At 37.5% G+C, this 251,182-nt stretch overlaps 2 protein-coding genes and 1 non-coding gene across 5 annotated transcripts; all 3 read right to left on the bottom strand.

Annotated features, from left to right (window-relative positions):
• Positions 1 to 33,394: 33,394 nt before the first annotated feature.
• On the bottom strand, positions 33,395 to 118,203 carry Tbc1d8b (TBC1 domain family member 8B). Of its 2 annotated transcripts, none has more exons than XM_004659159.3 (21): positions 117,918 to 118,203; positions 100,508 to 100,618; positions 95,128 to 95,246; positions 94,332 to 94,557; positions 92,780 to 93,020; positions 88,722 to 88,929; positions 85,308 to 85,472; positions 72,386 to 72,535; positions 71,678 to 71,828; positions 70,401 to 70,615; positions 66,129 to 66,246; positions 63,866 to 64,151; positions 62,824 to 62,953; positions 62,207 to 62,305; positions 56,340 to 56,408; positions 55,955 to 56,195; positions 55,166 to 55,231; positions 50,612 to 50,695; positions 41,158 to 41,214; positions 38,682 to 38,779; positions 33,395 to 35,816 (listed from the first exon to the last, which is right to left on the bottom strand). In XM_004659159.3, exons 1-21 carry the CDS (start codon positions 118,045 to 118,047, stop codon positions 35,421 to 35,423), a joined length of 3,360 nt encoding a protein of 1,119 aa, XP_004659216.2. In that variant the 5' UTR covers positions 118,048 to 118,203; the 3' UTR covers positions 33,395 to 35,420. The 2 variants fall into 2 exon arrangements, with proteins under 2 accessions (XP_004659216.2, XP_044996461.1); XM_045140526.1 differs by lacking the exon at positions 117,918 to 118,203 and adding an exon at positions 116,718 to 116,832.
• A 6,323-nt stretch (positions 118,204 to 124,526) lies between these two features.
• Rnf128 (ring finger protein 128) lies at positions 124,527 to 250,958 on the bottom strand. Of its 2 annotated transcripts, none has more exons than XM_045140567.1 (7): positions 250,295 to 250,958; positions 154,777 to 155,024; positions 137,185 to 137,256; positions 133,509 to 133,591; positions 131,726 to 131,822; positions 130,783 to 130,951; positions 124,527 to 125,955 (listed from the first exon to the last, which is right to left on the bottom strand). In XM_045140567.1, the coding sequence occupies exons 1-7, from the start codon at positions 250,698 to 250,700 to the stop codon at positions 125,822 to 125,824; spliced, it is 1,209 nt and encodes a 402-aa protein (XP_044996502.1). In that variant the 5' UTR covers positions 250,701 to 250,958; the 3' UTR covers positions 124,527 to 125,821. The 2 variants fall into 2 exon arrangements, with proteins under 2 accessions (XP_044996502.1, XP_044996501.1); XM_045140566.1 differs by lacking the exon at positions 250,295 to 250,958 and adding an exon at positions 186,263 to 186,830.
• On the bottom strand, positions 225,904 to 226,007 carry LOC123456805. Its single transcript, XR_006634683.1, has one exon. It is a non-coding gene; the product is annotated as a U6 spliceosomal RNA (small nuclear RNA).
• Positions 250,959 to 251,182: the final 224 nt, after the last annotated feature.

Genomic DNA, 251,182 nt, shown 5'->3' with positions numbered 1-251,182 from the left:
AAAATCATTAAATGAGTTTTGGCATGAGATTAGGACAGAATTTCCAACAATTTCTGAAATGAAATAGCCCTAAACATACTTCTGACATTTTTATTTAGCTAAAGTGACACTATCAGAATTGACAATTATAGATTTAAAATATCATTCAACTATGAAAAACAATGAAGATGATTGACATCCTACAGTATCAAATATTTAGCCAAGCTTTAATTTTCTGTAAAATAAACAAATGCATCTATTTAATTTAGTATGCCAACTTTTCATCTTTAATAAATGGTAAAATTATATATACAACAAATAATCATTTCAAAATAAATTTCTTTAGGAGGTTTTATCAATAAATATTTGATGTGTATACATATTTTATATAACTATATACCCAGCGTCATGTAAAATTTTATTGGGTAAAAAGGAATCATGAGTGGAAATATTTTAAGGAGCTTGTCCAAGTCTTCTGGGCCAGACATAGTCTAAGATACTTATTTTTCTCTATGTATATTTCTGAAAACCTAAAACTACACACTGCTGTCCTTCAGTCTCCTGTAAAGGTTAGTAAGTTGCCTTCCATAGGTATTAGGCCCTTTTTGCATTTCAAGGCAACTTTGCGTCCATGATCTTGTTTGGTTCTCTTCATACTCAATGAAGAAATAGAATATGAAGGGAAAGGAAATTATTTGCTTGGAGTTGCACCTCAAGACAGTGCGGGAGTCAGAACCAGCACCCAGCATCTTGAGGATGAGTTCAGTCTCAATGACAATCCAGGACATAACTGACTTTCGAAGCCCACACCACTACACCCTGACAATCTATTTCTTGTTCCTACTGATGCCAAGATTGTACCTGCTGTTAGTTTTCAGACTATGAGTCTTCAACTAAAACAAAAGGCCAGCATATTGCTAGTACTGATGATCCAAAATTGTCGCATCTCTAAACCACACCAAGAATAGTCAAAGGTTACATGACAGGTTTGAGGAGATGTGAACATTATCTCTTCAGCAGAGCATTGTGCACTGCTGAGACATTGTCTGTGCTCTGGGCCAGCTTCATTTAGCCTCTCATCTCAGGTTGGAACTAACTGCCTGGTCTCAGAAGAGTATCCTTGATTCTAGTCAGTCCAAAGATTGGGAAGTATTGATGTGTGTCAACATCCTGGGTCCTGATGGCAGCATCTCTTTGCAGGCACTGAAGAAGGCAAAGTGATAATAAATAACTCAAAGCTCTCAGTGTCACCTGACATGACTCTGAGCAGAAAATGCAGACTTGACAGAACCAGAGGCTATCGTTATCTCCTATTGTAACATACTGGCAGGAATGTGAGCAGGACTGAGATAAATTATTGAGCTCAAAGACACCCTCCCTAGCTCCCATGTGACACGGAAGCCCTGGCAAGTATGGTGCTGCTCAGAGGGGAATCTTGTTGCTTCCTCCTACAGCGCCAGATCTCTGGGTGGCACTGAATTTCTCTTTCTGATGTCACTTGTTCTTGACTCTCTCATCACCATGGCAACATAAGAGAGGGAGCAAGCATTGAAAGCCACCCCTCCCAATAGGCATATATGGAACAGCCAGTGCATGCTATTTCTAATATTAGGGAAGTGGAACATTTTTAACCCTCTCTCCATGCCTCAGCTGTGATCTATGGTGGAGTGCAAATATGTTCACCTGCAATTCCAGGCATTTCATATTTCCCTTGCTTCAGTCTCCCTATGTGGGAGTTACTGATTTTGTTGGCCAGAGATTAATTATTGGGATACAGATCAGTAGCAAGTAATCATCACAGTGAAAAATGATACCCATCTGGGACTATAATTCCACTTGCTGCTGGATTTTTAGGTCAGGCCAAATTTGTTCTGAAGACAGTGTCTTCTTAAATTCAGACAGTAATAACCTTAAGCTGCATTTTCCAATCTATTTCTTAAAGAACTTCCTGGAACAGAATGATGGAGGGCAGGCTACCCTATCAGTTACTTTCTCTCATTGTTGGGAAAAAACAGCTGACCAGAAGCAACTTCACTCAGAAAGAGTTTATTTTAGCTTACAGTTCCAGAGGGTAGAGTCCGTCACGGTGGGAAAAGCATGACAAGAGAAGGAAACCTTTGTCACGACATAGCAGCAATGGGGCTGAAGTAGAGCAAGAGCAGTAAGTGGACCCGGACTAAGAAAAACTGGAAGTCCTATTCCCTAGTGACATGCTTTCTCCAGCAAGGCTCCATTACCTAAAGGTTTCACAACTTTTTCCCCACAAATCACCACCAGATGGGAATTAAGTATTCAAATGCAGGAGCCTACGAGTGGAGCGTTTTACATTCAAACCACCATAGTTGTTAAGTTTATACCTATTTCTCAAATCAAGCTTTAATCACTAGTTTACTTGTGCACAGAGCTTCCTTGGTGGGAAGCCTTGAGAAGAGCAAGTGGTAAAATTCAGGCATGAAATCTCCACTTTGAACCCATAACACCTAGGAATATTTGTCTAGGGTTACATTCCAACCTATGTACTGTTTGACTGGGCAAAAAGGAGGTACATGTTCAATTTTCTCATCTTCCACTGATTTCTAAGGACCTAGAGCATACATTCAATTTAAATTCAAGTTAATTTTTCAGCTCATAAGTATTTAAACTGAGGCAGAAATTATACATATTAATAGGGTATAGTGTGACATCTTAATACATGTATACAATGAATCATGACAGAATCTAGGTAATAGGCATACTTGTCAATTTAAACATATATTTCTTTGTGTTAAGAACGTTCAGAATCCTATTAGCCATGTTGTTGTCAACCAGTTATCCTAATGTGCTACATAGAACATGAGAAGGTCTTTTTCCTATCCACTGTATCCACGTACCACTTCTCTCTGTACCCTTACAGACTTCTCAACCTGTAGTTCCTGCAGCTCCTTCTAATACTTCTATGAGATCAACATTTTGGTTTTCACTTCCAAGTAAGGACATGTGACATTTGTCTTTTCATGCTTGACTTTTTAAGTTCAAGTTCTGTATTGAGCTACCAGTTGTGGCCAACATGTTCATGTCATAATGTAGAGAAGTTGTTGGCCTGGGAGTAGGGGCTTTGTCTAGTGCAAATGCTCTGTGCTAAACACAACCATGAAATCTTTAACTACCAAACATTCTTATAAAACTGTTGATAGTTTTCACATGTAAAAAAGAGTGTCAATAAAGTTGTATTTATGTATATTGACATGGGTGATCACAGAGGTCAGAGGAATTTTCCGAGATTTACCTTCTCTGAGACAAGGTCTCTCACCACTGCAAATGAATCTGGCTTATGAGTACCTTTACAAGGGTGTTGGGGAATTGAACCCAGACCAACAGGCTTTTCAAGCAACCACCTTTAACCACTGAGCAATCTTCACAGCCCAAGCTTTTTTTGTTGTTGTTGTTTTTATCTTTTTCTAGGTAGGATCTCACTCTAGCCCAGGCTGACCTGGCACTCACTCTGTAGTCCTACGCTGGCCTCAAACTCATAGTGATCCTCCTACCTCTGCCTCCCAAGTGCTGGGATTAAAGGCATGTACCACCACGCCTGGTCCAAGTTATTTTTTGTTTGTTTGTTTTTATGATATAGGGACTTATGAAGTGCAGACTAGGCTCAATCTTGATATGTACCTAAGGAGGATGACTTCTTAATTCTCATGTTTCCAACTCCCTAATGCAGGGATTACAGGTATGAGCTACCACATCTGGCTAAAGTTAGTTTTTATAAACTTTTTTAGATTCTACAAATGACATTTAATATTTATGAGATGAGGGCAGTGTGGTTAGGAGAAAGGAAGTCATCAAGAGATCTAACTTGGGTACCAATTCAGGCTCTGTCACATGATCTGTAATATCATGACAAGTGATTTAATTGCTTCATCTCTAAAATGGAGACAACTTTAGTTTATTTACCTCATAAGTATTTGGGGAATGAGGTTTGGCCTCTTAGCTATATGATGAAAACTGTAAAAGGTTAAAGTTGATAAGAGCAGTAGAGGTACTTCAGCATAATAATCTTTCAAATGTATTTACTGTGTGAAAAATACTTAAAATCCTCTCCCTTAACACATTTTCTGTTGAGATAGAGTCTTGCTAGCCCAGGGTGGCCTGGAACTCACTATGTAAATCAGGATAGCCTTGAACTTGCTGTGATCCTCCCATGTTATTTCCCTAAAAGTAGGCTACCTACACATTGGAGTAAATTGAACATATCATGTTACTCTGAATGCACTTAACATGTTAGGAAAATATATCTCTTGTTAGAATCTATGTTTAGAATTTATACTGTTTTTTTTTAAATTTTTTTGGTTTATTTTTATTTATTTATTTGAGAGCGACAGAGAAAGAGAGAGAGAGAGAGAGAGAGAGAGAGAGAGAGAATGAGCGCGCCAGGGCTTCCAGCCACTGTAGACGAACTCCAGATGCATGTGCCCCCTTGTGCATCTGGCTAATGTGGGTCCTGGGGAATCGAGCCTCGAACCGGGGTCCTTAGGCTTCATAGGCAAGCACTTAACTGCTAAGCCATCTCTCCAGCCCAAGAATTTACACTGTTTTTACTGGAAAAGGTGCTGGCAAATTTTCAATAGTTATTAAAAATGGTGAGAAAAATTACAAATAATCCATGAAAGAATTTCCATAGGCATAAGAAAAAAAAAAAAGGTAGGAGAAAGCCTAACTGACCAAGCTGCTTACTGAAACATTAAAAGTAAAATGAGAGTCAGAGAGATGGCTCAGTAGTCAGAGGCACTGGCTTACAAAACTTTACAGCTGGGGTTTGATTCCACAGTGCCCATGTAAAGCCAGATGCACAATGTTATGTGTGTGTCTGGAGTTCGTTTGTAGTGACAGGAGACCCTAGCTCACCCATACTCTCTCTGTGTCCTCTTTGTCAAGTGCGCTCTTTCTCTCTCTCTGAAATAAATAAATAAATAAATAAAATATTTTAAAAACAAAAATGTAGAACTGTTGATCAGAGAGACCCACAAGGTTGCCCAAAAGAAGACAGACTTCTGTCAGAGCACTTGATAGCCGCCAGAGGTTAACGGTATGACCCTACTGACAAAGGCAACATATGCTGTTGGTACGGAACATGGAGAGACCTGGCTGGAAACTGGAAGAGAGACAGTCCCCAGACAGTTAGCCCATCTAGTGCCAGAAGGTGTTACATGAACTGCTGTAGGAAAGTGGCCAACATCTGTCCAAGCAACTTGAGGTCTAAGCTACTCAGAAACAAAAAACCTGACGCGATGCTCACACTAGTGCAATAGTGGTACACAGTCATGGTGGGTAATCAACTGCTCTTGGATTGGCTAACACATTTGCTCAGTGGAAAGGAACCCATATATGCAACTGGAAAACAAGTCAGAATCATGTCCAGATAATGAGTGCACTATACAATATCAAGCTCCCACCAATCGTGGGGTACAAAAGGGCCTACACCTATTAAATTCTCTTGAAACTAACAATGATTATCTCATTTAACTGGTGCTAACTTCACTTTCCATTGGAGAATATTCTTCTCTTTTTCAGCTTGATGCAGGACATGAGGAAAGAATCAGCCCACCTCTCTTTACCAGGGGCCCAGCTGAAACCATAGAGAAATTGTGGAAATGAGCAAAAGTGCTGCTTTCTTTGTGAACCTGTTATCAGCACAAGGGTGAGGGAGATAGACACAGAGGACACTCAACTCCTACCAAGCTAGAGATACAGAGATACAAAGGATCTTAAGAGCCTATCACTGAAGTAGACCTAAAACAAACCCAAAATGGCTCAGGGAAACTCACGGAAGAGGGGGTGGAAAGATTGCTAGAGCCATAAATTGGAACATTATACATGGAGACATAGTCTCTTCCACATAATTGATGTCTATACCTACAATGCACAACCCACCATCCCCATGGGGATAACCAGCATCCCCAACAAGAAGGGTCCCTTTAGGGTGGTAGGGATGAGGGTAAAGATGGTACCAACATGTGCTGTTTACATACTGAGTATGTCTATAACTAATGAAAAAGAACAAAATAATAAAGTAAAAATAAAAATAGAATAAAAAAGTAAAATAAGGGCAGAGTCACTGAAATAAGAAAATTCCCAAAGGTTAGAAAGTTTCTTTTCACTTTTAAGAAAGAGTACAACTAGAGCACTGTATTTTTTGAAAATGCCAGAATGAATAACACTGAACTCTCTGTTTACCAGCTAATAAAATAAAGTGGAAAAAAGAAAATGAAGAGTGTTACTTTGTGGCTGTGAACAAATATCCAACTAAAAGTAACTTCTAGAAGGAAAGTTTATTTTGGCTTCTAGCTTCTGAGGGTAGAGACCATCATGGCAGGGAAGGCATGACAGGAGTGGGGAACCAGTCGTCACTTTGGCTTGGTAATCATGAAGCAGACAGAGAACAGCAAGTGGGACTGGAGTATAAAGCCTCAAGGCCTGTCCCCAGTTATCCAGTTCCTCCAGAAAGGCTCTGCCTCCTCAAGGTTCCACAACCTTCAACAGTGCCACCTGCTAGGGACTAAATGTTCAAACACTTGAACCTATGGAAGATATATACTTTCAACCCACAACACTTATTTCTGTGGTATTGAATGTTAAACCCAGAGACTCAAGAATGCCAGGCAAGTTCTTTACCACTGAGCCCTACCTTAGCATGAAGAAAATTGTCTTTATGTTAATGTATTATACACATTGGTGGACCCTGTCCTTCTTACTAGATACAAAACCATATGGAGGCCCATCAGAAATTAGTAGGAAGGACAATTATGTTTTTCCTTTTTGAATAAAAGGTAAGAATCAGGAATGCTTTGTTACATCAATCTTTATGAAACCAAGAAACAGAAGTAGCTAGAGACACCACAACTGAAACAGAAAGATCCCAGCATGGTGATCATAAGACTGTCATCCCAGCACTGTGAAGGTGGAGGCATGAGGATTGTAAATTTGAGGCCAGCATGAACTACATGGTGAGACCTTGTCATAAATACTAAATAAATGAATACACACATAATAAATGTACGTAGAGGACTAAAGAAACCCTTTATATACACAAAATAATACCAAAAATGTATATCTGGGGTTATATTAGGGTGATGCTATTACATGTGATTTTACTTTCTGTTTTTTATTTTTAATTATAAGAGGAGAGCGAGAGAGAATGTGTGGGCATGCTAGAGCCTCTAGCCACTGCAAATAAACTCTAGATGCATGCACCACCATTTGCATCTGGCTTACTGGGGAAATCAAACCTGGGTCCTTAAGTTTAGCAAACAAGTGCCTTAACCACTAAGTCATCTCTGTAGCCCCCTACTTTTTATCTTTTCCAAATGATTACACTGTTTTTAGGCTTTTAAATGTAGTGGTTAAGGAAATCAGGGGAAAAAACAGTCATTTTAATCTCAAAGAACAACAATAAAACTGACAGCATAACAGGATCAATAAAAGCCAAGGACAATGGGATAATCTTATCAAAATACTAGAAACAATCAACTAAAAGAAAGAAGTAATTTAGAACTTAATGTCTAGCCAAATATCATTTAAAAATGAAAGTGAATATATCCACACAGATACATTACATTGATTTTTTTTAAAGGTACAAAAGCAATTTTAGGGAAAAAATCTTTTTTCAAAAAATGGTACTGGGACAACTGGAGGCAAAAAAGAGCTTTGAATAAAGACTCCTACTTTAGTCTAAAAATTACTGATGTCAACTCTTTTAGGGTGCACATGTAAGTGAGATCACCTGCTATTCTACTGGTATATTCATACAGAACCATGCCCTCTAGGTTCATACATGCTACAAATGGCAGGAATTCCTTCTTTTTACAAGCTAAGTAATATTCTATCATGCATGTGTTTTCTTCATTCATTCATGCTGATGGACACTTTTTTATTCCATTTCTAGGTTGAAAATGATGCTGTAGTGAACACAGGAGTGTAAATGTCTATTCAACATATAGATTTCATGTTTTATAAAGTTTATCTTATAGAAGTAGAGTAGTTAATTACTAAGGGCTGGAGGGGTAGGTTGGAGATGTTGGTCAAAGGTCACTTACATAGGGGAAATAACTCCAAAGGTCTATTGTAAAACATGGTGGCTATGGTTATAAACAATATGTGTATTCTTGAAAATGCACACAGGGCCAAATATATCTAATATTTCATGTCTAATATTTCAGTCCTTAGGAAACTGAGGCAAGAAGGCTGAAGCACATTTAAGGTCAGCCTGAGCCAAATAGTGACCTGCAGCCCAGTCAGGGCTGCACAGTCAGATCCTCTCTGAAAGCAAACAAGCATGCTAAGGGACAGGATGTGAAGCATTTTTAACTATGTGAGTTAACATGTATGTTAATTGGCTAGATTAAGTCTTTCTATAATACATAACTGCTTCAAAACATGCTGTCCAGGGCTGGAGAGATGGCTTAGCAGTTAAGTGCTTGCCTGTGAAGCCTAAGGACCCTGGTTCGAGGCTCGGTTCCCCAGGTCCCACGTTAGCCAGATGCACAAGGGGGTGCATGCGTCTGGAGTTCGTTTGCAGGGGCTGGAGGCCCTGGCGCGCCCATTCTCTCTCTCTCGCTCTATCTGTCTTTCTCTCTGTCTGTCACTCTCAAATAACTAAATAAATAAATATGTTTATTAAAAAAATAAAATAAAATAAAATAAAACATGCTGACCATATAATTTTATTTGTGAATATTTAGAAAATGATATTAAAGAAAAAATAAGAAAGATAAAATTCTAAAAATAAAGAGCCAGAAAAAAATAACTCAAAAAATACAGAGACAAATGTAAAAGCAGAACAGTTTTGGGATCTGCAAGTGAGCATAATGCTAAAACTTAAAATCAAAATCATGATACTACAAAGGAAAGTTGATGACTTGGACTGAATTAAAATTAAAAACTTATGTTTAGTACAGACTATCAGGATATATTTCCAAACCACCATAGTTAACAAATGACTCAAATCTAGATTATGCAACTTTCAAAACTCAGCAGCAAAAACAAAATAACAACATGACATGCATTTCAATTAGAGAATGGGCAGAAGGCATGAACACTGCACTCAAGAGGATTTGCAGATGGTAAAGATGCCCATGAAAAGATGTTAAGCATTATTATTTGCATTCTATTGTCAGATATGCTGTAACACAATAACCTAGATTGCATAGGTTAAACAACAGAGATTTATTTTATCATGGTTTTGGAGGGTGGATGGCAAAGATCAACCTGTCAACAATGTCGGTTTCTTTTTGAGGTTTCACTCCAAGGAAGCTACCTTCTTGTCTTTTAGCATGGTTGACCCTCTTCGTACATGTGTCCCTAACATCTCTTTCTTTTCTTTGAATGAAATCTTTCATATAGGATTAAGATTTCAACCTAAAGCCTCATTTTGAACTTAATTATTTTCTGAAAGGCCTCAACTCCACACAGTCACATTCTGAGATAATAAGGATTGAATTTCAATATCTAAATTTGAGGAGAACACAATTCACCTGATAGCAATTAATAGGAATAAAAAATGATTTTTCAATGTCATTAAGAACCAGATAAATAGGCCGGGCGTGGTGGCGCATGCCTTTAATCCCAGCACTTGGGAGGCAGAGGTAGGAGGATCGCTGTGAGTTCAAGGCCACCCTGAGACTCCATAGTGAATTCCAGGTCAGCCTGGGCTAGAGTGAGACCCTACCTTGAAAAACCAAAAAAAAAAAAAAAAAAAAGAACCAGATAAATATAAATTATCAAAGCTACAATGAGATACTGACTGAGATGGCTATAGTAATAACACAGAAATAACAAGTGTTTGTATGGACACAGAAGAAATGCAAACCACATATACTGCTACTGAGAATGTAAAATGGTCTAGCCAAAATTTATGAATGCTTCAAATATTCAACATAGAGTTACCAAATTGTAACAGACAGCTTCAGGTTCGCTGAGATGAACTTTCAGACCAAGCACAGTCATGGACAAAGGGATATTTGTTGAAGCTTACAAATCCAGAGGAAGTTCCATAATAGCAGAAGAAGCTGGCCTGCCTTCACATATCAAGGCAGAGAGACAGAAGCACAAGTCAAAAAGCAAAAAGCCACACCATACAGCACACTTCAGGAACTCCAGTTAGGCAAACTTTGCATATTTTTAGGTTGAAATCTCAAATCCACACTTTAAGATCAGCCCAGTGACACCACCTCTAGCCAGATGGCTGCAGATGCAAACTACAAACTAATAAAACACTGAATATATTGGGGGCCATCTGTTCAAACCACCACAATTACACAAGTAATTCCAATTGAAAGAGAGGGATTCTGATCAGGTTGCCAATGAATGGCATTGTCTGAGAGTTTATAAGGCTTTCTGGCTAGAGAAATAAGTTGATCTTTACAATGACTGAACTTAGATATGGAGAAGTGTACTTCTGGCTTAATCACCAAACCTCATAAGAAACAGATGGTCTCTTTCCAATAATGAACTGATCACATTCCTTTTTGTCTTAGTAGCTGGGCCAGAGGAGGGTTTCACAAACACCTGAAGGCTATCCTGGTGACAAGGCTGAGAACAATAAGGAGGGGTGGACTGTGTAGTCCAGGCGGTCCAGAAATTCCTGTGAGGTGCGTGTGCATGCCTCCCTCCTGGTGATAAGGCTAGAACCCTGTTGTATACTTCCCAGGACCAATGAAGTGTCTAGTCATATAATTCTCCAGGCCACTGTGTAATTAGTTTGTTACTGTTTAAAGATTTAAAAGAAAAGAGGAAGAAAAATGAAGACATTAAAGAATTTTTCAGTGTCTGGCCAGGCCAAGACTGCTAATAGTGCCAGGAACAGCTTACTCTCAAAATCTCTTCTCCCTAATATTAGGGCAGGACAGGCTCCCAAAAATGGAGTCATCAAGGACAGCAGGATGGGGACAGAGACTTATTCACATTCCTCAAGAAACTGCCCAGCCATTGTCTCTTCCTTGCCTAACAATGCCCCCTTATGACATGATTTCCTGCCCCCTTATCTCCTAAGTCACCTGCTCACTGTTCTGGTTTCACACCCTAGGTATTTGAAATGGCTAATATAAAGAACAAAGGAGTTCTTTTCCAGTCCTCACCTTCCCCCTACTGAAGAGCCCTATAAAGCCCACTATCTGGAATCTCAGGTTGGCTATATTCCACTCTTGAGAGTCCATCCTGGCAGTTTGTGTTTTTCCTGCATAAAAGCTTTCATCTTTGCCTCAGAGTGGCTTGCATGGTCTTGGTCACTCCCAAACCTTACATCTTGTGTTTGTGATTCACGGGAGGCTTCTGGTTGCCCTCTTAGGTGGCCAGACCTCCTTTCCCCTGACTAGACCACTGAGCTGCAATTTGACCCTTTGACGACTTCAGACCATCTCTGCCTGATACCGACTTTCACATTCACCACAATTTGGACTTTCTCCTCTTCCCTTCTCTGTCTCCTCCCTCCTTCTCAGTAAGTGTCCCTCTCAGGTTGGCCTGCTCCAAGGTTTAATCCCTCCTTGTAGAAGCTGTGCAGGACACCAGGCTACATCTCTTGACTGTTTTTTTTTTTTATTTTTTTGTTTATTTTTATTTATTTATTTGAGAGCAACAGACAGAGAAAGAGGCAGAGAAAGAGAGAGAGAGAGAATGGGCGCACCAGGGCTTCCAGCCACTGCAGACGAATTCCAGATGTGTGTGTCCCCTTGTGCATCTGGCTAATGTGGGTCCTGGGGAATCGAGCCTAGAACTGGGGTCCTTAGGCTTCACAGGAAAGTGCTTAATCGCTAAGCCATCTCTCCAGCCCACCTTGACTGCTTTTGGGTCCCAAACCCAGGTCTCTAGAAAGATGCACTCTCTACACCTCAGGCCTCTCACTCTCTGGTCTATCGTACCCTAAGGGGTGCCTTTTGGTTGGGTTACCATCTTGGGACTTTCCCTCTCCCTCATAAGGTCTCATCTTTTGCTCCCAGCCACTTTCATTGGTAGGAGCACAGTCACCAGCCTTGCCTACTAACCAGACAAAAAAAGCTGACAGTTGCGACCTGTATGGCCTCTGCCCACGTGGGAGGTGCAGGCCCTGTTCAGCCTGATTGGCCAGGTGGTGTTCTGTGTAAACCAATCTTAAGCCCTGGTTCCGTCTCTCTCACCCTTGTTTTGCTCTTTCCCTGTCTCCTTAAGAACTTAAAGCCTCTAGGACTCTTGGACTACATCTTATCTTTCTCTCCAACTCTGTATGGCCACAATATTAGCTGGACAATGGGCCCAAATGGCCTGAGAATGGCACTTTTGATTTCCAAATTCTCACTGATTTAAAAAGCAAGACACTTGTTAATAAAAATTTGAAAAAAAAAAAAAAACCAACAAACACAAAAACAATGACAACAAAAACCTTCTGCCAATGTTCAGGCAAAGGGTCTGAATTACCCTATTTTTCACTCTGCGTGCATGGCCTTTGCTCTGCTCTACCTGCTCTTCTCACCAGGTCCTTCTAGCCACCTCGCCCCAATAGCTCCTCCAGCTCCCTCAGCCTCTGCGGACCCCTTGCCTGGTAACAAGGCTTGAGTTTGGTCTCCAGAGTTGTGACTAGAATAGAAATTTAAAATGGGAATGCATAGCTTCTAAACGAATGAATGAATAAGTGAAGGGGAAATGGTTGTCTAGAATCTATATGAAAAGTTTACTTGAAATGAATGTGTGTGTAGGAGTATGTATGGGGCTCACAGCCCTAAGGCTGCAGAATGATTTCTGTTCTGAGCACTGCCATTTCATTGTGGGGATGTTCTCCACCAAGCCCACTGTACTAGATGGCGTAGCCAATTTTTTTGTTGAGTGTCCCCCAGAATGAACACTAAAAGTAATTAAGATCATAGGGAATAAATACAAGTTGTAAAATGGCATAATCAAAAAGCTGCCTTATAAGCTGGGTATGGTGGCACACACTTTTAATCCCAGCACTAGGGAGGCAGAGGTAGGAGGATCGCTGTGAGTTCAAGGCCACCCTGAGACTAGAGAGTGAATTCCAGGTCAGCCTGGGCTACAATGAGACCCTACCTCGGTGGTGGTGGTGGGGGGCAGCTGAACAGCTGTCTTATAGCCCTGAGGGAAAACCAAAGCACTCCCTGGAATTTGGGGGGGGGACTCTAAGCTTCCCTGCCTTGCGTTCACTTTATCTTTCTATGCTTTTATGAAACTACTAACAAACAACAGCCTCAAAATTTATGCTTAAATTTAGAAGTACCCAATGGGCTTGTAAAAAAATTTCTAATAATATTCAAATCTGCTTTCGTGTGTGTGTGTGTGTGTATTCCCTATGATCCTTTTTGCACCACACCTGGCTAAAAAAATAAAATATTTTAAAAAGGCTTAGGGTAAGGACAATAAAAGTGTTTGTTGGTAGTTATGAGATGAACTGACTAAAAAAGATAATCTGGAGAGGAAACTTTAAACGTTGGTTGTTAACTGTTTGATGAAAAAGACTGTTACAGAGTGGTTATATAGATTGTAAAGTAAAAGTATGTAGATGGAGAGATGAGTAAACTTAAACAGAAGATTAACGACAAAGTACTTAATCAGATTACAGACTTATTGACATATAAAATGACTATTAGCCTAGGGCTTATATTAGACTAACAAAGTATGGCCCTGGCTGGTAGCAGGTTGCTATGGTATTCAGGTGGTAGACTTAACTCATTGATGTTAATCTGGTCATAATAATTGTCATAAAAGACTGAATTTATAGTACCAAACCAGTTAACTAGGATCCTCTATTTGTCAACCTTTAAATCTTAAGGTTAAAATTGACTTACTAATATTTAATTTTCCCCTAAGGTTATTATATCTAAAACTCTGCTTCAATAAAAAAAAAACTCACAGAGGAATTATTTACTCATATCCCTAGTTTATAAGGTAAATAGACCACATTTAAAATATTAAACTATATTTATTTGTCACACACTTAAAAGCTATTTACTTCATGGTGAAAAAGTATTTATTTTTTTGGCTCAGCAGTTAGATGTGCTTATTTACAAAGCCAGATACACATAGTGGAACATACATTTGGAAACTGTTTGCATTGACAAGTGGCCCTGACATGCCCATCCCCTCTCTTTTCCATGAGACTTGTCTCCTTTTTGCATTAGACCATGGCAGTTTAATCTAGTTCCTCTATTCTTTGGGTATGTTAAATATAGCTAAGTTAATTTCAGAAACTGACTTATATATTGGATGGACATCTTATTTAGCTTTTAAAGTTGCCATATATATAATAGATGTAATATATAATATATATAATAGATATAAAGGCATCCTAATTCTGATGAACTTTAAAAATTATAAAATTTTTCATGTCTTCATATTTAAGCCAAAAATGTTATTACATAATATAGATTTCTTGTTTATTTTAAATTGTCTCAGCAGATTTTTTTGTTCATAGTTTACTCTATGTAACCTCATGTGCCTTAAATATGTAAACTCTACTTTTGGTTAATATCATACTTTTCCAGATATCAGAATATTGTAATTTAGTTTATATAAAGTCCATGATGTTTGGCTATCAATAAGTATGTATCACCATGCCTGGCTAAAACTCTAATTTTAAGATGGTTCTTGTATTGTTCATGCTGGTTTTGCTGGGTGATTATCACTGATATTATAATCTAACTCTTATAAAAAAAACTCATATTGTGATTTTTGTTCTTAGAAAAACTGAAAAAGGGGTTGGAGAGATGGTTTGGTAGTTAAGGCACTTGTCTGTGAACCTAAGGACTCAGGTTCAATTACCCAGTACCCATATAAGCCAGATGCACTGGGGGAGCATGCGCCTGGAGTTCCATTTGTAATGGGTAGAGGCCCTGACAAGCCCATTCTCATTCTCTCTCTTGCTCTCTCTGTCAAATAAATAAATAAATTTAAAAAAAAAGAAAAACCTGAAAAAGCTCCCCATGTCTTAGGAAAATCCACTGTATACAAACAATGTTAATATAGTTTCTCTAAGCTTCATGTAACAGTCATAAATATCTCTTTAGATAAGCCTTAAAATTGTTCACTGGTAAAAGGCACTTATTTAAAAAAATACTTTGTGTCTGTCATATTGTCTCTAACGTATGTTGGGCTTGCTTAACTCAACAATGACCAATGACCAGGTTTATTTTATTTTTAAGCTATGTATAATCAGTCTCAGTCAAGGTTTCACTTCATTAATTGTCCCATTTCTGGTATCTTAAGTTCATTGCATATAGAGATATTGATACTTAAGACATGTTTTCTGCCCTAGACAAATAATCTTAAGTTGCTGTTCTCCTTCCAGTTTGGGGGGTGTGGTGGTTTGATTCAGGTGTCCCCATAAACTTAGGTGTTTTGAAAGCTAGATTCCCAGCTGATGGAGAGTTGGAAATTAATGCCTCCTGGAGGGAGTGTATTGTTGGGGGTGGGCTTATGGGTGTTATAGCCAATTTCCCCACACTAGTGTTTGGCATACTCTCCTGTTGCTATTGTCTGCCTTAAGTTGGCCAGGGGGTGATGTCCACCTTCTGCTCATGCCATTGTTTTCTCCTGCCATCATGGAGCATCCCCTTGAGCCTGTAAGCCAAAATAAACCTCTTTTTTCCAGAAGCTTCTCTTGGCTGGGTGATTTCTACCAGCAATGAGAAATGGACTGCAATGGAGGTAATTGGTACTTGCATTGGTATACAGACTGGCTAAAGTTGTTTTCAAACACAGATGGTAAGTTTTTATACTGCCTTGTCTTTTCCTGGCATACAATTTCTAGATTAAATCAATTGATTTAAAGTTATTGATAAAACATTGTCTTCAGGGCTGCTAAAATGTTCTGCCTCTACTTATAACTGACAGATACTTAAAAGGTAGAATGTGTATACTTTCTATGTTCCAGATATAGCTTACATTTTCACCTGACAACTAAACTTAAATAATAATCAGAATGATTTTAAACTGTTGTGTCATTCTCTAACCAGATCTGCTTTGCTATCCAGATATGTTCTTCACCCCTTTAAGTAATATCTTTTGCTAATCAGATATGTACAGTCTCTCTGCATGATTAATAACTATATGTAGAAGCCAAAATCAGTTGGAAATATTAGAGTTAAAAGGGAACCAAACTGGGCATGGTGGCACATGCCTTTAATCCCAGCACTCAGGAGCGAAAGGTAGGAGGATCGCATGAGTTCAAGGCCACCCTGAGACTACATAGTGAATTCCAAGTCAGCTTGGGCTAGAGTGAGATTCTATCTTGGGGAAAAAAAAAAAGGGTAACCAGTATTTTGGTTCCTGCTCCAGGGTCAGAAGGCCACAGGAGATGATGAGACAGTACTAACTTCTAGCTTCTGGTAAGTTACCTGTCTTCTTGATCAGAGAGGATATAGAGACCCAGAGATGTGTACCTACAACAGGAGAGTCACATCGGAGGAAAATCAGTCTTCCAAGCTTCCCAAAAGAGGGAGTTCCAATTGATCAGCACGGCCGTGATTTATCCTAGTAAACTCTCTTGTGTTCTTACTCTTCCCCTGATCCTAAAATGCCCCTCTGCCTCCTCTCTCTTGACCCAAGCCCTCTATCCCTTGCCTTTGAATGCTCATCCTCCCTTTATTCCTGGCATTTTGATGTCATAGCTCGTGACCAGAGTAACAAGCTCCTTTATTCTCCATTCTCTCTTCTCACGGGGTGAACAAAGCCCATCTCCCTCACCTTCTCTATAACAGCTGTCACCAGCGACTGCTCTGAAGCCAGCTCAATATAGGGATGGTACAGGAGATGTCTCTGTTTCATTCAGGACCAAGTGGTAACAACATGCTACACTGGCACTATCGATCTCATCACTCTGCCTCCTCTAGCCACCATGAAACTGCCTCCTCATCACCTGCCCTGAAGGGAGACCCATCGACTTCATTATGCAGCTTCTCCCATAAGAGCTCATCACCCTTATGATTACCATGAAAAAATTAACCTTCACCTCTTATCATTAACAGAAGGTTGGAATGTTAGGTCAGGACAGGCTCCCAAAAATGGAGTCACCAAGGACAGCAGGATGGTGACAGAGACTTACCCACATTCCTCAAGAAACTGCCCAGCCATTATCTCTTCCTTGCCTAACAAGGCCCCCACCCCCAGCTCATGATTTCCTGCCCCCTTATCTCCTAAGTCACCTACTCACTGTTCTGGTCTCACACCTTAGGTACTTGAAATGGCTAATGTATAGAACAAAGGAGTTCTTTTTCCTTCCTCAACTTCCCCCAACTGAAGACCCTATAAAGCCCACTATCTGGAATCTCAGGTTGGCTATGCTCTGCTCTTGAGAGTCAGTCCTGGCAGTTTGTGTTTTTCCTGCATAAAAGCTTTCGTCTTTGCCTCAGATTATTTGCGTGGTCTTGGTCACTTCTGAACCTTACACCTAAGTGCCAAATAAATCTCTTTCTCCAGCTCTCATCAATACCTACCCCTTCCCAAGACTCCCTGACAGTTTCTGGTCTCTTCCTTGTTAATGTATCTTTGGCCTTTGGATAATATATCTTGTTATTCTTAAAAAGAATAATAAAATCTGGGGCTGGATAGATAGCTCAGTGTTTAAAAGAGGTGCTTCTATACAAAGCCTGCTGACCCAGGTTCAATTCCCCAAAACCCACGTAAAGACAGATGCAGAAAGTGGAACATATGTCTAGAGTTTGTTTGCAACCACAAGAAGCTCTGGGGTGCCTATTCTCTCTCTCTCTCTTAAATAAGTAAATGAACATATTAATAGAAAAAAATTTAAAGATAAATGAAAAGTTGATCAAAACTGAGAATCAGAAGAATATACTATGAGAAGAGGATGAAAATACATAACTACTATTTCTTACTAAATTATATACTAAAAAAAGTTATGGAAGCTCTTAAAGAATTATTAATTTCTTCAACAACTGGTATTAGGAAAACTGAGTATCTATTTGCACAAGAATGAAATTAAGTCACTATCTCACACCATTAAAAATATCACCTCAATTAAAGACTTACATACAAAACCTTAAATTATAAAACTGCTGGATGAAAATATATGGAAAATTCTATGGCATTTTGGGGCAATAATCTCTTAAATATACAGAAGTAGACAAACGGAATTGCATCAAACTAAATGTTTTGATATAATAAAGGAGATAAAAACAAAATAAAAGAAGCTTATCACCAGAATGAAGAAACAATCTGTGATTATGAGCAAATATTTGAAATTTATTCATCTGACAAAGGGTCAATTTTCAAAGTAGGTACAGAACCAAAATCTGGTTAGAAAACAAAGAACCTGTTTAAAGTGGGTGTCTTCAGTTATGTGGGGTGCTGTAACAAAATACCTTGGACTAGGTAATTTATAAGCAACACAGATTCATTGCTCATAGTTCTGGAGATAGGGTAGTCTAAGACTAAGGTGCAAGCCAATTCAGTGTCAGTAAAGGTTCACTTTCTGCTTCTTAGATGGTGCTTTCTTGCTGTGTTCACAGATAAGAAAGGGCAGAGGAGCTCTGTCAGGCATCTTTTATAAAGGTATTAAGGACTCATGACTTAATTCTTTTAAAATATAATTTTACTTATTTATTTGAGAAAGCTAAAGAGACAGAGTATGGGTGCACCAAGGCCTCCTGCCACTGCAAACAAACTCTAGATACATGCACCATTTGTGCATGTGGCTTTATGTGGGTACTGGGAATCAAAACAGGGCAGGATTTCAGGTTTACAAGCAAGTGCCTTTAACTGCTGAGCCATCTCTCCAGTGCTCATGACTTAATTCTTAATCCAGCTCTTAACACTATTGCTTTGTGGACTACATTTCAACATGCACATTTATTGGGGGAGAGTCATAAACATTCTAACAATAGTGATGGGAAAAAACCCTGAAGAGACATTTATTAAAATAAGATAGAGGGATGGAGAGATGGCTTAGCAATTAAGGTGCTTGCCTGCAAAGCCAAAGGACCCAGGTTTGATTCCTCAGGACACACATAAACCAGGTGCACAAGCTGGTGCATGTGTCTGGAGTTTGTTTGCAGTGGTTGGAGGCCCTGGTGTACCCATTCTCTCCCTCTCTTTCTTACTCTATCTACCTCTTTCTCTTTCTCAAAAAAATAAAAAAAATAAATAAATAAATTTTAAACATATGTAAGGGCCAACATATGCATGAAACAAAGGATCAATCTCAGTAATCACCCAGGAAATACTGTAGATACCAGTCAAAATGGCTACTATCAAAGGGGCTGGAGAGTTTGCTTAATGGTTAAGGCACTTCCCTGCAAAGGCTAACGGCCCATGTTAGATCTCTCTCCAGATCCCATGTAAGCCAGACGCACAAAGATGAGGCATGCACAATGCCCAGTAGGTGGGGCAAGTGTCTGGAGTTCAATTGCAGTGGCTGAGGCCCTGGCACACTAATTTTCTCTCTCTCCCCTCTCTCTAAAATATATAAAAATAACCCCTTTAGGGCTACAGAGATGGCTTAGTGGTTAAGGTGATTTCCTGCCAAGCCAAAGAACCCAAGTTCAATTATACAGGACCCACATAATAAGCCAGATGATGTGCAAGGGGGATCATGTGTCTGGACTTCATCTGCAGTGGCTGAAGGCCCTGGCATGCCCAATTCTCTTTCATTTGATCTGCATCTTTCTCTCTCTAACAAATTAAATAATAAAAAGTTTTTTAAAAAATTTAAAAAACCCTAAAGACAAGTGTTGGCAGTAACATGGAGAGAAGGGAACCCATGTTCATTGTTGGTGGGAATATTAATTAGTCAAATCACTATGGCAAACATAACAGAGGGTCTATAAGAATTTAGGAGGATCACTGTGAGTTTGAGGCCACACTGAGACTACATGGTGAATTACTGGTCAACCTGGGCTAGAATGAGACCCTCTCTTGAAAAACCAAAAAAATAAAAAAGAAAAAAGAAAGAAAGAAAGAAAAGAAATTAAAAGAGAATTAGTCATTTCACCACTGGCTATATACCTAAGAGAACTGAAATCAGTATAGTAAAGAAACACTGTATCTCCATGTATGTTGCAGCCCTAGTTACAATAGCCAAGAAATGTAGACAATCTGTGCCCATCAATAGAAGAATGGATAAAGAAAACAAAACAGAAAACTACTTAGTATTAAAAAGAAGAAAATTCTGACATTTGTGACAACATGGATGAACCTAGAAGACATTATACTAAGTGAAATAACCCACACACATAAAGAATTATGTTGCATGATTGAATATATAGATTCTAAAAAGTCAAACTCAAAAAGGTTAGGAACAAATTGGTTTTTATTTTCCCTCCAGATTTGTGAGGGTATAAGGAAGAAGGTCATATCCAGTAGCTCATGAGTTACCAGGTGCTATAGGTGAAAAGGCAAGAGATGTGTGTCAAAGGGCACAAAGTTTCAGTTAGGCAAATGTTTTACGAATTTATTATTGTACAGGATGGTAAAAATACTTAATAATGTATTTCATACTTTGAAATTACTACAAGATTGCATTTTATGAGTAAATTTATAAAAAAATATTTTATTTATTTATTTGCAAGCAGAGAGAGAGATACACAGAGAAAGAGAGAGAGAGACAGAGTCAGAGAGTATGGACATGCCAGGTCCTCTAGCTACTGCAAACAAACTCCATATGCATGCACCATTTTGTACACCCGGCTTACTTGGTATTGGGAAATCAAACCCAGGTTGTTAGAATTTGTAGGCAAGCTCCTTAACCACTGAGCAATCTCCCCAGCCTATGAGTAATTTTTTTAAAAAATTATTTTATATAACAGGTTATAATCTTTTATTCCTTTGCCCCTGCTCCCATTTCCCTGAGGGCCTTCTTCAGTAGGGTTGTGGTATTCACTGTGGGGTATGAAGGCCTCAGTCCTTGTAGAATTGTGGGGGAATCATGCCTCAAAGTATTCCTACACACCCTGTGGCTCTTACAATCTTTCTTCCCCCTCTTTTGCAATGTTTCCTGAGCCATAACATGTCTGTTGGCAGTTTGATTTAGTGTTGAGTTCTCTTTAGACTCTGGTTTTCTTCTTTAATGGGTTTTGATTGATCACTGTCTGTCACCATAGCCTTGGAGCTGATTGTTAGGCTAGCAGTAACAGTAGTATTCATATCACTGCTTCCTCAGTCCCAACAATTGTTTCAAAGTCTAAAGTCTCATATGAGACTCAAAGTATCCTCTTAAGAGTGCGTCCTTAACTCTGGGAAACCTCATTCCATGGGCTGGGTCCTGAACCATATGGAAAGGAGAAAGCTAGCTGAGCACTAGCTTTCATTGATCTCTGCATCCTCAGTGTATGTTGAAGGTGGCCAGCTTTGTTTCTAGCTCCTGCCACAATACCCTCTCCATCAGAATGGACATGTAAACTGAATAAATCTTTCCTCCCTTAAACTGATTTTTGTCAGGCATTTTTGTCTCAGTAATGAAAAGGTAACTAATATACTAGGCCACAGATTCAATTCTATTCTGCCTTGAAATTTTCTGTGCCAAACTTTTTAGTTCATTACGTTTAAGCTCAGCTTATATTCAAATTCTCAAGATACAGACAGAATGCAGCCAGATTATTTTCCATAATATCACATGAACTACCTGCAGCCCTGTTCCCAATAGAGATACCTGTCCCCTCTGACTACTCCTAAACTGAGCCTCCATTGTCCACATTTCCCTTTGATATCTGGTCTTTCAAACTCCCACCAGAATGTCCTATTAAGCTCTCTCTGTAGCATTCTAAAGCTTGTCTAGCCCAAAGTTTCAATTTTTTCTCCACTTTTGAAAACTGTTTCTAAAAGCTTGCAAACCACATGATCAAGTTTATTTCAGCAACAGCCCACACCTAGTATCAATTTTCTTTAGTGGTTATACTTTCTCATTGCTAGAACAAAATGCCTGGCCAGAAACCAGCTTATGGATGGAAAGGGGTTTAATTCATCTTACAATTTCAGGGAAAGTTTGGCAGGTGAATACATAGCAGGCTTGAGTAAGAAGGTGGAGTCAGGGCTGGAGAGATGGCTTAGTGGTTGTTAGCCTTCAAAGCAATTCCCCAGGACCTATAACAAGCCAGATGCACAAGGTAGCACATGCGTCTGGAGCTCGTTTGCAGTGGCTGGAGGCTCTGGCATGTCCATTCTCTCTCTCTCCCTCTTGCTCTCTCTCAAATAAATAACTTAAATATTTTAAAAAGGTGTAGTCACATAGCCTCAGCAGTCAGAAAGTGTGGTAGTGTGACTCAGATGTCCCACATAGACCCAAATATTTTGCAAAAATAAAAAAACACCTTTAACCATTGAGCCATCTCCCCAGAAATTACTCGTGGGTTTTCAATGCTTAATCCCTAGGTGGCATAAATTTGAGAGGTGGAGCCTTGCTGGAGGTGTATTGGTGGGGGTGGGCTTAAGGCTATTATATCCAGCTCTTCCTTGCTAGAGTTTGGATCTCTCTTCTGCTGCTATCTTCTATCTGTGGTAGCAGAGGTGAAATCAGGTCTCTGCTCATGCTATGCTTTCATCTGCCATCATGAATCTTCCCCTGGAAACTGTAAGCTAAAATAAAATCTTTCCTCCCATCTGCTTCTTTTGGTCAGGTGCTTTGTCCCACCAAGGAGAAGGGAAATGAGGGAGATGGCTCATCAGTTAAAGGTGCTTGCTTGCAAGGCTGTCAATATGAGTTTAACTTCTCAGCAACCACCTAAATCCAGGTGCAAAGAGGCACATGTGCCTGTGATACTAACATGACTATGGCAATGGAGACAAAGTCAGAAGAATACACAAGCTCACAGGTCAGACTGCCCCCCTCACTTTTATTGGGGGTTATACCTTGTAGAATACTAGCCAGAAGGAGGGTGTGGTAGCTTGAATAGAAGGCCCCCAATATATTCAGTGTTTTATTAGTTTGTAGTTTACATCTGCAACCACCTGGCTGGAGGGGTGTCACTGGGCCGATCTTAATGTGTGCTGATGGGTTTCAGATTTCAATCTAAAGATATGCAAAGTGCCTGGTTTCTGCCTGGAGTTCCTGAAGTGTGTTGTATGGCTTTTGGCTTGGGGCTTCTATCTCTCTCTCTCTACTTGGTCCCTTAAGAGGGGGTCAACTTCTTCTGCCATTATGGAACTTCCCCTGGATCTGTAAGCTCCAATAAATCCCTTCATCCATAACTGTGCCTGGTCTGGAAGTTCATTTCAGAGAAACTGAAGCTGTCTGCTACAGAGGGTTTCTATGGAACTGATTACTGTTGTCGTATCTTTTGTGTAATTCCATTCCTATCATCCATACTCCCTGCCCCTCCAAGAACCTGGCATCCTGGTAGTCTTTCCTTCCCCTGACATGTCAGGTATCTCCTCCTCCCTCCTGGTGTCATTCTAGTTTTATGCCCATAGTCTTGGTGCTTAGTACCATGTGCACTCATCTCCAATTGATCCCAGTTAGAAAATGTTTATGAGAAAATACATGTGTCCTTTCTCTTTCTGTGCCTGTGTGACCTCACTTAAAATTTTTTCCAACTCTGTCCATTTTCCTGCAAATTTCATTACTTCATCTTTCCCTGCCACTGAGCAGAATTCCATTGTGTATTTGTACCACATCATCATTATCCATTCCTCAGTTAATGGGCTTCTGGGCTGATTCCAGTCCCTAGCTATTGTGAATAGAGCAGCAATAAACATGGCTGAGCAAGTATCTCTGTAGTAAAGAGTGAGTTCTTTAGGATATATGTCCAGAAATAGTATAGCTGGAGCAAATGGGAACTGTTTTAGGAGTCTCCATACTGATTTCCGTAGCGTTTGTACAAGTTTGCACTCCACTAGCAGTAGGTAAGGATTCCTTTTTCCCCTCAGCCTTGCCAGCTATTTGTTATCAATCGATTTTTTTAATGGATGCCATTTTGACTGGAATGAGGTCTTTGTATATTCTAGATATTAGATCTTTGTCAGAGGTAGAACTGATGAAGATTTTCTTCCATTCTGTGGGATGTGTATTGACTCTGTGGATTGTTTGCTTGTTTGTACAGTAGCTTTTTAGTTTCCTGAAGTCTCAATGGTTGAGTGTTAATCTAATTTCCTGTGCTAGTTGGGTCTTATTCAGAAAGTCTTTCCCTATGCCTGTATCATAGAATGTTCTCCGTTTTCTCTTTTAGTTATTTTAGAGTTTCAGGTTTTATATTGAAGTCCTTAGTCCATTTAGAGTTGACTTTTGTTCAGGATGAGAGAAGTGGGTCTAATTTCTCCTACATGTGATTATTCAATTTATCTAGCACCATTTGTTGAAGATGCTGTTTTTTTTTTTCATTCTCTAGCGTGTATTTTTGAGCCCCTTTGTCACAAATGAGGTAGCTATAGCTGCTTGGATTTAGAGATGGGCATTTTATTATACTCCATTGATCTGTGTAAGTTTTTGTGTCAGTACCAGGCTGTTTTAGTTACTATGGCTTTTTAGTCTATCTTGAAATCAGGTACGGTGATGCCTCCAGATGTATTTCTTTTTTTGAGGATATTTTTGGTTGTCTGAGGTCTTCTGTCAAGAGTCCATTTTAAGTATTCTCACCACAAAAGTATTTGAGGTGACATATGTTAATTACCTTGATTTACTCATTCCACTATATCCACATGAAAACTTTTCACTGAATCCAATAAATGCAATTATTAACTTGAAAATGGTTACTTCGATTGAAAATTGTTAACTGAATAATGAAGACATGGAAATGGATGGGAGAAAGACTCAAAAATTTATGGATGCCCAATCCAGTCTTGCTATTTTTTTCTACTTTCTTTACAAATTACTGAGCAAATTAAAGCCAGTCTTTAATCACCCTCAATATTTTCTTTCAGGACTTGGCTTAGAAGAGGAACAATTAATCAGGGCCTCTGAGAACCACTGGTTTAAATAGGAAGAAGAAAGACATAGATAATTCCAATTTTTAATTGTAATCATGTAAGGAGATTCCTCTAGGAGTGATATGAAAGGAAATGAACAAGTCTCACTAGCTAGAGTGAAATACTTATGATACCATTAATCGGTAACTAGGGAATAGGTAGGGACTTTAATGCATTCTGAAAATCACAGGGAATGAAAAATGCCAATCCCCTGAGGCATTAAAAAAAACAATTTTTTAATTCTCTATGTAGATTGGTCTTTGTTTACTTTTTATTTCCTTACTTTAGAAAACAAGTTATCTTTCAGAAAATATGACATTATAAAATTAAATGAATAACATAAAAAATTGAAATAGATATATGCAATGGAAATGAAAACAACAACAAAACTTTGCTCACTGGAATTCAAGGGAGCCTGGAAAAAGATGTTCACAAGGCCAGTGGGCTTCTGCATTTGAGAGGAATTGAGGGAGAAATATACTGTGTATCTCAAGGGGCTTCTCATGGAAGGGTGAGTCACATATGCAAATTTTGGAATGCACAGGATCTTCAGGGGACTGGCTTTGAGATTAAAGAAGGGTAAGGACCAGCATAATGGCAGATGACCATGTTCTCCTTGATGTGACCTTCTTCTATATTCACAAATCTCGAAAAATACAAAAATCATCATATGCTTAATCTGTTGTCATTTCTTTTAGAAGGTGGTGAAGTAGTGGAGTTTTTAGTCATATTCTTCTCAGATGCCTCATAAAGCCTGTACACATTTAGGAACAAAATGATAGAGACATAAGAAAATAGAGAAAGAATCATGAAAAGAATTCTGAGCTATATTAAGTCTTTGATGAAAGGTAAATGTAATGTCTTATTGTAAAATTTCATTCTGACCTAGTGTTATCCTATCCCTATCCTGTCGATGACAGGAAGTATGTATGCACACATATGTCCTCTCCCCAGATTCCTTTGCAGTTGAGATTTTTAATGATTCATATCAAGCCAATCACTAATATGGTTTTTACTTCATTTGGAAGTTTCTGCCTATAAGCACAATTGTTAAGTTGTTTGGCTATTCTCCAGAAGGATTAGCAGAGGTCACAGGGTCAAGTCAGAGGAGTTAAGGAGCAGGGTAGACAGCATCCATTTTGCTGGTGCAGAATGTATGAGAAGTGGCATGATGCTGGGAGCTTGTAGCAATGGTAATGTCTTCCTGAAGGTGGCAATAGTAACATGATTCTGAAACAGAAATTTCCCAATTGTGTGTAAAGACAGCAGCTCTCTTTTTTAAAACATATTTCCCAGGTGCTTTCTGTTTTTAATTTTTTTTCATTATTATTATGGATACATCATATGTTAGTACCCTCATTTCCTTCGTCCCTGCCCCCATCCTGCTGGGGACCCTCCTCAGTGGGGTTGCAGGTATTCCCTATGGGGTTGTAGGTTATGCATTGTGGGAGCAGCAACTCTTTTTGATTGCCAGGTATTGTGATGTGGTTTTGAGAATCAATTCTTGAAAGTCAACTTTACATCTGTTCCTCAGCTGTCCTAAATGATTGTGTGAGGAATTTGACACCGTGAAATAAATTGCTTCCTTCTTAAACTAGCTACAGTGGCCTCTGTCCTCAGAAACTGAATGTAGCTCTGTAGTAATTGCAAGCAATAACATTGCAAGGAAATTGGAAAATGGCATTTATTAGATAACCTATTTGAGCTTGAAGGTAGTGATCACTGTGTTACTATTAGAAAGTGGGATGCTGGTAATATATGGTGCACAGTGACAAAACAATGTTATTTCCATTAATGGACATTTGCAATGAAGTGCCTAGGAAGGCAGTACTACATGTGTCAGGAAGCTTCCTGATTATTTTAGCATTAAGTTAAAAATTATAAAACGTGCTAAATGCTTCAGTTTATTTAAAGGAGGAAATCACAGCTGCAGAATTCCAAGTATCAGACCAAGGAACCGAGAACAGTTTCTATTCTCTTATTTCTGTTTTGTATTTATTTATTTATTTATGTATTTATTTATTTATTTGAGAGTGACAGAGAGAGAAAAAGAGTGAGAGAGAGAGAGAGAGAGAGAGAGAGAGAGGGATTGTGCATCTGGCTAATGTGGGTCCTGGGGCATCGAGCCTCAAACCAGGGTCCTTAGGCTTCACAGGCAAGTGCTTAACCGCTAAGCCATGTCTCCAGCCCTGTTTTGTTGTTTTTAATAGATGATATCTTGCTCTATTGCACAGGCTGGCCCCAAACTCCTGCCTCACCCTCCCAAATATTTGGGACTATTAGGCATGTACCACTATACCAAGGTATTCTTTTACTTCTTGTTGAAATAGCTGGAAATTAGTCATTGGGACTCTGAGTTGTTAAATTATAATATATTTAGTTTGCAGCCTTTACTGGCAACTTTTGTGAAATGAAAAGCCATTGTGAAAAAAAAATTCAAAAACAAAAATGGGTACATTTGGGTGTTCTTGGATGCAGAAGCAGATCCTATTTGATCAGGCTGGTCAAGACCTTTTTAATTTTTAGGGCAAAGTCAACTCTCTTTGCATCCCACCTGTATCACTTTTCACCACTTCCAGACATGTAAAGAGAGTTAGATCACAGTATGCCCAGAGAATAAAAATATAATCTTAACTGGAATGATATATGTGGGTATGTTGAGAATGAAATGTCTACGTATGTCTTAACATACACACACACATACCAGAGAAATTGGATTCACTTACTAGCTTGGAAGTGGTTCTGTTTGCTCTGCTGCTTGTCTGGAGCCAAGGCTCCAAATGATCACATATTAAATGAAGGTAACATGTTAGCTATTCCTTTGTATGAGGAACTATTCCAAAGATTTAACAGAATAGAAACTTCTATATGGTTCACTTACCTACATGTCTCTAGCGGAGCCCAGAGTATATATGCTGTCTTCCTCAAAGAATTGAAAACTACATGAATGACAGGAGTCTTATTATGAATGAAACATGCTACAGTGGCTGTCTTTTTCAGACTATATGCTTTAATTAACAGGAATTTAATGGTATCAGTGAGAATAATAGGAACCCAGAGGACAGAGACCAGGCAAGGACAAATAACGACTAAACACAGGGTAAGCATGGTTAACATGACAGGAATATGGCCTGCAAAGTAACCTTAATGTTTAGAACTACAAGAGGCATTTTGGTAGTGGCTAATTTTCTTCAGTACTTTCAAATCAAAAATAAGGGTAGGGGCAGTGAAGATACTCAACAGTGGATACTGCAAGCCTTATAATTGGCCAGCCAGGCCAAATGAGCCAAAGGGTGCAATAGTGGCACGTTTGTCATGGTGGAAACCAGCTGCCCTCCAATTGGACTGGAGGCCCGCTCCATGGGGGGGAATATATCCCTGATACTGAAAACCTAAAACAGGGGTAGTCATGAGCCCTAGGGGTGTAACATTTGCTTATGTCTGGAAAAAATATATATACTATGCTTATGAAACTGCCCAGTAAGCACTTCTCTTAATATTTATACCCTTATATTAACGCTACTCTCACTTTGGGTAGAGGATCTTCTCTTTTCAGATGGCAGTGACCTTGGGATGACTCAGAAGGTATCATAGTGCTGGAAAGAAGTGACTGGAGTGCTGAGTAACATCTCAATCACACCTTCCAAGGCTTAGGGTCTAATGTGGGAGAGGTGGCAGAAAGAATGTAAGAGCCAAAGGAAGGGTAGGACTCTTTACAATGTGCTCTCTCCAGACACAGAATGGCCTGGATATCCGTGACCTCATAGTGCCTGACACTACCTACATAAGACCATCATAAGAGGAGGAAAAGATCATGACATCAAAATAAAAGAAAGACTGATTGAGAAGGGGAGGGGATATAATAGAGAATGGAATTTCAAAGGGGAAAGTGGGGGAGGGAGGTTATTACCATGGGACATTTTTATAATCATGGAAAATGTTAATAAAAATTGAGAAAAAAAATAAGTGTGGGGGAAGGAAGGAAAATACCATGGTCTGTTGTCTATAAGTATAGGAGTTGTCAATAATATATATGTATAAAAATAAGTATGCAGCATACCAATTCCTACTTGATTTGTAGAACCAAAATATATCTATGTCTGGTGAAAGGACTGAATGTGAATTGCCATGAAAAACAATCATGGCTTTGCACTCACTTTGTGGACAACTAGAGTCAGCTGATGCAGCCCAGAAGCCTCAAAGGGCAAGCTTCATGCCTCTGAGGAATAATACTGCAATGCCCAGAGCACTTGTTGTAAAGCTTTCTACTAGCTTTCCTTCTTTCTAGCCTAGGGACTTATCATATACCAGGGTAACTATGTACTAGGTAAATGGATACTTTTTAGGTTATGGATTAGTTTACACTCTTTGCTGGGATGTGTTGGTGGTGGAGTAAGAACATAGTGGTTGTCTACTGGTCAGTTACGGCTTCTGGAATCAAGAAAGTCAGGTATATCTTGAATTTACCTTAATGGGTCCAACTGATCTGTAAATATACTGTCATTTCTTAGGTCATGAACTTTCACAAACAGTAGTTCAATCTTCGTACATCATTGAAATAGACACCATTAGCATCTGACAGATGTACTACCACTTTGCTCTCTGACCAGCAGAATAAGGGTTTTTAAAAAATATTTTTTTGGGGGCTGGAGAGATAGCTTACTGGTTAAGCATTTGCCTGTGAAGCCGAAGGACCCTGGTTCGAGGCTCGACTCACCAGGACCCACTCTAGCCAGATGCACAAGGGGGTGCACGCGTCTGGAGTTTGCAGTGGCTGGGAGCCCTGGCATGCCCCCTCTCTCTCTGCCTCTTTCTCTCTCTGTTGTTTTCAAATAAATATATAAACAAAAAAATATTAAGAATATACTTTTATTTGGGCTGGAGAGATGACTTAGCACTTAAGGTGCTTGTCTGAAAAATCTAAGGACCCAGGTTCAACTCTCCAGAAGCCACCTGTGCCAGGCACACAAGATCACACATGCACACCAGTTGGCACATGCATCTGGAGTCTAGAGTTTGATTGCAGTGGCTAGTGGACCCAGCACCCCAATTTTCGCTCTCTCTCTCTCTCATAAAAATTTATTTATTTACTTATTTGATAGGAAGAAAGAGGCAGACAGAGAAAGAGTATGGGCATACCAAGGCCTCCTACCAGTGTAAACAAATTTGATGCATGCACTACTTTGTGCATGTGGCTTTACATGGGTATTAGGAATTGAAACCAGGCTTTCAGACTTTGCAAGCAAGTACTTTTAACCACTGAGAAATCTTTCCAGCCCAAAGTAAGTTTTTTTTTTTTTTTTTTTTTTTTTTTTTTGTGTGTGTGTGGTAGGAAGAGCCAAGTAGAACCCACTAGAAATATCAAAGTGGAATGCCACACTGGACTGCACCAGAGCTGAAGATGTGTATGTGAGTGTGTGTGTGTGGGTTGGGGGGGGGTCAGAGGAGAGTATTTCCTGTCATGTACTCATATTTTTTTTGGCTTTTCAGGGTAGGGTCTTACTGTAGTCCAGGCTGACCTGGAATTCACTATGTGGTCTCAGGTTGGCCTCACAGTGATCCTCCTACCTCCACCTCCTAAGTGCTGGGATTAAAGGCATGCGCCACCACACCTGGCTCAAATGCTCCTTTAACTGCTTATTTACTCTAGAAGGTAGACTGGTCTTAGAGAATGCTAATAGACTATCAAAATTTAATCAGTAATCACGAACAAGATTGTTTAATGCTAGGTAAGTCATAGGAAACTGCAGATGAGTAGAAAGATCAAGATCCTAAAAACAGTTATATGAAGACATTACCTGCAGAAGGAGACAAGTGGAATTAGGAGCTAAGAAACCTACTGCTTAATGAGATGGTTGGGAAAAGATGTAGTTCTGGTGACAGAATTAGAAACTGCAGCTTAAGTGACCTGAAGTATATAATATGCTGGTGATTATATGTCTAGGAATGTAGTTACTGGGATAACTTGGTTTGCCTTGAGGTATGTGATGTGACAGAGCCCCCAGCATCACATGTATGTCTACCTCAAGCCAAAGAAATGTATTCCAGCTGATAAAAGTGAAGCAAAGAAGAATAAAGTTTACTGAAATACTACTTCTGGAAAAGTGTGTGAGAATTCAAACTTCTACCCCAAAACTGGAATGCTAGTTGTGCTGGACTCTCTGCTTTCCTCCTTGTTATACATTGAGAAATTCTAGGAAGAAGCATGTGCTTAGCCATTCCTTAGTCACATGGCCAAAGGGGCAGAGATGCCAGGAAAACAAAAGTCGGGTCTTTTATAAAGCACGAACAACTGATTAGTGGTTGTCAGTTAGGGGTGAGGAGACAGTATATAATTGGATGGCATAAGGAAGTTTGTAGGGTGACAGAACTATTATGTATTCTAACTGTGATATTCATAGGTATATGCAAATTAAAATTCACAGAAGTGCAGCTGTGATTCCTTCCCACCTTCCCCCAGCTACAAGTGATCTTGAGAGATTCTAGAATGTATACAGAGTGGAGGGTTAACTGAAGGGTCCTCCATGATACAGCTTCTATTAGAACATCAACCATGATGGGGTAGGACTTTGCACTGATAAAGCTGTTTTGGGTTGACCCACACTACTGTAACACCCCTTATCCTTGCTGTTAGTAAGCCAAATCTATTCATTGGTTCACGAAAAAATTTACAGAAACATACACCACAAAAAGTTAATTTATGGTATGATCATACCCCCACATACATCATAATCTCAAGAAATGAGTTATTTGCTACCTATAGTTTATGTCTCTTTTAGGTCAATATTTATACCTAAATATCAGTTTCTTTATACTGTTTTATATGAGTGGATGTTAATTAATTTCAAAACTTACTCTGTACACTATAAGCTGTCAAGATGGAATGAAGATTGAGTGAAGAAGAGTGGTTACCAGCCTTGGAGGGGTTCAAGTAACTGATAGAAATTTGGATTGTCACTTAGGAAAGTTATACTTCTGTTCATAGGAGGGAAGTTTATGTTATGATAGGCAGGAGCAAGTTGCTACTGCTATTACTTGTTATTTAGAAGTATGAAAAGAGTATGTTTCATAGTAAAAGAAGTGAATAACACAGATAATGCCATAGAATGGCGCTTGTGTTATATAGATTCTAAGACTCTACGGAGCTTCCCTCATTATCCCTGTATGATGATCTTTAGGCTTTTCTATAATCCTCTTCCCTTGAGTGTGGGCAGGACTGGTCAGTTGTTTTTATCCTACAGCACTTGGCAAAAGGAGGGATGCCACTACTGTGATTATGCTCTCTTACGTAAGAATACCTTTGTCCAGCAAAATCATTCTAGAGACTGTCCTTGATGGCTTGATGAAATGGCTAATTTGGAGAAGCCCACATGGCAAAACTTTCACAAGCTGAAATCAGCTCCTAGGAGTTGTGTGAAGCCTTTAGGACCTAAGAGTGATGAGTCAATGACAAACAATGAGCTGTATATGCAGACCTACAATCACCATGAGACAGTGAGATTAGAAGTGGAGTTTTCCTCAGATGAGCCTCTACATGAGAACAAGCCTGGGTGACATGTTGGTTGCAGACTTGTGAAATCCCAGCCAGATGATGCAGTTGAGCACACAGTCACAATCTACTGAAATGGTGAGGTAATAAACATGTGTTAAGCTAATTGTTCCAGCAGCAATCAAAACTCATACAACGCTGAAGGTTCATTTGTTTCTTTTTTTTTTTTTCTTTTGGTTTTTCGAGGTAGGGTCTCACTGTGGTCCAGGCTAACCTGGAATTAACTCTGTCATCTCAGGGTGGCCTTAAACTCATGGCAATCCTCCTCCCTCTGCCTCTCGAGTGCTGGGATTAAAGGTGTGCACCACCACGCCCGGCTCCTTTCAGTTTCGTAATGTACTTCCTGTAGCAGAAGCTAAAAGTGCATTTCCCAGATTCCCTTGCAGTTATGACTCTGAAGTTACTATTGGTCAATCAGATGCATACTCATGGGACCTGACTGGTAGAAGTGAGGTGGAAGCTATGCTTCAGACATCTCTGCTGGTAAGCACAAATGGTAAAGATGTTTGTCTGCCCTATTGAAATTTAGTCATGAACATGATGAGGGTACTGAGGGGTGGGGATCATGACATCCATTTTGCTGGTGTAAATCACAGGAGGTGGAACATGATTCTGGAGGTAGCAGCAGTGTGAAGGATTTTCATTCTGGCAGTAGTGTCCTTATCATAGAAGCTATCAAATTTCCTGGTAATCTGATAAGACTGTGGCTTTGAGACTTGTTCTTGAAAGCTCAATTTAATCAGTCCTTTTCATAATGAACAATAAATAGTTTCTTGCCTAAACTAATTAAGAGAGAATTGTGTTCTTTGTTACTACATTCTAAATTAATATAGAAAAGAAATCCTCAAGTGTTGTTTCAGTTAAGTGCAAATGAAATAAATCAAATAAATAATAATCTATGTAAGTAACCACTCTTGATATATAATATAATAGATTTATAATATTTATTTTTATAAAGACAAGTAACCTTATAACATTTAATGCATAAGGTATAATGCACTGGTTTAGTTTGACACAAGAACATGAGATTTTTAATATAAAGAACAACCTATTTGCTTAACAAGGCAACAGTTATAAAACTAGAATGTTTAGCTCATTTCTCCTGCAGTCTCAGAAAATAAATTTCTGTCTTGTTAACTTCCATTTATAATCTCTTTGCAACTGATAAACTCTGTAAGTATTCAATTTTAATTAATCTAGGCTAAGGTACAATATTCAGTAATCTTCATTTTCAGACATTAAAATAACATGTAATATTAATAGCATAAGCTCTTAAAGTTTTTTTGTAAATATAACAAAATATTCAGTCAAGTGTGTATAATAGTGCTTTTGTATATAAGTATAGACCATATGTCTTTCTAGAGCTATTTAACAAACACTGCATAATAGCAGATGTGTGATAGTCTTCATAAAACTCTTAACTAGGTTTTATAATTTGGAGATATTTCAATGTATTTCTGAGTAAAGGCATAAAGGTTTATTTATCAATAATCTCTTTAAGTGGAAATTTCTTTTAAAAGACAAAGTGACCAAATCATTTTAAAGACACTACTAGTGTTTTTCAGATGGTCAACCTGAATGTTTTTAACTTCCCTGAAAATAACATATTCTATGGTGATGAAGCCTTCCATCTACATCAGGTTTTATTCACAATACCTTCTTGCCAAAGGCTGACCTTACCAATTCCTTCTCACAAAGGAAGATTTCACAGGTTACAAAAGTGAAGGAGGTCTATTATCTTTGTACCGTTTCACGTCTACACAAGTCAAAGGGCTTACAACCAAAGTTTTCTATGAAGAAAGATGCTCCAATGGATAATCCCCTCCCCCTTGTCAATTGCTTAGTAACTTGTTCTTGTCAAAAACAGGGCAGAAGAGTGGACAGGTGTGGTTTGCTTGTTTTTAAAGTGCTAACAAAGCCCATTATATACCTAAATGGACTGTCATGTAATGTCTGGACTATAAGCAGCATACAGTATATAAAAATAACACATCTAAATCAGATAATCAAAACAGTTTTAAGTAGATGCTGGTAACTTTACATTGTACCTTGTCAGACATTACATGTAAGTATACTTTATATGTTTGCCTGACTAATACAATAATTCAGTCTTAACATAGATGTTCTGTACCATCTACAGTAAGTTACAACATGACTGGTAAAGATTCAAAATATACAAGTACAGCTCAAATAATCACAGGCTACTCTGGATAAATGCCTCAAGAAGCAGTATTCTGTAGAAAGTCTAGTAATTTCTCAGTCTAATGAGAGATCTATATAGTTAAGTGAATTGTTTATTAATCCTTTTAAAGATAGGCTTTATCCAGCTTAAGTCTAAACTCGATTTTTTCCTTCATATCAGCCCAGAGTTTAGAGTTCTTGATTTATTTTCATTACTCATGGAGTTAGCAGTATGAACCAACAGATTCTGAATCTCTCAGGTGGAGATAATTCAGAAGTTGCTAAAAATCATATATTAATATATAGAATAAAATTAACATTTAAAAGTTAATAAACTTTCAATTAGATAACTTGAAAATGAGGACCCCAAGTGGTAATCACCTATATAATTAAGGCTATAGCTCTAAGAGCCTAGTGTTCTAGCCCATTTTAATAGGACTAGAAATTTAGAAAACAGGGTTAATGGTATGACATATTAGCACTATTAATAATAATTAATATTAATAAGTATACCACCACCTTTTCAAAATCAGTACTCACAGGTAAATAGCAAGAGCTTGTAATTTCTGTACTAAAAGTGTTATAGCGGTGCCCTCTGGTGGCTGCAATGAGCTCAAACCCCTTAAAATGCATTTATTGTGACACATAAAGTACTTGTGCATGAAAATATCAACATTTGCAATCACCACCAAGAAATGAATAATTGTGCTTCTGAGTATCTTTTTCTTTTTTGCGTTCAAGCACGTTGGTAACAAAATATATCCCTGAGAACTATTCCCAAGGATCACTAATAGGTACAGGAATCTTGGTAACCTGGCAACGACAGGCAATTCTCATAAAAAATTTAAATCTTGGTTCTAGACCTTAACTGAGAGGTTTTTGCATTTTCTAGCTTGACCTTTAAATCTACAGGTTTCTCAAAAAATCTCACCAAGGCTGGTTCATTTAACAAGGATGCAAGAATCTGTTCAAATGAAAAAGACCACTGATGTTCCTCCCGAGGAGAGGAAGGAGTTTTCTCCCCTTGGCTCTCTGTTTTCCCCTCATGGGGTACTTCAGAAATACAGACTGTACCAGGAAATCCTTTGGCTGATGATGTAGGGCTACTGAGTTTCCTTCCAACTTCTTCCATCCTGAGCAAAAGGTTGGTTACAACAGCAATGGCTTGATATAGTGACTCTTCTTCAGGGTCCTCATGAAATAGATTATAGAGGGTCTTTGAAAACTGAATAAATTGTGACTAGAAGACATAAGTTGGAAATATAATATTTTAATATTAGACATAGTAAATACACATAGAACTTAGATGTAGATAGCTTCCTATATAGCACTTATATCATATAACATTCAACCTTGAACTGAAGATTAATCCCAGAGGAAATCTTAGTTCTAGAATAAGGATAAGCCATGGAAGAACATTTCATTTAAGCCCTCTGAGATATTTACTGCTAAATAGCAATACATTATATTCATACTAACTCCTGGATAGTCTGCTTGTCAGTATTATTTCAATGCTGGGTGGCATTTTTGTTTAGGCAAAGTTTTGTATTCCCCTACATGCAAACCATAATTCATTAACCAATCTTAACAAAGAATTAGGAGTTCAGTTGATCTCAAAGAGCTACAGTAGGCACTGACCTAATATGAGTTTAATTCCTTAGAACTCTAAGGAATCTATTTGGGTATACTTTTCTTTAATGGCAGTAATGGGCCTAAGTAAAGAAAATTTAGTTACTTTCCTAATTACCCCTAGACAATCCATAGACATTACTAGAAATAATTTATAAAAAGCTTCTAACTGAAAATTCTATAAGTTAAATAGCCAGAAAAGTTTATTTTTACAGAAAAAGCAACTGAAAATATTTCATAAAATACATTGTAACAGGGCTGGGAAGATGGCATTTGTTGGCAAAGCCAAAGGACCCAGGTTCAATTCCCCAGTACCCATGTAAAACCATATGTACAAGGTGGCGCAAGTGTCTGGAGTTTGATTTCAATGACTAGAGGCCCTGGCATGCCCATTTGCTGTCTCTTTATCTCTCATGCATGCAGGTATAAATAAATAAATATTAAATATATACTAACAAATGCTTATTTTATTCTTCCCTTTCCTATAGTACTAGTTATTTATAATAATTTTATACTATCCCAGGTTGACTCATTCTTGTAAAATAAAGCATACTATTTTGACTGCCTGTCTATATATCTATCTATCTGCCTGCCTGCCTATCTATCTATCTATCTATCTATCTATCTATCTATCTATCTATATATCTATCTATCCATCTATCATGTATCTATGTGTGTATGCACACTTGCACTATGTGACGGTCAGAGGACAACTTTAGGTGTTGGTCCTTGCCTTCCACTGTGTTTAAGGCAATGTTTTTTCTTTATTCATCACTGTTCACCTGGCTAGCTGCCCCATGAGCTTCAAGGGAATTTTCCATCTCCACCTCTCATCCCACCATAGACATACTAGGATTATAGATACCTGCTACATAGCTGTTTTACATGGGTTCTGGGGATCAGAATGCAGGTCACTCATACTTGCACAGCAAGCATTTTATCCACCAAGCAATCCTGCCAGCCCTTGACTCATTTTAAAAAGTATCATTTAACTGTCAAATTATAAAGTGCATTGAGAAATACTAAGCTACTGATAGCTCTTACTTTGGTAAAGTTTTGGGGAACCTCAATATCTCTATTCATTTGTCTCTTTTTTTTTAAAAAAGAACTAGACCATATGTAAGAGACATAAATGTATGCCATGTCTACAGTAGTCATTACTACTGTTTATGTGGGTTCAAACAGAAGATTATTGGGCACCAAGGTGAAATCCATTTTATTAATTTCTGGGTGTTTTAGATTTATTTTTATTAGATATGGACATACTTAGTATGTAAAAAACATATGTTGGTACCATGCTTTCCTTCATTCCTGCCCCTTTTCTAAAGAGGCCATCCTTGTTGGGGATGCAGGTCAATCCTGTGGGGATTGTGGGTCATGCATTGTGGGAGAAGAAGTCAGTTATGGGGGAGAGACAATGTCTCTGTGCAGAATGTCTCAACTTGTGGCTCTAACAATCTTTCCACCCCCTGTTCTATAAAATTCCCTGAGCCATATTGGGTGGCATTCTATTCATTTCTTATTCTTAATAACTAGCAATAGACCTGGCATCTAGTATGCTGGATAAATAGACATTTCTAATGCTAGAAATTTTTCTATAGATATCAGTACAATATTATTTTAAAAATTTGTTGCAAAAAGGCATGAAAGTTTAAAGAGGACTAGTTGGAGAGAAAAAGGGGGTTAGTGGGAGATAGGCAAAGGCAATGGAAATGAATATGATCGAAATACATTACATACATATATGAAATTGTGAAAACATAAAAAATCTGAGCTATGGGCTGGAGAAATGGCTTAGCAGTTAAGGCACTTGCCTGTGAAGCCTAAGGAACCAAGTTTGATTCTCCAGGTCCCATGTAAGCCAAATGTACAAGGTGTCGCATGCATCTGGAGTCCATTTGCAGTGGCTAGAGGCCCTAGCATGCCCATTATCTGTCTTTCTTTCTCCTTCTCTCTCCCTCTCTCTGACTGTAATAAATAAATAAAATCTGGACTGGAGGGATAGCTTAGCAGTTAAGGCGCTTGCCTGAAAAGCCACAGGATACAGGTTTGATTCCCTAGGACCCATATAAGCCAGATGCACAAGGTGGCACATGTGTCTCCATTTCATTTGTAGCAGCTAGAGGCCCTGGCATGTCCATTCTTTGTCTCTCAAATATTATATATATATATTGTGTGCACCATCACACCTAGCTAAAAAATAGTTTTAAAAAATCTGTTCATATCTTCTGTAGCAACCTATAGTTTACAAAGATAAGTATTTCCCTATTTTTGATATAGTATGTTAACTAGTTTATTTTATTAGTTTTTTACTTTTATAGTGTTGGGTATTGAACCATGAGCCTCATGCATACTAGGTAGGCACTCTACCACGGAGCTATATATTCCCAATTCTGTTAGCTATTTTATAGTTGGTTAGATTCATATTAACACAAAAAGTTATTTTATTTTAATTTTCACTTTGAAAATACTATACCTGATTCATTCTTGGTAAATCTTTAATGGTTTCTTGTTTTTTGAGAAGCTCATCTTGCCATTGACTTAAATATGCTTGAATATCAATTTTTCCTTTGCCTGAATAAAAGGAATAAACAATTTCATAATAAATAGACCACAATTTTCCCCAAAGCTTAAAAAGCTCAAGATTGAAAACTATTCCACTGAGATATAATTCCATTTCTTTTAATCCCAGAAGTGATCTGAATTTACTTTTGATCTCACCCATTTGCTTTCAGAATAATTTCTCCATTTCCATTTAGACTAAAACATTAACTTTGGGAAAGTTGGGGAATAGTGCGAACATGGGGAGACAGGGAAGAAGGATGCATTTAGATTTAAACAGTACACCTTGACCTGGCAATGCAAATTTCATGTAGTCACACTCATGCATATTACTAAGTTTAAACCAACTTCTGTGCTATATTTTTTTAAAAAAAATAGTTTTATTTATTTATTTGAGAGAGAAAGGGAAGGAGGAAGGAAGGGAAAGAGAGAGTATATGTGTGAGAGAGCGAGTATGGGTACAACAGTGTCTCTTGTTGCTCCAAACAAACTTCACACACATATGTAGTTTATGTATATGGTTTTATGTGGGTATTGGGCAATCAAACCTTGGTCACTAGGCTTTGCAAGAAAGTGCCTTTGGCCACTGAGCCATCTCCCCAGCCCTATAGTATATTCTTTTTTAAATTAATTAATTATTATTATTTTTTTTTTTTTTCAAGGTAGGGTCTCACTCTGGCTCAGGCTGACCTGAAATTCACTATGTAGTCTCAGGGTGGCCTCGAACTCTTGGCGATCCTCCTACCTCTGCCTCCCGAGTGCTGGGATTAAAGGCGTGCGCCACCACGCCCGGCTCCCTATTTTATATTCTTAATATGCAGATAACAATGCAATTAATGATAGTTCCTTTTTTTGTTTAGGTTTTAGAAGTAGATTCTTGCTCTAGCCTAAGCTGACCTAGAATTCACTATGTAATCTCAAGCTGGCCTGAAACTCACAATGATCCTCCTACCTCAGCCTCCTGAGTGCTGGGATTAAAGGTATGTGGTACCTTGCCCAGCTAATGGTCCTTTTTCAATGATCAATACTATTTACTCCTTCATTTCTTTAAGTTCTCCAGTCAAGATGATATTAATATGACCTTCAAATAATTAAGATTCTTGTAAAAATGGATAAAAATGCTGGAGAAGTTGTAATATAAATAGATCTTCTGCAAGTGACTATGTTTAATTATTTTCATTAACATAAATTGAAGAGCCTTTCATGAATGACTATGAGCCTTTATTACAACATTAAAAGTGGGCTGGAAACATGGCTTAGTGGTTAAGGTGCTTGTCTGTGAGGACTAAGGAACCAGGTTCAATTCCTCAGAACACACATAAGCCAGATGCACATGGTGGCATATGTGTCTAGAAATCACTATAGGCCCTGGTGTGCTAGTTCTTTCTCTCAAATAAATAAATAAATTAAATGAAATATTTAAAAATTAAATGTACATATTATTTAATCAATCATTCCTAAATCTCTTGGAAATTATCCTATTCTTAAGAAATATCTGTAAAATTATCCTAAAATTTAAGTATTGAAATTTTTGTTGTAACATATCATGCAATAAAAATAATTGGAAACAATATAAATTGCATTCATTATTGGGCTAGTTATTAAAATAAATTCAGTTAAAATCAAATCATGGGGCTAGAAAGATGGATTATCAGTTAAGGCACTTGACTGAAAAGGGTAAGGATCCAGGTTTGATTCCTCAGTACCCGTGTAAGCCAGATACACAAGGTAGCACATGTGTCTGAAGATTGTTTGCAGTGGTTAGAGTCCCTGGCATGAACATTATATCTTTCTCTGCCTTTCTTTCTCTCTATCTAAAATATATAATATTAAAAAATCAAATAATGGACTATTCTGCAATTATTATAATGTATAGAGTACCTTAAAATGAGCTGACTTGAAATTTGTCCATATATGGCACAAAATCAAAACCAATAAACTGTAGAAGAGTATTTATGGATTTTTTTTTCACAAGAGAGAAGTTTACATATATATATATATATATATATATATATATATATATATATATATATGCAGATCTAAAATAATAACCAAACATATTTTCAGCTTTTACCTCTGTGTGGGATACAAGGAGTAAGTACTGTGTGAATTTCTGTTATAAGGGCTGTTCCTTATTTATATTTAAAATTATCTCTAAAATAACAAAACTAAATGAATACGGGTCATGTAATAGTATATTTGTATAACCTCTGACATTTAAGTATCATGGGAAGAATAAATTATTAAACTAACACAAAGGAACTAAGAAGGTTCTCAGGATAAATCTGTATCCTTTAAAGGAAGTCTGCTCCCCTTTTACAGCTCTTCCTATTTACCAAAGCAATGATTTAAAAAAATTAAATGAAGTTCCTAGCTCATGGTCAAGGTACCTTTTTCAGGGCTGTTTTTTCCTGATTCTGCTTCCTTCTCATTTGCAGGCTCGGAAACTAAAGGGAAAGAAGACAATTGTATGTTGTAAAATATTTAACAAATAGCTCTTCAAATTAAAATAATAACTCCTTATAAGAACTTATAAGCACATACTGTTTTCTTTGACTACCTAAGACAATTTTAGCTGACATAATCTGTCACTACAAGGCAAAGAAATAGCTTTAAAAAAAAAGAATACTTACAAAATATGTTAAAAACTTCTAAAGGCAGCATATCAAATTTAAGTATTTATTTCTGGGTGATAGTTTCTCCTTTATGGCTCTCTCATATCAAATTGTATTTCTTTTGCAGCAGGAAGAAAATCACACATGTACTGGAAGTAAGAATAGTAAGCTATCTCTTTTTCAGATAGATGCAGATCCTAAGGAGAGAGCCACCCCATCATATCTCAAAAGGGCCCTGGCTGAAACTAAGGAAAATTGGCGAAACAAGCAAGGGTGCTGATTTCCTGATGAATCAGATACCAGCACAAGGGGGAAGTAGACCAACACAGAGAAAAATCAATGCCTATCAAATCAGAGAGCCAGAGAGTCAGAGGCCCCCAACAACTTATCACTGAAGCAGACCAAAAATGAATCCAACATGGCTCAGGGAAATTTTGTGGAAAAGGGGGCAGAAAGAATGTCAGAGGCACATGTTGGGTCAAGATATGCAGAGACATTTATCATACCAATAACTGTGGGCTAACTCCACAATGCACGACCCATATAACTCAACAAGGAGGGGCCAATGGGGAGGGGGTAGGTCATGGATGAGCCGAATAATGGTACCAAACTGCCTGTATTTGCTGAATAGAAAACTAATAAAAAACTAATTAATAAAAAAATATTAAAACAAAACAAAACAAAAAAAGAACAGTAAGCTACAAGTCCCCACTGTGGCAATAATACACTTTGCAACCTTGTGTGTCACTTCTTCCTGGGCCTCAGTGCCTTTAGGAAGAAAATGGACAAGTTAAATTAGATGACTTTTTGTGATTTTTAAAAGTATTGATTTATTTATTTATGAGAGAGAAAGAGACAGAAAGAGAGAGGGCGAGAGAGAGTAAGAGAGAATAAACATGTCAGGGCCCTCAGTTGCTGCAAATGAAATCCAAACATATATGCCACCTTGTGCATCTGGTTTATGTGGCTCCTGGAGAATTGAAACTGGGACCTTTGGCTTTGCAGGCAAATGTCTTAACTGCTAAGTCATCCCTCCAATCCAGATTTTTTTTTTTTTGTTTATTTGAGGTAGGGTCTCACTCAGGTCCAGGCTAACCAGTAATTCACTCTGTAGTCTCAGGGTGGCCTTGCACTCATAGTGATCCTCCTACCTCTGCCTCCTGAGTGCTGGGATTAAAGGTATGTGCCACCACGCCAAACTCACATTTTTTTTTAAATTTTTATTTTTATTAACATTTTCCATGATTATAAAATATATCCCATGGTAATTCCCTCCCTCCCCACCCCCACACTTTCCCATTTGAAATTCCATTCTCCATCATATTACCTCCCCATTACATTCATTGTAATTACATATGTACAATATCAACCTATTAAGTATCCTCCTCTCTTCCTATCTCTACCCTTTATGTCTCCTTTTTAACTTACTGGCCTCTGCTACTAAGTATTTTCATTCTCACACAGAAGCCCAATCATCTGTAGCTAGGATCCACATATGAGAGAGAACATGTGGTGCTTGGCTTTCTGGGCCTGGGTTACCTCACTTAGTATAATCCTTTCCAGATCCATTCATTTTTCTGCAAATTTCGTAACTTCATTTTTCTTTACCGCTGAGTAGAACTCCATTGTATAAGTGTGTCACATCTTCATTATCCATTCAACAGTTGAGGGACATCCAGGCTGGTTCCATTTCCCAGCTATTATAAATTGAGCAGCAAAAAACATGGTTGAGCACGTACTTCTAAGGAAATGAGATGAGTCCTTTGGATATATGCCTAGGAGTGCTATAGCTGGGTCATATGGTAGATCAATCTTTAGCTGTTTTAGGAACCTCCACACTGTTTTCCACAATGGCTGGACCAGATTGCATTCCCACCGGCAGTGCAGAAGGGTTCCTTTTTTTCCACATCCCCGCCAACATTTATGATCATTTGTTTTCATGATGGTGGCCAATCTGACAGGAGTGAGATGGAATCTCAATGTAGTTTTAATCTGCATTTCCCTGATGACTAGTGACGTAGAACATTTTTTTAGATGCTTATATGCCATTCGTATTTCTTCCTTTGAGAACTCTCTATTTAGCTCCATAGCCCATTTTTTGATTGGCTTGTTTGATTCCTTATTATTTAACTTTTTGAGTACTTTGTATATCCTAGATATTAATCCTCTATCAGATATATAGCTGGCGAAGATTTTTTCCCATTCTGGAGGTTGCCTCTTTGCTTTTTTCACTGTGTCCTTTGCACTGCAAAATATTTGTAATTTCATTAGGTCCCAGTGGTTAATCTGTGATTTTATTGCCTGAGCAATTGGGGTTGTATTCAGAAAGTCCTTGCCAAGACCAATATGTTGAAGGGTTTCCCCTACTTTTTCCTCTAGCAGTTTCAAAGTTTCCGGTCTGATGTTAAGGTCTTTAATCCATTTGGACTTAATTCTTATGCATGGCGAGAGAGAAGAATCTATTTTCATCCTTCTGCAGATATATATCCAGTTTTCAAAACACCATTTGCTGAAGAGGCTGTCTTCTCCAATGAGTATTTTTGGCATTTTTATCGAATATCAGGTGGCTATAGCTACTTGGGCTTACATCTGGGTCCTCTATTCTGTTCCACTGATCTACATGTCTGTTTTTGTGCCAGTACCATGCTGTTTTTGTTACTATGGCTCTATAGTATAGGTTAAAATCAGGTATGGTGATACCACCAGCCTCTTTTTTGTTGCTCAGTATTATTTTAGATAATCGAGGTTTTTTGTGATTCCAAATGAATTTTTGGATTGTTTTTTCTATTTCCATGAACAAAGCCTTTGGAATTTTGATAGGGATTGCATTAAATGTGCAGATTGCTTTAGGTAAGATTGCCATTTTCACAATATTGATTCTTCCAATCCAGGAACAAGGGATGTTTCTCCACTTTCTAGTGTCTTCTGCAATTTCTCGCTTGAGTGTTTTAAGGTTCTCATTGTATAGATTCTTTACTTCCTTGGTTAGGTTTATTCCAAGGTACTTTATTTTTTTTTTTTTTTGATGCAATTGTGAACAGGAGTGATTCTCTGATTTCATCCTCTGTGTGTTTGTTGTTAGCATATATGAAGGCTACTGATTTCTGTGTATTTATTTTGTATCCTGCTACATTGCTGTAGGTTTTCATCAGCTCTAACAGCTTGCTAGTAGAGTCTTTAGGGTCCTTTATGTATAGAATCATGTCATCTGCAAATAACGATAACTTGATTTCTTCCTTTCCAATTTGTATCCCTTTTATGTGTGTCTCTTGCCTTATTGCTATGGCTAAGACTTCCAAAACTATGTTAATTAAAAGTGGGGACAGTGGACACCCTTGTCTTGTTCCTGATTTTAGTGGAAAAGCTTCTAGTTTTTCCCCATTTAGTAATATGTTGGCTGTAGGCTTGTTATAAATAGCCTTTATTATATTGAGATATGTTCCTTCTATTCCCAGTCTCTGTAGGACTTTTATCATGAAGTCATGTTGGATTTTGTCAAATGCTTTCTCTGCGTCTAATGAGATGATCATGTGATTTTTGTCCTTCAACCCGTTTATGTAGTGTATTACATTTATAGATTTGCATATGTTGGACCATCCCTGCATCTCTGGGATACTTGGTCAGGGTGAATGATCTTTTTGATATACTCTTTTTTTTTTTTTTTTTTTTAAATTATGGCAAATGTGTTGCTTTTAATAGTACTTTCTCAGAGTAACAGAGATAATTCATATACCCAGGTAAAGATTTTTTTTTTTTTTAATTTTTATTAACATTTTCCATGATTATAAAATATATCCCATGGTAATTCCCTCCTTGATATACTCTTGTATTCTGTTTGCCAATATTTTGTTGAGAATTTTTGCATCTATGTTCATGAGGGCGATTGGTCTGTAATTTTCTTTTTTTGTTCTATCTTTCCCTGGTTTTGGTATCAGGGTGATGCTGGCCTCATAGAAGGAGTTTGGTAGAATTGCTTCTTTTTCTATTTCCTGGAAAAGCTTAAGAAGCAATGGTGTTAGCTCTTCCTTAAAAGTCTGGTAAAATTCAGCAGTGAATCCATCTGGGCCTGGGCTTTTTTTAGTTGGGAGATTATTGATAACTGTTTGGATCTCCATGTTTGTTATAGGTCTATTTAAGTGATTACTCTCATTTTGATTTAATTTAGGTAGGTCATATAGATCAAGGAAAATCATCCATTTCTTTAACATTTTCATACTTTTTGGAGTATATGCTTTTATAGTATGTCCCTGATTTTTTGAATTTCTCTGGAATCTGTTGTGATGTTACCTTGTTCATCCCTGATTTTATTAATTTGTGTCTCTTCTCTCTTTCTTTTGGTCAGATTTGCTAAGGGTTTATCAATCTTGTTTATCCTTTCAAAGAACCAACTCTTTGTTTCATTAATTTTCTGGATTGTTCTTTTTGTTTCTATTTCATTAATTTCTGCCCTAATCTTTATTATTTATTCCCGTCTACTGATTTTTGGTTTGCCTTGTTCTTCTTTTTCCAAGGCTTTAAGGCGAAGCATTAGGTCGTTTACTTGCGACCTTTCTAATTTCTTAATATAGGCACTTAAGGCTATAAATTTACCTCTTAGAACTGCCTTCATTGTGTCCCAGAGATTTTGGTATGTTGTGTTCTCATTATCATTTGACTCTATAAAGTTTTTGACTTCCTTTTTGATTTCTTCATTGACCCATTCATCATTTAGTAGTGTATTGTTTAGTTTCCATGATTTTGTGTATGCTCTATAGCCTTTCTTGCTACTGATTTATAGTTTAATTCCATTGTGGTCAGATAGAATGCAAGGAATTATTTCAATTTTCCTGAATTTGTTAAGATTTGCTTTGTGTCCTAATATATGGTCCATTTTAGAGAATGTTCCATGTGCTGCTGAAAAGAATGTATATTCTGCAGCCTTTGGATGAAATGTCCTGTATATATCAGTGAGGTCCATTCCTTCTATGACCTCATTTAGTCCAGATGCCTCTCTATTTAGTTTTTCCTGGGATGAACTGTCAATTGATGAGAGTGGGGTGTTGATGTCACCCACCACCACTGTGTTTGGTGTTATCTGTGAACTCAGTTCTAATAGTGTTTGTTTGACGAATTTGGGAGCCCCCATGTTAGGTGCATATATGTTTAGGATTGTAATGTCCTCCTGTTGGAGTGTGCCCTTAATCAATATCAAGTGACCGTCCTTATCTTTCTTGACTAACGTCGGACTAAAGTCTACCCTGTCTGATATTAGGATAGCAACCCCTGCTTGTTTTCTAGGCCTATTTGCTTGAAACACCGTCTTCCAACCTTTCACCCTAAGATAATGTCTATCCTTTGTAGAAAGGTGAGTTTCTTGGAAACAACAAATTGTAGGATCCTGCTTTTTAACCCAGTCTGCAAATCTATGTCTTTTCGTTGGGGCATTGAGGCTGTTGATATTATGAGATATTATTGAAAGGTGTGTATTATGTTTGCCATTTTTTTGTGTGTGTGTTTCTGGTTCTACCTGTACTCTCTTCTGTTAACTAGTATTTGAGTATTGCTTGTTTTTTCTAGGTTCCTTATATGTGTGCTTTTCCTTTTCTTCAGCATGGAGAATTCTATCAAGTATTTTCTGTAGAGGTGGTTTTGTCTTCAAATACTCCTTTAACCTGCTTTTGTCATGGAATGTCTTTATTTCTCCATCTATTTGAATGGATAACTTTGCAGGATAAAGTAACCTTGGTTGACAGTTGTTATCTTTCCAAACTTGGAATATATCACTCCAAGCCCTTCTGGCTTTAAAAGTTTGTGTTGAATAATCTGCTGTAATCCTGATGGGCTTGCTTTTGTAGGTAACTTGATTTTTCTCTCTAACTGCTTTCAATATTTTTTCTTTGGTGTGTGTGGTTGGAAGTTTGATTATAATATGGCGAGGAGAGGTTCTTTCTGGGTGTTGTCTGGCTGGGGTTCTAAAGGCTTCCTGTATCTGCATTGGCACCTCTTTCCCAATTTGGGGGAAATTTTCCTCTATGATTTTGTTGAAGACGCCTACTATGCCTTTGGATTGGAGTTCTTCTCCTTCTACTATGCCCTGAATTCTTATATTGGATCTTTTCATAGTGTCCCGAATATCTTGAAATTCCCACTCATACTTTTCTATAAGTTTGACTTTCTCTTTGTTGGACTGTATTAGGTCTGCCACCTGGTCTTCTAGCTTAGATATTCTGTCCTCTGCCTCATCCATCCTACTGGTGAGATTTTCTACAGAGTTTTTTATTTCATTAACTGTGTTCTTCATTGCTAGTAATTCTGACTGGTTTTTCTTTATTATTTCTATTTCCTTATTTATGTCTTGTATTGCCTTCTTTATTTCATTAAATTGGTGTCCTGCATCTTCTTTGATTCCTTTGATCTCCTCTTTGATTTCTTCTTTGATTGTTTTCATATGTTCTTTGACCTCTTTGAACATATTTATAATCATTCTTTTGAACTCTTTCTCAGGCATTTCCTCTAACTCTTTCTTACTGGAGGACATTTCTGATGCATTAATACTTTTAGGTGGGTTTATATCGTCTTGCTTTTTAGTGTTTCTTGTGTTATAATGTATATATTTTTGCATCTTGGATTAAGTTAATGCTTGGATTTTCTAGCTAGCTGTGTATTCTTAGCTGTATCAATTGATTTGATGTAATATATTTTCAGGGTAGGACCTTAAGGTGTAAGGTGTGGCTCTTACGACTCTCAGAGTATCTACAAAGATGTTCTTAGGGGTTGAGTTTCCCTGCTATAGGAGTATTCAAGCAGGCTAAGTGGAATAAAATACAGGTAGATTCTAAAATTTAACTAAACACTGTACACATTCAATGAAAAACAGCCCCGAGTATGTATGCAAGAGTAGTTATTATAACGACCAGATCCTCTATCAACAAAAAGGTTAAGATTTCTGGTCTGTTGAGGGATCCAAGTCAGCTTGCGACCAAGAGAGACCCTTCCCTGGTGCAATCCCAGTTACCTTGGATGATTTTGGTCTCAGTCAAGTTGCTGCCTGGGTCGTCAGGCTGCTGTTCTGATTTCTGGAGCTGGGCACTTGCTTTTCCTGTGGGGCCAACCGAACCTGGCAAGTGTGGCCCTGCAGATCAGCTTCCCTGCTGCTGGAACTGCTGCTGCTCAAGCTGCCCCTGCTGGGCTGTAGCCACTGCTGCTGAAGGTGTTGCTGCTGGACCCACCGCTGCTGCTGCCTCTGCTGCTGCTGTAGCTGCCACTGCTGGAGCCTCCACTGCTGATGAAGCTGCTGCTGCTGCTGTGTCCACTGCTGCTGCTCCCCCTGAAGCTGCTGCTGCCGAGTCTGCTGCTGCTGCCACTCCTAGGTCTGCTGCTGCTGGGGTCGCTGTTACCAGTGCTGGAGCCGCTGATGTTGCTGCTGAACTCTGCTCCTGCTTGGGTCCCGCTGTCAGCCCAAGTTGGCGTGGCCGGTCCCGGGCCGCTGCTCTGTTCACTGGAGCTGGGCTCAGGCGGTGGGTGAGGGGAGGGAGCCGCAGCTGCTCTGGTTCTCTCGCTGCTCCAAGCGTTCTTCTATCTCGTGGTCTGCTTCTCCGCTGCTCGCTGCCGCTCTCCCCTCACATTTCCCAAGTTGCGGAGAGCGCGGTGTGAGGGAAAGCTCCGGCACCTGGCTTTTTCCGCAGCTGGAGCCGAGCCTGGCGGCTTCTGGTGCACTGCGGCCGCGGCGGTTGGCTGAGCTGCCGGAGCCGCTTTCTCCGCCTATGGATGCTCTATAACTCTTCTACTTCTCCACTGTCGCTTCAATTTTGTATACATCTCACTTTTTAGTAAAAGTGTGTATTTTGCTGAGTTTTTTTTGGTCTTTTTTGCCCCATAGGCTGCTTTGGCGTGGTACCTACGCCGCCATCTTAACTGGAAGTCCCAGCTCACATTTTTTAAATTTAATGTTACTTTATATATAGTAACCACAAACACACTAGTCTGTCCCTCTGTAAGAGAAGATATATACATACATACATACACACATATATGAATGTATGAAAATGAAGCAAATACCACACACAACACACAATAAGCACATTCACTTCCAAGGTTTGTCTGGTGACAGACTCAACCTTGTACCCTATACCTTCAAAGATTCATAGTAAGTATTCACTGTTTGAATAAGAGCTGTGACTTTTTAATCACCAAAGTGTCCATTACCTTCATTGTACTTTACTAAGGCATGAAATGGTCTGATACATCTTAGAAATATTTTAACATAATTAAAAACAGAATACAACTTTTAATTCCCTACTAAGAAATTTCACAAATCAAAACTGCTAAATTCATTTTGGTTAATTAGCCAAATATTTACAGGCTATGCTAAGTGCTACATTAGTACAAAAGACAAAAGGTCCAATGACCTCAAGGGTTCCTAGTGATTGCTGGGTAAAGAATGTCTAAATTAGGAAGATCTCCATATGTAAAAATCATTGTTAAAATAGTTCAGCTAGGGCTGGAGAGATGGCTTAGTGGTTAAGGCACTTGCCTAAGGACCCATGTTCGACTTTCCAGATCCCACATTAGCCAGATGCACAAAGGCGAGGCAAACACAAGGTCACACATGTCCACTAGGTGGCACAAGCTTCTGGAGTTTGATTGCAGTGGCTGAGGCCTTGGCACGCCAATTCTCTATCTCCTCTCTCTCTCTAGCTGGGAATGATAGCACATTTTACCATTATTCCTCTGACTTCCAATGCATGTGTGATTTTCTTCCTGTTATAAAAGTAATACAATCTGGGGGTGGAGAGATGGCTCAGTGGTTACGGCAGTTGCCTGCAAAGATTATGACCTGGGTTCAATTTACCAGTACCCACATAAAGACAGATGCATAGTGTTGCATGCATTTGTAGTACATTTGCAGTGGTTAGAGGCCCTTGCACACCCATTTTCTTTCTCTCTCTCTGCTTGCAAACAAATGAAAATTAAAAAAAAAGTAATATGATTTAATTTAAAAGTCACAAAGAAGAAAATATCACCCAGAAATTCTTAAATTTGATATACTGCCTTCCAGAAGTTTTTAACATAGTAGTTCCTAAGTGTTCTTCTTCTTCTTTTTAAATGGTAGTCCCAGCTATTTGGGAGACTAGAGCAGGAGGACTGATACAGCCTGGAAGTTGAGACCAGTGTAGGAAACACAGCAAGACCCAATTTCAAAACATTAACAACAACAAAAAGCCAGTTAAATGTTTAAACAAATATTTACCATGGAGTTGACTGAAATAAAGCAATTCTTCGGTAGAAAGTTCATCTCCTTTCAATGAATCCTTACACATCACATCAGTATAAGCTGAAAACATATAACCCAAATCACATTTACTAACAATGAAGAACATAGATGGGATTGGTGATGATCAGGTAAGTTTGAGAGCAGGAATTTACAGTGTTGTCTAAGAAACATACCCACAAAGAAATGTGGAAACGACATTGCTCTTTTGTACACCAAATAAATATGTGATCACTTTGAGCTCTATTATTTCTCCTACTTGTTTTTTTAATTTTTTTTTTAAATTTATTTATTTATTTGAGAGCGACAGACACAGAGAGAAAGAGAAAGACAGATAGAGGGAGAGAGAGAGAATGGGCACGCCAGGGCTTCCAGCCTCTGCAAACAAACTCCAGACACGTGCGCCCCCTTGTGCATCTGGCTAACGTGGGACCTGGGGAACCGAGCCTCGAACCGGGGTCCTTAGGCTTCACAGGCAAGCGCTTAACCGCTAAGCCATCTCTCCAGCTCATAATTTTTTGTTTTTTTCTATAGCTGTGGTGGTTTGATTCAGATGCCCCCTTAAACTTAGGTGTTCTGAATGCTAGGTTCCCAGCTGATGGAGATTTGGGAATTAAAGCCTCCTGGAGGCAGTGTATTGTTGGGGGCTGGCTTATGGGTGTTATAGCCAGTTTCCCCTTGACAGTGTTTAGATAGAACACTCTCCTGCTCCTGTTGTCCACCTGATGTTGGCCAGGAGATGATGTCCACCCTCTGTTCACGCCTTCATTTTCCCCTACCATTATGGAGCTTCCCCTTGAGTCTGTAAGCCAAACTAAACCTTTTTTATTTCTTCCCTACAAGCTGCTCTTGGTCAGGTGATTTCTGCCACCAATGTGAACCTAACTGCAACAATAGCCCTAATTAGTTGAAACAAGAAAACCTAGCATTTGGGGGCTGAAACTGTAGCTTAGTTGGTACAGTGTTTGCCTAACATGCATAAAATACTGGGTTTCATCTCTATCACTCCATAAAGTGGTCATGGTGATGAACATCTATAATCTAAAAACTGAGGTGATAGAGGAAGGGGGATCAGAATTTCAAGTCATTCTCCACTAAATAGTGAGTTCATGGCTATCCTGGCTTACATGATATCCTGTTGAGAGAAAGAGAGAGAGAGGAGGGGGGGAGGGAGGGAGAGACAAAGAGAGAAAAAGAGAGAGAGAGAGAGAAAGGAAGAAAGAGTTTAGGGAAGGAAGGAAGAAATAGGAGGGAAGGGGAAAATGTAGCATTTGGAAATCTCTGAAAACGTGATCTCAGCTGGGCCTAGTGACACACACCTTTAATCCCAGCACTTGGGAGACAGAGGTAGGATGATCACTGCAAGTTTGAGGTCACCCTGAGACTACAAAGTGAAAATCAGATCAGCCTGGACTAGAGTGAAACCCTACCTAAAAAAAAAAAAAAAAAAAAAGCAGAAAAGTGACCTCAGTGATTTCCTTACTGGTAAGGAAAACATGAAGTTGAGTGCTGTGCTTTACTTTTTACTTGTGCTTTAATAGATAATGTTTCCCCCACTACTGGTCTTACTATTGTCATTGTATTACATGGAAATATTTATCATTCCAGGGCTGGAGAGATAGCTTAGTCGTTAAGCGCTTGCCTGTAAAACCTAAAGACCCCAGGACCCACGTTAGCCAGATGCACAAGGGGGCACATGCATCTGGAGTTCGTTTGCAGTGGCTGGAGGCCCTGGCGCGCCCATTCTTTCTCTCTCTCCCTATCTGCCTCTTTCTCTCTCTGTTGCTTTCAAATAAATAAATAAAAATGAACAAAAAAAAATTTAAAAAGAAATATTTAGCATTCTAATGGCAATCTAATTTACTAACAAAAACTTTATAATTCAATAATTATCAGGTTTATGACTTGTTTTTAATATTGAGATGGTGATTTGAGTGTCTGAAGGATTAAAGATAGTCATGGATTTTTAAAATTCTTTTTTCCATTTGTATATGTGTGCAGTGTGTAGGTACAGACAAGTATATGTGGAGGCCAGAGGCTGATATCAAGTGTCTTCTTCAATTGCTCCCCACCTTATTTTCTTTGAGACAAGATCTCTTACTGACCTAGAAATCACCAATTTGGCTAGACCAGCCAGACAGCCCCAGACATCCTCCTGTATCCAACCCTCAATGCTGGAATTACAGCTACACACCACCATGCCAGGTTTTCATGTGGATGTTGGTGAACTCAGGTCCTCATATATATGTGCTAAGCACTTTACAGACTAAACCATCCCCCCCCAACCCAAGATGGTTTTACATTTATTGGCCTGTTTGTTGGCTAGCATGAAAAGCCTTTAAAATGGATCGCAGGTATAGCTTTTGAGAATTATTGGGTGTTGTTTATTTTTGTGAATTACCCAGTCTAAACCACTTTTCAAATCTAAAGCCTAAGACAATGTTCAATGTAAGGATGTTTGCAGGAAGTCAGGCTCTTAAAGTAAGTAGGAAAAACTTGCATAAACTGAAATAGTATGGATACTTTTAGGAAGTATGGTAGAATAGAAAGATAACTGGATTTTGAAGTCAAGTAAGCCTTGTTTGAACTCCATTTGTACAATTTATCAGCTAAGTGATATTTGACCAAAATTGAATTTTTATAACCTTCAGTTTTCCTATTGCCAAAGTTGGAAGCCTAATATCATCTTTCAAAGATAGATTGAGGTTAAAATACAAGAATGCATATGTGGGGCTGGGAAGATGGCTCCATGGATAAAGTGCTTTTGCAGGCCAGCTAGCTGGCAAATGGAACAATGAACAATGAGAGGTCCTGTCTCAAATGAGGTGAAAATCAAAGAATCATATCTGAAAGTTGTACTCCGACATCCACATACATGCTGGGGCATGCATGTTATCTGTAATACCACACAAGAGCATGTGCACAGATAGACACCCCCCTCCAAAAGAATGCATAGAAGTATCCTGACTATCCTGAAAACCAGTTCTGTGGAGATGGCAACAGACATTGTGGTCACTCAAACCTCATCAAAACAGAGATCCAGAGGCTACAGAGAACTTGCCACTAAATCAGATCTCTAACTTGCCCACCAAGGCTCAGGGAACATTGTGGAAGAAGGGTCAGAAAGACTGTAAGAGCCTCAGGGTGGGTGGGATTAGCCTGAGGCACCCATCCCCCTATTACTCCCAGAGGCTGACTAAGGTCCTTAGGATATCACAATGAATACAAATAACAGCACTGAAGAGGGCCCTCAGTATAATAGGGGTAGGGAGAGGGATATGAGAGTACAACTGTTTTATAAAATAAATAAATAAATAAATAAATAAATTATCTCAACAAAGCAAAAACCTTTTTTTCCCTTCCCTTTTAAATATTGAATGTCCCTGTTACCTAGTCCCATTTTTTGAAGAATTTATACTGTTTTCAAGTTTGGCAGTCAGTCCAAAGTTAATCTCTATTCTAACGATAAAACAATACAAATTCAAAATTATGTCAATATTTCACTGGTATCTATTTATTTTAATTTCTTTAGAAAGAGCAAGAGCGAGAGAGAGAATTGGTGTGCCAGGGCTTCAGCCACTGCAATCAAACTCCAGATGCATGTGCCACCTAATGTGCATGTGTGACCTTGTACTTGCACCATCTTTGTGCATCTGGCTCATGTGGGATCTGGAGAGAGATTAAACATTGGTCCTTAGGCTTTGCAGGCAAGTGTCTTAACTGCTAAGCCATCTCTCCAGCCTTATTTTAATTTTAATTTTTTTGTGTTTGTGTCAGTACAGGTGTGTGCATGCCATGACACATGTGTGAAGGTCAGGTGACTACTTTTGGGTGTTCATCTTCACCTTACACCTTGTTTTGAGGCAGAGGGTCTCTTTCTCTCTTGTTCTTGCTTCTCCCTGCTATGCTCACCACTTCATTCTCACCAAGCTGGCTGATTGGTAAGGCTTCAGGAAATTTTTCTGTCTCCACCTCCCATTTTGCTGTTAATGTGCTGGGATTACAGAAGGCTGCCATGGCTTCTGGCATTTTATGTAGGATCTGGGGTTCTGAACTTGGGTCGCAAGCACTTTATACACTAAGCCATCTCTCCAGCTCAGCATGAAATTCTTGTACACAAACTATCACTAAAGTAAATTGGACAGCTGGGCATGGCGGTGTATGCTTATTATCCTAGTACTTGGAAGGCTGAGGTAGGAGAGTGAGTTTGAGGCAGCCTGGGCTACACAGCAAGGCCCTGCATCAAAATGCATATACAGATACATTCATATATACATAAATAATTGCCTACTCATAGGAAACTTATGGACCCATCTATTAAACAGTATTTCTTCCATAGCTTTCATTGTATCTATGTGCATTAACATAAATACTAGTAATGTGATTTGAGGACCACAATAAAACAATAAAATTATATCATGTTAAAATTATATTTTTGTTAAAATGGAATTATATCAGCAATCATTTATGTTAATAAGGAATAATTATATCTGCAATCTTTCTTTGTACCATTGAAGACTATGAAATTCTTACCTGGAGGAATATGCAGCTTAAAAAGCAGCTTTAGCTTCTCAGTAAAACTTCCATTGTACATTATATCTGTTCAATAAAGTTCAACATGAAATAATTATGTATATAAAGAGCAATAAACCAATTCTATCCACACAGATGAAAATACAGATAACAGCCAGGACTTAGGTTTTAGAAACCTTCTATTATATAAGCTAATAGTTCAACAGCCAGGTTCTGTTTCAAGCATATAACCCAAATAGTCTGTCAAGAAATGAGATGCTTTCTTAACTTAATTCCTTTCCCCCAACCTCAGATTTCTTTTTTCTTTTTGAATTAGGCTTATACCTCACTGGAGGAAACAAACTGTTTTTCACCACCCAATCTGTGAAAATACACCATTGTTGTAGGGTATGGAAAAGCAAAGGGACAAAATAAGCCCAACATATTGACAACTATAGGTGCAAAATACTTATTGGCTTTTTCTCTACCACTTAGGCTATGTGGTTGGATTTTTCTGAAGGAGAAAGCCCTTCTGTTACATCTATGCATTTGAGTGTAAAAAACTAGGACACCCTCTTCCTTCCTGGTAACCAGAAAAATATCTAACAGCTTGTCTATCTGAGAGGGTTGGGGAAATACAAGATCAACATGCTTAGGATAAGCAACAGAAGCAGAAAAATGGCCAGTGATTACTAAAGCTGAATACAGTGTAATCCTGATAATATCAGATGATTAAACAGGCAGTACTACTAAAAGTTTTTAAGGGCATATTTATGTTTTGCTTTAAAAAGTTATTGAACATCAGCCTACCAAATGCAGAGGAGAAATCTTTGAAGTTTATAAGGCAATCAGAGTTCTCATCCAACAATCGAAATGTCCACAAAGCTAGTGAATCTCTGTTTGCAGAATGAGCCCAGGGACTCAATAAGTGATATAACACTCTGAATTGTTGGCAGTCAATTTGATATTGTTCCAAATATGGAAGGCTGGGGTCATGGTGCTTCAATCCTGGACAACTCAGAGACCAATAACAAGATATAAACAGCTCTTTCTATGAAAAACAAATAAAAAGGGAAAGTCAAATCAGAAAAAAACTTTTCTTTTAAACATTTGCTTTTAAAAAGATTTAAAAAATAAGTTTTGATAAAAGTGTACTAAAGAAATTTATTTTTTTTCACCGAAAGAGTAACAGTACCTTAAAGATGACATAAAGTTCATCCAATTCATGTAAGTTCATTTTCACATCTTGTGATACGACACGCAACTTTAAAAAGATGAAAAGCAACTTAGAATTTAATTTTTAATTTTTAATAGAAAGTTTCTTTGAGGGCTAGAGAAATGGCTTAGTGGTTAAACGCTTGCTTGTGAAGCCTAAGGACCCCGGTTCGAGGCTTGATTCCCCAAGACCCAGGTAAGCCAGATGCACAAGGGGCGCATGTGTCTGGAGTTCGTTTGCAGTGGCTGGAGGCCCTGGTGCACCCATTCTCTCTCTCTCTGCCTCTTTCTATCGCTCTCAAACAAATAAATAAAAATAAACAAAAAATGAGATTTATAAAGTCTCTTTGCATTCATTTAGCAAGTACCTTCAACTGCTGATCAATCTCACCAGCCCTAGAGACTTATTTTTGTTTCTTTTGTGTGGTATTGGGGATGGAATTCACAGCCTCATGCATGCTTAGCAAGCACTCTACCACTGAGCTATATCCCCAGCCATTTAACCTAAGAAATGAATAAAACTTCTTTCTTTTTGATAAAGGATATATAATTCAAAATCAATAGCAATAAAAACATGAGAGGCACTCCTACTAAATTTAGAAATAATAGAAGCCTACTTCACACAAAAAGATGGGAGCCAGGCAAGGAGGTGCATGCTTTTAATCCCAGGCAGAGGTAGGAGGATCGCTGTGAGTTTGAGGACACCCTGAGACTCCATAGTGAATTCCAGGTCATCCTGGGCTAGAGTGAGACCCTACCTTGAAAAAACAAATAAAGAAAAAAAGCGCCTAAAGATGACATGAATCAGTGCCATAGAAACCTTCCTCTTGGTTAGCCAATAAAGTAGAGAGAGGTTGGGGAATAGTTTGGGCAGAAGCATCTTGTCTGGATGAAGTAAGCTTTAGCCTAAAACCATGGGCTTTTGCTGGTAAATCCTGGTGTCAAAACTGTGTTACTCCTACATGGAGCTGTTAGTCAGGGAAGCCCATGAGGACCTCACTCAAATGATGCAGGCCATTGACAAAGCACTTGGTTATCCACCAAATCTAAATGGTAAGACTATATTACTGAAGATACCATAGTCTGAGGTCAAAGGACATTGACACATAATGCTGGAACTGAAACAGAAATTAGCTCCCTAATGGATAGCTCTCATAGTGTTGGAAAGTGCTATGTGATCTGCTGGGGGATAATGGTCACCAACTGCATGAATAAACAGTGGAAATCAACCAGGCAAGTAAGATGTATCCAAAGGTACAACAGTGGTACACATTCTATGGAGGCAATCAACTGGTCTCTAATTAGATATGAGGACTATTCAGTGGGATGGAATGAATACCTGGTAGTAAGAACTAAGTCTATGACTTAGAAAGTCTTAAGACTCTGAAGGGAAAACTCTACTGTTCTTTGGCTAAAAGGAGAGGCTATGATTGCCAGAAGTCTTCTAAATGTTTATGCTCTTTGATCCATGCTATTCTCACTCTTAGAGAATTACTTTCTTATAGATGACACTAAATACCCAAGAGACCCTAGACCCATTAGTACAACAAGATAAGAAAGTTGAATACCTAGAATGAGATGAGTCAACAATATCACAGCTGCCAGAGGACAGGAAACATAACAGAGGAAGTGGTGGATAAAATATCAGTGTTTCTCTCACTGCTAGCCTGAGAAGCTCCTCCAGTTGGTAGACATTGAGAAGATTCAAAACTCAAGAAAGTAGAAAATCAGAGGCTGCTGAGAGCTCAACACTAAATGAGACTTATGTCATTTTCTCCAAGGCTCAGGGAACATAGTAGAAGAGGGGATGGAACTAATGTAGCCACAGTGTAGCAAGGAGTACTCTGAGGTACTCCCCCCCCATCCTGCACAAAGATGTACAGGTGCATTAGTGAATACCCCACTGAGGAGGGCTCTTAGTGAAATAGGGGCAGGGGAGAGGGAACCTAACCCCATGGGAATATAATTATTAGGCAACATGCTCATACAAGAAAGTTGTCAATTAAAAGAAAATGCTGCAATAATTCAAATAGTACTGCATAACTGCAGTAACCTAAAAATAAAGTTCAGACATACCTCCATGTATGTATGTATGCATGTATGTATGTATGTGTATATATGTGTGTATATATATATATATATATATATATATATATATATACATATATAATAAAATGACAATTTCATAAATAGTTTTAGACAAATGAGCATCTTCTTGAAAAAAGTATTATACACTATTACACTATAGCCAAAAATGAACAAATGCATCAGATCATTTTATTATCTATCTATCTATCTATCTATCTATCTATCTGTCACCTTCCTTCCTTCCTTCCTTCCTTCCTTCCTTCCTTCCTTCCTTCCTTCCTTCCTTCCTTCCTTCCTTCCTTCCTTCCTTCCTTCCTTCCTTCCTTCCTTCCTTCCCTTTCTTTTTGTGTATACGTATGTGTGTGGGAGAGGCACATACATATAGAGGCTAGAAGACAAGTTGTAGGTGTCTATGCTCCACTTTCTTTGAGACAGGGTTTCTTTCTGCTGCAAACAAACTGCCAGTCTACAAAAGATATTGTCGGATTAGATGGCCTGAGTGCTTTGTATTATCCTGGTTCTACCTTCCATTGTAACTGGGATCATAGATGCATGTGCCCCTTTGCATTTAGCCTTAAGTGGGTGCTGCAGAGTTAAACCGAGCTAGTAGACTTTGCAAGCAATCACCTTTAACTGCTGAGTCATCTTCCTAGCCCCGTGTCAAATCTTTTTTTTTTAAATTTTTTATTTATTTATTTGAGAGCGACAGACACAGAGAGAAAGACAGATAGAGGGGGAGAGAGAGAATGGGCGCGCCAGGGCTTCCAGCCTCTGCAAACAAACTACAGACGCGTGAGCCCCCTTGTGCATCTGGCTAACGTGGGACCTGGGGAACCGAGCCTTGAACCGGGGTCCTTAGGCTTCACAGGCAATCGCTTAACCGCTAAGCCATCTCTCCAGCCCAAACCTTTTTTTCATATAAAAGAATACTGTCATCTGTAAAATTTACCTTTGAGAACTACACAATCAAGAATTGCAGAAAAAAAATCACAATTTTGTATTTGGCCTTATCAGAGCTATTGTGTGATGGATGCAGCCCTCAGGTTACACATGCCTGCCAGGTGTATTAATGATATGAATATTAAATAAAATGATATTGGCACTATAACTTAAAATGAAAAGTCATTTTTATAATTAAAAAATGTCAAATAGGAATGGCTTTGCTAAGTTTGACATGAAACTCAACATTATGCAAAAAAGGATATATTCAACTACACAAAAATTTGTAACTTGTATATTCTGAAAGACATCATAAAGAAAATGAAAGTTAACAAGATTAGTGGGAAATGTTAGGCCACAATATAGCTGACAAAAATATACTACCACTAATATTCAAAATGCTCTTATAAACCACTAGCAAAAATACAAAGAATTTCATGGAGAAAATGGCAGAGATTATAATTAAGCAATGAGAAAATTAAAAAAAAAATATGATAAGTAAAATATTTTTTTTAGCTCTTCATGATTTTAATACTTGGTATTAGACTCTGGAAAATAGAACATTCTTATATACTGTTGGTAGAATATAATTTGAAACAAATCTTTCAATGATAATTTGGCAGTTCTTATCGAATTTTTAATAAGGAGACCTTTTCATCCAGCTTCCACATCCAAGAATATATCTTACAGACATACTCTTACAAAGAATGCATGAGCAAGGATCATTACATAAAATATTGTTTCTAAGAACAAAAAAATGGAGACAGAATAAATATACACCAACAGCAAATAGTTAAATAAATTATAGTATAAATATACCAAGGTTTACAACTTAGTAGATTAAGAAGAGTGAATTGGATCTTTACTGATATGCAATGATAATTATATAATTTTGAGTGACAAATCTATAGAGCAGAGTTACTGATATGTGTGACCTCATTTTAAAAACTATATTACCCAAGCGTGGTGGTGTACGACTTTAATCCCAGCACTCAGGAGGCAGAGGTAGGGGTATCTCCATGAGTTCAAGTCCACCTGGACACTACATAGTGAATTCCAGGACTAGATGGAGACCCTAGCTCAAAAAACAAACCGAAACAAAAAACAAATAAACAAAACTATATGCCCCCTTCTCAGCAACATACATCTCTCTTATGTTGATACATACTAAAAACAATTTTGTTGTTTTTTTCCTAGGGTAGGAAATCTTTCTATCTTATGTTTCTGTGACATTTGAGTTATTTACAATAAACATATATAAATTCAATATTTTTAAAAAAGTTAACACAAAAAAACAAGGAAGCTCTATGCTATGATATAGTAATATCACTGAATTATTTAACTGAAATCTAAACAATAAATCTTCATAAATGTTAATCTTCCTAGATTGTTATCTCTGATGACCTGGTTTCTAAGGAAGAATGTTTATAAAAGAAATCCTAATAAAAATTCCAACAGGGGCTAGAGAAATGGCTCAGCAGTTAAGAGCACTTCCTATACAAGCATCAAGGTCTGAGGAGGCCTGAGAAATGGTTCAATCCCCAAAACCCAGATAGACAACTGGGTGTGGCCAAGTATGCCTATAATCCTAGTCTCTAGGGATAGCAGAGACATGAAAATTACAGGAGTTACATACAAAACACATCACATACACACATGCAAAGAAATTCAAATAGTAAAGAAAAATATAAACAACAAGGTAAATTTTTTCCACTTTTGATCAGTAATCTTGCCACTGACAAGAGAAAACCAATAGTAACAGCTTCTCATAGAGCCATCTAATTTTTTAAGATTATTATTTTTTTTAATTACTTACTTTGGTTTTTCGAGGTAAGGTCTCACTCTAGCCCAGCCTGACCTGGAATTCACTATGTAGTTACAGGGTGACTTTGAACTCATGGCGAGAGAAACAAATCCCTGTGCCAGGGCCTCAATCACTAAAATCAAATTCCAGACACCTGCCTCACCTAGTGGGCATGTGTGGCCTTGTGCTTGCCTCACCTTTATGTGTCTAGCTAACATAGGATCTGGAAAACTGAACCTGGGGCCTTAGGCTTCGCAGGCAGAGCCTTAACCATTAGGCCATCTCTCCAGCCCCCTTTTTTTTTATTTTTGAGAGAGAAAGAGAAAATGAGAGGGAGAGAAAGAGAGAGAGAGAGAGAGAGAGAGAGAGAGAGAAGCCCCCTTGTGGCGCATGTGCTCTCCCTTTTGGCGCACGTGCGCCCCCTTGTGGTGAATGTGCCTTCCCCTTTGTGGTGCATGTGTGCCCCCTTGTGGCGCATATGCAACATTGCATATTGCATTCTTTTTTTTTTTTTTTTTGGTCTGGCTATGTGGGTCCTGGAGATTCAAACATGCATTCTTAGGCTTCCAGGGAAGCACCTTAACCACTAAGCAATCTCTCAAACCTGCCATCAAATTTTTTAAAAAATAAGTGATGTTTTATACCCTTTTCACTTTATCCTAAGTATTAAAGGGAATAACAATGGCAGCATTGGCTATTATACATAGCAGCTGGTCTTACTGAAGCAGTATGCCATAAATATGTTTCACTTAGATGCCTACATTACAGCATTTTGCACAGCCCTCCAGTGTGGTTGAATGTCAAGTATTAGAAAATATCCTGGAGTGCAAAATCACTCAGCCCAAAGACATAAGTATATTTCCTCTAAAAAATTTACAATTAGCTTTAAGCCATGGAACAAATATTGTTCAACAGTTTAGCATATTTTATTTTATTCATGTGGAATGACAATTTTAAAGGAAGTAAAAAAAAAAAAGTTGCTTCACTTGGTTTTCCTTCACTGGGTGGATACTTACTACATTCTGTTTTGTTGTTTCCTCCAGGGTCTGTATCACATACAACCTATTTCGACAACGCATGCTATGTATATCTTCATAGCGAACATGACCATATTTCTACAAGAAATGATTTCAGTGAATACTCATTCATAATAAATATCTACTTCTCTTACAATTGAATTTCATCAGATTCAACTTTCTGATGGGTGAGACCTTGGTTCTATTTCTAGCTATTTTCCTGATCTCCACCTACATTTCAGTTTATATATACATGTTCATTGAAGAAAATTTCATCAACTTCATGTTTAGACTAAGCATAAGAACACTGATAAAACTCAGCCTTTAATAGCATAATCATCTTTACCTTATAAAAACACTGGTCCATATTTAAAAATAGACTCTATTTGTTGAAAGCAAGTCAATTTAGTATCATTTAGTGAAAAGGAAATTCAGGCAGAGGAGGTTATGCAACTTAAGACCAATCCACAGAACTCATTCTTAAAGTAAAGTAGGATTTTTAAGTTGTTTCTTTATTTGCATGATTATCTTAGTCTTAAGGTACCACTAGAGATATAACTACAATATCAATAATTTTAAATATACTGTATAATTATATTTGTGCTTTAAAAACTTACCTCATTGGACTCTCTAATCAAATCTGTAATATCCACTCTAATATGATTGCTTTTTTCATCACTTAAATTTGAACCTTGCTGAACACTTGAAGGCAATGGGCTATCCTTATTAATGACATTGTCAAAGAACCTTTCCAAAAGTAACAGTAATACAAGAATTAGTGCATTAAAAATAGTTGGAGTATTAAAAACCACAGCCAAGTTTACCTAGTTAGACAGAGGTTTATTTCAACTAAGAATACAAGGGAACATCTGTGAAGAATAGGAATTTGAAGATGGTTGGAAATTAGAAGAACATAGTAGAGGAAATGAATAGATACAAAATCACTTCAGGTTGAGGAAGAAGAACATGAGATAAGCAAACAAGTTCAGTGTCTATAAGCAAATGCCACATAGCCCACTAAGAATGGAATATAGAGTAAATACAGACTTGTATGAGGAAATAAGTTAGAAAGCAACTTTGAGGTCTTATCACAGAGCTCTGAATGCCAATGGTAGGTGCCTATAGAATTATGTACAGAATGGGATCTGATGTCTTATTACAATAGTTGCCAATTTAAATTTTCATTCATGTGTTATATACAAATGCACAAACACAAACACACACTCACACACATACACTCACACACAGAAACAATAGCATCCATACAACAAAATCCACTAGGAAAACTAAGTTCTAGCTATCTGACTGAAACCCCCTGGAAACCAGAATAATTTTCCCCAATGGATATTTACCATTACTATCTAGCTCTCTGTCCCTCAAATTACTTTTCTATATAAATACATTATAGCTTAAACTGAGAATAAGAAAGATCCTGAATAAAACACATTAACATAAAATTGCATTAAAGTGACTTACTTTGGTCACATTTTATTGAAACACAAAGGACTGTAGGCCTGGATTTTTTAATTCTTCTGGCTCTTTGGCTTTGGGAAAACTGAACTTTCTAAGGGATCAGTTTCCTCATTGGTAAACTATGGGGAAAAGACAACATCATCTCTCAGATCCCTCCAGATTGAAATGCTATAGCTGTTATGATACCTGTTCAAAGCTGTCACAGCTTCAGCATCATCTTTACATGCCAGAAGTTTGTCTAAATTATAGTCGAGTATTGCCAAGCCCAGCTGTAAAATAGCCTTTATTCCATCATAGAAGAAACAGTCTACCACATTCACTGCACTTTCAATAGGCAGCACACTAATGAAAAGTGTAAGGAACCATGAGAGAGAAACTGAAGAAAAGAATGTCATATCAGTCATGTGTTCTGTCAGCTGAGGAAGGTGATCCCTGATAAGTTCTTCAAACACAGCCTGGTCCACCAAGGCACCTGGAGAGTATCAAAACAAGTTTAAAAATTAATACCTTTAAGAAGGCTTTCTTTCTAATACTTTTCTACTTGTGTTTATGTGCTGATATACCTCAGCTCTCTCTTCACTTATAAACCTTTTCAGTGCCTTTTCTGTTTTGTACATCTCTGCAGCTGCTAGCTGATTGTCATGAACCTAAGCACACTTGAGAAAAGCAATTTAGATTCATTTGAGGAGTTATTAAGTCCTTATTATAGCTGGGAACCCATGCTAGATACTACAATTAATGACTTGCCTCACCTTCAAGAAATTTAATATATTTTTGTAGTGCTAGGGATTAAACTCAGGGACTTATGTACTCTAGGCAAGTATTCTATCATGGAGCTACATCCTCAGCCCTAAAAGAGTTGAATATCATGTAGACATAAAGATAAATGTTTAAATAACTACAACAAAAGGAAATTCAATCAATGATTTAGTTACAATACTGGAAGCTTATGAAGGTACAAAGGCTAGATGAGCCATAGGTTTTAGGAGAGAACAAAGATGTATATATTTGATGACTTAAGAGAATACTAAAATTAACAAAGAAGAACTTGGTTCTTTTCAGCCTTTCAAATATCTAAGTAACTCATACAAATATAAAGATTTAAAACTTAAGCCGGGCGTGGTGGCGCACGCCTTTAATCCCAGCACTCGGGAGCCAGAGGTAGGAGGAGCACTGTGAGTTCAAGGTCACCCTGAGACTACAGAGTTAATTCCAGGTCAGCCTGGACCAGAGTGAGACCCTACCTCAAAAAACAAACAAACAAACAAAAAAAACCCAAAAAACAAAAAAACAAACAAAAAAAGATTTAAAACTTATTCAAATCTCCTTACCATCACTAAACTACAAAAATCCTCAGTAGCTCTGGATGTTTCACATCACCATTGTTTTGACAATACAGCATTATCAATTTAAAATTTCCATTTCATTACAAAACAGAGCAAGTACTTAATTTGAAAAAAAAATAACACACTTTACAAGTATACATTCCCCTAGGAGTGTCAGTGAATGTGGCATTTTGGTATTACTTGCATTTTATATATTTCTTAACATAATTCACCAATTCTTCAATCTGATTGGTAATTTAATACCTAAGCAAACGGGTATGGCAGTACATGCATGAGAGCCCAGCATTTGGAAGGCAGAAGTAGGAAAACTGCAAATTTGCCATTAGCCTGGACTATGCAGTCAGGTCCTGCCTCAAACAAATCACTGGTAAGAACTCTACAAATATAAACAAATCCTCCAGAACAGACAAGAGACACTGAAGTTGTTTAGAAAAGAGAAAGTCTGCTGGGTGTGGTGACACACACCTTTAATCCCAACACTCTAGAGGCAGAATTAGGAGGACTTCTGAGTTCAAAGCCATTCTGAGAAGACATAGTGAATTCCAGGTGAGCCTGGGCTAGAGCAAGACCCTACATTGCAAAACTGAAAAAAAAGCAAAGAAAAAAAAAGGAGGGAGGAAAGGAGGGAAGGAAAGAAAGAACAAAAGAAAGGAAAGAAAAGAATAAGTCTCTCATGATTCAGCCAGTTTCATGTGTTGGAAACTTAACACCCAAACTCGCATATAAGTAGTATTTAGAGAAGGCACCTTTGGGAGGTGTTATGGTCATGAGAGTTCAGCCCTAATGAATACATGAATACATTCATGGATTTGTAGATTATCAAGGGAATTGCTTTATTATAACAAGCTCACTCTGGTATGCTTGCTCTGTCTGGCCACAAGACGCTCTGCCCCTTGTGATTATGATGCAAAAAGAAGACCCTGACTACATGCTGAACAGATGCTGGCCCCAGGCTCTTGGGTTTTTCAGCATTTAGAAGTACTGAATAAACATCTGTTCTTTATGAATTACTATCCATGACATTTAAATATAGCAGCTGAAAACAGATGAATTCATTTCCCATGTGTGAATATAACTATGCATATCTGAGGTTTTTTCTTTACCAATGATTCGACGGTTAAAGTAATCAGGTAGCATTCGTTCACATACAGCAACCAGAAGCCAGAAAGCTTCTTCTTCTTTTGCATACAGAAGCAACACTGAAGTTAAAATGTTCATTGCCTACATTTAATAGAGAGGACATACAAAAGTAAATATTTCTCAGGTAATAATTTAATTTCTTCTTTAACACATAGTAGTTTTCAATAGTAACAAGAACAATTATGAATAACCTTAAAGGAACATGACAACTCTGAGCCAGTCCTAACCAAAACAAGGTGAAATCAGGTGAACATCTGTTAGGCAGTTGTCTAAAGGAAAATGAAGCAGTAACATCATGGATTTAGAATACAATACATAAAATTCAAATTTAAGGTGACTTTGATAAGTAAAAAAAAAAAACAACATATAATTATCACAAATCTAAAAAAACTCAAATAATTTTGAAGGACATATTAATATTGGAGAAAGAAAACATTAACCCTATTTCCAGTTATGAACTGGGGACTATCATTCCTCATTATGCACAAACTAAACACATTTCCCCAATTAAAGAGATCCTTAGTTATTCTAATTTTGATCATAGAAGAAACTATGATCTATTACTTGCAATTTTGATTCATATTCTAGAGTCTTGATTTACAAAAATGTTTTCTAGATCTATTCCTTTGTCTCCATTACCATTTCCACTTAACTTACTGCTTACACTGAAGGGAAGAGAATGAGGTGTAATATCCTTCAAAGTTCCATCTACAGACAATTGTAATTATCAGGAAGGGTCCACTCACAAGGATGTCTTGACACAGTGCCCATCTAGTAGAAAAAGTCTTTTCCCAGAGGTGTTTGTTGAAAACAATCAGAGATAGCTGTTGAACATGTGGGGGTCTGAGGCAGTGGATAGCAGTTGGGCCAAAAACAAAGGGCTAAAAAAATCTTTATTAAAGACAGGTTCTTACTATGTAGACCAGGCTGGCCTTTAATTCAATATCCTCCTCCACCAACCTCCTGAATGTTGGAATTTCCAGTGTGTACCACTGCACCCAGAATCTAAAATTTCTGTTCATAATAAAAACCTTAACAACTTAGAAATATAAGGGGATTTCCTCAACCTGATAATCTACAAAAACAACTCCACAGCTAACCTTATGAGGAAAGACCGACTTGTTCTCTCTAAGACAAATAACAAGGCAGGTATATTTTCAATAGTTCTATTAAGCCATTTGTAATAGGTACACTTGTAGTCTCAGCTAGTTGGGAAGCTGAGGTGAGAGGGTCACTTGAGCCCATGAGTAGGAGACATGCCTAAACAACAACAACAAAAAAATCTCAAAAACCTCCAAACAACATCAATACTTCTATTTAACATTGTATTGAAAGTTATAGCCAGGTTATTAGGCAAGCAAAAAACACATCTGTATGGCTCACATGGATTGTGGATCAGAAGCAACAAAACCCTTTTATCATATTAAACTATTCCCCTAGGCTTTAATGATTCTCGATGGAATTGATACACATTAACTTATTTCCTTCTTGATTCCAATTTGCTCTCCATGGGAAACTTATCTCCCATAACTAAATAGTATTGCTCATGTGATCATTTTTTTTTCCACAGGTGCCAACACTTTATCTTGCTTTATTTTTTAAAATATTTATTTAATTTATTTATTTAATAATGACAGAGAGAGAGAGAGGGAGAGAGAAGAGGTGCGTCAGGACCTCCATCCACTGCAAAGAACTCTAGATGCATGTGCCAACTTGTGCATCTGGCTTACATGGATACTGGGGAACTGAGCCTTGAACCAGGGTCCTTAGGCTTCACAGGCAAACACTTAACTGCTAAGCTATCTCTCCAGCCCTAGTTGTTTTCTTTACAAGAACCATTTCCATCCACCATGTCCCAGCAAGTCCCAGAAGACAATGAGACACTTCTAGAGGATTCTACAGCTTTGCTAAGTCTCATGTGATCATTTTAACCCAGAATTTCTTTCTTCTTGACCTACATGTCTCTAAATCTGCTCTCACAGTTTAGAAATCAAAATCCAGTACTACTGCCGGGCATGGTGGTGCACACCTTTAATCCCAGCACTTGGGAGGCAGAGGTAGGAAAATCACTGTGAATTCAAGGCTACCCTGAGACTCCATAGTGAGTTTCAGGTCAGCCTGGGCTACAGTGAAACCCTACCTTGAACCCCCTCCAAAAAAATCCAGTACTATTTACTTAAAAGTATGTCTAAAAGTATGGGCTGGAGAAATGACTTAGCAGTTAAGGCATTTGCCTGAAAAGCCAAAGGACCTAGGTTCGACTCCCCAGGACCCTTGTAAGCCAGATGCACAAGGTGGCTCATGCATCTGGAGTTTGTTTATAGTGGCTGAAGGCCCAGGGGTGCCCATTTTATCTCTCTCACTCCTTCTCTCTACCTCTTTTTTATCTCTCTCTCAAATAAATAAAATACAATTAAACAACTATATACAGACAATGTCACAGGCTCTATGAATGTTTTTTAAAATAAATATTTATTTTTTAAAAAAATATGTATTGCAAATAGGGAGAGATAGGGAGAGAGAGTCAGAAAGAATGGACACACCAGGGCTTCTAGCCACTGCAAATGAACTCCAGATGCATGCACCTCTTTGTATGTCTGGCTTTATGTGGGTACTGGGGAATCAAACCTGGGTCCTTAGGCTTCACAGGCGTTTAACTGCTAAGCCTTTCTCAAGTCCATTTTATTTTATTTATTTATTTATTTTTTATTTATTTATTTGAGAGCGACAGACACAGAGAGAAAGATAGATAGAGGGAGAGAGAGAGAACGGGTGCGCCAGGGCTTCCAGCCTCTGCAAACGAACTCCAGACGCATGCGCCCCCTTGTGCATCTGGCTAACGTGGGACCTGGGGAACCGAGCCTCGAACCGGGGTCCTTAGGCTTCACAGGCAAGCGCTTAACCACTAAGCCATCTCTCCAGCCCTCAAGTCCATTTTTTACGAAAAGATGTACTATGTATCTTTTACCTTTCAGAGATCTCAAAATGCTAAGCACACCTACCATATAATAGTTCATTCAATTAAATTGGCTGTCAAAAATCCATATGCTTCATTAAACTTACCAAACATGCAATCATTATGGGTACTCAACTTTTTATAAATCAAGGTATGCCAGATGCCAGAGTGTCCTAGCCATTCACAATAATCTAATCCCACCATCCATAGTAGCCATGAAAATATCTGCTCAGCTCACACTACATTTCATACTTCAGTGGGTCCATATGACAAAGAAACAGAAATGTAGATGAAGTGATATATTCTAGCCTTTGCATGTGAAATATTTCAACAATGTTTCTCCATCCACACTCCACTTTCTTGTGTATGGTAGTAGCAGAGGATGAACACCCTGGAAGCCTAGCTTTGAGTGACAGAATCCACATCCAGCTCAGCAGAGAAGGCCCTAATCAATCTCATGAAAGCGAACCATCTACTGACCTAAACACATTTTATTTATTCCTTTAAGAAATATTATATTATGTTTCAGTTATTAAGTTTGCAACTGTGTTAGTGATCTAGACTACCTGATACAGTACATTCCTAAAGGATTTTTTCCAAGGACTCTTCCAATGTCTATAAAAACAAAATTCAAAATTCTGGCCACCCTAAACTAACCGAAGTTTTCTTGAATTACTTTGCCTCCTTTATCCCACACTTTATTAAACAGAACATGGTACTATACACATTCTTCACTTACCTCTCTCTATCTGTGTTGGTTTGCACTGATCCTTTCACCTAGAAAGTCTTTCATTCCATTTCTATATGTCCAATATTTACCAATTTTTATGACCTGCAAGTGCTACCTCTTCCATGCAACCTTCTCTCATCCTCCCAGATGAAAATCAGTTATTATAAATCCTGGCACACTTTATATTCACAGAATAGTTTGTCTTTTTTGTTCTTCATTTTTCTAATAAGTATGCCTTTAACACATATTGACCTATATTTTGAATGATTAGATTCTTATCTGATATTATCTCTATATGGCCTCACATATATGACACTTTCTTTTACAGGTAAGAAATTTACTGCATAATTGTTAGATAATGAAAGAAAAAATAAATTAATGAAATATTGATTCTAAGTATTTCCATTACAACCCTACTTACATTAAAACTATCCAATATCAACCTCAATCCCACCTCTATTCTCCTGATCATAATTCCCAAGTTACTAGAGCTGGATTTGATATGATCATTTGAAACATGCACATAGTCAGGATCACAGGAATTCATACCTGGCAGTATCCTATTTTGGGATTCCTATATGCATAAGCAGTGAGTACCCGCCTCAGAGCAGATATGCCTGTATCACTCTGAAATGCTGGGTGCTCAGGCAGAGAGCGACGCAAATCACGTTCGATTTCTTCAGTAGCCAAGTTGCTGTTCCCCAAGGAATGTTCAACCACTTCAGCATAATAACCAGGATTAGTAGCCATGTCATTAACGGCACCTGTGAAGATTATTGCATTCACAAACAGAAGAATATAAGAAAGCCAAGATCTGCATATAGTAGCAAATTTGCATGCACACGAAGAATGAGATTTCATTGCCTTGAAATTTAGCTTTATTCTCAAGTTGTGTCTGAGCACCAAAAAAAGGAAAGGAAAAAACATTATTCTCAAATCTACAGCACATTAGTATTATTGACTATTGACCAGAATAACATTTTCATGAGATTATTTTCCTGTAATTATCCTTGATGCTAGAGATAGAAAGTCCCCACTACCAATTATACATATTTTTTAAATTAATTTTGGCATGTGTATGGATGTGAACTGTGTGTGAATTTGTGTATTTGTATTCATGTGTGTGGGTGCATGTGTGGAGGCCAGAGGTTGACATGAGGTGTCTTCCTTAATTGCTCTCCTCTTTATATACCGAGATAGAGTGTCTTACTTGAACCTACAGCTCACCAATTTGACTTGTCTAGTTACTCAGCTTGCATTTGGGTCCCATCTCTGCCTCAAGAGTGCTGTGTTTATGGGAGGGTGGGGGGAGCACCATGACCATCAGTATTCACATGAATGCTGGGGATCTGAACTGCAGTACTCATATTTGCACAGGTGCTTTATCCACTAAGCATCTCGCCAACCCCAACTACACCTATCTTACCTAGTAACTAATCTTGTCAGACACTGGATATGTGTGGATATATAGGAAAGTACACAAAGCCATATACCTTTTTTCTTTGACTAGTGTGAACTCATGCCCTAGCCATCCTTGGAATTCTTTTTTAAAAATATTTTATTTATTTATTAGAGAGAGAGAATGAGAATGGTTGTGCCAGGGCCTCCAGTCACGGTAATCAAACCCCAGACTTAATGTGCCACCTTGTGCATCTGGCTTACATTGGTACTAGAAAATCAAACCTGGGTCCTTAGGCTCCACGTGCCTTAACTGCTAAGCCATCTCTCCAGCCCATTATTGGAATTCTTTAACTTTAGCTTAGTACATAACTCCTAGAAGGGACTCAGTCAACATCTTTTACATTAATAAAGTGAATAAAAGTAACCTGAGAAAAGCATCCAGAGTTCTCCTCGTAAAGTCTCTGGAATCCCTCTTACAACCAGATCTCGAGTCTTTTTGGTCCGAAACATGCTAACACCACGCCCACATTCTGAAAATAAGATGTTCCACGACTGTTCTTTCATCTTTTCTTTCAACTGTAGCAGAAAATTCAAGGCAGAGTTAGAAGGTGAGAAATTAATGTTTTCAAAATAGCTTGCCACTTAATTCACCATAAAATAGTATCCATGAAGATAAGAAACTTAGGAAGTCCAAATAAGTATTTACAAAATAAAGCACTGGACCCTTGTCATTAAAAAATCTTAAAAAAATATTTTAAATCCATACAAGAATAATAGCTTGAATTTATTATTTTAATTATTAAACTCACAAATATGGCAAAAAGCATAACTGAGGTAAAATTTTAAATTATCATTTTTCCCAAATCAAGTCCACTTTAGCATGGATTATCACAAATCCATGCAAATAAAACACATCATCTAACCTTCTCCTTTCATCTTCATTCTTGATAACAGTAGTTGTGTGGGGTGGGAATAAACAAAGCACATAGGAATAGTTGCTGTATACCTTTTCAAACCTCAAAATATAAGGCTTTTTTTTGGTGCTTGTACTTTCTAGTCTACTCTTTTTTTCCCCCAAAACTGTTTTTCATCAACTGCTAAAGTGAATATATTTCATTATTTTCTTTCCCTACCATTTTTGAGTTAAGATTCTCCAAATTCTGAGGGTGAAACACTGTCATCAAGGCTTCAGTATTCATAGTTTTACTGCATTCTTTCTGACATGTCAGAGACTGTTCCTCAAAATTATTAGAGGGTTCAGTAGAGTCAGACCTAATAGCAATCTGCAAAAGAAAATCAGAATGTAATCATTCCAAATGTATGCTTATAAGTTTCTACAAGACAAAATGTGTTAATATTTTATCTGTTATTTATAATCTATGTACATGTTTAATATAAGGAAAATGTCTCAGAGACATTAAAGATGCCAACAGAGTGACTCTGCAGTAGCAAACTTGGAATCTCAGTGAGCCCATGCCCCAACAAAAGCAACAGAAGATTGTCAGACATGTGAACTATTTCAAGACAGTAGAAATTAACCTAAGGCAAAGAATGATTTGAAAAGCATTTATTCAACAACAACAAAAACTAATGAGAGCTCAGGATATATCTCAATGGAAGACAGCACACTTAGTATGTATTAGGCTCTGGGGTTTTATCCTCAGCACACACAAAAAAGGCAGGGAGAGTGGAGGGGTGGAAAGGAAAGGAAGAAAAAGAAAAAGAGGGGAAGGGAAAAAGAAAAAAAAAAGTAAAGAACCTTAGCAAGAAGAGCAATGTCTATGAGCTTTTAACTTGAGGTATTCCTATCAGCTCCCGCCATCCCAAACTCCAGCGTGTAGTAGCTATGAAAGCACAAAGTAAGAAACCCAGTAGATTTTTTTGAGCCTCATTATAAAACCCAGCCCCTGAGCACAATCAGTATGTTGACCAAACTGTCAGTCCTGGCAAATCTCCACTTCTAAGGTGTTATCATTTGATTTGATTTCCAGCTCAGCTCTGAAACAGCCCTGTTTCTAGGCATTACAGAAAACCACAGCAATGTGCTTGGAACAGCACTCTTGTCTAAGGCTGAATTTTTCATTTGGGGCCAAAAGGGCTGGCTAGAAACCTAAAAGGAAGATTATGGATAACCAGAGGACCATATAGAACTTTGAAAAGTTCAGACATAGTCTTAGGGATCTAGAAGAATATACACATGTGCACAGCTCTAAGCAGCCAGAGGAAAGAAATGGGACTGAAAAGAGCCTTTATAATTTAACTCTAATTGTCTTTGAAACCAGGAGATGATAGATAAGGCTGACTCATAACTGACCTGAAGTATGAGTTACATCACCACACAAAAGATTTCTGGGCAAAAAAGATGGAAGACTTAAAGGCTTAAGGCATTTAAGGAAATCTGATCCATAATTGAGTGATCACTAAATTCTATAGCCTCAGATGGTGATCCCAGGAAGGAAAGCTTAAAAATAAACACAAGACAAGGCTGAGGAGATGATTCAGTGGATAAGTGATTGCCATGTAAACATGAGGACCTGAGTTTGGATCCCTAAAACACATATCTGTGGGTGGAAGTGGAGGTGTAGAAAGAAGAATCTGCAAGAAGCTAGGGGACTAGCTAGCCTGGCAAAAAGCAGTGGTGAACAATGTGAGAACTGCCTCAAGGAGGTGAAAAGTGACTGACACCTGAAACATTTTCTCTACCTCCACACACATGCCATGGCACACTTGGACCCACATACACACAGAGCACACAGAGCGCACGCGCGTGCGCGCGCACACACACACACACACACACACACACACACACACACACACACACTCACAGTAAACATAAAACAAAATTTTTAAAATATTTTTTAAATTTTTATTTTAGAGAGAGAGAATTGGCATGCCAGGGCCTCAGCCACTGAAATCAAATTCCAGACACTTGTGCCACCTAGTGGGCATGTGAAACATTGCTCATGCCTCAACTTTGTGCTCTTCAGCCCAAACAAGAACATCTCTTCAGTTCAAAACAAGACTTTTTTAAAGCCACCAACAAAAAATGTTTCTGCAGAGCTCGATGACTTAGTGGTTAAGGCACTTGCCTGCGAAGTCTAAGGACCCAAGTTTGATTCCTCAGCACCCACATCACCCAGATGTACAAGGTAGTACATGCACCTGGAGTATGTTTACAGTGGATAGAGGCCCTAGTGTGCCCATTCCCTTACTTCTTTCTCTCTCAAATAAATATTTTAAAAATGCTCCTGCAGGTGACTAGTTGTTGGATTTTATATACAAAGTGAATACAGCAGCTATTATAAACATATCCAAAGACATGAAGAAAACCATTTAATGAATAAAGGACCCATGGTCTGAGGAGATAGCTCATTCAGTAATGTTCTTGCCTCAGAAGCACAAAGAAGTATGATGACCAGAGTTTGAATCCCAGAATCCATGTAACAAGGCCACTTATGGTGGTATGCATTTGTAATCTTGGCACTGGGGAGGTAGAGACAGGTGGGTCCCTGGGGTTCACTAACCAGCCAGTCTAGCCTAATTGGCGACCCTAATGAGAGACCCTGTCTCAAAAAAGGGTAGGCAATGTTCCTGAGGAAAGACACCAAATACATGCACAACCACACACATAAAAAATAAGGATCCAGATTCTCTCTTCGTAGGCCTACAGAGTCCCCTGAATAAGGTCAGTAAAACTTTTCTGTAAAGGCTAGAGTGCGAATATTTTAATTTTTGTAGACTATACAATCTGTAATCAATTCTGCCACTATACTGATAAGGCAGTCCTTGACAAAACAACTGAATAACATGGACATGTTTCAAAACCTTATTTACAAAAACATATCAGAGGTCACCAAACTCACTTCCAGAGGATGGAGGATGATGAGGCCATTGGATTTAAGGGACCAAGGAACCCATATAACTTTGTGGAGTTAAACCCAATGGCTTCACCATAACCAACTTTCATTCAATTGTGTCCTGGGGAAGAAATAAATTCATGTCATGTTAAGACTGGGTTTGGGGGCTGGCAGGATTGCTTAGTGGTTAAGGCATTTGGCTGTAAAGCCAAAGGACCCAGGTTGGATTCCCTAGGACCCACGTTAGCCAAATGCACAAGGGGGCACACACATCTGGAGTTCATTTGCAGGTGGCTGGAAGCCCTGGCTTGCCCATTCTCTCTTTCTCTCTCTCTCTTTCTCTGTCAAATAAATAAATAATAAAATATTTTAATAAAAAAAGACTGGGTCTAGGGGTTTAGTAGTTACACACCATAACTACTAAAGAAGGTATAAGAGGATAAAATGACCTTGAAAATTAGTTGATATTCATTTTTTACCTTGACAACTAAGTAACAGTGCTGACAGGCAATACAAAGATAAAAATTCTCAGGGAAGACAACCTATGTGAGCCAAATGACAGCAGAGTGGAAGATATGATTTGCACTGTGAATGAAAATGGTCACCAGCAAACAGAAACTGGAAACTAAAAGTTTGACTAACAATGTAAAGGGAGAAAGGATAGAAATGTACCATTCACCTGGTGGCCTGTCTCTTTCCTAATAACATACTTTATATTCCCCTCCATTTTTATACCTTGATTCCAATGGAACCCCTACCTGGATTTTCTTTCCCACTGTTTAAGTCCTACCATTCTTTTGAGACTTAATGAAATTTCTGCTTGCTTCACTATGCAAAGAAGTAACAGGCCCTCTTTGCAAGACTATAAATTTGTTTATTTAATTTATTGCTGTGTATAGAATGAGATCAGGGTCTTATGCTTCCTATACAGGCACTCTACCACATGCTACATCCTCACTGGACACATAATCCTGATATTAAATCTTGACTCAATCCAAAAAGAAGCTATAGAATAAACTATTAAATGTAAATGAGTCAAAATTTGCAAGGCATAGAAATGTTGTGTTTCATTCCTAATGTTTCTACAAGACAGAAAATTCTCAAAATAAGAAATGGCTCACACAGAGAAATAATAGCCAGGGCCACTATTAATAAAACAACTAAACCCAAAGGTACTATAAAGTGTTTTCATAAACCTCAGAAAAAATTAAGGTGGTGCTTCCGAGACCCTTTCATATATACCAAGAAGTTTCTAAGAAAGCATTTAGAAGTCCTTTCCTACTGAACAACAGAGTCTCTAAGAATCTTAAGAGACGTTTGTCCAAGGTCAAAAGCAAAGGGAAATATTGTTTTTATTTAATGGAAGGAATTTATAAATTGATTCAGTAGAAACTCACATATCTCTAAAGGAACACTTTTGGCTTTGAATAAAATTAACTGAGTGTATACCTGGGAAAGAAAATACAGGACCCAGGGCTGGAGAGATGTTTTAGCGGTTAATTGCTTGCCTGTGAAGCCTAAGGACCCCGGTTCGAGGCTCAGCTCCCCAGGTCCCACGTTAGCCAGATGCACAAGGGGGCACACGCGTCTGGAGTTCGTTTGCAGAGGCTGGAAGCCCTGGCGCGCCCATTCTCTCTCTCTCCCTCTATCTGTCGCTCTCAAATAAATAAATAAATAAATAAAATTTAAGAAAATACAGGACCCAAAAATGGTGGCCAAAAGATATAAACAGACTCATATTCAAAGATATAAACAGAAAAGAAACCTGGGGAATGTAACTCAATGTGTAGAGTACTTGCCTAACATGCACAAGGCCCAGAGTTCTATCTTTAGTACCACATAAACCAGGCATGGTAACACATCTCAACACTCAGAAGGTAGAAGGAAGGTCAGAAGTTCAAGGCCACCATATAAGACACTGCCTCAAAAAAAATGGCAAATAAACATACATAAGATGTTCAAAAGTATATGTTATTCACTAACTACAAATTATATAACATTGCACATCTATTAAAATATCAAAAATTAAAAAATGACAATACCAAATGACCTTGACTATGTGGAACAAGAATTGTTGCTAATTTTTGATGCAAAATGGTATGGCTGATTTAGAAGGTAGCTTAGCTATTTTTTACAAAGGTTATACATATTCTAACATACAATGTAGTTCAGTTACTAAGCTCTGAGTTATATATTCAAACAATTTGTATTAATTAAACTTAATTAAACCCACATAAAAGCACACACATCAATGCTTATAGAAACTTTAGTCATATATTGCCCCAAACAGGAAGCAATCAAACAAACTTGTATCTCTCAATAGGTAAATGTATAAATACGATAGTATATCTAGAAATGGAATAGATTCAACAATAAATGGACTAGACAATAAAGTGGATGGGAGGGCGGGGAGGGCATTGAAGGGTGGAAAACAGTAATCTGGACCCAAATGGCAATGGTACCATAAAATTCTACTTCCTAAAAGACAGACCAAATGGCTGAACCTTCACTAGACCCTTACAGGAAACACCTGAACCACAAGACACTGGAGAGGGTAGGATCAAGACTGACCTAAATCTCCTACATCTTCCCTCCCTCCCTCTCCCCCTCTCCCCTCTATCTCTCTCCTCTCTAACTCTTGTATATTAGTTATCTTTTTCCTCAATTTCTTAGTGGACACTGACCTGTAACCCCCACTTCCAGCTTGGGCCTACCATCCACAATGAGCTTTTGATCAGAGAAACCTACAAGGTTTCCCAAAACAATGACAGACTTCTGTCAGAGTACTTGATGACCCACCAAAGGCCAGTGGTAAGACCCTATTGCTGAAGACTCCATACGCAGCTGACGCGTAAAATGGAATGACATGGCTGGAAGCCAGGAGAGAGTCAGTCCCCAGACACTCAGCGTGTCTAGTGCCAGAAGGCACTACATAGGCAACTGGGGGAAATGACCAAGATCTGTCCAAGCAACGCATTGTTTAACCTAATTAGCAACAAATAACCGGATGTGATGCCCACACAAGTGCAATAGTGGTACACAGCCATGGTGAGGAACCAATTGCTCTTGATTTGGCTAACTGATCCACTAAGTGGTACTAGACCCATAGCTGGAGCTGGGAAACAAGTCAGAACCATACCCAAACACAAGCCCACTCTACAATATCAAGCTACCATCAATCACGGGGTATAAGAGGGCCTACACCTATCATACTGTCTATCAAAAAAGTAAGTGTTATCTCAATTTTCTGGGTGCTAACTTACTCTCCATTGGAGAATCTGCTTCTCTTTTCCAGATAGATGCAGATCCTAAGAAGAGAGCTGCCCCAACATACCTCAAAAGGGCCCAACTGAAACTAAGGACAACTGGCGAAATAAGCAAGGGTGATGTTTTCCTGTGTACCGGATACCAGCACAAAGGGGAAGGAGATCAACGCAGAGAAAAATCAACTCCTACCAAATCAGAGAGCCAAAGCCTCAGAGGCCCCCAACACCTCAGCACTGAAGCAGACCAAAAATGAACCCAACATGGCTCAGGGAAATCTTGCGGAAGAGGGGGCAGAAAGAATGTCAGAGTTACATGTTGGGTGATGATTTGCAGAGACATTTATCATACTAATAACTGGGGGCTAACTCCACAATGCACGACCCATTTTCATTAACAAGGAGGGTCTAATGGGAGGGGGTAGATCACAGATGAGCCTAAATAATGGTACCAAACTGCCTGTATTCACTGAAATGAAAACTAATAAATTAAATTAAAAAAAAAAGAATAAGTAAAACAAATGAAAAAAAAAACCCAAAAAACAGAGACTCAGAAACTTGTGGGAAACCATGAAACCAATGATATAAGACATATGCATATTAGAATTCTGAGAAGTGAAGAGGCCAAATAGACTAGAAAGAATATTTGAAAAAATGATGACAGACTTATAAATTTCATAAAATATTAAACATAATTGAGATTTCATGTTTAGAGAGGATCCTACCCTAAAATCTCAATCTCTCTTTCACACACAAAAACACACACACACACGCACACGTGTGCAAGCGCGCGCACACACACACACTTACACACACATAAATATTCCAAAATCGACATAAAATCTAAAATCCAAAATGCTTCTGATCCTAACCATTTCATGGCACAGTCAGAATGCAGTGGGGATGGAAGTATGGAAAGAAACCCAGAGAACTGACAGTCCAATGACGTATTTGAGGTAAGAAAGGACAGCAAGCTAACATGACAATTAAGTGCAGGTAAATAGGTAGTTATCATGTTGATGGTATCAGGTAAAGGAACACAGGGAGAAGGAACAGGAAAAGATTTCACTTAAATGTTGGGGGCTAAAGGTATGGCTCAGTGGTAAAAGGCACTTGCTAGCAAAGTCTGATGGCCTGGGTTCAATTCCCCAATACCCATGTAAAGCCAGATGCACAAACTGGTACATGGATATGGAGTTCATTTGTAGTGGCAGGAGGCCCTGGAGTATCCATACATATTCTCATTCTTTCCCCCTCTCCCTGTCCCTCTTCCTGGTCTGCTTAGTAATCTTTCCCCCACCCCCCCCCCCAAAAAAAAGAAATGTTGAATTTACGGCTGGAAAGATGGCTTAGGGTTTAAAACATTTTTGAATTTGAAGTACTTTTGGGACATCTAGGTATATCATATTAGATAGTTAAATAGACATGAGTTTTCAACCCAGGACACAAAGTCTGAGCTGGAGACCTAAATTTGGAAATTAGTATACAGGTAGTAAAATAATGATAAACTACTGACAAGGAAAACTTTGGAGATATAGAACATGTTTTTCAACCAGGATGGGAAGTCAGTTCAATAAGGAAAAGTTAAAATGCATGGTGCTAGGACATAAATAACCAACCACATACCAAAAACATACTTGGACTCCTTTTCAAACAACACATAAAAATTAACTCAAAATGAGTCAAATCACAAAATTCAAGTGATGAAATCTTTACTATGTTGATAGAAGTTCCTCAAAGTATGCACATAATGCCACATGCACAGAGTGGTACATGCTTCTGGAGTTTGTGCTGGTGGGAGGCCCTGATGTGCCCATACACACTCATTCTCTCTCTTTCTCCCTCCTTCCACCAATGTTTTTATTTCTAGACTCCTAAATTTATCACAATTTCTTCCTGTTTGGATCACACTGCCTTGTTTACAATAATTGTAAAGTAAGGTTTAAAGTTAATTGTCAGTCCTCCAATACTGTGTTGTTTCTTTTTTAGACAGTCTTATATCTCATGCTGGACTTGAACTCATAATCTTCTTGCCTCAGCCTGTCAAGTGCTGAATTTACAAGCTTGTACCACCATGCTCAGATTTTAGTATTATTTCATTTGGATATCTTGCATTTTCTTGTGAATTTTATTACTCCAAAATTTATATTTTAATATTGATCAGCCAATTTCAGTGAATTAACTATGCCAAAGGATTATCAGAAATTTAATAGCTTAAAAAAATGAAAAGCATATCCATGGCTGAGGTAGAAGAAAATTAGTAGCTTATAGTCAAACTAACATATTAGTTTGAAACCACCCAGAAGGGTCATCCAGTGAAAGATCATAGGGTAATAAGGTTAAAATAGGATTCAGGGAAAGCTCAGGAGTATTCAATTCAATATATGTACGAATACAAGGATTAGATAAAAGAAGCTAATAAAGGGAAACTGATTAATGAAAATAGAGATTAAATTTTAACAATTCCCAAATGTTTGGAAGATCTTATTTTGATAAATTATGGACTTTACTACTTAGTATTAAATTTAGCTATTTTACCAAAGAATTGATTATGTTTTGAGAAATACAGATAGAAAAATTGATGAGTGTAGTGTAGATTTCAAGTAAGATACATTTTTCTGGTTGAAACCATATGACTGAGACACCAATTTACCTATTGGTGTACATCTAAACTACAGATAAATATTCAAGAGGGAGAAGAAAAATAACATTTTTTTGAGGTAGGGTTTCATCTCATTCTAGTCCAGGCTGACTTGGAATTCATTATGTACTCTCAGGGTGGCTTTGCATTCACTGTGATCCTCTTACTTCTGCCTCCCAAATACTGGGATTAAAGGAATGCACCACCACACCCAGTTGTGAAAAGTAACATCTTAAAAAATAAAACACTAAATATAAATTTGTAAATATGCTAGTTATATACATGATTACCTCTTAAATATTCATAAAATCACATTAGCATAGTTCCTAGAAAGATGATGGCTTAAAACCATTTAATATTTGAATTGTTTAAAGAGTACAATAAAGTAGATTATTCAATAAATGAAATTTAATTTTTTTTTTACATTTTGCTTTGATTCTTAATGTGTGGCTAAACCACTTCTGTATAACCATTCATATGGGCGCTCATAATTATGACAGAAATAAATCTTATATTGAGATATTTTATGCCCCAGAAAATACAACTACAAAGCAACATAAATTATTGATTCTACACTAAGTATTCACAAATGTGTGTTTCTTTTTTTCTTTTCTATATCAGACACTCATTTTAGAAACAATATTAGTCTCGAGCAATGAAGGAAATACAGGGAAATCATTAGTATTTCTTTATTTGTAAAATTGTTATAAAGAACAGATTTAAAATAAAAATATTTCACATAGTATAATTAATAGTGACTTGGAGACAGAATTGATCTATAAAATAAAAAGTTGTAAAATACAGGAAATATTTATCTCAATTACCAGAAAGTTATTTTAAATGAAATATCATTTATAGTCCATAATTTAAAATGAAGTACTAATTTTGTTTCTATAGAAGTTTGGGGTTTCCTAAGTTGGAAATAAATTGATTCCTTGACATCTAAAATATCTATTTGTAATTTAACTTATACTCACAGAAAATACATTACCATATTTTTATTAAGACAAACAAAAGTCATGTGGGTTAAACTACTACTCCTGTCTGCATTATTATACAGAAGGAGAAAATAATTTCTTCTATAGCTTAAAAATATCCATTGGCTTTTTCTTGGTAATACTAGGTAAGTACTGTATTATATCACCAGCCTTGTTTTACTTTAAAAAAAATTCTGTGGTAAGTCTCCATAAATTGCTTGATTTGTCTCTAAACTCACAATCCTGAATCAGCCTCCCAAATAGCTGAGATTATAGGCCTGCTCCACCAGACTGTAGCTCCACTGGCTTTTATTTGAAATTCCAGAATTAGGCAACAAGTGAAAAGAATGCTCCTGGAATTCAGAACGAATTTAAAAGCTTAGAAGGTAAGAGAACTAATAAAATATATGTCTAAGTATAAGCTCAAAGTCTACCATTCTTGACATTCCATAGTCCTACCATAAACTCATAATAAAGTTTATAATTATCAAGTAAGGTATCTTTAATTGTGCTTTCTATTCTGAAACTACTTTGCCTGAAACTAAAGCTAAAACAGCCTGATTTTCCTACATTTAGTGTTTTCAAAAATTGTCTACTGAGGCAGTAGAGATTGTTCAGTGATTAAAGGTGCTTGCTTACAAAGCCTACCAACCCAAATATAATTCCCCAGTATATTCATAAAGCCAGATGCACATTGACACATGCATCTGTGATTGCAACATGTCTGTGACAACAGGAGGTGGAGTCAGGAGAATTCAAAGCTGGTGAGCTAACTACACTGGTGTTCATTTGCAGAGATCCTGTCTCAAAGAAAGTGGAAGAGGAACACAGACTCATCAAGGTTGTCCTCTGGTCTCCATATGCATTCATGGCATGCACATGTCCATACACATATGAATAAACAAAAATTTAAAAATTTTCTAGGACTATTTCTCAATTATATGTGTCAATAAAAGCAAAAGATTAATGTGTTTTTTAAGCAGTTGATTAGAATTTTGTAAAACTTCATGATGCACTGAGATTTTAGCATAGTTTTATTAAACTGTGGAATATTTTAATTGATGCTTATTTTAAATTTGGACAGAACTGGTACTTATTCATAATACCAATTAGTTCTGGAAGCATTTGTTCTTTGTATCACATTGTCTATGTACCCACAGGAAAAATTTCCTAAAGTCATTCCTTCCCATGTTCAGATTTTTAGACTTGTTGATTTAAGACTGCAATTTGGATTAGAAAGTCTTGTTAGCATAAAATTCACTGGGTTTGTGAAAATGTTAAAACAATAGGGTACTTTTTTTTTTAACTGTTTCAGTTAACTGTTTCAGTTAAGTTGGGTAGAGCTATAATAGATTGTACCATAATCTGTTATTTAGAAATCAAATTTAACTAGCTTTTATTCCAGGGATGAGGATTGAACCCTATACATGTCCCATGCTAGGCAAGTGGTCAACCACTGAAAAGTGTCCTTAGCCCATATCTCTCTTTTTTTGGAGGTAGGGTCTCACTCAAGCATAGGCTGACCTGGAATTCGCTATGTAGTCTCAGCCTGGCTTCCATCTCACAGGGGTCCCATCTCTCTGCTGCCCTAGTGCTGGAATTAAAGGCAGGAGCCACCATGCCTAGCTCAACTCATATCTCTCAATTTAAGAAGCTTTCTCTTCAATAATTTCTAAGATGTACTTTCAACAAAACTAGTCAATATTTTCACCAGTGATACGATAAAAATCTTCAGTGAAAATAAAACATGACACTTCAAAATTTCAAAGCAAATTACTTTCCATGCAAACTAGTATACTGACTTCTACGTTGTACATATCTCTATTAAAGTCTCTGAAATAGGTAAGAAAAACTAGAAATCCTTTGCATTCTGACATATCTGGAGAGACAATAAACTCATTTTGAAACAAAATTCTTTCTTGACAGCTGAGCATACCCAGTTTCCAGAGGCAAACAGAAATTTGGAGAAAATTCTAGTTGTGCATACTTTAGAGAGCAGAAAAATTAAAAGACAAAGAAAAAGACAATCAGAACACTGGATTTACCACACAGGCTAAATATAAAATAGAATAGAGAAGAAAAGTTGATATAAATAAGAATATGGGAATACTGGGAGACTATTATCAACTTAGGATATTTTACTCATGTTCTCACATCATACCAAGGAATAATCTGGGTACATACTGAAAAAGTAGGAGACATAGCAAAAAGTTATAACAAGAAAACTCTTGATAATAAAGATAAAACTTCTGCATCTGGAACTGAAGTGATGTATATATTTTGAAGTTTCATGTTTTCATCATCATTTATTAATAGGAAAGCTAGTCTACATATACTGAATAATAATTAAATTAGCTTACTGGTTTCAATCTACTTTAGAGTGATAAAAGGCTATGTACTTTAATCTAAATTAAGTAATATAGTAATCAAAGTCAATGGTTTTTTTTCTTTCAATCTATAATTAAAATATAAGTAGATAAATTTAGTATGTTTTATCAATCTGTGAAAACATGGAGCTCCTGGATAATGAAAATGAAAACTTATTTGAATTAAGTCTGTCTACATTTCCTTAAATGACATGTTAAAAAACCAAGCTCTGAAGCATTCATTGTTAAGAATATTTGCCTTCTCTAATATTTTGCTAGTAAATAAATATGCCACTGTTTTTCCTGGAGCCTGATTGTGTGAGTAAGTCTTACCTAGTAGATAGTAAATAAAAGTACTCATTCTGGTTTAAAGTTGCTATTTCCCTGTATCAGTAAAAACAAAGTTTCAAGGCCTTAAATTCCCAAATAAAGTGCAAAGTCAAATTGTATAAATGAAGAAAGTATCTATTGCAAAACATAAAATATAGTAGAAAGATGAAATTATAATATTTTCAAGTATGAATTCCTAAAACTGTTAAAATCTTTAATTTTGACATATATATATATAACATGATTTAGAAAATAGAATTTTTACAAATTTATACTTTTATAAAAAATAGAGGTATGGGCTAGAGATATGGCTTAATGGTTAGGGCATTTGCCGCAAAGCCAAAGGACCCTAGTTTGATTCTCCAGGACCCACATAAGCCAGATCCACAAAGGGGCGTATGCGTCTGGAGTTTGTTTGCAGTGGCAGACGGCCCTGGTATGTCCATTCTCTCTCTCTCTGTCTCTCTCTCTTTCACTCTCAGAAATAAATAAATAAATGTTAAAATAAAAGTTTAAAAAATTATAGGTATGAATAAGAAAAGGATTATGAATTCTTTTGGAAAGAACAAATCAGACAAATATAAAGTTGTCTTTAAAATTATTTGACTGCTGTAGACTTACCTCGGTGCTACTATCATATTGAGCAGAAGCTGCCCCACACTTGAGCCTAAGTTTTCCCACCAGTTGCTCAAAGTCTTTAACTTCATTGAAGCGAAAGGCTGTTTTTCCTTTGATGCTAATGATGACAGACTTGCTGGAATCATCAGTTTTATCCACAGCTAAGACCTGAGGGGGGTGGTGAGAAGATATGTCAGTGAAGTACATGCACTCTCATTGTGGAAACATTCAAGTAATATGGTTTGGCTTACTCTTTTATGGCTGAAAGTTCTGGTTTGACATATGGCTTATTAAGAAATAGACTTTGATACAAGGTATACTGTCATGCTCAAACAATGGTCCTTGCCTTAAGAAATGGTCCTCTGCCAGGCGTGGTGGCACATGCCTTTAATCCCAGCACTCCGGAGGCAGAGGTAGGAAGATTGCCGTGAGTTCAAGGCCACCCTGAGACTACTGAGTTAATTCCAGGTCAGCCTGGACCAGAGTGAGACCCTACCTCAAAAAACCAAAGAAAAAGAAAAAGAAAGAAAGAAAGAAAGAAAGAAAGAAAGAAAGAAAGAAAGAAAGAAAGAAAGAAAGAAAGAAAGAAAGAAAGAAAGAAATGGTCCTCTGAGCTCTACTATTCCTGAAGTCCAACGATTAACTTGTGTTTGTTTTCAGCTTTCCTTGAGTAATTGGTATGCTTCCCTCCAAAAGTACATACAGATTAACCAAACACGTTTTCACACAAAGATATCAATAGTTTATGCTTTCTTAATTGCTTTTAGTTTTGGACATAGACAATTTCCAGATGTTTGGTAGATCTTCATAAAATAATCTAAATTTGTTGATTAAATAAAAATTATTCCTAGGCTGTTAACATGTCATGGTTTGCTTGTTCTTTTAAGTGTTAGATATTTAACAATAAGCTATATAGGCTTTTGATGGTTTTGGTATGACCCATAATAGCACCAGGGAACTTAACTTACATGCTAGACAAAATGACTTTAAGCTTTTATATTATTATTATTATTATTATTATTTAATTTTTTGAGATAGGGTTTTGCTCTAGCCCAAGTAGACCTAGAATCTACTATATAGTCTCAGGGTGGCCTCAAACTCACAGTGATTCTCTTATCTATGCCTTCCCAGTGCTGAGCTTAAAGGCATGAGCCACCACACTTAGCTATATCATTCTTAAACTAGATCTGTTTCACTAAAGATAAAATATGATCAAGTGTGCCAGACATGGTGGTGTACACCTTTAATCCCAGCATGCAGCAGGCAGAGGTACAATTTCTGTGAGTTCAAGGCCAGCTTGGGCTAGACAGAGACTCTACTTGCAGAAAAACAAAAGAATAAAACAAACAGACATAACAAAACAAAAAGATGATCAACTGTGCATCCACACTTTTCTTCAAAACTAACATAACTGCCCTTATGGGTATTTGATAACTATATGAAGAAGCCAAAGCCAATACCTAGGCTCAAAGGCAATGCATGTTTTGGTCCCTGCTCCCAGATCAAACATGTCCCAGGAGAAAATGGACACCTCTAATGTGTCCTATAGCTTTGGTAAGTGACTTGTCTTCTTGATCAGAGAGCTCAAGGAGACCCTAAAAGCTTCTAAGGAAAGTCACATGCTCAGCAAGGCCCTGACTAATCCCAGCAGATGGCAGAAATGCTTATAAATAAATCACAAAATGCCTCCAAAATGTCTCTAAGTGTTACTCTTTTTTGAAATAGGGTGTCACTCTAGCCCAAGCTGACATGGAATTCACTCTACAGTCTCAGTCTGGCCTCGAACTCACAGTGATCCTCCTACTCTACCTACTGAGGTCTGGAATTAAAGGTGTACACGTAACACCATGCCTGGCAAGAGTTACTTGTAAAGAGCCACAATTGACCTTAAATATACATATATAGCTAAATGTTTACTACCTACTCAATCTTAAATGTCCAACAAGATTATAACCCAAGAACATCACAAGTAAACATTCAGGCCTAAATATAAATATCCACTCTTCTTGGTCATATGCTAAGGGCTCATAATACTAAGATCTTACATAAAGTTATGCTTGCTTCCAGCAGGATATTATTCTCTTCTACTTTCTTCATAACAATCATAATGTACTCACTGTTTACCTTTTATAAGTGTTACCTCAGGCTCAAAAGATAAGAGACCTACATGCAGATGGTAATGATATATAAGACTGGTTCACAAGAGACTTTTCATTATAGGTCTTGAGATAAGATTTCCTCCAGGGGAACTCTAACTGCCATGCCCTGCCACCATATTCAGCTTGAAGATCTTAGAGTGGTCTTTGCTGCATTTCCAGCAGTTAGGGTTTCCTTTCAAGATAAGTGAATGATACAGATTAGGAGCAAGGTAACTTTCTTTTGTTAAGTAATTAGTTTAGGGACACAGGCCAGAACATAGAAAATGGATGATGCCCTGCCCAGGCAAGACTAGAAGAGAACTCCATTTCCCCAAAACAGTGATAAGGAACAGCTTCCTGATTCTTCTTGTTGTTTGAGGTCTTTTTCCCTCGGTTGGTGAGCCCTTTCTGAGTCTGAACTCTCCACCTTGGCCTACCAAAACAGTTAAGGACCTTCATACACATTGGCAATGGGGTTCATCCCAACTGGATGCCTAGTTTATAAAACAAACAAACAAACAAAAACTTGATACAAATAGCCATGTGTATTTTCCTTCCTGAGGCCCCTCCCAGATGGGGGTGATATAGAATCCCTCTCAGCTTGGGGGTTTTTCTGCTTTTCTTCTGTTCTTAGATCTACTCTCTCTCTTAAAATAAATTTTTCATAATTTATAAAACAAGAAATTGACTTTGAGTAGTTATTGTACCAATGAAACCAGTCACCTCAGTTTAAGTTATTTCACTTTTCAAGGAAAAGCTTTAACTAACATGTACCCTTTAAAATTGATAATATAAATAACTATACACTATCCAGTATCAGCTACTATTTATTTTTCACTTATACAAAAGCTATCAATTATAAAATGTGATAATCTAAGTATTAATATTCATGTCTTAAATGTCTGGATAATCAAACTTCTTTTGTGTTATCTTAACCCTGTATATGGTTTTTAGATTTGCTATTTTCACTTTTTTTTTTTTTTTTTTTTTGGTTTTTCGAGGTGGGGTCTCACTCTGGCTCAGGCTGACCTGGAATTCACTATGTAGTCTCAGGGTGGCCTTGAACTCACAGCGATCCTCCTACCTCTGCCTCCCTAGTGCTGGGATTAAAGGCGTACACCACCACGCCTGGCCTATTTTCACTTTTGATAAGCACTGCAAGGCTTCAGTAAAAGAAACTGAAAATATCTCCTAAGATAATACTTTTATTCTGAAAAAAAAATCTGAATTCAAATTGATTTTAGATTACTAAAACTGATATGTGATCAATTTATATTACCTCTCGTAATGGAATGATTACGCTACATAGATTACCGTCCTGGCTAGCAAAGCAGACATAGTTTTCTGAAATGCACATTTTCCCGTGAGTACTAAAGTGGCTGAATGGCACCCACAAGAAACATTCATGTACTTCTTTCAGAGTCTCTTCTTTGGGTAGCCTAAAAAAGGCATTAAATTGTTCACTGTGGGCCCGATACTCCAAGCCCCTGTAGGAAAGAGAAAAGGGGAGGGTGGGGAGTAGGGTTTGAGTGATGAATTCTGAAGTGTATGAATATCCATCTCAATGAATCTACAAAATTTCTATCACATTAAATGATATGACCTTCAATGAACTCTGAAATGGAAAATAACAGATTCCTGGGCTGCAGGGATTGCTTAGTGGTTTACACACTTGCCTGTGAAGCCTAAGGACCCAGGTTTAATTCCCTAGTACCCACATAAAGCCAGATACACAAGGTGGCACATGTGTATATAGTTAATTTGCGGTGGCTAGAGGACCAGGCATGCCCATTCTCTCTCACTCTCTCTTTCTCTAATAAATAAATAAAGTAATTTTTCAATTTTTTTATTAACAACTTCAATAATTATAAAAACAAATCCTATAGTAATGTCCTCCCTCCCCCAAAGCATGGATTCTTAATCATTTCATTTTGTTTGCTATTTTCCCAAATTCATTTTATTGATTAAAATGAAACAGATTACAAATGAAAACACACAAAAGTTAGAAATAATGTAGGTCTCCAAACCATCTGTTAAGAGGTGATTTTCCAGAGGACTATTATTATACATTCAAAATACATGACTATAGCTAAAAACAATCTTTGATAACAATAGATTATATATTTGTTTTTTAGGAAACCAAGTATTATCAACTTCAAATAAAATTAAATAATGAAAATTTATGGCATCTTAGAGAGGAACAGTTTTAATAAAATACAATATTAATATCAAGGCAGGTAGGACTGGACAAATGGCTTAGATATTAAAGGCGCTTGCTTGCAAAGCCTGATGGCCCATGTTTGATTCCCCAGTACACAAGTATAATCAGATAAACAAAGTAGCATGTGCATCTGGAATTCATCTACAGTTGCAAAATACCCTGGTGTGTCTCCTCATTCTTTCATTTAATCACTCACTCACCCACTCTCTTCCTCTGATTGCAAATAAATAGGTATTTGAAAAATAAATAAAATTAAGCCAGGTAAATGCTAAATTAAGGTTTAAAAACAACCAAAGTAGAGGCATAGGATTAAAGTTGATACACAGAGATGAGGCTTGTTAACTGACATATAAATATATAAACACAAAGTTGTTGCTTTAAATAGCATGCTTTTTTGGGGCACCAAACACTTGTGCTAAGCAGCAATGCCATCTGGAGTAGTAAGCAAATTATGCAAGTTCTATCTCAAAGCAAACAAAGTGAAAATTAAATTCATCCTTCCTACATACACTATTTGAATATGTAATAATTATGTCTGTCATAATAATCCATATATATATATGACTAGAAAAATTATACTTTAGTATAATGGGGAAGGGATAAAAAAGTGAAATGGGGAAGTAAATATGATCAAAATACTATGTATAAATTATCAAAAATAATGTAAAATAAAATACACTAATTTTGACCACACTTAGGTTATAATTTGGTGGGCTATTTCTCTTCATTTAAAAGGACAATGATACTCCACTTATATGGACGGACAGATTTCTTTCACATATTATTATAAGGGAAAAAAAAGAACTTTCTGTTCAGTCCCATTCAATTTCTTCTACAATGTTTTTTTTAATATTTTTATTTTTATTTATTTACTAAGGAGAAGGAGAGAAGAGAAGAGAGAGAGAGAGGGAGGGAGGGAGGGAATGGGTGCACCAGGGCCTCCAGCCACTGCAAATCACCTCCAGATGCATGCACCACCATGTACATCTGGCTTACATGGATACTAGGGAATCAAACCTGGGTCCTTAGGCTTCACAGGCAAGTGCCTTAACTGCTAAGCCATCTTTCCATCCCCTACAATGTTTTTTGAGGTAGGATCTCACTCTATCTCAGGCAGACCTGTAACATACTATGTAGTCCAAGGTTGGCCTTAAATTCATAGTGATCCTCCTACCTCTTCCTCCTAGTCCTGGAATTGAAGGCTATGTGCCACCATGCCTGGCCTTCTAAAAATATTTTTAAATTTTGTATTAAAAACCCTGAATGAAGCCAGGAGTGGTGGCACATGCCTTTAATCCCAGCATTCGGGAGGCAGTAGTAGGTGGATCGCTGTGAGTTCGAGGCCCCCCTGAGACTACATAGCCAATTCTAGGTCAGCCTGGGCTAGAAAGAGAACCTACCTCAGAAAACAAAAACAAAACAAAACAAACCCCAAAATCCTGAATGATACAAACTAAATCATTACAAGTATGCTTCTAGATTATTTATACTATAAAATACATATTTGTAAAATAAGCAGAATCAATAGACACTCCATTTTACAAAGTAATGTTATTTGGGGACTGTCTCAACAAGTTATTTTTCCTTACTAGAAACAGGATTTAGATATATGTGACTTTCAATATGCTTTCTTTCTCTCTCTCTCTCTTTCTATGTCTGTCTGTCTGTCTGTCTGTCTGTCTGTATGTATGTATGTATGTATGTGTGTATATTTATATATGAATGAGAGAGAGAAATATTTTATCTCATTAATCTATGAACTGGCATAACATACATGAAGGGAAATAAAATGACTAAAAAGAGTGCTAATGGTGGCTAAGCAAGAAACAAACTACAAAATAGAAACCTCCAGGTCACTTGTTCTGATCTATCCAGAGGACTTAGGCTTAAGTTCCTCTTATACTTTCTATATTCATGTTTTCCTTGCCAAAACCTGATTTTTTTCATAGCTATTTTTGGATCCTCTCCTTTCCTCTATCTTTTGGCAAGTTCTTTTGTGTCCACTGAATGCTGACCACAATGAAAGGGCTCTGCTCAGTTTCAGTAATTGCATAGTGTTTAAAAGCTACCAGTAGTTCAGACTGTCCTGCAACTCATGATCCTTCTACATGAACTTTCCAAGTGCTGAGAGTACATGCTCATGTGCCACCATACCCAGCTAGCCAGATACTTCTGATGTAGGGTCTAATAATGATTAGTACTTACCTAGCTTTTTATATTTAACAAAGTGCTTTCTTGTTTCACTCATTTCTCCTAAGAGTCTGCTGAGGCAGAAATGACAGATAAGAAAAATGAGGTTCAGAGAAATTTGGACTTGTCAGAGCTGGAGAGGCAGCTTAGTAAAGTGCCTGCTTAAGAGCATGAAGCACAGAGTTCAATTCCCATAACCCACATTTTTTAAAAGCCAGGTGTAGTAGCACATGTTTATTAATCCAGCGCTGGGGATGCAGAGACAGGGAGAATCTGGGGCTGACTGGTCAGATAGTCTAGCCTTTTTGTTGAGACCCTATCTCAAGAAAGGTGGATGGCCTCTCCTCTGAAGGGACAACACCCAAAGTTGTCCTCTAGCCTCCACATACAACCATGTGCATGTGCACTCACATACATATGTGCACTGCAAACATAGGACAAAATTAAAGATAAAAAGAAATAATGAATATCAAAGGATTTTTTTTCTATGTTCAAATTAAAGTCCAGGTTCTATTGGCTCCATTAACTTATCTCTTCATAAAAAATGTTATTCTAAATTATTACTAAAAATAAACAATATGTTTAACCACTGTAGACTTGAAATTATCTAAACTACAAATAGAGAAATTTAGAATTAGACTAATCACACACACCAAAATCTCTACATTTCTAAAATCATACCTGGAAAAGTTCTTTTGAAATTAAAAATGATTTTAAAAGCTAACTTCTATCATTTCTTAAGATTAACTTTCATGGAGAAGGAGTAACTTGTAAAATTTATATAAATCATCTCACAAAACATACAATGACCAAAGCCAAAGAAAAATAATCATGTAATGTAGAAGAATTAACTTTTGATACTAATCAATGCCATTATTCTTATAGGCAAATAATACCTCAAGAAGAGAATATCAACCTTTAAATACCTTTTGGTAATTTGCAGAGGATCACCAAGGATTGGGTCATTATCAAATGTTTCCTTATCAAAAAGTCTCTTTATAGCATAGTTTGCAAGTTGTTCCATGAGAAGGTATGTTTCGTTTATATGCAAAAACATGGAAAAGTAGTGATTCTCCCCTTGGGAACACACATGAATACTCTCTGTCAGTATAACATTTGAAGTCTTTTCAAGTTTTGAGACTGCATCCCAGGAGATAATGAGTTTTACTGTAAATGAAAGTTGTAAGAAAGAGTGATTAAATTCTCTGTATTGATTTCTGTTCATAAGTAAGTTCTTTCAAAATGAAAACCACTTGAAAAATTCTACAATTAAAATACTTTAATAGGACTGAGGAAATGGCTTAGCAGTTAAGACAGTTGCCTGTGAAGCCTAAGGACTCTGGTTTGATTCCCCTGGATCCACGAAAGCCAGATGCACAAAGGGGCGCATGCATCTGGAGTTCATTTGCAGTGAGGCCTTGGTGTATCCATTCTCTCTTTCTCTCTATCTGCCTCTCTTTCTCAAATAAGTAAATAATAAAACATATAAAATATTTTAATAATCAAAATTAGTTAAAAATTTGGAGCATCATGATGAATATATACTAATTGGTAATTCTAGGAACATGCATGTTTTGATTTGTTGGTGCTGGGGATTGAACCAGGTGTTTTGCATATGCTAGGCTAACACTCTATCACTAAGTCATATCCTCAATTCTTGGGAAAGCTATCATTTCGAAGAATTAAGAAATGATTCTGAGCCAGGTGTGCCTTTAATCACATCACTCAGGAGGCTGAAGTAGGAGGACTGCTTTGAGTTTGAGGCCAGCCTGGAGCTACATATAGAGTGAGTTCTAGGTTAGCTTGGGCTAAAGTGAGACCTTGCCTCAAAACCTCTCCACCAAAATGATTCTGATTTGCTGTTTAAACCTGTGTCTTTGTATATAATAAAATAACTATACAATCACAGATATAAGAGCTATGCATATCATATCAAAAGTACATTTGATTCTTCCTTGTGGCTACAAAGTGAGATATAGGTCACCAGGTACAATGTCTACTACTGTATGCTGCAAGCTTAAAACAGGAGTTAAAGTGGGCATGGTGACACACATCTTTAATCCCAGCACTAGTGAGGCAGAGGTAAGAGGATCGCCATGAGTTCGAGGTCACCCTGACTCTACATAGTGAATTCTAGGTCAGCCTGAGCTAGAGTGAGACCCTACCTCAAAAACAAAAACAAAAACAAGAAAACAGGGATTAAAACAAAGACTTAAGGAAATACGTAGCAACAAGGTCATCATCAGTCAGTATTCATTCACTGTCCACACTGTGCAAGGTTTTCTATAGACATTTCTAATGATTTCCTGTGTTAAAAGGATTCTTTCTGTAGATGAAATCTTTGTGATGTAGATATACACAGTTCAATTACATTTTATATTAATCCTATTACTTTATACTCAATCTAACACCACCAAGACTGAGTTGATGGGCCAGTTAAAATATTCAAAGTCATGATAAGCAAGAGAAACCACTTACTTTCTGACCCCAGCAAGAAAGAATAGAAGCTCAGAAAGTTGGTACTAAGATAGAGCCAACCCTGACAAGGAACCCGTCCTTTCCAATAACTGCATGAATAATAGGTCACTAATTTTTCCTGCTCTGGTAAACCAAAAGATTTTTCAAACTTCAAAAGGGCTTCTCGAAATTTCTCAGGATCATCTTCTTTAGCAAAAGATTGGTTGCCCTCTTCAGCAATTAGTCCCTAGAGAAGACAAGGTATTTTTCTGAAAATTTATCATCACTTATCATTAGAATATTTTTCTTATATTTAATCTTACATAGTTGATCAAATAGAACGACACAGACCTATATGTTATATACATATATGTATGCACATACTTCTCTTAGGAAAAAGGTGAGTGTGTTTTTATTAGATTTATATGAGGTTTTTTCCTAATACCTTACAAAGAGCTACCACAAATGTGTCATTTATTTCCCTTTGCATCTGCATATATAAAAATATGTATATTTAAATCTATATGTAACAGAAAACATATAATACTTGTTTGTTTGTTACTCCATTTTCCTTTCTTGTTCTTATTGGTTCCCTTCCTATCCTTAAGTAGTTTCTGTGTAACTTCATGCACACATATAAATTAGGTTCTACATTTGAAAATAACCATGAGATATTTGGCTTTTTTCTTCTGACTTATTTTGCTTAAAACAGCTCTTTCTATTTTCCACAAATGACATAATTTCATTTTTGTTTTTGTCAAAACAAAACTCCACTATGAACATATATTTTTGTTATGCATTTATTTACAGCACTTACTCTTATCTTGCCTTGTACAAAATTAGTAATATCTTCATTCGAATCAAACACAGACAAAGTCTTCATGATATTTTGTTCCAACCAATCCCAATGTTTGGTTATTTCTTCCCTGTTCGCTCCTTAATAGAGAACAAAAGAGTAAAAGAAAACTCCACAACAAAAGGTCTCTTGATATTTCCAAGCTTAGTTTAAAAAGAAATAAAATTTGCTCACTTTTATAAAATTATTGTCATAAATGAATATAGATATCTCATTTAACCTCTATTTCATCTATGTAGGTATGAACAGTATTTCTCTTCATAACAGAAAGAATAAAATATTTAATGAAAGAGGAGAAAAGTAATTACAGCTCCATAAAAAAATACAAATTTCTGAAAATAAGGTAACAGTAGCTGGTACTCAGAGAATAATCATTATCTTTTAAGAGAACATGTAGAGTACTAATATAAATATATACACATGCCAATCCTTGGTCTTCAAATACAACTAGCACTGTGTCTAAAAATATCAGTGTCTGAAGACAGCATGCATGTGACAATCCTTTGTATGCAAGCACGAAACTTTCCTGTGGCTACTAGATGTAAAACAGCAACAACAAAACAAACAAACAAACCTTTGTTCAGAGATGGGCATGGTGGCTCATGACTTTAATCCCAGCACTCCGGAGGCAGAGGTAGGAGGATCACCATGGGTTTGAGGCAACCCTGAGACTACATAGTGAATTCCAAGTCAGCCTGGACTAGAGTGAAACTCTACCTCAAAACAAACAAACAAACAAAACCAAAACACCTTTGTTCATAATTATACCATTTGTTAAAAAATAGCATAGTAAAATTTCACAGATTTTATCATGGGGGTTCAAAACTGTAAAAAAGATGAACCCTTATGATATAGTTTATCAGTGTTTGCTGGCTTATTAAAGGTAAGAATTAATATTATCAGCTCTAGGTTACTTTGGTTTGAAGAAAATTTCCAAATTTATCCCTCCACTTACATATATCTTTAAGATGATACCAGAATTTTGGATTAATAGTTTTATGATATATTAATATTAATACAATAAGAATTTTATTAACATTGCAAAATACTTACATTCTACAATTCAGTTCGAATTTTATTCATGCTACTAAACTAAAGTCTTTTATTGTTTTGTTGAAGTAGGGTCTCACTCTAGCCTACGTTGACCTGGAATTCACTCTGTAGTCCCAGGCTGGTCTAGAATTCATGGCAATCCTCCTACCTCTGCCTCCCAAGTGCTGGGATTAAAGAAGTGCACCACACCTAGCTAAAATATTTCTTTCATGAAATACAAAATCCAAGAGAAATCTTAAGACCTTTATTTTGATCCTTTAAGGTTAAAAGAGGTCATTTGCAAGTGCCAACTATACTTCTTTTACTTAAAATTTTTATTATTTACACACACACATACATTTAGATCATAATCCCTTCCTGTTACCTTCCTTGTTTCCCCCTCCCACCCTTCTACTGAATCTCTTCCTTTTTTCCAAAAGGTTTCTCTTCTACATTGATTTTTTTTTTTTTTTTGCTCACCACTATCCATGAAAGAATGTTGATGACCTCTGTATTGTGCAGGTCTTGTCATATGCAGTTAAGTACAGATACCATGAGGTATAAAAACAATAGTTACTTCATATCTAGAAGACAGCATTTCAAAGCACTCCTCCCATCCTCTGGCTCGTACATTTTTCCACCTCATCTTCCACAATGTTTGTTGAGCCTTGGAGTTCATAATAAATATGTCTCATTTATCCCCTAGCACTTAATAGTTATTTATTCACTGCATTCTGATAAGATTTGAGTCTCCCCAGAAGTCACTGCCAACTGCAAAAAGGTTTTTTTTTTGTTTTTTTTTTTTCTGACCATAGGTAAGAGCAGTGCTAATGTATTGGCATAAATATTTAGAGGACAATTTAAAGAGCATAACATATCCATTTAATCAAACAACAATAGTACATTCCCTCCTAGGGCTTATGACTTTCCAACCATAGGTATTTAACCACATTTTCAGTACCAGGCATGTTTTCCCTCCCATAGAGTAAGCCTCAAATCCAATCAAAGAACAGTTGGTCAGTATAGCCAGCTGCATGAAAGTGTCACTTCTGTACATCTTTGTTGGATCAGAAGATAATCAGGTTTCTATCTTTGTGAAATCAATTGGCAAAAGAAAAATCCTTTGTACTGTTTAAATTTATGCTTCTGATGTCAAGTTAAATAAATTCTTGTCAATAGGAAAGTGAAAAGAGTACTTAATTAACCTCATCATGCCACTCTTGCACCAATGGGCATATCTAACCTGGCTGGTTGGTTGTATAGTTTTCAAGGTGAGTAAAACTTAAACGATATTTCAGTATCATTTGGGAAAATATTCATATTTTATTTTTGTAAAGTAGAAAGAACCTTTTTTGCAAAATCATTTTGACCAAATAGCTTTAGAGTTATTAAACTTCTCCTAATAACATCTTTATTTAGTTCAAATTGTATTCAATTTAAAGGAGCCAGGGTAAAAGACTGCTGAGTAAGACTACAGGAAGTTAAGAGCACACATATATGCACATGCAATCACACATATGTGCACCCATGCATACAAGTATGAAAATATACTCCCACCCACAATCAATAAACATTAAACAGACTAAAGATCTTGGATTATACTTTGAACCAACATTAAAACAGCATCACATAAAATGTAATGAGCTGTCATTGCAGGTTTTAAAAAATCTAAACATTCCCTTATTAGAAAGACTCATCTTAATCTTTTCCCTATAGCACCCACAACAAATAAGGGGAAGAATATGAACAACTCTGGCAAGAATGAATATGTACCATTGCCTGCAAATCTTTCAATCTTGCATTTTTGTGAAAAAGTAGACATGTGAATAAAAAATGATTCACTTTATATATCTTCAGGGGATAACCTTTAAATTCTGGGCTCACCATAAACTCTTGATTCTCATCTGATTTATTAGAAATGGAAAATACACATGCACGTGTGCGCGCGCGCACACACACACACATATAAAATGGTGAAGGTCCTATCTTTCCAGCAGTTGGGTGAAACACAAGTAAGAAAGGAAACCCAAAATCTGCTCAGAGTCTGTACTCATCAACTAGGAACTCACCTAGAAGCCTCCTGGTTAGCTGTCACAGTGCTAGAAATTGTTATTCAGGCTGTTAGGGGAGAAAATTCATCAACAATCTTACAGAGCAGTGGACCCTGAGAGCTACACAATGGACCAGCCAAGCAAGTATACCCATAGGTGCAATAGGGCCATGACTGTTATAGGGACAACCAACTGATAGTTGATTGAATTTCAGTCCTGCTCCACAAGAAAGATACCACACCTGATTCATGCAAACCTAGTCAAAAGCCTATGGCTGGGAAGGTCATAGGCCCCAGGATATAAGCTACTAACATTGTTTTGCTATATATTAATGTTTATGTGCACTGATTAGTGATGCTGCTCTTACATTTGATCAGAGAAGCTTCTTTGCCATTGGCAGTGTCCACTGGAGACTCAAATCTCACCAAAGTGCTAAAAATAAGTGACTGTTGAGTGTTCAGGGATAAATGTGACATCTATACCAAACCCTCCAAGGCTCAGGGAACCCTGTAGAAGAGGAGCAGAAAGCATGTAAAAGCCAGAGGATGGAGAAGAGTGCTTTGGAATGCTGGCTTCTAGACATGAAACGGTTGTTTGATTTTTTACCTCATAGGGACTGTTGATACCTGCACAATACTGCATCTATCAGCATTCTGTCATGGATGATGGAGGAGAGGGAAAAGACTTCAAAGTAGAAAAAGAACCAGATGGAAATAAAAAGGGATTCAGTCAAAGAAGGGGAAGGGGACCAAGAGAAGATAACAGAAGGGGATTACAATCAAAACACATTATATAGATGTACGAATATTATCAACAAAAAAGAAAAAGGTAATAATGTCTCTCATGCCAATAGATTTCTAAATTCCCAAGAACTGTTTTCAAACAGACATGATGCTATTAGCCCAGGCTGACCTGGAATTCACTCTGGAGTCTCAGGGTGGCCTTGAACTCATGGCAATCCTCCTATCTCTGCCTCTCGAGGGCTGGGATTAAAGGCGTGAGCCACCACACCTGGCACTGAACTATATTTTTAATCATACATTGTCTTTCCTTTCTAACACACACACACACATGCACAAATATAAAACATTATAAGCTGGGTGTGGTGGCACACACCTTTAATCAAAGTGCTTGGGAGGCAGAAGTAGGAGGGTCACTGTGTGTTTGAAGCCAGTCTGAAACTACAGAATGAGATCTAAGTCAGCCGGGGCTAGAGTGAGACTCTAGCTCCAAAAACAAACAAACAGGACTGGAGGGATGGCTTAGTGGTTAAGGTGTTTGCCTGTGCAAAGCCAAAGGTTCCTGGTTCGATTCCCTAAGACCCACGTAAGCCAGATACACAAGGTAGCACATGTATATGGAGTTCATTTGCAGTGGCTGGAGGACCTGGCCCGTCCATCCTCTCTCAAATAAGTAAAAAATATTTTAAAAAATAAACAAATAATCCAGGAATGGTAGCACACATCTTTAATCCCAGCACTCAGGAGGCAGAGGTAGGAGGATCGCCAAGAGTTCTAGGCCACTCCTTAGACTTCATAGTGAATTCCAGGTCAGCCTGAGCTAGAAGACCCTCCCTTAAAAAGCCAAAAGAAAGCCGGGCGTGGTGGCGCACGCCTTTAATCCCAGCACTCAGGAGGCAGAGGTAGGAGGATTGCCATGAGTTCGAGGCCACCCTGAGACTCCATAGTGAATTCCAGGTCACCCTGGTGTAGAGTGAGACCCTACCTCAAAAAAAAACAAACAAACAAACAAAAAAAAAAGCCAAAAGAAAAAAAATAAGTTTTTTAAAAAAAATTTTGAGGTAGAGTCTCACTCTAGTTTAGACTGATCTGGAATTCACTATGTAGTCTCAGGGTAGCCTGTGAATTCATGGTGATCCTCCTACCTCTGCCTCCCATGCACTGGAATTAAAGGTGTGTGCCACCACACCTGGCTACCTTAGTATTTTGATCATAAAGACCACACATTACTCCGTCTCATCCTTTCACTCCTCCTAAACCTTTGCCCACCCCTCATATACTAGTGGATACAGCACTGAAAAGAATGAGTCCTCTCCCAAAGTAAGCAGTAGCTGCCAATGACCCTTCAGGAAGGAGTGAGGCTTCATGATCCCCTTTCCATCTATACAAAAATGTTGATATACACTATTTTCTGCAAGTACTGTGCAAGTAAGCACAGCTGCTGTGAGTTCATGAGCATAATAGCCTTCTCATGTCTTGGTGAGAAAGTGAAGTATATTTTAAAATTATCATACTCACCACATGCAATTGACAAGTAAACTTGAGAATCTGGTGTTTGGTGCAAGATGCGAAATGGAGCTACTTTAGCAGTAGAGTCTAAGACAGAATCAAGAGTCCCAACCAGAAGTCCTGATAAAATAGGAAGATTGTTATAAATAAGGATTTTAGGAAAGATTAACAAAGTCAGAATCATTTCATATGACAAACAAATGAACATTTAAAAATTTTCCTAGCCCAATTATTATTATTATTATTATTATTATTATTATTATTATTATTATTTTGGTTTTTCGAGGTAGGGTTTCACTCTAGTCCAGGCTGACCTGGAATTCACTATGTAGTCTCAGGGTGGCCTCAAACTCATGGTGACCCTCCTACCTCTGCCTCCTGAGTGCTGGAATTAAAGGCATGTGCTACCATGCCCGGTTTTTATAGCCCAATTATTAAAAAACCCAACTTTACTGTTTTTTCATGTGTGTGTGTGTGTGTGTGTGTGTGTGTGTGCGTATGGAGATATTATTGTCAACATAAATAGTATTTGAGAAAATATTCAGTAAAAGTACATCAGGTTCACAACATATCTTCCATACTTATAAACTTTTATAATAAGACTATGTACATATTAGATAAGAAAATAGGGCTGGAGAGATTGCTTAGTGGTTAAGGCTCTTGCCTGCAAAGCCAAATAACTCAGGATCGATTACCTAGTACCCACATATGCACAATGTGGCACATGTGTTTGGAGTTTGTTTGTAGTGTCTGGAGGCCTTGGTGTGCTCATTCTATCTAGCTCTCTCTCTCTTTCTCTCAAATAAATAAATAAAATATTCTTATAAATTAAAAAAAAATAGAATCTAGTACTAGAAACTATATGAGTCTGAATCCTAGCTCTGTCACTTGTGTTAATTTGAGCACATTACTTACCATTTACATATTTGTAAAATAAGGTGATTAACATATAACCTACTGCAAGGGGTTATTGTACAGATGAAGTTAATTATTACATATAAAGCTCTTAGAACAATGCTAATATACTGTGAAATACCCCATATTTGTTAATTCTGTTATTACATAAGAAAATCTTAGGTACTTCTATAAAATAAAATTCTTTATTAATAAGATTGCTTTAGTAAAGTATTTTCTTTTCAACAATTCTTAATTCTTCAATTTGGAATTCAAATCTTTTGCTCAATTAGTTCCAGTATACTTACCTTATTAATATTTCCTACTAGTTCCTGAAGCAAAATTTTCTGTTTTCTTAAACAGCCAGCTTATTTTCCCCCTAGGGTCTTTGCTAAACAATCACCTTTTATTGAGAAATGCTAACAAATGTCTTTTAGCACAGTCGCCCATGAATTCTTCACTAGCAATTCCTTGAAATAATGCTTTGCTTTTTTATTCCTGAGCCTTTGTAACCCTAAAATTATATACTACACAACCTAATATTTACTTATTAGTTTGTTTATTACAACTACTTTCTATGTTTCATATGAATATGTGTGACTCTTTATCTAGATTATATGGTCTCTGAGAAAAATAAGTATGTTTTCTACTTCTAGGTTTTGTTCCTTAACTCCCAACATATGCTGAAAGCAATTAAGGGCATAATTTGTTGACTTAACCATATCATGGAATGTCTGGTCTATATGAATCTACTTTTCTTTCTTACTTTTTTCCTAGGAGACAGAACAGCAGAGAGAGAGAGAGAGAGAGATTATGAGAATATGAATGGGAGCACTAGTGTCTCTTTCAACTAAAAACAAATTCCACGTGTGAATTTACCACATCTGCTTGTATGTAGGATCTGAGTAATGAACTCAGGCTGGCAGGCTTTGCATGCAAGTGCCTTTAACTTCTGAGCCATGTCCCTAAGACTATGTTGGTTATGCTTTATGAGCATTACTTTTCAATTTAGTATAAATAAGACTTGAGAAAATTTAAAATCAATTATAAACTAGGCCTTTGGGTCTTTTCTTATTTTTTACCTACCTGAAAAGAGTTCAGATTGGACAATGATTGAAAATAAAGGTACCTGGCGGGTGTGAGGTAGGAAATAATTAAAAGCATATAGGTGCACAAATCAGAAGAATTAAAGATAGGACGGGAAATGTGGCTCAGCTGCAAAAAAGCAGAAGGCTGGTGATATGGCTTAGTAGTTAAGATGCTTGCTTGCAAAGCCTGAAGACCTATGTTCGACTTTCCAGATCCCATATAAGCCAGATGCACACAGGTTAGGCAAGCGCAAAGTTGCACAAGCCCACTAAGTGGTGCAAGTGTCTGGAGTTAGATTGCAGTGACTGACCTGGTGCACCAATTCTCTCTCTCTCTCTCCTGTTTCTCACTCTATAAAATAATAAAAATATTATAAAATAAAAAATAAAAAAAGCAGGAGAATGGATATGGGAATACATATAAAATGAAAAATAAGGTCTACAGCCATACCACTCTGAATGCACCCAATCTCATCTAAAATAAAAATAGGGATCACAGATACAGCATTATGTCAATTAGTAATATGACAGAGGATTTTAATGCTGGGGAAAAGTATCAATAAAGGTGACTTTGGTAATGGCAAAATGGTAGGGAATAGGTTGGGTTATGTATTTTAAAGGCAAAGTACTTGCCTAGCATGCACAAGACCCCAGGTATGAACTGACAGTTTTGCCTGACAAGACGTACACGCCTGTGTAATGATGGCACCCAGCCTACGTGGGTAACCAATGTCAGATTGGCTAAGATATCTGCTCCGTGGAAAGGAACCCATAGCTGGAGCTGGGAACTGAGTCAGAATCCTATGGAGACCAAAAAGAAGCTTCCACTAGTTTTTGGCCAAAAGAGAAGCAACACTCATCAAAACCTCTCTAAATTAACAATTCTTATCCACTTTAGCCTATCCTAATCTCATTCTCCAATGTAGAATCTGTTTTTCTTTTTCAGAAGGCATCAAGAACCAAGGACAAACAAAATCTATCAACAAGATCAGAAAAGATAGCTAGGCAGGCATGGTGGTACACACCTTTAATCCCAGCATTTGGGAGGCAGAGGTAGGAGGATCGCCATGAGTTCAAGGTCACCTGAGATGACATAGGGAATTCCAGGTCAGCATGGGCTAGAGTGAGACCCTACCTTGGAAAACCAAAAAATAAAAAGAAAAGACAGCTGACTCCCTGGCAAGAGATGAACTATTCCTCGCACTTCCACCAGGGCCCAGGTGAAGCCACAGAGAAATTAGCAAGATGAACAAGAGTACTGCTTCCATGGAAAGCCAGAAAACCTGTGCCAGGGTAATGGAGACAGATTGAGGATACTTAAAATATACCAAAGCAGAAATCCAGAACCTGCTGAGAGCTCAATTATAAAGTAGATTTAAAACACATCCACAAAAGCTCAGGAAATTTTGGGGAATAGAGCAGGGAGATTGTGAGAGCCATAGGGTGAGAGTGAACATCCAGAGGCATTTCCCACCTACCACCACCAATGGCTGACTCCTGCTCTCACAACTGATAACCCACAGCTCCATGGTAAATAGCAGCAATACCACTGAAGAGGGCCCAGTGGAATGGTTTTAGGGAGGAGGGGAATGATGGAACCATTATATGGTATGTCCATACAAAGATTCTATTTAATAACAGAGAGACTATTCACTCCAAAATAAATAAATAAATAAATAAATAAATAAATGACACAGGAACCAGAAAACCTAGACAAATAATATCAATGATGAAGTACTAGAGAATAGAAAATGAGAAGAGGGACAGAGGAAATGATTATATGTCAACATTAATGAGGAGGAAATTATTAGAAGATTTAGGATAAAAAGAAAAGTCAGCACTGAAGTAGCAACTATAAGAAATTAGAGATTTGGCTAGCAATAAAGAAAAGTAGGAGCTAAAGATGCAGATAATGTCCTATGAGTAATGTGACTGAAATTACTCAGGATATGAAGAGATTTCTCAAGTTGAAAACAGGAGACTGAAAATATTCAAAAGCAAAAGATAATCAAAAGAGGCAATTACCTCTTGATTGAAAAATGGAGTTAGGTGTGTATGTGTGTGTGTGTGTGTGCTTGTGTGTATAATAAACTGACAAATTAGTCAAAATAAAATGATTAAAACTTCAGAAAGAAAGTATTTACTAAAAGCCAGGCATGGGGTGCATAAATGTATTCTCAGAAATAGGTGGAACAGGAGTTCATGATCAGCTTTGGCTATCTAGCTAGTATAGGGCCAGCCAGGGCTACATGAGACTCAAAATCAGTTATTTATTAAAAACAGGATAATTCAGCTCCTACTTTAGCATTTTTCTTATAAGAATTAAATTATAAACTTGTTTTTAACAAGAAATTTTAAAATTTTCAAGGAAAACAATGTATTGGTAACTGGATTTTAATAAAAATTGCTCACATTCTATTTCTTTATTTATATATACTTTTATATACATGTAGTATTAGAAGAACAGGAGAAACAGGAAAGGATTAGTGTTTGGCTCAGCTAAAAGATAACAGTGACAGTGAGGATGTGTGGTGAAGGAGAGAGAAAAACAGACACCACACAATTATTTCTGAGTGACATAATTGAGTCTGAGGACAGAGTGGTCAAAATGTCTAACAAGAAAGGTAATTTTATAGCAAAAATGTTGACAAGATATAAGCCTTATACTACATAAAAAGGAAATTGTTCAGCTTCTACAAGTGCATGAAATTAGGCAGCTAATATAAACCTATGCAACAATAATTTGGAAGCTAGCACTAGAATACATTTCCAGTCACTCAGGGAACTCTTCCAGCTCATTAAGCTGTAATCATCATCAAGTCCCTGCAAGTCATTCAGGAATTAATGTGTGCCAATGTCTGGGTTCCAAAAGTACAAGAAAACAAGCAGACAACTTTGGGTTGCTTTTCCATATTCACACAAGTTTACCATCTGATCATTCAAGCCTATAGGCCTATCAATTGGGAAAGCCTGTAGCTATACTAAATTGGAAAGAGAACATAGTCAGCTGAAAGAGTAAAAAAGTTAAAAATATACAAAGTTTAAAATCCTTTGAAAGACTAAAGTATCAACCAATGTTCTAGAACTGGTCAAGTTCTAGAGGGTTTAGTAGCATCCTCCAATATAAACCACATCCATCATCTTAAGGAAATTCACCACTGTAACTGAGCAAAATGTGTTTTTGTAAAATGTCATAGCAACATAAAAATGCAATGCTGTATGATATTTCTGCAAAAGTGACTTTTGTGAACAATAATTACCATTCATATGTTAATTCTTTTTTCTTATTTTATTTATTCGAGAGAGAGAAAAAGAATGGATGTGCCAGGGCCTCTAGCCACTTCAAACAAATTCCAGACACATCCACTACCTTGTGTAGCTGGATTGCATGGGTTCTGGGGAATCGAACCTGAGTCCTTGGGCTTCACAGGCAAGCACCTAAACAGCTAAGCCATTTCTCCAGTCCAGTATTTTAAAATACTATTTTTCTTTATTTTTTTTTGACTGGATAAAGAACTACAAACTTTGTTCATCAAACAGTGGGCTGGAAATATTTTTTAGTGGTTAAGTGCTTGCCTGTGAAACCTAAGGACCCCAGTTTGAGGCTCAATTGCCCAGGACCCACATAAGCCAGATGCACAAGATAGCGTGTACATCTGGAATTGTTTTTTTTTTTTTTTTTTTTTTTTTTTTTGCATTGGCTGGAGGCCCTGGCGTGCCTTTCTCTTTCTTTCTGCCTCTTTCTCTGTCTGTCTAACACTCTCAAATAAATAAATAAAAATAAAAAAAATTTAAAAGGTATTGTAAATGGTCATTCAGTCCAACTTCTAACACATTCACTTACTCTATAGCAAACCAAGGCAGCATACTGCATCAGTAGGAATTTCTGTTGATTAGAAAGTCATCTCTAAAATATAGAATTATGTATATATTCAAATGTCATGGCTCATTTCCAGAGCTTGTGGCCTATGTACAGTGTCCTATGCTGAGACTCTATGTTTTATTTAATTATATTTTTATTTGAGACAGAGACAGAGAGAATGGGCATGCCAGGGACTCCAGCCACTACAAATAAACTCCAGACGCATGTGCCACTTTGTGCATCTGGCTAACATGGGTCCTGGGGAATTGAACCTGGGTCCTTTGGCTTTGCAGGCAAGTGCCTTAACCATTAAGCAATCCCTGCAGCCCTCTATGCTTTGTTTAATGGTCTACTGTCAATGTCTTATTTTTCTTTTACGCTTTGAAAGGAATTTCTTGTTCATTTTTTCAGTGGGTACCACCAAATTAGGCAGCCTGTCCTTATCTCTGGTCAATGAAATCATGGATAAACATAATTTTCTGCTTTCTGAAATTTTTACAATGTACATTTTTTAATGTTCATGATAGAAAAATAAAGCATGTTTTGCTCATTCCAAAAAATAAAAGACAAGTTGTTACTTGGAATAAATAAAGTGCTACTTCCTTGCAACTTCAGAATAACAGCAAACTATGCAATAATATGGGTCCTTAATAATATGGTATCACTATCTTGTTCGCTCTCCCTATCCTCTTCTAATTTATAATATACTTAATTCTTCTATGTTGTATGAGATTGTCTGAGTCATTTTTTTTTCTATAATCCTGTTAACATACTTTTTCAGAGGTTCTTTCAAAGTAACAGTCAACAGAGGGTTGTGGCAGATTACTCCTAAAATCCCAGCAGTTTGAAGGTAGAGGCAGGAGAATCATGAGTTTAAGGCTACAGAGCTAGTTCCAGACCAACCCAGACTATTGAGACCCTGTCTAAAATAATTTGAATGCTAGATATGGTCTGAATATTAATTAATAATTAATTTCTTTTTTTTTTTTTTTGGTTTTTCAAGGTAGGGTTTCACTCTAGCCCAGGCTGACCTGGAATTCACTATGGAGTCTCAGGGTAGCCTTGAACTCACAGCAATCCTCCTACATCTGTCTCCCAAGTGCTGGGAATAAAGGCATGCGCCACCACGCCTGGCTTCTTTTTATTTTTTAAAATAATTTTTAGGGTACTGGAGATCAAAACCTGGGCCTTTATGCATACAAAGTAAACATTCTACCACTAAGCTCTACCCCCAGCCACTCCTCTCATGTTTATTTTCATGCAACCCAAGATAACCATCTTTTGTGGCTACCATTTCACGCTAACAAAGCTTGTGATTAAAGATATTTTAATCTTTATCATAAACATAAGCACCAATCTTGCTGTTATTTTTCCTGTGCAGATTTAAAAAAATTAATTTAAATAAGTTTACATTTACCAATTTGTATTTTATCTCACTGACTTCAGTTGACAATTTATTCAGATCTTTCTGAATATTTATTATTTTATATTCCATGACAGCAACTCTCAACCCAAACTACAAGTCTCAGTCATTTGGAAGAGTTTTGAAACTGAAGTTTTGAAACTAATGAAGCCTAGAGATTCTTATTTAATTCATCTGGTATAGAACCTGGTTAAGCTTCAGCTATTTTTTTTTCTTTACTTTGTACTACAAAATTTTCAAATATCAAGGAAAAAAAAAACAATGCAAATGGGTGCTGGGTAGGTGACTCAGTGGGTAAAGCATGAGAACCCAAGTTTATCCCCCAAACCCACATATAGCCAGACATGCTACTATGCATCAATAGTACCCAGTACACCTATGGCAAGATGAGAGGCAAAGATGGGACAATCACAGGAAGCTTGCTGGACAGCTATTGTAACATATACAAGGAACGAACAAGAGACCCTCAAACAAGACTCAAACAAGGTGGAAGATGAGGACAGATACTGGAGATTGCCCCCTAATTTCCATACATGTGCTATGGCATGTGTGTGTCCACCCTCCACACAAAACACATGTGCACATCCATACACACAAAGAAAAATAAATAAAAATAAATAAAAAATAAATAAAATATAGTGGAATTTTAGAGTATCTATAATTGAGCCTCAATAACTACAAAAACTTTTGTTTATTCCTCCAGGCATATTTTAAATTACATCCCAGATACCACATTACTTTATCCACAAATACTTCAATGGTGTTAGTTTCTTTTAAAAGTTCATCAGTCAAATCTAGCACACAGTCCGTGTTAAGTAAACTGATCTGTAGCACTAATTGTTCCTTTCAATTTTTAGACACCTGCAAATTTAAGAAACATTTCTGCACTAGATCAATGATACTTACAAGCTAGGAATGACCAAGGACTGAATGTTGTAAAACTGGCTATTGAAACAGCCACTGTTTGAACGCTCTACTCATTACCAATATATTAGTTCAGGATGCAAAGTAATGTGTGCTTTAGTTACACACGCAACTTTCTGTTTGTAAACAAGATTAAGGGCACTATGTAAAACAACACTTTGCTAGATGCAGAAAAGTCAGGGAAATGGACTTTATAATTACGAACAATATTAATTTCCATTCTGTGGAAAGTGTTAGAATATAAGTCCATACTAATGACTGCTAGAACCTTACAGATGATTCTTTGTCTTGTCATAAAATGTCATGCTTAGCATGTCAAGCCAGTACACCTTTACTGAATTATTTATGATGTCAATCTCATTAAATGTTAAACTAATTAGTAAGCTGACAATACACTTAGTAAGAAATATACTGAAATAAAAAATAGTGTGTTCAACAGAGGTTGTTGATTTTCTGTATTATTATTTTGCTACCAGATCTAAATCCTTCAAACAGGAGTGTGAATGCTTGTTTTAGACTAATGCAATAGACACAGTTGGCATTTTGAAAGCTGCCAAATTTATACTAAGAGCTTTGGAAAACAGTAAATATGGTAATTTACGGTCTTTATTCCCATCCTTGCACATTTTTTCTAAAAAATACATGATACATCCTTGATTTTATTTATTTATTATTATTATGTTTTGTTTTTTAGTTAGCATACAAAGTGGTAGATATTATTATGGCCCTTTCAAATACAATTTGTTTTACTTGATTCTCCTTCCCCATTTCTCCCTAATCCTCCCCCGTTGTAGTCTCAATCTTTCTGCTTACATGTCATGTAACACACTTCCTTTTCTAAGTGAAATGTCTGATCATTAAAGGAAGGATTTAGAAAAAAACATTTTTTAAAATATAGTTTTGCCACAGAGCCTTAGCTGGTCTCAAAATTGGGATATTCTTGTGTTGGTCACCCATGCACTAGAATGGCAGGTGTGCACCACCACACCAAGGTAGGACTTATAAATTTTGATGGAACAACTTAGACAACACACAGCACATTGCAATGTTTTGTGGGGGAAAAAAAAAGAGATGCTTGTGCAATCAACTCTATTTATATTTCTAAACATTAAATATAGGAAAATAAAGAACTCAACATCTTGGTTTATAGTCATTCCCTACACTTCAAGACCTGTCTACCAATGTACAGGAAGATTAACCCTCAGAAAAATAAAGTACAACACTCAAATTTCTAAGTACAAAGCAAAAAGTATAGTAACAAATAAACAAACACATACATATACTCTGTTATGATATTACTTAGACAAATTAAACCAGACCATCATTTTAGTTAATTTAAAATACAAGTACAACAAAGATAATTTAAAAAAAAATGAGAAGCCAGATGTGATGGCACACACCTTTAATCCCAGCATTTGGGAGGCAGAGGTAAAGGATCACCATGAGTTTGAGGCCACCCTGAGACTATATAGTGAATTTCAGGTTAGCCTGGGCTAAATCAAGATCCTACCTCAAAACAGCACACAATTAAAAACAAAAAAGAGAGAAAATATGACTATCCCTTGCTTTAAAACTTTACTTCTTTGCCCTGAAATAAGGGAGAAAAGGGATGGCCTTATATCAAAGTAGTAAGAGCATCAGACACAAAATATATAATACAATAAAGGTTTAACTCTTAGGTCCCTTCAATTCTCTTGAGTTTTCCACAGGAAATAGACGAGGATATTCCTCTTCAAACTTTATGTAATTGCTAAAGGCATTATATCTTGTTCTCATGTTATTTATAAATACTTATTTATAAATAAATGCATCTGGAGTAATTATATATCCTCAACAATCATACTCATTTGCTTTATGACATTATCCCTCATACTTAGAATGTCTTCCCCACTTCTCCCCAGCAAATCATCTCCTAGATACTGACAGTGCTCAAAGATGGATGATTTAATTCAAAAACAATCCAAACTGGGTTTGGGCAACATGTTCCACAGATGCCACACTGGAATTGTGCCACCAGTGTTTCAGCTATTGTTATTAATTTTAAATTTGCTTTTAGCAAATTTTTGTATCATTTAACAGGACTTCTGATAAGCAAATATCATACCAGAGCTGGCCACGGAAAATTGGCTAGAAGATTCTAATACCTTCTTATTTATGCAGATGTAAAAGACAACAAAATCAGGCTATTGACAATCTCAGTAATAATTTATTTGCTTTCTTGTATATCAACTATCTGTTCAAAAGGTTGTAAATTCTGCAAGGATTGGAACCACTTCTGCTCTATTCACCTGTATACCAACACTCATAATGGTGGCCAGTTACTAGCCCATTCCTCTGCAAAATTCCTAGAATGATCTATGTTTAACATGTTACTTTGTCTCTGATTATAGGTCTTCCCAGACTGATTTATCTAAAATACCAACTCTTCTCCTCTGTATTATGATAACTTACTTTCTTCTTTTTCCTATTGTTAGTCATCACCAGTTAACATAGGATTTCTCCTTTTAGATGAAATGGCATCCCATTTAAATAGGGATTTTGTTTTAGTCATTATTGTATTTTCAGCACTTAAAATAGTACATAGTGTCTAGAAGGCATTCAGTAAATACCTGTTAGTTGTATGTATCAAATGCCATCACGTTTAGGATTTTGTATTATCTTTTGTACTTATAAAACAGTGGCAGAAGGAAGAAAAATGGACAAACTTTTTAACATATAAATCCTATGCCTTATCCACATAGCAATATGAAAAAAAAAACATTAAAATGCTTTTTTTACTGGGCTGGAAAGATGACTTAGCAGTTAAGGCATTTGCCTGTGAAGCCTAAGGACTCATGTTCGACTCTCCAGCTAGACACACAGTGATGCAATTGTGCAAGGTTGCACATGTCACAAGCGGGCGCACAAGTCTGGAGTTCAATTGTAGTAGCTGGAAGCCCTGGCACACCAGTTCTCTCTCTTCCTCACACATTACATAAGGCAGTCTGTTGGGCTTGTCTCAATTAAAAAAGATGCTTTTTACTATTTCAATATTACTTTATATCCATAGTCTTTCCCCAATGATCCACAAGCAACAAGGACTTTCACCAACTGAAGAGCTATTTCTTCTTCAGATATTATGTTTTTTTAAACATAGTAGGGTAACCCAAATTATGTTTTCTTCACTACCATCAAGCAATACATAGGGATGCTTATATATGTAGAAATACTATTTGAGAACATCTATGTTTGGGTCAATCAGTCAGAACAAACAGAAATTATAGGGTGGGGAAATGGCTCAGTGGTTAAGAGTACTTGCTGGTTAACCATCAGGGCATCTCAGGCTGGAGAAAGCCAGGTTTGTTCCCCAGAACCACAGAAAAATCTGGGCGTGGCCATACCCATCTTTAACCCCAGTGGATGGAAGGCTGAGACAGGAAAATTGCTGGAGCTCACTGACATATAGCAGCTCTATCAGCTCTGGTTTGAGAGAGAGAGAGAGTGAGATCCCCATTTCAAGGAAAAACATGAATGAATGATAAGAAGACACCAATGTTCTCCTCTGGCCTGTGTACACCCCTGCATAGGGCATGTGCATTTGCACATACATATATGCAAACAATACACATCACACACCTCAAAAACACCTACTTTAAACATAAGCAATGGGGGGAGGAAGGGTATTACCATGGGGTATTTTTTTTTATAATCGTAGAAGTTGATAATAAAAAATAAAAATAAAAAAGGTTAAAAAAAAACATAAGCAAACATGCACACAAAAATGTTCTGTCATGATAAATTATCCTAGTTAAGGGCTGCAGAGATGGCTCGTTAGATGAAGTACTCACCACTCAAGCTGTAGTACCTGAATTCAACCCTCAGAGCACACATGAAAAATGAGAAGCTACGGTAGGCTTCTGTAATCCTAGCATGCACACCCTGATGGCAAGATGGGAAGTGGAGATAGGAGAAATTTCTGGAAGCTTATGGCTAGTGCGTCAAAGAACATCAGACCAAGAATCCAAAGTGAGAAAATCTGCCCCAAATTAGGTGAACAGGCAAAGGCTGACAAACAAGTTGCCCTCTGACCTCTACATATGCACTGTGGCATGTGTGCACTCACACTCATACATAAAAAGAATAAGTATTCTAATTACTATGCATTATTTTGATTACAAAGTACAAGAGCATAATCAGTAATGTACAAAATTCTTCAATTATTATCAGTTTTTAGCTTTTGTGGTGTTATCATTATCTTGAACATATTTATTAAATGTTCTCACTTTAAATAAATTTCCATATACAACCTGGAAAAGTAATTACTAGGAAAAATGACAGAGAGAAGAGTGAGAAGGGGAGAGAGACAAAGAGAAACACATACATAGATAATGAGAGATTTCATTGTTTTGGTCTTGCAGCTGGCACTTAACATCTTACTCCTTCATAAATATATAAATGGATTTCAAAATGTTGACAGTTGCTTACAGGTTTCAAAACTCAATCAACACATATAACCATGTTCTGAGGTACATAACACAAGTGCAATTCTTGTTTTGCTGATGAGGAAACTAAGTCTTTAAAAAAATACAGGTAAAAAATATAAAAAACACTAATAGATTAAGGAAGATAAAAGAAGCAAGGTTAATGGGGTAAATAAAGTCCCTGAATTTGTTGATGCATGTGTATACTTGTGAATGTGGGTTTGTAGTTGGCTTATTACAGCAAAAATCCCATGTTGTTAACATTCAGGGAGGGCAAATCATAACTGTACTTCCCTCCCTGCTTAGAACTTTTTCATCCTTGTGAAATAAAGTAAAAAGAAATCCTAAAGATCTTGGTAAATGTGTCAAGCTCTGGGCTGTAGAGATGGCTTAGCAATTAAGACATTTGCCTGTGAAGCCAAAGGATCCACGTTAAGTCGGATGCACAAAGTAATGATTGCATTTGGAGTTCATTTACCTTGGCACGGGCATGCGCACACATGTGTGCGCGCTCTCTCTCTCTCTCTCTCTCTCTCTCTCTCGCTCTCTCTCTCTCTCTCTCTCTCTCTAATAAATAAAATAAAATTTAAATTTAAAAAAATGTGTCAATCCAGCCTTATAGGAGGTTTTGAGAAATGAAAGATGGTAAGTAGTCATTTTTTTCTTGGTAGTAATAGAAGGATTATTGACTGCCTATCTATAAAGCCTCATTCCATTTTAGATAGTTGTTGATAAAGACTTTCACCATTTCTCTTCCTCCTGCTTGTTCCTGGGGCCCTTCCTTCTTGGCACAGAGACTGGAACTTCACTCTCCCAATTTAGGACCATGAAACCTCAATTCTTAAGAGTAATGTTAAAGACATAATAAACACAGATTGGACGCAAAGGCTTTTTTTCTTTTCTTTGAGGGATAGGTATTTATAATGTTAAGTAGAAGAGTAAGAAGATTTCACTCTAATTGAAAAAAGACTAGATAATTTATGACACTGACTACTCTTCACTTCTCAAAACCTGCAAGGTTGCCTATTTTCTTTCAAAGAAATCTTTAAAGGTAATTACTTACTTGGTTTCACAGTGATCAAGCTGCTCCAGGGATAGGGAGGAGCACAAAATATGATTTGGCCTTCATAGAGTTGCCCTATGAGATTGACTTTTCAATAAGTCAAACTGATAAGATCACTTATTAATTTACTCTGTGTATGTGTGGGTTTTATATGTATGAGAGTAAATCTTTCCTTACCTAACATTAAATGTCATGTGTACCATTTGGGTAACAAATACTTTATCAGATAATTCCTTCGTTGGCATAGAATACAGGGATATTTTGCTACTAAATATGTACTGTAAACATTTTCAGAATTAGGTTCCTTGAAGGGATGGCAAAATAGAGAGGAAAATCTTTGAACTTTCAAAGGATGCACATTAAAAGGCTTTAAATTTATTATTTTTATGTTTAGGACAAATGATTTACACAAATATTTGTGAAGTATATATAAATATGAAATGAAAAATTATTTTAGACATTCTTGAAGTATAAGGTTTATTTAAAATACAATCATGGGCCTAGGGAGATTCTTCAGTGGTTAAAGGTACTTGCTTACAAAACCTGACAGTCCGGGTTTGATTCCCGAGTACCCACAAAGTGGCTCATGTGTCTGGAGTTTGCTTGCAGTGGCAAGAGACCTTGGCACTCCCATATTTCTCTCTTTCTCTCTCTCAAATAAATAAACAAATAGAGTATGTTTATAAAACTAAAATGCAATCATACTCTAGTTTATACAGAGGATTTACTTTCAAAGTAATAGTACAAAGATGAAAGAGTGGATAAGGAAGCAAAATATCTCAAATTCTTCCATTTTAACAAATATATTTCATATTTTTTTCAACAAGGATTAAAAAAACAAGTCATACTGACTGCAATTATAAATCTGACATCCAAGATCCTGCTTAGCACCATTCAGATCCAAAATAAAATTCTTTGAATAAACTACCTAAGACTTCCTGATTGGCAGATCTAAGTCCCATGCAGTACAGTATTTAATAGGATGCAGCCCATGTATTGGTTCTCATCTGCAAAGCACAGCAAATTGCTCATTTGTGTTTAATAAGCCAAATATGCATAAATTATTTCAAAATATATAAAACCAGGTGCTAAATTTAATTGCTATGGCAAAGTCTTTACCCTCATCAGACAAGAGAAGCAAGAGATAAAGTCTGCATTAATTTAGAGATACTTCATGTTACCTCTTGTTTCTCTTGGTTGATAACATGAAGAGATGACATGAAAATAAAGCATCAATTAGTCTCTAAATGAAGAAAAATCAATTGGCAAATGACCTTATGTATAACAAAAATTTCCTCAAAAATTCCATTCTCCTCTTTTGCAGGACAATTAAGTAAGATAAGGTTAGGCAAATTACCAGTAATCTACCAGATACCCACTAGAAGTATCTCGAAAATTTGCAAAGGGATCTTATAATTCTAATTTAAAAATCTTCTTCCTGACTAACACTCAGGAAGCTCAGGCAGAAGAATGGTAAGTTTGATGCCAGCCTGTGCTGCATAAAGAGACCAACCTAAATTGAATCAGGTAATTTCACCAAGTCCATACTTAAAGTTTGCTGCTGGTCATTGCCACTTATCACATAGCAAAGAAATTAAATCTTAAATAAATCACAATCATTAATAATCATAACAGTTTCTTCATTGTACCAAAGCGATAAACTAATCTTATAAAGGGGTAGCACATAAAGCTGGATCTTAACAAATGAAATCACCAAAGGCAAGTTTATGCTGGCACACAGTCAAGATCTGAGAAGAGCTAATTCAATGTGGACAGAGTACAGCATTGCACAACTCTTGGCTTCCCAATCTTAGGAATACAGTAATTAAATAGCCATGAAAATCAGCATACAATTTTGTTTTGCACCAGAAAGAACCAAAAGAACTTTTAAAATATCTCTTTGTTCCTTTTTGATTCATTTTGTTTAATTTACATTTTGTTATACTGGTGAATGTCATGTAGTAATTTCAGGCATTTTGGCAATATCACAGGTAAAACAATAATGCAAATACAAATTGACAATAAGTTAATGGCTATCACCAGTGTGTGTGTGTGTGTGTGTGTGTGTGTGTGTGTGTGTGTAGATGGGATGGAGAAAAAACTGGTGGAATTGATTGAAATGCTATAAGAAATTTACATTTACATGAAATTATAATTTTTTTTACTCAGTACATGCAAACATTGAATCTCAAATTTTAATCTAGAAAACATCTGCATATATCAAATTTAAATATTTCTCCAAAATAATACTTGTAATTTTTTTTAAATCAGAAGGTGACAAAATAAATATCTAGATTATAGGGACAACTGTTGTTTGCATATTGTTAACAGAGTCTTTAGTAGGTGGATAAGTTAAGCAGGTCTATGAAAATTGGGAAAAAAAAGTACCCTATAGAACCTCAGAATTCTTTCCACATTGAGGCAGTCTGCCTTAACATAAATCTGTTTTAGTGACAATTATCTTTTATTTTATCCTCTCAACTCTTTAGGGTAGGCACCACCCACCTTTTTATCCAAATGACAATCTATGATTCTTCACTCAACTCTTCAGTCGTTTGGTTCCAATCATAAGTTGCCTGTTTTACTAGTTGATAGTCCTCCTCTATTCCACCCTTATGACCTTATCTGCCAATGTAAAGGTAGGGTCCAGAATCTTAATTATCTCAATCTGTGGCACAGAGTAGCCATTTAAGGTTGAAATTAAATGCAAAAAAAAACAACAAAATTTTTAAAAGATGGATAAATGTTATCCAACAGGTACGAGATGAACATGGGACAAAAAAAAGAATTTGGAACTTTTTCTTTCCTCTACATCATGCTGCCTAAATTAACCTTGATCACCATTTCAAGGCCATCATTCCAAACTGAAATTACCACCAAAAAGAGCTCATCCAACAGTTGGAAAGCTCTGCCCAAGAGTAAAGATCTCCAATTAGCATTTTTTGGAGACTTCTTGAACGTAGCCAAGGACTAGTATTTAATTTTTAAATCTAAGAATTGGGTGTATTTGAATTTTCTTCCATCTCCTTGGTTTGGTTTACAGTAACATCCTGTATAGAAAGGTAGCATCAAATACACAGGAGAGAAATGTGTTATGAGGTTTAATCGTCTAAGAGGAGATGCTCAAGGCTGGAAAACTTGGGAGGCAAAGCAAAAGATGCTGCAATGGGAAAGGTCAGCAATTATGAGTGCAACTCCTCCAGTTCCCATGCACCAATCCTCCGCACACTCCAGCTCAATCTCTCATTCGAAGCCTCTCTCTCAGGGTGTGACTGAAACACCCTTCTCTCTTTACCATTTCCACGTCCCCATTCCTGCACCTACATTTCCCAGGATGATGACTGCAGGTAAAGACCCTAGCAAAAGTTAAGTCCAAAAGTACGAACAGGCCCCCATCACCAATCTAAAAAAAGCGACCTGTTTGGTTGGCACACTGGCCATCAGCCCCCTCCCCTACGGGAAGCGACCTCGCCAAGAATTTGATTCTTCCTTTTCCTAGGAAAGAACTCCTTCCTTCCTTCCTTCCTTCCCCAGGTCCTACCCCCCAAAGCAACTGCCAGTACAGTGCAGCACTGTCAGGACGTGGTGGTGTCAGAATGGTAGTGGCGGGAGCAGAACCCCGGCTGGTCCGGCGGAGGGCAGTGACAAGTAGTAACTATTCGCCTCGCCACCTTTTAAGTTATCAGTGAGCCGGCCACAGCTTACCTGTGAGCCCCCCTCCGCCTTCCTCCCCATAGCCTCGACGCCGCTGCAGGACAAAGTAGTCGTTGGACCTTTCCATCAGCCACAGCTTCAGTGCATTTTTCAGGAGCACTTCCTCAGGTTTCAGCCACATCGCGGAGAACTTTGTGCCGCTGAAGTGCAGCGACCTAGTTGCCCTCTCCGCGCCCTGCTAATCCGTTTTTTTCCCCTCTACTTCTCCCACCAAAGCTTCCTTAGGCAGCCAGAGCCTCAGGTTCAGGTTTTCCACACTTCCCCCAACCCTGCCTTCTCTCCCACGTAGGCAGCGCGATTGCCAATTCCCTCCCACAGAGCTACCGCCCAACAGGGAACTGGTCCTGTTTCTTTGCGTCCTGGGAATTGTAGTTTTCCACCCGCTTTTCTGAACGCAAGCGTTTCAGAGCGGGACTACACTTCCCACAATACATCGGAGTGAGACTGGGGTCGGGGGTGCTTTCAAAGTGGGTCCCGCCAGTTTAGTGTGTTTTTCCTGTCTAAAGTTTGGGAAGGTTTTTTTTTTTTTTTTTTTCCTTTTTCTTTTCTGGCTGAAACAAGTGAGCCTCAAGTATAAAGGCATTGCTTCTCCTCAACCTTTTCTAGTGAGGGCATTTATCTGTTGAAAACTAAGTTTCCAGAATGTTTTGAGTAACGGCCAGTTCCAGGAAGCAGCTGTAGTAGAGATTTACGTTTAATTAGTGTGAACCACGTATTCAGGCCGTCTCAGGTAATCGTGCCAGAAGTCCTGCAAAGTAGATCTCTGCCGTTTTACTCGTTAATAAACGAAAAGTGCTGACGAGTGAAGTGACTTATCCAAGATATCACAGTGTTTGATACGATTCACTGTGCACAATTCTTGCCTAGATTATACTCTTTCTGTTAATAACAGAACATAAGACGCACATTTTATTCATGTTCTGAACCTCTCCATTCTGCCGCTCTGCTTATTTAACTGCCACAGAAAATCTGTAGTCTCACTTCACTTTTTGGGATCTCAACAATTCGTGTTTTGTTTGTTTGTTTGTTTGTTTGTTTGCTTTTGTTTTCGTTTATTTAAATTGCTTTAAGAGAGGAGGAAGAAAGAATCCCTATAGGGAAGCCTTCACTTGACAGTGATAACTGCATAAAACTCTAAGGTGAAGAAGTACAGTAATTGGTAGGCCATTGCTGTGAGGAAGGCCATTGCTGTGAGGAAATATTTGAAGATTGTTTTGTTAAAATAACTTAATCTTTAAAGGGATTCGTGACAAGGCCTTTTAAGAATAAGGACTTAAGACCATATGGCCAAAAATACGGGGTGGGGCACATTCAGATGCCAAGTCCTGGAGCCAATGAACTAGGTCCAGAAGGATCATCTCTGGCTCTTAAGATGTGGGCCATTTCTAGTAGGGTAGCTATGTACTACATACAAGCAAGGATGTTTCTTGTGGGTGAGTAAAAATAAAATATGGGCTTTCCTTCTACTAAAATGCAGTGGCTAATTCACGGCAGTGTCTTTGTGAAGTCATTCTGATTTGTATGAATAGGTACATCTTTTATTTTTTTCCCTCTCTTCTGGCGAAAGGTTAATAACCACAGCCAATGTAGAGACCTGCTGTTTTCCACTCTGCTTTTATTGCCTTTGCCATCGACACACATTTTTTAAAGTTATTTATTCGGGGACGGGGGAACAGCAAAGAATACGCATGTCAGGGCCTTCAACCAGTGAAAACAAACTTCAGACACATGTGCCATCTGTGCATCTCGCTTACATGGGACTAGGGAACAGAACCTGGGTCCTTAGATTTCGCAGGTAAGCACCTTCACTGCTAAGCCATCTCTCCAGCCCAATCCAAACGCTTAAAGATTAGAGTTATGACTAGGTGTGTCCAGACTGGATGGGTATTTGGGGTTTTTACTCACAACCCATCCAGGTCTACCCAAATGCTTCCTCTTATGAAACCAGGCCCACTTTTGGCTCAGAGTAGGAAATTTAGAGGACTCTTGCTTTTGTACATAAACATTTCACAGGTTAAGAAAAGTTTTTTTTTTTTCAAATCAAATTACATCTATTATGTAAAAATTTGGCCTGCTCATAAACTACTTTGTCATTTTAAATAATGTTTCCCTAAAAGCACATTAAAATCAAATATTTCATTATATTCACTTTTCCAGTTGTGTGTGTGTATTACTGTAAATTGCTTAGGAAAGGAGGACTGGGATTGCAAAGTGTCTTTAATATCACTACTGGTATTGTTTTGGCACTTAATATTTAATTTCATTTAATGTTCATTAGTAAGCTTTTACATTTTATCATGTTTAATTTACAGTTGAAGGCTTAGAGAAGTTGCTACATTCCTAAGATCTCACAATTAAACAAATGTCAGAGCTGGTACTATGCACATGGTTTATGGACACAAATACAACAGATCCAAAGCCAAAATTCACTTTCCAAGTTCCACCCTGCCTAATGTCTGTTTAGAGCAGTGCTATCTAACAACGTGTTAAGCTAAGAATAACCCTAGGCTTCTCTCTCTCATTGTCTGCTTCCCCACCTCCACCAAATTCTCTTTGCGCCCCCCCCTCTCTCTCTCTCTCTCTCACACACACACACACACACACACACACACACACTTCTTTTTCAAATATCAACCCATGTTCCTATTATATCTTAGGTTTCCTTCACATTTATTTCTTTTTGTAGTATATTAATAAGTTTTCAACTCATTTATCTGCTTTCATTGTTTTCTGATTTAGCCGGGCGTGGTGGCTTATCTAAGCTACATGTTTACAGACCTAGCAATCGACCATGTGGATATAAAAAATATTTTACTTAAGGTCAGTCTTTCAAGTGACCCCATTTCCTAAATCATGGCCTCCAAAACTTATGAGAAGAGGTATTAGCAAATGCCAAATAACAATGATCAAAATTGGGGCAGTCATTCAGTTTATTTGCTTCTTACTTGAAATTAGGTTCTCTAGCTTAGTTTATGCTTCTCTACAGACTGCAGCAGGTTAACATGTAGTAAGATTGGAAACTGTTATTGGCAGAGGAGAGCCATTCAAAGTTGTTACTCCAACTATGGTTCACAGACCAGCAACATCTACTCTCATAGGAACTTGCTAGAAATTTAAAATCTCATATCCCACACTAAACTTCCTGAATTATTAGGATGCACAAATGGAAGGTATTAATAGGCACATTAAATTTTGCATGCACTGCTATAGAGCAAATTAGATGTTTCAATATCAAACCACAACAAATTGGGGGTTATTTATCGTTTCTATAAAGAACCACATAAGTGTCTTAAAAATCTGTTGATAAATTTAAGGTGGTTATAGTCTTTTTTAAAAAATGAGGGGATACTGGGCATGGTGGTTTACACCTTTAATCCCAGCCCTCTGTGGAGGGAGAGGTAGGAGGATCGCCAAGAGTTTGAGGCCCATCTGAGACTACATACTGAATTCCAGGTTCGCCTGGGCAAGAGTGAGACCCTACCATGAAAAAACAAAAAAAGGGGGGTTGGTGGGATGGTGTGGTGGTTTGATTCAGGTGTCCCCCATAAACTTAGGTGTTCTGAATGCTAGGTTCCCAGCTGATGGATATTTGGGAATTAATGCCTCCTGGAGGGAGTGTATTGTTGGGGGCGGGCTTATGGGCTTTATAGCCAGTTTCCCCATGCCAGTGTTTGGCACACCCTCCTGTTGCTGTGGTCCATCTTCTGTTGGCCAGGGGGTGATGTCCACCCTCTGCTCATGCCATCGTTTTCCCCTGCCATCGTGGAGCTTCCCCTCGAGCCTGTAAGCCAAATAAACCTCTTTTTCCCAGAAGCTACTCTTGGTTGGGTGATTTCTACCAGCAATGCGAACCGGACTGCAACAGATGGTGAGACTGCTTAGTGGTTAAGGTGCTTCCTTGCGAAGCCTAAGTACTTGTATTTGACACTCCAGGTCCCACGTAAGCAAGTGACACAAGTGCTCAAGGCCATACATGCACACAAGGGGGCACATGCATCTGGGGTTCAATCTCAGTGGCTGGAGGCCCTTGTGTGCCAATTACCTCTCTCTTTAACACACATACATACACACACACATAAAAAAGGCAGTTGGTTGGGGCTGGAGAGATGGATTAGCAGTTACCATGTTTGCCCACAAAGCCTAAAGACTCATGTTCGACTCTTCAGGTCCCATGTAAGCCAGGTGCACAAGGTGATGAAACCACACAAGGTTACACATGTGCACAAGGTGGTACATGCATCTGGAGTTCAATTGCAGTGGCTGGAGGCTCTGGCACACCAATTGTCTCTTTCTCTCTCATTAAAAACAAACAAACAAACAAAAAAAAAACTTGTACATGAAAGTTTTCAAATGCAGTGATTGAAAACTGGGATACCATTTGGAATTATACCTAGAAAAGGAAATTGTCGGTAACCATTCTTTAAAAAAAAGGTATGCATATGAAGGGGGCAAACATGGGTAAAAACTAAAAAGCTAGAAATATGGCCAAGAGAGGGTAAAAAGAGATGTCAAGGAAAGGGGGTGGGCAAAGGGCAAAAGGATATGCCAACAGAGAGGGAAGAGGATAAAAGGGGGAGAGGGGATGGGGAAGACGATGGGGGAGGAGAATAAACTAAAACAAACTGTGTAAATATGTCATAATACCTAAAATGCTATATACTAATTTACAAAGAACTCAATAAAAAATATACGAGATAGTCAGGCATAGTGACTCATTCCTTTATTTCCAGCATTCAGCAAGTTGAGGTAGGAAGATCTGAGCTCAAGGCTGGCCTGGGCTAGAATGAGATGAGTACCTGTGTTAAAACAACAACAATAATATATATAAAGTGTAAAGTTCACTCCAACGTAAATCAAAATTTTATAATCTGGATGATAATCTCTTTAATAAAAACATTTCAAGGATGAACCAAAACTATATATAGGGAGAAGGAATGCTCCTAGCCAGTTATATTTTTCTTGCTTGACCTGGGAAAATGTGTATATATATATATATATATGTATATATATATACAAAATCTTTAAAATTTTTTATTTTTATTTATGAGAGAGAGAGAGACAGAAGGAAGGAGAGAGGGAGGGAGAGATAATGGGTATATCAGGGCCTCTAGCCACTGCATACAAACTCTATAGACACTATGTGCCACCTTATGCAACTGGCTCATATGGGTCCTAGAGAATTGAACCTGGGTCTTTTGGCTTTGCAGGCAAGTCCCTGAACAGCTAAGTCATCTCTCCAGCCAAAAAAATGTATATTTTTAAAGATTATATGCCCTAAGTTCCACTAAGGTTATACTCAGAAACTCCTTCCGTTTTTCTTAGGTTAGCAACTGGTTGTAAGGCACACATCATCTACCAGCACTAGCAAGAGAATCAGCTCAAACTGTGATGATGCAAGAGTACAATCTAAAGTCTGATTTTCAAGCTGAAAAACAGGAAAAGATAATACCAGGAAGTATTAAATTCACAAGTGCCATATTACTCCTGCCCTCAATATAAACCCAAGAAAATCTAAAACATACATCTACAGAAAAATATATGGTGTGAATGTGCATACTGAATATCCACAATGGCTAAAAATTGGAATCCCCAAAGGGTTCAATAACCAATTAAATGGATAACAAAGTATGCAGTGGAAGATTATTCTGTGATTATATATAAATAAATATGCACACACATCACACACACGCACACACACACACACACACACACACACTATTATACGGATAATCCTTGCAAGTATTTTCTAGTCACAAAGCCATATATTATATGATTCTATTTATATGAAATATCCAGAATGGGCAAACATACAGACAGAAAGTATAATGGTTATTATATGTGGCTGAGAGTGGTAAAAGAAATTGAATGTCAATGCATATGTGAGTATATTTTAGAATAACAGATTGCTCTAAACTGTGATAATAGTTGTACAACTGTATATATTGGCTAAACATCATTCAACTTTACTTTGACAGTGAGTAAATTCTTAGGTAGACATAATAATTCTATATAGATGTTAAAATTAAAAAATTACCTCCCTTGAAAACCACTACAATACTTTAAGTAAATTGCTTTTTAAAGAATATAGGTATTACACTCATATTCCTGTAATAAGTCACATTGATTTTAATATTCATAGCTTTGAGGTGTTTGAGGCATCTTTGTACTCTTCACAAAAATATGTTCTTAATTCATTAACAGCATCTCAGCAATCATACTGTCAAAGAGAAAACTGTAGGAAAAGTTTCAAATCATTAACATCTTCATGCTTTGGATAGTATAAATATGGACTGGCATCTTTTTTAACCTGAGATTTTATTACTTATTAATTTCATTATTTACTATTTACTTTGCTGACATCTAAAATAATTCATGGTCAGTTTGGTATAATAGCAGTTGTTTGCTATGTAGTGAAATTAATACATATACATCACACTAAAGCTTTAGTTTACATTGCTCATGAACACCAATGGCTACTTATATCCAACTATTCTTTCCTCTCAAACTCAAGACTGTTATGTACAAAAAGACAATATATAGGTTATATACATGAATATATAGAGGTAGTATATGATATCTAAATTAAGTACTAGACAAAAATCTGTATTGGAATATTTTATTTACATTTTATATTTAAAGAGAATCAATACAAATCAGGACATATTTACAGCATTTTCAAATCAGTGTACAAGAATGCAATGGTTTCATCCATTCTACATTCAGCAAACAAAAATACATGTCTGTTCTATTTTTATCTAAATTCTGCTGGAATCTGTATTGGAAACAAAGCTAAAATAAAAGTCAAGCCACACAGAATACAAATAAAGTGCAGTTTTTTTTTTTTTAAATAGCTGTATTTAACTTTGGTGGATGAAGCTTCAAACTTTATATTAAGGCACCTGGAATTTCCCCCTTCCCTTGATTCTTTTTCAAATTCCAACAAAATGTATTCACAAAATTATAGGTACATGAACAGAATTTTAGTTTAATATATTCTGAGCCTACTTAGGCCAAATGTAAACTTAATTTTCCAAGTCAACATTATTTGGAAAACATTTTTTAGACTATTTTAATCAAAAATTTCTATAGACTAATTCATGCACAAAGATCAAGTACCAATTTTTGTGTGTTTTATTCTGTCATTACTATACCCAAATAATATGGTTGTTTTGATTCTGTGCTTTGAAAATCCCACAAGTTTGAGATATTTTGTAAGAAACCTTTTTGTCTATAATCTTATGTCAAATCGGCATAACTAATACATTTAAGTCAACCAATTCAGTCCATATTCTCTGAAAAACTATGCTTGACACTCAGATGAAATACATTTAGCCTAATTTGAAAATGAAGAAAAAGTTAAAATGAGCATTTTGCTTTAATCTTGTTCTATCAACTTAATGTAGTTTACATAGACATTTCATAAAGAACTAGCCTAAGTTTGCATTGCTTTGTACATTACAATTCCAGATCAATATAAGCACCTGGAGAAAAACCCTGACACATATAGCCCAAGCTAAAGTAGTAGTATTTTTAATTAAGACACCATCACAAAATAAAGTGATTACAGCTATTCCACATTTTAAAAGCAACATATTTTATAAGAATGTTATTATAAATGAAAAACATAACTACTTGAAGACAGTTTTGAATATTTAAAAATGTTGCTATCACTATAGAGAGAAAACTTGCCTATGAAAAACATTATAATGAGTCTGTGGGAAAAAGTTAATAGGTTAAATATTTTAAGCCATTTAACTATAGTGTAATATTAGTCATCTCAGCACTTTCAGTATCATTCTTATTTATTAAGTTTACCCAGTTCATTAATAGTCAACTGGGCCCTGATTGGCAGTCCTGTTATTACTAAAGGTTCAAGTTTTCTAATGACACAGATTTTATGATTTAATTTCTCGAGCATTAGTCTCGTGATTGGGAGTTTCATCCTCTTCAAATGTTGGGTTGTCAACATGAGGAACGACATCCACTGCCACCGAGCTTGCTTCATGGTTGACTAACTGTAGATTTTCATCTTGAAAAAGAAAAGACAATTTTAGGATAGTTTAAGTCTTCTCTTTGAAGACAGAATTCAGCAGTCATTTCTAAGAAACTTTCTTATTAAATTACATTATACTTTGATAATACACTGACTCCGTGTTCCTTTAATATATGTTTTTGTAAAGATGTGGGTGTCCCATCCTATAATCCCAGCATTTAGGAAGCTGAGCTAAAGGACTGGCAAAGATTGAGGCCAGCCTGAGATCCTGTTTAAATGATGAAAAATCAAACAGAATACTGTGAAATAGCTCCATTATTTACATTACGTATTACATAAAACATATTTGGCATTGTTAATTTATAATTTCTCCTCTGACTCATTTATGTATGCTGACTTCTACCTGAAGTGATATAGCCTCCGTAAGAGTAAAAGAGTCATCTACTTTTTCTCTTTCCTAAATCTAACCATTCTTAGCATGGCTATCACCTGGGTACTTTAAGTATTAACCATACTTCCTTAGACACATAAACTAATATAGATTTTTATGAATGAGCCTGCAAGTAGGGGGTACACCAAAGGGAATACAAACAGTGACAAATGAACCTAACAGTATTATAATTGCAATGTATAACATCCAAAGAAAAGGGATAGGAGAAGAAACAAAACTTAAATAACTTTGGAAAACAGTACTTTAACTTAATCCCATAAGGCCCATTTAAAAAAATCTGCACAGGGGGATGGAAAGGTGGCTTAGAGGTTAAGGCACTTGCCTGCAAAGCCAAAGGACCTCAGTAATTCCTCAGGACCCATGTAAGCCAGATGCACACAAGGTGGCACATGCATCTGGAGTTTGTTTGCAATGGTTGGAGGCCCTGGTGCACCCATATTCCCTCTCTCTCTCCCTCCCTCTTTCTCTCTCTCAAATAAATAAATAAAAATGAACAATTAAAAAAAATTTATAGAGCTGAAGAGATGGCTTAGTGGTTAAGGCACTTTCCTGTGAAACATAAGAACCCATGTAAAACTCTTCATATCCCATGAAAGCCAGACACACAAGGTGACTCAAGCACACAATGTCACACATGTGCACAAGGTGGCACACACAACTGGAGTTTGATTTCAGTGGCTTGAGGCAATGGTGAGCCAATTCTCTTACTCTCTCTCTATCTCTTTCTTTTCCTCACACTCTCTTGCATTAAAAAGGCCATTCTGTTGGGCTTGCCTAAAATATATATATAAATATGTTAATGATATTGGAATATGGGTATGGATTAGAAATGCTGAAACTATTTTACTTTGGAGAAGGAGGGCCTTTCTCCTTTCATTGTTACAGAAACAGGAAAGTTGGAGTCTAAAAATGAACCCTTCGCTGTGGGACTATAATCACATGTATTAAGTTCACTGTTTTTCATATAGCTGAGTAGGAGAGGGAAGAAGAAAAAAAGGAGGACAGAGGATGAGAATGTTATATGAGTAAATACATGTATTTATTAGATTGCCTTTGAAAATGTTAATAGTAATGGCAGTTCTATATCCATGAGCATGCCCACTGCCCAGATCTTGCTTTTGATATATCATTCTTTAATAAAAGAACCTCCTGGAGAAATGCTGGATTCAAGTCATGGAATGTACAAGATTAGAACAGATTCTAGCCTAAGGTTCAGCAAACTAAAGCCCACAGAGCCAAATTCATAGCAAAGAGGGGCTTTCATGCTTTAATAAGTTTTCAAGTCAAACCATTTTCCCTCCAAAACAAATCAACAAAAAGAATATGCAATAGAGACATGTGGCCTTCAAAATCTTAAATATTTACTATCTGGCCCTTGCAAAAAAAAAAAAAAAATCTCATGCCCAAAGCTCACTGAGGTACCAGAAAGTAAGAACATTGGCAGAATGAAAAACCCAACTTAAACAAGTTTCCAGTGACCATATCTAAGAAAATAAGAGCAATAGACAAATCACAAGAATAATATAGAACAAAAGAAGTATCTATGATATAATACTACTATAAATAAATTGAAACAAATATAAAAGGAGTAGTTCTTCCTTATATCTAGAGATTAAAAGTGTGGGAAGAAAGGTGGAAATGCAAATTGCTATTTGGTAACCATTTTGATAGCAATTAACAATGCATTTATATTGTTTCCAATTTTGTCCCCTTAAGATATTTAATAACTGCAAAATGAAAATACTAACTTTAAAGAGAGGAATTTGGCAGATAGTACCCTTACCCAAATGAGCAAAATTATAATCATCTCTAATAAGAGAAGAACAAATGTCAGGTATGGTGGCTCAGACTTACAATCCCAGCACTTGGAAGGTTGAGGTAGGAGGATTGCCATGAGTTACAAGCCAGTAGGTTTAAAGAATAAGTTTCAGGTTAGCCTGGACTACAGTGAGACCCTGCCCCTAAACAACAACAACAACAAATAGCAGTGCATTTTTCATAGTATGGGCTACTGACTAGGTCATAGAATCACTTCCCTGGTATCCTTACAAAAAAATAGACAATTATTTAATCATCCCCAAATAATAGACAAATTAAAATATAGAGACATTCTATAGAATAACTGATAGTCTTCAAAAATGTCAAACATCATGGAAGACAAATACTGTCATATGCTGGAGATTAAGGAGACATACTATTACACGAAGTGAAGGATCTTGAGACAGAAAATGGCAACCTGGGCAAAATGGTAAAATTTGAATAAGGTCTGTAGTTTTGATAATGTTTCATCAGTTAATTTTGTGGGTTTGATAAATGGATATAGCTATTAAGATGTTAACATTTGTAGAAGCCATGTGAACAGAATATTGGCATTCCCTATACTAGTTTTGAAAGTTTTTTTTTTTAATTTTTTATTTATTTGAGAGTGACAGACACAGAGAGAAAGACAGATAGCGGGAGAGAGAGAGAATGGGCGCGCCAGGGCTTCCAGCCTCTGCAAACGAACTCCAGACGCGTGCGCCCCCTTGTGCATCTGGCTAATGTGGGACCTGGGGAACCGAGCCTCGAACCGGGGTCCTTAGGCTTCACAGGTGAGCACTTATCCGCTAAGCCATCTCTCCAGCCCTTGAAAGTTTTTTCTATCTGAAATTATTTCAAAATTGAAATCAGAATTATTTGTAATTGGGCTCCACCCCTCATTTATTCTGATTTAATTTTTCTAGGGTACAGCCCACTGAGTAGATAACTGAGTCACATAACGCCCCCCATCCAAAGGGGCTTTAAAACTTTGTAATGCATTTCAGTTCAAACATAGTATGAGAGATGTTATGTTGGACCAGAAATGCAAATGAACAGTCTCTCATAGAGCAGAAAGTATTTAAGGGAGAGTAGGAATTTGTGTGTGCACGTGTGTGTGCCCACGCACACACACATGTGGCAAAGAGTGGAAGTATGGACATGGAAAAGTGAATGTTTCAAACTATATCTATGTAAGGTTAGAAATTAGAGACCAAATTGATGGAAAAAAAGGGATACTGTATCAATAGGAAGGTAGGGAGTGAAGAATCAAGGGGGACTACGAATCTACAAAAGAACTTTTTGGTGTTACTATTATGTGTGCAAGTAAAGAGAGGAAATACATAGATCATTATTTTATGTGCTTTCCAAATTATCTGCAAAATCTGTTTTGATTCCTCATCCTTACACCCCATACTCAAAAGAACAGAACACAATAAAGCAAGATGGAATGACTTGTATAAATATAACAAAGCACAAATTGAATTATCATTTGTCTTCACTGCATTATATTACCACACAACTATGGGAACACAAAATTCTCTGTAGTAGAGAGAAATGATTCACTATTATAGGTAGAATTATCCACAGATAATTAATGTTCTTATAATTGTACTCAAAATATCTGAAGATTACATTACAAGATATAAAACGTTTGTCTCTACATTGTTGTGTGCATCATGAAATCTTCACAAATGGTATCCATGGCACTGATGAGCTTATAGAGGCCAAGGTTTACAAGCCTTCCTGATTGTTTTCTAGTTTTATATTAAAATAAGGTTATTGCATAATAAGAATTAAGAAAAGTTTGAAACCAATAAAAACATGAAAAAGTATGAGAATAGAGAGAAGGAAAATATTTTTTATAAAAACATGATATTTTATAGGAAGCAAAAGTAACAACTTCTAGAAATTTTCAATTTTCACAAAATTACTAAACAGCAACCATAATTCACATGAATTCCAAGGTAATATGTTCAATTTTAATTTCTAACAACTTATTCATCTCAGAAAAGTCAACAGAGAACAGTACATACCATTCTTAAAGCTAGTTTCCTATCTGCAAAAGATATGTTTCTTAGAAGTTTGACATGAAATCAAGCTTTTGTAAATGAAATTATGATATCATCTGAAATGATATTATTTATTTGAAATAAGGGGGCAAATACAGAGAGAATAGGTGTGCCAGGGCCTATAGCCACTGCAAAGGAACTCCAGATGCATACACTACCTTGTGTATCTGGCTTACATGGGTCTTGAGGAATTGAACTTGGGTCCTTTGGCTTTGCAGGCAAATGCCTTAACACTAAGCAATCTCTCCAGCCACATTTAATGGGCCAGAAAGAAGCTTTCCCATAAACCTTTCCTTTGTGAAGAATCCTCACACATTCATTTTCTAGATTTTAGGTACATTTGTATATGTATTTGCTTTTAGGTACATTTGTATATGTATTTGCTTTAAGGCAGGGGTGCATCCTTCATTTCAAAACTGTAAGTAGAAAAAAGCTTTAAGTGTTGAATGGAACAACTACTGAAAAGCAGAAATCCATGGCCAGATGAATGGTTCCTAGTGCATCATTTGTGAAGTACTCATTGCCATCTGGTACTGTGCTTACTTGCAGACTGCACATGTTCCTCCAGAGGTGGTTCATCTGCTCCCTGTACTGAAGCATATCCAGATGATGCAGTCTCACTGTGATTATCTTCTTCATGGGGTGAGGCACTGTTTGATGTGTCATTAGATACAGGGACTTGTAAAGACACAGATCCATCTTCAACATCCACCTTTAGAAAACATTTGAACAAATTTAAACTCTAGGATTATATGATTTTCCTTTCCATATAATTACAATGTTTTCATAAGGTACCATGATAGTAGAATTTCTTAACTTCCTATAACTATAACCAATTTTTATCATCACAAAAATCTCTCACTACACTCAGTCACAGCAGTGAGAATGTTAACTGGGTCAACCAATGGACTGCACATCTGGTATGGTCTTTTAAGTGATCACCTTTCTTCATAATATAATGCCTGATACAAGATAGGCTGGCTGGCTATAATCCATCTATCTATCTATCTATCTATCTATCTATCTATCTATCTATCTATCTACCTATCTACCTACCTACCTACCTATCTGTCATCTATCTATCAATCATTTATCTATCATGCTGTCTTATAGTAAAATTGAAAATATAAAGTTATAAATTAATTTCCATATTTTCTCAAATTATACATGCTTATTTAGCTACAAGCTTAGTAACCATATGGTAATGACAGAGTGAGAGCAAATGGGGATATGACAATCTCGTAGTTTACATGGTCAGCACTTCTAGTTCTGAGCAAATAAGTATATTTGAATAGATGGAGGAAGAAGGAAAACTAACATATCCAAGACAGTGCCTCATAGTGTCTATGATAGAAATATGTCAAGGTATGAACTGTATGATTCATACATGACATAGTTAAAAAGTGATAATATTTTCATGACTGTTCATTCATATAAAGAACACACTGCTTAAGTTTTTTCATATGAATAGTATAGTAATGATTACCTCAATTCCCAAAGCTTTGAGAATGTCACACTTGCACATGGGGCAAGTCCTGTGTTCCAAAAGCCATGGATCCACACAAGTCTTATGGAAAATATGACTAATAAAGGAGAAAAGAGATAATTTAGTTATCAGACATGAAACAGCAATGACACTTCACCTAACATGTATAATCACATTATGTTATGACTTCCTTGGTTTTTGAATGATGCTTTTTCCCATTTTAAATGTAATATTTTTTTTAAAAAGGTTTTATTCATGTTTCCTTATAGCATGGTTTGTTGAGGGTAAGGATATCTTTAATTTCAAGTATTTTTATTCAAATATAAGCACAAACTGTGACTTAGAAACCCTTGGGTTTGTGTAATCATTAAGATAAGCACAAAATAATACCATAGAAAACACATGCCATTTATTATTACATGGACTTAAAAATCAACACAAATCAATTTCAGGCACTTCTTTTTTTTTAAATTTTTTATTTATTTATTTGAGAGTGACAGACACAGAGAGAAAGACAGGTAGAGGGAGAGAGAGAGAGAATGGGCGCGCCAGGGCTTCCAGCCTCTGCAAACGAACTCCAGACGCGTGCGCCCCCTTGTGCATCTGGCTAACGTGGGACCTGGGGAACTGAGCCTCGAACCGGGGTCCTTAGGCTTCACAGGCAAGCGCTTAACTGCTAAGCCATCTCTCCAGCCCTCAGGCACTTCTTGAATACACACTATGAGAAACTTCTACCAAAGAACAGCTTATCTAGCAGGCAATGCCATAAGGACTTACACTTTTACATTTTCATTTTTAGAATACACGAGGGGTGACTGAAAAGAAACATTGCATAATTGACCCAACTGTACCCTTGTAATATTAATACAAAGAAGCCATAAGAGCAAATCTTAGAAATTTCACAATACAGAACTTTTAAATATAAAATCTGAATTACTCTATCCTCAAAAAAACCCTAGTTTTAGTATTCATCACTTGAAAATGCCTAAGATGCTACCTGACTTGGGTCTGTTCAGTATCTCAAATGTTACATCATTGAAATTATTAATTTTTGTTCTAAGTTGGAATAGTCATTTTCAATACCACAGAATAATATAGTATTGACCACAACACTACACAATTGCTTTAGGTAATATGTTTTAAGAATACTATCTTTAATAGCTGAGAGGAAGTATACTAATATCCTCAGGAGAGGCATAATTGAAAAATAACCTTTAAGAGTGAAAACTTCCAGGGCTGGAGAGGTGGCTTAGCGGTTATGTGCTTGCCTGTGAAGCCTAAGGACCCCGGTTTGAGGCCTAATTCCCCAGGACCCACGTTAGCCAGATGTACAAGGGGGCACACACATCTGGAGTTCATTTGCAGTGGCTGGAGGCCCTGGCACACCCATTCTCTCTCTCTCTCTGACTCTTTCTAGATCTGTCTGTCATTCTCAAATAAATAAATAAGCAAACAAAATTAAAATAAAAAAGAGTAAAAACTTCCAAATATGTGATCATTTAGTTTATTTTACCTTTTTTCAGTGTTGTTGCTAGAAATAATTTAAAATTAAATATTTCAATATCTTCACCACCCCCAAACACAAACACGTCTACCTGCTGGCTAGATTTCTGTTTGTTATGCGGTTAGTTGAGAGAAAATTGGACTGGATGATGGAAACTACATAATTCAACTTATACCAATTTTAGTGTTAATTTGGAAACATTCAAAACAGCTTTTCAACAATCACAGTAATTTATGTGGAGCTAAATTTATGGATGATATAAAATAAGATTAAACTTACTTGCAGGTTAAAATGCGCACCAAATCATTTGGTTTATATAGTTCAATACACACAGCGCAGCTGTCTCCATCAGGACCAATTTCCTATGAACAAATAGTTATTGCTATACTGATAGATAAGAAAAAGTAAAAATTGAACTTCAGAACAAGACCAGAATATGCATGGTATTTAACAACCATAAATTCCTATAGGAAGAGAAGCATCATATTACTTTAAGTATGTACCTATATATTTCAACAGGTTATTTAGGTTTATTTAGTTAAAAGAGTAAAACACATTAACAAAACAAGGAGAGAAAAGAGCAACCTACATCACACTGCACTGACAAACGCTTTCAGTGTCATTTACTTAAGTTATAAAGTGATGCTTTCCCATTTCTTTAAAAATTAAGGCACAATTTACATGTGGTAAGATTCAGTCTTTTAGTATACAGTCCTACAATTTTTTAAAAATACTTCTTTATTTATTTGAGGGAGGGGAGGAAGGAGAGAGAGAGAATGCACACATGGGCATATCAGGGCATCTTGCCACTGCAATCAAATTCCAGATAAATGAACCACTTTGTGCATTTGGCTTTATGTGGGTACTGGAAAATTGAACCTGGGACATCAAGATTTGCAAAAGTCAGTGCTTTTAACTGCTGAGCCAAGTCTCCAGCCCTAGTTCTACAAGTTTTGATAAACATATGTAGTAACTTAACCCCCACCACAATCAAGGTATATAATGGTGTTATTACCCTAACAAATTTCTCCATATCTACTTGATAGCTTAACCCTTCCTCTTACAACTTTTGGCCATCATTGATGTATTTTAAATTCCTATTTAAAAAAATAATTTCCTCATTTATTTCACTTTAAGTAAAGGAATATGATATTCATCTACGGTGTTGTATGTACCAATAAAAAGTTCATTCTCAGATGGCTTAGAGGTTAAGGTGCTTGCCTTCAAAGCCAAAGGACCCATGTGATCCAGATGCTCAAGGTGATATGTGTATCTGGAGTTTGTTTGCAGGGTGGAGGCGCTGGCATTTCTCTCTCTCTCAAATAAAAATAAAATAAAATGGTCTCTACAGCTCTTATTGCTAAAATAGTTTTCCATAACACGGATGTACCACAATTTATCCATGCAAAAAGTAAACAACATTCAAGTTCTTTGCAGTTTCTAGGAATTACTAATAAAGCAGTTCTGAACAATTATGTATAGACATTTTTGGATGCAAGGGTTCAATCTAGCCAAGGCTGACCTGGAACTTACTCTGCAGACCAAGCTGGTCTTGATTATAAGTAAAATTATAGTCCAGGCCTGGCTGGGATTATATGCATGATCCACCAAGCCAATCACTGTGTAGAGATCTTTATATGCATACAGCAGTTTCTTCCATTTACAATAGTGTGGTAAGAGACTGGGGAGATAGCTCCACAGGTAAAGGCACTGCTTAAGAGAAGCCTGCAAGCCTGCATTGGCCCAGATTTGATTCCCCAGTACCCATGTAAACCAGATGCACAAAGTGGCATATGTGTCTGGATTTCATCTGCAGTGGCAAATGGCCCTAGTGTACCCATATTCCCTCTCTCAAATCAATAAATATTTTAAAAATAGGATGGTAATTATTTTCTTAAATATATAATGAATAACAACCATTTTTATAAAGTAACCATACCATTTTGTATTATTACCAAAAAATGCACAAGAATTTCAATTGCTCTACATATTGGCCAGGACCTCGTATTCTCAGCTGTATTACTTTTAGCCAGTCTAATGAATTGCAGTGGTATCTCAATGACTTTAAGCATCCTTTTCCATGCTTCTCATCCATGTATTCCTTTGGTGAAGTATTTGTTTTACATGCCTGTCTCTATTTGGTTGCTTGTTGTTTTAACAGTTGAGAATTTTTAATTTTTTTCAGGGCTTAATACTTTAAGGCATATATAAGTTGCAAATATTTTATCTGAGCTTTTACCTGTCCTTTCCTTCTTTGAACAGTTGTCTGTCAAAGAAAAGAAATTATTAACTATGACAGTCAAATGCCACATTTTTCTCTATGAATTTCTGTTAGTGTAATATGTAAGAATTATCTATCTAATGTCATAAAGATTAGTTTCTAAAAACTTCATGGTTATAGGTTTTATAGTTGGGCTTAAAATTCATTTCAATTTTAACTTTTATATGGAATATGGAGAATGGATTGAGGGGTTCTTTTAATGGATATCCAATTGCTGCATAAGATTTCCCTGCATTGAACTGCTTTTGCAACTTCATCGAAGATAAAACAACCACATAATTTTTTATCTGTTTCTGAATTCTGTATCATTTTGCCAGTACCATACTACCTTGATTGATATAACTTTACTCGAAGTTGCTCTTTTTTTTCACATTTTTTTTTTCAAAGTAGTGTCTCACTCTAGCTGATCCGGAACTTACTCTGTGGTCCCAGGCTGGCCTCAAACTTAGGGAAATTCTCCTACCTATGCCTCTTAAGTGCTAGAATTAAAGGTCACTACACCCACCTCTTTTTCCCTCCCTCCCTCCTTCTCTCCCTCCTTCCCTCCCTCCCTCTCTCTCTCCCTCCCTCCCTCCCTTCCTTCCTTCCTTCCTTTCTTTCTTTTCTTTTTCCTATTTTGAGAAAGGATCTTGCTATGTAGCCCAGACCGGGCATGAACTTGTAACATGCCACTACATGTACCTCCCAAAGAGGTTTTTATTTATCAAAATTAGTTTGTAAATACTAGTTCTTTAGGTTTCCCATATAAATTTAGAATCAGCCCTTCCACAAATGGTCTTTCTAGAATTTTGGTTGTAACAATAATCTATAGATAAGACTGTCACTTTGAAAAATTAATTTTCTTTCCTGCAAACATGGTGTAACTCTCCATTTATTTTTCCTCACCCTGTACTGGGGATTGAACCCAAATCTTTGCACATGGGAGAAAAGAGCTCTACCACTGAGCTCTAATGCCTGACTCTTTGATTTCTTTCTCTAGTTTTTTGCAGTTGTTTGCACATGATTCTTGCACATATATTTTGAAAATTTAGATGTAAGTGTGGCATGCTTCTCATGATGTTATAACTGGTATATCTTTATTTATGTAAGTACTACAGCTACTTTTATGTTACATTTTACCTATCAATGGATTGTCTTTAACTTTCCCAAATCTAAAATGGATGTTCAGGCTGGGCGTGGTGGTGCATGCCTTTAACCCCAGCACTTGGGAGGCAAAGATAGAAGGATTGCCATGAGTTCAAGGCCACCCTGAGACTACATAGTGAATTCCAGGTCAGCCTGGGCTACAGTGAAACCCTACCTTGAAAATCCAAAAAAAAAAAAAAAGGATGTTCAAAATTGGAATGAAGCTTCAGACGTGGTGGCTTACTGGTTAACATGCTTGCCCGCAAAGCCTAAGAACTTATGTTTGAATTTCTAGGTCCCACATAGCCAGATGCACAGTGACACAAGTGCACAATGTCACACATGTGCACAAGGGGCTGCCTGTGTCTGGAGTTCATTCACAATGGCTGAAGGTTCTGGCATGTCCATTCTCTCTCTCTTGCTCAAAAATAAATTTAAAAAAATTAAAAAATGAAAAAAAAAGCCCATTACAAGAAGGACATTAATTTGCTCAGTGGCTTGGTAGCTCTGCTTTAAAATAAATAGCTTTTAAAAGTATTTGAAAAGCACCTTGTCTCCTTGTTTCAGTGTGCGTTGTTGAAGCCTTCCAATAGCTTTTTTAGCATCTGCCTTTAATTGCCTCTGTAATAAAAAAATAGCAAGTATTAGAAAACACTTTTAAAAGAAGTATGAAGAAAATGTTAGAGTGGCTAACATCAAGGTTTCACAAAAATTAGACATAATGCTAGTAAAATTTCTATTACCTTGCCTGGAATATCACAATCAATAAAATGTTTAGTAAATAAAAAATAAACTACCACTCATATGTAAGCACTAATGAGTACTTGTTGTTACATACATATATTCCTAGCAAATATATTTTGGAAGGGAATATCTTAATAATTCAGAGTATAGGTATGTGAAGAATGTCCTTAATGCGCAAAGCCGTCTTGTATATATCATTTTGTGAAAGGTATTTGGCTTAAAACCAAGAAAATTACTATTCAAACTATTTCTCTGCTGCCACAGGAATAGCAGGACCTTGAAAAAACAATCAAGAGACCCTAGATCCTAAGAAGGAAAGGATGCTAATGAAAGCTCTTTCACTTCCATTTCTGGAACTGATGAAGGATTCTATGGCCATGTTTATTTATTCCAAAACAAATATCTTCCCTTCTATTTTGTTACCTGCACTGTAAATAACACAGTAAGGGTGGAAAGAAGATACTTAAGATCATTAGATCACCTAGCTCATCATCCAATATGACATAAGAAATTGATGTCAAAAGAGGAAGAAAATAAACCTGGTATGATGGCACATGGCTTTTATCTCAGCACTTGATAGGCACAGGTGGGAAGATCACTGTGAGTTCAAGGCTAGCCTGAGACGACAAACCAGATTCCAGGTCAGCCTGGGCTACAGTGAGACCCTACCTCAACGAAAAAAGAGGAGGAGTCGGGTGTGGTGGCGCACGCCTTTAATCCCAGCACTCGGGAGGCAGAGGTAGGAGGATCACCATGAGTTCAAGGCCACCCTGAGACTACATAGTGAATTCCAGGTCAGCCTGAGCCAGAGTGAGACCCTACCTCGAAAAACAAAAACAAAAACAAAAACAAAAACAAAAACAAAAACAAAAAAAGAGGAGGAAATGTCATAATCAAGATATGAGTTGCTTAGTGAAAGCCCCAGTGACACCTAGACTTATATCAAGGCTGTCATCTGTGACTGGGAACAGGAAGATACTACTATAACTTATCTGTGACTGGGAACAGGAAGATACTACTATAACTTCCTTATATTTACAATTTTTATATAACTTAAAGGTAATTTATGTTCTGATAATTTTTTACATATAACCTACATTTTGATCATTACCCTCCCTCTTCCACTCCCACTATACCTCTTTTCCTCCTCTCCCACATACTAGTTGATACAGCATTACAGAGAATGACTCACCCTCTCCCAGCAACCATTAACTGCCATTAGCTCCTTAGGGAGGGGTGAAGCCTCACGAGTCCCTCCACCACCCATGAGGGAATGTTTACTGTCCCTATCTGGTGAATGTCTTGTGCAGGTAACCATAGCTGCTCTGAGTTCATGAGTGCTGTGGCCATATTATGTCCAGAAGACAGGATTCCACAATATGCCTCCCAGTCCTCTAGCTCTTAACATTCTTTTGCTCCCCTCTTTTGTAATATTCCTTGAGGCTTGAAGAGAATGATATAGAGGACCCTTTTAGGGCTCTGAGCACTTAATAATCACTTTCAGTACTTTGACAAATCAAGAATTGCCTCCCACTGCAAGGGAAAAAAAAGAAAAATCTTTTCTGACCAAGGCTGATAGCAGAAAAATGTCCTTTTTTGACACAAGGTATGCTATGTATGTATACTAGGCTAGCTTCAAAGTCACAAAGCTCCTACGTCAGCCTCCTGAGTGTTGAGATTATAAGTACAGGCCACCACTGGCTTTAAAAAATCATTTTATGCCCATTAGCTAATTTAATCCTCATGACAACTTCTTTAAAGAAGTAATGTGCCTATTTTAAGATGAGCAATTGGAGGCTTGCAAAACTAAAACTATGCCCAAAGGGACATAAATCTCTAAATGACAGAGCTGTTACTAGTATTCAATCTTCATAGTCTGAGTCAATTCCAGTAGAAGCATCAGTCAGGTATTATCTGATATTCTTTCCTTCTAAGGTCTGTTAAGCTGTGTTGCCTTCCATGAACAACCAGGACTCACAGGTTCCTGCCTGTGGCTTAATTTCCAAACCTCAGTACTTTCTTATCACATAGCTCAGGAGCTACTCAGATACTGAGAAGAGAAAAATAATGCGAATATTAAGAGAAACAAAGCCAATGAGGGAAAGATTAGCATACCTGGAAGTGTTTTTGTTAATATTTTTTCTGTCTTTAAAGCATTTATGATTCAAATTTAAACAACGACCTCTATAACCAAATGGGGGAAATGTACTCATAAGGAAGTGATACTTCTGTATTGTATATACTTAATTAAGTCTATATACTCTGATTTCTCATTTCAAAATGTTCAATCCAACATATTATAACTGTCTCAATCTCCAGTCCTAGTGCTTATCAATTTAGGAATGAATGCCAAGTACATAACTTTCTTCATTATAGGTAAAATTGCAATGCAAATTAATTTGAGGTTTGGGCTCAAAGGCAAAGTTTGTAAAGAATGCCTGAATCCATTCCCAAGAAAAGAGTAAAACTGGCAGTAAAACCAATATCTTAAAAATGGTGGGAATGGGGAAGAATATAAAAAATAGAGAAGAGAAAAATCCAAAATGTTAAAAGTTATTATCAAGAGACTTGATTATAAAGGGTTTCTGAAGATCTGCAACATACTTGTGTGAATGCTAATTTTCATTTCATTCTCTAAAATGTTTACACAAATTACATTGAAGACCTTTCCACCATTTTGGTATCCTACCACAATTCCCTTCTATTGAATAAATTTCAGTAAAACATTGTTTATCCCTCTGCAATTAATATGTCATTCTTACTAGAAGGTAAGTAGCTAGAGATGTGGTCTTAAGTGCTTTAAAAAAGTCCTCATAGTGGCTAGTCATTACTCAAAAAATATTTTCTGAATTTAGATAATATAAGCAAACTTTCACATTTTTTTTCATACAATTATAGTTTTCACTTATTAAAATCTTATTCTCCAGTAAATTTGGGAACACAAAGATTTAAAGAGGTTTTACTGGGCCCCTACCATGTGTCAGTTTCCAACCCTGAGAGTTTTTCATGTGTCATCATGGATAATCATTAACAACCTTGTGAAATAGGCATTTTAATACCCAAGTTTTATAGACAAGAAAAGTAAGGTTATGAAGCTTGACTAAAGTCCAGGTAGGTTGCTAGTTGCAGAGCTAGGATTCAATTCCACCCTACTTGGATCTGGCTTTCATGCCCATGATCTCTGCACCACAATACACTGCCTCCATTGTGTCAAGGTTAGCTATTACCCAAAACTAAACTGTGAAATAACCTACATACTGTGATTTGGGAAACATTTTCAAATAGGTATATTATACCAACAGTCTCTCCCCTCCTCAATCTTAAGTGATATCTGATTTAAGAATATTTGGCAGTACACTTGAGGACAAATTCAAAAACAATGATTGTTTGTCCAGTATTCTTTAAAGAACCTTAACGTCAGTGCTCCACCTAATCAAAAGCTTCAACAGCTTTAGTAACTGAAGATCTCAGACAAGTTGTTTTTGTCTGTTGCTGTTTTAGTTTTGAGTGCAAATTATTGGAGGCAAGAAGGAAAAGCCAAACAAATTCTCATTATTTATTAAAATTTTCCATTTTAAAATTATACTGAATGCAAAGATAGTTTATTTATGTATGTTTATATCCAATTAGAAAAAAAAAAGTATGTTTCTGCCTGGTGAATTGTCAGCCTGGTTTTTGGTCACATGGCATTTAGAATGACATTAGGTATGTAGTCAAACTTAATTACTTGAGGAGGGTAGAATGTAGGTAGGATTTTTTTTTCACTTAAATCACCAACTTAAAAAAAATCTTCATAAATTTGACTCAGTTTGTGAAAAAATGTTTAAAATAAAACACATATAGTAAGTGAATTTAATTCCTTAGCTGTGTGACAGTTTACATATATGTGAAATGGAAAAAAGCTGTTTTATTCAATAAAAACAATGCACAGTAATACATGAATAAATGTATTCCTACAGGTAAGAGGAGAAGCAGGCTATTAAACAGTTTCCTATATATTAGGGGCCTCAGAGATGGAAATAAAAGATAAGGAAATGTACAGACCATTCCTATAAAGATGGTCACTATGAGAAGTATCAGGAAGCATAAATAACCCAGTAGACATATTTTTTCATATTTTATTTTTATTTATTTATTTGAGAAAGAGAGAAAGAAATAGGCAAGGGATGAGAGAGGGAACGAGAGAGAGAGGGACAAAAAGAGAGAGGGAAAGAATGGATGCCCCTGTACCTCCGGCAGCTGCAAAGTTGCATGCACCCCCTTGTGCAACTGGCTTACGTGGTTACTGGGGAATCGAACCATAAGCTCTAAGCCATCTCTCCAGCCACATCAGTAGACATCTTAAAGATAAGATTATAGCTTTTTCGCTTTTATATTTCTATTTTTTTAAATTTTTATTTATTTATTCATTTATTTATTTGAGAGCGACAGACACAGAGAGAAAGACAGATAGAGGGAGAGAGAAAATGGGTGCACCAGGGCTTCCAGCCTCTGCAAACGAATTCCAGACACGTGCGTATATTTCTAATTTTTTTGAGGTAGGGTTTTGCTCTCGCCCAGGCTGACCTGGAATTCACTATGTAATCTCAGGGTGGCCTTGAACTCAAGGCGATCCTCTTACCTCTGCCTCCCAAGTGCCACCATGCCTAGCTCTTATTTCTATTTTTTAAAGACAATCAGCAGGGCTGGAGAAATATCTCTGTCAGTAAATTACTTGCCTTGCAAGAAGAAGTATTTGAGTTCAATCCCCAGAATCCACGTAAAGAAAACAGGCAGGTGTGGTGGCACATGCCTGTAATCTCAGAAATAGAGAGGCAGAGACAGGGAACTCAAGGCTAACTTGCTAGTAATTCTAGCTGACTTGGTGAATACCAGGTCAATGAAAAACTGTTACATGGATAGTGTACCTAAGGAATGGTACCCAGTGCTGTTCTCTGGCTGCCATATGCATGCGCACACATGAGCATATGTGCACCCATACACATATGAGTATGCATACATGCACTCACACACAGGAACAACAATAGACACATGCACAACACATAAAAGAAAATGTTTGATCAGCACCTTTAGAATTAGTGATACAGTGTAAGTTTGTAATTTTAAAAATTAATTATTTATTTGCACGAGAGAGCAAGCAAGCATGCCAGGACTTCTTTTTTTTTCATTTAAAAATATTTTATTTATTTATTTATTTGCAAGACAGAAATAGAGTCATATGAAGAAAGAGAAAGAGAACATGGGTTTACCAGAGCTTCCAGCCACTGCAAATAAACTCCAGACACATGAACCACCTTATGCATCTGGCTTACGTGGGTACTGGGGAATTGAACCTGAGACCTTAGTCTTCCCAGGCAAGTGCCTTAGCCTCTAAGCCATCTCTTCAGACCTAGGCCATGCTTTTTAATTCAATCATGGTGGTATAAGCATTTTGGATAAGAAAATTCTTTGTTTTGGAGGTTGACTGGTGCATTATGGAATGTGTAGTTCCCACCCACCAGATATCAGTAGCAGGTCATTAATCTCCATCCTACATCTTCAGACATTGTTAAAACTGTCTAGAGAAGCAAAAGACACCTCTTGTTGAGAGGATAGGATGATTTTTAAAACCAGTTTTCACCTAGATATAGTTCACATGCCATGAAATTTACCCATGGAATGTATATTTTTCTTATTGTAGTCATAAGGATCTGCAAACATCAGCACAATCCAATTTTAGAAAATTTTCATAGCCTTCTAACCCAGAACAATTTGAGCATGAAGGGCAATAATAATTATCAAAGACAATAGGTGTAAATCTGGTCTTCATCAAAGCAGAGTGAGTCATCATCTGAGGTGGAGGTGTGGAGGAGAAATTGGTCTAACAAAATTTAAAATAGGAGCCTGCCTGAAGATCAGTGGTTTTAAAACAGGAAGCAGATGTGGAATTTTTGTTTACTACTGGGGCTCAGAGAATGGTACACAAACTGTTATACCCATTTTGCAAAACAGTCCATCAGTATTCATGAAAACTAAACTATAGGTCTATGCTGTATGCCAGGACTTCTTAATGCTATAAACGAACTTGATTCCTGTGCCACATTGTGCATCTGGTTTTATGTGAGTACTGGGGAACTGAATCTGGGATGTTAGGCTTTGCAGGCAAGTGCCTTAACTGCTGAGCCATCTCTCCAGGCTGTTTGGATGTTTTTATTATTATTATTTTTTTATGAGAGAAAGAGAATGAATTGGTGTGCCAGGGCCTCTAGCCACTGAAGTCAAACTCTAGATGTGTGTGTCACCTTGTGTGTCTAGCTTATGTGGGTTCAGGGGAGTCAACCTGGGACCTTAGACTTCACAGGCAAGCACCTTAATGGCTAAGCCATCTCTCCAACCCCTGTTTTTACTTTTAAAAAATATTTTTAATTTATTTGAAACAGAGAGAGAAAAGGGGAGAGAGAGAGAAAGAGTGTGTGTGTGTGTGTGTGTGTGTGTGTGTGTGTGTGTGTGTGTGTGTGAAAATAGGCATGCAAGGACCTTCTGCAATTACAAACATACTCCAGAATTTACATGGGCAATGGGGAATCAAAAGTGGGCTGTCAGGTTTTGCAAGCTATTGCCTTTAGCAGCTGAGCTATATCTCTCCATCCCTGTGCCACTTTATATATATTTGTAGAGTGGGGAGAGAAAGAGAAAAGATATAAATAAGAATATGGGTAGGCCAGGGCCTCCTGCCACGGCAAACCAGCTCCAGTCACATGTGCTACTTTTTCTATCTGGCTTTGCATGGGTACTAGGGAATTCAATCCTAGCCAGTAGGATTTCCAACCAAGCGCCTTTAACCACCGAGCAGACTCTCCAGCCCAAGTTTCTAACGTTTTTTTTTTTTTTTTTGGGGGGGGTCTCAAGGTAGGGTTTTGTTCTAGCCCAGGCTGACCTGGAATTCATTTTGTAGTCTCAGGGTGACCTTGACTCATGGTGATCCTTCTACCTCTGCCTCCCTAGTGCTGGGATTAAAGGTGTACACCACCATACCTGGTAAGTTTGCACCTTTTAACCAATCCCATGCCGTGGCTACCACTCCCTCCACTCCATCTTGATAACTTGTAGTTGCCGTTCTGTTCTTTGCGTCCATAAATTTAGCATTTTACAAAGAAAAGCAAGTCCTGGAAATCTGCTATACAACATGGTTTACTTGAAATTTGCTGTGAGAAGATAATTAATTTTTACATAGGTTATTATCTTATTTCCCCTCTCCCCTGGTCCCCATTTCCCTGAGGGTCCGCCTCAGTGGGATTATTGGTGTTCACTCTGGAGTAATTAGGACCTTTGTCAGTCTCTGGTGGGGGAGCTATGCTTCGGGATATTTTTTACCCACCCTGTGGCTCTCACAATCATCTCAACCCTCTTCCACAACAAGCCCTGAGCTTTGCCAGATCTGATAGCAGTTTGGTTTACATGCTCTCACCACACTCAAGTAGCTGCACACAATGGTAAACTGATTGTGGTAATCATTTCACATGTACATCATATATCAAATCATCATGTACATATAATTTTTACTTATTAGACAAAAATAACCATCAGTCATTCTAAGGGTACTAATAGTCTTTCTTTATTAAAAAGCTATAACCATCTACTGAATCATTTCCTGTTTCTTCACAGCTTTTCCTTGCAGTGTCTTTCCTTGTACTGCTCATTATGACCATCTTTATGGCAAAGGCCTATCAATTATTCTGCATTAAGGGTGGAAAAAGTATTAGTAACACTAGTTGTATATGGTTATGTCTGCCTATAGTCCACCACTCTGGAAGGTTGACATAGGAAAACCACTTGTGTCCACATGTTCAACACCAGCCTAGGTAGCTGTTATGTTTGCAACTTAAATGCCCTCAAAGGCTCATGTTATACAGGCTTTGTTGCCAGCCTGCGGAGCTATTGAAAAGTGATAGAACCATTAGGAAGTACAGCCTAGATAAGTCACTGAGGGAGTGCCCTTGAAGGGGATATTGGCACCTGATCCTCTCCTACCTTTTCTGATTTCTGACCATAATGAAGGGAGTTGTTTTTCCCTACCACATACTCTCTGCCATCATGTTCTCCCTTGCAATAGGCTCAGAGTCATAGAGATAACTGACCATGGACTGAAGCCTTGAATCTGTGAACAAAAATAAGTCTTTCCTCCTTTGAGTTGCCTGCCTTGGGTACTTGGTCACAGTGGAAAAAGGATGAATAACAGTAACATTGAGACCACATCTCAAAAAAGGAATTAGTAACAGAAACATAAATTATAATAAATGAGTTATTAAACTCTAAAGACCCATTATTCATCTTAACAGTGAGACAGTGAGAATGATCACAAAGCTAGGTAATCCTTAGACAATATTTATATAACCTGTTCCATGTAAAAGCCAAAATTCTTATAATTTTGTAAAAAGCTTGAAGAATTCTTAAACTTAGAAAGGAACAGGCACATACATGCAAATATGCTCAACAAAAAAATGAATAAACACATATATGATGATTATGTTACAATATGTAGGCAATTGATGGATTTTCCACTTAATGTCATTTAATCATGGAATAGACAATATCACAGCAAGCATTACAGATAAATTTTAGTAACATTTTAATTTCAAGGAAAATATTAAGATATTAATGCAGCATAGCCTTTTTTCATGTGAGAACCATGTAGTGAACAAACTACAGGGATGTGTGTAACATATTCTGATCTGAGTATCAAGCTGAATATCAGAGGCCAAGATTCAGTTGGTGGGGCTTGTCATTAAGTGTTTACTGCTAGCAACTGTCCACACTGTCTGAAACTCAGGACTCAAAGAATGAAACCAGGTGCATACCATCTATCTTGATTGTGCAAAGCAACCTTGACAAGCTAGTACAATATGGCCCATTCCTCCAGCTGTATACAATATACCAATCACTAAAATAAAGAACTCTATGACAGCTTCATTCCTACAATTGGCTAAGATCCAATCATGGCTAACTTGGAGATATTTGAGGAGTATGCAACTACTTCTGCTGTTACCTCTTCTCTCACAATTCATCACCTTGCCCTTGGGGGAAACCTTTCTACAATAAAATCATCAGTTAGTTCAGTATGTTTTAGTATAGTGTTTTTATATACCTCATGTAGTATTTAGTAACTATAGTTTATTACAGAAAATATTAGGTGCTTATATATGTAGTCATATCCATAATTTTATGCATGAATGCATTGTCATTTATAAATAGTATTCAGTTAGTATAGTTTATATCTATATGCTATACATGAATTAATATCTTTATAATACAGTATTTACATTTACATAGCATGTGTATATATGTACATATATGTGTATATTTAATACAAAAAATACCATAAGACCAATATTAAATATGCTAACAAGGGTTGGAAAAGGACTAGAAGGAATAATCAACACAGTCTATAAGACCATCAAAAGTATTATTTCTTTTTATACCAATTTCATCATTCATTTACCCATTGATATAGGGTTAAACTTTTGATAAACTTGCCCACTGCTACTTAAAATAGTAATGAATTAAGTCATTTTAATTTTTTCTCAAGCCAGTAACTATCCATTGGTATTATATTCTGAGAAGACCTTGATTACATTTCCCAACACATTTTAATCACTATATTATTGCTTTATATAAGGCAGTTGAATCTTAATTACAATACCACTATTATATGATTCTTTTATTATTTTTTTCTTTTTTTGGTGGTGTTGGAGATTGAACCCTGAGCCTTGTATTTTTTAAGCAAGTGCACTACCACTAAAATACATCCCTGGCATTCACAGTATGGCTATGATACTGTTTGGTTTACTTATCAGATAAACCAGGAATATCACAGAATTGTTCAGTAAACCTTTCTAGAATTGGCCTTTTCCATTTGTAAAATGTTATCATGGGGTGTGAAAGAGGGGTGGCTTAGGAGTCATAGGTTCTGCTCCCCAAGCCTGCCAATGAGACTTTGGATCCTCAGCATCCGCATAAAGCAGTATACAAAAGTGGTGTGTGTGTGTTTGTGTGTGTGTGTGTGTAATCTCAATTTGCCCACATCAATGGGAAGCAGAGTCAGAATTCTGAAGCATGTAGCCAGCTAGTTTGTCCATCCCAGCAACAAAACAACAAGAGATATCCTATCCCAAACAAGGTGGAAGGTGGGGACCAACACCCCAAAGTGGCCCTGTGACCAAATATACACATCATGGCATGTGCATTTCCATACACACATCATACATAAATGTATGTATACAAATAATAAAAATTATTACTATGGACAAATGTTACAAATGACAGTGTTTGGTTCATATTGGTGCTCATTATTGGGGACAATACATATCTTTTGACTCAATTCACATTACTATGTAGTTATAGGTTCCCATTAACTATTGTACAAAATCTTCTTCCATCGGTGCATGGGTAGTATTCAGTATTGTTTCTATTTTTAGTACCTAGTATTATTTTTATTGGTGTATATAAAAAGGTAGGTAAGGTAGTAAATCTTATGTAATATGAAAGTCAAAGGGAAATATTTGGGGTAGGAGTGTGAAAGCAGAATGGAGACTTGGAGTTAGGAAGTGGTGAGAATGAGAGGAGATTAACTGAAGATAAGTAAATGTATTAATAAAGAATAAAAAGTAATGGGTTTTATTGCAATATTTCCTTACATGTATATAATATATTTAATCATATTCACTCAGTCTATTACTCTCTCATGTCCCTCCTGTGCCCTCTTCCCTTCTCCCTTCTACATCTTTAACTGCCTCCATTTTGGTGTGTGTTACTTTTCACCCTTGCTAAATTCCACATATAAGAGAAAACAAAGACAATATCCTTGCCCTTGTGAGTATGGTAGGCTTATTTTGGTGTATCTCTGGTTAAGATCAGTCACAAGGCAATAGTGTATGTGACAATTTCCCCAAGAACTTTCCATAAACTTGGGAATCTATATGTGTCTCAAATATTCTCTCCCTGAGTACCTATCCCATGGTACCTTGGGCCCCCATTTTAAGTAAAATTATTATGAGATTCTGTTATGTCTGAGTATATATCAGTACCAACATTGAGTCCTATCATCCTCTAGCAATATATGTTGTGTCTCTGTGACCATTTTTAGCATCTTATTTATTTTAAACTTAAAAATATATATATTATTTATTTATTTGACAGATAAAGAGGGAGAGAGAGACAATGGGCATGCCAGGGCTTCTAGCCACTGCAAACAACTCCAGACACGTGCATCCCCTGTGCATCTGGCTAACGTGGGTCCTGGGGATTCAAACCTGGGTCCTTTGGCTTTGCAGGCAAATGCCTCAACCTCTAAGCCATCCCTCCAGCCCGATTTTAAACATTTTTATTGACGAATTTCATAAGTATAGACAATAAAACATAATTCCTTCCCACCAATCCCATTTTCCCCCTCCAAATCCATCCTCCATTGAATCCCTTCTTCTTTTTCCAATTAGTTTCTCTTCTAGTTTAATGTCTACATTTTCTCCCTCCTGTAATGAAGGTCTTGTATAGCTAGTGTCAGGTACTATAAGGCAATGAATATCAAGGTCATTTTGTGTCTGGAAGAAAGCATTGTGAGCAATCCTACCCTTCCTTTGTCTGTTATGTTCTTTCTGCCATCTCTTCCACAATAGTCCCTGAGCCTGGGAGGGTGTGATAAAAATGTCTCACACTTTTCATCACTATGGTGACTTTTGAGCCTTGTGCCCATTTCATCAAGGCTTCATTGCTAGTTCAAATGAATTCTCATTCTTTTCCTCACTCTTGGAAGATGATTGCTTTACAATCTGTCATTTATAGTTAGTCCATCTTATTTTTTTTTTAAAGTCATTCTTCATTAAAAGTAAATCCTGCAAATATATAGGTTGGCCCATATTTCACTTAGAGCCCTCTTTTGTCTCACTACAGAGTATTAAATCCAATTTGTAAGTTACTATTGAGTATATATTGCTTGAACAAAGTTAGATTACATGTACTATACCTCTCACATGGGTAATCTATTCTCATGTCAAGTATTACAGTGGTCATCCCCACTTGTAGTTTAGAGGGAATGTGTCATGTGGTTTCCCATCTTCCTTATTATCAGATTAAGGTCATTCAAAGTGGAGATAACAATTCAGTTTGTAATGTCATATATCTTATTTTCATTCATACCATTCATATTTTTCATCCTATTTAAAAGCTTGTCACACACAAAACAGGGATGAGGACTGGGGAGATTGCTCAGTGGTTAACAACTCCTGATAGTTAAGCAAGAGGGCCTAGGTGAAACTCAGACCATCCAATTTCAACCACCCAGAAATCACATAAAAAGCTGGGCATAGACATGCATGTCTATAATCCTAGTGTGGGGGAGAACAGAAAATATCTGGGGCTCCTTAATAGAAAATGGAAGCTCCAAGTTGAGGAATATATCCTATTGCAAGGAAATTCAAGAATAAGCAATAGAGAAGGGCACCTGAAATTTTCATTTGACACGCATGCACCCACATGCACACACACAGCAAATACAACACATACAGTATACCATACCACAATACTCTACACACATATACATGCAATAAATAAAAGTTTTAAAAAGAAATATTAGAGATACATAGAAAGATATTTTCAAAAAACCGAGATGATGTGTGTTATTCTCTGACCATGCCAAGCTCTGATATTTGGGGATGCACCCAAACAATCATCAAAACTTATAGAGGTACCATTTTGCCAGACATTTAATGCTATCCACTGTCATCTTCAAAGGAAGAGATTCCTGAATATATTATTTACCTATATCAGACAGATTCAGTTTCACTGAGATAAACTTCCCGATCAGGCACAGTTATGGAGTAAGGGATTTATTGAAGATTACAGATCCAAGGGAAGTTCCATAATGGCAGAAGAAGCTGGCCTGCCTTCACAGGCCCAAGCAGAGACAGAGAAGCACAAGCCAAAAGCCACAGCACACTTCAGGAAGTCCAGCTAGGCACACTTTGCATATCTTTAGATTGAAATCTGAAACCCACCACCACACCCACCACCACACCTTAAGATCCACCCAGTGACACTGCCTCCACCCAGATGGCTGCAGATGCATACGACAAACAATAAAAAACTGAATATATTGGGGGTCATCTATTCAAACCCCCACACTGCCCTAACATTTTTTCTTGAGACAGGGTCTTATGCATTGCAGGCTGGCCTAAAATATACTACATAGCAGAGGATGACCTTGAACTTCTGATTCTCCTGCCTCCACCTTCTAAGTTTTGAAATTATAGGCATTTACCTGGCTTATCATGTGTTGGGGATCTAAACCAGAACCTTGATGTGAGGCAAGCACTCAACTGAGCTACATCATCAGCCTGATTCCCTAATATAATAGAGAAAAGTTTACAGAACTCAACTTCATCACCATTCCTACCAGTCAAATGCATATAATCTACTTAAATGCTCAATGAAAACTGCAAACATGCAGTTCTTTTACAAATGAATCAAAAGTCATGAACATTAAATAAATAAATAACATTATGCCATTCAAATATTTATAAGCAAAGTGGTCACTGGCCATATATCTAATCATTTGTCCTAAAAAAACAAAGAGATTTAATCCACTGAATAGTAAAAGATACCCTATCAAAATCCTTCTGTAACTGATAAGTTTCAAGGCAATTCTTGAACAATTCTACAGAGGATATCTTTCATAAAATATAATCTATGAAAATTACTTATATGACAGAAGAGATTAGGGCTAAGTGTCCAGCAAGCCTATGTAATACCAGGCCAAATTCTTTTTAAATCTTATTACTCTAGCCTTCAGAAGAAATTTCTGTTTAAAAGCCAAAAACTAAACCTTATAACTTGCTGAGAGTTTATAGATTTAGTATAGCACTTACCATATAGAAACATATGCCCTAATGTGAATGCACAAAAACCAGTCTTGTCACTGAAATTGTAACTTTTGGATACTTAATCATACTGGATAGCATTTTTCCAATCTCAGAGATAAAATAAGCATGATATACAAATGTCAAATATTAACACAGTGAGAATCTATTGAGCGACCTAGCATAGGAATTCTACACATCCTTTTGACCATAGCTAGTAACAGGCCAAACTCACCACCATTGTGATAAGCTGTTTTTTTCTGAGAAGGACCTAAGTCAATTAACTCTAAACATTGACATAATCATCATTTATTAACATGTGGTGCTATCTAACCCTTACAGGCTTTTATAAGAATAGTTAAATGTTTCATCTATCCTGAAATTTAATTAATTTTATTTTTCTACATAAATCTGCACTGTTCCTTCCACTCCCAAATACATTGCATTCCTTTTTGTTTTTTGGAGAAAGAGCAGACAGCAATGAATTGCTTTTGGAGGAAATTCTAAGATTATATAAAATTATAACCTGTTGATTCAACTATGAAATCATCATAAAACACTAAATACCTACTGATCGTTTTGGATAAATGGCAGAGCATTCTGCTGTTTTGTTGAGAATACTTAAAGAGAAGAAGAATAAGTAAAAATGGTGGCAAGTACTATGGAAGAAGAAACAATTGCATTCTAGCTATATAACAAAAATAGAACCAATAGGATTTGCTGATGGAGCTTATGTGGGAAAGGAGAAAAAAAAGAGAAATAAAGAATAATTCTACAGTTAAAGTTTAGGAACAATATAACTTCTTTTGAAAATGGGTGCAATAATAGCATGTTTTTGTGTTGGTGGCAAAGATGCAGAAAAAAGAGACATTGCTAAAAGTGGGGTAATGAAAGATGACAAGTGTTATACAAGATATGCACACAGAGTTGGTGAGAGTTAGAATTTAACCGGGGTGGACTTTGCTAGAAAGTACATCCAGCTGTGAACTTCCACAGGCTCCACATGCTGAAATTATTAACAATAAAAAGGTGTCTCCATAAAGTTCCCAAATTAACAAAGGGCATTGCCAAAACACTTGGTTACCTGGAAGAGCTAAAAGGTTAGACCCTACTGCTGAAGACATCACAACCTATAGCCACAGGTTATCAAGTGACCATTCTGGAACTGAGAAGGAATATAAATCCCTCCCAGCTATACCACATAGTCCTAGAAAGTGCCATGAGACCTGCTGGAAAACAAGGGTTGCCAACAGAGTGAATAATCAGGAGATTCCTGCCAGGTATGAAATCAACCAGCTAAGCAAGAAGTACACACTTGTGCAACAGTGGCACACAGTTGATGTTAGTAACCACCTGCTCATGGAATGGACATGAGACCTGCTCAGTGGAGAACTCATAGCTGACACTTAGAACCAAGTGAGATCCCTTGAGACAGGAAACCAATAGGTCCACAGATATCCTCCACTGCTCTTTAAGAAGAGTGGACATCCATATCAGTAAGTCACTCTAATAACTATGCTTATCTCTGCTCTCACTTTTGGTTTGGAGTCTGTTCTAGCTTACAGAAGCTGAAAAACACTGGGGAGAACCAGGATACAGCACTATAGCAAAAATAGCTAACTATCTATCATGAGATGGGGTACCTCCACTTCATGTGTCCAGACTCAGACGTCATTGCAGAAGCAGTGACATGAATATACTGATCTCAAGACCAGCCTGAAAACCAGTTCCAGAGAGATGGCAACAGACACTATGGTCACTCAAACTTCATCAAAACAGATCCAGAGACAACAGAGACCTCAAAACCAAATCAGATCTCTGTCTTGTCCACCAAGGCTCAGGAAACATAGTGAAAGATGGGGCAGAAAGATTGTAAGAGCATCAGGGTAGGTAGGAATATTCTGAGGCACCATGTCATCCCCACACTGTAGAGACTTACTGATTAGGCTTGGCCCCCACAATGAATGCCAATAATCCCAACAAGGAAGACTTTTGGCAGAACTGGGGCAGAGGAGAGAAGATATAAGATTACAAACATTTTATTTTAAAAAAAAATCAATGCTGGAGAGATATCTTAGCTGTGATGCACTTGCCTGTGAAGCCTAAGGACCCAGGTTTGGTTTCCTAATATCCATGTAAGCCAGATGCATAAGGTGGCACATGCAATCTGGAGTTCATTTGCAGTGGATAGAGGCTCTGGCATGCCTATTCTCTCTCTCTCTCCCTTTCTCTCTGTGTCCCTCTCTCAAATAAATAAAATATTTTAAAAATCCTTTAAAAAACTGTGTCTTGGACTACAGAAATGGCTTAGCAGTTAAGGCACTTGCTTGCAAACCCAAAGGACCCAGGTTAGATTCCCAAGTACCCATGTAAATCCAGATGCACAAGGTAATGGAAGCATCTGGAGTTCATTTACAGTGACTAGAGGCACTGGTGCACCCATCCTCATTCTCTTTCTCTTTCTCTCTCAAATAAATACATAAATAATTATTTGTGTCTCTTATGGACATGCAAGGACTTTTTTTCTGATAATCATTCCCCATATACTATAAGAACTATATGTATAGCATTCACATTATATTAACTACTATAAGTAATCTAGAAATTTAAAATGCCTAGGAAGATATGCATAGGTTATATGCAAGTATGTTATTTTATATAAGGAAACTGAATAGTCACATATTTTTGTATTCATGGGGAGATTCTAGAATCAATGCCCCATAAATACCAAAGGGATGCTTCTATGAAAAAGAGAGTGAAGAGCTAAGGGAGCTGAAGATATATGCATAATAAAAACAATAGAATTTAAGCTTAACAAAGAAAGAAAGAAGTAAGCATCCTGAGGGAATGTTAGGGGCAGTTGAAAACTGATAGGATCCATGCCATAGAATCATAGGTACTTCCCTATTCAATAATGCTTTTAGCATTTTTGCTCTTTCTATATGTTATACTTTTGTATATCACTATAAAATATGGTAGAAATTCAGCCTTGTCATGAAGTTCAGAATAGTCTCTTTTCTCAGCACCATTCCCACAAGCATATACATACATACATGCATACATACATACATACGCACATATATATATACACATACACACATATATGTAAAATAAGAGTGATAACCTGAAGACAGCGACTATATTCATATTTTATGAATGTTTCATTCTGTCCTTTCTAATTTCTATATTTTCTTTGCTGAGTATGAAGGCCTTTATAATTTAGAAGAAATGTTTATTTAAGATAACATGTTTATACTCATTGATTATTAAATACTGGCTGCACTCCCTAATGAGGTATTAAAGACTCAATCAAGCATGATTAATTCCTCAACAAATGATAGAAATAAAATATTTGAAAACATGGAAGCTGATATATTAAAGTCCACTAAATGTCATAAAACATATGCACTTATCATTCTAGCAAGAAAATATATTAATAGCCATGAAAATGAAATGGCAAATGAAATAGTTAAAAATTATTAAAATTGAAAGAATGAAGCATACAAACCTGCTTTCTACTTTGAGCTCTTGCATTCCGTAACCTTCTAGCAGAATAAAAAATAAAATAGCCCACTGTTGCTGCCGTAATAATGAAAAAGGACACAGAAACGAAGAAAATTGAATAATGATTCACCCATGGGCCATGTTTCTTCCCTACTTCAATGACCATTGTTACTTGTATGCCTCTTTGAATAGACTGTAGAATTTTTGTTCCTTTTAGATTGCCGATCATGATTGCAACAATGTCTCCTGCACCTGTAAAAGAAAATATATTCAGTTTTAGTTTGCCATGCTTAATATAAAAAAATAAAAATTGAGAAATAATTTAAATCATTTGAAATGAGATACAATGACACAAAGGATTGAATTTCTTTCAATTACCATTTATCAATCACCTATACAAAATATGTAGGGGATATAAACATGCATGAGACTTGCTTTCTGATCCTCATGTACTCATAGTTTAGGAAGAAAGGTATTTTACATAACAGATATTTCTTCCCTTCTCAGATTAATTACCTTTAATTGTACAGCATTAACCATGGGGCCTGATTAATATCTTTGAACTTGCATCTTTTTTAAAAACAGGGTTTCAATATGTAGCCCAGCTTCCTGAGTAGATGGGATTACAGGCTTGAGCAATGAGGACCCCAGATCAATGTATATTTTATATGAAGGCTTGCATAATGAAAGTGCCATGGTTGGTCAAATATAGAGAAAAATAGAAAATCTGACATTTTGGATATATTTTTAAAATTACTATATAATTTCTAATTTATAAGGTTACAGACTATCAAATTTACTCACATCCAATGTATAAAAATTTACATTATCAGTATAGGAATTGGAAACAAACGCTGTTTATAAACCAAAGCATATAACCTATTCATATGTTTGTGATGTCCTATTCTTCTATATCCTCAAATGCAATATAGAATCTGTTCAAAGTATTTAGGAAGATGAACAGGATCAGTGGGAGGAAAAGGGAGGACATGATGAAGGAGGATAGGAGAAAGCTAGCTTTATTTAGGCTGTTTCAGTTATAAACTGAGGCTCAAAGAGAACCAGGAGATGCCACCCTAAATGCCACTTTGCCCTGGCATAAGAATGGAACACTTGGCAGGAATGGAACTTGTGTCTGATTGAGACTTAGCTACAGCAGCCCTTGCTGCCCATAGTGTAGCATAGTATCTAAATATAATGGCACAGGCAGGCTGGCCCTGTAGTTCGCCCTCCAAATCTACCCACTAATTAGGTCTTCTCTTTGCATACTTGAACCTGATGCTATAAAAGGTGCTGACTTCCATCCATCCTTCTCTCTTCACACAACCCTAGGCGTGTAGGGGGTCTCTCTGGATTCCCTCTTATCTCTGCTTGGACACACATGCATCTGGCCTCTACCACCTACCCAGCCTGGCTAGGTGTGTGTGTGGGGGGGGGTAGGAGAACATAACATTGTTTCTTGATCTGAACTTTTCTGCTTGCCTCTGTTTTGGAGTTTGAAATAATTTTCCACTTTGATTATTTCTAAGGTTTCTTCTGGCCTCCAAATCTACCATGTGTATACTCTCCATACTCTCCAAATCTACCATGTGGGTACTCTCACCAACTCTAGGCTTGTTACCTGTGCAATTTCTATAAACTTGGGATAACAACTCTTATCTCATCTAAATGTTTTCTTTCTGCTATTCTTCCTTAAGTCATCACCATTTTGCCTTTTAACTTTCTTCCTTTTAAATCTCCTCACACAAGCTCCTAAATTCTATCCTCCATGTGCTTGCAGCTTTACCCTAATCTCTTTTTAAAGGCCTCAGTTGCTCTCAAGTGAGCTGTACATGTGCTTGCAGTTTTACTCTAGTCACTCTTTAAAGGCCTCAGTTTCCATGTGCTTGCAACTTTACTCAAATATCTCTTTAAAGGACTTAGTTTCTCTTTTTTTTTCAAAAAAATTGTTTATTTTTATTTATTTATTTGAAAGCAACATAGAGAGAGAGAGAAAAAGAGGCAGAGATAGAGAGAGAGAATGGGTGCACCAGGGCCTCCAGCCACTGCAAACAAACTCCAGAAGCATGCACCCCCTTGTGCATCTGGTTAACATGGGTCCTGGAGAATCGAGCCTCAAACTGGGGTCCCTAGGCTTCACAGGCAAGTGCTTAACCACTAAGCAATCTCTTCAGCCCTCAGTTCCTCTTAAATCCCAGTCTCCCTTAAGTAACCCCCACAGTTTGTGATTTCCCCTAAATAAACTTAATAATTCATAATTTATCCTTCTTGAGTCTGTCTTTACTAAAGGTAGAACAGAACCCAAAACTTGGGGTCCATAAACTCTGGGGGACCCCCTCCTGAAACTCAGAATCCTGCATCAAAGAGAGGGTATGGTAAAGGGTAATATAACCAAAGTACATTATATACACATAGTACATTGTCAAAAGGACCATCATGTTTTGCAATTAATATGCACTCCCAACGAAAGAAAGGGAGGAAGGGAGATATTTACTTTGTTCTAGGTGCTGTAAGATACTACACAGACCTGATCAAGTTAGCAATAAAGATAACACATAGAATAAATATAAATATATGTTTCTACTCAGCACCAATTAAGAACAAGCCTGAAATAAGTGTAATCTTATTTTCAGGGTCCTAGTATCTACAATAATTCCCTTCCTAGTGACAAGTATGTTTTTTTTTTAATTTATTTATTTGAGAGTGACAGATACAGAGAGAAAGACAGATAGAGGGAGAGAGAGAGAATGGGCGCGCCAGGGCTTCCAGCCTCTGCAAACAAACTCCAGATGCGTGCGCCCCCTTGTGCATCTGGCTAACGTGGGACCTGGGGAACCGAGCCTCGAACTGGAGTCCTTAGGCTTCACAGGCAAGTGCTTAACCGCTAAGCCATCTCTCCAGCCCGACAAGTATGTTTTGTTGCAAAAGAAAGACACTGATTATCCTTAACAGTGTCACAATGTCATACTTTCCATGCCATTCAATTGTTTATCAAGGTTTATATTGTTCTGAGTTTATATAACCTGATATCAATAACCTTAAGCAAAAGAATAGAGTTCTTTGTGTCTGGAGGGATTGCTCACTGGTTAGGGCACTTGCCTGCAAAGCCAAAGGGCCCAGGTTCAATTTTCCCAAGATCCACATAAGCCAGATGCACAAGGTAGCATATACATATGGACTTTGCTAGAATTCGTTGGCAGTGGCTGGAGGCCCAGCTGCACCTATTCTCTCTCTCTCTCTTGTGTAAATAAATAAAAATATTTTTAAGTTTAAAAAAATAGAGTTCTTTGAATGTTAAGGCATTGTCATCCAGAGAACTCTTCCAGTGATTATTAAGTTAAGGTATTCTCCAGGTTAATCACCAAACTTCAATCTGGAATGAGACTCTAAAAAGACTTTGACTAGAATTTAAACACAAAAGTATAATATTAAAGTAGTATTCACAATTTTGATGGTGAAATAATGAGTATAAATATGAAATGGTAATATATATTATAGTTTTTTAACCCAAATAATCCCTAATATTTATAATTACTTGTAGCTACAGTCTTCAAAGGATCAGGACACAGTACATAGTATACTAAGGATGATTCTCTCTTTATTTGAGGCTATTAACTCGAAAATATATGCAAAAGATATGACTATAGCTCCTTAAATTTCCAAAAGACATTTCTTTACATGTGATAGTACATTTAGCTGAACTCTTTTATAAATTCACTGGCTAATGTGTGATCACTACATTTGATGAAAATTAATGGCTCACTCTGTTCTCATTTCCAAGAGGGAAAAATCTCAAAAGCTATGGGGAGTAAAGGAGTCTGAAATGTGGGTATCATTTGATGTATCTTCATGCAATATGAATATGACCCAAATATCCCTGATGTGTCTGGGAATTGGTAATTTTGCAAGAGAGTGGATCATTTTTGCTATTTATTTGTGGTATTTTAAATCTCTAGCTATTATACTAAAAGCATAGGCATTATCTGTCTTCTCTCCATAAGCTATCTCTCAGGAAGAAAAAATATCTGGTTATAAAGTTGTGATGTATTATATAATATAGCATTTGTTTCTAATACTGTAGTACATATATCATTTAAAAGCATAAGTAATTCTAAAAATCAGGTTTTGGAATACATTGCAATTTTATAGATTTTTTATGAAATCACAGATAAGGCCTTGTAATAAATTTACTAGTACAAATAAGCTTTTATTCTTTTAGTAGACATGGGATAACGGGTGGCAGAGGTGGCTGCTCAGGGTTAACCATTGTGGTAAGATAGAGTTTAAAAAACAAGGAGGACTCTGGAGTTGGCACAGTGAATAAAGTGCTCATCACTCAGGCCTGAGTACCAGAGTTTGGTCTTCAGATCCCATGTAAAAGTCAGAAATTGTGATGGGCTTCTGTGGTATCAGAAGAAAATATGGGAAATGGAGGAATGAGAATTTTCTGGAAGCTGATGGCAATCACAGCAAAGAACAGCAGAGAGAGATCCACTGAGAGAAACCCTGCTTCAAATGAAGTGGAAAGGTGCGGATGACCTATAAATTGTCTTCTGGGTTAGAGAGATGGCTTGGCAGTTAAGGTGTTTGCCTGTGAAGCCTGAGGACCCATGTTCGATTCTCCAGGTTCCATGTAAGCCAGACATACAAGGTGACACAAGCATGCATGGTCACATGTGTGCACAAGGTAGCACATGCATTTGGAGTTCAATTGCAGTAGCTGGAGGCCCTGACATGTCAATTCTCTCTCTCTCATAAAAAAGTTGTCCTCTGATCTCCACACATGTGTAGCACACACACACCCACCTTCACATGCAAGAACACACATAAACATGTGCACATAAATGCATCCATACAAATAAAAAGCAAAGGTATTCAAGTTATGTACATTGCATACACATTGCAAATAATGCTGTCTTTTCAGTTTCCATGATATATGTAATCCAACAATAAAAATGTAGTGAATTATTTTTTCTAATCATACAAGACTTACTTCTAAGCATTAAGATGTAGTTTCTCCTCTCCAAACTATTGCAGCTATTTAAAAACTGTTTCCAAATCATGTTTAATTGCACCTAAATCCTTTAGCCACAGAATTCTGTTTGAATTTTCAGTCATGCAGATGCTCCTTACTTCCTTGATACCTCCTGTTATCCAAGCCTTCTTTTCATTCCTATTGCCTTAGCATAGGCTGTCATAGTTCCCTTGCCGAAACTATTTCAGTAGCCACTAAAGTGGTTGTCCTGTATCCATATCCAGTATCTGTATAGTATAGTTTATCCAATACTCTTAAAGTCTAGTTTCATTAAAGATATCCTTATGGGGCTGGAGAGATGTCTTGGTGGTTAAGACACTTACCTGCAAAGCCAAAGGACCCCAGTTTAATTCCCCAGTACCCATGTAAGCCACTGGTGCATGCATTTGGAGTTCATTTGCAGATGCTAGAGGCCCTGGCATGCCCATTCTGTGTTTCTCTATCTGCCTTTTTCTCTTTCTCCAGTAAATAAATAAAAATGTTATAAGAAGAAATCCTTATGACTCATTGGAATTTACCTTCCTTTTTTGCCTTTAGTTATCTCTCATATCCATCATGCCTCTGTCCTATTCAAGTCTTTAGTGACTCTTCAAAACTCTTTAGTCTAGCTCCTTGGCCTAGTTTATCAAGTATCATGTGACGTGTTCTCAACTGACACATCTAGTTTGATAGACCTCTACTACAACCCCACTTCAAGACTACCCAGATTCAACCACATAGGACTATCATTGTCATTTATGTTTCATTAACTCTTATTTGTTTCCTCAGCCTAAATCATATTTATGAAAATTGTAGTATCAATAATACTTTATTTAGTGGGCCCAAATATACTTGGCCAACCCCATACCTTTAAAACAATATGGCCAATGCTGAAGAGATGGCTTAGCAGTTAAGGCACTTGTCTACAAAGCCTAGGGACCCATGTTCAATTCCTCAGATCTCATGCAAGCTAGGTACACAAGGTGACACATATGCAAGGTTGTACATGAACACAAGGTGGCAAATGTATCTGTAGTTCAATTACAGTGGCTGTAGGCCCTGGTGCACCAATTCATTCTCTCTCTCACACATAAAAATGCCAGTCTGTTGGCCTTACCTCAAAAAAAGTAGTCAAATAGCACAATCAATTTGGTATAAAACAACACAAAATACACTTGAGCACAAAAATAAGAATATAATTAAAGACAATCTAAAACAGCATTTGATTTATTAAATACAGACATATATCTTGTACTAATTAAATATCTATAAGTCCTTGCCTTCACACAAACACACATACACATTTTTTCATCCACTTAATTTGAATGATTTATCAGCAAAGTCTTAATTTTTTTGTTTATATTAAGATTACTTTGACAAAAATAAAGTATAGTTTAAAGAAAAAAATATCAGTGTACCTTTATAATATATTCTGTAATAATTTTATTCACTATGAATAGTGCCTCATTAAAAATGATAATCATTATTATGGATTATACTGATATATATGCCTGTTTCTTTTTTTGTTTATTTTTGGAAACAGGGTTTTTACAAAGAGCCCAGGCTGACCTCAAATTCGAGATCCTGATGCTCAACCCAGAGAGTGGTGGGATTACAGGTTTGTACCACTGATAGCTCGTTTCTGGTACAAACACTTGTGGAGTACAGCTTTATAATGACACTTGGGCCCTCATCTCCATTCTAAGAAATAGAAAAGTACCCCAAAATAGTAAGTTGATTTTGTTACATTTTTATAAAACAGAGTTCTTACTCCAATGAAGTGTGTGAAATTTACTAGCTCTACAATGTTCAGAAATATCTCATCTTTATTTGTATTAGTTTCTTATTCTATGCAGCACAATAGTAATATTTTTGAATGAAATTTAAAGCTACATAATATTGCCCTATGTTCCTAGATATTATATACTTACTGATTGTGACTTGTTCTTGAGACACAAATATTTACAAGCCATTATTTAACATAGTGGTGGTATTATATATCACCAAAGTGATATTTTTCACTGGAGATAGATGGACCTTAGCAATCATCCAGTCCAACTCAGTTTTGAATCTCTATATTGGGAAATTGTCCTTGAAAGAGGAAGATTCTCACTTAACTTGTTGCTTCTAGCAGCAGTTCTCGTTTCCAATTTTATGCTACTCATCTGTTCTTGGCTGAGTTATCAAGCTTGGCTCTACAGAAAGAATAAAACAAGCTTCCAGATAGTACTTGAGGTCTCTAGTGCAAGTACTCTGTGACATATATTGGTTGCTCAGTGACATTCTTGTTTACTTCCTGAAATGTAGTATTCTGGATAATTGAAGGTGCCCAAGAATATTTATCTACAAACTAGAGCTTTAACTATTTAAACAAACATGATGAGATAAGCCTTGCTACTGTTCCATTTATAAGGTAAAATTGAATTTCCAGTAGAGAGAAAGAGAGACAGAGAGAGGGAACTGACTAACTTGCCCAGGATGACACTAATATACACTAGTAAGGGGCTGGAGAGATGGCTTAGCGGTTAAGCGCTTGCCTGTGAAGCCTAAGGACCCCAGTTCGAGGCTCGGTTCCCCAGGTCCCACGTTAGCCAGATGCACAAGGGGGCGCACGCGTTTGGAATTCGTTTGCAGAGGCTGGAAGCCCTGGTGCACCCATTCTCTCTCTCTCCCTCTATCTGTCTTTCTCTCTGTGTCTGTCACTCTCAAATAAATAAAAAATTAAAAAAATATATACACTAGTAAGTATAGAAGTTATATCTGGCCACATGATAGTTTGGCTCTGCTACCTCTCCTTTTTTAAGTCAATTTTCCGTATTATTTTTCTATCTTCAGTGAAATCTGAAGCTATTATTTGACTTTAGGAATGAAAATTAAAAACATATATTCAGGAACATACAGGGTAAAGTTTAAAACCTGGCTCTTGGATAAAAGGAAATCTTGACTGGCAGTGTATGCCATTTCTATGATGCAAATACTTGTGCCTTGGCTATATTAAAGGGAAGCTGGGAATAAATGCTACAAGCAAATTAGCAACCCATCTCCAAGTTACCACTGGACACTGCAGTAAAAACATATGTATAAGTATTATACAATGAAAAACTTAACTTACAACAAACTTATTTTTTTCTCATTCATTTCACAGTCATATCTACTTTTAAATCCAACATATATTTGCAAGTTATGTTTGGTTTTGTATTTCCTACTCTACTGAAAAGCACAAAATAAGATATGTAACTTGGAAATCAAGAGAAAAAAACTTCATTTTGTGTAACAACAGTTACAAGAACAACAACAATAAAAACCAACAACTTGTTTTTCAGTGCTGGGAACTGAATCCAGGGCCTATAAGTTAAGCATTCTATAACTAAGCCCCACCCCATGCCTGTCGACAAACCTTTCTATGATATTGTTTGTGTTTCTGTTGCTAAAGTAAGCCTTGCTAAACTTTATTCTACCTCAAACTTTTCTATGGCCTTACAGTATTGGAAATGAGCTATCATAATGCTTCAGCTGATTCTGAACTTTTAAAATTAAAATCAGTGACTTTGTAAATGATGTTTTGTTTTCATTTTGTTGTTTCTGTTGTGCTGGCAATTGAACTTGGTGCTTCATGCACACTAGGCAAGTTTTCTAACACTGAACTCTACTCTCTACCCTGCAAGTGATATTTTTAAAGGATCACAAACCATTCAGTATATAAAGGCTAGCCATTTGTTATAAGGTATCCAGATATGGTCATATTCACAATTTATTTTCCCAAATTCCAGCGTATTAGGGAACAGAAGATGAATGGAACATTCAAACTAAACACACAAAGGCTAGAAGCTTTTTTCTTTCTTTTACTTTTTTAGAGACAAAGCCTTCTGTATCCCAGGTGAGCCTTGTTGCAGCTACCTTCTTGTTGCTAGGACAAACTGACCAGAAGTAGATTATAGGAAGAAAGGGTTTATTTCAGGCTTACTGATTCTAAGGGAAACATCATCAGGGCAAAGGAAACTGACATATTCCATCATACATTCATATAAAAGAGACAACAGCCAGCACCCGAAAGCATGAACAGCCAGAACTCAAACTGGCCCTCTACACACTCTAAGGCTGGACTCCAAGATCCACCACCAAGTGACACACCTCTTCCAGCAAGCTGCTGGAGACTTAAGTAGGAAGCTAAACCTTAATCAAAAATGCCTCAGGCAAGAGCCAGGCATGGTGGTGCATGCCTTTAATCCCAGCACTCAGGAGGCAGAGGTAGGAGGATCGCCATGAGTTCAAGGCCACCCTGAGACTCCATAGTGAATTCCAGGTCAGCCTGGGCCAGAGTGAGACCCTACCTCAAGATAAAATAAAGAAAAAATATACCTCAGGCTATGGGAGACATATATTAACATTCAAACCACAACAGGTCTCAATCTTGCTTTGGAGCAGAGGATGATTTTGAACTCCTGGTCCGCCTGCTTTCAACTTCCAAGTCTATGACCAGGACAGGCAGTTGTTTTTTTTTTTTTAAACTTAACACAATTTGGAAAATGTAAAAAAAATCCATTTTTCAAATGGAAAATTAAAAATATAATCTTTTGCCTATTTCACAAAGAGATGTACTGCAACTCCTTATCTAGGAAAACTCAAAGTGCTTCTTTAGTAAGTACTCATAAAATAATCTTCTCTGAAGACCAGAGTTCAGGTACTCAATAAGACAAGTACAAGTGAAAGATAACAAACCTCTATCATTGAATTGATGTTACTCATGCTGCATAATCATGCTTATAAGCTTGTGCTCTTACAGTAGAACATAACAAATGCAAACATTTACCACAATTTATAACATTTCTTTTGCTATTTCCACAAAGCATGCTCACAGTCAGTCTTCAAAATTAATGTCAATGCACTAATTTATTCATTCTTATAAAGTCCTGAATCTAAACACTTTTCTTTCTTTCTTTCTTTTTGGTTTTACGAGGTAGAGTCTCACTTTAGCTCAGGCTGACCTGGAATTCTCTATGCAGTCTCAGGGTGGCCTCAAACTCACAGTGATCCTCCTACCTCTGCCTCCCGAGTGCTGGGATTAAAGGCGTGCACCACCACGCCCGGCTTAAACACTTTTCTATCAAGTTTCACTATTATGACTATCTCCTTTGGAAAGTATTAGTCGTAAGAAGCCAAACACGGGTTTCATAGCTCAGGAGATCAAATCAGTGCCAATGAGAATGAAATGATGTGTGTGTGTGTGTGTGTGTGTGTGTGTGTGTGTGTGTGTGTGTGTGTGTTTGTATGTGTGTGTTTGTGTGCGTGCGTGTGTGCGTGCACATGCATGTGCTCCATGGTATGCATGTGGAGGACAGTGGGCATTTTGGAGGTGGTCTTCATCTCCACCTTGTTTGAGGCAGAGTCTCTCTTTTTACTACTCCAAGGACAATGGTAGCTGGTCCCTGAGTTTCCAAGGGATTATCCTATCTGTCTTTTAACCTAAAGGTGTGCTGGGATTACAGACATCTTCCACAGCATTAGGCTTTACATGGGTGCTAGGAATCTGAACTTGTTACTCACACTTGTGCTGCACACACTTTATCCGGTGAGCCAGTTCCCTACACATCAATTAACCTTATTGTGGACCAGTTATTCAAAAGACAGATGATACCCCTAATTTAATTCTAAGTACTTTCTGAGTAACTATAAACAGGATAGACACGGTGCTAGGCTGTGGAGCTACAGAAAAGAATTAAAATTTAGTCCATGCCCTATAGGCATTTGTAAACTTCTATAGATTCTAGGAAGAATATAACATTGGCAAATGAAATGAATCTTACATCACTATTATCATGACTACTATTTCCAAATAACTTTTCAAACTGTTACTGTATTAGAAGATTATCTTCTTATCTGGAAGAAAATTAATATTCCTGCAATGTTCAATATTTTGAAAAGAAACATAAATTGTTCTGTACTTGGTATTTTTCAATTTGGTAATAGTATTCACCTAAACAGTGGCAAGGCAGCCAAAAGTATCAACTGCTGCAATGGTGTCATGTCTGTTATGGGGAAACCAACTGTTCTCTGATTGGACTTGAGGTCTGTTTCATGAAAGGGAATTCCTGGTACTGAAAATCTCATCAAAAGTCAATGGTTTAGGGTCATAAGCCCTGGGGAAGAGAACTACTATGGTTGTCTGGATAAATGGATATATTGTGCCCACTAAACTACCCTGTAAATATTATGCTTATTCCCACATATTAATGATTCTTTCACTTTTGGTTAGAGAAGCTTCTCTTTTCAGATGGTGGTGACCATTGGGGTGACGAAAAACTCACCAAAGTGTTGAGAAGAAGTTACAGTATATTGTTCAGCAATATATGAGATATCTCTATCACACCTTCCAAGGCAAGGCTCAGGGACCATTGCAGAAGAGGTGGTGGAAAGAATGTAAGTGCCAAAGGAAAGGGAGGAGTGCTTATAGTAGTGTCTTCCAGATATAAAGTGGCCTTGATATTCATGATGCTACCCATACAAGACCTGCACAGCAGTAGGGAATAAATGATGGCATCAAAATAGAAAAGAGACTATTTTGGAAGAAGAAAGGATTCCATGGAGGTTAGATTTGGGAGGGGGAATCCCAGAACTTGCTGGGTTTCTTTAATTTTGTAAGAAATGGAATTTCTGATGTAATTTTATTTATTTGTGAACAAAATGAACAAATACCTACTAAGTATCTATCATGTACTAACCTCTGTATTTGTGGAATTATTTTACTTATATTTACTATGAACATACATATATATATATATATATATATATATATATATATATATATATGGACTTTAAAACATAAAATCTCTATGCATAATGGTAGCATACTTCCAGAACCTTGCCATTTAAACACAAACATATGAACAAAACTCCAGTATTCTACCTTTAATGTTAGCAAATAAATATTCACAATGATTCATGTATAAATAATAAGAGCACTGACTATCAAAGCATTTGTTCTAAAACTAAGCTAATATTCAATGCTGCCTAGATATCCTGATACCACAATGGAGTTGGCACTAGGGAATTCACTGAGACCTCGAATGAACAAGACCAAACTGTGAAGAGTTCCAATATAATAAACATTGCCTCCATTAGAAAAATCTGAAAACAATCAGGTAGACTTCTGAATGTTCACTTTGTCCATAGTCATTTCCAAAGATTTTTTTTTTTTTGTTTACAACAAAAATATTTTGGACAGTTGAGGAAGCAAACTATTTTAGAGGGATACTAAGACTCATAGGGGGATGGACAGATGGCTTAGCAGTTAAGGCACTTGCTTGAAAAGCCTAAGGACTCAGGCTCCATTCCCCAGTACTCATGTAAGCCATATATCCACAAGGTGGTACATGCGTCTGGAGTTGGTTGGTAGTGGCTAGCGGCCCTGGTGTGCCCATTGTCTCTCACGCACTTGCTCTCTCATAATTAAATACAATGTTTAAAATCTCATAGGGCTGAAACCTAAGAGGTACTTTTATAAAACAGAAAAAAAAACACTATATTTGTAAGCCAAACTAACCTTTCTTCTAAGCCCTGTATTGGGGCAAATTTTTGTTCTTTTTAATTATTCCTAGTCAAGGGTGAATCAAGTTTCCTAGGTTGACTGCTTCCCAGAAGTTCTCTTGAAAAAAATAGTTCTACACTGTCTTCCAGACATAACATGACCATTGCCCTCATTAGCTCTACAAGTTGTGGTTACCTGCTGCACAAGATGGGGCCCATCGACATTCCATCATGGATGGGGGAGAAACACTTGAGGACCTACTCCTCCCTGAGGAGCTAATGGCAGTTAAAGGTTGCTGTGGGGAGTCATTCTATTCATGGGCCACTGGTGAGTTGCCCATGCTCAGAAAAATAACACCCCACACTCATGCTTATGCAAGCAACACTAATTAAACATACTTGCTCACCAAAAAAAAAAAGAAAGAAAGAAAGAAAAGAAAAGAAAAGAAAAGAAAAGAAAAGAAAAGAAAAGAAAAGAAAAGAAAAGTTGGGCTGAAGAGATTGCTTAACAGTTAAGGCAGTTGACTGCAAAGCCAAAGGACTTAGGTTCAATTTCCCAGAACTCACACAAGCCAGATGTACATTGTGGTGCATGCATCTGGAGTTCATTTGTTATGGCTAGAGGTTCTTGCACGTCCATTCTCTGTCTTTCTCTCTCTCCCATGTCGAACCTGATGATCAGTGCCAGGGTGAAGGAGACAGACCCTGAGAATATTCAACACCTACCAAAGCACAGATCCAGAGGCTCCTAAGAGCTTATCACTGAAGTAGACTTAAAACTCACCCACCACAGCTCAGGGAACTTTTCAGAAGAGGGGCAGAAAGATTGGAAGAGCCATAGGTTGAGACACCATGCCCAGAGGAATTTCCCCCCCCCCCCAAAAAAAAACAACTGAGGGCTGCTCTCACAACGTATACCCACAACCCCATAAGGAATACCTGCAACCCCACTGAGGAGGGTCCCCAGCAGAATGGGGAAAGGAACGAGGGAAAAGAAGGTACCAACACATGATGTATCCATATGAAATATGTTGTTAATAATAACAATAAATAAAATATTAAAATGAAAGTTATCAAGCTCACATTGTAGATAATTGTTTTAATTCTATTTTCTTAGAAAACTTAATATAATTGACAGCAAAAACTGTCAGTGATTTTCCTTGAAATTACAGGATCAGTTTTCATTTTTGAAACAAGATCTTACAAATATTTAAGTTTGAAAATATTTGTCAGCAAGTTGTCAAATTAAAAGGAGTTGGTTGAAGAAATCAGCTAGTTCTGCTGACAGCTCTATCCTGCAAGTGCTTTCCTTCAGAATAACGTGATATTTTAGTGTGCTTCAGAACTGCTTTATGCCTACTTTGCATTTCCACATACAGAAATATCCATATATGTAGGCTGCATAGTGTAGAAATTTAATAAAAAATATTCTTATGAATTCATCAGGAATATTATGTGAAATTGGCATGTTCTGTGTATGTGTACAGTGTGCCAACATGTGGAGAGCAGAGGTTGTTGTTGAATATCTTTGTCAGTGGTTTGCCACTTTATTTTTGTGACACAGTATCATGATGAACCTAGAGCTCACTAATTCAGCTTGACTAGCTAGCTGTTAAGCCCTGGGTATCAGTCTCCACTTACCCAGAAGTGGGATTATATGCACATGCAAGCACACTCAGCTCTTACATGGTATGGTAATTTGAATAGATGACCCCCAATCTATTTATTGTTTTATGAGTTTGTAGTTTGCATCTGCAGCCACCTGGCTGGAGGCAGTGTCACTGGCTGGATCTTAGGGTCCAGCCCTAAGGTATAGTGGTGGGTTTGAAATTCTATTCTAAAGATAGGCAAGTGTCTAGTTCCAACTGGAGTTCTTGAAGTGTGTTGTGTGGCTTTTGGGCTTATGGCTTCTCTCTCTCTACTTGTGCTTGTGAAAGCAGGCCAGCCTCTTCTGCCATTAAGGGACTTCCCCTGGATCTGTAAGCTTCAATAAATATCCCTTCCCCCATAACTGTGCCTAGTCTGGAAATTCATCTCAGCGAACCTGAAGCTGTCTGCTACACATGGGTACTGGGTATGGAACTCTCAGGTCTTCATGCTTGACAAGCATGTTATCCACTTTACCATCTCCTCAGGCCCATTTCATTTGTTCTATAATTCCATTAGACTAAAGAATACAATTTATAGCATTTTAAGATACCAGAAGTTTGACTCATTGTTTGCTTTTATATCCTTAAAAATATGAACATAGTGTGTAAGGTAAATAATGTCCTTGTGTTATTATGAAAATAACTTTGACTTCATGGGCCCCTAAGAGAATATCAGGAACCAACAATCCCCAAGTGAAATTTTGAGAACTTCTAAGCTAGCCTAATGATCCTCAAACTTTAATATACATGAGAATTACTTGGGAAGGACATTAAAACACTGAGCTGTAGATTCTCATTTGGACTCAGTACGTCAGGGGTGGAATGTGGAAATCTACAGGTTTAACAAGTTCTGTGGGTTATTTTGCTATATGAGGTCTGTTGACCATATTTTGAGAACTATTGAGTTGGAGTTTGATTACTGTTTGTCAAATGGCAAGGTCAAACAGTTTGAAGATATTGGTACAGTCACTCTATCCACATTAGTGCTAATTATTTACTACGTATAGAAAAGCTCTGCTAATGGAATCATTTATCAGTATTCAAGGTACTTTCAATAGAGAAATTTGAAAATTAGCCACATAATTGTTTCATTCCCTTTCTATTATAACACATCTCTGCTGTAACCAATATCACCTAAATCATCAATAATAATCTTCTAATTGATCTCCAAGACACCAATCAAAGACTTCCAATTCATTCTTTTTATAGTTACCAGAGAATTTTAAACAATAGTCAGATTATTCCTTCCATAACCCTCCTTCAAAAGCTCCATTTCACCTACAGTATAAAGTTCAGCTCACTTTTATAAGACTCTGACACATTTGGGTTAAATGTCCCAATTCATAATGTGTACTGCAGACTTCCCATGAAGTTATCTGGTTTATGTTTCCTTTACCAGACTATGAACTTCTTCAGGTTAGTGACTATGTCTTCCATCATTATATCTACAACATCTAGCAGAGTAAGTGGCAGATGGCATATGTCAAATAAATGTTTTCTTAATATTTATTTATTTACAAAAGAGAGAGAGGAAGGGAGAGAGAAAGAGAATTGGCACACCAGAGCCTCTAGCCACTGCAAACCAACTCCAGACACATGTGCCACCTATGCATCTGGCTTATTTGGGTACTAAGGAATCAAACCTGGGTTCTTAGGTTTTGTAGGCAAGCAAGCACCTTAACCACTAAGCCATGTCTTCAGTCCTCAAATAAATGTTTGATGAATAAAACTTTAAGTTTAACATATGTATAATTTCACTCTCTATAGTTTTAGATACCCATTGTCTAAAAATATCCCAAGGAAAATCCCAGAAGTAAACAATGAATAAATTTAAATGATTTTATTACAACATTGATATAATTGCTCCATTTTATTGTTATTAATTCTTATACTACCTCATTTATTAATTACATTTCATCATAGATATGAATATATGCACAAGCCTAGTATATATAGGGTTCAACAGAATGTATGCTATATTTAAGCAATCATTTGAATGTTTATTCAACCTGAAAAACATCTTCATTCTTTAGAGATAACTGTGGTCAACAGTCTAGATATGCCTTGTACCTACTTATGTAACTAAACAGGACATACCTGCTTAGAGAAAGGGCATATCATAAATATAGATAAAAAGCTAAACACTAACCCTGCTCTATAGACTTTGGGTTCAGTGTGATGCTTACCATCATAGTGCTGACTGTTGACATAGTCATAATGATAAAGCTGTTCCAACTACAGCAATACCTTACAAGCCTGGTGTATAGGTACACGTCAGTTTCAGAAGTATGTTCAAGTGCAGGACAAATGCTATTTGAGGCCTAAGGTCAGGTAAGAATATCCTCTTTCCGGTTCAGTAGAAGACTGAAGGTTTTGGCACTTAGGAGGTTCAGAAAGCATAAAAGAGGACCCTTAAAGGAGCTGGAACAGACTGATCGCTATATAAACTTAAATTGTGTTGTTACAGAGGAAAAGAAATCAGATGTGCTACTGGTAGATGCTATAGCATGTTATTTAATTAATATATAGAGCATCCTGCAATTATAATAAATGTTTTGTATAATAAATGTTTGCTTATGTCATAATTTTGATTTCGTGGTGGTAAGATCTCTGGGAACTAAATTCACCATTCAGTTTTGCTACTTATAAAGATTTTCTTGAGTAAAATACAGCATCAATGTAACTAATTATTTGGGATGATAAATTGCACAATATCCAGAGCTGTTCAGAATTTGATAAGAACAGTAGATGGTATAAGTAAAACAACTATTAACTAACTAACCATATATATATATATATACATATATATATATATATATATATATATATATATATACACACATACATATGACTAAAAACTATTAAAATAATATTTGTTCAATAGCAAAAGAGGGTAGCCATAGGGATTTTACACAGGGGAAACTTACAACTATGAACATTTAGGCTTTTTCATCTTCCATTTATCAGCTGTATTTTCCTATGTTATAAGAATTCCGCAGAATTACTGTTGTTGTCTCCAGGACAAAACACATGGGTGCAGAATTTAGTCATATCCTAGACTTGTAAATTAAAATTAAGTTATCTGAAAATAATCTGAAACATGGCCTCCAACACTGCAACTTTATTCTCAATCTTTCAGCCCCGATGGAACTAGTACAACAATGTACAGAAGACAGATGTGCTCTGTGCCTGAAATGTTGCAGAAATCTAGACAGGGTCATTTCCTTGTAGATCTGAAAACCCTACCTAAGTTGGTATTTCAGAGCCACACTATACACATTCCTGTGACAAAATACCTACAATGACTACAAAGGAAGAATAGTCTGTTTTGGCTAACAATTACAGAGGCTTCCATCCATGGCCATTTGGTCTGTGCACTTCTGATTGCAAAATCCCATGGAGTGGAGTGGGAAGCAGAAAAAAGTTACCAAATTTTGGCCATGAAAAGTAGAGTTAAGAGGAGATGCCAGGGTCTCAATAATCCCCTCAAGATCGTGCCCCCAGCAGCATACCTTCCTAACAGTCCCCACCTCCCACCTCATTCTACCACCACCCAATAGTGTCATAGACTGTGGACCAAAGCCTTGTCACTTGTTCCCTTGGGGAAACATTTCAGTCCAAAGTACAGAACAGACTAAAATATTATGGGCAAGACCAAAAATGTAATAGAACACAAAAATGTGAGCTCCAGGACAGACAGGAGTGATTGCTTAGCAGTTGAGGCACTTGTCTGCAAAGCCAGAGGACCCAGGTTCAATTCCCCAGGACTCATGTAAGCCAGACACACGAGGTGGTGCGTATGTCTGGAGTTTGTTTGCAGTGGTTGGAGGCCCTGTGTGCCCATTCTTTTCTCTTTCTCTCTCAAATAAATAAATTAATTAATAAAAATTTTATATATATATATATATTTTTTTTAATGTGAGCTCCAGGGATGGAGCGGATGATATCATAGTTTAGTTTCTGCCTGATCAACTATCTAGTCCTAATACAACCAGCATGAAAAGGGTTCAAACTTTTGCCGGTTTGTGACATCTTTTTGTATGTGTTCTCTGCAGAAATAGTTTATATCAGGGAAATTCAGCTGGAAATTACATTTATCATTATAGTTATGAAAAGTATTGTGCAGAGAGATAAAGTCTTCATTATGACTTGGTTACAAGAACCCAAAGCCACAAAAGTTTCAATATCCAATTAGGATTCCATTAAGAATCAAATTTGAGTAAAAGAAAATTTGGAATGGCTCACATAACTTTTATTATTATTTCAGTGCTCAAATGTCATGAATAAGAACATTATGCTACCTGAATACATTAAGTTTCTTATCAGGTGAAGTATCATAAAAGTTAGCTTTGACACTATGGCCCACAAACTAATAATTAAAAAAAAAATAAGCCAATTCTCACATGTCTCCTTTCTCAAATTGTTTCATACTATCAGTAAAGACAAAAACCCTTGCCTGTACATCTGTAGTTTGAAGCTGCATTAACCTAATATAAAAGATACAATGATGTAAAAGTAAATATCATCATAACGTACGTATTCAATTCTTATCATAATGAGGTGACCACTAGTTTATTCACTATCTGACATTGACAAGACTTTGACATAGTTAAAATATATATATATATATATATATATACATGTGACTAAACTAAAACCAAAACAAAATAAAAATCAAAAGAAAAGAGAAATGAGAAATTGTCAAATGCATGGCAATCAGTGTTTCCCAAATTATACTTCAGATGTTAAGTATTTGGAGATGAAGGAGATTCTATGGGTAATGATTTTCAAAAATACTACTAGAAATAAAGTTGATCCAACTTTCTTTTGCATTATTAGAAGCTTTAAGAAATACTACAGTGATAAGCACTGCCCATCTCTAAGACTTGATGACAGATGAGAAGAACAGTAATGTACCAGAATATTTATCAAGTTCTTTACCTACATTATCTCATTCAGCCCTAATAATAAACCTACCAATTAGATATATTTATCATTCTCCATTCTACAGGAAAAGAAATTGGGTTTTAAAGAGATTAATTTGGCAAAGGTCACAAAGCTATTACATGAGATAAATGAATTGAGAATCGTATCAAAATCCATTTGATTCCTAAATCCTCTCTGCCTCTGTGCCAAAAACAGGTCTGTAGTGCTATATTTCCATTGTTAGAGCATAATTTGTTGATATTAAGCTTTTGCTGTTAAAATGGAAACAGAACAGAAGATATAACAGCTGTTTTCCTTTTCCATTTCTTTTGGTTTGCTTTATTAAAAGAATATTATGGTGGATTCTAGAGATCGAACCCAGATTCTTGCACATGCCACTGAGCTGTGTCCCCAACTTTTCTCTTTTTGCTTTTGTGAGGCATGGTGTTACTATGTAGCCCAGGCTGGCTTCAAACTTGGGATCCTCTTGCCTGAAACTCTCAAGGACTGGGATTGCAGGCATATGCCACCATGCCTGGCTCCATTTATTTTTATTTTTTATTTCACAAGCAAAGCAAAAGAGAGAGAGGGAGGGAGAAAGAAAGGGTATCCAGCTGCTCCCAACGAACTCCAGATGTATGTGTTACTATGCATCTGGCTTTATGTGGGCTCTGGAGAATTGAACCTAGAATGTTAGGCTTTGCAGGCAAGTGCCTTTACCGCTGAGCCCTCTCTCTAGACCCTATTTATTTATTTGCAAGGAGAAAGAAAGATTCAGGGACCATTTCTTGATTATGTAATCTAGTCTTCATTTCTCAGGAACTTCCCAGAAATAAAATAGCAATGCAGATGTCACAATCCCTTTCTATTTCTGCATGCAAAGAAATGACGTGTTTCAAACTTCAGGAGTGGAGTGAGTAGCTGCAACAACCAATACATACTAGGTGTCATACTAATAAAACTCTTAGCAAAAGGTTCAAGAGAACTAACACTCTCTAATTGCTCACTTATGACCAACAATTATTTATAGCATCATGAAAAGTGGGTATTATTATGTCTCTTTTATGAATAAGATGAATGAATGAGTTCCAGTTTACCAGCCTGCTCAGTATCACACATTTATCCATTTGTAAAGCTGGAATTCACACAAAGCAATGTGACTCAAGGATACATGTCCCTGCATTATAACATCCTATCTCCCAATTCAAATGTGCCACCTTCACCTTTGGTACAATATATTTAAATAAAAATAGAGCAATAAAATGGCTTTCCTTACCATCAAAGGTTATCTGTTGTACATTACTCAGGGAAAGTCAATTCCTTTGTCATTAGGAACCAGCTACTAGATAGAAATGAAAATGGAGTGGCTTGAAGGTGACTAGTGATTTTACTATGGCCTAATTTAATTTCTCTTATGCATCTTGCTCTCCTGTGAAAATGAAATGGAGGTACTGGAAAGCAAGAATATGATAGCAACACTCTTGTGAAAAGTACTTTGGAACCATACTGCTTATCCATTGCTCATGGTTCTATGAACGAAACCCTCACTCAAAAACCAACTTTCATTAGCCAGGCATGGTGGCTCATGCTTTTAATCCCAGCATGTGAGAGGCAGAGGTAGGAGGATTGCCTTGCGTTCAAGGCCACCCTGAAACTACATAGTAAATTCCAGGTCAGCCTGGGCTAGAGTGAGACCCTACCTCAGAAAAAAAGAAAGAAAGAAAGAAAGAAAGAAAGAAAGAAAGAAAGAAAGAAAGAAAGAAAGAAAGAAAGAAAGAAAGAAAGAGAGAGAGAAAGAAAGAAAGAAAAAAAGAGAGAAAGAAAGAAAACAAACAAGCAAACAAACAAACAAAAAAAACAGGCTTCATCTAAAGGGCTATTGTAATTTTCTAAATGAGAAAAACAATGTACTCATAAAATCTGCTGACAGGTAAGCAAGCCATAGTTAAGTCATAGTTAAGATACTTTTGGAAAAAAAAAAACTATTAAAACATTACAAATAATATTATATTTAATTTCATATCTTCCGAAATCATTACAGATGAAGAAAACAAAGCTTCCTTAATGTAAAATACATGGAAGTGTTGAGGAACCACCTTGGTCACTGTGGCAATGAAACCAAACAAAATAGAGAAAACTCTCTAGTCAGCATGGATGGGAAGAATCTAATAAGCACCACCCACAAGACTATCATTATGAACAATGAACACAATAGGAATACTAACGGTTATATTTCTAAAGTTTATTGTAAACTAGTTGGAACTAGAGACAACACATGTTGCTAATGGGTATTTGGATTTTTAAAGGAGCCTACAGTTTGTTATGTGAAAATGCTTGAAGAAAAACTGCAAAGAAAATATAAATTAGTATTTAAACAAAACTTTCATAAAAGTGGACTGGAGATAGCTTAGTGTTTAAACTGCTTGCCTGTGAAGCCCAAAGACCCAGGTTCAATTACCCCCTACCCACATAAGCCAGATGCACAATGTGGTACAGGCATCTGGAGTTTATTTGCAGTGACTGGAGGCCCTGGCACATCCATTCTCTCTCTCTCTCTCCTCTCTGCCTCTTTCTCTCTTTTTCCAATAAATAAATATTTTTTTAAAAAATCATAAAACTTTTCAGAAATATCACAGCAATACCTAAAACAAAACAAAACAAAACAAAAGCATGCCAGATCTATCTTGAATAGTAGAAGACAAATGCATATTTAATCACGAGTTATTACATGGTTGATTGTAGGTTTTGTGAATATTATGGGAATGAGTGTCAATATCTATACACCCAAGGTCATTATCTATAAAGAACAGTTTTTAAAATACTTTTATTTATTTGTAAGCAGAGAGATATACAGAGATAGATAATGGGCATACCAGGGCCTCTAGCCTCTGCAAACAAACTCCAGATATATGTGCCATGTTGTGCATCTGTTTTACATGGGTACTGGAGAACCAAACCCTGGTTCTTAGGCTTTGCAAGCAAGTCCCTTAATCACTGAGCAACCTCTCCAGCCCAAGAGCAGCTTTTTAATAATGATTCACTTCCAAAGCAGTGGAATCATCTAGAAGGTAGTGTAACAGTTTTGAGAAGGAAGGAGAGATCAGAAAAAGGACAGCATGAATCAGTGTGTTTGCACATATGTATGTAGATGTAAGAGTATCTAGTATAGACTTAAACAAGTTAGGAAGAACAAACTAAATAGAAAAGTAGTACAAAAATGTGTCTCAAGAGGCAAAGAAGTGGTACAAAGCAACCTTTGGATTTGATAGTTTCTTATGTGAAACATAAACCTGGAGCTTTGTACAGCAGAAGGTAGTTTCAAGGGAAATTAAAAAGTAATTCAATCTTGAGCTCAAATGTTCCATATATCATTAATAAAGTATAAAATAAGACCATGATTCCCCACTGCTCCTAGTCTTTTCTTTTCTTTTTCTTTTCTTTCTTTCTTTTTTTTTTTTTTCGAGGTAGGGTCTCACTCTAGGCTGACCTGGAATTCACTATGTTTTCTCAGGGTGACCTTGAACTCATCGTGATCCTCCTACCTCTGCTTCCTAAGTGCTGGGATTAAAGGCGTCCAGCACCATGCCTGGCCTCCCACTGCTCCTATTCTAATAAAACTTTCTCCTCTATTTTAAAATGACAAAAACTAGCATGGGTCAAAATTACCAACATGCTGAATTGTAAATACTAAAGGGTGATAGTGAGATTAAGCAACCCTCTTTTGGAAAAGAAATAAAAATGCAAAGAAAGGTGAGGTTTACATGCTTCTATGTATATGAAGTAAGGATTAAACATTATTTTAAAATTATAAATAGTGATGCAATGAGTAAAGAAGAGAAATACTTGATTTCCCAGTGCCACATAAAGCCAGATGCACAGAATTGCACATGTACCTGAAGTTCATTTTCAGTGGCTAGAGACCCTGGTGTGCCCATCCATTCATTCTCCCTCTTTCCCTCCCTCCCTCCTTGAAAATAATCTATCTCTCTCTCTCTCTCTCTCTCTGTACACACACACACACACACACACACACACACACACACACATACACACATATGTATATAGGAAACTAAGGTCTTAAAATTCCTTCATGTTGAAGTCACATTTAGAAACCAATTAGTATTGCAAAGACAGGATCGAGTTAACAGTCATACAAGTTAGATATATTTAAAAAGTTAATAAAATTCTTAAATTCTCTTAATAAACTACAAATCCTTTTTTTTTTAAATTAGTTATTCATTTATTTGAGAGTGACAGACACAGAGAGAAAGACAGATAGAGGGAGAGAGAGAGAATGGGAGTGCCAGGGCTTCCAGCCTCTGCAAACGAACTCCAGACACATGTACCCCCTTATGCATCTGGCAAATGTGGGACCTGGGGAACCGAGCCTCGAACCGGGGTCCTTAGGCTTCACAGGCAAGCGCTTAACCGCTAAGCCATCTCTCCAGCCCAATAAACTACAAATCCTTCCTAAAAGCAAACACGTTTTGTTGCTTTTATTGTTATAGTCACAGTACTAATTATTTTTCTTTAATACATTTATTAAACTGTGGGAGTATTTCAAGTTTTTAAAACAATTTTTATTACAAAATAAAATGCATTAATGCTAAGAAAATCAGATAAAATAGAAATGTAATAATGAAGACAAAGTAATCACCTGTAATTTCACCAACAATGTAGTAATATACTGTATGCACTTTTTAAAAGCTAAGAAAGACATTGTTAATTGCAGGCAGAATTTAAGTAATTCATTTCAACATCTTGTCTTAAGTGTTAATATCTGGAGAGAACCATAAACACACAGCAAGTTTTAGCACCATTATGTTTCACATATTGGTAACTAACTTAATCATTCAAGTGTTAAAACCAAGTAATTCACAACTGGTTTCTGAACCTAGTAACTTCCACTACATCCAGTTTCCCACAGCTAGCTCATGGTGAATCGCCAGACTTTATTTTCCTAAGAAATCAATATTGTAGTTTGTCTATTGGCAAAATTCAAGCCAGTAATTATATACCATGCTGTACAGAAGGACAAACATGCTGCTGGAAAAGAATAGGAAATGGAATAAAAACAAAGAGCTCTTGTTTAGAGCTCCAAAGTGGGTGTTGTAGAGCAACTCTAAACTGTGCTTGGATATGAATCTAAAAGTGCATGAATTCTGCCCTCAGCAATAACCCCCTAGAGTACATCACCAAGGACCACCACTGTACACAGCCCAGTGTAGTGAAGGAGACCATTTCTGTGGCTTATTGGGGTACAAGATCACTCCCTCAAGAGACAAGATTGGTCACTACTCCATCAAAACATTTTCAGGGAGCTGGAGAAATGGCTTAGTGGTTAAGGCACTTGCCTGCAAAGCCTAAGTACCCAGGAACCCACATCAGCCAGATGCACAAGGTGGTGCATGCTTCTGGAGTTCATTTGCAATGGCTGTAGGCCCTGGTGTACTCATTCCCCCTCATTCTCAAACAAACAAACAAACAAACAAACAATCTATTAAAATAAACATTTTCAGAAACAGGGCATGACCCGCACCTTTAACACCAGCACTTGAGAGGCAGAGAAAGGAGGATCACCATGATTTCATGGCCAACCTGGAGCTACAGAATGAGTTCCAGTTCAGCATGGGCTGGAGTAAGACTAGGCCTTGAAAAAAAACCAACCAAACAAAAATTCACACTGGGGGGAGTGTTTATCTTTTGGGGTTTAGTACTATTTAATTTCTTGGAATAGATGCTGATTACATGAGTCTTTTCAGGTGGTGAAAATCCACTCAGCTATAAACCAACAATGTATGCACTTTTCTAGTATGTATGTAAATCTGGTCAAAAGCCCATGACAGTCATAGGTCCTAGGGAGAGAAACTATGTTTTTCTAAATGCATATGCTGTATCTGTCAAACTGCCTTCTAAATATTTATATTTATGCCCATTGAACAGTGTGGTTTTTCATTCTTGTCCAAAAGAGGAGCTTCTTTTGCAGTGGTTGGTAGATACTGCAGAGAGTCAGTGATTGCTATTTAGGGATTTCTTTTTTTCCCCTACATTATATTCTGAAACACAGCAGACATAATTAGACTCATAGGGTACTCATGTCTTCAAATTTATAGTTAGGTTATGAAATTTAAAAAAAACACCACATTCAATAGAAGCATTGTAACTGAGGACATAAATTGGATGTGATGCAAATAGTTTTTACAACATCAAAATAGCATAGAGAAAGCTCAATATAAACAACAGAAATTCATTCAGCATTATTTCCTTGTTACTTAAGTTATTTTGCCATTAAAAATCCACAGAACTTAGTCATAATGATGGTCACTATGCAAATCATGGATCCTATAATCTTGAAGCATATCTTATATTCTCAACAAATGCTCTTCTTCCATCTACTAAGACTCTACATTCCTTCACAGGGCAGGGACTTTGCCACAATTATTCTGTATATTCAGTTCCAGTTCTTAGATACCTTTCTAGTGAATCTTATGACACTCTGGTATTTGAGTTCTCTCTTGGGTATTGAAGGCAACTCAACCAACATTTCTAGAGCACATCCAGAACAAATAATATTATGAAGAAAATGAAGACATTAAACATTCAAATGACTATAATCCAGTAGCAAAGTGAAATATGCAAACAACTACTAATCACCAGTAAAATGTAGCAAATACTAAAATAGAGTGGTATTTTAACAAAAATGTATCTATGTTTTGGGTGTGGGATATAGTGGGAAGAAGACAAAAGGAATTGCATAGAAACATCACAATTGAAACCCATAAATGCATTTAATTATTGTTCATTAATTAAAAATACAATAAGGAGCTAGGGAGATGGTTCAGCAGTTAAAGGCACTGACCTACAAAGCCTGGAGGCCTAGGTTCAATTCCCCAGCAAGACACATAAAGCTGGATGGATAGACATTTGTTTGCAGCTGCAAAAGACCATATAGACATTCATGTGTGTGTGCATATGTGTGCGTGTGCGCACACACATGCACACACACAAATAAACACAATAAACAAATATTTTAGAAATAAAAATAAGAGTAAATTAAAAATAGCAAAACTTCAGTGGTGAGGAAGAATTTGTGCTGAATTCTGACTAGCAGAACTAGAAAGAAGGGGGTATATCCATAACAGCAGCACATGCAAGCAAGCAAATGATAATGGAAAAGAACAGAGAATGTGTAGAGATCAACATGAGAGGAGAAGGTGATAAAGCTTTTAAAGTCATTTCAGACCAATTTATGAATTCATGCATGCCATGCTGAGAAATGCAATCTAAAATTTTGACGTGCTGTCTTTTATGTGATCTGAACTGTGTTCTGTTAGTAACATGGAGGGAGAATTGCAGGCAGGAAAATGACTGAAAGCACAGAGACCAATCAAGAAACTGTTTTCCTCTAGGATAACACACAGTAACTGAAAGCATAGTATTAATAATCACAGAGAGGAGACCTATGTGACAATATTTAAAGTGGTAGAATAACCTGAATTTTGCAGCTTCTTATCAGAGGGGAAATTTATGGGCCATGGGATGCAGGGGAAAAGGAGTGTCAGATGCATAGATGGTTAAATTAACAGAAATGTCACAAACGAGAGGCCAGGGAACCAAGAGATAGTTTGGGAGAATGTTAAGAGTGGTTAATAGTGTCAAATACAGTATTGCAGACATACCGAGGAGGATGCACCTAAAAATGGATTTGGGAATGGCATTTCACATTGGTAAATCACCACGCAGGCCCCTAGTGAAGTTCTTATTCTACTAAGAAAGGTTCTTATCAAAGTCAATAGCTTAGAAAAAAAACTAAATGTAAGAGTTGAGAAGGGATTGAGCTATTGACAAAAAAGCATAAAGTAGTATTTCAAAATCATGTTTAAATGGAAAGAGGATTGGTTGCTTGAGGGAGAAGCTGTTACTTAAGAAAAGAATGATAAACCTAGGAGGGTCAAAAGCTTTTCCTTGTGGAAAAAAAAAATCTAGCCTATTTACTTCTAACACTAAAGGCTTCAGTTAATATGTGGGGTCACATGAACTATGAGGTATTCTAGGCTGCTCATTTTCAAATTATATTCTCCAAACACAAGATTCAATTTTTATTCTGTAAAATACATTTAACTAGATTACTATGATTTAAAAGATAACAATAGCTTCCTATATGCCAGGCACTATTCTCAATATTTTATCAACATAACCTCATTTAATCCTAGCAACCTTATGAGGCAAGTTTATGAGATGATGCTCATCTAACATAGGAGAAAACTGAGAGAAGTAAAATAAGAATCTAAAAGTATTAAGTGGCAGAGCCCATTCTCTTAATGTGCTCTACTGTCTTTGAACAAAGCATACAAGCAACTGTTTCTATACCAGTCTCCCATTAGAGTAACCAAATCATTCACTTACACTGCTTGGTTCTTTCACTATTTTTTTTTCTTTTACTTTCTTTTTGTCTATTTTGCCTTTTTGGTAAAGCCCTCATGAGTTATGTTTCGCCTGCCACCACCTTCATATGTTTCAAACTCTTGTAAATGTGTCACGGATTATGAAGGCAGTAGCTCTACATGGGTCTTTCAGTCAATTCATGCCTACACATGTTGACTCAAGGAAAATTGTACAAGCAAGTACACACATCACTTCAGCCCGTAGGCTGTGCTGAATTAGACAGCAGGCAAATCTCAGGCCCATCTGCTATGAGAAAGAACAGTAAGTTGGGGAAGAGACCGAGCATGCTTTACATGTCTCATTATGACAATCTACATTTTAGATGGCTTCAGTGCTTACTCTAAGTTTTGGCTGCTTCTTATCTGACTTTCATATTTAAGAGTGTGACTGAATTTTAATTAAACTTTGAAACAAATTTTCTTCCTAACTTCCTTCCAGGTTTCTGGAAGAATTTTTTTGAAATATGTACATCCAGAATTCCAAGGGAAGCTGTTAATACACATGTATCATTTGTAAAGATTTATCTATGTGAAGCAGGGTTTTATAAATACTTCATATCCAAAATAAAACCCATATTTAAATTGCATGGGTTGATGGTAAACTACAACTACCATTTGTGAAATTTTGTTATATGTAAAAAACAGCCCCATTTTCTTCATGTATAACCCTTATATGGTAGAGTTTCCCCTAAACAAAAATTTTAAAGCAACAATTCCACTAGGCATGGTGGTGCATGCTTGTTATCTAAGCACTTGAGAGGCTGAGGTAGGAGGATCTTGAGTACAAAGTCAATTTGAACTCACTGGGCTAATTTGAACTCACTGAATTTCAGAGCTGAGCTGGAGTCCAGCATGGACTATACAGTGAGATGTTATCTCACAAAACAAAAGGCAGAATAAAGAAAGATTAAAAAATCAAACAAAAAACCCCAACAACTAAAGCGATTTTTCTAAGCCATTTAATTCAATCACTTGAGATAAATGTAACTTCACAGACACAGGATTATAATAGGTGGGATTACAGATGCTCCACACAAACTGAGGACAAATCAAGTGCAGGACCCTGTGACAGTGAGTAAAAGAGATTTTGCCAACAAAAGAAGATAGCAATGGATTTTCCATATTTGGTGACTCCTGTATAATTGATGGTAATATATAATGAATTAAGAGTTAAACTCCCTCTTTGTCATTACTATCCAAAATATTAAAAGGAAACCCTAGAATTACTCATACGAAAGAGTAAAGCAAACAGCACAACACATTCCAAATTAAAAAAAAAAAAACAAACACATGTGGATGAGGTGATTTCTCCCCCTGTGGAAAAGTAGTTGCTCTAGGGCTGGAGAGATGACTTAGAGGTTAAGGCGCTTGTCTGTGAAGCCAAAGGACCTTGGCTCAATTCCCCAGGATCCACAAAAACCAGATACACAAGGTGGCACATACATCTGGAGTTCCTCTGCAGTGGCTGGAGGCCCTGGTGCACCCGTTCTCTCTCTCTCTCTCTCTCTCTCTCTCTCTCTCTCTCTCTCTCTCTCTCTCTCTCTCTTCCTTCCTCCCTCCCTCCATTCCCATCTTTCTCTCTCTCAAATAAATAAATAAAAATAAAATATTTTTTAAAAAGTGGTTTCTCTAGGAGTTCAAGGGAGAAATATGATGGTATACCTCAGATAATTTGCTAGCTTTTTGGCTAATTAGCCTAATGACAATATTTGCTATAGTCATCATGTTGGCTAATAATGTTTTTAAAAGTTTCAAAATAACTTTCTGAACGTAGCTTAAGAAAAGATCAATATTTAAGGCTTATTTTTTTTTCCTGTAGGATATGCTGAAACACAATAAGCATAATTAGATTCTCATGGTGTACATGTCTTCAAATCAAGAGCTAAATAATCATATATGTGGGCATTCACTATTTGCATTGGGATATCATTCACATTATTATAGCAATTACCATTTGCAGAATATCATCTGTTGGGTGACTTGTATATACTATCCTTAGTAATCACAATACAATATCTCCATTTTACAGATGAAGAATTAAGACCAAGTATTCTGTTCAAGTTCAAAAAGCTATTGTGTGGTAAATTCAAAATTTGATCTGCAATCTTGACCATGATTCCTGTGCTTTTTCTTAATGTGTTTTTTCTTAATATGTTAACTCAATAACAGATAAAATGTACATAGAATGTCTCACACATAGGAACTCAAGAAAAGATAATTTTATTGCCTCCTAAATGCTACCAGATAAATATCCTTAACAGAAGCAGAGTGAAATGATCTAAATAGGAACTCTCTAATTTAGAAAAAGAATGCTCTCCAATTACAAATCATTCATGCAAATAAATCTCATTTGGAGAAGACAAACTCAAAGTCTTATACTTAGCCAATTAAGCCTCATTATTCATTTTAATAGCCTTTAAAAGTCATTTCATTCTAATCAATGCATTATCAGCTAGAAAGATAAAGTTTATACTTTTAATCAATATACTAAATCTAAGAATTGCAGCATTTTGGAACAGAAGGGATCTTAGAGTTCAGCTAGTTCACTTTTATCTCTACATGCTCAGCCAACTTTGCACCCACCCTATGCTCCTCTATACTACCACTTGATATGTAACTTGTACAAGGTTAGTAGGCCAAGGGAAACAAAGGGGCTAAAATAACTTAAATCTCTGGTGTTCCAGTTTAGTGCCCTTTTCACTGGGCAACCCAGCCAGTCACTGCAAGACCTCTCTAGGGTGATCCCTACATACAGTTGTAAGCAAAATGCAAAACCTCTAGCAGTTAAGTACTCTCATCTCTGCGGGGGCCTTTTACAAGGGTAATCCACATCAGCTAACCTTTAGTTACACTGTCCTAGACACTTGCAGGCTTTATTTCATTTTACCCTCAAGGTAAACCTGTGGATAAGTTCTGTCTTATTATCCTGTCCCATTTGACTGATGAATGTACTAAGACTCAGAGTTCAGATAAATTCTCCAAGGTCATAGGACTGGTAAACACTGAAGCAGAAATTTGAATCAAGGTCTGACTTGAGGCCCAGCTCTTAACAACCATGGTACACTATATACCTCTTCCTTTTTCTCCCCAATTATTTTTCCTTTGTCCTTCAGGGACAAAGATAGTTAAATACACACACACACACACACACACACACACACACACACACAGTTTATGGAAGGACAACTGAAGGGGGTAAATAGTAACCAAAACCCTCCCCACAAATTTAAGAACTACCTGCGCTACTTTTACAAAGTCTAGGCCTTTGCCATAGTCACTCATAAAAAACCTTCTTTTTTTCTTTTTCTGAAACCATTAATCACCTATTTTGGAACTCAAGAATCTAAATCAGATTTTCTTTTTCAGAGACAAACAAAAGCAGTGACACTAAGCAATCACTTGGGACCCAGGACCACCGGGCAGAGAAAAATCCAAAAGCTACGTAAAGTTTCCATGTAAATTTCAATGAGGTCAACAGGGCACAGTAACACAATCTTGTACTTGATACGTAGGAAACACGGAGAGAGAAGGAGAGAAGAGGAGAAAATCGGTTTTTCTATAGTGAAGAGAAAGATTTCCAGAGGATGTTTTCGCCAGTCTCTAAAGGACAATGCTCACCCCCTCCTAAAGGCAAGGCACTCACTCCGGTGAAACACCAGGAAAAAGCCACGCAGAAAGCCCCAACATGGCCAGCCACTGCACCTCATTTGTTTTACTCCTTTCCACCATAGAGGCAAATTAGGAAGGATTTTTTTTTGTGCCCAACCCCCATGACTGGTGACTCTAGGGGAGGATCATGCCCCACTCACTGGGGCAAAAAGGGCACCGGTTTTCCTGTGGAGCAAGGTGATAGGGGAGGCGGGCACTGAAGAAAACAGGGGGAACTGGTCATGGCAGAGGTTTGGAGGGGTGCAATTTAGTTGCTGCACTCACCAGGGTGAGACATGGGGATGACCTCATTGCGGGTCCCAGGGAAGTTGAAGATGACAGCTCCAGAAGCCCCTCTCTCAGAAGCCAGATGGATCTTATCTGCGAAGGTGCAGCCTCCGCCGCGTTGGATGAGGGCCAACCAAGACACTTGCACCGCGCTTCCCCAAATCGTGGGCACCGTGAAATTCGTGAGCGGGTTACAGGCGTTGAGCGCCCCTGGCCCGTCGGGCGGCACCAGGACCCCAGCCACGGGCTCCAGCGGCGAGTCCTGGCCATACACGCCCTCTTCACTCAGCTCCCACACCGTGCGGTTCACTCCGGGGTGCGGAACCCTCCAGGACACGTTGAGGTACGCGGTCCACACGGCTTCGGCACCCCGGGAGCCAGGGGCGTGCGGGCTGAGAGCCAGAAGGAAGCACCACGCTAGCAATCGGGAAGAGCCGCAGCCACCGCGGCAGAAGACCCCGGTCCCAGGCGGCGGCCCCATGGCGCGCAATCCACCCTTCCCTGGGGCCCCGAGCACGCGCCTTCCCGGCACTCGGCACGACCCGGGGCCAGACCAGGTGAGGAGCCAGCCGAGAGAGAGTCGCGCCCAGCCCGCGAGGTCGCGGCTGGCCGAGGGGCACGTAACGTCAGCAGCGAGGTTGCCGCAGACGCAGCTCCAGCCCGCGCCAGTGCCCCTCGCTACTGCTGCGGCCGCGCGGGGCTCCAGGGCGCTCTCCCCAAGCTCCGCCCAGACGGCTGGGGGTAGAGGTGGCTGGGAGAGAGGAAAGGACACTGCGGGATCCGCCTCTTAAAAGGGTAACCGGATGGGAAGGTATTGCCTTGACTGTGAGGTTGCGGAGCCAGGTATGTCTCTTCGTTTTATGAAAAATGCACAGGTGCGAAGCTAGCCAAAGCTCGAACCCACGAGCTTTCGGTCGCATTCCAGTCCGTTTTGAAATGCACGAATACCTCTTTCCCTCATTTGCCTGAAGGGAGTTTTAGGCTTACCCAGAGACAATGTGAAAGTACTTATAAAAAGGCTGTGGATCCGAAGGTTTTGAGTTGTGGGTATGTGCATGGTGCTGGAGGTGGGTAGTTCCTGATTCTCTGGGGGAAGGACAAGGAAAGTACGTCGCCATTGGCCCTTCATTTCTTTAATTATACACACATACATACATACATACATACATACATACATACATACATACATACAGAAATATATTTTTTACTGACTGCAAATGACGCCTTTCTTCTTTTCTGCCCCCAACAAGCATAAGTGCTCACTTGCCCCCCCTCACTCTGTCTGTCTGTCTCCTGTGTGTGTGTGTGTGTGTGTGTGTGCACATGTGTCTTCTTCCTACAATTATCCCTAGCTAAATATACTCCATCAGATGTCTCTACCAAGTAATCTTGGTCATCACAAAAGAAATAACATCTTCACTCACCTCAAAGCCAAGCCTTTGTTCCTCACCTTTCACAAAACAGATATGCCTGCGCCATTTATGACCTTAGCTACATCATCTTTCTCCCCATGCCACCAACAGAATAAGGCTGTCCCAGCTAGACAATTCACCAATACCACTATTGCAAATTGTCTATCCATACTTTATTACTACATTTTTTTTTTCGAGGTAGGGTCTCACTCTAGCCCAGGCTGACGTGGAATTCACTATGGAGTCTCAGGGTGGCCTCGAACTCACGGCAATCCTACCGCTGCCTCCCGAGTGCTGGGATTAAAGGCGTGCGCCACCACGCCCGGCTTTATTACTACATTTTTGTTTGCACTGTTGATGATTAGATTCACTAAGCACTCAAAAACTGCATTGGCTGGGGAAATGGCTTAGCAGTTAAGGCACTTATTTTCCTGCAAAGCCAAAGGACCATGGTTCGATTCCTCAGTAACCACATAAGCCAGATGCAGAAGGTGGCACATATGCTTGGAGTTTGTTTACAGTAGCTCAAGGTACTAGTGCACCCATTCTCTCTCTCTCCCCTTGTCTCTCAAATAAATAAATACAAATTGGGGCTGGGGGGATGGCTTATCGGTTAAGGCCTTTGCCTGCAAAGCCAAAGGACCCAGGTTCAATTCCCAAGGACCCATATTAGCCAGATGCACAAGGGGGCACTGGCATCTGGAGTTCATTTGCAGTGACTAGAGGCCCTGGTGTGCCCATTCTCTCCCTCCCTCTTTCTCTCCCTCTCCCCCTCTTTCTCCGTCAAATAAATAAATAAAAATAAAATATTTAATAAATAAATAAATACAAATTAAAATTGAACTATTTAAAACAAGTGCATTGAAGACACCTGGTGTCTGCAAGTCCTGAATAGCTTTTTTGTTTCTTTAAGACAAGGTCTCACTATGTAGTTCGGGCCTGCCTGGAACTCCCTATGTAGACCAATGTATATGGCTTGTAACTTTCAGCCATCCTCCTGCCTCTGACTCCTGAATGCCAAAATTACAGGCATCCCCTACCATGCCCAGTTTCTGAATAACTTTTCACATTAGGCACTTCTTTGTCCCTCAATTTCCCCATTATCCATAAAAAGGGAATGATAAGACTAATTACCTCAGAGTAGTTCAGATTATTAAATGTATTCCTACATATAAAGTATGTACAACAGAGTCTAACAGTTATGTGAAACATTGTTATTGAAAACGTTCAAGGACATAGTACTTTAAAAATACCACAAAGGTGGTTACATTGAGGCAATTATCAGAGAAAATGAGGTTTAATATATGCATTCTTACACACTTTTTTTTTTTGGTTTGAAGACATATAATATACTTCATATAGTCCAACATGTGTTACATGCCAAATCACTCAATGAATTCAATCCTTGCCCTAACATTTATTCAATACCATTCCTGAAGATCAAGCATAAATTATTTCTATATTTGCCATTCTTAGAACTTGAGAGAAACCTAGAGGAAAATTAACACTATATCTCAAACATCAACTGAAATATAAATAAATGGGCAGTTTGAGAAACATGAACTCTGAGTATTGAAAGGGTCTTTGGAAGCCCATTGGAGATGATGTATATGGAGTCATTGCCCTGTGCCCCCAAACACTGATGATATTAATTATGAAGATTTAAAATTCCTAAAAGAAGTAGAATTTTATGGTACCATTGCTGTTTGGGTCTAGATTTGTGTTTCCCACCCCTTCAATGGCCTCCCCTCCCTGCCTCCCATCTATCCTAGTGTCTAGTCCATGAGATGCTTGCTGTGTATGTAAGGTATTTTGGGTAGATTCAGGTTAGGTGCTGTAGATGAGTGAGACTATGTGGCAATTTTTTTTTCCTGTGATTGGGTAAGTTCACTGAGAATGATCTGTTCCAGGTTCAACCATTTTTACTCAAATTTCATTGTAGACCAAATAGCTGAACCTTCACCAGTCCCTTACAGGGAACACCTGAACCACAAGACACTGGAGAGGGTGGGATCAAGGCTAACCTTAATCTTCTACATCTTCCCTCCCTCCCACCCTCTCTCTCTCTCTCCCTCCATTCCCCCCCTCCTCTCTTCTCTCTAACTCTTGTACATTAGTCATCTTTTTCCTCATTTTCTTAGTGGGCACTGAGCTGTAACTCCCAGTACCAGCATGGGGCTATCATCCACAATGAGCATTTGATCAGAGAGACCTACAAGGTTTCCAAAATGACAGACAGATTTCTATCAGAGTACTTGATGACCCACCAAAGATTAGTGGTAAGACACTACTGCTGAAGACACCATATGCATTTGACACGTAAAATGAAATGGCATAACTGGAAGCTAGAAGAGAGTCAGTCCCCAGACAGTGTGTCTAGTGCCAGAAGGTGCTACACTGGCAACTGGGGGAAAATAGCCAGTATCTGTCCAAGCAACTTATGGTCTAATCTACTTAGCAGCAAATAACCTGTTGTGATGCCCACACAAATGCAATAGTGGCACACAGCCATGGTGGGGGACCAACTGCTCTTGATTTGGCTAACTGATCCCCTCAGTGGTACGGGACCCATAGCTGGAGCTGGGAAACAAGTCAGAACCATATCCAAACATTAGCCCACTCTCCAATATCAAGCTACCATCAATCATGGGCTACAAGAGGGCCTACACTTATTAAATTCTCTATCAAAAGTAAGGGTTATCTCATTTGTCCTGGTGCTAACTTACTCTCCGTTGGAGAATCTGCTTTTCTTTTTCAGATAGATGTAGATCCTAATGAGAAAGCCACCCCATCATACCTCAGAAGGGCCCCAGCTGAAATTTAGAAAAATTGGCGAAACAAGCAAGGGTGCTGTTTTCCTGATGAACTGGATACCAGCACAAGGGGGAAGGGGGCCAACACAGAGAAAAATCAATGCCTACCAAATCAGAGAGCCAGAGCCTCAGAGGCCCCCAACACCTCATCACTGAAGCAAACCAAAAATGAACCCAACATGGCTCAGGGAAATTTTGTGGAAAAGGGGGCGGAAAGAATGTCAGAGCCACATGTTGGGTCATGATATGCAGAGACATTTATCTTACCCATAACTGTGGGCTAACTCCAGAATGCATGACCCATATAACTCAACAAGGAGGGGGCCAATGGGAGGGGGTAGGTCACCGAGGAGCCTAATAATGGTACCAAACTGACTGTATTTGCTGAATACAAAACTAATTAATAAAAAAAAATAAAATGCCTAAAAGAAACAAGTAGTCCTAGCCTAAGTTCTAGCCTCTAAGAAATGGTGTAATTCCAGAAATTATCTGTATTTGTTGATGAAGGACACTCAAAATATAAGTAAGCAATATTACATAAATAAACAGTATAGTTCTTTGAAGAAACAAATTCTTTAAAAGAATGGAGGTATTTTATAAGGTATCTATTTATAAAAATGAAATTTGGAGACATTTATTAATTTTATCTGTTTAGATTTCTAAAGATTTCTTGCATGTAGCTAAGCACTGGGGTAGAAAGTCAAATAAAAGCTTAACTGTGCTCTCAAAAAAGTTCATTAATTAATTTTATGAGAAAAACAAAAAAAGTAAGTGATCATTATGCTTCTAGATTATGTGCTTATATAGGGTGATTTCTACAATAGAGATATGCACATGGCAGTAGTGGATAATAGAGAAGAGGTCCCTAGCCCACATTGGGAAGCAAGGACAAGTATTCCACAGGAGGTTCATAATGTGCTGAGCTTGAGAGGGCTAGCCCTTCTAAGCAGAGAAATTTCAAGAACAGATGTGGAGAAGAGAAACAGAAATACAGAAAACTTGTAATTACTGCAGTGCTTGTAAGTGCAAAATGGTTGGATCCTAGAGTTCAAAAGGGAGGGTGATGGAAGATAAAGTTGGGACTCTGGAGATGTAGCTGAATGGTAGAGAACTTGACAAACACATTTGAGGCTGTAGGTTCCACCCTCAGCACTGCAAACAAAAATAATAATAAATGAAATATAGATAAAAGTGGAGTGGAACACAGGGACAGACATTCATAGTAAAGCTAGTGAGTATCTGTAATTTATCCAAATAAAAGTACATAATTGGGATTTAAGCTGAGAGTAATATCAGGTCTGCAATTTAGAGATCATTTTGGCTTCTCTATGGATGATAGTTTGGAGAAGACGAGGGTAGTAGCATGGAGCTGAGATTGTTGGCAGTACTCCAAGTGGCAGATGAAGGTAGCCTGGGCTACTAGACATGAAGAGTGTGGATTCAAATTGGAGGCAAAACCAACAGCACATAGTTTGGGTGATGGTACACAGTGAAGATTTAAGAATTGCTCTAAGGTCTTTGGTTCTGAAAACTGGATGGCATTCATTCTTAGAGTACAGGAAGAGGGTTTTACATATGTGCACTTGGTAAGGGGAGAAATGTTAATTCAGACATACTGTTTTTAATGAATTTTTTAAAAAATTTGTTTATTTTTATTTATTTATTTGAGAGTGACAGAGAGAGGGGGGTGGAGAATGGGTGCATCAGGGTCTCCAGCCACTGCAAATGAACTCCAGATACACGTGCCATCTTATGTATCTGGCCTACGTGGGTACTGGGGAATCAGCTTTGAACTGGGGTCCTTAGGCTTCACAGGCAAGCACTTAACTGCTAAGCCATCTCTCCAGCCCCAGACATTGTTTTTGAAGTAGCACGTGATATAGCTAGGTAAGACTGTGTAGTAGGCTTTTGTGATTACTGGACACCTACTAAATGGAAGGCAGTGGGGAATATAGATAAAAAGGTAAACATTCCTGCTCTCAACTATACACAGTTTATCAAGACAGACAGACAGACAGACAGACAAATAGATACTAAACATCTGAAGTAATGCATTTTATGACTGAGAAAACATGGATTTGGCTAAGTCTTTAAGTATAAGTAATTATATATACAGAAAAGGTAAAGATAGTCAGGCATAAGCAACAGTGTATGAGAATACCAGAGAATATACAGGGAACTAACATTCAGTAGCTAAGCATGTCTGAGAGATAAATTACCAAAGATGAGCCAAAAGAACGTAAAACTAGGCAAGTAGGTTATACCAGTGTATGAAGAGTTTTAAAAAACAGTTTAAAATGTGAAGGCTCAACACATATCACACACACACAAACACACACACACACATATAAAGCAAAATATGGCAAAATGTTAATTATTGTTAAATCTATATTGCGAGTATACAGATACACATTAAATCATTCTTTAATTTTTCTTTATATTTTATACTTTTGATGATAGGTAGATAAGAGATAGATAAGAGATAGTGAGTATATGAGCATGCTAGGGCTTCTTGCCACTGTGAACAAACTCAGGATGCATGCGCCACTTTGTGCATCTGGCTTTATATACTCATGGGTACTGGGGAATCAAACCCAGAGTGAAAGGCTTTGCAAGTAAGCATCTTTAACCATTAAGCCATCTCATCAGCATATTAGTGAGTTTAAATTATGAATTTCTACTGAAGCTAGTGGAACAAAAGAATGATAATATCATGTATGTGTTTAAACAGATCATCTAGATTGTATTGAAAGTAAGATTGGTGAGAGATTAGTAGGGCTGTTAACTTCCCCAGGTCTCTTCTGGAGGTGTAGCCCAATTAGGGAATGTGGTATCAGATTATCATAGTTTGATGACGTGAGCCATTAAAATCATTCCCTTGTTCAGTCCATCCTCACCAAGCAACCTCCTTATTATCATTTAGTTTCTCATCTAAATATGCCTACAGGGAGATAATGCACTGATCAGCAAACACCAGTATCTGGTACGTTTGGAAGTTTTACTTCTCATTATAAATTAATCAATTGGCATTCTGGCTTGCATATTGGTCTCTTGTGAATTTGGTTAACTGTGAGTCAATTCCCAAGAGCCTAGTCTCTGGTTATACTAACAATCAAATTTCAAAGCTTACAAAACTAGGAACCAGATTGCAAATCTTGATTGCATCAATGTCTTCCCATTCTGTGTAAGTTGCTTCCTGGCTTTCCCTACCATGTCCTTTGTCTCACTAGGAAATATCTTGGAATTACAACAGTAGCCTGCTACTAAGCATGATATCTGTCAACAAGGAGAATTCTCACTGTCAGGGAACTGGCTAGAAATTTAGAATCACTCCAGGCCAACTGAACAAGAACATATATTTTCACTGGATCCCCAGGTAACTTAATTGCACCTGTAAATCTAAGAAGCCATAGAGTCGACCAGGAAATTTCTGCCACATAGCCAGCACACAGCTTCTGCATAAAAGTCTTAGTGGCCAAGCTCATACCCTCACAAAGCATCACACCTAGAGTGAGACTACACTTTTCTTACTGGAAAGTTCATATAAATGTAGTTTGATTTTGCTTATTTCATCCTTCCTTCTCCCTTTTTCTAACTCTAGGCCCTCAGAGCTCCTACTCCAACAGAGCCTTTGCCCTGAGCAGTGACCTTGTACTAGAACTCACCTGATTGGACAAACCAGACCAATCCTGACAATAGTCCCTCAGAGTGCTACTTTCCCTAAGGCTAATAATAGCTACTCAGCTGCTATTCCTTGAACATTTACCAGGTGTGTTATACCTTATCTCTTTTAATCCTTAATTTTTTTTATTTGCAAAACAAAACACAGGCTCAAATTTAGCAAACTGCCTAAACTCACAAAGAAACAGAAGTAGAATTCCAATGCAGTTATGCTCTAAATATTAATAGCAGATAATTAATCCCCATCGTGTCCCTGGAGAGTGGTATGCACCTTTTAACATTGCACCAAAGAAAGTTCAAGTGAACTGTTTCTTGTATTTCAGGCACTGTGAACATCTAGGGAGATATATTTGGGCCAGAGGCCTATTCAAACCTTACCACAAAGGCAAACCTTGGCAAACATTTGTATCAGCAAAAACAAAGGGGGGCCAGAGAAGCACACTATCTACTGATGAACTAATAAGCAGAGTGACATCCTGCAGGAGCCAACAGCAAGGCACCACTTTGGCAGGTTAGTTTTCCCATCATACAGAAATTTTGCAGAGGCAGAAAGCTGACAATAGTGTTCAGCTTGAATTTGTCTGCAAAAACTAAGACATCATATCTGGTCTTTTAACATTGAATAAATGGCCAAAGCATAACCTGAAACAATTAGCGTCCTGCCATCGCAGCAATTCTGTGGTTACATAGCTCAACACCATACATGCACAGACTATGTAGAGAGGGAATGGCTGCAAATCTTTGCTCCAGGAGGTTTCTATATAGTTAAAAAGAAGAGAGAACAGCCAAACACAACAGAACACCAAAATATAACACTGTGGCATGCTTGCAAATGACATATCATCACTTGCAAATGCAGATAACCCTCAGTCAGCTCACACTGGTATACAGCCACTAGAAAATAAGGTCGTCTTTTTATTTAAACAAAGGTTTATACACACAAAGAAAGGAAATAATTTCAGATGGGCCTGAAATTACAGAGTCTCCTTTATGTCATCATTAACAGCTATAATGAAGAGCCTACTATACCTATAAGTACTGCATGCTATATCTTACAGAAGAAGAAATAGATCCAGGTCAAGTAACTTGTTGAAGTGACCCATGGTAACCAAGTTACAGGAATTAAATTTGACTTCATGTTTAAGTACAAAACCACATTCTTCCTATTTTGTTATGTTTTGCCTTTATACAGCATTACCTTAAAAAATAAAAATGAAATAAAACTTATTTTTTCGAGACTTGGTCTTTTTGATCTTCCTGTCTCTACATGCTAAATTCTGGGATTATGGGCATGTGACACAATGCCCAGTTTATGCTGTACTGGGTAACAAACCCAAGGCTTTGTGCATGCTAGGCAGTCACTCTACCAAATGAGCTAAATCACTAACTTCCTCAGAAAAGTTCTGTTTATTGAGGACCCAGTATGTGTCAGACATTTTGTAAGGATTAACTATTAACATCAGGTAATAACATTGTCAATCCAATTTTTTACAAGAGGAAAATGAGATGCAAAAGGTGAGTTATCATACTGAAGGATACCCCATTAGTATATGGCAGAATTGAGATTCATGCAAAAGCATGTCCAGCTCCCAGTTTCATGCCATTTTCCTTCTGTTATACTACTACTGTACATACATTGAGATGATGTCATTATAAGATGGAAAGAATGGATCTTTTTCAGCAACATGTAGCATTCTATGTTATCATGCTAAGAACCCTTCTCCAGAGGGCCCTTATGCTTGGTTGAGCAGTCCTAGGAATCCCAGAATACCAAGACTATAAGAATGCATCTAGTCATGTTTTCTAATTATTTACAAATGTCTACATATTCAGCTGTATAAGATTACTCACATATGTACAAGATCACATATGGAGATGAATGTCTGAACATGTTTTGTGTGGAAAGGATGTTTTGCACCCACTGATGAAAGCACAGGAAAAGATGTATTGGAGGAGGACATTGCAGAAAACAAGTGAAATTGTAACTACTTGATTGCCACTTGGGAATAAGATTAAATTTTGAGTTTAGGTAATTAAGAGGATCACAGATTGCTTTTAAAAAGATTTATGAGTAAATAGGATCTCCAGGCAAGGCATAAGTAGCCTATGTGGAAAGTTGAGCAGAGGAAGTGGTGAAAGGAGCTACAGAAATGAGTGGTCTTCCCCCTTCACTGTTACATCAGACCAGATACTTGGGAAACACATCTGCTCTCATACAGTCTCCTGTCTTTCCTTTCCAAGTTTCTAGAAAGATGAAGATTGCAAAAGAATTAAATCTGTGACCACAAGAATGAATACATACATACATACATACATACATACATATAGATTCATTTATACAAACACATACACATGCATGTGCACACACACTGCACACTACTTAGGGAAAATGAAAGAGTAGATGTTTTTAATGAATTGTGCCCTACAAAGTGACCATGTGCCCTGTGGTGTTTTTCCTCTGTAGGAAGATGAAGATGAACCCATCTTGAGGTAAAGAATGCTTTGACCCAGTAGCTATCACAACTTTGGAGCAGAACAACAGTGATATAATGTCTATAGTAATGGTAATGGAGCAATTGACAACCCCCTAATAGATAGAGGGAGGGTCATAAGACCCTCACCTTGAGTTACAGCAATTGTTCCTGCCTGCCCTCCCAACAGCTGAAGGTGATCTGGGGAGGAGAAAGATAGAATTATATAGAAGGTAGAAAGTTAAGTAGAAGAAGGAATATGTGATACAAATTCAATTAAGCCACCATCCAGAATGGGGTGGGACTTTGTGGTGATGCAGCTGCACTTGAGTCACCCATGCTCCTGTAACTCTTCACCATGCTCTGTACCCCAATAAACTCATTGGTTCACCAAAACCAGTTTTGGTGTAATCAACCTTTGGTCTGTTATCTGTGCCCTCTTTTGGGGAGAAGATGTATGTTTCTGTCACCCCTGGGAAAAGTTTTCTGCAATACCATGCATTTGAAGTTTATTTCTAACATAATTATCCATCCCAATATGCCACTTCATAAACTAGACACACAAAACTCATTTCAATCTCTATTTTTATTTTTACTTGACTGTTGACTGGCTACATAACACCAGGGACTCTCTATTTCTCCTTTCCTAATGAAGACAATAGATACCTAAAACAACAATCAATATCTATTTTGAATCATTTAATATTCCATTAGATTAATGCCTACAAAATTGGATAGTACAGTTACATGATGTTTTACTACAGGGATACATTCTGAGAAATGAATGCATCATTAGGTAACTTCATCATAGTGTGACATCACATCATGTACTTCCATATGCCTAAATTGTCTAGCCCACTACACACCTAGGCTCCATGATATATACAGTGTACTGTTCCTAGGCTGCACACTTGAATAGCACATTTGTGTATGTGGGCAAATGTAAAACAGTAGGAAACATCTAGGTGTTTAGATACACACAGGAATAGAAAAGTTATAGAAATGGTCCATCTGTATAGAGCACTCATGATGAATGGAGCTTGCAAGACTGATAGTTGCCTTGGGTGAGTCAGTGAGTGAGAGGCAAGTGGACCTAAGCATGACTGTACACTATTGAAGTCTTTATAAATACTGTGTACTTAGGTTACACTGAGTTCATACAAATGTTCTTTCTGGGCTGGAGAGATGGCTTAGCGGTTAAGCGCTTGCCTGTGAAGCCTAAGGAACCCGGTTCGAGGCTCGGTTCCCCAGGTCCCATGTTAGCCAGATGCACAAGGGGCGCACGTGTCTGGAGTTCGTTTGCAGAGGCTGGAAGCCCTGGCACGCCCATTCTGTCTCTCTCCTTCTATCTGTCTTTCACTCTGTGTCTGTCGCTCTCAAATAAATAAATAAAAATTAAAAAAAAAACAAAAAAACAAATGTTCTTTCTTCAATAATGAATGAACTTTAAAAAAAGACCAATTTCATTGTTGGTCTCCACCCCACCCCTTCTACCAGAAAGCCTTCTTCTCTGAGAAATTAAAGTACTCTGAGAACAGATCATAAGTGCAGGACAGAAAAAGTCTAACATGGAGAGATTGTATTGTGGGTGTCCAGACATTGAACAGTTTTTCTCATGAGCTTTTTGAGACCACTTATATAAAGCCTATTTGTTCCATGATAAATATTAACCAGCAAAGAAGCTGTTAACAGCAGGGGGGATTGTTTTCCTTTTTTTCTTTGTAAAATGAAGTGGCAGAGAGATACTTGCTTTATTTACTTTTTAGATAAAATAAGTTGGACTAATGTAGTTAAAAATCAAACGAACCTTCCCCTATTGTACTTTTTTAACTTTATAAACTTTTATTTTTTAACGTCTTGACTTTTGCAATATCACATTTTATAGTTCTATAAGAATTTCTTACATACATTTCTTTCCTTCCTTCTTTTCTTTTTAGACAGGCCAGGGGTATCTTGTTAGGTAGCACAGGCTGGCCTGGAATTCTTTGAGTATTCTAGATTGGCTTCAAACTTGATGGAATACTCCTGCAGCCGGGAATACAAGTGCCAGGATTACAGACATAGACATATTCTTTCTTTACATCTTTATTCTGCGTGTTTTTTCCTATTTATTACTATCATATTACTTTTTAAACTTTTTTAAAACCAAGACACACACACACACACACACACACACACACACACACACACACACACTATACTAGGCCTACAGAAGGCCAGGTTCATCAGTATCACTATCTTCAACCTCCCATCTCATGCCACCGGAAGGTGTTTAGAGAGAGTAACATGCATAGGACTTTCATCTTTTTCCTGAAAGTCCTGCCTGAGGCTCTTGAACAGAAATATGTCTATGGTGGTTTCTTGAGATTTATTTTTCACAACTATAGATTTGATTTTAAGAGGATAATACGTTATGAACATCCCCTCCATCTTTCTGTGGTTTTTCCAGGTCGGGTCTCATTCTAGCCTTAGGCTGATCTGGAATTCACTATGTAGTCTCAGAATGGCCTCAAACTCATGGTGATCCTCCTACATCTGCCGCCCAAGTGCTGGGATTAAAGACATGTGCCAGTATGCCTGGCTCACATTTCTCTCTTTTAATGAAAACCATCTAGTAATGGGGTTCATGTTTCCAAAGTTTTTAAGGAGAAATATGATGCCTGAAATAGTTTCTGATAAAATTTTTACCAAATTTTCCTTGAAGTTTTTTTTTTTTTAATTTTTGATGTGTGTATGTTTGTGTGTAGTTGTGGTGGTTTGAATCAGATGCCTCCCCCCATACACTCATGTATTCTGAATGCTTGGTCACCAGCAAATGGTAATTTGGGAAGTGGAGCGTTACTAGGGAGGGTGTTTTGTTGTAGCCAAGCTTAGGGGTGTTATAGCCAGCTCCCCATTTCCAAAATTCAGCTCACTCTCCTGCTTCTGTTTTCTACCTGCTGTGGCAGAGGCAATGTCCAGCTTCTGCTCATACCATGCTTTCTCACACAATCATGAAACTTCCCCTTGAAAGTATAAGCTAAAATTAAAAAAAAAAAAAACAACATGGGCTGGAGAGATGGCTTAGCGGTTAAGCGCTTGCCTGTGATGCCTAAGGACCCCAGTTCGAGGCTTGGTTCCCCAGGTCCCACGTTAGCCAGATGCACAAGGGGGCGCACGCGTCTGGAGTTCGTTTGCAGAGGCTGGAAGCCCTGCCACGCCCATTCTCTCTCTCTCCCTCTATCTGTCTTTCTCTCTGTGTCTGTCACTCTCAAATAAATAAATTAAAAATTAAAAAAAAAAACTTTCTCCCATCATCTGCTTTTGATTGGGTGCTTTATCCCAGGAGTGAGAAGGTAATTACAACAGTGGCATGTGTGTAAATGCATATGCCCCATGTACACATATGCAAAGACTAGAGTAGAACATTGTGTGTCTCCTATCATTCTTCCACATTGTTTCCTTGAGATGTAGTCTCTCACTAAGCCTGGAGCTACTGTTTTTACTCAGAGTAGGTGACCAGTGAGACTCAGTAATTCTCTTTTCTCTGTCCCTCTCATGTTGGAGTTTATAAGCATGTGTTGCCACACCCAGCTTTATTTATTTATGTATTTATTTATTTATTTATTTATTTATTTGAGAGTGACAGACACAGAGAGAAAGAAAGATAGAGGGAGAGAGAGAGAATGGGCGTGCCAGGGCTTCCAGCCTCTGCAAATGAACTCCAGACGCGTGCGCCCCTTGTGCATCTGGCTAACGTGGGACCTGGGGAACCGAGCCTCGAACCGTGGTCCTTAGGCTTCACAGGCAAGCGCTTAACCGCTAAGCCATCTCTCCAGCCCCACACCCAGCTTTTTACACGAATGCTGGGATCAAACTCAGGTCCTTCTATTTGTGCAGCCAGTGCTGTTACTGATTGAACCATTTCCCCATGCCTTGAAATTCTTTCTTTCTTTCTTTCTTTTAATTTATTTATTTGAGAGCGACAGACACAGAGAGAAAGACAGATAGAGGGAGAGAGAGAGAATGGGAGAATGGGCTCGCCAGGGCTTCCAGCCTCTGCAAACGAACTCCAGACGCATGCGCCCCCTTGTGCATCTGGCTAACGTGGGACCTGGGGAACCGAGCCTCAAACCAGGGTCCTTAGGCTTCACAGGCAAGCGCTTAACCGCTAAGCCATCTCTCCAGCCCTGAAATTCTTTCTTTTTCCCCATAGTTTCGTCTTCTTTAACTATGCATGTATTAAATGTCAAGAACTTTTCATCTCCATTTTAATATTATGGAAACACCATCATATATATAGTCTACCATTGATCAAAATGTCATTATGTGGCACAAGACTATGCATATAAAATAAAATAGATATCTATGATATTACCACTGGCAAGAACAATTGACAAAAGAGATATTGAATGATGTAACAGGGATATGGCCAGTTTAGTAAATTAAGGAGGAGTTAGGTCCCGTGTGTAAAATAATAAATGTCCAAAGTTAGGGATGTAATTCAGTGGTATATTGCTAGCCTGGAATGCACATGCTTTGGCTTTGATCACCAGCAACATATAAACAAACAAAAAAGAATAAACATCTCTTAATTCACTGTGATCAAATGGGATTTGTCCCTGGGTGCAAGGATGACTCAATATATACAAATCAATAAACATGATATACCACATTAACAGAATGGAGAACAAAAAGTACATGGTCATCTCAGTAGATGCAGTAAAAAGGGATTTGGCAAATCCTTTATGATAAAAAGAAATACTTTCAAGGCTGGAGAAATGGCTCAATGTTTAAGTGCACTTCCTACATAAGGACAAGGGATCAGAGAGGCCTGAACTGCCTGAGTTCACATCTCCAGATCTCATGTAAAAATCAGCTGGGTGTGGCCCTATGGGCCTGTAACCCCAGTGCCACAGAGTAGCAGAGACCTGAGAATCATTGGAGCCCCAAAAGTTCAAGAAACAGTAAAAGGAGACTCCTGCTCAAAAACAAGGCTAGGCAGAAGAAGGACACCCAATGTTCCCTTCTGGCCACTGAAGGCAAGCACCTCCACTCTGCCCCCACTACCAGCCACAGGCAAGTGTATAGGATGCCACAAGGGCACATACATATGAATATACCACCAACACAGACCACACACCCCACATGTAAAAAATAAAAAATGCAATAAACATTTTCAAAAGCCCAAACACTAAGAATGCTCCTCCATGTAATAAAAGCTATACATGACAAGCCTGCAGCTAACTTTATTCTTAGTAGTGAAATGTTGGAAGCTTTCACTGTCATATCAGAAGCAAGACAAGGATGAGCACTCTTACTATTTCTGTTGAACATAGAATGGCAAGTCCTAGCTATAGATATTATGTAAGACAGGGAAACGAAGGGTACTCAAACAGTAACAAAGGAAGACATGAATGTGATGACATAGTGAGAAGTTTGCTGATAACATGATCTTTCTTTTCTTTGATTGAAGAAATTCATTATGAAAAAATTTTTTGTTATGGCAACAGAACCTATAGGGCTCCTTAAACAATAAAAGAATTCTCAAGATACTATTGAGAAGAAATGAATACTTACTAACATTTTGATAATACTGCCCACTAGGGGCCCTTGGGGAACCATGAACTATTTTTTTTTTTTTTGCAATGGCCTTTATTTGACAACATGAATTTGTACATAGAATACCCTAAAATATCTATCAAACAAATGTTAGAAGCAATAAATACATTCAATAAACTCACACAACACAAAATTAACTTAAAACGATCAATGGTATCTATACATATTAATAAGATACTATCTGAAAAAAAATAAGAAAAACATTCTATTTACAATAATATCAAAATAAAATAGGAGTAAATTTAACCAAAGAGGTAAAAGGTCTCTGTAATAAAAGCTATGAAACAATTGATCAAAGAAATTGAACACAACAAAAACAAATGGAAAAATACTCTGTTCATGGACAGGAAGGATTAGTATTATTAAAATGTCTGTAGTACCAAAGGAATCTAAAAATTCAATGTACTCTCTATAATATTCTTGCCATTCTTCAGAACTAGAAAAAAATACAAAGTTTGTATGAAAGCACAAAGAGCCTCAATAGTCAAACCAGAGAGCTGGCAATGCAGCTCAATTGGTACAGTGATTGCCTAGCATACATGAACCTCTAAATTTGATCTTCATGGGTATGATGGCACATTGCCATAATTACAGCAGTCAGGAGGCAAGGGCAAAAAGGGACTTGGCTACATTTGAGGCTAACCTTAGTTTCATGAAACTGTCAAAAAAAATCAAACCAGTGCTGGAGAGATGGCTCAGCAGTTAAGGTGCTTGCTTGCAAAGCCTAAGAACCCAGTTTCAATTCCCCATTACCCACACAAAAAGCTAGATACACAAGGTAGTGCATGCATCTGGCGTTCATCTGCAGTGGCTAGAGACCCTGGAATGACCATTCTCTTTCTATCTGCTTATTTCATCCTCCCCCCTTTCTACAAAATATCAATCCAAAAACCACACCCAAGAACAGAGCTAGAGGGCTCAAACTACTGAATTTTAAATAAGTGCTAGTGATCAAAGCACAGTACTACACAGATTGACCAGTGGGATAGGAGAGAAAGCTGAGAAATTAATCTTCACAAGAATCAGTTCACTTGGGCTGGAGAGATGGCTTAGTGGTTAAGCACTTGCCTGTGAAGCCTAAGGACCCCAGTTCAAGGCTCAGTTCCCCAGATCCCAGGTTAGCCAGATGCACAAGGGGGCACACGTGTCTGGAGTTTGTTTGCAGTAGCTGGAAGCCCTGGCGCGCCCATTCTCTCTCTCTCCCTTCTATCTGTCTTTCTCTCTGTGTCTGTCACTCTCAAATAAATAAATAAATAAAATGAACAAAAAATATTAAAAAAAAAAGAATCAGTTCACTTGACAAATGTGGCAAGAGCATCCATAGGACAGTGTTTCCAAAAAAGGATGCTGTAAAAACAAATATCGGGGGCTGGAGAGATGGCTTAGCGGTTAAGCACTTGCCTGTGAAGCCTAAGGACCCCGGTTCGAGGCTCGGTTCCCCAGGTCCCATGTTAGCCAGATGCACAAGGGGGCGCACGCGTCTGGAGTTCGTTTGCAGTGGCTGGAAGCCCTGGCGCGCCCATTCTCTCTCTCTCTCCCTCTATCTGTCTTTCTCTCTGTGTCTGTCGCTCTCAAATAAATAAATAATTTAAAAACAAACAAACAAAAAATATCGGGCTGGAGAGATGGCTTAGCTGTTAAGCGCTTGCCTGTGAAGCCTAAGGACCCCAGTTCGAGGCTCAATTCCCTAGGACCCACATTAGCCAGATGCACAAGGGGGTGCACATTTCTGGAGTTTATTTTCAGTGGCTGGAAGCCCTGGCGTGCCATTATCTCTCTGTGTCATTCTCAATAAATAAAAAAAAATTAAAAAAGAAATTTAAAAACAAATATCCACATAAAGAAGAACAATAGACCCTTATCTGACTCCCTTGTATTAGAATCAGCTCAAATTAGATTGAAGATGTAAATATAAGACCAGAATCTCTAAAACTAATAGGATGAAACTTGGTGAAAGCTTCAAGACACTGGTATGGATAGGGCTTTTTACGGTATGATCCCCTAAATCACAGACAATGAAAGAAAAATGCAGGCATATGGGCTTGAATCAAGCTACAACATCCTCTGTACATCAAAGGACAAAAATAACATAGTGAAGAGACAATGCACAAAATAGAAGAAAATGTTTGAAAATCATGACTCATCTGAGGAGCAATATGCAAAATATGAAAAGAACTCAACTCAAAAACAAGAAAAAAACAGTGTCCTGGTAAAATGAGCCTTGGAACTGAATAGACATTTCTCAAAAGATTATATGCAAATATCCAACAGTTATATGGAGAAATGCTATCCAAGAAATGCAAATTAAAAACATAGTGAGCCATCATTTCACACCTGTTAGATAGAATACTATCAAAAAAGGAAAAAGATAATTGTTGGCAAGGAGGAGTGAAGGGTAGCCTTCTACAATATTGGTGGAAATGTAAATTAGTGCAGCCGGGCTGGAGAGATGGTTTAGCGGTTAAGCGCTTGCCTGTGAAGCCTAAGGACCCCGGTTCGAGGCTCGGTTCCCCAGGTCCCACGTTAGCCAGATGCACAAGCGGGCGCACGCGTCTGGAGTTCGTTTGCAGAGGCTGGAAGCCCTGGCGCGCCCATTCTCTCTCTCTCCCTCTATCTGTCTTTCTCTCTGTGTCTGTCACTCTCAAATAAATAAATAAATAATTTAAAAAAAATTAGTGCAGCCATTGTGGGAAAGAGTATGGAGGTTTCTCAAAAAATAAAAATAGAACTAACATGATACAGTAACCTCACTACTAGGCATGTACCCAGATGTCATGAAATCAATGTTAAAAAATGGCTCCATTCCCACAGTCACTGGAGCACTACTCACAATAACAGGATATGGAAACTACTGAGACAACCATCAATGAATGATTAGATAAAGAAAATGTAGAACACACTATGGAATAGCATTTTGCCTTTACAAAGCAGGAAATTCTGTCATTTTCTTTTTACCACATACTTAAATCGTCAGGGCAATGAAATAAGTTAGGCATAAAGGGACAATTATTATTCGATCTGACTTATATGTGGGAACTACAAAATTAAACTCAATGAAGTAGAAAGGAAATTGGTGGCTACCAGAGGCTGGAGTTGTGCCAGAGGGAATGGGAGATGTTGGTCAAAGGGTACAAAATTTAATTTAGACAGAATGAACAGTTCCTAGAGATTCCACAGCTTGGTGACTATAATTAATAACAATGTTTTGCACATTTAAAGTAGGTAGAAATAGGCTAGAGGAATGGCTTGGCAGTGAAGGTGCTTCCCTGCAAAGTCAAAGGACCCAGGTTCAATTCCCCAGGACCCATGTAAGCCAGATGCACAAGGTGGTACATGTGTCTGGAGTTTGTTTGCAGTGGCTGGAAGCCCTGGCATGCCCATTCTCTATGTCTCTCTCTCTCTCTCTCAAATAAATAAATATTAAAAATTAAGAAAAAAATAGGTAGAAATGGACTTTAAATATTTTCACCACAAAATTATGATAAGTACCCTACCTGATGTGTGTTATTGTTCATTCACAATGCATATAGGTGTTGAAAAGAACATGCCACTATATTCCATGAGTCTTTACAATCATTATTTGTCAAAAATAAAGAAAACAGAACTGTAAATAAAAAAAAAAACATTTTGGTGGTAGGGAATTACAGCTTAAAACAATGGAAACAATTCTTTTTCTGTATCTTTGCATAATGTATTATCACAATCACCTATTGAGTCTAAGTCTTGCCCTTTAGAAGCCGAAGTCTCCATGGATGTGGGCAAAGGCGACCTTTGTATGCCAAGAGGCAAAGTCACAAATTCACAGCTGTCAACTATATGCATTAGGATTAGCTGCAGCTGCCCAGGGCTCAAAATTGATCAATAAACTGGAGTAAACAAGTATCTGGCAATAAGTGACCAGGAGCTAGTACATAGATGAGAAAACTGAAAATGGCTAGCCTACCACTCATGAGCCACACAATAATTTAAGTTCTGTCACCCAGAATTAAATAAATGTCATGGTTAGACTGACATTCATAAATAGGCAAGGGGCATGGAGGTCTTCAATGAAAGGATATTTTATAGCTATCAAATTATTTTAGTTTTTATGACACCAAAAATTATGTATGGCAAAGTATAGGAACTTTCATGAGGAAAATACTAACAGGAACATCAAAAAGAAAACATGACCAGATGTACTGAACCTTAGCTCACCCTGGAATCCATTAAAATCATTCCTCCCTTAGCTGACAATTTTCCAATGATTAGTGGTTGGCACACTTTATTCAAACTGTCTCTGTAAATCTGGGTGTTGATAGTATCATAATATTTTGTGTTATTAATAACATGCAGACCCAGACATAGCAATCAGCTTAATATTCTATATGCTGTCAACTCTGGAGCCACAGAAAGCCTTTCACCAGAGGCAGTGAAATGGTTCATCACTGTTTGCTTTAAACGGGGGGAAAAAAGGAGGCAGAAACTGAAAGCTTGAATCTCTTGTTTATTTGAAGAAGTATCTCCTCAAGTCTACTTTCAGCGATCCCACCAGTTCATTAAATGTCTTTGTTTATCTTAGGCGATGGCTGTGGTGTTTAGAAACCTGATGGTAGTACATGCCTGGGCCTTACCAGTGTTTAGGACCCATTACTGCTTGTTTTCAGGCCTTCTGTTTGGTTGGATTCAAAACAGAATGAAAGCTTTTGAGTGCACACATTCCAGGAAATAGGCTTACTTCTATCACTGCTCTCAACAGGCTGCACCCATCATGTCTTAGGCAGGAATTTTCAAGTTCCATGACTCAGGCAAGAGTCACTGACTTCAAAGTGAAATTATATACTGTTTGCTGCCTTTCAGTTTTCTCTTTAACAGAATCTTTCCCTTTTCACTGCAATGAGTATTAGGCAGTGAACAAGCAGAATTTCAAGCAAATAAATAAGGCTACTCCAATCCTACCTGATAACTGCAGTGTTGTACACATTTAGGATTTTTTAAATTTATTTGAGAGAGAGAGAGAGAGAGAGAGAGAGAGAGAGAGAGAGAGAGAATGGCACACCAGAGCTTCCAGCCACTGCAAACGAACTCCAAATGCATGTGCCTTCTTGGGCACCTTGCTTACGTGGGTCCTAGGGAATTGATCCCAGGTCCTTTGGCTTTGCAGGCATGCACTTTAATTTATAAGCTATACTTCCAGTCCATATTTAGGATTTTTTTGATCAGTTTTCCCCCTCTGGGCTGACTGATATACAAAACCATAAAATAATCATCTTTGGTCAGACAGGAATTATAATTTTCTATGGTGGTGTTTCAGTGATCTATAAGAAAATTTGGGACTCAAGATATAGTTCAGTTGGTAGATAACTTGCCTAGCCATCACAAAGCCCTTGGTTCAGTCCTCAGTGCCGTAAAAACAAAGCATGGTAGTGTAGGCTTGTACTCCTAGCACTTTGGCAGGACTGTCAGCAATTCAAGTCATCCTCATCCACATATTGAGTTTGAGGACAGCTGGGGTTTACATCTCAAAAAAAAAAATTCTCTAATGATTAGAAAAGTAAACATTTTTAAAGCTTCTACTTGCTGCAGAGGCCTATGATAGTTTTTGGCAATGATCCAAAGATCAACAAGGTATCTGCATTAAATATGTCCATCTACCAAAAGTAAATTGTTATCAAGATATTCTATGGGCCCTCCATTTGTTTTAGCCTGCATGCATCTGGGCGATCAACCTAAAGCTTTAATTGGGCATATAGTCTAATGGCAATTGTATATGAGTTGAGAAGTCATATTTTTTCGTGGATTCATAGTTAATAACCATGTAACTGATCTCCCTGTATTTACTCTCTCCTCCATGCCAAATCATTCTTTATATTCCAGACGTGTTATATTTTCTTTGTATTTCTATAATCTCATGATTATGTCATTTTTATTGTACTGAGTAAACAGAAATCACGTCACTTGGAATTCCAGGACTTAATCAATGTACATTGATCTGATCACAGCCTACTCTATAGCTCCATTAGATCTTTTTTTTTTTTTTTTTTTTTTTTTAGAGTTGAGGATTGAACCCATGACTTCCTGCATGCTAGGTAAGCATTCTACCAGTGTATCCACAATATCCATGATATCTCTTACATACACTTGTATTATATATAACACTTTTAATACTGTGCTGTACCTGTTTACTTACATATCTATCTCTGTCATCAGCAGCAGTTCCTTGGAAAGAAGATCATGTGTTTTTATTTCTTGAACATGATTTGAAGGGCAAATAAAAGGATGACAACAACTAAGGGGCACACTGTCTATGTTGTTGTATAGCTGGTATGCTTTTTCCCACTGTTTTAAAGATACAATCTGCACAAAGTAAAATATATTATATTCCTCTCAGTGTACAGTCCTATAAGTTTCGACAAACATAGACAGCCACTTAACTACCCCCACAAGCAAGATCTAAAACTGTTTTATCACTTATGCTAAACTCCCTCATGCTATGCCTTTAGAGTCCAACCCTCCTCCCACTCCCAACTACTGGCAGCCACTCATTTGTTTCCTTTTCTTATGGTTTTGCCTTTTTCCAGAATGCCATATAAATGGAATCATTCAGTATGTAGCCTTTTGTGTCTGACTTCTTTCACTTAGCAAATTGCATTTGAGACCCGTCCATATTTCTGCGTTGGCATGGCCTTTAAACAAAAGATTGGTCAGAGAGATGAGTGCTATGAGGGAGTACAAAGTCCTACTTGAGCATAGAGGCAGGAATGTTTGCATCTGACTCAAAGAATTAAGGGAGGTTTCATGGAGAAAGTAACACTTGAGCAGGGTCTTAGGGATAGGCGGGGTGTTGAAAGGCACAAATGCTGAGGGAAGGTATTTTGGTAAAAGATACAGCAGAAACAAAAGCCTAGAGTCAGGGTTGCACTTTGGCTAGAGCACAAGAGAAGGAGTAGTGGGAGGTTGGAGAGGAGAGGACAGGACTTTATTAACCTTGAATAACATATTTAGGAGTTAGTCTTGATTCATTAGGCAGAGAAAGCCATGGCAGGGTTTTGATGCAGACTCTTTTTTTTGAAAAGTAGAATAGTTTTGCCTGCAGGAAATTCAGCTGCTCTGTTTGAGCTAAAGTAGTCTTCTCTCTATCCTGGTGGGTATACAATTGTGCCCCTTCAAACAAGGCAGCAAACTGCATCTAAATATATCCACGACACATCAAGGACCTAAACTATCTGCACTACAAGAACTTGCTAGAAGTGTAACTGTGGAAATATTAAATCCATTAATGGTCTCTAAATTATCTTTTAATAGTCAAGGCATCAGAAAGCCAAGTATTGTTTCAGGATTCAATTTTTCTAGTCCTTCACATAAAGGTCTTTATTGGGGTAAGTGTTAATATTAGGATATGTGCCTTAGCAGATAGCCCATTGTAAAAATCCCAGTTGAACTGCGCTCCTTTATTTTGAAAAACCATTTTGTTCAAAGATAGAACTCAAATTACTATGTAAAAAGAATCCATTCCTATTTAGGATTCTTTTTTTTTTTTCAGACAACACTTAAGTAGACAGCCAAGAAGGATATGCTGATGGTAAATAAGCACATGGAGTGTACAAACTAATGCTTCACTGTGACATTTTCACACATATATGTAATTGTATTGTGCAGTTATTCATTTCTTCATTGTACTTTGTTCTTGTCAGCCCCCAAAATTTTGAAATCATCAAAATCTGTAAACAACTCAAATATGCTATAAGTGAATGGCAAAATTAATTTTGTATATCCATACCATGGACTATCATGCAGCAATAAAGAACCATTTATATATACGACAATCTGACCACATTGCCAGATAATTATACTAAGTGATAAAAGGCAACCCCTAAAGGTTAGGTAATATGATTCAACACATATAGCATTTTTTCTGAAGTTCATGTAGCTTAGGTTTGCCTTGAACTCAGCTTCCTGGGTGCTGGTATTACGGATATTCTCCACTGTGCCCATTTTATATAATATTTTTGAAATTGTAAGATTATTCTAAATGAGAACAATTAACTTATCCAGAAATGATAAAAAATTCCCTAGTGTTAAGACAGGGTTGTAGAATAGAAGAGCATGTGCCTATAAATGTATAACATAAGGGAGTTCTCTGGCAATGCAATTTTTCTTCATCTGGACTGTGGTGGTGATCACATGAACCTCAGTATCTGCTAACATTTCATAGGACTTGCAAATGAATTCATGTGAAACTAGTGAAATTCATGTAAGGTGGGTTGATTATACCAGTGCCAATTATGCAAGGTGATACCACTGGGAGAAATTGGATGAAAGATCTTTCTGTTTCTGAAAACTGCATTGTAAATTTGCAATTTCTCAAGGAAAAAAAGTTAAAACAGAAGAATACATGCTGGCTATGAGAATATATTATTATAATATGTTATTTGAATTTAACTTTAGGAAATCACTATTATTATTTGTGGTAGAGGAATCTGAATGTTTCCTTTTGATGGAAAATGCAATAAAAAGCAACGTGTTTCTAATTTTAACTTTGTTAGCAGGAAACAGAACCTAAACAGGGGCAGCTACTTCTACTTCTGATATTGTTGTCCTTTGCCATTTTGAAGTTAGAGGTTACTTCTGAATATTTGATAAAACCTATGGGCAGGGGCTGAAGAGATGGTTTAGTAGTTAAACACTTATCTGTGAAGCGTAAGGTCCCCAGTTCGAGGCTCGATTCCCCAAATCTCATGTAAGCCAGATACACAGGAGGCACATGCATCTGGAGTATGCAGTGGCTGGAGGCCCTGGTGTGCCCATTCTCTATCTATCTTCCTCTTTCTCTCTCTATCTGTCACTCTCAAAACTCCTTTAATCCCAGCACTCGGGAGGCAGAGGTAGGAGGATCGTTGTGAGTTCGAGGCCACCTTGAGACTCCATAGTGAATTTCAGGTCAACCTGAGCTAGAGTGAAACCCTACCTCGAAAAACAAAACAAAACAAAACAAAAAAACAAAACAAACAAACAAAAAAAAAAAAGCAAACAAAAAACCTGTGTGCAGAATAAATGAATACACCAGTATTTTTGCCACAATTTATTAATTTTGTTGCTGCTGTTGTTTTGATTTTCAAGGTAGAGTCTTGTTCTAGCCTACACTAACCTGGAATTCATTATGTAGTCTTAGGGATCATTGAATTCACAGTGATCCTCCTACCTCTGCTACCCAAGTGCTGGGGTTAAAGATGTGCACCACCATGCCAGGCTTGTCCACAATTTCAAGAAGCTTTATAGACCTCACTAATCTTATCCAATGATCCCATGTTAACAATTTCACTCTGGAACTGTTATGGTCATCAATAGGGTAGCAAATTGCCTCATTTTAGCTATTTAAAATTAAAAACATTAAAAATTTAGTTCTTGGGGCTAGAGATATAGCTCAATGGTTAAAGGCACTTGCCTGCAAAACCTGCAGGCCCTGGTTCGATTGCCCAGTACACACGTAAAGCTAGATCCCCATACATCTGGAGTTTGTTTGTAATGCCAAAAAGCCATGGTGTGCCCATTGTTACTCTCCCCCTCCTTTTCTATCCCTTCTCTCACTCTGCTTGCAAATAAATAAAATATTGAAAAAAGCAAATATCGTTCTTCATTCACATTAGCTACACTGTAAGCACTCAGTCACAAGGAGCTTGTGGCTGCACATTACACACAGAGACAAAATCTTGGATTGTAAAATCTTCTATCAGCAGCATTGCTTCAGAATATTCAGGATTATACATACATATATACATACATACATATATATATACACATACATATATATATGTATAAATGTATGTATATATATATATGTATGTATGTATATTAAATGCACTCATGTACTTATAACTTCAAGAATACTTCAGCTGCATAAACCTCCAGATTGGATTTCCAGGAAAACCTGCCTAAAAATCCTTCTTTGAATGATTATACTTTGGTCCATAAATGTCTTATTTTGCATTGAACTTATCCAAGGAACTAGCACTCATTTTTGACAGAGTTAGGCTATAAACTGCCCACTTTTCTTGCAGGGCTAGTGAGCAAACTAAGGACATTGTGTATGTTAGGCAAGTACTACACCTTCAACCACAAATCCATTTTTTTTTATGTTTCAGTTAGGGGCTAGGGAGATGGCTCGGTAATAGTTTTCTGCACAAACATAAGGGCTTGAGTGATCCTCAGAACCCATGTAAATGTTGGGTGTGGTCACATGTGCGTGTAATCTCAGTGTTCATGAGGCAGAATCAGGCAAGCTAGCTAGTTAAATTAGCTGAATAGGCAAGTTCTGGGTTCAGTGAGGGATCTGTCCCAATAAATAAGGTGGAGAGCAATTGGGAAAGATACTCAATGTCATCCTCTGGAATCCCTACACATGCACATACATATGCATATGCACTTGCACACCCTCATGTGTCCATACATGTACAAACATACAAGACACATACATACTACACAAACACATAAACATCTAGAAAGTAATAATATATAATTTCAATGATATGTAACAGAAGAGCACAGGCCTGATACTTGTAAATAGTAGCAATTGTTTTAAGTATAAAAAGTATATTGGGGCTAGGGAGAGAGTTTAGTTAGAAAGTATTTTGGGAGGGAGGATGTAGGTACAGAAGAGATGTTAGGAGATCATCAAAAGTGAAGTTTATCTATATACCCCCCCAATATTGGTTAAAAATGGAACATGCAGCTGGTCTGGGATCCTTGCACAGACAGTGTGTGGGCAGGCACAGCAGTGTGGAGAGAGAAGTCCAGACCCTTTTTTTCTGGCTCCTCCCAGCTCCCTGGTCTCAGTGTGGAGTGAGTAGGCCACACCCCTGTTTTCTGGCTCCTCCCAGTTCCCTGGGCCAGATTGTGTTCTGGCTGGCCTGGCATGGAGTAAGTAGGCTAGATCCCTGTACCCAGACTCTGCCCAGCCCCCTGATCTTGGTAGGTCCCATCATGCCTTACTTGGGGAGACCTGGTCCTTGTGTGAGCTGTGGAATCAGGCTTTTTGCTCTTACTAGCCTGGTATCCTCACTGGCCACTGGCTACATCCTCAATAAAATAGTCTTCCTAAAATGGGTAGAAAACAATGAAAAAAAGCCAATGAAAGTTAGAAAACATATATCTTCACCAAGGATACCTAGTCCTACAATGGTAACCTCCAATAAAATCAACAGAAATTCATTCCCAAAATGAAAACACGACAACCAATGAGATCCTGATTTAAAAAAAAAAAATCACTGAACTGAAAGCAAACCATCAAAGAGCCAACAATCATATCAATGAAATTGAACAGAATTGTCTCCTAGAGCATTCAGCTTTTGACAGTAGGCTTAACTTGATGGAAGAAAACATTAGAACCCCTCAAAGATATGAATAAATTGAAGAATCAAGAGATGGAAGATCTCAACAACCAGTCAATTAAGCTTAATGAAAACTTGATAAAATGCAACAATGAATTCCAGGAAGCATCAAGAAAATCAGAAGTCAAATTGAAATTGTACCAACAAAAAAGAAAAGGAGACAATGCAAAATAACACAAAGGAAAACAAAAATCAAATAGAAATTATAAAAACCTCTTTAGAACCCCTCACCAATAGAGTTACTCATGTGAAAGACAGGACCTCTAAACTGGAAGACAAGAAAGAAGAAATTGGTCAGGAGGCCAAAACCTTTGCTAAATTCAAAAAGTCAAGTGAGAGCTGGAGACCTGAACAAAGGAAGTGCCTGCATCTGGAGTTTGTTTGCAATGGCTGGAGGCCCTGGCATGCCCATTCTCTCTCTCTCTCTCTCTCCCTCCCTCCCTCTTTCTCTCTCAAATAAATAAATATATTTTTAAAAAGTCAAGTGGGCTGGAGAGATGGCTTAGTGGTTAAGCACTTGCCTGTGAAGCCCAAGGACACCAGTTTGAAGCTTGATTCAACAGGACCCACATTATCCAGATGCACAAGGGGGCGCACACATATGGAGTTCATTTGCAGTGGCCGGAAGCCCTGGTGTGCCCATCCTCTCTCTCTCTCTCTCTCTCTCTCTCTCTCTCTCTCTCTCTCTGTCCATTGCTTTCAAATAAATAAATAAAAACAAACAAAAAAATTAAAAAGAAAAAATATTTTTATAAAAATCAAGTGACCAGAATATGAATAAACTATAGGATACTCTATAATGACCAAACATCTGGATCATGGCTAAGGAGGAGAGGAAATCCAGGCCAGAGGCATAGACAACATACTCAACAAAATTATTGAAGATTTTTTTTTCCAAATTTCTCATAAGAAAGGACCATTCAGATACAGGAAGTCCATAGAACACCAGACAGGTCCAAAGAAAAAACTATCCAAAACACATCATAGTTAAATCTCTTAACAACAAAAACAAAGAGAGAGCATCAAAAGCAGCAAGAGAGAAACAGCTCACAATATACAAAGGCAATCCTATTAGAATTACATCAGATTTTTCAATGAAAACCAGAAGGGCCTGGAATGGAACATGTGAATTTCTAAAAAAACCTATGGCTTCCAGACCCCACTACTCTACCAAACAAAAGTACCCCTCATAATAGATGGTTGAAGAAAAACTTTCCATAAAAAAGTTAACTCTATGATTATATGAACATAAAGCCAAACCTACAGAGAATACTTGAGGGGATACTCCATACAGAATAGTCAAACAACCAGTCTCAAGAACCAACAAGAAGAATGTCACAATGACCAAAATAGACCAGGCTCAAAATATACAAACCACAAGAAAGCATAAAACCTCATAATACCTCATCATAGCATGGATTAATTCAAACCTCAATATATATATATATATATCTGACAAAATGGATGTCAAACCAAAATTAATCAAAAAAGACAAAGAAGGCCACTTCTTACAAATCAAGGGAATGATCGAACATGAGCACATCACAGTCATAAATACAAGCACAGGTGCACCACAGTTTATAAAACAAAACCTACTCTACGATAAAACAGAAATAAAAGCCAACACTACCATACTCAGAGAGAGACATTAATACTCCACTATCATCAGTAGACAGATCATCCCAGCAGAAAATAAACAGGTAAATAACAGAGCTCAACAATATCATATATCAACTAGATCTAATGGATAGCTAAAGAACTTTCCACCCCAACACTAAAGAATACACATTCTTCTCAGCAGCCCAGAGAACCTTCTGCAAAATTGACCATATATTAGGCCACAAAGTGTGCCTTCATAAAGTCAAGAAAATTGAAGTAACATTCTGCATCATGTCAGATCATGATGCTTTAAAGCTAGAAGTTAACAAAAAGAAACATCAAGAAATCCACTATGTCCTGGAAACTAAAGAACACACTTTTAAACAATGAATGGGTTGTGGAAGAAATCAAAAAAGAAATTGAAAATTACTACAATTGAATGACAATGAAAACCAAACCTACCAAAATGTATGGGACACAATGAAGGCAGTCATAAAGGGAAAGTTCATAGCCCTAAATGCCTTCATCACAAAGACAGAGATCCCAAAATAATAACCTTACTGTTCACCAAAAGGCACTGAAAAAAGAAGAAGGCCAACCCAAAGAGCTCCAGAAAGAAAGAAATAATCAAGACTAGAGCAGAAATTAATGAATTGGAAACTAAGATAACAATTAAAAATCAATGAAATGAAGAGCTGTTTTTTTTAAAAAAATAAACACTTACAAACCCTGGCCAATTTGATTAAGCAAAAGAGACAGAGAGAAAGAGAAGTATCAAATTAAAAGGATCAGAAATGAAAAAGGAGAGATCACAACAGACATCAGTGAAATTGGAAGAATCATCAAGGCATACTTCCAAAAACTTCTACTCCACAAAATTGAATCTGGAAGAAATGGATGAATTCCTAGACACATACCACCTACAAAAACTAAAATCAGAGCAGATTAATCTCTTCAATAAACCTATCACATTCATGGATATTAGAAAGGTAATCAAAAACTTCCCCCAAAATAAAAGTGCAGGACTAGATGCTTCTCAGCCAAATTCTATCAAACCTTCATTGAAGAACTGAAACCAATTTTTCTCAAACTATTCTGCATAATCTGAGACCAGGGTACACTCTTGACTTATTTTATGAAGCAAATATCACCCTAATATCAAAACCAGACAGAGATGCAACAAAGAAAGAAAACTATAGGCCAATATCCCTAATGAACTTAGATGCAAAGATCCTAAATAAAATCCTTGCAAACCAAATTCAACAACACATCAAAAGTATCATCCACTTTTATCAAGTAGGCCTCATCCTAAGGATGCAGGGATGGTTTAACATATGAAAATCAGTCACTGTAATACACCACATAAATAAACTTAGCCTTAAGAATCACATGATCATCTCAATTGATGCAGTGAAGGCCTTTGACAAAATACAACACCAGTTCATGATCAAAACACTGGAAATATTCAGCATGGAGGGTTTATATTTCAATACCATAAAGGCTATATATATAAAGCTCCTAAAGCACAAATAATACTGTGGCAAAACTCAAGGAGTTCCCACTGAGAACAGGAACAAGACAGGGGTGCCCACTCTCACCACTATTCTTTAACATAGTACTAGAAGTACTAGCCCAAGCAGTAAGACAGGTGAAAGAAATAAATTGGAAAGGAAGAAGTCACATTAGCCCTATTTGCAGATGACATTGTCCTATATATAAGTGACCTGAAAGTCTCCATCTCAGAACATCTAAAGGTGATAAATTCCTTCAGCAAAGTGTAGGATACAAAATTAATGCGCAAAAATCAGTAGCTTTTCTATATGCAAAGGACAAACATACAAGAAAAAATCAGTGAGGCTGTCCCATTTTCAATAGCAACAATAACAACAACAAAAAATACCTTGGAATAACAGTAACCAAGGATGTGAAAGACCTATACAATGAAAACATACACACACACACACACACACACACACAAAACACTCAAGAAAGAAATCGAGGAGGATTTAAGATGGAAAGCCCTCCCATGTTCCCAGATAGTACCTATTAATATTGTGAAAATGGCAATTCTACAAAACGCAATATACAGGTTTAACACAATACCAATAAAAATACCAGCATTATTCTTCACATAGATTGACAAAATGATCTCAAAATGTATATGGAATGGCAGAAGGCCTCAGATATCCAAACATATCCTCAGCAAAAAAGCAAAAACAAACAAACAAACAATAACACCTCTGGTGGTATCACCATATCAGGTCTAAAGCTACATTAAAAAGCCATAGTGACAAAAACAGCACAGTACTGGAATAAAAACAGAAACATAGACCAATGGAACAGAATTGATGTTCCAGAACTTAGGTCAAGTAACTATAGCTACTTGATCTTTGACAAAGGTTCCAATAATGTAGACTGGAGAAAAGACAGCATCTTCAACAAGTGGTATTGGACAAATTGGATGAACATATATAGAAAAATGAAATTAGACCCACTCATTTTGCATTACACAAAAATCACAAATCAAGTCCAAATAGACTAAAGACCTCAATCTAAGACATGAAACTCTTCAACTACTGGAAGAAAAAAAAAGATAGGATGCACTCTCTATGATACAGGACGTGGAATAAACTTCCTGAACAGAGCCCCAGTCACTCAGGAAATTAAACAAGCACTGAACCAGTGGGATCTCATGAAGCTCAAAAGCTTCTGCACAGACAAACATACCATAAGCAGAACCAATAGATTACCCACTGAATGGGAGAAAATATTTGCTTGCTATACCACTAACAGAAAACTAATATCTAGAATCTTCAAAGAACTCAAAAAACTAAACAAAAAAAATCAAACAACCCACTGCCAAAGTGGGGCAAAGAACTATATAGGGAATTCTCAGAGGAAGAATTACAAATGGTTAACACACACTGAAGAAAATTCAACTTCCCTAACCATTAGGGAAATACAAATTAAAACAACTATGAGATTCCACCTTACCCCAGCAAGGCTAGTAAACATTAAAAAATCAATTGAAAACAAATGTTGGCATGGATGTCGAGAAATAGGAACACTCCACTGTTGGTGTGAATGTAAGCTGGTACAACCACTATGGAAATCAACATGGTGACTCCTAAAAAGAATGAATATAGAGTTACCAATAGACCCTGTTATTCCCTTACTGGGCATTTATCCTAAAAGCTCCACACCTCAGTTCAGAGACATTTGCTCAACCATGTTTATAGCTGCTTAATTCATATAGCAAAAAACTGGAATCAACCCAGGTGCCCATATTTGGATGAATAGATAACCAAGATATGGTATATCTATACGATAGAATTCTACTCAGCATACAGCCATGGTGGGTAACCAACTGCTCTTGGATTGTCTAATGGATCCACTCACTGGAAAGAAAACCATATCTGGAACCGGGAAACAAGTCAGAATCATATCCAAATAACATGTCTGTTTTCCATTGTCAAGGTACCACTAATCTTGGGGTATAAGAGGGTCTACACTCTTTAAATTCTCTCTAAATTAATAATGGTTATCCCATTCAACAAGTACTGACTTCACTCTCTGTTGGAGATTCTGTTTCTCTTTTTCAGAAGGGAGCTAGACCTGAGGAGATAAATGACCCTGCAGATTCCACCCTGGCCCCAGCTGAAACCACAGAGGAACTGGGGAAATGAGCAAGAGTGCTGCTTTCTCAGTGAATCCCATATCAGCACAAGGGTGAAGGGGATAGACAATGAGGACACTCAACACCTACACATAACTGACTGCTGCCCCCATAATGCATGGTCCACAATCCCTGTGGGGTTGTCCTGCATCACCAAGGAGGAAGGCCTCTTCAAAAAAGGGGCAAGGAGGAGGGAAAAGATGGTACCAACATATGTTGTTTATGTTTACATATTAAATATTTCCATATTTAATAAAAATAAGTTTAAAAAACTTGTTTTCCAAAAAATATGAACATGCACTTGATTTGTTCAAGTAGTATATTTTATTTATTTATTTATTTTTATTTTTTGAGATAGGGTCTTACTCTATCTTAGACTGTCCTTGAATGCACAGTGATCCTCCTACCCCTACTTTCCAAGTGCTGGGACTAAAGGTTGTTCCACCATGCCCAGATTCTTTTATTTATTTTAATATCATGTAACATGTATAATATTTGTGGTGGCAAATTGTTACTAAATAGAAGGGCAGGATGAGGAAGATTTCAAAGGCTGTAATAAGAAAGTAAATAGCGGAATTGAGTAACATTTTAGACTGGAGGTAGAAAAACGGTGAAGAATCTACAAGAACATGGATGTCACAATAAGTAATTTTCTGGTTCATTGTAGTTTATCAAGTGAAGCGAATAGAAGGTATTAATGTTTCAAGTAGTGATTATTTACTAAAGCTCTTTTCTCTTAGATGAATTATACTTCAAATTATAAACATCCTTGCCTTCCTAGCTTTTTCCTTCAGTTTTGAAATCAAATCTTTTCTTTTGTAAAATGAATTTCATAATCTACCTACAACAAAGTAATTTTTTTTCTTAGAATCACAGTTTATTTATTCTTAAAAAAGAATTGAGGGGCTGGGAAGATGGTTCACTGGACAAAGCACTTGCTGCACAAGAGTGAATACCCAAGTTTGGATCCCCAGAATCCACATAAATGTCTGATGAGAATTTACAATCCCAGCATACCTATGGCATGATGGGAGATGGGAACAGGAGTACCCTTGGAAGTTCACAGAACAGCTAGCCTTGTGAATGCAGAGGTGAACAATAAAAAGCCACTGCCTTAAGCAAGGTGGAAGACAAAGACTAATAACAAAGATTGCACTCTGTCCTCCACACATGTACAATGGTAAGCATATGCCTGCTCTGTATCACACACATAAACACTTGTGTATATTCGCCCAGAATTGAGTCAGATCTCAATTGTAGATACCCAGCAGGTGAGAAAAAAATGGTTATAGATAATATGAAAAAGCATATTATTAAGAAGACATTTGCAGTAGAATTAGAAATGCATTTTTTAGTGCATTCTCATCTTCTGTTTGACACAGACATGTTCTTTTTTTAATTAAGTGAAAGTTGCATGGATACATCATATGTTAGTACCATCATTACCATCCTTCAATTCCTCTGAGGGTCATCCTCAGTGGGATTCTGGTATTCACCATGGGGTTGTTTAAGAGATAAGAGAGCAGCAGTCAGTCATTTTAAGGGGGTTGAGGAAATGCCTTTGGATATTCCCTCCACTCTGTGGCTCTTACATTCTTTCTGTCCCCTTTTCCACAAAATTCCTTGAGCCTTGGTGGGTGTGTTGTGCTCTCAGCAGGTTCTGACTTTCTGCTTTGGTGTGTTTTGAGTATCCTCTGTGACAGAAATATTCTTCAGACCTATGAGAGGTGATTCTGAAGTATTCTAAATGAACAACATAACCCTTAGATTTAAACACTACTAGGAGACTAGTCACATACAGATCATTAAAACAATGGCATAACTTTGCATATTTATTGTCTTCTTTTTATTACTTTAATTAATTAATTAGAGAGAGGCAGAGAGAATGGGTGCACCAGAGCCTCTAGCCACTGCAAACAAACTTCAGATGAATGTGCCTCCTTGTGCATCTGGCTTTTCATGGATACTGGGGAATTGGACCCAGATTGTTAGGCTTTGCAGGCAAGCACCTTAACCACTGAGCCATTTCTCGGGCCCCAACTTTACATATTTCTCTTCTATATAACCCCCTGATCACATAATAATGTAGCCACCAAAGACACTCTGTTCATTAACTGCTCTTCTTCAGGGAAATTATTTATATCATTATGATGCCTGACTTTGAAATAAGCAAATAGTTTGATTTTTGTTATATTCAAGTCTATATGGCTGACCTTGGCTAATTGAAAGTCTCAGTGTTCTCTTAAATGAAAGAGTTGCCATATGGTGTCCAGCCACTGGAAATTTCACTTCACATGTCAATATGAAACATTTAAATATGCCTGAGATAAGTACCAAAATGTTTGGAATGGCCATCAAAATTCTAAACATGCTCTCTGCGAAGTCTTTCTTTTATATGGATGGAACAATGACAAAGTAAAACAAAAAATAAATAAATACTTCTATGTCATCTTGTTGCTCCAGGGGTTGAGACAAAAGAATACCACTATAAAAACAATATGTGGTGAGTAAACCCAAGCATGAATTCACAATTCCTGTGGCATGAGTAAAACTGGTTCACCTAGCTAGTTCTAAAAGAAAGATTTAAGATAGCATGTGGACTCAAATAAAATAAAAATTTATTAAGCACTTAGAAATTCCCTGTACTTTATGAAACAAGATGACCCTATTGTCAGGTGATCTCTCCATAAACAATCAAGCTAATTAAATAATCATACCATGCACAAGAGGGTATCATTGAAGAGATGGATATTAAGTCAAGATTTTTACAGAGATGTATCTTTTTTATTTATTTGAGAGTGACAGTCAGACAGAGAGAGAAAGAGGCAGATAGATAGAGAATGGGAGCACAAGGGCCTCGAACCACTGCAAACGAACTCCAGATGCATGTGCCACCTTGCACATCTGGCTTACATGGGTCCTGGGTAATTGAGCCTCAGGCCAGGGTCCTTAGGCTTCACAGGCAAGTGCTTAACTGCTAAGCCATCTCTCCAGCCCCCTAGCAATAAACATGGTTGAGCATGTACTTCTAAGGAAATGAGATGAGTCCTTTGGATATATGCCTAGGAGTGCTATAGCTGGGTCATAGGGTAGATCAATCTTTAGCTGTTTTAGGAACCTCCACACTGTTTTCCACAATGGCTGGACCAGATTGCATTCCCACCGCAGTATAGAAGGGTTCCTTTTTTCCCACATCCCCGCCAACATTTATGATCATTTGTTTTCATGATGGTGGCCAATCTGACAGGAGTGAGATGGAATCTCAATGTAGTTTTAATCTGCATTTCCCTGATGACTAGTGACGTAGAACATTTTTTTTAGATGCTTATATGCCATTCGTATTTCTTCCTTTGAGAACTCTCTATTTAGCTCCATAGCCCATTTTTTGATTGGCTTGTTTGATTCCTTATTATTTAACTTTTTGAGTTCTTTGTATATCCTAGATATTAATCCTCTATCAGATATATAGCTGGCGAAGATTTTTTCCCATTCTGTAGGTTGCCTCTTTGCTTTTTTCACTGTGTCCTTTGCACTGCAAAATCTTTGTAATTTCATGAGGTCCCAGTGATTAATCTGTGGTTTTATTGCCTGAGTAATTGGGGTTGTATTCAGAAAGTCTTTGCCAAGACCAATATGTTGAAGGGTTTCCCCTACTTTTTCCTCTAGCAGTTTCAGAGTTTCAGGTCTGATGTTAAGGTCTTTAATCCATTTGGACTTAATTCTTGTGCATGGTGAGAGAGAAGAATCTATTTTCATCCTTCTGCAGATATTTATCCAGTTTTCAAAACACCATTTGCTGAAGAGGCTGTCTCTTCTCCAATGAATATTTTTGGCATTTTTATCGAATATCAGGTGGCTATAGCTACTTGGGCTTACATCTGGGTCTTCTATTCTGTTCCACTGATCTACATGTCTGTTTTTGTGCCAGTACCATGCTGTTTTTGTTACTATGGCTCTGTAGTATAGGTTAAAATCAGGCATGGTGGGCTGGAGAGATGGCTTAGCGGTTAAGCGATTGCCTGTGAAGCCTAAGGACCCCGGTTCGAGGCTCGGTTCCCCAGGTCCCACGTTAGCCAGATGCACAAGGGGGCGCACGCGTCTGGAGTTCGTTTGCAGAGGCTGGAGGCCCTGGCGCGCCCATTCTCTCTCTCTCCCTCTATCTGTCTTTCTCTCTGTGTCTGTCGCTCTCAAATAAATAAATAATAAAAAAAAATCAGGTATGGTGATACCACCAGCCTCATTTTTGTTGCTCAGTATTATTTTAGATATTCGAGATTTTTGTGATTCCAAATGAATTTTTTGGATTGTTTTTTCTATTTCCATGAAGAAAGCCTTTGGAATTTTGATAGGGATTGCATTAAATGTGTAGATTGCTTTAGGTAAGATTGCCATTTTCACAATATTGATTCTTCCAATCCAGGAACAAGGGATGTTTCTCCACTTTCTAGTGTCTTCTGCAATTTCTCGCTTGAGTGTTTTAAAGTTCTCATTGTAGAGATTCTTTACTTCCTTGGTTAGGTTTATTCCAAGGTACTCTTTTTTTTTTGATGCAATTGTGAACGGGAGTGATTCTCTGATTTCATCCTCTGTGTTTTTGTTGTTAGCATATATCCAGGCTACTGATTTCTGTGTATTTATTTTGTATCCTGCTACATTGCTGTAGGTTTTTATCAGCTCTAACAGTTTGCTAGTAGAGTCTTTAGGGTATTTATGTATAGAATCATGTAATCTGCAGATAATGATAACTTGATCTCTTCCTTTCCAATTTGTATCCCCTTTTTGTGTGTCTCTTGCCTTATTGCTATGGCTAAGACTTCCAAAACTATATTAAATAGAAGTGGGGACAGTGGACACCCTTGTCTTGTTCCTGATTTTAGTGGAAAAGCTTCCAGTTTTTCCCCATTTAGTAATATGTTGGCTGTAGGCTTGTCATAAATAGCCTTTATTATATTGAGATATGTTCCTTCTATTCCCAGTCTCTGTAGGACTTTTATCATGAAGGGATGTTGGATTTTGTCAAATGCTTTCTCTGCATCTAATGAGATGATCATGTGATTTTTGTCCTTCAACCTGTTTATGTAATGAATTACATTTATAGATTTGCGTATGTTGAACCATCCCTGCATCTCTGGGATAAAGCCTACTTGGTCAGGGTGAATGATCTTTTTGATATATTATTGTATTCTGTTTGCCAATATTTTATTGAGAATTTTTGCATCTATGTTCATGAGGGAGATTGGTCTGTAATTTTCTTTTTTTGTTCTATCTTTGCCTGGTTTTGGTATCAGGGTGATGCTGGCCTCATAGAAGGAGTTTGGTAGAATTCCTTCTTTTTCTATTTCCTGGAAAAGCTTAAGAAGCAATGGTGTTAGCTCTTCCTTAAAAGTCTGGTAAAATTCAGCAGTGAATCCATCTGGGCCTGGGCTTTTTTTAGTTGGGAGATTATTGATAACTGTTCGGATCTCCATGTTTGTTATAGGTCTATTGAAGTGATTAATCTCATTTTGATTTAATTTAGGTAGGTCATATAGATCAAGGAAAATCATCCATTTCTTTCACATTTTCATACTTTGTGGAGTATATGCTTTTATAGTGTGTCCCTGATTTTTTGAATTTCTCTGGAATCTGTTGTGATGTTACCTTGTTCATCCCTGATTTTATTAATTTGTGTCTCTTCTCTCTTTCTTTTGGTCAGATTTGCTAAGGGTTTATCAATCTTGTTTATCCTTTCAAAGAACCAACTCTTTGTTTCATTAATTCTTTGGATTGTTCTTTTTGTTTCTATTTCATTAATTTCTGCCCTAATCTTTATTATTTATTCCCGTCTACTGATTTTTGGTTTGCCTTGTTCTTCTTTTTCCAAGGCTTTAAGGCGAAGCATTAAGTCATTTACTTGCGACCTTTCTAATTTCTTAATATAGGCACTTAAGGCTATAAATTTACCTCTTAGAACTGCCTTCATTGTGTCCCAGAGATTTTGGTATGTTGTGTTCTCATTATCATTTGACTCTATAAAGTTTTTGACTTCCTTTTTGATTTCTTAATTGACCCATTTAGTAGTGTATTGTTTAGTTTCCATGATTTTGTGTATGCTCTATAGCCTTTCTTGCTACTGATTTGTAGTTTAATTCCATTGTGGTCAGATAGAATGCAAGGAATTATTTCAATTTTCCTGAATTTGTTAAGATTTTCTTTGTGTCCTAATATATGATCTATTTTAGAGAATGTTCCATGTGCTGCTGAAAAGAATGTATATTCTGCAGCCTTTGGATGAAATGTCCTGTATATATCTGTTAGGTCCATTCCTTCTATGACCTCATTTAGTCCAGATGCCTCTCTGTTTATTTTTTCCCGGGATGACCTGTCAATTGATGAGAGTGGGGTGTTAAAGTCACCCACCACCACTGTGTTTGGTGTTATCTGTTACCTTAGTTCTAATAATGTTTGTTTGACGAATTTGGGAACCCCTATATTAGGTGCATATATGTTTAGGATTGTAATGTCCTCCTGTTGGAGTGTGCACTTAATCAATATAAAGTGACCTTCCTTATCTTTCTTGACTAACGTTGGAGTAAAGTCTACCCTGTCCGATATTAGGATAGCAACCCCTGCTTGTTTTCTAGGCCCATTTGTTTGAAACACCGTCTTTCAACCTTTCACCCTAAGGTAATGTCTATCCTTTGTAGAAAGGTGGGTTTCTTGGAGACAACAAATTGTAGGATCCTGCTTTTTAACCCAGTCTGTGAATCTATGTCTTTTCGTTGGGGCATTGAGGCCATTGATATTAAGAGATATTATTGAAAGGTGTGTATTTATGTTTGCCAATTTTTTTTGTGGTTCTGGTTCTACCTGTGCTCTCTTCTGTTAACTAGTATTTGAATATTGCTTGTTTTTTCTAGGTTCCTTATATGAGTGCTTTTCCTTTTCTTCAACATGGAGGATTCTATCAAGCATTTTCTGTAGATCTGGTTTTGTCTTCAAATACTCCTTTACCCTGCTTTTGTCATGGAATATCCTTATTTAAAAATATGGAACGCTTCACAAATTTGCGTGTCATCCTTGCGCAGGGGCCATGCTAATCTTCTCTGTATCGTTCCAATTATATATGTGCTGCCGAAGTGAGCACCTAAATGAATGATTTTTAATGAAGTTCTCCCTAAGGCACCCAGATCTTATTTACATACTCCTGGGAGTCAAAAAGCTTTCATTTTATTATACTGAAAAGTTTTATAGACTCTTCTTAAGTCAGTTTCCTGAATTAAATCATAGTTCTGTGTATTTTCTAAAACATCAATCCCAATTCTTATGCCATTTGATCAATAAATAATAGCAGATATAAAGAGTACTTAGCACAGCAGAAATTTTCACTTTTCTCTGTATGTGGTGTGCATGCATGTGGATTCATGTTTGTGTAAGTGCATATGTGTGCATGAAGATGCTAGAGATTGATGCCAGATGTCTTCCCCTATTGCTCTCCAGTTTACTAAATTAAGGTCTCTCTTCAATCCTGAGATCCCTGATTGATCAAGTCTAGCTTGCTAGATTGACACAGGGATTCCTTTTCACTGCCTTCTAAGCAGTGGGATTATAGACAGCCACCATGTTTACTTGATATTTTTCACATTTACGTAGGTGCTGGGGATATGAACTCCTATATGCATGCTTGAGCAGCAAGTGCTTTATCCATTGAGCCATTTTCCCATCCTAGAATTTTGTTTTTATTGTTTATTAATATTCACTGCTTTCCTTCAGTTATGAATGTCTGCAGCGTGTCAAACACTAGGGTCAAACCAACTCATGAACAAGAAAAACAGTCATATTGGGGCTAGAGAGATGGCTTAGTGATTAGGGTGCTTGCCTGTGAAGCCTATGGACCCGTGATGGACTCTCCAGATCTCATGTAAGCCAGATGCACAAAGGTGAGGCAAGTGCAAGGTTGCACATGCCCACTAAGTGGCAGAAGTGTCTGGAGTTTGGTTGCAGTGGCTGAGGCCCTGGCACACCAATTCTCTATCGCCCCCCTCTCTCACTCTCTAAAATTTAAAAAAAAAAAAAAAAAACAGTCATACTGGAGGAATTTGGATTATTTACTTTTCTGTAAATGGCATTTTATTGCTTAGTTTCTCAGAAATCAGAAAGCAATTTCTGTAGTAATTAAATATATGTAAAAGTGAATTTAGGAGGTGGGGATTTTGTCTTTTCCTTTTTTTTTTTTAAAGAGAGAGAGAATTGGCATGCCAGGGCCTCATCCACTGAAATCAAACTCCAGATGCTTGCACCACCTAATGAGCATGTGCAACCTTGAGCTTGACTCACTTTTGTGCATCTGGCTAACATGGGATCTGGAGAGAAATCAAACATGGGTCCTTAGGCTTCACAGGCAACCACTTTAACCATTAAGCCATCTTTGCAGCCCTGTCTGTTCTTTCTTAAAAATGTATTTTATATTTATTTATTTATGAGAGAGAGAGGGAAAGAATGGGCACATCATCAAGCCACTGCAAACGAACTCCAGATGCGTGCACCACCTTATGCATCCTGCTTTATGTGGGTATTGGGGAATCAAACCTGGGTCCTCAGGCAAGTGCCTTAACTGCTAAGCCATCTCTCCATCCCTGTTTGCCTTTTTTTTTTTTACCACTTTATTTGGCAGAATCCAAGAAGTTTGAGTTACCTTCTCTTCTGGTAATAGTTTCTTTATCTAACATACAAATATCATATGCTATATTACATGTTATATAATATAAAATTTAGATATTGATCCAAATGCTCACGTGTTATAGGCTTGGTTCCCAGCTTTTATTATTGGGAGGTAATGGAACCTTAACAACTAGAAGCTTACTAGGATAATTTTTTTGTCATTTTCTTTTCTTTTACATTGAGTCTCCATGACATAAGCAGCTTTGTTCCATCAATTCCTTCCTTCCATGTGTTACCCTGTCCTAGGTCCAAAGGCTATGAGACTAATTTACCATAGACTGAAAGCTGTAAAACCATGAGTCAAACAAACTTTTTACCTCCCTGTTAATTTTTTAGAGTGATGGGTAGCTGACTAATGCAGTATATATGATCTGGGAGAGAAGACTTGCAAGAATATCTCTAAGATATTACTATAAGGAAATATAAATGTTCCCATAAAAATTATAGAAGAAAATATTGCAAAGAAATTAGAGGAAAACAAAATAAACCAATATTTCAAATTGAACAAAAAATTACTAATACAGAGTTGCTTGGGATCAGAGAATTCTGCAATTTGTTTGGATTTTAGAATAAAATATTTCTTTAATTTGGGAAAAGACTACTACTCATTCCATGATAAAAGGAAGTCTATATTGTGTGTAAGTGCTACACTTGAAACAGTTATTTGTACCAGGAGACAAATTTTCCAAGCATTTTAGGAAGTATTTATTTCCAAAAGACCAATTGGACAAATAATTAAAATACTTTGCATGTTTTTCAAGCAGATTTCTGCATATACCTAAAAATACATTTTATGTATTTAAAAATATCTCCTACAGCTCAGATAGCTGCTATCAATAGGCCTTCCTTTTAAACTTGTAAAGAAATATATAATTTAGCTCTATTATTTTCAAGCAATACAATGACACAAATGAGATGCCAAATGGGAATATGGCTGGATCTATACCAATGAGTAAGCAAAGATTATTTGCAGGGAACAGCTGCATCTCTGAAGGTCCTTAGTTATCTCTTCACATCCTAGTATTCCTCTAACCCTCCATTTTAACTTGAAAACCCATGAAAATTAATGAAGTTTTTAATTTCACAGAGTGTGGTGTAGATTACTACATTGACAATAGCTTATAGAGATAAGTGGAAGAGTAACAGTAACTCTATAATCTTGTGCAGTGAAAGAAGATCTGAACTATAACCTGATTCCTTCACTCTGTGACCCTGTGTGGGGGCAAGCAGTCTCTCTAGCTGTATGAATCACTGGTAGTAATCCAGACAGTTCCTATTGCCAGAGCTTTATATAGAAACAGCCTAACAAAGAAGTCATGAGCCTGACTGACAGCTAAAGACAAGGCACCAAATAGCTGTTCTGACACAGATAGGTATCTAAAAGAAAACCCAATTACTACCAAGAAATGTGTCACTAATCTAAGGAATCTCAAATGTTTTGGTTTCATCACACTCAAATAGCTATATAGATAGTAGATAGTTATATAGAAAGTAAACAATTTTTGTGTGGGTAAAATACTTCCCCTTTCATGTCAATTCATTTTTGTTGTGATGCTGGGCCTCACACATGCTAAGCAAGTACTTTATATCACTAACCATCTCTAGCCTCTCATTCATTTGTTTTCATAATCTCATTTTCACTTATTAATGAGAACCTACTCTGAATCTGTCACTGTGTTAACTGCTAGATTAACTAACATGAATGAAGCAATAATGTAGTTATACTTTCAGGTCACAAATCATAAGACTATTTTTACATGAATATTGCTTTCAGTGAATTAAGCCCTGTTATGATTTCAGTTTTAAAATTTATGAAGGTAGTTTTTGAGGATCATTGTCTTACAGCTTTTAAAACCTAAAGGTATGCTCCTTTAACAATGGATATCATTTTAGATTGCATTATTCATAGAGGGGAGAATCATGTTTGGCAGATAGATTTCTGGGGCCTCTAAATAATATTACAGTGACTGGCTCCAAAGCTCTTTATGAAAACGTAAAATGTAAAGCCATTCGGGTGCTGTGGTTGTAGGTCATTAATGGAGCTTTGTGCAAGGCCTTAAGATTGATCCCCAATATCACAAACACACACACACACACATTTTAGAAATATTTATCTATTTATTTATTAGAGAGAGAGAGAAACAGATAGAGAGAGAATGGGCATACCAGGGCCTCTAGTGACTGCAAACAAACTCCAGACGCATGTGCCACCTTGTGCATCTGGCTTATGTGGGTACTGGGGAATTGAACCTGGGTCCTTAGGCTTTGCAGGCAAGCCCATTAACTGCCAAGCCATCTCTCAAGCCTCAAAGTTATTCTTTTTTTGGGGGGGGGTTCGAGGTAGGGTCTCACTGTAGCCCAGGTTGACCTGGAATTCACTATGGAGTCTCAGCGTGGCCTCAAACTCAGTGATCCTCCTACCTCTGCCTCCCAAGTGCTGGGATTAAAGGCATGGGCCACCATGCCAGGCTCCCAAAATTATTCTTTTTTTTTCAGTAAATCCAAAGTTATTCTTTTAAAAAATATTTTATTTATTTGGAAGGAGAGAGAGAGAGAGAGTGAGAGAGAAAAGGAGGAGGAGGAGGAGGAGGAGGAGGAGCAAGAAGTAAAGGTGGTGGGAAGAATAGGTCCAGCAGGACTTTTGCCACTGCAAATGAACTTCAGGTACATGCAACATCGTTGTTCATCTTGCTTCACGTGGGTACTGGCTAATTGAACCAGGGCCATCAGGCTTTGCAGACAAGCACCTTTAACCACTCAGCCATATCTCCAGCCCCACACAAAGTTATTTTTAAAAATAAGAGGGGGAGGTGGAGAGATGGCTTAGCGATAAAGCGCTTGCCTGAGAAGCCTAAGGACCCCGGTTCGAGGCTCAATTCCCCAGGACCCATGTTAGCCAGATGCACACGGCGGTGCACACGTCTGGACCTCGTTTGCAGTGGCTGGAGGCCCTGGCGCGCCCATTTTCTGTCTCTCGGTATCTGCCTCTTTCTCTCTGTGTCTGTTGCTCTCAAATAAATAAAAGTGAACAAAAAAAAATTACAAAAAAATAAGAGGGGGCTGGAGAGATGGCTTAGCAGTTAAGCGCTTGCCTGTGAAGCCTAAGGACCCTGGCTCGAGGCTCGTTTCTCCAGGACCCAGGTTAGCCAGATGCACAAGGGGCGAACGCATCTGGAGGGGGCGAACGCATCTGGAGTGCATTTGCAGTGGCTGGTGGCCCTGGCGTGCCCATTCTCTCTCTCTCTCTGCCTCTTTCTGTCTGTCTGTTGCTCTCAAATAAATAAATAAAAATAAACAAAAAAATGAAAAAAATAAGAGGGAAAGTCCCCTAACACACCCAAAAAGAGTGATAAAAATATTGAAATAAAAATCTATCACTGAATAAAAAAGTTCAACTCAGAGCTGGGGACATAATACAATCCGTAAAGTGCTTACCTCACAAGCCTGAATCTGAGTTCAAGCCCCACAACCCATGTAAACTTAGCTGGGTGTGGTAGCATGCTTGTAATTCCAGTACTGGGGAGGCAGAGACAGGTGGATTCTTGGTGATTCCTGGCCATTCAGTCTGTCCTAATTGGTGAGCTCCAGGGCAATAAGAGATACTGTCTCAAAAAAAGGTAGGTACTATTCCTGAGTATGACACCCAAAGTTATACACTAGCTTCCAAATGCACTCACATGCTCATGCACCAGCAGAAGCGCGCACACGTGTGTCCACACACACATACACACATGCACCAAATTAATACCACATACTGGGCACTGACAGGATATTATAGAAAAAACAAAAAACAACTACAAGCAGCAAACATTTTAATGTTTTACTTTGTTCAGGGAAGCGCAATGAGGAAAATTTCACAATGTGTGTGAAAATTAGAGGCAGAGTTTGAAAACTCTCCTTGGACAAACTTGAGCTCTGAGGCAGAGATGATCTTTCCTTAAGAGAGGATGAACACTCTGGTACTGAGAGTGCTCAAGTACTGAAAAAAAATACTCACTATGTCACTTCATGGAAGGGATTTCTGAACTTCCTGAAACACTTATACTTTTATGTTTAGCCTTTGAGTCTATATTAAGCTATGATAATTAGGAATCCAGATGCAATACTCATAAATATGTGAGAAGATGAAAAATAGAAAAGCCAGTAAGCATCACATAAAGTATGTGAGTGTTAATTAAGTGTCAGGTAGATCAGCATTACAGTGTGCTTTTATCTTTACAGACATTACGTACTTCATTTAATCTTCACAAACACTAAACAATAGTGAGTTAACTGGGATGAGCAAACTGAAATTTTGAGAAGTAACTTGTTCAAGATTACACAGCTAGAAAAAAAAAACAAACATAATAGGTCTAGGTTTCAAATCTCTACCTTCCATGCTTTGAGTCACTACTATATCCCACTACTGGTGAAAACTAATGAATGTTTGAGGGCTCAAAATTAGTACTGTGAAATGCAAAATTTGGAGAGCAGTACCTGGCAGATAGCTGGCTCTCAGAAGGATTTGTTGAGATAATATATAAACCATTGCTTTTTAGCTGTACTTTTTTCTTTTCTTTTGAGATAGGATGTCATGTATCCCACACTGACCTTGAATTTACTGTGTAACCAAGGCAGTCTTTGAACTACTAATCCTTTTGCTTATGCCTCTCTGGATTATGGGCATGCATCACCACATCCATACAACATTTTAGTTCTTCTTTTTCTTGGGGGGGGGGGTGTAGTGAGGTAGTGTCTTGCTCTAGCCCAGGCTGACCTGAAATTCATTATGCAGTATCAGGGTGGGCTTGGACTCACGGCCCTCCTCATAGCTCTGCCTGCTGAGTGCTAGGATTAAAGGTGTGCACCCAGGTGCCTAGTTGTTTTTTTTTTTTTGTCTTTTTTTTCCCCTATGGTAGACTCTTTTTCTCAGGGGAGGGCTCAGTTCCAAGGCAGTGTCTCTCTCTAGCCAAGACTGACCTGGAACTCACTCTGTAGTCCCAGGCTGACCTCAAACTCATGGTAATCCTCATACCTCAGGATCCCTGACTTAAGGTATGCACCAGCATGCCCAGCTTTTTCCCTTCATGTTAAAAACCCAATTGTCAGCCAGAACTTTAGAATTTCCCTAAGAGATTTCCTCCTAGCAGCTTTTTGGAGCGTTACCCTTGGCCCAGTATATATCTAAGTAAACAAGAACAGTGCACCCCAGGGCCTTATATCCCTAGGGTTTCTTTTCACCTGCTAGCCTCCAAGGTGGCATAGGTATCTGTGGTAATGTGTATCAGGTTAAAGCCCTAGGGTATCTCTGTACTTTTGGGAATACAAGGATGAAATGGTAAAAGCAGTAAAAGATCTTCCTTTAACCAAAATTCTGTTCATTCCCCTCTCCATCTGAGTTCACTTTCAAAAGTCTTTAAAATAATTTTGGGAGCCGGGCATGGTGGCACACACCTTTAATCCCAGCACTTGGGAGGCAGAGGTAGGAGGATCACTGTGAGTTCAAGGCTACCCTGAGACTTCGTAGTGAATTCCAGGTCAGCCTGAACTAGAGTGGGACCCTACCTCGAAAAATAAAAAAAAAAAAGATAATTTTTGGTAAATATGGCATTTTTGTATATCCCTGGATATTTTTTGACAAGTCTAATTTTCTAAGAGCCTTTCACTGCCTATATGTTTGAATGGTACTAAATTTTTCAGAATTAATCACTGTGGCCTCCAAGTGCAGTGGACTGTACATAAATAAGTAACCAACTATTTGGACATCCACTGCAGTTGAGAATTTATTTCTGAAAAATAGCTATCTGGCTCATGTTGACAGTTTTAGAGCTAAAATAATGTCAAACATCATCGTTGATTCTATATTCCCCCTCCTCTACTAAATTGACTGCTTAGAGGAAAAGAACTCAATTTACATTTGTATCTAAAAGCTAAAGATACACACAAGTAAAAGCAGTTTGCGTTTAATCCAATAGTGGGATGCAGAGTATCCAAGAATTTAATGATAGCAATTCTGATATCCTAAGGCCATGACTACATTTCTATCAGCTTTTGCTGAAGCTCTAATCTTTTTGTTGCAGAGATATATAATTACTATTAGTCATAGCAAACAGATTATTCCTCAGAAGGTCTCATTTATTAAAATATCCCCTAAGAAATTTATGTGCTCAGTCTTTATAATAATAATAATAGCTATTATTTATAATAATATAATTAATATGTTTTCAATAAATGTGGAAGAATGGAAGGTTAGTCCATGACCAACCATGGAGGAAAGCAATGGAGATTGAAAAGGCCAAATAACATGTGTCTCCAAAAAGCTGTAATCTTATTCACCAGAGTGGGGAAAACAGTAAAAGAAGAAAGTAATAGCTTTATGGAAAGGGGAACACTGCAGAGTATTATCCAAATTAGCCTCCAATTAGGGAATTAAATAAAGATGAAGTGAGTGTCAAGCCAGGTGGAACTATGGTAAAGGTTTCAAATGTAAATAATAACAATATAATTTATAATAATAATAATAGCTACTACTACTACTACTATTATAATTATTATTATTATTTTGGTTTTTTGAGGTAGGGTCTCACTCTAGTGCCTGCTCTCTTGTAATTTTCTGCTGTCTTACATACACTGCCAGCCTTTTACGCTGATAAGCCAAATCACAAACTTGTCTAAGACAACTTTATTCAAGATTTACATTTGAAACCTTTACCATAGTTCCACCTGGCTTGACACTCACTTCATCTTTATTTAATTCCCTAATTGGAGGCTAATTTGGATAATACTCTGCAGTGTTCCCCTTCCCATAATGCTATTACTTTCTTCTTTTACTGTTTTCCCCACTCTGGTGAATAAGATTACAGCTTTTTGGAGACACATGTTATTTGGCCTTTTCAATCTCTATTGCTTTCCTCCATGGTTGGTCATGGACCAACCTTCCATTCTTCCACATTTATTGAAAACATTGTTGTTTGGATCACAGTGAATCCCTACCCAGGTCCTTCCATCATTCAGCACTCTTGCCTTTGTGTGATTCAGTTTCTGAGATTTTTATCTCCATTCAACTTTCTTTATTATACTTCCCTGACATACTCTTGAATTTATCATTGTCCTGTCCCCATAACCTCTGAAATCTTAACAGAAACATCCCATTTTCTCATTGCCTAGCCCAGAATGCTCTCATTTTCACATACCTAGTTCTGATCTGTGACCTTACTGTTCTCATGTTAATAATATTTCAAATACTCCATCTCACATTTTATTTAATATCTTTAACTATATCAATATTAACATTTCTATTATGGGGCATGCCATCTTTTTTCTACTAGTTGTGTAAATATCAGTTTTCACCAGCACATTTCCCTTCCTGAGGGCCATAATAATGTTTTGTATCATTTTACATCATCTTGCACAATATATGCCTACTAGAGGGATAGTGTTATGAATTGATGTAAAGCATGACCCCTAGAATCAGAATATTAGGTTTCAAAGCTCAGATATGGAACTTACAAGCTCTATGACTATGAGAAGCTAATCAACCTGTGTATTCCTCAGTTCCATTCAGTTCCATTCTGTACAAAATGGAGATATTAACACTTCACGTGGCTGTTGCAATTATTACTCTTAGAAAAATGCTTGGCACATAACTGAGTACTTAACAATTACCTTTACCTCTCTCTCTCTCTCTTTCTCTCTCTCTCTCTCTCTCTCTCTCACACACACACACACACACACACTCTTGGTGGTTCTGGACATCGTATCTAGGGCCGGCCTTGCATGTGCTAGTCAAGCAGTCGACTACCAGACAATCTCCCTGGCCCTCAAACAGATTTTGCTCAGGGGCAATACTGAAGGAAATTGAGAGCTCCAATTATCATGAGTGATGACATTGAAAAATATTTATTTAGAATTAAAATGGACAGCAAGTAAATTTACAGCAAGTTTTATCTTTTCTAAAACTGGTTGTTTCTCCAGAGATGTCAATGTATTGATTATTCCTAGAGACTAGTTTATCTGACCACATGGTGTCACTATCATTGCACAGTGAAGTCATTAGATAGGTCATACTGAGGAGATATTTATTAAATGTTTGGATTAAAATGTAATATCAATTTAAAGATAAAAATTTATCATTGACACCACTAAATTGTTCAATATTTATGTACTCAAAGAAGTACCTTAGCATAGCTGGCCTAAGTTGCTGCTTACATGATGCTATGAGAGATGCTCTGAAATCTCATTTTCCCCAGTTCACTTTTCCACAGTTCTGCCCAAAATATCAACATCTGTTGCAACAACCCCCCCCCCGATAAGATATATTGTTTCCAGGTACCACAATTAAAATACAGTTGGGCTGCATTATCAATATAACTTATATCTTATCAATTCCCCTACATGAGTAAGGACCCCTGCAAAAGATCGATGTGATGGAGTTACTTAGATTTATTGCTACTTTGGGATGGAAGGCTTCAATGATGAATAAAGAGTGGCTTGGGTGAAAGCATGTAGGAAGCAAAGACTGCTAAAAAGAGGGAAAAGGCACCAACCTACTTTGTACAGCCTTGCTCAAGAATGTGCTCTGTGTAAATTTACACACACACATTCTCTTCTAATGGTTATCAGTAATTATTGGGGAAAGGAATAAGCAGCAGTATCATAATATAATAAGTGAAACATTAAAATTTTAGGTGGGATATGACAAGAATTAAGCAAAGACTATGTTAAAGAACAACAACAACAAAACATGTTTAGATACTTTCAAAATATTCCTTTTTCCTTGAGTTTTAAAATAAAGAAAAAAATACTTAAGGACTTATGGCAAATTTACTTGCTTTTTTTGGAAATCAATATAAAGAAGTGATTAATTTTACGTGTTTATAAATGTATACATGTTTACACAGTTATGTTTCTAGTAACCCGAGAAGAGTCAGAGAGCACTTGGAACATGTGCAAAAGCACAAAAGAAATACTTGAATCTTGTTATTGAAAGCCAGGTTATACAAAGACTTATGTTTACACGACTCATGAATTCCAAACATAGCTAGCTTATTTCCTACATCTAACATGTTATGTACTTGCTAGTACATTTCATGCTTTAGTCAATTATCAAAATAGCTATCATTTTTATTTAACTTGTTGTACAATTTTGTCAAATATTTTGTTTGCAAATTTGTGGTTTTGCCTGCTCTTTTCTATTTTATATCTGTCTCTGGATTTGTTATGATTTATTTTACTTATCTTGTTCTTAATAAACAATTCTCCTTGTCATGATACTTTTAAATTTAGTTTGTGACTTATATCCTGACATTCAACTTGGATTCATATATAAAACAATGAAAAATTTTAATTATTTTATATTTGACAACAAAACAGGTATGTAATTCTTGTCCAGCTGGTTGTACCTTGCTTATTCATGCTGCTGGTGATTGTTGCACTCCAGTGACTCCCATAAGGCTCTCCAGCACTATGCGGGCTAGCCATGGGGGAGCTCGTTTACCAGCCTGGTATTCTGATGACCTGTGACCATAGCCTGTGGTATCTTTAGCAATAGGGTCTTATCTTTTAGCTTTGGCAGATAATCAAGTGTTTTGGCAATGGTCTTCATTGTTTTGGGGACTGCATGGGTCACTTTTGCTAACAGTTCACTGTGATGGTTAACCCAATTCTGAGCCTGAGATTTCCCAGCCAAAGTCCATGGTTTTAAGGTTAAGCTTTTTCTACCTTCTATCCAGACCATCCCCTTTTTCTCTTTATTGCTGGTTATATTTTGTAGAATGCTAATCAGAATGAGGGTTTTATGGAACTGATTGTTTTTTTTAAATTTTTTGTATAATTCCCTCCCCAACCACTTTACCCACCACTTTTCCAAGCTCCTCCCACCCCAGATATTTTGCCCTTCCCCAACCCATCAGGTAGCTCCTCCTCTCCTCTCACTTTTTTTTTCTACTTCTCTCATTCTGCTTTTATGCCCATATTCCTGGAACAATGGTCACTAAAAGCATGAATAACCAGGGGACCCTACAGGCTATGAAATCAACCAGCAGGACAAGAAGTACACACTTGTGCAATAGTGACACACAGCCTCTGCAGGTAACCAACTGTTCTGTTTAGACATTAAGCCCACTCAGTGGGAGAGATTTCATATGTGGTACTGGAAACCAATTTAGAAACCCATGGTCAGGAAACACAGACATCAGAGAGAAGTGCCCACTGCTCTCTGGAGTTGGGCCTGTACACCAATAAAACTCTCAAATAACTTTGCATACCCACTTTAACCTAAGCTGCTCTCATTCTTGGTTGGAGAATATGTTTTATTTTACAAATGACAGAGAAAATGGAGGAGAGCCAAGACCCATTGATAAGATAAGAAGATAGCCAACTGCTCACCAAAAGCCATGCCACCTCTACCAGATCTATGGCAGACCAGGAGAAATTGCAGAAGATACTTTAACATGAATGCTGCTCTTATTGCTAGCTTGACAACCAGCTCTAGGGTGATGATGTCAGATGTGGTGACCAATCAAAACCTATTAAAGCAGAAATCCAGCAGTTACAAAGAACTCAACACTAAGACTGCCAACAGGCTGAGGGAACATTGAAGAAGAGGGGGAAGAAAGATTGTAAAAGCCACAGAGTGGGTAGGAATACCCTGAGAAATGCTCTCCACCCTGATAACGCAACAAGGGACCAACTGTGGCCTTCATGCCTCACAAAGGATACCATGATAGATACCACAGGGGAGGACTCCCAGGGTGACAGGAGCCAGAGGAAGGGGATGGAAGAGTACAACCTGTTATATTTAAAATAAAATTTTTTAAAAAAAGAAAAGATAGCTGGAGAGTTGGCTTACCTGTTAAGGCACTTGCCTGCAAAGCCAAAGAACCCAGGTTCAACTCCCCAGGACCCACATAAGTCATATGCACAAGGTGCACATGCACCTGGAATTTGTTTGCAATGGCTGGAGGCCCTAGTGTATCCATTCTCTCCCTCCCTCCCTCCCTCCCTCCCTCTCTCTCTCTCTCTCTCTCTCTCTCTCTCTCTGTCTCTGCCAATCTCTGCAATAAACAAACAAAAGATAAATAAAATATTTTTAAAAGGAAACAATAATGGGTAGAACTATCCTAAGGCATAATACCTCCACTGAGAATGACTGAGGCCTTACTGACCCACAGTGAATACTAAAAACCCCACTGAGGAGGGCCCTCAGAGACAGAGGAATGGGGGAGAGGTAATATAGTTTAACCTTTTATAAAAATAAAAACCTAGAGCTGAAGAGCTGGAGAGCTGGCTTAGAGATTAAGGCGATTGTCTTCAAAGCCTAAGGACCCATCTCTCTCAAGATCCCATGTAAGCCAGATGCACAAAGGTGAAGCAAGTGCAAGGTCACACATGCTCACCAGGTGATGCAAGCATTTGGAGTTCGATTACAGTGGCTGAGGCTCTGGCATACTAATTTTCTTTCTTTTTCTCGCTCTGTCTAAAAAAAATAAATTGAAAAAGGGAAATTTCAAAAAAGCCCCCCAACACTATTTTACTTGTTGTTTTTGCACATCATTTATTTTCCCCCTAACCTGACATATACTACTGGATTGTGCTTTTAATTGTATATCACAAGAGTGAATGTACCTATAATATTTATTTATATACATGCATTATGCAATATGTGTATTTAAATATATTTATACTATAAATTACCAGCAATAAGATTCAAAAGACTTATTTAAGTCCTAAAATTTGATAACTTGATAAACATTACATTCAAGGGGCTGGGGAGTTGATTTAGTTAGTAAAGTACTTGCCTAGAAGCATAAGGACCTGAGTTCAACCCAGTATCCATGTAAAAATGATAGGTGTGTCAATGTATGCCTGTAACCCCAGAATTGTGAAGGCAGAGACAAGAGGATATATGGGGCTTACTGGCCAGCCTATCTATCCTAATTGGTGAGCACCAGGCTAATGTAGAGACCCTGTCTCATGAAAAGAGGATAGCATTCCTAAGGAATGACACTCAAGGTTGTCCTCTGGCTGCCACACACACCTGCACATATGTGCACCTACAACATACACATGCACATGTTAAAAATAATATATTCAGTTGGATATGAGTTAGCTATTCTTATAGTCTCAGCATTTGGGAAGCAGAGGCAAAAGTATTGTAAGTTCAAGTCCATGTCTGAGTTCACAATGAGACCTTGTCCCAACACACACAAACACACACACACCCCTACGTTCTAGACATCTGTATCAACACATTTAATAACTTAATGGAGCAAATCTTAGTAAATCCAGGAGCATAATAATGATGCACATTTTTACTATCATTATAGCCCTAGACAGTAGACTAATAACTTTAGAAAGAATTAAGAAGTATTATTAGTATAAAATCAGAAGCAAAACATTGTATAGAAAATGATCATTAATCTTGAAAACCCTAGAATTGGACTATTAAAATTAATAGGACTTCTATAAGGTAGTCTCAGATGCATGATGAGTATTAACAATTTCTTCACAAATCATCATCATACTGCTGATTTAAATATTGTTCATAAAACAGCCATATTGAAAGCAGTACAAATGTTCAATAGGAAAGGAGTGAGTGTGTGCTATGGAATACTATGCAATAGTTAAAAATGAGTTAGACTGAAATCTATGTTTAATAACATGAAGACAACTCTAATTCCCATAATAAAGAGAATGAACAACATATAGAATAACATCATTTATGTTAAAAATAAAACATAAGGGCTGGAGAGATGACTTAGTGGTTAAGGTGCTTGCCTATGAAACCTAAGGTCCCAGGTTCAATACTCCAGGTCCCATGTAAGCCAGATGCACAAGGTGGCACATGCATATAGAGTTTGTTTGAAGTGTCTAGAGGCCTTGGCATGCCCATTTTCTCTCCTTTTCTCTCTGTCTCAAATAAAACTAAATAAATTACAGAGAACAAATGGGTGCACCAGGGCCTCCAGCCACTGCAAAGGAACTCCAGACACATGTGCCATCTTGTTCATCTGGCTTTACATGGGTCCTGGGAACTCAAACCTGGGCCCTAAGGATTTGCAGGCAAAAGCCTTAACCACTGAGAAATCTCTCCAGCCCCACACAATAATTATCTCTTATAAGGGAGGATTGAAACTCTAACTAAAGAGGCTTATCATCCTATCCTTAGTGTTTCTATGAGAAAAAAGCATTCATTTATTAACTATATCAGTAAAACAATTTCAAAGTGCAATCCTTCATTGAATTTACATAATCAACTTCACTTCATCTTGTCTATCATTTCATGTACAAAGTGTAATTGCTTTCTACTTCCTTAAACTTTATTCACCCAATGGTGAGTGAAGGCCATGCTCTATTGTCAGCCTAAAGTAATGTAATGGCAAGCCTGAAATCCATGATTTCTATCCTCCTTTAGTTTATAATATGAGTGGAATAGACAGGCACTTAGCAAATGACAAATAATCATACATTATGAGAGATTTTTTAAGTAAAATTCATATGTTATCTCTCACATGTGTATTCTCTCTTATAATATTTATATGTAGATATAAGTTGCAATAAGTGTGGGTATAGGCTATAGAACTAGACAGGTGATCATGAGAAGAGGAAAAGAGGTGTAGAGGAATAGAGACTGTGAGGGCAATAGAGTACATGGGGCATGAATGTGAAAAGGAGCCTATGAAATAAGGCTGGAAATGTTCAAGGGGGTCGGTGGATGTGTGCTAAAAGGAAAAGGGAATTAATAATAAAAGCATTTTTTTGAAAATGTCATAATGAAACCTAACACTGTGTATTCTAATTAAAAATTTAATAAATAAATAAATGTGAAAATGGTTTAGTGGAAATAAGTGCATCTCTGGATCTTATTTTCTTCCTATGTAATAAAAAAAAGGAGTGAAAAGCAGATTTCCATGGGAAGCTATGTGGATATGGTTGAGAGAGAAAGAGATCTTGGAAGAAGAAACTGGAATTCAGAGTGATGGAGAAGGGAGAAAAGCAAAAGAGGTCACCTGAAGCCAAAGCTTCATGTGTTGGAGAAATTATTAGAAATTCAGTGTGTTTGAGGTGTGGTAAAGAACAAATGTTCGTTGCTGGGCTGAAGAGGTAGGAAAGGGTAATTTATGTGAAATGTGAACCCTCATAGGCATGGTCAAGTTTAGATTTCATCTGAAGAATATAGGAAAAGCATTGGGGAACTATAAGAAGATTTATGTGACTGACCTATACACCAGCTAGCACTCTGGTTGTGGCGCATACAATAGCTGGGATGGGTAGCAAGAGCAGAAACAAGAAACCCAGATTGGAGTTCTTTGCAACTGTCAGTTTGGGGAATGAGAGTAAAGTGCACTAGACTTGTGGTTGCAGATGCTTTGGAGGCAGAATTATGTGCAAAGAATGAAGGAGAAAGTATTTAGACAGAATAAAGAGGGACCATAAATGTTTACACTCATTTCTCTTGGCTAAGAAGAAAAAAGACCAGAATGGCTAAAACTTGGCAACATGGATGGGAGACCATGTAAAGCCTTATCATGCAGTGCCCTGTAGATCAGGATACTGTGCCTGGATTTTAATCTAATTGGGCCCAAAGTACATTTTTAACAGGATCTCTCTACCTTCAAATTAAAGACAATGATATGCAGAGGACAAGCATAGTAGGGAGAACAAACCATGATCCAGCTGATAGATGATGTTGGCCTGGGGTGAAATGGAAACAGCAGAGGCACTATCAATGAAGAGGATGTGAGAGTGAAGAAAAGGTTAAAAGGTCAAGGCCTACTTTACGCTAGGAGGCAAGGAAGAATTTAGTGGAGGTGGCAAAGTGAAAATAAGCCACTGAAGTCAGAGCCTAAGGAGTGGAAAAGGGACAGTAGGAGGAAACAGGGTCAGAATGGCAGGCAGGAGTCAGGTGATTCATGGATGAATGAGAGTAATGGAAAATATGTTTCAATCTACCCTGAACATCATGGGTAGGCACAGTAAAATGTCAACAGCTGTGATGAGTCTTTTCTAAAAAGCCAATTTGAGGCTTCACTATGAACCCAGGACTAGACTGAAAGTCACAATGGTCCTGCCTCTGCTTCATAAGTGCTGCAATTACAGGCATGTACTATCACACCAAACAAAATTTATCATTTTTAACGTGTATATATGTATGTTGTGTGTTATAGCTTAGTTGGTAGATTGCTTGTCTAGCATTTATGAGGCCATAGATTTGATATCCAGTACTGTATTAACTGAGTGTGGTAGTGTATGCCTATAATCCTAGCACCTTAAAGGAGGAGTCTGGAGAATCAGAATCTCAAGATCATCCTTGGCTACAGAATGAGTTCAATGCCAGTCTGGGATATATGAGATCTTGTCTTTAGGGTTTAAAAGAGATAGGCTTTTGGGCCCAAAATAAGAGCATGGAGAGGGAAGGGACGGTTAGGACAGGGAGAATAATGTCATTGTGATCCAGATACAGATGCATAGAATCAGGAAGAGTGGAGGTTCATTTGAAGTAAAATTGATTCATTTGAATTGAATTTTTATGTACATAAAGTGTGTAAGTTTGTTGCTCCTTCCCATATACTTAATTGCTCTGGAATTATTGAAGGTTGGGGATTCTGAAATGTTTCAAACATCATTTTGTATACCACTTCTTAGACATCATCAAAAGGTTTGTTAGGACTGGAGAGAAGGCTTAACAGCTAAGACATTTGCCTATGAAGCCTAAGGACCCATGTTAGACCCTCTAGGTCCCACATAAGCCAGACAGATGAGGTGACACAAACTCACAAGGTCGCACATGCTTACAAGGTGTTTCTCACATCTGGAGTTTGGTTACAGTGGCTGGAGCCCCTGGCATGCCAAATCAATCTCTCTCTCTCTCCCTCTCCCTCACTCTTGCTCTCACTCTCTCATAAAAAATCAGACTGTTGGGCTTGCCAAAAAAAAAAAAAAAGATTTTTAAAAACTAAGAACAATTTTATCCCTTTCAAATTATTGGCTCTGCTGATATCAACTCTATTCAAATATAAAATATAAGCATTTCTTAAGACAATTTACCTGTAAATAGCATATTTAACTATCAAGATCTGTCTTCTTGGCAAGCCAGTACTTAAATGGCCACAATATTCTACTTGGCTAGCTCAGGAGACCTTATTTCTCCTGTACATCTAGGATAGAGTAAGTTGGCTGTCTCCAGAGCATTTGGAAAGCATTATTAAGAAGTTGTAGGCCTGGGGATACAGTTCAGTCATTTAAGGGCTTGTTGTGCATGCATGAGGACCTGAGTTCATTCCCAAGAATTGGTGTAAAAAAGCCAGTTGTGGTGGTGCACACTCATAATCCCAGGGCTAAAGAAGCAGAGATACTAGAATCCCTGTGGACTCTCTGGCCAACCAGTGTAGAATACTTAGGTGAGTTATGGGATAGTGATAGACCCTGTCTCAAGAGGTGTTGGACAGCATTCTTGAAGAATGACACCAAGGGTTGTCTTTTGCCTTCACATGCACATGTATACAGTGTATAAACATACATACACACAAGAAGTTGTATATTAAACAAGGGCTAGATAAACCTATTTTTCTATTTCCAATCCCATCATAATGCTAAGGCAACATATGTAGCAAGTGGGAGACTATGAATTGAAAGTCTATCTCCATGAATGAGAGTACATATTATCTTTCCTCAGTGGTAACTATCTTGTGGCTGAAGCTATCCCCTTTAGATGAAGAATGCTGTCAGATAGAGGTTTGTAAATAGTCTGGGAATAGGAGTAAAGACATTCAGATTCTACTTCATAAAACCATGAAAGGCAAGGGGTACAGAAACATTCTTCAGGTTCATTGGGGCACTTGGATGCTGCTTCTATAATAGGAATTGGAAAAATGTTCAAGGATATCAGGGGAAAGAATATATTTATACAACAGTGAGGGAGGGCACAAATTGGACTGCCACTGGGAAAGAAACAAGTGGCTTTGGATTTTCAAGATCTGCTCTGACACTAGCAGAAGACCTCAGGGATTTTTTTTGTTAAATATAAACCATTCCATAGAACATAAGCAATGGAGATTCTATGACCCTAATGGATCAAGGCAGATGCAATTAATTAGGATCATGTTGGTTGGATAGTAATTTTCTCTAAACCAAAGCATTCTACCCTGGAGGAAGGCTCTTTAAGATGCTCCAAATTTAAATATAGGCTCAAGAAAAGTTTGGAATAGATAGGAGGATCCTTAAGATTAGGAAGTAAACAACTCACAACATACAGGATGTTCCTGAAATTCACACATCACAAAGCCTCTCCCCAAGGTTAAAGAAACAGCAAACAGGGCTGGAGGGATGGCTTAGCGCTTAAGGCGTTTGCCTGCAAAGCAAAGGACCCAGGTTCGATTCCCCAGGTCCCGCGTTAGCCAGTTGCACAAGGGGGCACATGCGTCTGGAGTTCGTTTGCTTTGGCTGGAGGCCCTGGCGCACCCATTCTCTCTCTCCCTCTTTCTCTATCAAATAAATAATTAAAAATAAAAAAAAGATTTGACTCTCGGTGAGCAATCAATTAAAAAAAAAAAAAAAAGAAACAGCAAACACTTGCTGGAGGGCAGACTCTTCTACCAGCCTAGCAGCCTATAAGTTGTGCAGTGAGCTCCTGGAATGCAGCTCCCATGAGTTTTGATCCATGCCAGAGGTGGGCTTTTTCATGATGAAGCTGTCTTTGACTCATCTATGCTCCTGTAAATAACCTGTCTCCCATACTCCCATAAGTCACCCAAATAACCTCACTGGTTCACTAAGCTAGACTTGAGTGGAATTGTTTCTTTAGTCTGTTGTCAGTGCAAAATCAGGGTGACCTCCCTAGGAAAAGTAATTGTGATACTAACGCATAAAATATGAAGTGATGAAACTACAAAATGACAATCTCCTTATTTAGCTAATATGGGTGGCTATTGCTTCTATGCAAAGTTTGGCCAATGGCTAACGATTTTAAAAGTGGTAGATCGTTGCCACTTATATAAAGGACTTTTATAGACTCTTCCCTCCCTCTTGCTGATAGCATCCAAATCCAGAACAAAGCTAGTAGAGTAGCTCACATGTCTTGGTTTACCCAGGAATTTCCTGGTTTTATGGTCTTATTTCCTGGAGTATGACCTAGGAAACTCTTTACTTTCAATGCAAGTATGATGGTAGGTCACTGACTTGCTTCATGATAGCTCCCCCAAAATCACCTTAAGTAAGTGCAGGCTTACTGAGATGCCTGAAGGTTTCCAGCGGTGTACTTTTTTTTTTCTCAGTTGCAACAAGTGATAAATCCATTTATTTTTATTTTTAAATATTTATTTATTTATGAGAGAGAATGGGAGTGCATTGGACTCTGCAAAATCTCTAGATGTATGTGCCACCTTGTCTTTGCCGGCAAGCACCTAAACCTTTAAGCCATCTCTCTCCAGCCCCAGTATACCAGTTCTTTAGACTACAGGCCTATTGTTAGTGGTGGTGGATTGGAGGGCCTTGTCATCAGTAAGAGATGGAACACTGTGGAAGGCATAGGAAGGCATAGCACAAAAACTAATACTGAAGGGACATAAAGGTAGTGGGAATCAGGATGAGTATAAGGTTACATGAACCAGAGGTAGTAAACTTGTTTTATAAAAAGGTAGTTTAATTTTTCTTATTTATTTTCATGTGTATGTATGGGCACACCAGAATCTCTAGCCACTGCAAATGAATGCCAGATCTTGTACCATTTTTTGTGTTTGGCTTTATGTGGGTGCTGGGGAATTGAGCCTGGGCTGGCAGGCTTTGCAAACAGGTGCCTTTAACCACTAAACAATATTTCCCAACCATGAAAAGGTAGTTTTTAGCCATGATAATACATGACGTGATGGAAAGTGAAGCTATAGGCTTTTCTATGGGAGGATTAATCATTTCCCCTGCTGTGAAAAACAAAACAAAGCACAATAAAACACAAAAGAAACTAATGAAAACAAAGTAATCACAAAGAAAATTTTGGCTTATGTTATGCTTACTCAGTCTTATATTGCTTAGAGACTGATCTTAGAATTTTCATATGCATACTGTTACAGTTAGCTTCACATTGCTGGCACAAAGAACCTGACCAAAAGCAGTTTGTGGGAGAAGAGAGGTTAACTTTGGCTTATGGACTCATAGGGAAGTTCCATGATGGCAGGGAAAAACATGGCAAGAGCAGAGACTGGACATAACCTCTTGGCCAACATCAGGTGAACAACAGTAGCTAGAGTGTGCCAAACACTGGCAAGAAGAAGCTGACTATAAGACCCAACAACACACCACCTCCATTAAGGATCCAATTCCTGAATTACCATCATCTGGGGAAGAAGCTTTCAAAACACATGAGTTAATGGGGGGCACCTAATTCAAACCACCACAAATGTATTTACTAACTGCACCACAGAACAATTTTTCTATAAAGGACATTCCCAGGAAGGAAGAAACCCAATGATAGACTGGTTGGCAATGACATTTTTTTGCATGTATATATGTATGTGTGCATGGATGTGAAGACCAGAGCTTGGACATCTGGTGTCTTCTTGGATCTCTCACTTGATGTTATTTTACCATGGAAGAGTCACTCACTTGAACCCAAAACTCACTCATGCATCTAGTCTAGCCACGCAGCTAGCCTCGGGGATACTGTTTTCTCTACCTTTGAGTTCTGGGATTACAGGCAGGCCACTATGGCCACCGGCATTTAGGTGAGTTCTGGGCATTGGACCTTCAGACCTCACACTTGTTTGGCAAGCACTGAGCTCACTTCTCATCCCTGAGAATGAGAATTAACAATAACAGCTAAACTACAGTCACAATTTTAATTCTTTAAAATTGAGACCACTCATTGTTAAAGTACAATATTCATTAAATAAAGATGCTAGGACAATACCTGCCATAAGAATATATGCCGATCAGAGCCAGGCATGGTGGTGCATGTCTTTAATCCCAGCACTCTGGAGGCAGAGGTAGGAGGATCACCATGAGTTCAAGACCACCCTGAGACTACATAGTGAATTCCAGGTCAGCCTGAGCTAGAGTGAGACTCTACCTCGAGAAAAAACAAAAAAAAAACAACAAAAAAAGAATATATGCCAAGTAATGTTAACTCTTTTTGGCATTATGATTGTGCTATTTTTCTCATTTATTTAAACTGACACGTAAAAATCATATATACTAATGGGATGCTTTGACATAGGTATACATTGTTTAATCATGGGTAAACCTCTATGTCCTCAATATTTATCATTTCTTTAGGCTGATGCCATTAAAAATTCTTTATTTTGCTTTGTTTTTGAGGAAGGGTCTCATTTTAGCCCAGGCTGATTTACAACTCATTCTGTATCTCAGATTGATCTCACATGATAATATTTCTACTTCAACCTCCTGAGTATTGGGATTACACCACACCTGGCTTTCTTTGGCTTTTTAAACAATGTCTGGGATCTTGTTATCTATAGTCATAATACGTTGCAATAAATAGCATAGTCCTATATAACTGAAACTTACTATATAACCTTACACCACCAAAGCCTCTCCTCAATCATTATGCCTTTTTTTTTCCTTCAGTGCTCCCTCCTTCATGATATCCTTCTTCTCCTTCCTTTTGAAAATAGGGTCTTACAGTGTAGCCTAGGCCAAATTTGAACTCACAGTCCTCCTGCTTCAGTGCTGCAATTACCAAGATATACAACAGTGCCTGGCATTTGTTCTAACTTTTTCAGTACCTTTTTTATTTTAATGAAGTGGAGTCTTACTATACTGAATACACTGGACTTAAATTCACCATTCTTTGGTCTTAGCCTTCTAAGCAACTGAGATTTCAGGTATGTATCACAATATATTTCTCAATGTGCTGACTTCAAAATAGGTGCAGTGCTGGGAACTTTGTTTTTGGCCATGCATCTGATTATACTGGAAGTAAGTAGTTACTTGGGAGTCTAATTGCCTTCTGTTAAGAAACTTGGTTTAAGCCAGGCATGGTGGCACATGCCTTTAATCCCAACACTCAGGAGGCAGAGGTAGGAGGATCACCGAGAGCTCAAGGCCACCCTGAGACTACACAGTGAACTCCAGGTCAATGTAAGCTGGTGTGAGACCCTACCTTGACCCCCCCCCCATATTCAAATGATGATGGTTCATATACTTTTTTGCACAGATTTGCTGTGAATGACCTTTGGCAAATATTGTAAATTCAGTGATGAGCCACCTAGATTTCACTAAAAGTTTTAGCTGCTATTGTAAGCTGAAAGGCAAGTTTTGAGATTAGGACTATTATTAGTTTGATGTTGTTTATAGTTTTAAAATCACAGGAAAGTGACTAAGAAAAATGTGATTTTTTTAATGCTCCAAACCCTAGAATCTCTAAGTTTGAATATGAGAAAGTTTTCTTAGAATAGGTTTTGTTCCTATTTTTATCAGAGAGCTACATTACTTTCCCCACAAATAAAAGTGTCTTGTAAATATATAGGAACATTCAGGGTATGCTAATGAAAATGCTTTTCGCTTTAAAAGGAAAAAAAAAATCCTGTAACTGTCTGACCCCCAGCAGTGCCTAGGCTATATTACAAACAGAAGCAAGTAGAGTTTTGGTATATATAAAAGTTTGGCACTGTTGAAAGACCTCCTTTTCTGTTTTATTTGCTAAGCAGAGAAAGAAGCAGTTTGTTTTCCAGACATTAGTAGTAAACTGCCATATTGTAGATGTTCAGTCTGGAATATTCTAAGTATTCTACTATTCTTGATACAAATTTGAATTTCCCATTTTCACAATTCTGAAGTCTGTTAAATTAATTTGCATTAATTTTCTTACAGACAAAATTCAGCCATGATAAAACCAAAATATTGTATTGATTTACCAACTGCACTTTCCTATTTGTCTAAGCCTTGGGTAAAGAAAAGCCATACACACAATAGTATAGAAAAAAAATCTACTTATTCAGTGTTTTAAAAATTACTTTGAGATTGGCATTTCCCAATGTAAAATACAATGAAAATATTGCCTCACAGGAGCAAATTCCTTTACAAAGTAGATGAGATGATTTAGCTACTCAAGAAGTCATTAATAAATATTTATATGAAAAATCTTTAGTTTGGATGTGGGTTATAGTGTTTTTTTTTTTCTGCTGTGAATTCTTTAATGGATAGCATTTTGTGCAGAGCAGTTTTATATGTATTACTCCTTCAAATCAACTCAAATCTTTAATTCACAGAGTTAGAGTCAAACTCTCATTTATGTATTATTTTACAAACTTACAAAATGCTAGTGTTTCATCATACTAAAAAAATCAATTTTCATTTTCACAAGTTCAAATATGTACAATTCATTTCACAGTTTAAAATTAATGAAATTTCAAAGTATAAGCAATAATAAAAATAAGGGTTATTTTAATGTTTAGAGGTAAAAACATGGCTTATTAAAAAGCAGTTATGATGCATACTGAAGAAACTAATAGAGACATGAAGACCTGAAAGTAGGAATCACTTCATGGATGCTATTATCCTTAGAACATACTGTCTTTAGAACAAATTAATAAAAATCACATTGAATAATTATAGTATAATGCTCAGTAGATCTAGGAAAGAAAATTTAAAGATTTGTTTTAAAACTTCTTCGCCAGATTCTAGAGTAATTCTAGATGACAATGCAATTTAAGTCAAAACAACAACATCAATTTTAAGTTAAATAAAAACCTTAATTCTCTTAGGGAAACAATTATTACTTACCAAAATTTGCCATCTGTATTGTCTGGTTGCCAGTCTCTGGAGCATTGTAAATGACAACAGCATCAGCATTTCTTCTACCTGCTGTTTGTATTTTTTCAGAAAATGTGCAGTTACCTCTTTCTATCAGTGCGATCCAGGGCTTCTTGGTATTAGTAAATTCAGTGTTGTAGTCACACGCTTGGTAATTACCATTCGTAGGGATACCCACCACTCCCATTGCATTAGCCACTGGTGAGGCTAATCCATAAACTCCACATTCACATGTCTCTGTGGTAGTGTAATTGCTGGTTTCATTGTAATAAGTTACAGTCACATAGGCATTCATTGAAAAAGATGTTGAAATTTTAAGTAAAATTGTAAAAATTACAAGTAGCTGAAAAAAACTATGCTTACTCTCCTGGTTCATTGCTCATTCATTTGATCATAAAACCTAAGATGTCTGCTGATATATCCAACTATCAGTCACCATTGTCCACTCATGTCCCTCCTAAACAGAAGTCTGAAATTTCAGTTGCAGACAGGTAACTGATCTCACCTCTAGCAACATAAGCTCTGAATACATCGGCTCTTTTTCGCTTTACTTATCTGCATTCCCTTTGGGCTGTCCCTCCTCCAACTGTACACACACATGCAACCCTTAACCAGACTACCATAGCAATAAATAACACCATCAACTTTATTCTACATATCAGCTTATCAGGATAGAACTACTTCCTGCAGTGAATATTTTTCTTCTTACTGTTCCAGCTAATGCACTTTCATAAACATGGAGTGGATTGGAATGAGGAACTGGACTCTTGGAAATACCATGTGACAAGGCTGAAAGTCACCTCCCTAATAATACCTAAAACACTAAACTGGTTTTCCAAGCCTGCTGAAATATGCTAT

Source organism: Jaculus jaculus, chromosome X (genome assembly GCF_020740685.1).
Source record: "Jaculus jaculus isolate mJacJac1 chromosome X, mJacJac1.mat.Y.cur, whole genome shotgun sequence".
In the NCBI taxonomy this organism is placed as follows: domain Eukaryota; kingdom Metazoa; phylum Chordata; class Mammalia; order Rodentia; family Dipodidae; genus Jaculus; species Jaculus jaculus.
The sequence above is the reverse complement of the archived record's forward strand: the minus strand, read 5'-3'. Positions and strand labels throughout refer to the sequence as shown.

Coding starts and splice junctions, on each gene's coding strand:
- Tbc1d8b (XM_004659159.3), bottom strand. CDS start 118,047: ATGTGGCTGAAACCTGAGGAAGTGCTCCTGAAAAATGCACTGAAGCTG. Junction 64,152..66,128: donor CTTTAACCGTCGAATCATTG/GTAAAGAAAAAA, acceptor GATACTCTCCAG/GTGCCTTGGTGGACCAGGCT. Junction 41,215..50,611: donor TTATTTCAGTCAACTCCATG/GTAAATATTTGT, acceptor CTTTCCCTTTAG/TTTCCGAGCCTGCAAATGAG.
- Rnf128 (XM_045140566.1), bottom strand. CDS start 186,746: ATGGGGCCGCCGCCTGGGACCGGGGTCTTCTGCCGCGGTGGCTGCGGC. Junction 155,025..186,262: donor CATCCCCATGTCTCACCCTG/GTGAGTGCAGCA, acceptor TTTCTTTTACAG/GTGCAGGAGACATTGTTGCA. Junction 133,592..137,184: donor CACTGAAACAAGGAGACAAG/GTGCTTTTCAAA, acceptor ATTTGTTCATAG/GAAATTGGTCCTGATGGAGA.